The sequence below is a fragment of the Polypterus senegalus genome, chromosome 17 (genome assembly GCF_016835505.1).
Source record: "Polypterus senegalus isolate Bchr_013 chromosome 17, ASM1683550v1, whole genome shotgun sequence".
Lineage (NCBI taxonomy): Eukaryota > Metazoa > Chordata > Cladistia > Polypteriformes > Polypteridae > Polypterus > Polypterus senegalus.
Genome location: NC_053170.1, coordinates 3,344,787 through 3,627,245, shown reverse-complemented (window position 1 = coordinate 3,627,245; position 282,459 = coordinate 3,344,787). Strand labels below are relative to the sequence as shown.

At 46.1% G+C, this 282,459-nt stretch overlaps 4 protein-coding genes across 21 annotated transcripts in view; 3 read left to right on the top strand and 1 right to left on the bottom strand.

Annotated features, from left to right (window-relative positions):
* The window catches only part of plekhm1 (pleckstrin homology domain containing, family M (with RUN domain) member 1), a 90,167-nt gene extending 68,885 nt beyond the window's left edge, over positions 1–21,282 (top strand). For all 4 annotated transcript variants that reach the window (XM_039739232.1, XM_039739235.1, XM_039739233.1 and 1 more), the window contains 3 exons: positions 9,297–9,360; positions 9,514–9,671; positions 19,913–21,282. In XM_039739232.1, coding sequence (XP_039595166.1) covers positions 9,297–9,360; positions 9,514–9,671; positions 19,913–20,021 — 331 coding nt within the window. In that variant the 3' untranslated portion in view covers positions 20,022–21,282. The remainder of the gene's footprint in view (positions 1–9,296; positions 9,361–9,513; positions 9,672–19,912) is intronic.
* Positions 21,283–40,230: 18,948 nt separating this feature from the next.
* arhgap27l (Rho GTPase activating protein 27, like) lies at positions 40,231–226,895 on the top strand. 5 transcript variants are annotated; one of them, XM_039740601.1, is made up of 19 exons: positions 40,231–40,861; positions 77,724–78,640; positions 150,865–151,296; positions 159,759–159,989; positions 162,793–162,873; positions 166,964–167,080; positions 173,376–173,462; positions 178,606–178,692; positions 184,953–185,020; positions 186,848–186,935; positions 187,047–187,151; positions 202,111–202,209; positions 205,998–206,103; positions 210,429–210,557; positions 216,813–216,911; positions 218,157–218,234; positions 220,369–220,503; positions 220,940–221,045; positions 223,852–226,895. In XM_039740601.1, exons 2-19 carry the CDS (start codon positions 77,780–77,782, stop codon positions 224,027–224,029), a joined length of 3,087 nt encoding a protein of 1,028 aa, XP_039596535.1. In that variant the 5' UTR covers positions 40,231–40,861; positions 77,724–77,779; the 3' UTR covers positions 224,030–226,895. The 5 variants fall into 5 exon arrangements, with proteins under 5 accessions (XP_039596535.1, XP_039596534.1, XP_039596533.1 ...); XM_039740600.1 differs by having other exon boundaries at positions 77,724–78,646; positions 210,432–210,557; XM_039740599.1 differs by having other exon boundaries at positions 77,724–78,646.
* Positions 226,896–229,147: 2,252 nt separating this feature from the next.
* tmem98 (transmembrane protein 98) lies at positions 229,148–241,065 on the top strand. Of its 6 annotated transcripts, none has more exons than XM_039740866.1 (7): positions 229,148–229,222; positions 236,629–236,843; positions 237,575–237,706; positions 239,661–239,694; positions 239,793–239,908; positions 239,991–240,050; positions 240,139–240,346. In XM_039740866.1, exons 2-7 carry the CDS (start codon positions 236,686–236,688, stop codon positions 240,344–240,346), a joined length of 708 nt encoding a protein of 235 aa, XP_039596800.1. In that variant the 5' UTR covers positions 229,148–229,222; positions 236,629–236,685. The 6 variants fall into 6 exon arrangements, with proteins under 6 accessions (XP_039596800.1, XP_039596804.1, XP_039596802.1 ...); XM_039740870.1 differs by lacking the exon at positions 229,148–229,222 and adding an exon at positions 229,297–229,381; XM_039740868.1 differs by lacking the exon at positions 229,148–229,222 and adding an exon at positions 233,257–233,380.
* A 976-nt stretch (positions 241,066–242,041) lies between these two features.
* Positions 242,042–282,459, bottom strand: part of LOC120518204 (supervillin-like) — a 77,543-nt gene continuing 37,125 nt past the window's right edge. For 4 of the 6 annotated variants that reach the window (XM_039740859.1, XM_039740858.1, XM_039740862.1 and 1 more), the window contains 28 exons: positions 278,577–278,725; positions 278,123–278,336; positions 271,271–271,833; positions 270,035–270,167; positions 268,461–268,508; positions 267,894–267,962; positions 267,372–267,443; positions 265,217–265,364; positions 264,888–264,977; positions 264,474–264,560; positions 261,992–262,172; positions 261,517–261,689; positions 254,562–254,717; positions 254,284–254,420; positions 253,623–253,770; positions 251,524–251,669; positions 250,884–251,059; positions 249,787–249,922; positions 249,377–249,665; positions 248,555–248,709; positions 245,760–245,865; positions 245,450–245,666; positions 244,976–245,109; positions 244,698–244,853; positions 244,447–244,590; positions 243,835–243,947; positions 243,601–243,756; positions 242,042–242,615 (listed from right to left, as the gene is read on the bottom strand). In XM_039740859.1, the coding sequence (XP_039596793.1) occupies positions 242,529–242,615; positions 243,601–243,756; positions 243,835–243,947; positions 244,447–244,590; positions 244,698–244,853; positions 244,976–245,109; positions 245,450–245,666; positions 245,760–245,865; positions 248,555–248,709; positions 249,377–249,665; positions 249,787–249,922; positions 250,884–251,059; positions 251,524–251,669; positions 253,623–253,770; positions 254,284–254,420; positions 254,562–254,717; positions 261,517–261,689; positions 261,992–262,172; positions 264,474–264,560; positions 264,888–264,977; positions 265,217–265,364; positions 267,372–267,443; positions 267,894–267,962; positions 268,461–268,508; positions 270,035–270,167; positions 271,271–271,833; positions 278,123–278,336; positions 278,577–278,725 (4,383 nt within the window). In that variant the 3' untranslated portion in view covers positions 242,042–242,528. The remainder of the gene's footprint in view (positions 242,616–243,600; positions 243,757–243,834; positions 243,948–244,446; positions 244,591–244,697; positions 244,854–244,975; positions 245,110–245,449; positions 245,667–245,759; positions 245,866–248,554; positions 248,710–249,376; positions 249,666–249,786; positions 249,923–250,883; positions 251,060–251,523; positions 251,670–253,622; positions 253,771–254,283; positions 254,421–254,561; positions 254,718–261,516; positions 261,690–261,991; positions 262,173–264,473; positions 264,561–264,887; positions 264,978–265,216; positions 265,365–267,371; positions 267,444–267,893; positions 267,963–268,460; positions 268,509–270,034; positions 270,168–271,270; positions 271,834–278,122; positions 278,337–278,576; positions 278,726–282,459) is intronic. The other 2 variants (XM_039740860.1, XM_039740863.1) reach the window with 2 other exon arrangements.

The window sequence follows — 282,459 nt, the reverse complement described above, 5'->3', positions numbered from 1 at the left end:
AGTTCACACAACAATAAAGAATTGACATTACAAAGAAAACAAAAGTTCTTGTTTAAAGGTTCTGTTTTTAGGCTTACTTGTTTCATTTCTCTCTAGTTTGGTCATATTACATGTAGAATGGTCAGAAAACAGTATGCCAGTCTCCCATTTACAAACTCATCTGACAGTCCATGCTAGCAGTGAGACAATTTCCTAACAGGCTGGATTAACACTCGGTTTTACAAACCTAGCTTAAGAAAATTGTATTTCATGTTAACATACAGGGGGTTAAAGACGATACCATAATCTAAGCAACTAAGAGAAGCTGATATTCTATTGAAATTAGATGTGAATTTAACATTAACTTTCTAAGATTGGCTCTTACAAAGACGACATAATGAGCACAATCCAATCGGGGAAGGGCCGTGTAATAAACACGAACCAACCAGAGCGCAGTGTCTGTGTCTGTTGTCCGAAATCTTCGTTTTTTTTTCACCTGTCCACACTGAAACCGCACCACGCCACCATCTTCGAAAGTCTCCAGCTCAGCTCTGCTGAGCGTTTTCAGAAACATTGTTTGTCAGTTGGGAACACTGGTATAGAAATGGACAAAAGGCTAAAATGGGAACAAAAGTCTATGTTTTTAAAGGGAGGTGTAGCAATTGGGACCGGGCCTGAGAATAAAGCGTCTGTGCAGGGTATGTTGAAATATGGGTTGCTGTCCCAGTGTGAGGACCTCTGCAGACTGTCCAGAATTTTTCCTTCAACATCTCTCCATATTCGGTGGGCTGGTGCCCTGCCCGGGATTTGTTTCCTGCCTTGCGCCCTGTGTTGGCTGGGATTGACTCCAGCAGACCCCCGTGACCCTGTAGTTGGCATATAGCGGGTTGGATAATGGATGGATGGCTCTCTCCATATTTTGCTCTGTCCATTTTGACAAGCCAACCAGTCTCTGCTAATGAACCCCATTAACAACCCACCCCATGATGCTGCCACCACTATACTTGAAGATGGGGTTTGGGTTTGTGACAGAAATTATTTGTATGTATTATATATGAAATATGTAATACATATGTGTAGCTGGAAATCCACAAAGGGAACAAGTGAATCACATTTCTTAAAATAGTTTTTTATTCCTACTAGGAATCATCATCAGAGGAAAATGATTAGACTTACAGGAACCAAAGACAATATGTAGCATATAAGGAAGGGTGGAGGGTGTGGTGTGGCGTGACGAGGTGGGGTTCAGAGGGTGTTGGTCACAAAGTCTTATTTATTATTTGCATGTTCTTCTTTTCAAGTCTACATATGCTAGGTTCATGTCTAAATGTCCTTTAATGGGGTTTTCATTAGATAACCGCATTTCAGTCCAGCTCTTGAATGTGTGTAAATCAGAGATCCCGGGACCGACCTTTCTTCTGACTGCATTACTATGTTCCTGTTTACGTATTTTGATTTTTGCCCTGTGTATACTGCTGGACACACATTACACGGTAGGATATAAACTGCGTTCCACGTCTCTGCTGCTGAGGACTCTGCGCAGCAGCGTGTTTGTAGACTTGTGCACTACTTTGATATACTATTTAAAACTATTTTAAGATATGTGATTCATTTCCTCCCTTTGTGGATTTCCATCTACAAATATACAAACCATATCACAGACCTTCGCCTCCATTCATAAATCAGTCTCTCTCTCTCTACAGTGGTGGCCAAAAGTTTTGAGAAGGACACAAGTGTTGCTTTTCGCAAAGTTTGCATCTTCGCTGTTTTTAGATCTTTTTGTCAGATGTTTCTGTGGTACGTTGAAGTAGAATGACAAGCAGTTGAGAAGTTTCAAAGGCTTTTATTAACAATGACATGAAGTGTATTCACATATATCCATATTTGCAGTGTTGGTCCTTCTTTCTTTTTCAAGAACTCTGCAATTTGCCCTGGCAGGCTGGCAATCAACTTCTGGGCCAAATCCTGACTGATGGCAGCAGCCCATTTTTGCAGAATCAATGCTTGGAGTTTGTCAGAATTGGTGGGGTTTTTGTTTGTCCACCCAACTCTTGACCACAAGTTCTCAATGGGATTGAGGTGTGGAGAGTTTCCTGGCCATGGACCCAAAAGTTTGATGATTTGTTCCCCGAGCCCCTTAGTTGTCACTTTTGCCTTATGGCCTGGTGCTCCATCATGTTGGTCATCAAACTGTTCTTGGCTGGTTTGAAGAAGTTTCTCTCAGAGGATGTTATGGTTCCATTCTTTATCCATGGCTCTGGATCGGGGCACCACCAGAGAATAGCTTGCTTAGGAATGGCAGCAGGCATGTGTGAGTGAGGTGAAGACTTTTGGAGGATGGCCTGGTGGGTTTCAAGAAGGGCAGCAAAGAAAAACATCAGGGACAGACTGATATTCTGGGATTGGACTGCTGAGGTCAAGTCATTTTGTCTGATGAATCCCCTTTATGATTGCATGGGGCATCCAGAAAAAAGAAAAGTTGAACGGCGCTACCATCAGTCCTTTGTCATGCCAACAGTAAAGCATGCTGAGACCATTCATGTCACGTGGGGTTTCTTCACAGCCAAGGCAGTGGGCTCACTCACAATTTGGCCTAAGAACACAGCCATGAATACAGAATGGCACCAAAATATCCTCCGAGAGCAACTTCTCCCAACCATCCTTTGAAACTTCTGAACTGCTTGTCATTCTACTTCAGTGTACCACAGAAACATCTGAAATAAAGATCTAAAAACACTGAAACAGCAAACTTTGTGAAAACCATCATTTGTGTCATTCTCAAAACTTTTGGCCATGACTGTATCTATACCTATATATTTATATCTATCTATCTCACAAAGGTGAGCACCCCCTCACATTTTTGTAAATATTTTATTATATCTTTTCATGGGACAACACTAAAGATATGACACTTTGATACAATGTCAAGTAGTCCGTGTACAGCTTGTATAACCGTGTCAATCTGCTGTCCCCCACACAGCCATTAATGTCTTAACCGCTGGCAACAAAAGTGAGTCCACCCGTAAGTAAAACGGGCCCCGCATTCGGCCATGTTGTGCATTTTGGAACCTCTGTTCACCAGATTTTCTAGTCCGTGCGTCCCGTTTTCTTCGTCACTTGTTGCATTTGTTCAGCAGCCATTTCCGCCCTCTTGTCGACGCCAGATGACATTACATCAGCCCATCACCAGACCTTTTGTTGTTTTATTAATACAGAGATTATAGAACAGACCAGCCTCACCTGAAACATGATTCATGTGACAAGTTGATTACTTTAGGTTTCCCAGTTACTTTCCACGGCCTGTTGGATAATTAATTACTTTATATATGTATCTATATGGACCCCATGCAGATTAAGGAGAATGGTTCAAGTGGCCAAAGATTCACAAAAGATCAAAACTGTACAATTTCAGGTGTGTGTTGGGTCTTGGAGTGAAAATATTTTGCAAACTACAATCAGATGCCTCCTACATAACCGCACGTTGTTTGGGAGGATTTCCATATAAAACATAAAAGCATAAAAACCAACCCAAGCACTTACAGTTTGCCAAACCTTATTTGAACTTTCAATGGGGACGGTGTTCTGTGATCAGATTAGACAAAATGGAGCTCTTTAGCATCAAACCCTAGAAGTGGAATTGGAGTAGACATGCAAAAAAAGTGTCTCGTCCCTGCTGTGAAATACAGTAGTGGATCTGTGATGCTGGTAGGCAGTGTGGCGCAGTGGTTAAGGCTTTGGATTTTAGACCCTGAGGCTGTGGGTTCAAATCTGACACTGTGTGAACCTGAGCAAGTCACTTCACCCGCCTGGGCTCCAATTGCAGAATGAAATGTAACCAGTTGTATCTCAAATGTTGTGGGTCGAATTTGGATAAAGGCGTTGGCCAAAGAAATTAAATGTAAATGTACTTTTCATCAGAGTTTATATACGCTTCGGATTGTCTTTGTCTACTAAGAGTGCAATGAGAAGTTCACTTTCCGCAATCCGTTGAAGACATAAATATATTACACACCTCCAACCTTTTGCACGGCGAGTTCAGAGCATTTTTTGAAATGAAATCCACGACAGGTTTCATAAAGTGATACACTGGGCTCAGTCCATTTTTGTCCCTTTCATGCCTCCCACATATTTTTATCAGCCTTTTTGTTTGGTTCCCAAACATGGCTTCCTCCTCACCACCCTCTCATGATGCCCAGCTTGATCGATTGTTGTGTTTCTCCCATCTCAGTGGTGAGACGTCACAGATTTGTCCCTACTTCCCTGACAAGTATTCATTATTTGCTCGGCTGTTGAGTTTTGTGGATGAAGTCTCCATTGTAGATTCTGGGTGGTCCCTGAATTCTCAGTGCCTTTTAACACTAGAATTACCAGAGCCTACGAAAAAAATTGTAGATCCGTCCCACCTTAAATCACTTCTCACCTCTCCGTCAGCGTCTTTTGTCCTTTAAATGTGTTGATAAGCAGCAAGCAGCCTGCTATCACGTCCCGCACCCCACACAGTTTTCTCGGCTCAAGTCTGTTTACCTGCATGTCAGTTGCTTAGAGTTGTTTAGAGTGAGAAGTCAAGCAAAATGACATCTTTTATAAATGTTGCATCGTTATTTGGAACACATGCATTTCCTGTGTGTTCCATGTCTACAACGATCTATGGAAACACATTGTTAAAAAGAAACGTTTTTTCATGTTTTAGTAATAATTAACAAAATCTAGACATGAAGTTTATAATATATGTGTGAAGCCTGAAGTCCAAATATCAAAGAAACACTTTCACAAAAGGTACAAATATAACAGAACAAGTGCGCTTCTATTCAAAAATATAACTGCAGAAAAAGTACACGCATTAGGGTGCGACATTGACACGCATTTACTACGACTGCTTCGGTGGCACAACGGTATCAACTGTTGACTGGTAATCAAAATTTCACAGGTTCGATCCCCAACGAGTCTGTTTTGAGAAGTGAGCTGCTCATATTCTTACTGTTGTAGAATAAAAACGTACATTTGATTCCAGTCTGTAACGGCCGGTGTAAATGTTGATATTTGTAAAGGTTAGCTTTGTTGTTTTTTTTTATTCAGTTTCATTCTCTTAGTCGTGTTCACGATCCTATCCTACTCCAACCCCACCCCATCTGACACTGCTGTTTTCAAATAAAGACGCGCTATAGCTCTGCACTCAACTTGTAAATTCCATTAACGACTCTGTGCCCGAGTTCTCAGGGAAGCTGCCTGGTGGTCTTACTGCTTTCTGTGTAAACTGCCAACAGAATGATGCCAAATGAATGGTTGGGTTAGAGCGTAGGGGTTTGTTGGGTCTGCGTTGTCCTGTATTTAGTGAGCCTCCTACTTGCGTGTGCTGATCAACCAACGCGTAACACGTTCCCCTCTGCAGCGCTGCGATTGGACATGTGAAGTGGTCCGAAGCACACTGGTCAGTCCAACAGCAGATTGTTCGGGTGCTGATGGCGGCCGTCTGAGACTGTCCTTGTAATGACAGGTAAAACTAACGGTGCTCAAGTTGTCGTCTTTTTGTGTGTTTCTTTATTCATGCATTATCAAAATGTCACTGGTTTTGTTAACTGTACAAAAAAAATCTATTTAAAGGTATTATAGCTTTTAAATTAAAACAAAAAGTTGTGGTAGCAGTCTGGCAAGTTCTGTGCTTGACATGGCGCCTCTCGTGAAGCGAGACACGAACCAAAGGATCGTCTGATGTGTTCAGACTTCCGCTTGTGGCGACATTCTGAGAATTTACATTACATTACATCATTTACATTAAATATATGTGAAGTCTTTGTCTAAATTGTACACACTTTACACAGAAATTCCATTTGCATTAATTTGCTCAGCAGACGCTTTTAACCAAAGCGATTTTACTGTGCAAAGGAGGTCAACATAATCGAGTGACATCTGCTTTTGACCAAGTGTGGCAAGACGGGATATAAAAGTTGATCACCACATGTACAAAATCTATAAAGCTAGCATAGCGAAAAAGAAAAATCAGTTTAACAATAATGGCAGATGTCAACAGAGGAAAAAACATTTTTTAACAATTTGGTGGGTATTCACTGATTAGGAGGGTCTTCACAAACTTCTTAACTTCATTGAGGGAGTCAGCAGTTCAGATGGTGATGGGCAGCTCGGTCCACCAACTAGGAGCTACACATGAAAAGGAGCAGGATTGAGATTTGATACCGCGCAGAGGTGCCATCACCAGATGCTGATGACTGGCAGGCCTGGGTGGGCCAGAAGGAGCAGAAGACCCTCACCCAGTATCTTCATATACACCTGTGCTGAGCCCTTGACTGCTCCGTAGGCAAACATCAAGAATTTGAACTTAATGGCTGCTGTCACAAAGCTGCCAGTGTAGCAACCTGAAGAGAACAGTGACATATGTGCCCACCTAGGCTGGCTAAACACAAGAAGAATTGATGTGCTTTGGACCAACTGCCAGACAGTGTTCAGACGCCATTAAGAAGGCTAAGAGAATGTCAGGTTATATAGCGCCTTGATGTGTGGCGTACAAGTCACAGGAGGTTCTGCTCAACCTTTATAACACACTGGTGAGGCCTCATCTGGACTTGAGATATAAAGACATAACGGCACCAGGGAAGAGTGACTGGGCTGATTCAGGGCTACAGGGGATGAGTTACTGAGCCTTCACAGAGATGAAGAGGAGACCTGACCGAAGTGTTTAAAATGATGAGTGAGTTCATCAAGGACACGGGGACACAGTTGGGGACACAGTTGGAAACTTGTGAAGGAGAAATTTCATGCAAACATTAGAAAGTTTTTCTTCACACAGAGAACCACAGACACATGGAATAAGTAGTGTGGAGGACAGCAGGACTTTAGGGACCTGATGTTACTTTAGAAGAAGTAAATGGACAGGACTGGCAAGCTTTGTTGGGCCGAATGGCCTGTTCTCGTCCAGATTGTAATGATCAGTAGTGGCTTGATGGCTCATGTGGGTCATCCTGCTAGTGGTGTGGTGTAGTCATTCAGATGTGTCAAGACCAAAGCCTGTTGTGCTGCATACTCTGTCCGATTCTGCAGATGTTATATGGTGTGAATCTGCACAAATGTGAGACGCTTGAAATGTGTAGCAAAGAAAGATGGCCTCTCATTGGTCACCACTCCAAGGTCACGTACTGACATGGCAGGTGTTAGTGACCATGAACCAACGTGTACCGAGATGTGAAGCTGATCAGCCTGGCTGGCAGGAATGAAAAGAAGCTCTGTGTTTGCATGGTTGAGCTGTAGATGGTGGTCCTTCATCCAGGTTGAAGTAACATTAAGACATGCAGAGTTTCAAGCTTGGGGTTGTGGAGTCGATACCCAAATATTTGACTCCGACTCCTTAATTCCTGGTAGCACCGACCCCGACTCCTCAATTTGTAATTAGACTCGTATGTTTACACGAGACACCATCACTGCCAGTGTGAATCAGCAGGCTGCTTTTTAGCACTCTAATCTGTTCAAGTTTGCGTTAAAAGGCCGTAGTGATGCCACTGTGACTTGCAAACACTGAGTAACACTAAACATGAACCTAAACTTACAAAATTCAAAAAAAGAAGCTATATTGTTACCAAAAGTAAATCAATTGTAACCACAAGGGGGCACCACTGAGCCCCAAATCGGAGACACAAACCCAACACAATTCCAGGTTTTTGTTTGTCTTCAGTGTTTTTTCCAGACAAGCACCAGCCAAAATACACCACAGTAAGCACAGATTTTCTCCTTCCATCTCCAGTTGAGTGTCGCCCACTTCCTCCAGACTCTTGACTCATGAAGGTGAGCCGGTGGTCTCCTTTTAAAGTGGCCCTGGGAATGCTTCCAGCACCACAGTGTGTTCCCTTTGGAAGCACCTCCAGTTCATATGGATACCAGGGAGGTTCTCCCACATAAGCACCCTTAAATGACAAACCAGAGACCCCAACAAGGGTGTACTTCTGGATTCCAGTTCCCATGTACCCCTGCAGGTGTCCAAACTGGGATGCCACGGGAGTACCACTGCCACCAGTCGTATGGGGGTGTGAAAGAACTTGTTTCCTCATCCAGCTAGCATGCCCTTCTGTCCTTTCATTTTATGCTCCCATCTGGGCAAGAAATCACCCCTGGTGCCTGTCTTTGTTCTTGGGCACTTGCACAGTTTTGTTGGAAATATGAACACATTATGTTACAATTTACGTTTAGTCAGAGTTGGTACATTTTTACCAACTATAGTAACCTAATATATGGCTTCCAACTCTGACTCCACAACTCCTACTCCTGCAGGTCGCTCTTGCTGATAACCTCAGGAGGAAACGGCAGGTACAGAGGTGTATCATCAGCATAGAACCGATATGAACAACCAGAGGACTGAAGGATGAGGGTCCAGTCAGGTGGTGTAGAGGGCCCAGCACCAGTCCCTGGGGCACCCCTGTGCATATCTGATACACACTTCAGTCCTGACCGGATCACCCAGTGGGATCTCCCCGCGGAGTAGGACCCGCACCATCTGAGAGCAGTCCTGGTGATGCCAGGGTCAGAGAGGGCGGCAGGGAGGATCTCGTGGCTGAGGAGAGATCTTGGAGGATCGAGGATTGATGACATGGCGGTAACTCGAGCTGACCGTAGCAATCAGCAGGCACAGCTGTAGTTTTTATACATTGTACGTGGTGCACTTCCTATTTATGGGCGAGGAGCCGAGCTTAAAGTGAAATTAAATAAACACGAGAGTGCCGTGTGATTTGTCTCTAGAAATGAACATCAAGTACCTGACAGTAGCAATGAAAATAATGATTTTGCTGAAGTTGGAGGACACAGAATTTCTGAATATTACACTTGTGGTCTTCAACGTGCCTCCATCTGGGCCTCCGATAGTTCAAGGTTCTCCCAACCACAATCAGTTGTTTATCCTGAACATTTCAAAAATCCCTGCATCTTGTGATCACAATGCACATTTGATATTAATAACTAATAAAAGACAAAACTAGAAGTGGCGCACGGCAGGCAGCACTGTCACAGCGTGCCACTAAACAAGGTGTGTACTTAGTAGTCAAATTTAAAATCAGAAGTGCAGTGTGACCAAATGTGAGACGTGCTGGCTGAATGGGATCTTGCACCACACACTTCTTTTAACTGGTTGGTCTTTTCTCCACCAGCAGAGGTCGACCGGTAACAGTAAGCAAAGCGGCAGCAGACAGCGTGGCGCAGTGTGTAGGGGGTGCCCGAGTTTATTGTTGGCCACTCTCCCGTTTTGTTGAGTGATGCAACTTCTACATGAGGTGTGGCCCATCATTTGAAGTCATGTTTTCTTCCATGTTTTGTTTGTGCAGGATGGAAAAGAGGACCTACCTGCTGGAATCTGCTCACCTGTACAGCATTGCCGACCTTGAAGAGGTACGATGTGAGCGTGCTGAGTGCAAATGCATTTGCTGCTGAGAGGAAATGTTGCATCTGCGGGCTGCCATGTTGTTGAGAGTTGTGGTTTGAAAGCCGTATGCTGACCCGCATCTTTCCAAGTTTGCTGCCTCTGTGTCCTTTTATTTCCAGGTGGCAGAAGGCCAGTATGAAGCCTTTCTCCAGTCTCTTATTCAGACTGCTTCCAATCACGTGTATGGATGTGATCTCTGTTTCCAAAGAGGATTCATCTGCCAGATGTGCAACCACAGCGACATCATCTTCCCATTTGAGTTCGAAGCTACCACCCGGTAAGCCATTAAACTTACAGTAAGTGACATCTCAGTGCCAGCTAGAGGAACAAAGTGAGCTGCTTTGAGAAGTGTGGCACTGACAGGTCTGCTGTTGTGCCAGCTTCTGCTCTGTTACAGCTACGTGGCGCTTCTATGCCCACAAATACCACAGTGGAGTTTGAACTCGACCATTCAACATCATAGAAAGTGCATGCAGCAGTGACCCCTGTGATTGCTTAAACTGCATCTGAAGCCCACCCTGTGTGCTGCTCACATTGGTCGATGTGGTTTGAGAATGAGGCAGCGCTGTGATCTTTATTATTGCTGGTGTTAACCTTAACAGCGACGTCATTAGGCTCGCTGGAGACCACAGCACACGACACAAGCATAAACGGCAGTAAAGCTCCTTACCATCATACCATCCAAATACGCCTTGTGGGGAAAAAGGGCCTGTTATTAGTCGTGAAAGGGGGCCGCTTCAGTGCAAAGTCAGTGATAAAGTCTGGGGGAAGAGGAATGGTGCTGCATACGAAAGAAAAAAAAATCAGTATGGACAGAAAGAAACCAATAAATGAAAAATAATTTGGCTGTCCTCGGAGAAATCAAATGATAAATGGATTTTCTTAAAGTGCAGCCTTGGCTTTAGGCCCAGAGCTGTTTTCATTCAAAGCGTTTACATACACACACATAATCAGGTTTAAGGTGAGTAACCCAGTGTGTCCAGTAGGGGGCGTTTGCTCCCTGGGGTTGTGTTCTTTATTGAAATTCAGGACATACTTGAACCTTATATGTGTACCCCTTCATTAACCATGGCAGAAATCAAGTTAGGGAGCATGCACTGGTACACAGCGTTGCCACACCAATTTCACGAAGTAACAGCTCAGGATCCCGGTTGGCAAACCCCCACCAACAACATTTATTTCTATAGCACATTTTCATACAAATGATGTAGCCCAAAGTGCTTTACATGATAAAGAAAGAGGAAAAAAAGACAAAATAAATTAGAAAATAGAATTAGCGAACACTAATTAACATAGAATAAGACCCCTTGGCCTGGTCCAGCCACTTAGATCTCCAACAATGAGGATCCTACAAGCTGGATCACCCAATGGGAATGGCGCCACAAGGCCGTAGTGCCGTAACTGACAGGTCATGTGCCTCATTTGGGACTCCGTGAGCAACACAAAGTCAAACCAGCGGGACCCATGGATTTTCTGAAGAGACGCACATAAAGGAGTCTTCGTCTCAGGTCACATGATGGCGTCCATGTCTCGCAACCGTATAGCCAGAAATAGTCAGACAAGAGAAATATGGCACAAACAGAGATATGGAAATATGTTTAATATGCTTTAAAATGCAGCTTTCACTCCCAGTATGCAGTGCAGTGCAGTGTAGTCATTTATACATACACATCCAGGCCAGAGAGAAGCTGTTGGAACAGCAGAGTCGTCATCCAGTGGGAATGCTGATGAATGTGCACCCAGTTTGGCGGAGTGCAAGGCGGCCTTCTTCTTGCAGATGGCTTCTAGAAGGTTCCTCTCCATTATAAATAAATAACTGACACATTTTGCATATTCGCTGAGCTTTTTATGAAACTTTTCAGGTATGGGGTAACTACCATCTGAGCTTTATTTTTGGTCTGTGCTCTTCTAAGAAATAGGATTTGCTCTGATAATCGGAAGATTGCTGATTAGAATCCCGTAAATGCCAAAAGTGACTCTACTTTGTTGGGCCCTTGAGCAAGGCCCTTAACCTGCAATTGCTCCATCCTGGGTATGACGTTAATCGGCATCCAGCCCTGCAGGGGGGAGGCCTTTCAACCTGCAGGGAAAACCTGGGGGTGGGTGGCAGAATTGGCACTCCAGCCACCATAAAAACCTCCCGCTGCTCCATTCCATCTGAACTAGTGTGGTGCTGAGGTGCCACCTGTCGCATGGCTGCACTCCGGTCCTAATCTGGGATCCTGAGTTGGTTTGTCATGTGGTGGGTGCAGCAATGCGCTGTGTCAGCATGTGCTCCTAACCTCATCCTCCTCCTCCTCTTCTAAGACCCACATAGCAACTTTTCTCCTATCTGCTCTAATCGTGATGGGTCAGGCCTGCTTTAATCAACCAAAATCCCTGCCTGACAGAATTGTCCTTACTTCAGCTCCATTAGGCTCACAAATCACAATTATCAAAAAGGTATTTTTCATTTTCTGGTTACACCCAGTTAAAGAGGAAGCCTGCTTTCTTAATAATGCGTAAATCTTCTGGAGTTCTCCTTTGGGAAAAACGCTCCGAAATCATTAAAAGGTGCCAAAAAAACAAAAAACAAAAAGAGAGTTAAACATTATCATCGGCCACCGTGAAATCGAAAATAAGCTTGACACCTGTGATCATTTCCTTGTGTTTTATAAATGTTTAGTCAAGCTGCCTCTCTGTTTATAGGTTTCTGTTACTTGATTGCACCCAGCACACTCTTTTCCGCTTTACTATGCGTGCGACTGAGCCCAGTGAAGGACCGGCCTACCGATACGTGTGCTTCACGCCGTACACTCAGTGCTACTGGGAAGATAACGACAATGACAACGCAGGTATTTTGCTATCAGTAAGTACAGTGGAACCTCGGATCACAAGGTTAATCCGTTCCAGAAAGTAAGTTGTGAACTGAAATGCTCGTATTCCAAATCAGATTTTCCCATTTCCAATTAATCTGTTCCACAACCCAGAACCGTTGACACACGCACGCACACACACACTGTATAGAGGGGCAGGTACCCCTTACTCTTTGCCACTTCTTTTTTAAACTTCTCAAACCATCCTCAGCTCACTTCACATGATTCCGCTTCTCGTTCCGGGGGTTTTCTTAACGAGATCATCATGCAGCTCCCTTGCTTTTTCACATATGATCGCCTCAGATACGATATCACCCGCTAAGCGTTTTGGTTTATCCGCACTTGTAACAACTTTTCAACATCATGGATTGCTTCAGGTCTTTGTTTAGTTGACACTAACACCTTCTTTCACTTCAGCACTCTCGGCTCCATCTTTCTCTTTAAGAATGGTACATATTGTCGATGTTACTTTGCCGTATTGGCGTACCAGATCAGCCACACAAGCACCGTCTTTTTTTCCAGTTCTATGGTTATTTTCATTAATTTCTTCATGGGTGCGTTCTTTAATGCTTTCTTTGACCCCTTGCTGCTCGTACACTTTCGTAATTCAACAGTACAGTACCCAAAAAACTGCTAACGTGTTCAGAATAAAATAACACGCGTATTAATTTGGCGATGGACGGGCTCAGACTGATTCCTTTGTCTAGCTGACGCTGCGCGAACCATACATGTTTGATTGTCTTCGAAAGCGCTTGGCTTCCGAATAACTACTCGTGTACGGCGACAAATTTGACGATGGAAAAATGCTCGTATACTGGATTACTCGGGAAGAGAGGCGCTCGTGAACAGAGGTCTCACTGTATTGTGTTATGTTACTTGTTACTTTAATAAATAATCAGACTATGTAACGCACTTTAATTTTAACGTGTTACCCTACCACCCTCGAGGTTTTGTTGCCAAGTTTAGCTCTACATTCAACTGTTTAACGTAAATTTAGCAGTTTCTGAAATATTGAGACAGATTACAGCCATGAGAAGGAATAAAGCAATCACTCAAATATTTGCCTCTGGAAATTTGTTTTGTAGACGCTTCTACCCGCAGCTGTTCAAAGTGTGTGCAAAGCTGACAGAAGACGACAGACACGCGCAGAATAGAAAATCCGGTAATCCGTTTAAGGGTTTAAATGGCCGCACAGTTTGCTTATTCGAGGAGAAATCAAACTCTCGGGGTCCAGCAACTCGATTCCTCTCATCAGAGTCAGGGTTTACGTGGCGTTTTTAGAAGCCCCGCCTCTCCCCCTCATTCATTGGTCAAGAGTTGAAGAGCTCACTCCCGTCTGAACACGTCTCCCCTGCACACACTGTACTGACTTTCTGGAAGTGTTTTAATATAATTTTAGAAACAGATGCATGCCGTTTTCCTGACTGTGAGCATGCGACTGGATCATGTGACTTGTGGATTATGCGACGCGACCAACATGAATTTTTTTTCATGGACATTTTTAGATTGTTTTCTGCACTCCAGTGCTGGTCTTCATAGACGTCTGTTCTGTCAGCAGTTTTTTGTATCTCTGGTTTTCATGAAGACTTGCAATTATACATTTTTCTTGGGTATCCCTATAAACCTCATGGGTTAAGTAACATTTAAAAATAAATGTCATTTTTGGCTGGAAGATGCCTTGAACCTACATGGTGTTACCTTTAACCCTGGAAAGGTGAATCAAAAATGTAGATTTTTTTTTTTCCAACAACATGGAGGAAATGTATAGATACTAAAACGTCAACATAAATATGACAGGAGAGGACTGTCAAGTGTCCTCCACCGGACTGATGCACAATCAAGACATACGACCTTTATGTGACCAAAGCACAGCCCAACGTCACAAATATAACAGTACAGCGCATTGCCGCACCCACCACATGACAAACCAACTCATGACCCGAGTGTAGCCATGCGACGGGTGGCACCTCTGCACCACACGAGTTCAGATGGGATGGAACCAGTGTGAGGTTTATCATGGTGGCCGGAGTGCCAATTCTGCCACCAACCCCCCCCAGGTTTTTCCCTGCAGGTTGGAGGGCCTACATGCAGATTAACGTCACACCCAGGACAGTAGGTGCCTTTTTATTTGAAAGCTTCATATTTTTCTTGTTGTTTGCACACGAGAGGGTAGAATGTCGTTGGTACCTAAATCTGCACAATCGACGTGCCCCTCGTGTTACTGCAAGGCTCTTAGTGACTTCCGCATTGCCCCCGACGCAAACACTGACAGTTGCTGCATTGTGAACACTGCTTAGGTGACTAATGTCTTCATTGTCCTTCCACTTGATTTTAGTCCTTTTACCTTTATGCCAAGATGTAGCATTACTTAAATAAATTCACTGGGCATATCATGCTGGTTTGCTCATTCAGTGCCGTATGCGTCAAGAGTCACTATCCACGTCAACATCTGATGACCAAGTCACATCGCCATCACTGCTCTATAATATATACTGTAATCACAATATGCTCACATATTAGCACTTGATTCACCTAAATGTTCAGTTTCAGTTTGTTCTAAAACTGGCTCTACATTTCTTCATGTGCACACTATTGTGTGGTTTTAGTTGAAGGTGCTGCCCACTTCATGAATATTGATGAGTTTACCTTAGAGCAGCAAAACACATTTAAGTATTCATGATGTTATTTTATCCACTAGATGGCAGCAGAAAACTGTCCAAGTGCTGTGCAGGATTAACACTGTACATGTGAACAATAGAACTGTCCCTGTGAGGCACTCGGGCTTAACCGGATTTGTATAGAATTGCAAGCCTGAGAGACGCTTATAGGAGTTGAGGGTGCAGTCACCACAGAATGCCGAAGCCACAGCACAAAAGCCTCTTTGGCACACGGCACGCGTTCCACAAAAGAGCACTTTCATAAGAGTGAGTTCATTTTATCATCGTTAACATTAAAAACACGCAGCACAGGTGTCAGGAAATGCACATCCTTTTGTGGTGTAAATAAAAATAGCTTGATTTTCGTTTTCAGTTTCACACATTAATATGTTGCTTCTTCCCTTTTGTACTCTGATGAGACATCGGTCAAGTGAACATAAGAGAGTTAAGTCGAAAAGTCAAGGCGAGTTGACAATTATACAGTCACCGCAACGGATAAAAGCTGACACAGTGCGACACGTTCACGATGGCTGATGGGGACTTTGAACGCATGCTGTCAGACTAATTGAAGCCAAGGTCAAATGAACATGGATGCCATAGTGAGATGTCTTTGGACAGAAGGAGTGAGAGAGAGAGAGGGAGTTTAGGTGCTGGCACTGATATAGTACATTGTCGCACCCACCACATGACAAACCAAGTCAGGACCCCAGATTAGGACCCGAGTGCAGCCATGCAACGGGTGACACCTCAGCACCACACCACATTCAGATGGAATGGAACCAGTGGGAGGTTTTTTTATGGTGGCCGGAGTGCCAATTCTGCCACCAATCCCCCAAGTTTTTCATAGCAGGCTGGAGGGCCTACATGCAGGGCTGGATGCAGATTAACGTCATACCCAGGACGGAGCAATCGCAGGGTAAGGGCCCAACGAAGTAGAGCCATTTTTGGAGTTTATGGGGTTTGAACCGGCAGCTTTCTGATTACCAGTGCATATCCTTAGCCTCAGAGCCACCACTCCGCCCCGAAGGAGTGAAACCTGCTGAAATTCACTCAAGGATGTTGTCTGACTGCAGAAGTAAGAACAGCCAGACTCAACAGAAAGGTTTCAAGCTGGAAGAACAAGCATCACCGACGGAGACTGGATCTGGTCGACCATCAACATGGGGCATACAAACCCACATCGATGTTCTGAATGCCTTCCTCAGAGGAGACTGACAGATTACATTGTCTGCTACTGTTTGGATTTCAGCTGTGGATCTGCACCTGCCGTAGTGCACGAGGACTTGGGGTACCATAAAGTTAGTGCATGATGGGCATCCAGACAGCTTACTGATCTGCACAAGCCAACATCCTTCGGTGCATTTCAGCAGGTTTCACAACCTCTCCCCAAAGACATCTCACTACGGTGGATTGCTCAACAATGGCTCCATCCCATAAGTTCATTTGAGCTTGGCTTCAACTAGACTAACTGCAGAGTGCTGCGATATTTGTGTCTGAACTACCCATAAGCCATCATGAACGTGTTGTGTCGCGTCAGCTTCTGTTTGTTGCGTTTCCCACATCATTTTCAAATTGGCTTTTTTGATTTACTGTCGTATTTAGTGCAACCAACGACCACAGTTCAGATCGAAGGCTCGGGTTTGAAGGACTGAGCACAGCAGGTACGCTCTGAACGTATCTGCAGGTGTCAAGGCGATGAATTACAAGATGGGGGGAAATAAATGAGCGGTGTTAATAACTGTGCAAATTGAAGCCGCTGAGCCTCCTAACAGCTGTAGCTTCAGCAAAGGTCAGTGACATTCAGTTGAGGGCAGAGGCACACGTGGCATAACTCCGTCTTCAGCACAAATCGATATATACGGCCCTTGGGGTGTAAAAGAGGTAGTTTCAACACACAAAATAAAAAGGTTTGGGGCAGCCACCCGTATGCAAAAGGGTATTGAAAACAAGGGAGACATGTGGTTGGTTTGAGTTCCAAGACTGAACTGATCAGGTTTTGGGATGCGAAGTCTTTATAGGCCGGCCACTGCAAGCGATGTCATATTAGACACCAGAACCGGAAGTGACGTCTCTTTGGGCACCAGGAGTGACGTTAAATCAGGCAGGTTTTCCCATATTTGGTCTGCAGAGATAACAGAAATAGGCTTAGAGCAACCAGCCACCCCCTGGCCTGATGGGTAATTACCTCTAATTGGTCTGTTCAGCTCCCTCCTAATCGCACGTGTATGACAAGGAGGTACATGGGTTTGACCTGCACATTGACAAAGCTGAATCATGTTGAAATGTCACACCTGCAGGCAGAGGGAAGATTCATTAATTGTGAAATGTGGTCGTCTCATAGATGGCTGACAACCATAAAAGACCCGAGATGAGGCCAAAGGGGGGCTGAACAGGCAGAAAAAACGTTCTTGAGACGTCGACTCCATTGTTTTGACATTGCTTGTTTTAAATGAAGCGAGCAACTCCTCCCGTTATTTGTAACTTGAATTTGGTGGTTATGTGTGACATTAGTGACATTTACCGCCCGCCAGCTCCGCTGTGTCCTTTCCCTACAGCTGTGGTGATTTCATGATTTGCTTCAGAGTCACGTTGTTTGCTCACAGTTAAGACAAAAAGCAAGAAGAAGAATGCGTAGGAAGTCACCCAGTCCTGCCCACCCAGAAAAGGAAAGGAAAACGCAAGGATACACGTGGATGAGAGAACGTTGGCCTCCTCCACAACATGTTGGTCTTATTTGAAGCAGAAAGTCTGCAGACCTCCTCACCTTCGGCCCATTTTATTGTGTCGTTGATTTCATTTTGAGAAGGATAAGTTTGCCATTTTTTGCCCATCAGTCTGCACTCGATAATCCAATCGGGACATGTGACCAGAAAGGTTTGCAGATTAATTAAAAATCAAAAAGTTAAATCTCTCATTCCTAGACGTGTTCAGACCCTTCTTGTATGTATGCAGTGTGGCAGCAATTCCAGCTTTGAGTCTTTTTTGAGTTAGGTCTCTATACGCTTGGCATCCCTGGATTTGGCCTGTTGATCCCAAGACTGGACCTCTGAGTGTAAGGATTAGTATTTAATTGACTTAATGCTAGTTTGTGGTGTTTGTTCTGTCCGCGTCTTTTGTTGTTTGATAGGCGGTGGCTCGTTGTCACTGCCGCCTCGCAGCTCAGGTCGTGTTGTGGCCTCTGTGGACTTCAGGGTCACATGAATGACCATCTCTCCATAAATATTCCTCTCAGCACCAGTTCAGTTCCTCCTTTCACATGGACTTCAATGCATTTCACGAGTTGCATTTCCATGATTTAGCCAAACTTGTCCGCTGGGTTCACTCAATGCTAGTGTCCGTTAATCGCGAGGCGAGGACAGACGGCGTCAGCACTGTGGAGTTCATAAATGGAGCAGGACTGACTGCTGACTCCTGGTGTGTGCCTGCGTGCGAGTCTGCTGACAGTTTATGAGCAGATGGGAGTGGAGGGGAGGCTGCTGGAGGGTCCGATGAGTAGCGGCATTCATCTCAAGGAGTCACTCAGGTGAGCTGTGTGGCACCGACTGAGGTGGCAGACGGGAATACGGTGGCTGTGCAAGGGGGAATTCAGCATTGGAGTCCTGAATTGGTGGACAGTGGCGAGGATTTGATTGGTTTTAAAACAGATAGATAGATACTTTATTAATCCCAAGGAGATATTCCCATACTCAAGCAGCAGCATACTGATAAAGAACAATATTAAATTAAAGAGTGATAACAATGCAGGTGTAACAGACAATAACTTTATGTAATGTTAACGTTTACCCTCCGAGTCGCATAGTGTGGGGTCTCCTCAGTCTGTCAGTGGAGCAGGATGGTGACAGCAGTCTGTCGCTGAAGCTGCTCCTCTGTCTGGGGATGATCCTGTTCAGTGGATTCTCCATGATTGACAGGAGTCTGCTCAGCGCCCGTCGCTCTGCCATGGATGTCAAACTGTCCAGCTTTGTGCCTACAATAGAGCCTGCCTTCCTCACCAATTTGTCCTTCTTCTTTATGCTGCCTCCCCAGCACACAACCACGTAGATGAGGGCACTCGCCACAATCGTCTGATAGAACATCTGCAGCATCTTATTGCAGATGTTGAAGGATGCCAGCCTTCTAAGGAAGTATAGTCGGCTCTGTCCTCTCTTACACTGAGCATCAGTATTGGCAGACCAGTTCAGTTTATCATCCAGCTGCACTCCCAGGTATTTATAGGTCTGCACAGTCACCTCTGATGATCACGGGGTCCATGAGGGGCCTTGGCCTCCTAAAATCCACCACCGGCTCCTTGGTTTTGCTGGTGTTCAGGTGTAGGTGGTTTGAGTCGCACCATTTAACAAAGTCCTTGATTAGTTTCCTGTACTCCTCCTCCTGCCCACTCCTGATGCAGCCCACCATAGCAGTGTCATCAGTGAACGTTTGCACGTGGCAGGACTCCGAGTTGTATTGTTAGTCTGATGTATGTTGGCTGAACTGGATCAGAGAAAGTCCAGTCCTCTGCGGCGCTCCTGTGCTGCTGACCTGCATTTCCCGAGACGCACATACTGAGGTCCGTCTGTAAGATAGTCCACGATCCATGGCACCAGGTGTGAGTCTACTGCCATCTCTGTCAGCTTGCGTGCCCTAAGGAGCAGAGGTTGGATGGTGTTGAAGGCGCTAGAGAAGTCCAGGAACATAATTCTTACAGCACCACTGCCTCTGTCCAAGTGGGACATTATTTTATTATTTATTATCGGGGCACCCCTCAAGACCCTGGTTTTGAAAGCACAATTTGATGTACTTGTTTATTGAATGTCTGACCGGCGCAGTCTTGAACACTTTAGTTCTCGGTGTCCGCTTTACTGTTGAACAAAATTTCTTGCCCGTCAAATCGCTCGCTCAGGTCCATCTCGGTGGTGACTACAGATGTCCCGCGGCGTCACAAGCACACACATTGCCATCTGTATTTGGGAAGGGTACTAACGGGCCTGTCTCCTTTCTTTCTTTTTTTTTTTTTTGTTGTTCAGGTGTAAGGACTGCAAGGCCGTTTTCCACTCCACTTGCAAAACGCCATCCACTCCGTGTCCCCGCTGCCTGCGCCGGCTGAGGTACCTGGAGCGGGAGCTACAAGACTAGAGGGCAGGGGGAGGGGGACCGGACCACCTTTTTATAAAAGATGAGGACAGCGTCAAGCCTTGTGTCACAGCAGACGGGACTGTCACGGATGTCACACGTGGGGTTGGCACTGAGAGGCCCAGCTGTGCTGTGCGGTTCATCTGGGCTCTGGACTGGAGAGCTGACGTGACTGCGTTGGATTTCTGAGTAGCACTTTGAGTTGACACTGACTGACTGACTGAGTGATGTTGGGGCGGAGGACGGACTGAGACGCCATCTCTGCTCCTCTTAGCCTTTTGTTTTTTACTGTTTGATCATCGTTACGCACCACAGCTCCGCAAATTCTGTCGTCATCCCCCCCACAACCTGTTCCACCACCCCACCGTCAAGTCACATTTGAATCGTCATTCAAGCAGGAAATCCAAAATGCAGGACTTTCATGCAGAATTACAATATCCGGATTTCGTTTCTGTTTTGTTTCTTCCCACATTTCTATTTATTTTTTTCCAGTCGTAGACCATCGGGAGTAAACTGTGGCTGCAGGATCCTGATGAGCGGCTTGTTCTGCACATTTTGGTCTTGCGCGCCTATTCTGCTCCGGGGTCCGCCACCATTTCACTTTGCTGTGTTTGTGTAGCAGTCGCGTGTTTTTTTTTTTGTTTTTTTTTTAATTTTCCTCTTCACCTCACGCATTAAGAACCTTCTTGAAATTTCCTCACACAGTGAAGTTTCTCCATAAGGTGCCAAACACAAACTTGGGAAACCTTTCTTTGCTTCCCGAGCAGAGACTGTTGGACGACTTTTTATTTAATTTTTTTTGTCACACGATTCATTAAATCATTTGGCCGACCTCTCATGCCAAGATCACGTTTGGTGCTAAATGAAGAGAAAACTTTTGCCTTTCGCCACCTTGGTAGGGATGAAGTCTTCCATTCCGGCGTGCGGCTCTTCGTCAGTCCACCTTCTGCATTCCTAGCCGGAAACGGCAAAGTGAAGACGTTTACTCGGACTGATTTTAACGTTCGTTTTTGTTTTTTTTAATTATCTTTATGTACATGAAGATCACAACATGTGGCCTCGCTGTACCATACAAATAGTTTCTCTCGCACACTCAGGAGCACTCGGGCGTGAAGACGTCAGAAGAATATTTATTTAGACTTTTGTGGGAGCCTTTTACGGTGCCTTGACTTGTTTATATGGACATATATTTTTTTTTATTATTATTATTATTAGTGAAATGCATTTCTTGATAATATAAATGGTTAGCATGTAAATCTCTTATCTGATGTGCCAAAAAGAGAACCGGAGTTGTACGTGCGCAGATTTACCTTTAACGATGAAAACATCAAAAGGCTGCTGGCCTACGGGACTTGAAATTCTCCTCTGTGTGTGCGTGTGTGCGCGTGTGTGTGTGTCAGGATCCAGGTGGGCCACCCCAGGCCCTTCGGTGGTCACTGAGCCAAATTTGTAGTCGTCGTCTCGTCGTTTGTAATTGTCCACTTCATTTCCAGCGGGGTCTCGACTCGCTTGTGGAGGGGTCGGCAGGTGGGCTGCACTGTCCCGTTGGATTTCTTTTCTGCTGCACTTGTTTGTCTCCGGCCGTTCAGTACGCATGTTGTGAGAAGATCGGTGTGACGTCTAATCGGTGCACGGCTGTCCTTGTGTCTGTTGTGTTCGAGTGTGTGTGTGTGTGTGTGTGTGTGTGTGTGTGGGGCTTTCATTTTTTTTAAAGAGTTTTACATTTATGGTCTATACAAATAAACTTTCTATTGTCTTCTACAGCCGGGTGTCGAGTCATGTGTCCTTCTCCTTTTTCGCGTCTCGTAGGCCGGCAGTGCGGTCTGATGAACGTCACACGGAGGATCGGAATAGCAAGTGGAGCCTGCGTGGGCCGGAAAACAAACACGTCAGTGCAAAGGGCAAACTGAAAATGACCGCCGCATGCCTGCCATCATCCCGTGTATTGCTTTATGTACGGTGGTCGGTCGTGAAGCTGCACCGTCCGGCTCGGAGGAGGAGGTCTTCTCAAGACGTCGGCTCACTGGAGAAACTCCATTAGTCAGGTCATGCAGTTTCACTGCAGCGCAAATCTTCAGACTGAGATGCTTTGTGGTGGCAATCCAACGGCAGAGTGGGCCCTGGACTCGTTAAATTGAAATGAGGTGCGGTGGAAAAATAATGGGAGGGACATGGAGAGGATCAAAGCGAGGAAAGTGTTGGTGATTGGACGGGTCTGTAGGGTGACATATTCAGTGCGTTTACATCCGCTACACACAAGGCGAGTAATTCCGGTTTCTTAAAAATCTGCAAATGAATCTGGCAGGAGTCATCATCGGCCACCGAGACTCCGAACACAAGCATATGAAGCCTGTCATTGACTTCTTTTATGAATCCTTTTAGCCAAACTGACGCTTTATGAATAAGTTTCTGTCGCCGGATTGAATGCAGCGCACTCTTTTCTGCTTTGCTGTGCTTCTTGCCTTACGCCCAGGGACGCTCGGATTATAACAACGCAGCCAGTGTTACTGTGATAAAATGAGAATTGCTTTTGGGTATTCATTACTTTAAAATGGAATCGGACCACGTGACGCACGTTAACTTTTAACATGTTACCCCAACACTTCTCCCGACATTTGCTATACTGTTTTTAGGTCTGTATGTTCAGCTCGTCAACATAAATTTAACAATTTCTGAAATATTGAGCCGGATTACAACCAGGGGAAGGTGTAACGCAATCTCCCGAACGTTTGTCTTCTACCTCAGCTACCTGTGGCTGCTGAAAAAGTTTGCAAAAAAGAAACACGAATTTCCGAACTGTAACCCGGTTAAGGGTTTACATGGCCAAGAAACCGCGTTACTCGCGGAGGAATCTGCAGTACGTCTTAATAATGGTGTGAACAACCGGGTAGTTGAAGTGCAAGTGAACGTACCGACTGATAAAAATGAGACAGTAAGGCTTGGAAGAGCTGAAGAAACGAGGAAAAGACCAAAAAGGAGATGCTCGGATGATGGGCATTGGAGTCCATTCCTGGATTTCTAAAGTGGTTTGCTTGGCTCGAGAGGAAAACACCCCGGGCAAGATGGAAGGCTCCCACCATTAACCCCAAAGAAGTAGTGTGGTCTGCCCGCCCTAGTCACATGACCAATAGTTGGGTTGGGCCTACCTGTTACGTTCATTGTAGCACCTCTAGTTGTGGTAGGTAAAGTAGGCATCACATTCCATGATTTCTTGGCACAAGGGGAAGTGTAACTTGTTGACTGCTGGTGCTGATCCCGTTACCTGAGGATGGCAGGGGATGGCAAACCAGAGAGCTTTATGATGACTTTTCAGCACAGATTCACATTTCCCCCCATTTTTGTGGCAGGTTTTTCAGGTATTGTGAGTTCAGCTGCCATCTTGGCTCTTTTTCTTTTCTTATTCTGTTGTGGTACAACTTCTGACATACCAAACCAATTTGAGTTTGTTGAGCCAAGTTGCTGACTGGTCAAACTGGGGACTTATACAACCATCGATCACGGGAAGTGCTGTGATGATATAAATGAAGTGTTCGACTGAAAATCACTGTAAATATCGTGTAGGGTGGCAGGGTCCTTTAGGACGACAGAAGTTTCAAGGTAAGTCCATTCTACTTGTTAATCGGGGGTTTAGGGGCAGTGAGTGGTGGGCTGATTAGCACATGTAAGGAAGAAATTCTTTGTACACATAGAATGCTGCTGTCCCATGTCCAGAGAACACTGAAGTTCTGACTTGTCCAACCAACATACACCAACGTGCCACTTTCTGCTACCATGAAAAAGGTCAGGTGAGATTGGGAGTCAGGCACTGGTACAGCGCGTTACCCCACCCACCACACGACGAAACAGCTCGGGATCCCAGTTAGCAGACATGCGCTCCAGGACCACCCTCTATCTGCTACAGCCAGGTGTTAGTTGGGCATCCCCTTGGCCTGGTCCAGCCACTCGTGTCCTTAACAATGAGACGGATCACCCTCGGGTAATCGCACCACATGGCCGTGGTGCCGTAACTGATGCTCCCTCACAATGCAGGTCGTGCACCTCATTCGGGACCCCGTGAACAACACAAAGTCAAACCAGCGGTACCCATGGATTCTCTGAACAGACACAGGAGTCCAGTCTTCATCTCACGTAACTGGATAGTGTCCATGACTCGGGCGAAAAGCACCAGGACTCTAAAGATTTGGACCTTGGTCCTTTTACAGAGATACCAGGAGTCCTGTGTGAAGTGTCTTGTAATCTGGACGTCCTAATTGCAGGTTAAGACTAACATTTAAACATAATTGGGACGGCACATCCATTATTTTAACATTACCTGAGTGACTACCACACGGCTCACACGTTGACGTACCTCTCAGCCTGTCTCTATTCTCGCGCTCTGATTGGTGAGTGAACATTTTTGAAGGTTCACACCTGGATAAGGAGTGAGAGCTGAGCTCGGGTTCGGATGACTGGAGTGCAGCGTTTTGACTGCCGGGGTCTGCTGCCTGAGCTCGGGGTGATGAACGCCTCATCAGCACCTCGAGGACCATTCATTAAACAAACTTGGGATGAATATGTGCCACAACATGGCAAAAGTGAATTGTGTTTCTGTTACTGGGGAAAGTGTTGAGGTACTGAGAGCTGAGGGGATTCTGTCAATCGGACCCCCTTCTAGTGAACAAATTGAAGCTTACTAGAAAATCCCATATTTGAGACTTCAGGGCCTGAGCTGAATCTGTGGTGCCGTATAGTGGCGACCCCCAATGTTTGAGACAGAGACCCCTTTCTCCTTGATCCCCCCCCTTCTGCCCCACAGTTTAAAATGACAAGCCATTTGGACGTTTCAAGTGCACATTGCAGACTTTCATTTTAAGAAGATTTGCGGACATTTTGGTCACGCAGCACTTTTTTTTTTTTTTTTCCTTCCACATTCTCCCCCCACCCCTCCCCCATTTCATGGCACCATCATGTTGCCACATAACAATGGCAGGTGCCAGGACCTGTGCCAGCCATACACGCCCAAGCCATCAGTCCCCAGCACCGCCATGTTTAACAGATGATGTGGACTTCTTTAGATCCTTATGGTCTCCACACGTTGTTCTCACCATCACTCTGATGAGGTTCATCTTTTTCTTTTCCCAGAATTCTGCAGGCTCTTTGAGGTCCTTTTTTCCCCAAACTGTACTCTGGCCCTCGTGTTTTGGTGGTCTGCATCTTGCAGTGCGACCTCTGTGTTTCTGTTCATGACATCTTGTGTTAGTGGTCTCTGACATGTCCACATCGGCCCCCTGAAGACCGTTTCAGATTTGTTGGGGGCTTTTTCTGTCGTCTGCAGTGGGGGTCTTCCTTGCCCTAACAGTCCCTTTGTGATTTCTGAGCTCACCAGTGTGTTCTTTCTTCTCCATGATATTCCAGACGGTTGATTTAGGCCATCCTGAGATTTTTCCGATGTCTCTGATGGTTTTATTCTCGTTTTTGAGCCTCATGATGTCGTCTTTGACTTTCATTGGCACATGTCTTGTCTTCACGTTGAACACTGGTTGCTAAAGACCCCAAAAGGGTAGAAGCAGGCTGAGGTGTCTCATGAAGTCATGAAACCCACCAGACACCTGTGACCCCAGTTGTCCCAGACATTCTGGTGCCCTGAAATGGAGGGGGAGCCATGTAGAAGTGTCATGTGACTGAAATGTCTGCAATGTGCACTTGAATCTCGATGTCTGAATTGTTGGATTTGTCATTTTAATCTGTGGAGCAGTGGGAGAAAACAAGGAAAAGTGGGGTCTCAATCCCAGCAATTATGGAGGGCGGCGTACGGCACCACAGACTCACTTCTGCACGAGACCTCCCAGAATCTCAAGTGCTGGTTTTGTTTTCTGGTGACGCCACTGTCCCCGTCCTCTCGTTGTCGGCTCAAGTCGCGCCCAGCCAGGCGGTTTACTTCTCTCTGTTTTGGGCCGACGGTGACCTCTGTGGCCTGCGTGGCGACTTCCTGCTTGTTGTTATCTCGAGTGCTCCTGCAAAAGAGGAAACCAGCGCGCTTTTTTATTTTTTTGGCCTTTTCTTTTCTTTTGCCCTCCATTGATTTCTGCTGCATGGCAGGCAAGACGAGCTGCGCTCTGTTCAAATCCACCCACAGTCCAGCCAGGCAGCACTCGCTGCTCACGTTACGGGATGTGGAGGTGGGACAAAAAGGCAGACGCTGGTTTGGTTTTGGAGTCGGGCCGTGAATTGCGTGTCGAAGGCTTCACTTCCTGCTTCGCCAGCTTTACCCTGCGTGGCCCACTAAATCTGAGAGCTGCAGTATAAGATGTTAAGGGCGTGCTGAGCGGGCAATATATGTGCTGGTGGCCCTGGGGGAACACATGTTAAGGGTGTGCTGAGTGGCTGATATATGTGTGCGTCGGGGTGGGGGGGTCACATTAAGGGTGTGCTGAGTGGCCGAGGAAAAGGGGGGGGGCACATGTTAAGGGTGTGCTGAGTGGCCAAGGAGGGTGTGGGGGACAAAGTTAAGGGCGTGGTGAGCGTGCGATATATGTGAGGGGGGCACATTAAGGGTGTGCTGAGTGGCCAAGGAGGGGGGCACATTAAGGGTGTGCTGAGTGGCCAAGGAGAGTGGGGGGCACATGTTAAGGGTGTGCTGAGTGGCGATATATATATGTGGGGGCACATTAAGGGTGTGCTGAGTGGCCAAGGAGAGTGGGGGGGGGCACATTAAGGGTGAGCTGAGTGGCCAAGGAGGGTGGGAGGAGGACATATGTTAAGGGTGTGCTGAGCGGCTGATGTGGGGGGTTGGACGTGGCCCCCACATTTTTTTTTATTCCCCCCCATTTATGTGATGTAACATGACGACTTGTCTTCCTGTCTAAGTGATGGGTGGCACGGTGCCCGTCTTGGGCTACACAGCAGGCCTAAACCCTCTGATTGGCTTCACTTGATTTGTGCATGAAGCTCCTTGGCAGACATTTTGCTTTGCACGCCCGTTTTTTTCTGCCTGATTGAGGGCTCAGCTCTTCAAAATAAAAAAAGGAAATCCATCTGCTGACGGGCTGAACGCGGCGTGCTGTGCTTGGTGCAGGCTTCCTGCAGCTGGGCGAGTAGAGGTGTGTGTGTGTGTGTGTGTGTCTCCTTCCTGCTAGAGAGCTACCGACTGACAAGGCACATGTGGTTTATATAAAAAATAAAAAGAGAGTTAGCTATGTACCAGGCTTCCTTCCCTCCGCAACGGCGGGCACCACTCACTCATGTACACCCAAACAGTTTAAAACCAGGATGATGTCTCTAAGCCAACCTCTTACCCGGCCATCAGGATGCCCACCTTGGCTCTAAAGCTTTTATTTCGCACTCGTACGTCGATCTTCAAAAGACAACCTCTGATATGACGCTGAGCACGGGCACCATGGCGAGGCCTGTTCTGAGTGGAGCCTGTCCTGTTAAATCTGTCGCTGTGTGGTCTCGGCCACCGTGCTGCAGCTCAGTTTCAGGGTGTTGGCCATCTTCTTATAGCCTCAGCCATCTTTAGGTGGAGTAACAATTCTTTTTCTCAGATCCTCAGAGAGTTCTTTGCCATGTTGAACTTCCAGTGGCCAGTATGAGAGAGAGAGAGAGAGTGTGAGAGCAAAGACACCAAATTTAACACACCTGAGACCTTGTAACACTAACGAGTCACATGACACCGGGGAGAGAAAATGGCTAATTGGGGACAATTTGGACATTTGTCACTTAGGGGTGGACTCACTTTTCTGGAAGGGACACTGGCACACGCATGTTGCTGCTGCTCATCCCTGTTATCAACACTTTTCGTTGAGCACATCACAACCATCCTGCTTCCCCTTCACTGGCTCCCTGTGTCTTACAGGATTGAATATCAGATTCTCTTAATAAACTACAAAGCTTTAAATGGCCTCGCACCGCACTACATCAGCGACCTTCTCCATCACTCGGCTCCTGTTCACCCACTAAGGTCCTCTGATTCCGGCCATCTTGTTGTGCCTCACACTAACCTGCACTCTATGGGTGACAGTAGGGCCTTCAGCTCCATAGCACCAAGACTTTGGAATGTATTATTATTATCATTACATGTCTGAATGGCAGCATTGATGCCACTATTAACTTTGAGAGCCCGAACCATATAGGGATCCCATGCTGAGGTTGAGAGGTCACAGTCAACTACCAGACAGAAGCCATTAAGAAGACTAACAGAATGTCAGGTTATATAGCGCCTTGACGTGTGGAGTACAAGACACAGGAGGTTCTGCTCAACCTTTATAATGCACTGGTGAGGCCTGCGATTTTTAATAAATATATATATATATATATATATATATATAAATAAATGATTTAGATAGAAGTAGAATGAACAAGCTGGTGAAGTTTGCAGATGATACCAAGATAGGTGGATTGGAAGATAATTTGAAATCCGCTATATCATCACAGAAGGACTCAGACAGCAGACAGACTTGGGCAGATTTGAAATTTAATGTCAGTAAATGTAAAGAATTACAGATAGGAAGTAAAAATGTGAGGTTTGAATACACAGTGGGGGTCTGAAAATCGAGAGTCCACCTTATGAGAAGAATTTAGGAGTCGTAGTGGACTCTAAGCTATCGACTTCCAGACAGTGTTCAGAAGACATTAAGAAGGCTCACAGAATGTCAGGTTATATAGCGCCTTGACGTGTGGAGTACAAGTCACAGGAGGTTCTGCTCAGGCTTTATAACGCACTGGTGAGGCTTCATCTGGAGTACGGTGGGCAGTTTTGGGCCCACCTGACATAGCAGCACTAAAGAAGGTCCAGAGAAGAGTAACCACACTGAATCCAAGACTGAGAAACTGACGGAGATGAACGCTCTCAGTTCAGGCAAATGGAGATTCAGAGGTGACATGACTGAAGTGGGTGCAGTTTTTGGTCTCCATAAAGACACAACAGCACAAGAGATGGTCCAGAGAAGAGCGACTGGGCTGATTCTGGACTACAGGGGATGAGTTAAGAGAAATTAAAAGAGCTGACTACAGATACTTGGAATAAGCGACCAAGTAGCACGGTGGACAGTAAAACTTCAGGGGCCTTCAAAACTCCACTTGATGTGACGAGTGAATCCAGAAGTAAAGGCGATTGGAAGCAATATGTGCAACGGATGGACGCTGACACCTTTGCAGTGGCTTATCGGTAGTCGAGACTTGCACAGCGCAGCGCTCTGCTGGTGGTCAAGTTGAAGCCGAAGTCAGATGAAGATGGATGCCGCACTGCGGTACTGCACTGCCGTTGAACGATGTGCTGTAGTGAGGGGTCTTTTAATGCAGAGGGAGTGAAATCCGCTGAAATGCACCAAAGGCTGTCGTGCCGATCAGTCAGCGCTTTACTTTGGGTACCCCCATGCTGCGCAAACTTTAGGGTACCCCAAGTCATCCTGCACTAAAAAAAACACCAACGAGCCTCGACATTCGGTGACAATTCAAGGAGTGGCTACTGAGGTGGGCCACCTCTACAAGTACTGGGGGGTCCAATTTAATGACAGGTTGGCCTGGTCTCGTAACCCAGAGGGACTTGAGGTGAAAGGGCAGAGCAGACTCTTCTGTGAGTAGTGACATCCTGCACATCATCTACAACTCGGCGACGGCCACTGTGGTATGCTGGGCTGGTGAAGAGAGGACCACCCAATCAACAAGCTGATTCGAAGGGCAGACTCGGTTATGGGACACACCCTAGACCCCCAAAGGAGAGAATGAAAACAAAACTGAGTGCCATTATGAACGACGCCAACACCGAGGACTTGCAGACAACGCGTCATTCTGCTCAAGTGTGCCAAGAAACACGACGGGGGTCCTTCATGCCAAGAGCAATATGTCTGCATGATGGCTCACTGGGACTCTGACGGCCAAGTCAGGACTTTTCTTTCATTTGAATTTTCTTGCTTTATAGACATTCCAGTGTGTGTATTTATTTAGCTATCTGTTAGAAGCCACCTTTCCCACTGGTGTCTACCAGTACGTCGGTCTTCTCCGATGAAGGCCTTCGCCGTGTCGACATGTGCGCCACATTGTTGGAATTTTGTCGGTGGCTTTAACCCTTTCTGACTCTTTCCTAAACGTTTCGTCGAGTTGCTGTTTTCACGTCGGTGCCGAGCCGTTTGGTGAATCTCAGCAGGTTTCCTGTCCCTCCGTCCAAACAAATCTCCGTGGGGCGCGTCGTGGAGCAGATCGTAGCGGACCACCCGTGTTCATTTGTCCTGGGGGGTCTTCAGAGACTGCTGCAGTGCTGTGCGTCTCCATTGTGGGTCCCGCTTTTGCGCTTACTTTTTGTTTTGTCCCCCATTTTTTATTGGACTTTGTTGTTGGACTGAATGGCCTGAAGTCGTTGAGGTCTTTCTTGACTATGCAGTGATTTCTTTTACATTTGCCGCCACTGATTTATTTCATTTTAATTTTTTTTTTTTTGTAATCCTAATCCCACCCCTCCCCTCCCCTCAAAAATAATTTTTCAAATGGAGCAGCGACCCTTCATCCACCATTCACGTTCTTAGCAGACTTTGTGTCTTTTGTGTTTCTTCCTATCCAAGTGAATGGACGGAGTGAGTGAGTGAAGGGGCCTGATGGGGTCATCGCTGAGCCCCGTTAGCGGGTGGGCTTCCATTTCAGGATTCGCCCTAATACTCTTGTTGCTCTTCCACTTTCTGGCCTTCTGTATTTTTCTTGCAAGATGGGACTCCTTGGAAAAGAATTCACCTCCGTGATGCTGTGAGACCCCCACAAACCACACTGCGGTGATGGCGGGAAGAAGGACGTTGAGACGAGGGGGCAATTTAGGATTTTTTACAGGAAGACAAAGGCAGCTGGCCGTATGGGGGGTACTTCCTGTCAAAGGCGCCACTTCCACCTTCCGCATGCTAAGGAGGCCCAGAAGGGTCGTGCGCAGGGTCTGAGGTGCCCCCCCCAACCCGCAGCATGTCGAATATTCACACTGAAGAACAAATGAATGGGCGGGGGGGCCTGCGACTGACAACCAGCTGATCGTCCCCTGCCTGCTTCTTCGGTGACGAGGGGGACGTTCTCAGCTTGTGCTCCTCAGGGCCCCCTGAAGCTGTGGATTGCAAGTTGGGAGAAGGTATGCAGCTTGAAGGGGAGTTTGTGTGTTGTCTGAGGTCTGGGACAACAGCAACAACAAAGGAAAAGAAAAGAAAAGAAAAATAAAAAGGAAGAAGAAAAGAGAAGTGCTGTTGTGTGTGGTCAAGTCTGAGAGAGAACGGCGCCATGTGCCTCTCTAGCCAACGTTTTACTTTCTGCACCCTGCATATGTGGCATCAGCACCCAAACACCCACCCAAACCCACGTGCCCCTGGTGGGTGGCTGATTCTCCGCAGTAGTGACATGAAGTGTTTATTTGAAAACCTTCAGCGCAGTTTGAAGGAGCTCAGGTTTGGTGCGACACGATCGCAGTCGGCGCCGTTAGCTGCTCGTGGCGAAGGCAGCGGTCAGGGTTTGAACTAAATCTGCGTATTTGGGGTACCTCGAGGAATTAAAAGCACGCTACGGAACAATCGCCGGAATTAATCCTGGATTTGGGAAGCCTGAGGCTAATCGGGCAGCTTTGGGTTCAAAGCAGGAGAGACCCCCGCCTGGGACGTCCACTCACACATACGGAGGCAGATTGGCATCAGCAATTAATCAAACATCTTTACGTCGGGGAGCACCCATGGTGGGGATTGAACCCCCCCAAACTCCGGAGCAGCAGTGCTAACTACTACACTTGCTAGCAGTTGTGACCGTCTTAAGTATTAATGGGTTTGGGGTTTAGGGCTCATTGGTGCCCCCTACTTGTTACAATTGGCGCAGTTTGCAGGATTTCTGGCTGCTTTGCAGGGACCTGCTAATTATTTCTTTTAATTGTAACCAGTAGGGGGCACCACTGAGCCCCAAACTCAATAATACCCTACAAAGATTTTTTTAATGCACCAAATAACATAAAGTACGTAGAAATGCAAGCAACAGCCATACAGACAAGGACACTTCCAGCTGAGGGATGCCCGCTGCTTTACCTCGAGTCGTGTGGGGGGGCTCAGCAATGGGCAACACGCAACTGGGTCCGGAACGCCTTCTGGTGACCCAGCATGACTTCTGCATTGTCTGGGAACCAAGGTAGTCCTCCCCTGACAGCACCCCCTTGTGGCACCCCGGGACCCCGACAGGGCGACACTTCCAGACTCCAGTTCCCATGAACCTCTGCGGGGTGTCCGAGCTGGGATGCCTCCAGCAGACCACTTCTACCTAACGTATGGGGGCTGGATGTGCTCCTGGCCCCCAGCTGCTCTCTATTCATCCGCTGGCACCGTCCATTTTGTCCAGTTGGGATGCCCGTGTGTCCTCTGTGGCACTCACACACAGATAGTTCATGATACGCATACCCGGGTTTGATGGAAGAACATTGGCTGGAGTGCTGCTGCTTCCAGGGCACTCCATTCCATTCCAGAGCTCACCTACAACGTCAATATGGAGTCTTAAAGTCAACCAAACCGGTACATCTGCAAGAAAAGCCACAAGCATACATATGTGACAATTACTGGAAAAACCGTCTTTGACGATGGCTTAGTACATAAATACACACCTTCTCAACTGCACTTATTCTAAACGGGAGTGACAGGCAGGCAGACCCTAGACCAGCAGCGTGATAAAAGGTGTCTGTGTGTCTGGCTGGTTACTGTGTATTGCAACTTTCATTCCAACCGATGGCGCATCACACACATTTGTAGTAATAAAATACATTGCATTTGTCATTCCAGCAACACCTTTACAAACATCAACACTATTTTTACTCATCCCATATCATATGGCATGTAACAATGACATGACACACACATTGCATTCCAACAGATGGCATATCAGAAACAATTGTAGTAATAAAATTTATTGCAGCTTTCATTACAAGTCATGCGGGTCCAGCATAAAAGCTGCCTTACCTCAAGGAGTCAGAATCAGGTGGCAGCACTCAACTGGAAGCGGAAGGAGAGAGGGACCTGCCAACTTTTGTTAATTGTAAGCAGTAGGGGGCGCCACCGAGCCCCAAACTCAATAATACCCAACACAGAATTTTGAATCCACCGAGCACTAAACTCCACAAAGTACAATGAAGCACAGCCTATAACCGTACAAACAGTGGCTCTTTACCTCTCCTTCTGCCACCAGTGCAGTGTTGCCCACTGCCTTACCTCAAGGAGTCAGAGTCTTGGGCAGCGGGCAACACTCATCTGGGTCCGGAACGCCTTCTGGTGAGCTGGCGTGACTTCTGGGTTGTTTGGGAACCAAGGTAGTCCTCCCCTGACAGCACCCCCTTGTGGCACCCCGGGACCCCGACAGGGCTACACTTCCAGACTCCAGTTCCCATGAACCTCTGCGGGGTGTCCGAGCTGGGATGCCTCCAGCAGACCACTTCTACCTAACGTATGGGGGCTGGAAGTGCTCCTGGCCCTCAGCTGCTCTCTATTCATCCACTGGCACCGTCCATTTTGTCCAGTTGGGATGCCCGTGTGTCACACACAGATAGTTCCCGATGCACACACCCGGGTTTGATGGAAGAACGTTAGCTGGAGTGCTGCTGCTTCCTTTCTCATTATTAACTGACAGTTGGTTAGGAAAACAGGCGACAATTAAAACCCAAGTGCAGCCATTTAAACTGAAACAGTCGATGAAGGGTCTGGAATTGTAAATCTGGAAGTGAGTTAACTAAAACTAAGTACAAGAACCGCATTGCTTTAGTAGTAAATAAGCGGGTTCTAATGAGGAAGTTGGGTAAAGTGAAGATCTGCAGCCACTGTGGACCCCCAGGATGTAACAGGGCAGCCCCGCCTGGGCTGGGGGGATCCACTTGTGTGCTCGGATTGTGGAGCAGCGGGCTCGTTTTAACGGAGCGGTGACGTTACAGACGGATCGGAGTCTTCTTCATCGCGGCCACAGCAGAGCGACTTCCGAAAACGCGGTCTGTAAATGTGCAGTGACTGCAGAAATTCAAAATTGCTTCCTTCACTTTGAAATGGAAAGAAATGTCGTGCCTGCAGTCTTTAGACACCTCTGGAAAAGAAAAGCCTTTTCCCATTTGGTATCATCCTGTTTCTCCTGAACTTAAAATAACTTCCTCTGAGACAAAATGACTTCATAATTTATAACAATGGCTCCCAGATCTTGTTGACGTTTGTCCAAAGAACAAAAGGGGCCATTGCTGCGGACCGACGAGTGTGTCAAGGACAAGGTGGGGCGTTGAGCGCCGAGAAACGAGATTTGGTCCTTGGCCGTGTGATTTGCTTCGTGAAGCACAAAGACTAACGTTTGGAATTTATTTTACTGTCAGAGTGCAAAACGCTTTGTTTGGTGTTTAATGTGCCAGACGCTACACACAACATCCTTACTGTGCGTTTAATTAGCATGTATAACACTTTAGATGATATTCAACGTGAAAGGCGCTATATACGGCCTACTAGGACAGCCACTGCTGATGATGGCACCCTCCATGAAAAGAACGATGCAATGTTGGTACTTTACCTTCTCAAACCCAATTAATCTGATTCAGAGTGGCAGGGTCCGGAGCCGATCCAGCAGCACTGGGTACGAGGCAGGAGACCACCAGGCAAGGGCACTCCATTCCATTCCAGGGCTCAACCGCAACATCAGTTTGGAGTCTTGAAATCAACTGGTACATCTGCAAGAAAAGCGACAAGCATACGTATGTGACAATGACTGGAGAAACCGTCTTTGACGATGGCTTAGTACATAAATACACACCTTCTCAACTGCACTTATTCTAAACGGGAGTGACAGGCAGGCAGACCCTAGACCAGCAGCGTGAAATCCACCTTAATAAAAGATGTCTGTGTGTCCGGCCGATTGCTGTGTATTGCAACTTTCATTGCAGCAGATGGTGCACCACACTCATTTGTAGTAATAAAATGCATTGCATTTGTCATTCCAACAGATGGCGCTTCACAAAAATTTGTAGTAATAAAATGCAGTGCATTGGTCCTTCCAACAGCAAATCCCAAACATCAACGCTGTTTTTCCTAATCCCATATCATATTGCATGTAACAAGGACATGACACGTGCATTGTACTCCAACAGATGGCACATCAGAAACATTTGTAGTAAGAAAATGCATTGCAGCTTTCATTACAAGTCATGCTGGGTCCAGCATAAAAGCTGCCTTACCTCGAGGAGTCAGAATCAGGTGGCAACACTCAACTGGGAGCAGAAGGAGAGAGGGACCTGCCAATTTTTGTTTAATTGTAAGCCATGTGCCCCAAACTCAATAATCCCCAACACAGATTTTTTAATTCACCAAGCACCAAACGGCATAAAATACAATAAAGCACAACCGATTACCATATAAACAATGGCTGTTTACCTCTCCTTCTACCACCAGTTCACTTAACTGGACCCAGCGCAGCTTCTGGTGACTAACGTCTGAGCAGTATTCTGGGGAGTATGCATAACATTTGTCATTCCAACAGAGGGTGCAGCACACACATTTATTGTAATAAAGTGCATTGCATTGTCATTCCAACAGCACATCACACACATCAATGCTGTATTTAGGAATCCAATACCAAATGGCACATAGCAAGAGACATTTTCATTTGTCATTCTAACAGATGGCGTATCACAAACATTTGTAGTAATAAAATGCATCACATCGTCATTTAAACAGAAGGTGCACCTCAAACATTAACACTGTTTTAACAAATCCCATACCAAATGGCATATCACAGAGCATCAAATGGTGCACTGTAATCGCTGAGGCTGTTTACCGGGTTGTTTTATTGTCCATTTAAACAAATCTGTCTCATTATCGGCGTGTATGATGTCATTAGTCATTTGGAACCTGTGAACTTGTTACCTCACTCAGTAAACTGAATTGAATTCAGTTAAGCGGCAGGTGCTGTGCTTGCGTATTCTGCAGGCGCCTGAGGGGTTCAGTTTCTTTGTGGTTTTTCCACCGTTTGTCCGATGCCAGGCTGTAAATCTCTCAGCTTGTGGCGTCTCGCTAGACTTGTGCCCTTCTATCTCATTGACACGGACAGGAAATGAAGCCAAGACAATGTGAAATGTCGGAAAATGTCGGGGTGGGGGCTTCTTGGTGAGTCAAACCGACCGGTGACTCTGGTAGCTTTTAAGTGTTGTTGTCAATACCATCGTAGAGCGGCGTGGGCACACTTGTGGGGCACAGTGTTCTTTCATGTTGAGGAAATCGCAGAGGCTCATCAGAAACACTTGGACAACCAGGCCACGTTTATGCCATCCTCCTAATTTACTGTATTATTATAATGTCTTTTTTTTTTGATAATATGCAGGAAAGGAAGACTCTGGGCGACTCTCGTGATTCCCACCTTGGCCAGTTTTGAAAATTTCTAGGAGCTTGCGTTGATAGTCCGTCGCCGCACCCACCACACGACAAACCTCCTGGATTGGGACCCGAGTGCAGTGGGCGACACTGGAACAGTGCCAGGTTTCGGTGCCTGGAATGCCAACCCTGCCATCCACCCCCTCAGTTGCCCCAAAAGCCTGCATATTGTAATCTTTGTAGTTAGCCGATAACAGGTTTCATTTTGCTGGACTCCTCACTACATCCATAGCGGCCAACACGGTCCAACACCCCGTACTGTAAGCTCGAGCCTGCTCAGCATTTCCGTAGCATTCCTACATTTCACTCCACGTTGGTCTCAGTTAGTGGTTAATGCACGTAACCCCACCGCAGGCCGCACTGCACTCGTCTCCAGGTCAGTTTTGAAGGAGACAAAGCCCTGAAGTACCCGGCCACATTGTGACATCACAGACAAAGTCTTCTAATGTCGTCCTTGTATTGCCAACCTGGCAAATGCACTTTCTCGGCAAGTCTTGTCCAGTCTGTGTCCGTAATGCTCCTCTGCCGCCATCTTGCAAAGCAAGCCCGATGACCTTTCTCTTTACTTGGTGCCCCCTGAATAGCAGTTTTATAACCAGTGTCACTTTCTCATAGCCACTTAACCCAAGTCAGGCTCATGAGTGGCCAGAGTCCAATCTCAGCAGCAACGTGCCATCCCAGCAGGAGTGCCAGGGCCAAATTTGGAATTGCCAGTTAGTATCGGAGGGAGGTCTAGACACACACACACACACACGGGGAGAACATGCAAACTCCACACAGACGACAGCTGGACGCAGGCCACTGGAAGGACTCCGGGAACCAAGATGACACATTTTTTTTATTTGTTCCCTGACCTTGCCATGCAATAGTGTACAGCTGTGGCCAAAACTTTTGAGAATGCCACCAATATGAAGTTTCACAAAGTTTGCTGCCTCAGTTTTTATGATGGCAATTTACATCGATTCCAGAACATTCTGACGAGGATCAGATGAATTGCAAAGAACCCTCTGTGCCATGAAAATGAAGTTCATCCCAAAAAACCACTGCATGTCAGCCCTGCCACCAAAGCACCTGCTGACGTCATGAGTGTGGTGACGAGGACATGGCTGGAGGTCACTCTGTCACGCTGATGGAGCCACAATAGAGGGGTGAAGAAGGCATCAGGAGCGTCTCCTAAAGTGAATTCAGCTGTGGGCACCACCCGGAATGGCAGCAGAGAGGATGGCCTGGTGGGCATCAAGAAGGGCAGCAAAGAAGCCATCAGGGACAGACTGATATTCTGGGATTGGACTGCTGAGGTCAAGTCATTTTCTCTGATGAATCCCCTTTCCGATTGTTTGGGGCATCCGGAAAAAAGAAAAGGTGGGCAGTGCTACCATCAGTCCTGTGTCACTGTGCCAACAGTAAAGCATCCTGAGATCATTCATGTCAGCCAAGGCAGTGCAGGGCTCACTCACAATGTGGCCTAAGAGCACAGCCCTGAATAAAGAATGGGACCAGAACATCAACCAAGAGCAACTTCTGCCAACCATCCAACAACAGTTTGGTGACCAACATGACGGAGCACCGGGCCATGAGGCCAAAGTGAGAACTGAGTGGCTCGGGGAACAAAAAACATCGAAATTTGGGGTCCATGGTCAGGAAACTCCCCAGACCTTGAGATGGGCAGCCACGGCCACTACCTGGTAGGGACGCCAACACAGTGGAAGGACCAGGGGAGAGGGCACTGATGAGGCAATACCTCCCCTGCAACACTAGAGGGCAGCCCTCCTGGATGGCTGTGGTACCACGGATTCCCGCAGGGCATGTTGGGAACTGGAGTTTGGTGAAGCCCTGTTGGGTTTCCAGGGGAGCTCCAGCGCACCTGGGAGTGATTCCAGGTAATACTGATGAGCCCCCTGAATAACAGGAGCCATTGAAGGGCCAGAGTCGGGAGGCGGATGGACTGTACATTGGCGTGGTGTTGGCGGTTTGTGCCGTTTTGAGTGTAAATAAACATGGGGGGGTGTGTATCAAGCTGTGTCCTGCCTGTCTTTGGGGTCTAGGGTGGCAGTATGCCCCCTAGTGGCTTACAACCTTTAATCCCATTGAGAAGGTGGGTGGACAAACAAAAACCCATCAATTCTGATTCTGCAAGAATGAGTGGCTGCCATGAGACAGGATTGGGCCCAGAAGTAGATCGCCAGCCTGCCAGGGTGAATTGCAGAGAGGGGTCTTGAAAAAGAAAGAAATATGGACTCTGTGCATCAACTTCATGTCATTGTCAATCAAAGCCTTTGAAACGTCTGAACTGCTCGTCCTCCTACTTCAGTGTACCAGAGAAACATCTGACACAAAGATCTAAAGACGCTGAGGCAGCAGGCTTTGTGAAGACCAACACTGGGGTCCTTCTCCAGACTTTCAGCCCTGGCTCTAGAGTGACGGTTAATGGCTAACCTGACCCCACCACTCCGACTTTACAAGTGCATCGTCTTCGGGACGTTTCACATTCAGAAGTCACTTTGATGGGTGGTGCTTTGCTCTCAGTGATGCAGAACAGTAACGGAAGCCGCTCACTCCGTGCAAAACCTGCTGCAGATCAGCTGATGCGATCCCCAGGAAGTCTGCAGAAACCTGCCGAGGGAGGTGGTCTGTCTGTGCAAAGAATGTGGGTCAGGGTGCTACAATAGCCACGCCAAGTGGGCGAGACCCCAGATCTAGTATATGATATGTGTCACATTCTACTTACTTATACCGGTATTAAAGTTCACCTGTCGAATATCTGCCCAAGTCTGAATGGAGTGTAGGACCTCTGATGAAGGACTTACTCGCTGTAGGGTGTGCGCCATTCTGTCTAGTTAAGCTTATTTAACCAGCCTGTTAATGACATTCTTAGACAGACAAAAAGAAAGGAAAGGCACTGAGATAGGTAGACAGAGTGAAAGGCACTATATAATAGAGAGATAGATAGATAGACCTGAAAGGCACTATATAATAGATAGATTGAAAAACGTGTAAGGCACTATATGATAGGTAGATAGATGCAAAAGGCACTATATAATTGATAGATCTGAAAGGCACTATATAATAGATAGTATCTTAATTTCTACACATGTTTTTGATGCGCCATCTATTGCCAATGCAAAAGGCATTCTGGGACAGACATGGGTTTCTGACTCTGTATTGGAAAATGTGATAGATATTTGCAATATATGTGCACTATATGATAGACAGATAGATAGATAGATAGATAGATAGAAAAGGCATTATATGACAGATACATAGACGTGAAAGGCACTATATAATAGAGAGATTGATAAACGTGTACGGCACTATATGATAGATAGATGTGAAAGGCACTATATAACAGATAGATAGACCTGAAAGGCACTATATAATAGATGGATAGTATCTTAATTTCTACAAATGTTTTTGATGCGTCATCTATTGCCAATAGAAAAGGCATTCTGGGACAGACATGGGTTTCTGACTCTGTATTGGAAAATGTGTGTTTACAACATATGAAAGGCACCATATAATAGATAGATGTGAAAGGCACTATATAATAAATAGATACAGTCGATAGGAAAGGCACTATAAGGTAGATTTGTGAAAAGCACTATATAATACATAGATAGATATGAACAGGACTATATAATACATAGATTTTTAAAAGACATTATATGACAAAGATTTTAGCATAACTGGCAGAAATAGATTGATATGAAAGGCACTATATAATAGATAGATTTGTGAAACACACTATATAATAGACAGATAGATATGAAAGGCACTACATAATTAATAGATAGATTTGTGAAAGGCGCTATATAATAGGCAGATACTCTCCTGTTATTGCCCCCCATAGCCAAACGCCACAGCGCCCTCTGCTGTTGCTCCACAGTTCCTTTTCCTGCAGTTCCAGTTAACTGACGACGAAGCGGGCGGTGGGATGCGGGTGCCAGTCGGCACTGGTGTGTCACCCTTCTGAAGCTGAGCTGCGAGCAGATCTGCTGTCTTCTCCGTCACTGCCACCGTTTATCCCGCTGCTGTGCCAACAGTGATGGACGAGGACGAGCTGCCGTCTGAGGGCACAGCGAGGAAGTCGCGCAGAATCTCAGGTCTGTGACTTTGTGCTCCGCGCCTCTGCACAGGAAACAAGCGCGTAGAGTGAAGGAGTGAAGAGAGAGAGAGAGAGAGACGGACGGACAGCGGCGCCCGCAGAGTGAAGCTGCCGCGCGGCGGGCAAGTCAGCACTGGCCGCCTTTTGGACACGCGCGCCGCCCTCCCTCGCGAATGCCTTTCTGCGCGCGTACGGACAGCTGCGTCTCCTCGACGGCTCTTGGGCTGCGGACACGCCGTTGGAAGGCATGGGGCTCGTGAGCGGGACGCGCCTGGAAAGTGGCGCCCGCTGAAGAAGAAGAAACGACGCCGTCGTTTTTGTTTTTTGTTTATTTTTTTTTTCGATTTCCACTCGACGCCAGCGTCTTCAGTGGAGCGCGACAGGTGAGCGGGTTAAGAAGGCGGGGGGCGGAGGGTGGGAGAAGTCGGGGGCGCCGCGGGCTCCGCAGTTTTAAGCGAAAGTCAACTTGTATCGCATTGAGCGGGCAGGCTGTGTGTTTGTGTGTTTGTACAAAGCAACGGGAACAGAAAGTTGGACTCTTTCACAGTAAGGAGTCACCGAAAAGGGGGGGAAAGACACGAAGATTTCGAAAGTGTGACTTGGGAGGGCAGAGGACAGACCGGCAGACACACGGGCAGACGTGCGACAAGAGAAGTAAAAAGTGACAGACAAGGAGATCTGCTGAAAAATGACTGGCAGGGAGAAAGAAAAAGATGAGGACAGAAAGACAGACAGACAGTTGAGTCAGGACCGATGGAGGGTGAAGAGGGGGACAGAGCCGGGCAGGCAGAAAGGTAACGTGAAGTCAGAGGAGGACGGGGATGGCGAGATGTGGACGGACGGACGGACGGATGGATACCGTAAGATCAAGGCGGGCACAAGCGTGAGGAGATCAGGGCAGAAAAGGAACTCGAAACAGAAAGACACCGCACCTGGCAGACACATGCAGGGTGTTTAGGACAAGAAATCAGAAGTCGCCATAGCTCAGTGGGCACCACGAATACCCCGCCGTCCAGGACTCGTGTTGTGTGTCACCTTGAGCGCATTGTGACACGGAGCACCTCGGCCGGGCTCGATTTCCTTTCTTGATGTGTTGAGACGTAGATGTGTGTGTGTGTGTTTGTTGGATCGTATAGGCTTATTTTTACATCATGCAATCAAGTAGAATAAGTCCGGATAGTTTCAGTACTTAGATTTCTGAACTAAAAAAATAAGACAAAGGTCCCTGAATACATTTAAACAATGCGGAATTTGCTCAAACTCAGTGGTTCCCAACCTTTTTTTTTGCCTCTCCAAATCATGATGTCCCCCACTTATTCTTATTATTACCCATTCAAAAAGTGAACCGCTACTCACGTGGAGGAAGCCTATAATGTCATTAATTTGGTTTAAACAAAGAACATGGAAACAAAAGAGAGAAAGGATAGTTGAAATACTGACAAATAAATCACTAAGAAATTGTAAAAAAAATAAATAAAAATGAAGTAATATGAAAATACAGCAAATACAGTTTTAAAAACATAATAAGAGTTGTGATATTCATAAATATAAAACAACTTTAACGACAGCTTTTTCTGTAATATTTTGATCATTTTAGTCAGTCAGTCATTATCCAACCCGCTATATCCTAACTACAGAGTCACGGGGGTCTGCTGGAGCCAATCCCAGCCAGCACAGGATGCAAGGCAGGAAACAAACCCCAGGCAGGGTGCCAGCCCACCACAGGGCACACACACCCACTAGAGTTAATTTAGGATTGCCAATGCACCTAACCTGCATGTCTTTGGACTGTGGGAGGAAACCCACGCAGACACGGGGAGAACAAGCAAACTCCACGCAGGGTGGAGCGAACCCGGGTCTCCTAACTGTGAGGCGGCAGCGCTACACACTGCGCCACCATGCTGCCTGGATCATTTGATATTTTTGTTATATTGCAAAATTTTATTATCATTGTTACAATTCATATTATTTTAATGGTAAAAACGATTTCTAAGTAGAAAAACACCCAGTAGAAAAAAAATAATATAATATAAAGTAATATGAAAATACAGCAAATTCAGTTTTGAAAACATATAATAAGAGACGTGATATTCATAAATGGCCGGCACGGTGGCGCAGTGGGTAGCGCTGCTGTCTCACAGTAAGGAGACCAGGGTTTGCTTCCCGGGTCCTCCCTGCGTGGAGTTTGCATGTTCTCCCCGTGTCTGCGTGGGTTTCCTCCCACAGTCCAAAGACATGCAGATTAGGTGGACTGGTGATTCTAAATTGTCTCGTGTGTGTGTGTGTGTGTGTGTGCCCTGTGGTGGGCTGGCACCCCGCCCGAGGTTTGTTTCCTGCCTTGCACCCTGGGATTGGTGCCAGCAGACCCCCGTGACCCTGTAGTTAGGATATAGCGGGTTGGATAATGGATGGACATTCATAAATATAAAATAACTTTGACAGCTTTTTCTGTAATATTTTGATCATTTTATATTTTTTGTTATACTGCAAAATTTTATTATCATTGTTACAATTCATATTATTTTAATGGTAAACACGATTTGTAATTAGACAAACCCAAGCCAGTTGTAAAATCCTAAATTGAAGGGTTCTTCAGCATCCCTTCTATGTTTATATAAATATATAAATGTCTCTGTAAAAAATAAAATTATTCATTATCATTTTTAATAATTTCTTATTTTTCATTTTAGAAATTGTATAATGTACCTAAATTCTCAAATTCCCCCCCTAAAAAATCAAATTGCGCCCCACGTTGGGAAATCCCTGCTCTTAACGTTTATTTCTATAGCGCATTTTAATACAAATAATGCAACCCAAAGAAAAAGTTGCAAAAAACAGAAATAGACAAGAAAACGACTGAATACATGAATGCACATGATTATAGATAAATCAGAGTCTAATTTATAGATTTGTTTTAAAGTCTCTGATGATGAATCTGATCGCTTGGTCAGAGAGGACAAAAAAATGAAACAAGTAAAAATAAATAAAAACTCCAGGGGTTTTTGTGACTTATTGCTTTTTAATATTAAAGTCCCGGAGGATGTTGTTTCCAGACTTGATTCTGGTGCCCATATGTTTAATTTATTTTTAAAAATATTTTTTAGATTAACGCTGTTATTAATTTCAGTCTCACGTATTTAGTTGACCACCTTGTTATGTCCTTGTTTCTCAATTTAATATTTCAATTCAGGAATATATTGTTTCACCGTACATTTTGGAGGAATTCAGTGGAGGAGTTTGGTTTATGCGCAGCCAGTATAATTTTAGAAGTGAACATTTTTCCCCCTGGGGTGTACAATGGCTGACCCTGCACTCTGACTCCTCTGAAATTAATAGGATTAATAGAGTCTTCCAAAAAGTGTATATAAAATGTGTGCTGGGTATGACTCTAGAGGGTTTCCATATGTATATTTCTATTTATGTATATAAGTGTTGATGTAACGCGTATTTGTTTTCCTTAACGTGCTTGTTAGCGCTTGGCTGCCTGGTCACTCGGGTTTGACTGGAATATGACCCACTCGTGTTTAGGCCCTGCTGTCATTTGTGCCAATGCCTGCCGTTTGTTTGTCACTCGGTATTTTTAAAAGGTTTATGTTTAGACGCTCTTAACTGCTTACACGCTAGAAAGGGAAAATCTCTCAGGTTTCTTTCTTTAGCCGATGCGTTCTTCTCAAGTGATGTTTAAATCATAAGAGCGTCGTTAGTGAGTTATTTCCATATTGTGCCGCTGAGGCCTGCGCAGATCAAGTGACATGTGTGCGGTCAGACTGTGAGTCAGTGGTGAGGATCACGGTTGACGGTTTTGCGCCTTACAGTTCGCTCCCGGAGCCACTTGAACCTTCATCTCTGGCACGTCATTGTCAGTGTGATTCTGCACAGCGCCTTCCTAAATATGAAACGATCCTCTCTGTGTTTCTGAAACTGAGTGCTGGCAGTTAAAGTGATGCACTTGTGAGTTTGTGAGGCAGATTTAATAGATGTGCTTTGGCGCAGTGGGTAGCGCTGCCACCTCACAGTTAGGAGACCCGGGTTCACTTCCCGGGTCCTCCCTGCGTGGAGTTTGCATCTTCTCCCCGTGTCTGCGTGGGTTTCCTCCAGGGCTGTAGAGTCGGTAGATAAATGCTCCGACTCCGACTCCACAGCCCTGGTTTCCTCCCACAGTCCAAAGACATGCAGATTTGGGGCATTGACAATCCTAAATTATCCCTGGTGTGTGGGTGTGTGTGCCCTGCCTGGGGTTTGTTTCCTGCCTTGCGCCCTGTATTGGCTGGGATTGGCTCCAGCAGACCTCCGTGTCCCTGTAGTTAGGATATATGTCTGACTGACTGACTGGCTTGTTCTTTGGGGGGCTGGGGGGGGCCACTTCACACACACACAATGCATGCAAGCATCCACTCAGCCTGCTTACGCTAATTTAGGCTCACAGACTGGCAAAGCCTAACCGGGCAGCACTGCTGGGCACTCCGTTGGATTGTGGCCTCACACACAGCAAGTTAATGTCATCTGTACTTTCATAACTGAGTCCTAACAACACCAACTATAATGAGCTGGGAGTCGGTCACTTTGTGAATTTCTTTATTTTTTCTGTCAGAATCTTAGCATTTCAATAATCTCATTGCACTATTTCGGGATTCCAGGTGATGTTCCTTTAATTATTCCGCTCCACACTTCCTTTCTCTGGTGGCCCTGAGGCTATAGGGATCTGTTGCCAGTTTGAATCCCATAAAATGCCAGCAGTGATTCCACTCCATCGGGCCCCTGAGTGAGGCCTTTAACCTGAAGTTGCTCGGTCCTGGGCATGGCGTTAATCTTCAAGCAGGTCCTCCAACTTACAGGGGAAAAACATGGGGGCTGGTGGCAGGATTGGCACTCCAGCCACCATAAAAAGGCACACGCTGCTCCAGTGTTGTGCTGAAGTGTCATCCGCTGCACTCGGGTCCCGATTTGTGTGGTGGGTGCGCCGCACCGTGTTATCAGCGCCTGCTGCCATCTGCTGTTTATTCGTTATTTCTGCATCTGGTGATTCTCATGTTTGTCTGAGAGTCTTTAACTGGTCTTAATGGTAATCAGTGGAAGCCAGCGACTTGGGCCGTGTTTAGTTATTTATGAGACCAGACACACCATAGCTGGTTATGATTTTGCACTTTGGTAGGGAAACCTCATGAGCCCAAAGAGAACGTGCAAATCCCACCAAGAATTGACTTCATTGTAAAAAAAAAATACTGATGAATGAATTGTATGGGGTGGCACGGTGGCGCAGTGGGTAGTGCTGCTGCCTGGCTGTAAGGAGGAGACCTGGGTTTGTTTCCCAGGTCCTCCCTGCGTGGAGTTTGCATGTTCTCCCTGTGTCTGCGTGGGTTTCCTCCTACAGTCCAAAGACATGCAGGTTAGGTGCACTGGCGATCCTAACTTGTGCTTGGTGTGTGCCCTGCGGTGGGCTGGCACCCTGCCCTGGATTTGTTCCTGCCTTCCAGCATGTGCTGGCTGGGATTGGCTCCAGCAGACCCCCGAGACCCTGTAGTTAGGATATAGCGGGTTGGATGATGGATGGATGGATGGATTGTATGCAGATGCTAAAAATGGTAACCAATGAGACCTTCTTAATAACACCACTACAGGTATGGCCAAAAGTTTACAGAATGACACACATCTTAATTTTCACAACGTTTGCTGCCTCAGTTTTTATGATGGAAATTTGCGTCAACTCCACAATGTTCTGACGAGTCATCAGATGAATTGAAGTGCAAAGTTGGTCTTTGCCATGAAAATGAACTTCACCCCAAAAATCCACTGCATGTCAGCCCTGCCACCAAAGGACCTGCTGATGTGACTTCAGTGATCCTCACGTTCACACGGGTGAGAGTGTCGACAAGGACAAGGCTGGAGGTCACTCTGTCACGCTGATGGAGTCACAATAGAGAGGTGAAGAAGGCGTCAGGGCACCCAAGAAAGTCCAGCAAGCGTCAGGAGCGTCTCCTAAAGTGGATTCAGCTGTGGGCATCACGAGGAGTGGCAGCAGGCAGGAGTGAGTGAAGTGAAGACTTTTGGAGGATGGCCTGGTGGGTGTCAAGTAGGGCAGCATAGAAGACAAGAAAAACATCAGGGACAGACTGACATTCTGGGCTTGGACTGCTGGGGTCAAGTCATCACAGTTTGACATCCGTGGCAGAGCGACGGGCGCTGAGCAGACTCTTGTCAATCATGGAGAATCCACTGAATAGGATCATCTCCAGACAGAGGAGCAGCTTCAGAGACAAACTGAGGAGACCCCACACTATGCGACTCGGGGGGTAAACGTTAACATTATACAAAGTTATTGTCTGTTATACCTGCATTGTTATCACTCTTTAATTTAATATTGTTATTATCAGTATGCTGCTGCTGGATTATGGGAATTTATTAAGTATCTATCTATTTATCTATCTATCTATCTATCATATAGTGCCTTTCACTCTATCTATCTATCATATAGTGCCTTTCACTCTATCTATCTATCTATCTATCTATCTATCTATCTATCTATCTATCTATCTATCTATCTATCTATCTATCTAAGTCATTGTCTCTGATGAATCCCATTTCTGATTGATTGGGGAATCCGGAAAAAAGAAAAGGTGAGTGGCGCTACCATCAGTCCTGTGTCAGGCCAACAGTAAAGCATCCTGAGACCATTCGTGTCTCGTGGGGTTGCTTCTCACTCACAATTTGCTCCAAGAACACAGCCATGAGGAAAAAATGGGACCGAAACCGAGAGCATCTTCTACCAACCATCCAAGAACAGTTTGGAGACCAACATGACGGAGCACCGGGCCACAAGGCAACAAGTGAGAGGTGAGTGGCATCAAAATTTGGGATTCATGGCCAGGAAGCTCCCCAGATCTTTAATCCCATTGAGAGGCGGGTGGACAAACAAAAACCCACCAATTCTGATTCTGCAAGAATGGGCAGCTGCCATCAGTCAGGATTTGGCCCAGAAGTTGATTGCCAGCCTGCCAGGGTGAATTGCAGAGGTCTTGACAAGGAAAGAAGGGCCAACACTGCAAATATGGACTCTGTGCATAAACTTCATGTCACTGTCAATTAAAGCCTTTGAAACTTGTGAACTGCTTGTCATTCTACTTCAGTGGACCAGAGAAACATCGGACACAAAGATCTAAAAACACTGAAGGAGTAAACTTTGTGAAAACCAAACTTTTGGGCATGACTGTACAGTAGGACACAAAAAAAAAAGTCCCACGGTTCCAGGTGAGGGGTCACCCGCTGCACTCGGGTCCCAGTCCGGGTGGTTTGTTGTGTGTGTGGCGTGCGCGTCAATGCCCTGAACAACTGGCGCCTGCGCCCACCCTCTCTCTCTTTCTCTCCCTGCACGTTTTTCTGAACTCGGCTATTTCGTTTTTCTTGGCCGCATTTGGTGTAAGATGGGAACAAACCTACCACAGGACAATAAATAGTCTTGTCAGAGAAGACCCTCAGGCACACACACTCGCTCCCACTTTTTCATACTGGGCTCATTACGAGTTGATGGTAACATTGCTGGGATTTAAAAACCAGAGTACAGAGAAAAAAGTGAACGTGACACAAGTGACATGTGCAGACTTCATGGTGGCAGTGGGAGGTGCTGACGGGCAGCAACGCTAACCAATTGCACCAAATACATTACGCAACTCGTTTGTGCTCGGGACCCTTCCGTCTTTCCAGTGATGGTCTTCTCCGGTTCGCGGTGTTCCCAGTATTAACAGAGACATCCATTAAAGGCAGAGACGCGCCTCCACTTCAGAAATTGGTTGCAGTTTGAAATAGAAGCCACTGTAGTTTTTTGAGGCCGAGTTTGGAAAAGATTTCAGAAAACCGGACCAGTTCAAGCCCACCGAGGCAGCCCTTGTGCGATTTGCTTTAGGCTTTACAAGAAACAAATTGGTGTCGTTGACGGATTGGTTTTCTAAAATTGTCCCCTCGTTTTACTCTAAAGTGAGAGTGAGGCTTTGACCTTCCCTTTTCTTGTTTGTGTCCACTGTAGCCCTCTTTGGACCAGGGGTCTCCAACACGTCACTCGTGAGCTACCGGTATCTCCAAGTAGCTCGCCAAAGGGTTAATGAATCCTACATAAATCTGAAAACTTGATTTGTCAAAATAGGGCTGGGCGATCTTTTCACGATCCTTTTAACACAAAATCACGAGCCACAATCTGAATTGCCGTCTCTCTTTTCAAGGTGACAGACACTTCAGAGGATATCTGGTGTGGAGCCGACCCGGACACAGACAGGCGGACATGTTGTTTCTCAACCACCACACGTTTATTTACAATGGTCACACAGACCCAATTCAGTGCACAATCCCCAAATACTCAGTCCTGGCCACAAATGCCTCTCTTCGGGCCGCCTACACACCTCCTCTGTGCTTTGTCCTGCCTCCTCCCGAGTCCAGCCCTGAATGAATGGAGACGGCCCCTTTTATACAGTCCCCGGATGAGCACCAGGTGTTCCCGGCATTCCTCGCTTGGCCACGCCCCAGCGTGGCGGAAGTGCCGACTGTCCTCCCGGCAGCTCCCCGGGTGTCTCCCAAAGTCTTCCTGGTGTGGCGGAAGTGCTGGGGCAACAGGTCCCCAAGGCACTGGGGCGCCTCCTGGCGGTGAGCACGAGCCCCTACAGGGTGGGGCTTCCATGCCCTGTACTCGTGGCCCCCCAAAGCAACCAGGAAGGCAGCCCCCACGTGGTCCCAGATGGGCGCACGCCCACTTCCGTTCCCGGCTGGGTCATCGCACCTGGCATCCACGACACTGGACTACAACTCAACAAGACCTAAGTGACACTTTATTTTAAATATCAAACAAAGTTGAACTCAATTGTTCTCTCGTTCGCTAGTCCTCCTGTCCACCACACTATTTGGTCGCTTATTCCAAGTGTCTTTGTGTAAAGAAAAACTTCCTAAAGTTTGTGTGAAATTTCCTCTTCACAAGTTTCCAGATGTGTCCCGGTGTTCTTCATGACCTCATTTTAAAGTCACCATCTGATCCACTGCACTCATTCACTTCATAAACACTTCAGTCAGGTCTCCTCTTCATCACTGTGAAGGCTCAGCTCTTTTAATCTTTCCTCCTAACTCATCCCCTGTAGCCCTCTAATCAGCCTGGTCGCTCTTCTCTGGACCTTCTCTTGTGCTGCTGTGTCTTTATGGAGACCAAAACTGCGCTCAGGACTCCAGATGAGGCCTCACCAGTGTGTTATAAAGACTTGAGCAGAACCTCCAGTGACTTGTACTGCACACGTCAAGGTGCTATATAACCTGACAGTCTGTTAGCCTTCTTAATGGTTTCTGAACACTGTCGGGAGTCGATAGCTTAGAGTCCACTACGACTCCTCAGTCCTTCTCATAAGATGATCTTTCAATTTTCAGACCCCCATTGTGTATTCAAACCTCACATTTTTACTTCCTTTCTGTAATTCTTTACATTTACTGACATTAAATTTCATCGTCCACAAATCTGCCCAAGCCTGTCTGCTGTCCAAGTCCTTCTGTGATGATATAATGGACTCCAAATTATCTGCCAATCCACCTATCTTGGTATCATCTGCAAACGTCACCAGCTTGTTCCTTATATTCCTCTTTAAATCCATCCATCCAGTATCCAACCCGCTATATCCTAACTACAGGGTCACGGGGGTCTGCTGGAGCCAATCCCAGCCAACACAGGGCACAAGGCAGGAATCAAACCCCGGGCAGGGCGCCATCCCACCGCAGGGCCAGGCCCGCCGCCATAAATATTTGGGCCCCTCTGCCTCCCCACATGTCAGAAAAAATCAAGCGTGAAGAGGCCCCCTTCCATTAGAGCCCCGGACCAGAGTCCCGTTTGTCCCCCCCTGGCAGCGGGCCTGGCAGGGCGCACACACACCCACCAATCACACACTAGGGACAATTTAGACAATGCACTTAACCTGCATGTCTTTGGACTGTGGGAGGAAACCCACGCAGACACGGGGAGAACATGCAAACTCCACGCAGGGAGGACCCGGGCAGAAAACCCAGGTCTCCTAACTGTGAGGCAGCAGCGTTACCCACTGCGCCACCGTGCCGCCCCCTCGCTAAATCATTTCTTTATATTAAAAATAGCAGCAGCCCCTGTACTGCCCCCTGCTGGTCACCACTCTTAACATCACCCAATCCTGATGAGGTTCCTCACACCATCACCCTCTGTGTCTGAGCCAATTCTGCACCACCTACACCCCACACCCTGTTCTGCCACTTCTTTTAGTTTGATGCCCACCTCTCAGGTGGCACCTTATGAAATGCTTTCTGAAAGTCCACATCAATCATCTCCTCTGCTCCACTCCGGTCGTATCTTTTTGTTGCCTCCTCCTAAAATTCCAGCCTGTTAGTAAAACACGACCTCCCTCTTCTGACCCCACGCTTACTGTCCATTCAAATTCCTGTCCTTGCCAGTTGTTGCTCAATCTTCTCCTTAAGAATTCCTTCCATTAATGTTGCTGTGCTGCACGTTAAGCTTACTGGCCTGCAGTTGCTCTGATCTGCCCGGTCACCCTTTTTATATAATGAGATGATATTTGCCGTTTTCCAGTCCTTCAGAATCTCTCCAGTGCGCCTTTTGACACCATTCATGTTTTAACTCAGTAGTGTGAGATTCACTAGAAAATGTGCACAGACACTCGGACCCTCACCACCAGAACGTGTCACAGTTTCCCCCCCAACACTCGTGGACCGGTCTGATATCTGATGTTCGTGTTCTGCTCTGCGGTGTTGCGCACGTTTGCACATTTGACTCACACGCTCCTTGTTATATCGTACGTGTCTTTATGTTACGTGGCGGGGATTCTTCGTTGTCCTGTGTTCTGTGTGGCACCAATGGTCCTGGAGGAACGTTTGTTTCGTTTCACTGTATCCCGCACTACTGTATATGGATGAAATGACAATAAATACTCTTGAATCTTGAACATACAAAATGCACTTGCAGGTGAGCTAAATATTGTGATGTTTTAATGCAAAATGTGAGCTGTGGACCCCAGCATTTGGTAAACGTTCAGGCAAAGCGAGCGTATTCAGTCTGTTTGGGTTGAAATTAGCTACGAGAATAAACGTTAGAAAAACGTGAGGAGCTCTCGGCCGTTTTCATTTTGTAAAAGTAGCTCTCAGGGGAAGAAAGGTCGGAGAGACCCCTGGTATAGACGGCCCCCATTTAGATGGCGGCTTCAGCAATGCCAGAAGGACTGGTGTGGCGTACGGTTTAGTGCTCTTGATAGAAGTACCAACTGCACCGTGCCCAGTTCTCCTGAGCCGCGGTGGAAGACGTTTCCCTCCTGTTCTTGAGCACCGAGTCATACGCTGTCTGCCTCATCCACCCATTTCTTCCTGTCTCGCTGTCTCGTTCATTGTTGTGGCACGGCCTCCCGAGAGAGGAATTTGCTGTGTTGTGTTATTTTGCCGTCGTGGTGTTCGGACTCTTTTCCCCGCTGTGATGGCATCAGCAATGTAAGGGTTAACCTGAGGTGTCCGGGTGTGCCAAACGAATTGCAGCTGTTAAAGCACAACGTTTGTATTTGAAGGTATCGGGCCCACGCGGGGAGGCTTCACCAAAGAGTCTGATGGAAACCGATTTCCTTATTTACAGAGTAGGTGAGTGAGATTAGAGCCGCTCAATTGTTCCTCCATGTGTGTGCTGCCGCTGCGTTTCCTGCCTTACGTTTCAAGGCTCTGCCAATGGCTTTCATCTGAGGGTCTTCGCTTCCAGTCAGCGTGTGATACACTTGAGCTCACTTACGTCTAAATGGATACGCGAAAGAACGCCGTGGTGTCAACTAATGAGTCTTCATGCATACGGTAGCTAAAAAAAAAAAAACGCCCTCCGTCCTAAAGTGGTTTGAAAATCCGCGAGAATGCGGTGCCAAGTTGAAAGGCTTTAACTCTCTCAGGGCTGATGTTGACTTTTGTCGAAATTCAGGGGTAGAGGACGGTAATCGGCTGTAAACTGCAAAAAAATTCGCCCTTACTTTTTAGTTCGACTCTATTTGCTTAAAGGAAAGTTACGAAGCTTTGTTGATTTGACCTCATGAGTAGTGAAGAGCAAACATCCTCTGAAATGGCATCAACATCTGGCGAGACCAACGCGAATATGCGAAGCAAAATACTCCATGGACGTTTTACGTATTATTACCGAATCGCACTCTGACTTTTCAGACTCCGAGTTTGATGCAAGTGATCAGGAGATGAATATTGAAAACAAAAGTGAGGTACCAGCATCAGCCTATTGGTTCCCAGCTGGTCGTGGTGATGGACATGTTCGTTTAGCTGATATGCTTACAGCAGCATTCGCCTAGGAGGACCACAAATTATAATGACAAGAAATACAAACCATATTGTGTCACACTGTGACTGCCACCGTAGCCCACCTGCTGTGCAAAAACAGAGAGGTAGTCGACCCGCCATGCATTCCTGCTGGCCATCGAGTTGCCCCTGTGCAGTCACTGCTGCCAGAGATGCCGAACAGGCGCCAACAGCAGCCACAGCACGTAGCGACAGACGTTTCATGTTGATTTATGTGTGAAACCAATGCATTGTGTGCTTTTCAGAAAACGGAGTTTTTTGGAAAAAATATTCAGCCCTCAACGAGTTAACGTCAGCTTTTACCATACAGCGTGCTAATATGGAGGATTTTCTTTGCTCTTCTGCCTTTCCAACTCACCTTTATTTACTACTAGCTGTCCCCCGCGTAGTGAAACAGGACAAACTTTAAAATTCAATGGGAAAAAAAAAATGAGAAGAATTTCTATTGATAGCGTTCCTACCCGAGGGCCTCTTGATATTCAATAGTTTTGGTTTTGCTGTCAGGGCCGAGAATGTAGCTGTGATCTCTTTGCCAAAAATGTAAAAAGTTGGCAAGGTGGGTACACTCTGACATCAAACATTGGCACTGTATCTGATCGTGTTCAGCTCTGACGTGGGGTTTAGAGCCCATGACTGTGATATCTGCGCCAGTGAGCGGGTACCCTCTAAATAAAACACACGTAGCTCAGATCTCTCAAAAACGTCAAACGTTACTCCTTAACAATCTCTAGATGATAATGTGTGCAGGTTTGGTCTCCAGGCTACATAACGTACATAGCAGCACTAGAGAAGGTCCAGAGAAGAGCGACTGCGCTGATTGAGGGACAACATGGGATGAGTGATGAGGAAAGATTAAAAGAGAGATGAAGAGGAGACCTGACTGAAGTGTTTAAAACGATGAAGGGAATGAGTGCAGTGGATCAGATGGTGACTTTAAAATGGGAAGAAATTGAAAGTACGCCTCACGAGAAGGACTTAGGAGTTGTGGTGGACTCTACACTATCAACTGCCAGAAGCCATTAAGAAGGCTAACAGAGTGTCAGGTAATATAGCGCCTTGACGTGTGGAGTACAAGTCACAGGAGGTTCTGCTCAGGCTTTATAACACACTGGTGAGGCCTCATCTGGAGTACGGGGTGCAGTTTGGGTCTCCATAAAGACACAGCAGCACAAGAGAAGGTCCAGAGAAGAGCAACTGGGCTGATTCAGGGATACAGGGGATGAGTTAGGAGGAAAGATGAAAAGAGCTGAGCCTTTAGAGTGATGAAGAGGAGACCTGACTGAAGTGTTTAAAATGATGAAGGGCATTAGTCCAGTGGATCAGACGGTGACTTTAAAATGAGTTCATCAAGAACATGGGGACACAGTTGAAAACTTGTGAAGGGGAAATTTTCCGTTTTTCTTTACGCAAAGAACGATAGACACTTGGAATAAGCAACCAAGTAGTGTGGTGGACAGGAGGACTTTAGGGACTTTCAGAACTCGACTTGATGTTTTTTTGGAAAAAATAAGTGGCGCAGTCTGGTGAACTTTGTTGGGCTGAATGGCCTGTTCTCGTCTCAAGTGTTCCAATGCGCTAATGTCTGCTAGACAAATAGGTATTGCTAGCTAAGTGGCGGCGAGGTACGCTCCAACATGTGGCGAGAGGTAGAGCGACTGGAATGGAGGCTGGGCGCATGAGTGAGGAGGGAAACCCAACCCGGCCCACAGCCTTTCTGTCGGAATTTGCACAAATACTGTAAACTGGTGCCGTAACCAAACTGTGATGCTTAGCACGGTGAGCCTGGGACTCGTGAATCAGACCTGCCAGCAGGCTCACTCACTCCTCTGCACGGCCACACAGCCCGGTGAGTTCCACCTTCCATTCACTTGTACAACATCAGTTATAAATACAAGGGAGATTCACTCGAACGAGACCCCGAATATTCTGATGTATCTCCCGTTAGGATGAAGCCATCTGAACCAAAGCAAATCCGCTCCATACCTTGACGTTTGTGTAATCGATTGCATGACATGCGATGCTGGAAGTGGTTTCCGTTTTCTCCAGGACACATTTCGACGGGGTGCTCCACATTCCTGAACTTATCAGCAAATTTCACACAAACATTAGGAAGTTTTTCTTTACACAAAGAGCGATAGGCACTTGGAATAAGCGACCAAGTAGTGTGGTGGACAGGAGGACTTTTGGGGTCTTTCAGCACTCGACTTGACATCTCGGAGTTAGCAGCAATTTCACGTTGGACGTTTTCCTTCTAATCTTCCACAGTGTTGTTCCGAAAGACTTTTTCTGTGAGCAGACCCCAAAGGAAGACGTCCGGTGGTGTCAGATCCGGTGACCATGGAGGCCAAAGCCCCTTTGAAATGACCCTGTTGTCCTCACCGATGTGTGACAAGTTGCTCCATCTTGCAGGAAGTCACCTTCTGTTAACTCGCAATCATCCAGTTGATTCTGGCATCGCTTAAATGAATTGGTGACCCAGTAGGTTCGCCCCATGAAGACAATGCGCTGCTCAGTACTGTAGACCACCATCCTGACTGAGTGAAGGGGTACGGACGGGAGGTACCCAGAAGTTGCAAATGGAGGTTAACTGGCTGTCTGGCGCCTACCTCATCTCTGCAGCACAGGGGCATCCCGACTTGAGCGAAGCTCCATATACTGAGGAGCACATCGCACGTTGTTTCGTTCAGATTACTTCGTCCTAGCGAGAGTTATCGCAGAATATTCGGGGCCTCTTTTGAGTGAATCTCCCTGTACAATACAATACAATTTATTTTTGTGAAGCCCAAAATCACACAAGAAGTGCCACAATGGACTTTAACAGGCCCTGCCTTCCCTCTTGCCAGCCCCCCAAAGCCTTGACTCTCTAAGAAGACAAAGGAAAAACTCCTTTAAAAAAAAAAAACACTTGTAGGGAAAAAAATGGAAGAAACCTCTGCAAAGGCAAGACCCCTTAAAAAGAGAGTCCCCTTTCCAGGTAGGTTGGGCATGCACTGCGTGTCAAAAAGAAAAAGGGGGACAATATAAGACACTACACAGAACAGAACAAATCCTCGATACAGTACAAGAAATACAAAATGTACAAGTACGGAGCAGAATTTAACAGTAGATGATATCCCATAATATGATCTGGATTAGTTTAGGGTCCTGGAGACGTCAGCCATAAAGCCGCCTCTCCCTATTGGCCATTCCACAGCTGAAACAGTGCAGGGCCAGCCAATCGGATGAAAGGATCCTGCAGTCCTCCATCAGGGATGACTTTACCTTAGGCAGGCAGAACAACTGGGCAGGTGGGCCGTGGCACCGAGTGCCACATTTGAGTACCAAGAAGAGAAACAGAACAGGTGAGGGTCAGTAACAAATTCTAACAATCATGTTACTTATGTTTTAGTAGAAGGGATCTGTGCTGGCAATCGGATCCTGTAAACGGCAGGAGTGACTCTACTCCGTTGGGCCCTTGAGCAAAGACCCTTAAATATCAGAAGAAACTCCCTCATTAACTCAGAGAGGACATGGAAATCCCACAAAGAAAGGATGCCATTCTGACAAATGCAGAATAATGAACTGTCAGCAAATAAAAGTGTTCACATTAATAGCATTAACTGCCCGACAGTCATCAAGGTCCTCCTTTAATAATAATTCTGTTTTAAAGAGATTTCAGTTCTCTAATAATGGATTTGGTCATCTTTCACAGTAACAGTCTGTTTTGTGTGTCACTTTTTCAAGTGACCTTAAACACACAAAAACTGAAGCAGACTTCTTCATGTTCTTCCGTTTTTGTTTTTCTGGCATTGACCTAACTGATCGTTATCTGGAGTTGAGAATGTCTAATTGCGCGCTGATCATTTTCTTTTTCATGACAGTCACGTTCCCCTGGCCAAGGCACTGGATGGTAAACTTCAAGCCTGATGGTTCAGTGAGCACCGCTGACCTTTCTGTGACGCCTGCCGGCTCTTGGGTGTGGAAGGCAGTGTGCTGTCCCCTGTGTGATGACTTTATAGTGTGCACTGCAAGGCTTCACTTGCCTTCAGATCATCCGGTATGTTGTCCTGGGTCTGCCCCTCCATTTTTTTTTGTTTTTGTTAATTAAAACACGTCAGGTACAACCCTAGAGAGACAGAGAGGCAGGTTGACAGATGTGTCCTGGGTGTCTCTCTCTAAGTCACCTCAGTCGGCTCCTCTTGATCTCAAGAAGTATCACGTCTGTCATGAAGAGTCAGCACGGCACCCCAGAGCAGAAACCTCATTTTGGCTCCTTGTACTTACAATTCCATTCTTTCAGTCAATGAACATACGCCATATTGCCAAAAGTAATGAGACCCCCCTGCCAGCTCATTGAATTCTGGTGTTCCAGTCACTTCCACAGCCACAGGTGTATAACATCGAACACCTCGGCATGCAGACTGCTGGCTCCTACAAACATTTGTGACAGAATGGGTGGCTCTCAGGAGATCAGTGACTTCAAGCCTGGTACAGTGACAGGATGCCACCTGTGCCATTCGTGTCATTTCCTGGTTACTAAATATTCCACAGTCAGGTGTTAGTGGTGTTATAACAAAGTGGAAGCGATTGGGAACAGCAGCAACTCAGCTACTAAGTGGTAGGCCACATCAAAACACAGAGAGGGGACAACGCATTCTGAGGTGGGCAGACGTCGCCAACTTTCTGCAGAGTCGATAGCTACAGACCTCCAAAAGCTCAAGAACAGTGCAGCCTAGAGAGGGCTTCAGGGAATGAATGGGTCTCCATGGCCGAGCAGCCGCAGCCAAGCCTGACATCACCAAGTGCAATGCAAAGCGTCTGATGCAGTGGTGTAAAGCCCACCACACCGCCACTGGACTCGAGAGCAGTGCAGATGTGTTCTCTGAGTCTGGCCAGGAGAATGGGACTCGTCTGACTGCACTGTGCCAAGTGTAAATTTTGGTGGAGGGGAAATTATGGTGTGGGGTTAGGACTTGGCCCATTAGATCCAGTGAAAGGAACTCTTAATGCTTCAGCATACTAAGCCATTTTGGACTTTGTGGGAACAGTCTATGGGATGGCAACATGACTGCACACACACACCAGGGCACACAGCAAGGTCTATAAAGAAATGGAGGAGCGAGTTTGGTGTGGCTGCACAGAGCCCTGACCTCACCTTTAGGATAAATCTGAGCGGAGACTGCGAGCGAGCAAAGCCTTCTCATCCAACATCAGCGCCTGACCTCACCAATGCTCTCCTGGTCACACATCCCCATAAAGACACTCACTCCTACATCTTGTCGAAAGCCTTCCCAGAAGAGCTGAAGCTGTTAAGAGCTGCAAAGGGTGGGCCGACTCCATATTACACCCTGTGGGTTAAGAAGGGGATGTCATTACATTTCATGTGTGGGTAAAGGCAGGTGTCCCGATACTTTTGGCAATAGAGTGTAGGTGACGGTGGGGATGTTGCCTGACTGCTAAATCAAAAGCTTTGTCCGCAGAATGAGCTCCCACCTCACCACCTCGGTCCAATACAACATTCACAAAACTTTCGCTATTCCACCAATTCATTAGTCAACCTCATGGCCACCTCGACCCTCACTTGTGAACAAGACTCCAGTGCTGACTCCAAATTCTGGAGGGCCTGATTCTGATCTTGTGAACGTGCCAGAGTTCACCATATAACAAGTCCAAGAGGACAACATTGTTCATAAACAGCAGAGATGCCGTTTTAAGGCTACAAAAATGTATGTTCTCCAAAACATGGCTGTCAGGTTCAGCTCTCAGCTTTTTTTTGCGGCCCTTGGCCAAAGTGAGAATGTCGCACCCAGACCAGGCAGTTGCAATGCATATATGACTACAGATTGCAGAACGATGCGGTGCAGTAATCTACTTTGAGGTTTTACTCGTAATCAGGATGGAGGTGTACCCCTTGGTGATACTTGACCACTTCATTGAGTGTGGTGTGTGGTGATTGGTCAAAAGGCTCCTTCTCATTACAGGCCCATTGGCACAGACCCCAGAACACCCTTGATGGTAGATCCACTGCCGATTATAGTTAACTAAATGCTGCCCAAAAAAAACTTGCCACCCTACATGACTGGCTAGTTTTCCTGTATGTAAGAGCTGGCCCTGGTGGCTGTACATGAGAAGGAGATGCCACACACACTTGGCACTCACATTAAATGGTCTCAACTTAGTATTAAATAGGCAGGCAAATGTGGGAACCAAATGTCCTACCATAGTAGGGTTAAAGGGTACCACGGGGTCAGGAGGGTTAGTAACTGTCTATAAATATTGTATGACTTATATTTGTGTACAATTGACTAACAGAAATGCAGTATGCACAGCTGATCAGCAGCTCTAGTCAGGGTATGCTGGACTGAAGTAGTGAGAGTTCAGCCTGAGACTGAAGGGGTATCTCTTATATTAGCAGGCAGATTAGTCCATAGCTTTGGGGTCCTGTAGTAGGGTTAAAGCAACACGCTGTTGTAGAATTTTCCCCAAGGTACCAACAGGGTACACGTGGTCATCGGGTTTTTCAAAGCCCACAAAGCTCGGGCTTAGCAAACTGACGTATTCCCTCCCTGCTCCTCAACCAGGAAGGAATCCACTTTGCTCTTCCTGGATCTGATCTTCACCTATCAGGTCAGGTCAGGTTGGGGGGCATGCACTGGTGCAGCCTGCCCCACCACACGACAAAACAGCTTGGGATCCCAGTTGGCAACCCCTCAAGCAAACACGCAGTCCAGTCCCACCTTCTGGAAATGACTGTCTACCTGCTGCAGCCAGGTGTTATGTGGATGTCCCCTTGGCCTGGTCCAGCTGCTCAGGCCCTCAAAAATGTAGGTCATGTGAGCCGGATCACCCTGTAGTGCCGTAACTGACGCCCCCTCACAATGCAGGTCATGTGCCTCATCCGGGACTCCATGAGCAACACAAAGTCAAACCAGCGGGACCCAAGGATTCTCCGAAGAGACACACATGAAGGAGTCAGCTATCAAACAATAGTTTTTATTCTGATCCCCAGCCTAAGCTTCCTCAGGAAGGCTGAGGAGGAGTGGGACTCCTCAGTATCAGGAACACACCCTTTAATGTCCCTTTAAAAAATAGGAAGCACCGACTCACCATCCCAGGCACGGTCTTCCATGCAAAATTGAAGAATCACACTAAACAAAACACTGCCATGATATTCGGTGCTCTGAGGATTTCCAGCCTGAGCTCACCCACGCAGCGCTGATTGCCAGTGCAGATCCCTAGCCTCAGCAACGCTTTGAGCCATTCGAATAGGAAGTGTTCTCCATGTGATTTAATTGAATGTATAATAATAACGTTCTCACAGTATTAACATTCTGCCTCAGGTTTGCTGGAGTACCAGACTAGAACTGCACAGCTCCTATAAAAGAAAATCATTGAGACATAAATACGCGCAGATAAATACTATACATGTGTTCTCTAATCTGTCCGAAGATTCTAGGGGTCCAGGGCCCATCCCAGAAGTGCTGGGCACAAAGATAGAAAGAACTCTGGAGATGGCGGAGTTACAGTGCAGGACACACACACACACACACCCGACACTCGCACGGAGGCCATCTTAGAGTTGCTAACTAACCCAACCGGCACCGTGTTTGGGCATAGAGTAGGGCAAGAAGACTGGAGCACCTGGAGAACAAGTCACACCGACAAACGGAGAACATACAGACTTCACATGGACCGTAAACCAGGTGTGGGATTCCAGCCCAGGACACTTGATCCTTCAGGTCCTGTGCCAACATGTCACCCGGTAATGAACACCTGCTCATCATACCAAAACCAACCTAAAAGCCGCCATGTTTAATAAAGCACCATGTTAAAACAAGGGTGAGCAGGTATGGATATCGCTTGCTGCCATGCTGTCACTGTGACCTCCCTGTTGGAGGATGTGTCTGGTGTTGTCATTAAATCAGTCCGCTATTAGTTAATGGTAGTCAAAGTGTTTAAAAAGGTTGATCTGGGCCTTCAGTGTCGGCTCACCCACCGGCCTACCTAAGGTCAAGTCATCTCAGATCGCAGGAATCGTCAGGTAGAGGAGTCCTTTCACCGGATTGGCTGGCCTGGCCTGGCCCTGACTCAGCTGTGGGACAGCCAATAGGAGGAGGCGGCTTGATGGCCGAGGTCTCCAGGACTCTGAACAAATCCAAATCATATTACGTGATCTCATCTCCTGTTGAATTCTGCTCTGTATTTGTAATATTTCTATTGTTCTATTATATTGTATTGAGGATGACTTGTGTTCTGTTCTGCGTATCGTGTTGTATTGACCCCTTTGTTTTTGATACCCGCTGCATGCCTAACCTACCTGGAAAAGGGTCGCTCTTTGAACTGACTTTCCCGAGGTTTCTTTCCCTATAAGAGTTTTTCCTTGTCTTCTTAGAGAGTCGAGGCCGGGGGGCTGTCAAGAGGCAGGGCCTGTTAAAGACCATTGTGGCACTCCTCGTGTGATTTTGGGCTAATCAAAAATGAAATTGTATTGTGTTGTTTTCAGTGATCTACCACTGTATCTTCAGGCAACTTCTGCCATTAGCCGAAAGTCTGATTTCCTCCTTTCTTGTCTGCAGTCTGTGGATTTCAAAGCAACTAATCATGTGGTGTTATCCTACGAGACGTGTGTCCCATTCAACTTCCTCAAAAGGTTCTGTGATATTTGCTTACTCTTTGATTTGCCCTCGCGGTGATTTCTTTTAATATGCCAACCATTTTTTTTTTGTTTGTTTTTTTTATTTATTTTTTTTAATGGACGAAGAGGGGTGATTTTCCATAAATGAGGCCATCAGGGTTCTGCCCAGTGTGGTTAGGACTTTGAATTAAAAGACGTGTCTTACAGAAATGCCATGCAGTGAGTCAAAGCACTCAAGATGGTTCATTAGCCTCGTTTACAAAGCAACAGGAGCAGTTACAGCGAATATCAGACGGGCTCACTGTACTGTACGTCATTTTAATCCAGTGGTGTGAATTCTGAAATAAATCAACAGGAAGTCTAATGGCGTAGAATGTTAAATCACAACTCAGACAGGACTCTGGCACTGATCCCCCGTGGCTCAGGTTAGCACCCTCCCATCTTGAAGCTCAGTTTTTATTAGGGCCGCTTCCCTTAGGTAAGATGATCAGATTCTAAATCCAGCCCTGCACCAACACGTTGTAACAAATTGCTTTTCTTGTCGTGCTTTTTTTAGCGTCACTGCTAGCCGCAGCCACCGGGGTATTTTGGTTATACGAGTTGAATGGATTGACTGAACTTCGCTCTTCACCTGATGGCGCTAATACAGCCGTGGCCAGAGGTTTGGAGAATGACCCCAGTGTCGGTTTTCACAAAGTTTACTTCTTCATTCTTTTTAGATCTTTCGGTCCGATGTTTCTCTGGTCCACTGAAGTAGAATGACAAGCAGTTCACAAGTTTCAAAGGCTTTAATTGACAGTGACATGAAGTTTATGCACAGAGTCCATATTTGCAGTGTTGGCCCTTCTTTCTTTTTCAAGACCGCTGCAATTCACCCTGGCAGGCTGGCAATCAACTTCTGGGCCCAATCCTGACTGATGGCAGCCCATTCTTGCATCATCAATGCTTGGAGTTTGTCAGAGTTGGTGGGTTTTTCTTTGTCCACCCGCCTCTTGACCACATGTTCTCAAATGGGATTAAAGGTCTGGGGAGTTTCCTGGCCATGGACCCCAACTTTTCATGTTTTGCTCCCTGAGTCACTTAGTTCTCACTTTTGCCTTACGGCCCGGTGCTCCATCATGTTGGTCACCAGACTGTTCTTAGATGGTTGGGAGAAGTTACTCTTGGAGGATGTTTTGCTCCCATTTAACGGATTTAGATTGGGGTTTTTCTAGAATTTGCTTGAACATTCCGGTTTATTTTGTGACTTCTCTCATCGTGCTAAGAATCAGAGTTTGCTTGCAGGAGCGATATATTCGCGCTAATTCGAAACAGAGGCTGCAGACCGAGGGGTGGGGGAAGCGTGACGTTAGGAGTAGGGAGCCGGGTGGGGCCTCAGGAGTAGGGAGCCGGGCGGGGCCTCAGGAGTAGGGAGCCGGGCGGGGCCTCAGGAGTAGGGAGCCAGGCGGGGCCTCAGGAGTAGGGAGCCAGGCGGGGCCCTCCTCATTGCCCTGTTTCACTACTGCGTGGGCGGAGCCACGGGGGATGGCTAGTCTCTCTCTCTCTCTCTCTCTCTATATATATATATAAAATCCAGTGTCTGTCTGTCTGTCCACCCACTTTCCGCAAGAGAACGGATTTAGATCTTTTTTTTCTAAAATTTTGCTTGAACATTCCAGTTGATTTTGTGACTTCTCTCATCGTGCTAAGAATCATAGTTCGCTTGCAGGAATGATATATTCACACTAATCTGAGACAGAGGCTGCAGGTTGAGGGGAGGTGGAAGCGTGACGTCAGGAGTAGGGAGCCGGGCAGGGACCTCCTCACTCACGTGCCATCCTCCGTTTGAGTCGCTCTACCTCTCGCCACATTTTGGAGCATACCTTGCCTCCTTAGCGGGCGATACCTGTTTGTTTGTTGATTTTTAAAGTTTGACCTGTTTCACAACTACATGGGTGGAGCTGCTGGGGACAGCTAGTATATATATAAAATCCAGCGTCTGTTTGGTTTTCAAAAGGGAACTTTTTAATGTATTTAGATCGGGTTTTTTTTCTAGAATTTGCTTGAACATTCTCGTTGATTTTGCGACTTCTCTTGTCACACTGAGTATCAGAGTTCAGTTGCAGGTTTGATATTTTCCTGTTAATCCGCGACAGAGGCTGCAAGCCTAGGGGAGGAGGAAGTGTGATGTCAGGAGTAGGGAGCTGGGCGGGGCCCTCCTCATTACCCTGTTTCACTACTGTCTCTCTCTCTCTCTGTCTCTCTCCTCTCTCTCTCTGTCTCTCTGCTCTCTCTCTGTCTCTCTGCTCCCTCTCTCTGTCTCTCTCTCTCTCTCTCTCTGCTCTCTCTCTCTCTGTCTCTCTCTCTCTCTCTCTCTCTCTCTCTCTCTCTCTCTCTCTGTCTCTCCTCTCTCTCTCTCTCTCTCTCTCTCTCTCTCTCTCTCCTCTCTCTCTCTCTCTCTCTCTTCTCTCTCTCCTCTCTCTCTCTGCTCTCTCTCTGTCTCTCTCTCTCTCTCTCTCTCTCTCTCTCTCTCTCTGCTCTCTCTCTCTCTCTCTCTCTCTCTCTCTCTCTCTCTCTCTCTCTCTCTCTCTCTCTCTCTCTCTCTCTCTCTCTCTCTCTCTCTCTCTCTCTCTCTCTCTCTCTTTCTCTCTCTCTCTCTATATATATATATATAAAATCCAGTGTCTGTCTGTCTGTCCGTCTGTCCACTTTCCACGAGAGAACGGATTTAGATCTTTATTTTTTTTTTTTTGTATAATTTTTTTCTATTATTTTCTTGAACTTTCCAGTATATTTTGCGACTTCTTTCATCGCACTAAGTATCAGAGATTTGTGCCAAATTTGAGTGAGCAGCTGCATGCCAAGGGGAAGGGGAAATGGCCGGGGTCCTCCTCAGTCGCACGCCAGCCTCCGTTCGAGTTTCTGTACCTCTGGCCATGTTTTGCAGCGCACCTCGCCTCTGCTCAGCTAGCGATACCTGTTTGTTTGTTCATTTTTAAGGTCTGACCTGTTTCATTACTACACGGAAGAAGCCACGGCGGATGGCTAGTATATATATAAAATCCAACTGATTTTCATGAGAGAACTACTTAACGGATTTAGATGTTTTTTTTTTTTTTTTCTAGAATTTGCTTGAACATTCCGGTTGATTTTGCGACTTCTCTCGTCACGCTAAGTATCAGAGTTCGCTCACGGTGACAAATTATTTGCAATTATCCAAGAGAGCGATGCAGGAGGCCGAGGGGAGAGAGGACGTCTCAATAGCTACAATGCCACTATGTCTCGTCATTTTTGCTTTGCACCCTCTCTAGCTTTAGATCTCCGATTTTCGTCCGATCTCGATGTTTTAGGGTCCCCTGATACTGAAAACATCGATATCTCGATGACGTGTGTGTGTGTGTGTTACAGTTTCTTGAGGACCGTCTCGATCTAAAACGGCTGGACGGGAAAAAAGACCAAACTCAAAAACTGAAGCCTGTCATAAGACGACGATGTGCTGATTAGTTTTTGAGCCAAAATGTTCAAGAAAAAGAGGCGCTCGAGAGGACCCCTCAAATACTGGAATTGTACAATGAATTATGAATTCTTCTCATCACTTGCTATCGTAATGACCAATGTTATGATCAGAAAGATCGCCATCAGAGCAGTAAATAATGACTGAAATGTTAGAGAAGAGTTCAGGTCCCTCGGTCCCCGGGGCACAAGGCCTACTGACGCTCACATCCAATTTGTTTTTTTGTTTGTTTTTTAAAAGAAAACTGTAAAGACAAATAATGAAGTAATCAGAAGCTGAATCATCGTACTATAATAAGGCAGTCCACTCAAAACACACCAAAGGAACGTCGGCCTGCTGTTCAACGTGCCGCTGACTACCATTTCGTGACTCATGGTGAGTGTGTCCCGTTCCACTGACTCATAACTCCGTGTCAAAGAATTCTTGAGACGCACTGCCGTGATGATTGCTTGCTTGTTGTTTTGAGTCATTTTGCTTTGTGGCTCGACTGTACACGAGGTCTTTTCACTGTGCTGGCAGGTAAAAACGTTGTGGCCACTAAGGTGTGCCCCAGAGCCCTGAACACCACCTAACCACCTGAGCCACAAATGCAGGATTAGGTGACGTTGTTTTATTAATTAGCAATAACTCGGTGGGTTTACTTCCAAGTATTCACCGAATTTATGTTCTTGGTCACCACCATCCACTACTCCGCAGCGAGCGTTGTCCTCGTCCTCCCGATTCTGACTCTCTAAGTGAAGGGAGACCCTTCCTTTCACATTGGGCTCATGGGTACTGCCAGTGCCATGGCATCACACGACGGAGGCAATTCCGGGGGCATACAGATGTTGCCCTACACAGGGAGGTCCTGTCCCAGCTGTCTTTCCTGGTGGCACCCAAGGACGGAGACGGCAGGACCAGATCTGCAACCCTGTGGGTGTCTAACCTGGGGGCCAAGCCAGAGGAGCACTGCCATCCTTGGTGCCTGGGGATGAAGCTCTTGATAAAAGTGTCTCCCCCAGTCCATCCCTCATCTGTTCACCTTGTGGACGCTAGGGGTCGCTGTTGCCCCTTTAAACCCAACAGACAGACTCCCGGGACAAGGGTTGAAAGCAACAAGAAGCATTTTAATATTTTGTCTTCTTGAAACACCACAGACACAAATGAACAGGCAAGTAACAAGCACAATGCTCTTCTATTTCTCTTCCACACCTCCCAGCAAGTGTTGCCCTATGACTCCAGCTCGCTTGCTGGGTCTTCAGAAGTCCTTTTTATAGTCCTCGACCCCAAAGTGCTTCTGTCCTTCCGTTCACGTGACTTGCTAGCACTTCCAGGTCAGAAGGACAACTCAAGTTTTCTTCAGCCTGTGCAGTACTGGGCTATGGGTGAGACGTGACTCCCCAGGTTCTTTTCCAGCGTACCCAGCAGGGCTGTGGTATTAAACTACATGTCCCATAGTGCCCTGCGGGAAGTCATGCAGTCCAGGGAAGCTGCCATCTGGCGTCTTGGGGGAAATAGTGTCACAAAGAGTTTGTCGTCTCCCATCCTGGAAAGAGTACTGTGAGAGGCTGATGGATGAAGAGAACGAGAGAGAGAAGAGGTTGGATGATGTGGAGATAGCGAATCAGGAAGTGCAACGGATTAGCAAGGAGGAAGTAAGGACAGCGATGAAGAGGATAAAGAATGGAAAGGCCGTTGGTCCAGATGACATACAGTACAGGCCAAAAGTTTCGACCCACCTCGTCATTCAATGTGTTTTCTTTATTTTCATGGTAGATTCTCACTGAAGGCATCAAAACTCTGAATGAACACACGTGGAGTTACGTACTTAACAAAAAAAGGTGAAATAACTGAAAACATGTTTTTATATTCTAGTTTCTTCAAAATAGCCGCCCTTTGCTCTGATTACTGCTTTGCACACTCTTGGCATTCTCTCGATGAGCTTCAACAGGTAGTCACCTGAAATGGTTTTCACTTCACAGGTGTGCCTTATCAGGGTTATTTAGTGGAATTTCTTGCTTTATCAATGGGGTTGTGTTGTGCAGAAGTCAGGTTAGTTGGACGATCATTTATTTTTCAACAGGACAATGACCCCAAACACACCTCCAGGCTGTCTAAGGGCTATTTGACCAAGAAGGAGAGTGATGGAGTGCTGGAAATGGTCATGAAAATCAAGAAACACATTGAATGAGGAGGTGGGTCCAAACTTTTGGCCTGGACTGTACCTGAGGAAGCATGGAGGTGTTTAGGAGAGATGGCAGTGGAGTTTTTATTGGAATCTGGGAAAGTGAGAGGATGCCTGAGGAGTGGAGAAGAAGTGGACTGGTGGGCCGATATTTAAGAAAAAGGGGGATGTGTAGGACTGCAGTAACTACAGGGGGATAAAACTGATGAGCCACAGCATGAAGTTATGGGACAGAGCAGTGGAAGCTCAGTTAAGAAGTGAGGTGATGATTAGTGAGCAGCAGGATGGTTTCATGCCAAGAAAGAGCACCGCAGATGTGATGTTTGCTCTGAGGATGTTGATGGAGAAGTTTAGAGAAGAACAGAAGGAGTTGCATTGCGTCTTTGTGGACCTGAAGAAAGAAAATGACAGGGTGACTGAGAGGAGTTGTGGTATTGTATGAGTGTAAGAGTGGCACAGGATATGTAGAAGGGAAGTGTGACTGTGGTGAGGTCTGCGGTGGGAGTGACGGAGGTGGGATTACATCAGGGATCGGCCCTGAGCCCTTTCTTATCTCCAATGGTGATGGACAGGTTGACAGACGAGATTAGACAGGAGTCCCCGTGGACTGTGATGTCTGCTGATGACATTATGATCTGTAGTGATAGTAGGGAGCAGGCTGAGGAGACCCTGGAGAGGTGGAGATATGAGAGGAGATGAATGAAGGTCAGTAGGACCACTGAGACAGAATACATGTGTGTGAATGAGAGGGAGGTCAGCGGAATGGTGAGGATGAGGGGAATAGAGTTGGTGAAGGTGGAGGAGATTAAATACTTGGGATCAACAGCACAGAGTAATGGGGAGTGTGGAAGAGAAGTGAAGAAGAGAGTGCAGGCAGGGTGGAGAAGAGTGTCAGGAGTGATTGGTGACAGACGGGTATCAGCAAGAGTGACAGGGAAGGTCTACAGGACGGTAGTGAGCCCAGTTATGTTATATGAGCTGGAGACGGTGGCACAGGAGACAGAGCTGGAGGTGGCAGAGTTAAAGATGGCAAGATTTGCATTGGGTGTGACGAGGATGGACAGGATTAGAAATGAGGACATTAGAGGGTCAGCTCAGGTGGGGCAGTTGGGAGACAAAGTCAGAGAGGTAAGATTGTGTTGGTTTGGACATGTGCAGAGGAAAGATGCTGGGTATACTGGGAGAAAGATGCTAAGGATGGATCTGCCAGGCAAGAGGAGAAGAGGAAGGCCTTAGAGAAGGTTTACGGATGTGGTGAGAGAGGACATGCAGGTGATGAGGGTGACAGAACAAGATGCAGAGGACATAAAGATATGGAAGAAGATGATCCGCTGTGGCGACACCTAATGGGAGCAGCTGAAAGGAGAAGAACAGAATCATCCTCCATCCCAGTCTTTCCATGAAAAGGGTCACACTGTGTCCATAGCAGTGTTGAGGTTTCAATTATCATGTCAGTGTGGTGGGCAGCACGGTGGCACAGTGATAGCGCTGCTGCCTCGCAGTTAAGAGACCCTTAAGGGTTCGCTTCCCAGTTCCTCCCTGCGTGGAGTTTGCATGTTCTCCCCGTGTCTGATATGGATTTCCTCCGGGCGCTCCGGTTTCCTTCCACTGTCTAAAGACATGCAGGTTAGGTGGATTGGTGATTCTAAATTGTCCCGAGTGTGCTTGGTGTGTGGGTGTGTTTGTGTGTGTCCTGCGGTGGGTTGGCACCCTACCCAGGATTGGTTCCTGCCTTGTGCGCTGTGTTGGCTGGGATTGGCTCCAGCAGACCCCTGTGACCCTGTGTTCGGATTCAACGGGTTACAAAATGGATGGATGGATGTCAATGTGGTCGGCTCATTGTGTTCAGCCACAGTCTTGGTGTTATGGCCTCTTAGCAGGGATGTCATAGTCAGACGTCCGCCACTTTCTCAGTTAGTAACCCACTGTTGCTGCTGGTGATGGGTCAGCCATCTTTTGCCTGAATTTTAAGTGACGTGCCGTTTGACGTTCAGAATTCTTCATTTGTTTCTTCTTCCTTAATCGGTTACCGGGGCGCCACAGTCCACTCCTGGAAGGCCACCATTTTCACGCTGTCCAGTTTCCTGAACAGGCAGCGTGGCGCAGTGGTTAAGAGTTTGGTCTTCAGTGGATTGAAATCCCATTACTGACACCACTCTGTAACGCTAAGCAAGTCACTTGTCCAGTTGGGGGAAAAAGAAATGGACTGGATTGTATCTGAGATGATGATGATGATGATGCAATTCGCCTTAGATTAAAGGGTCAAGTTAATAATCTGTCTAATTCTAATACACAGTGTTTCTTCTGCCAGTCGAGTATTAATTAAATGCCAGTTCTTGCTGTTAATGAAACGGGTGATTTAACTCTTAAGTGCCCCTCATTCTGCTACCCCAGACTGTTGATTTTCGTTACGTCCTGACGGCACCATCACAATATCGTACTGACCGGAACACATCGATGTTTCTCAACACTTCACGACCGTCTTTTGTTATCGAGATGCACGAGTGACCCGAGGGTTCAAATGGTTTAAAGGTCGGCTGATCATGTGTTGGCTCCCATTGCATCTCATTTCTGTTTGGCTGTTGGTTGAAGGAAAACGGAAACAATTTAAAGTTCTGTATCCTAAAAGTCAGGCCAATTACAATTAAAATACGTCTGTTCAGTTAGCAGCAGCAGCAGCAGCACAATGTCCACTCTGTGATGTCACCATGATATTACACAACTTCAGCAAATTCAATTAGATAAACTTTATTAATCCCAGGGGGAAATTCAAATGCATAGGGTAGCAGAAACGTAAAAAAAGCAAGAATACAGACTACCAGGAACAGACAATACAGAAACTCAATCAATCGATCAATAAATCAATCAATAAAAATAAATTTAACAAGTACGTCTGGAGGAAACATTGAATTGCCTGATAGCAGTGTGCAGAAAAGACCCCCAGAGGTACTCCGCAGCACACCGTGGTGGAATAAACCTGGTACAGTACTGCAAGAGAGCGCCACCTGGAGGGGATTTTTCATTATGGCACCCAAGTTTTGCCATCATCCACATTTCCACAGCAACTTCCAGTATGTCCAGGGTTCACCTTGTAATGACACCGGGTTCCCTGATAAGATTTTTCAGATATTGTGCTTCTTTTATGCTCAGGTTGCTTTGCCAGGAGACCACAGCGTAGAACGCCACCCTGGCCACTGTGGTCTGCTAAAACATTTCCAGCAAGTTGCTACAAACATCAAAAGATTTGAGTCTCCTTAGCAAGTCCAGTCTGCTCAGGACCTCCTTGTACAGCACCACTGTGTTATCGGACCAGTCCTGTTTGTTGTTTATGTGATCCCCCAGGTGCCTGTTGCTCTGCCCCACTTCCACGTCCTCCCCCTGAATGGTGACTGGTCTCAGAGGCTTCTTGGCATGATAATGATCGAGCACCCATTACGTAATCCACCTTAATAAAAGGAACAGTGTCTCTGTATCTGTGTGTCTTTCTGGCCACTAAGTTTCTGTCATTCCAACACATGGCACATCGCAAACATTTGTAGTATTAAAATGCATTGTATGTGGCATTCCAACACATGGCACATCGCAAACATTTGTAGTATTAAAATGCATTGTACATTCTGCATTCCAACACATGGCACATCACAAACATTTGTAGAATTAAAATGCATTGTACATTCTGCATTCCAACACATGGCACATCACAAACATTTGTAGAATTAAAATGCATTGTACATTCTGCATTCCAACACATGGCACATCACAAACATTTGTAGTAGTAAAATGCATTGTATTTGGCATTCCACCCAGTGGTACATCACAAACATTAACACTGGTTTTACAAATCGCATACCAAATAGAATATAATGCAGACATATGCATTCCATTTGTCATTCAGTCAACAGTTAGTGCGTCACAAATATTTGTTAATAATGCATTTTATTAGTAGAAATGTTTGTGATGTGCCATGTGTTGGAATGACAAATGCAATGCATTTTCTTACTACAGTAGCTGTGCTACCTGTCTAAGATTAATTGAAATCTAAGTTATCAGTGAAGACCTCAGCGTTAACGTTTGCAGCACACTGTTCATGTTTGTGATACGCCGTCAGTTTGAATGACAAATGTAATGCGTTTTATTACTAAAATGTATGTGATGCCCCATCTTTTGGAGTGATGGACCTAGTGACCAGAGAGACACTTATCCTTTTATTAAGGTGGATGCATTACAAAATACATTCCAGTAGATGCTGCCCTGCAAATGCTGCATGGAGATCTGCATTGATTTCTCAGATGTCAACCCATCTTAGACAGTAGCACAGCTAGTTAGTAATAATAATGCACTCAAAGTCACATTCATTACAATCGTACATGTAGTACTTAAATCTTTTAACCTGTGTTTGACTATATTTGGATGTTTGCCTGTTTTTAATATTAGTATCTGAACCCTAATCCACATTAATAAAAGGAGAATTGTCTGTGTGTCTGTGTGTCCATCCAGTTGCTACATCTCTGTTATGTGACATTTCGCATGGGATTTGTAAAAGAAGTGCTAATGGTTGTGATGCACCATTTGTTGGAATGAAAAATGTTATTATTTCACCGACTACAATACTTTGGTATGGAATTCATAAAAGCAGTGCTAATGTTTGGGATGTGACCATCAGTTGAAATGAAAAAAAAAAAAAGATTAATTTTTTTTTGTCACTACACGCGTTACAGAACACATTCCAATTGTTGGTGCACTGCAAACGTTAACCCTGAGGGCTTTGTCAATGATTGATATTTCAAACTGGTGGCAATGCTAGTAAATTCTTAAAGCAGTGTGCCAGCCTGTGGAGTTGCACTCCCACCGCACACCCTATAAGACTTTAAAAGTTGACATCCTTTAGATTGGACAGAGGCGCTTAAAGCTCAAGAAAACATGCGGAGACGAATGAGATTTTGTGAGCGCGATAGTAGTACTAGGGTGTTGTACCGTGTTAGCCATTATGGATGTAATGAGAAGTCAAGTGAAATGACCACCTTTATTGGCCAACTAAAAATATTACAGCATGCCAGCTTTCGAGACAACTCACCCCTTCTCCAGGCAAGACGTTGTAGTCAGGGTTGCATCTTGCCTGAAGAAGGGGCCTGAGTCGCCTGGAAAGCTGGCATATTGTAATCTTTTTTTAGTTAGCCAATAAAAGGTGTCATTTTGCTTGACTTGTCATATTTGTCAATCCCTTAAATGGTACGCCGTGTTACAAGCAGGTGACGCTTTGGGGAAAGAAGGTTTCCTGTTCGGTTTTACTTGCGAGTAAATGCACTTTAGTGTGCCGAGATTGCCTCGTATGTGACGATCCTGCGAGTGTCTGCTGCGCCGCTCGGCCGTCACAAGAGCACGCGCGCCAGGGGACGTGTTCTGCATTTCGCGACTCTCATCTCCCGACCTTCGTTAACACTTTTGCTAAAACTGGGACAGAGGGAATATTTGACTTTTTTTCCCCAGATGTGCGTGAACTGGGTTAAGATATTTCTGAGCCTCCTATGACAGCCTGTAGAGCTGAATGCGGTAAGTGACTCGAGTGTCCTGTCATGTGACGTGTGCTGTCGGGTTTAAAATATTGTGCTTTAACGTGCGTTTATATTTTTGACAATGATCCTTGACTTAGCCTTACCTTAGCCTTGTTAAGTAGACGTTTTGGAAGTGAAATTTCAAAAGTATTTCAGACTTGTCTCTTTGACTCCCGACACAGGACGTAGCAGTGGACGGTCATTGTTCTTAAACGGAGCTGTGACCACAATAAAGGCGTCCTGCTGACCGGTTTCCGAGAGAAATTAAGTCACACGAACCGCGGCGATACTCATAGAGCTTACAGCTGTCTGCTTAGTGTACAGTACAGTAAAAACTGAAGGTGGCCATTGTCATCCAGTAGGGGTCGCTGCTGCCACCTTTTAATCACCGGTTGGCTCTGCTTTGACTCTGGGTAAAGGTAAATACCTTTAAAATGCCCTTTTTTATGAATAAGAACTGCGGTGAGTTGTCATAAAAAGAATATACAAACCACACACGAAGCACTATTTACTGAACACACGATCATTCACGCCTAACTTACTAATATGAATGCATTATTAATACAATCCAACTGTCACATCTCTAATCGTGAATAAAAAAAATATCAACTGTAAATTCCACATTCACGAAACAGCCAGGACACCCCAGACTTACTTAAAGCCACCCCACCGTCTAATTAACCCCTCCGCAAGATAAAGCTCTTCCCTGTCTTTCTCTCTCACACACACATCAGTTAAAAGCAAACTTCCCTTCTTTGATAAAAGGTTGGGATCCCCTCTTGGAATCTTGCAATCTATCCTTTAAATTTTATCCTCACTTTAAGACACACCAGCGTCCCGGAGGGTCTTACCTGTGACCTGCGTAAATAAAATAAAAAGAAATTTAAACGATCAGTTAAAAATAATAATAATTGACCAATCCTCGACACAGCCAGTTTTCTGTCGAACTTACACAACCTATCGAAATGTGTTTCTGCGCATGCCCAGTATACATTTATTCTAAAACTAGTCATGTTTTTACATAAATAAGTAAAAACAGATCCTACTAAAATTATTATTTGTCGTTTAAGACATTAGTAGCAAACGTTTCCAATACCTTAATCCGATGCCTTTCCCATTTTAATCTGTTTTTTAATGTCCACGATTGTTGTGATTGTAAGCTTCCTTTCCTCGTTACTCTCGGGCCTGTAGCGCCATCTCCTGGTCACAAAGTGATTGACGCAAAGTTTAATGTTGCAAAACGTCCCAGCGTGGCGTCTTGAAGTTGTCAGGATTAGCGAGTGTGAAACGTTTTGTTGAAGCGCTGGCTGAAAGTTGTCAAGCCGCTCCAGCTATGGTGGTTCAGTTTGGTATATTTAATTTGTTTTCATTCTGTTTAGCTTTATTTGATGCTTTGTCATGAAAAATCTTTTCACGTTGTTCCTCATAAATTATTGGGCCATTGTGTTGTACTGAATTGAGGATGGGTTATACCGTTCTTCCATTTTGCAGATCCACTTTATCTGTTCTGAGTTTAGGGTTAGCATGAGTCCGTCTCAAAAATAAAGGGAGAAGACACAAGTAAATTAAATGGCACAGAGATTTCATTTTTTTAATTGCAGAAACCCTCATTCTTATGATTGTGTTAAGACTGCCGGGGCATTTAGTAATAATAATAAATCTTTGCATCTAATAGCGCTTTTCTCACAACTCAATAGGAAAGCAGCAGTGTTGATGTTTTATTTATAAAGCACATTTAAACACAACACGTTGACAAAAGTGCTGCACAATAACACGGAATAAAAACCTTAGCATCCTAGGAGCTCTTAACCACACAGGGCATCATCTATCAAGTGCGCCCATTGCCTGAGGGTGTGCGGCTTCAAGACAGAACTGATTAGATACCAATGGACCCTTAGGAAACGACACATTGGGCATCATCAGCTACAGTGGTCTACCGAGGAATGGGGGCAGGAGGAGCAGGTGAAGTGACTTAGTACAGGGGCTGAGCCTCAATCAAACGCAACTGTATGAAACAGTAATGAATTAAAAGGACGCCGTTTACAGTGCAACCAGATCCACGTTCACCTGAGACACACACACACACACACTGCCCTGTTAAAGATAAATAGATGGATATGAAAGACACTTTATAATAGATAGATAGATGTGTAGGGCACTTTATAGTAGAGTGAAATGCACTATATAGTAGATAGAATGAAAGGCACTTCATGATAGATAGATAAATAGATATGTGAGTCGCTATATAATTGATAAATGGATATAAATGGCAATATAGATACCGTAGATGGATGTGAAACGCACTATATCACGGGTGACAAACTCCAGGCCTGGAGGGACGCAGTGGGTGCAGGTTTTCTTTCTACCCCTTTTCCCAATCGGTGTCCAGTTTTTACTTCTAATTAACTTCCTTTCCCTCTATTTTAATAGCCCCGTTTTTAAGGATTAAGTCTTCTGAATTGATTCTTTTCTTTATTAAATGACAGCCAAACAGAAATGAGACTTGAAACGAGCCAAAAGATAACCAGCTAAATTGGGGCTTCAAACTCCAACCAGTTCCTTAATGAGACGCTGATTCTTGCTGTTAATTAAACCCGTTATTCAATTCCATGGCTTGTTGCCACAGTAGACATTTCCAGAACTGTTGATATTCTGTTTTTTTCTAAGAACTCCTAAAATGTTTTGGTAACCTGAGGGATCGACCTTACTGAGACCTTCGTGTCTATTTTCAGATTTTGTTTGATGGGTACAGGTGAGCTGGTCATGTCCTGCTTGTTTTATGTCTCATTGCTGTCCGGCTGCTAAATAAGGAAAAAACAACTAAGGGGCCTGAGTCAAGCTAATTAAAGTGAAGGCTAAAGAAGGTAATTAGCATCAAAAACTGGTCACTAATTAAGAAGATGGTTAGAATGAAAACCTGCAGCCACTGTGGCCCTCCAGGACTGGAGTTCGACACCCCTGCACTATGTGATAGACGTGTAAGGCACTTTATAGTAGATGGATAGAGAGATATAGTGAAAGGCACTATATGATAGATAGATGAAATGAAAGGCTTTAAAGATAGATAGATACGGTCGTCTTCTTCTTCTTCTTTCCTCTTTGATCTCTGGCTGGCACTTGGTGTAGGTGATTTCCTAAGCCCATTTTGTTTTTGAGGCGTTTCCATACCTGGCGGTCAATATCCGCTGTTGTGGCATCATCAAGAGTGATTTGTTCATTCTTTATGTCTGCTTTGGCCTGTCTGATGCATATTTGGTGCATCTTTGGTGCCATTCTCCACTGCATGGGTCGCTTGCGCCAGAGGAGTTTGTGTGGTAAGCGGCTGTTATCCATTCTAGAGATGTGGCCAAACCACCGTAATTGTCGTTTCTGAACCTGCTGCTCCTTGAGTGTCAGATGGTGATCACATATCTACGTTAAATATCCTAATTTTGAAGGTGGTCGTGAAGCGAGACGTGTAGAATCTGGTGTAGGCAGTGTATTTGGAAGACCTGCAGTTTGGTCAGGTCCGATTTGAGTAGCGTCCAAGTTTCTGGCCCGTAGAGGAGGATCAGCAGGATCAGGGTCATCATCTTCATCGACTTTAGATCAGCGTTCAACTGCATTCACTGGCCTGCCGTAAGGGAAGACTAGAGACCGATCTCATCCCTCAGAAAGTGATGAAGCTTCGCCAGGCGAACTACTGAACATCCCGCCATCCAGTCAAGTACAGATCTGGAATGAGCTTTCCAAGGCATTTACATCCAAACTGGAGTCTGGCAGGGAGACGTGGTCTCTCCCCTGTTCTTTAACATCGGGATGGATTCCATAATAATAACAATAATAATAATACATTTTATTTATATAGAGCCTTTCCCATGTTCAGAGAAAAATGAAAAAAGCCTTTTCAAATCAGATTCAGTGTTCACTGCTCCATACTGGCTGACGATGATGCCGAGGCCACAGATGACCTTTATGGTTTTGCATGTGTTGCCCAGCCATACAGACTTGGTATCAATGCAGTCGTACGACTATCGTTCAACTCCGCAGCACCCAACTTGTGCCAGTTCAAGAATTCAAATACCTGGGTTCATTTTTAATAAATTTGAACTTGATAAACGAGCGAGGTCTTGCAATACGAATAGTACGTATACACTTTGTCCGCAGAGCGTCACATAGGGATTGTGGGTAATCGTCTCCCATGTTCGTTCTCAGTCGGCATGCCTCACTCATATAGTCCACTTCTGTATGAGCGTCTGCTGTTTACTATAGCATGGTGACCACGTGTGTGTGTGTGTGTGTGTGTGTTGTAATGTCTGAGTCCCTGTCATGCACCCCAAAACACGAGGCTGAGTCTCAGTACTTTAGCAAAACCAACTTTAGTCAGCGTGAAACAGGAACAGCGCAGTTATTTATTGTAGCGGGATCTGCCGCTCTCCTACACACAGCCACACTAATCAGGTGACCAGGTTAGTGGCCAAGTAATTCTGCGCCCTTGCATTTATAGATAGATAGATCGATATTTTATTAATCCCAAGGGGAAATTCACAACATTTGTAATGTTTATAATGTTCCTTGCATCACCCATCGATGGCAGGCGTTTATTGCCTGACCGCAATCTTTTCTGATTCTCTTTTACGGCGAACTGCTACAGTGCTGGGAGCCTGTAGTTGCTTCGGGACGCTCGCGTGTTGTCCCGTTGGTGGGAATCCTAAAAGAATGTAGAAACCTTTCAGTGCGTAAAGCATTTTTTAAATTTTGTGTCCAAGTGTAGTGACTCTTCAGGCAAAAGCAACTGTCATTGGACAGAGTTTCCATAGTCGGTGAGACGTGACCCGTCCAGTCTCTGAGCACACAAGAGTTCAAAATGGCCTCTCGAAACAGTCCAGAATCTCTCACACGCTCGCTCCTAATGCTTATGGTGTAAACGTTTGAATTCATCGTTCAGCTTCGCCTTTCATCTCTCGTCACCTTTTGTGTTTCATTCTTTGCTCTCCTCTTTTTTTGTTCACTGTAATGTGTTCTCTTCCTTTTTCCGGTTCCTTTCCTTCTCTCTGAATTATTTACTGCGTTCTGCTCACTGACACTTCATTCTTCTTTTGATCCACAGCCGTCGAACCAGAGAATCGTCTCCTAAGAACTCGTCTCCGAAAGGCCGCAGCAGAGATGACGGCGCTTTACCACAAAGACTACGTGCTGGTGGAGTACGAGTTTCAGTACACCGGAAGAGATGGGGATCTGATTTCCATCAAGCCCAACGAGAGGTACATCCTCCTGTCCAGGACTAATGACCACTGGTGGCACGTGCAACGGGAGGACAACACCAAGCCCTTTTATGTTCCTGCCAAGTACGTCAAAGTGCTGCCCGCCCAGAAACAGCAAACTGTGGACCTCCAGCCTGCTCACGAGGACTTGACCTCCTTTGGTAGAAGGGAGCAAAAAACAGCCACCGATATTGGAAGTGAGCACGCCAGCGATGGGCAGGTCACCTTACGCGCTCACTTGAATGTCAAAGCCCACGAGAACCGCATGTCCACATTTGGTATCCCTCAGAACATTAACATGGGCCGGCACCGTTTGCCAAACAACGAATCTGTCATTGCACTGAAGCCCGTCACTTCTGACGCCAACCTGTCACCCCTTTGCTTGAAGGAGAAGGTGCCCCAGGAGAGCAAGCCTTACTCTGTTAAACGCCACAGCCTCGAGCCCACCATCCTCTCCGAGTCCAAAGAGCCCGTGGCCGAGCTGTACACACAGAGTGCCCGCGCCCGGGCAAGCTACAACCTGGAATTTCCCCCCACGATACAAGTGGCAGGCAGCGTTCGACCCTCCAGGTCCACTGGCAGTCTGCTTTTTGAACAAGCGGACCGAAATGCCAGCGTGCAGAAGGAGAATCAGCCTCCCTTGGGGACCTCCAAAGCGGGAAAGACGCGCATCAGCTCAGAAAGGATATGTGAGGCAGAGAACATTTACGAAACCATCCCAGACGTGCTGGACCTGCCGGCCAAGAGGAAGTCGACTGCTAAGGCAAGGGTAGGATCGGGGTTTTCATGAATGATCATTTATTAATGTAGGGGAGTCACTCGGTGTGCGTTAGTCACACATTCTGTGTTAGAAAGGAGCTGATTAATGTGCAGGGGTGTAGGAGGTTTAGCAGGCCACATGAATCTTTAACGTACAGTGTGTGAGTAACGGTTCATGACAGGAACATCCATCTATCCAACCCGCTATATCCTAACACAGGGCCACATGGTTCTGCTGGAGCCAATCCCAGCCAACACAGGGCGCAAGGCAGGAAACAAACCCCAGGCTGTGCGCCAGCCCACCACAGGGCAAAATGACAAGAACAGTTTGACTGATAACTGAGGTGTGCACAAAACCATCAAGCTGACCCTGGAGGTCAGTACAGTCAAAGCAACAGGAGGAACGTTTACAAAAAAAAATGCGTTTCCATCGATCCATTCACAATTAATAACTTCAATTTACAGTGCATCCGGAAGTATTCCCAGCGCATCACTTTTTCCACATTTTCTTATGTTACAGCCTTATTCCAAAATGGATTCAATTCATTTTTTTCCTCAGAATTCTACACACAACACCCCATAATGACAACGTGAAAAAAGTTTACTTGAGATTTTTGCAAATTTATTAAAAATAAAAAAACTGAGAAATCCCATGTCCATAAGTACTCACAGCCTTTGCTCAATACTTTGTCGATGCCCGTTTGGCAGCAATTCCAGCCTCAAGTCTTTTTGAATATGATGCCACAAGCTTGGCACACCTATCCTTGGGCAGTTTCGCCCATTCCTCTTGGCAGCACCTCTCAAGCTCCATCAGGTTGGATGGGAAGTGTCGGTGCACAGCCATTTTAAGATCTCCAGAGATGTTCAATCGGATTCAAGTCTGGCCACTCAAGGACATTCACGGAGTTGTCCTGAAGCCACTCCTTTGATATCTTGGCTGCTTAGGGTCGTTGTCCTGCTGAAAGATGAACCGTCGCCCCAGTCTGGTCCAAATAAAAATGGGAAACGCTAAGGAAGAAGGAGAAGGTCAGGTGCAATATGAAGCTATGTAATGTGTGTTGCAAGCCTGTGTAATTGTAAAATGTGACCACAAGATGGCAGTAAACCAGCATTCTTCTTTGAAAAGAGATGAATTGGAAGGTAACGAGAGACTGTATAGGGGGGCATAGGGACAGGGCATCTTAACAGCATCATAGGCCTCCGGGCAAAGTAGAGCACTAGGGCCAAAGACAGAAACATACACAGGCATCAGAAAAAAATGTGGGCCTCTATGCTCTTGGGGTCACCGGGCAACTGCCCAGCGTGCCCATGCATTAAGACGGCCCTGCATAGGCACACGGCTGGCAGCACCCTAAGTACTCACCGCTGCATTCATTTGTGCCTCCCGTCCAGATTCGTATAGTCGGATCAAGTGGCAGAACTGAACAGGCCCAGTATGGCTGTGGATGTCTGTGGGTATGTGCTCTGTGCCAGTCTGGCATTGAAACCATTTGTGGATTCTGTCTTGTATTATACATTTGATGACAAGTTATGCTCGGACCCCATTCTGCGCTCTAATGGACAGAGCGAGGTTCAGAAAACCGATGCTTGCATGGGAAACGGGAACTTTGCAGAAGACCAGCCACAGCTCAGTTTGTGGCAGCAGAAAAGTAGGACAATACTGGAACTGAGATAAAGACAGAGCAGAAGAGAACAATGACCTCCGTTTGGGGACTTTCATTACAAAATGCTGATAGTGACAGGGGTATGATCTACCCAAAGCCTGGAGAGGGGCTGTCAGTGGGCCCCCCAGGAAATTATGGCAGTTTACTTTGAACACAAATTCCATTCTCGACTTTTCTCAGGAAGTTTGTTGTAAGCAGCAGTCTCTTCAGAGTTAGTAAAAGCTCCGAGCCAGTGGCCAGAGTGTGAAGAGGAAGACGAAGCTCATTATTAATGTTGTTTGTGTGCCGGTGAGGAAGTTTGTCACGCTAGCCAACCCAGCTAATTTCCGGGATGCTCTTTTCTGTTGTTAGGCCTTACGGTGGCCGCTGGTGGGTTTATTGTTTGCCGTGGAGTATTTGCACTGTGGTACAGTAATTCTCAATGTGTTGCCTTATCAGAAGTGAAAAACAGAAAAAGGAGGAAAATTGTAAAGCAACAAATAAGTTTAACCAGAGATCACAAAACAAGAGAGAATTAAGAAATTGTCAATCTTTATAAAATATTAGTTACTAGCTGTCCCCCGCAGCTCCGCCCGCGTAGTAGTGAAACTTTAAAAATCAATACACAAACAGGTATCGCTAGCTAAGTGGAGGCAAGATACGCTGCAAAACATGGCCAGAGGTGGAGCAACTCGAACGGAGGCTGGTGCGTGAGTGAGGGCCCCGCCCACTTCCCCCTCTCCTCAGCCTGCAGCCGCTATCATGGATTCACGCAAATAATTCAAGCAAAGTTTGATATTTAGCGCGATGAGAGAAGTCGCAGATTCAGAAAAAAACAATTTAAATCCATTAAGGAGTTCTCTCGTGAAAAGCAAACAGACAGACAGACAGATGTTGGATTTTATATATATATATATATATATATATATATATACAGAGAGAGAGGCTATCCATCCCCTGTGGCTCCGCCCACACAGTAGTGAAACAGGTCAGTGAGGAGGGCCCTGCCTGACTCCCTACTCCTGAGGTCCCGCCTCCCTACTCCTGAGGCCCCGCCTGGCTACCTACTCCTGAGGTCCCGCCTCCCTACTCCTGAGGCCCCACCCAGTTACCTACTCCTGAGGTCCTGCCTGGCTACCTACTCCTGAGGCCCCGCCTGGCTACCTACTCCTGAGGTCCCGCTTCCCCACTCCTGAGGCCCCGCCTGGCTACCTACTTCTGACATCATGCTTCTCCCTCCCCTTGGCCCACAGCCTCTCTCTCAGATTAGTGCGAATATATCGCTCCTGCAAGCGAACTCTGATTCTTAGTGCGATGAGAGAAGTCGCAGAATCAACCGGAATGTTCAAGCAAATTCTAGAAAAAAAAAATCAGATCTAAATCCGTTAAGTAGACAGACATACAGACCCGACTTGAACGGACGCTGGCCCCTGCCTCCCCCTCGCCTCTCTCTTGGATTTGTGAGAATAAATCGGTGCCGCAAGCAAACTCTGATACTTCACACGATTAGAGAAGTCGCAAAATCAATCGGAATGTTCAAGCAAATTCTTGAAAAAAAAAAAAGATTTAATTCCGTTAAGTCGTTCTCTTGTAAAAAGCAGACAGACAGACAGAGGTTAGATTTTATATATAGAGAGATGTGTAAAAAGATTAAAGACATAACCTGCGGTAGGCTGGCTTCCTGCCTTGCGCCCTGTGTTTGCTGGGATTGGCTCCAGCAGACCCCCGTGACCCGGTGTTAGGAAATAGGGGGTTGGAAGATGACTGACTGACTGACAAGACATAACACATGAGTGGTTTGTAGGCGCAGCGGTTAGTTACTGTGCTAGGAAAGTAGGCTTGATATCCGGCCCAGTCCTTTTCGGTGTGCTGATTGCATTGTCTCCCGGTGCTCTCTGTTCCCATAATATTCCCAAGATGTGCATGTTAGGATAAGTGAGGACTCTAAACTGGCGTAGTGTGCATCGGTGTGGATATGTAGAAATATGTCCTGCGATTTTAAATATAAAGAGATTATATAATTAATATGTAAATATACAGTATATACACACAATACTCTGTGCTACACCATTTGTATGTAAATGTATTCTATAAATGAATGTTGTTGTTGTGTCTGTCTCTGTGCTCTCTATCATACACACAACACAGACTACTTTAGAACCCAAAAGTTTGACCCTGGGGGTCCCAGTGGGGTTTTTTTTGTTCCTGTATTCTCCAGTTTACCCACCAGTGCCACCTACTGGCTAAGAATAAGTGAAACATCCAAACAGACTGAAGTCAGGCTAGCAGGCGAAGTGCCCAGCGCTTAACATGACTTACCCTGTTAACACCGCATGCCACTTCTGTCTACCGTGATATAAAATGGAGTGTCAGGCGCTTTTACATGGGGGTGTCAGGAGAGGCTCGATCGAGAGTGGAAGTGCGGCGCAACACAAAGGAGAATCACAGGTTTGCTTTGTTGGCTTTTCTTCATACTTTGAGCACTACAAACTGTTCACTCACCTTGAACTAAGAAGAGGAGTCAGACATGATTGTCTTCTCAGTTAAAACCAAGCAGGGAGTTTCCACAACTCTGGAGTCCAATCAACCTAAAAAGAGCAAATTCTCGAACAGTTGATAGAGAGAGTAGTGTGGATGACGGGTGGGACAGCAAGCAATAACAACAGGGGTCCCCATTTAAAAACACAGAAACCTTTGCTTTCTTTCCTTAACCCCCTTTCTACAAATATGATCTGGCAACACCGGGTACTTCAGCTGGTGTAAAACCTATGAAATGCGCATTAGCGGCACAGCACACTTTGGTGAGTTTGAATGATGGGTATTAATCCGTAATTCAGCTACTCTGAATTTATAAAGGACAAAGACTGAATTGGATTAAGCAGGTTTGAGAATGGCAGGTTGTGCAAGAGCTGGGAGTCAAACCGATTACATTTAGAGATTTTACTGGGGTTTCTCACAAAGCATTTGAATGCCATGGCAGAGAAGGAGGCCGCTACTGGAGAGCGGAGATGATATCAATGGGCTCTTAATTCACGTCGGCCGCTTCATTTTCTGTGTTGCTGCAAACCCAAAAAGGTTTGTCTTGGTAATCTGTAACACGGCAGACAGTTTGGTTTGTTCATTAGAGCCACTTGATAGTCAGTTCTCAACTCTATTTTTGACTCTTGGTATCAACAAAACATAAAAACAGGAAGCAATCAACGGCTTGTTTCCTGTTGTACGCTTTGAGATAAAATGTTCTACTAAAAATAACTCCGGCCAAGCTCTGGATGTGTCAACAGGTATCTACCCGGCCCTGAGCGATTCATCTGTCAGGTTTCAGCAATAAGTGACTTCATTCCCTGCTAAAAGCCCCATTTAGGGTGGAGGTGTCAGTGAGAAGGCCATGTACAGTCAAACAGGCCGCTGTTCACATGAGCAAAGTAATAATGGTGGACTTCTTTTGAAAAGGAGAGGGAAATCACTGAAAATCAGACTTTATTATTACATACAGTCAAAATAAAAAGTATGTGAACCCCTAAGAATTCCCACTATTTACAGTTGTGCTTGAAAGTTTGTGAACCCTTTAGAATTTTCTCTATTTCTGCATAAATATGACCTAAAACATCATCAGGTTTTCACTCAAGTCCTAAAAGTGGATAAAGAGAAACCAGTTAAACAAATGAGACTCAAATGTTATACTTGGTCATTTATTTATTGAGGAAAAGGATCGAATATTAAATATCTGTGAGTGGCAAAAGTATGAGACCCTTTGCTTTCAGTATCTGCTGTGAATCACCCCCACTAAACGTTTCCGGTAACTTCTGCTCATTCCTGCACAACGGCTTGGAGGAGTTTTATCCCATTCCTCCGTACAGAACAGCTTCAACTCTGGGATGTTGGTGGGTTTCCTCACATGAACTGCTCTCTTCAGGTCTTTCCACCACATTTCGATTGGATTAAGGTCAGGACTTTGACTTGGCCATTCCAGAACATTCATTTTATTCTTCTGTAACCATTCTTTGGTAGAACGACTTGTGTGCTTAGGGTCGTTGTCTTGCTGCATGACCCACCGTCTCTTCAGATTCAGTTCATGGACAGATGTCCTGACATTTTCCTTTAGAATTCTCTCATATAATTCACAATTCATTGTTCCATCAGTGAAGGCAAGCCGTCCTGGCCAAGATGCAGGACAACAGGCCCAAACCATGGTACTACCACCACCATGTTTCACAGATGGGATGTGGTTCTTGTGCTGGACTGCAGTGTTTTCCTTTCTCCATACATAACGCTTTTCATTTAAACCAGAAAGTTCTATTTTGGTCTCATCCGTCCACAAAACATTCTTCCAACAGCCTTCTGGTTTGTCCACATGATCTTTAGCAAACTACAGACAAGCAGCAATGTGTTTTCTCCTTGTAACCCTGCCGCGCACACCATTGTTGTTGAGTGTTCTCTTGATGGTGGACTCATAAACATGAACATTAGCCAATGTGAGAGAGGCCTTCAGTTGTTTAGTAGGCCGACTATTACACGTGTGCCTTACTCTTGGAGTGATCTTTGTTGGTCGCCCACTCCTGGGGAGGGTAACAATGGTCTTGAATTTCCTCCATTTGTACACAATCTGTCTGACTGTGGATTGGTGGAGTCCAAACTCTTTAGAGATGGTTTTGTAACCTTTTCCAGCCTGATGAGCATCAACAACTCTTTTTGTGAGGTCCTCAGAAATCTCCTTTGTTTGTGCCATGATACACTTCCACAGACATGTGTTGTGAAGAGCAGACTTTGATAGATCCTGTTCTTTAAATAACACAGGGTGCCCACTCACACCTGATTGGCATCCCATTGAGTGAAAACACCGGACTCGAATTTCACCTTCAAACTAACTGATCATCTGTGAGGTTCACATACTTTTGCCACTCACAGATATGTAATATTCAATCATTTTCCTCAATAAATAAATGACCAAGTATAATATTTTTGTCTCATTTGTTTAACTGGTTTCTCTTTATCTACTTTTAGGACTTGAGTGAAGATCTGATGATGTCTTAGGTCATATTTATGCAGAAATAGAGAAAATTCTAAAGGGTTCACAAACTTTCAAGCCCAACTGCATGTGATAGTCAACAGCTGGTCAAAGTAGATGTAGAGTGATGTAGAGTAATGACCATCTGGCCCCAGGGTGCCACATCAGCCACTAGAACATGAACATCTGGACAGTAGCAGTCCTACCGCACCATATTTGATTTACAGCTGGTCTAAAGAGTAGGAAAACATCTGGCCAGCAGAGCAGACTTGTGGTTGCCATCTGAAAGCTGGAACATCTGGCCAGTACTATTCACTAATCTATTTTTCATCCCATTGAGTGCCCTAGATTGGCTGATTGCACATTTGGTGAAGATCTGTGTGTCTAATTCCCATATAACACCTGGTCGTATCTTCATGTCAGCCCCAATAACGAACACACACCGTCTCCTATAACTAAAGACACACAGATTTTCAGAGAATTGTTAACCGTATTGAATAAATCATTCAAACTGTGAAACAGAAGGTTGGAACAAGTAAGTGAATCCTAAGCTAATGACTTTTTAAAAAGCTCATTGCAGTCCGAATTTCGCACACCATTTAATGAAACGAGTTCAGAGGTGCGGCCCAGAATGACTTTGATTGATCAAAAACACGATAAAGTTTGAGCTTTTGACAAGAAGCATATCCAGATGGGTATCACGCCTCGCACTAAAGAGCTGTCTGAAGAACTACGATGGAGAATTGTTCATCTACATACGGCTGGAAAGGGTTACAAAGTCACCTCAAAGATCTGAGATCTTCATCAGTCTACTGCTAGGCAAGTTGTCTATAAATGGAGACAGTAAGCTATTGTGGCTACTCTGCCTAGAAGTGGGCGCCCTGCCAAGATGACCCCAAGAGCACAACGCAAAGTCAGCACTGAGGTCAAGAAGAAGCCAAGAATGACAGCAAATGACTTGAAGAAGTCATCAGAACTGGCTAACATCTCTGTTCTTGAGTCAACTACACGTAAAACATCGAACAAGAAAGGAGTCCATGGCAGGACGCCAAGAAGGAAGCCACTGCTATCAAAAAGGAACATCGCTGAACGCGCACTTGGACACTCCACAACGGTCTTGTGAACTGATGAAACCAAAATTGAACTATTTGGGAGGAACAAGCAGAACTTCATTTGGCATAAAAAGGGCATCGCATGCCAACATCAAAACATCATCCCTACAGTAAAGTATGGTGGAGGGTGTGGTATAGCGGGTCTGCAGCTTCAAAAAAAAAAGGGCCAGGTTTTAAATCCGTATAGCCGTGTCGTTCTCCGTGGGCGCGATTGCACGACCACAGGGAGTTAATGAGGTAGTTGGCGCGAGTAGCACCTGCACGTGTGGGTGCGATCATTCCCAATGGCTTCATTGGCTTCCTGCAGCATGTAATTAAGGCGCTGTGCCCACGGAGACAGGGGTGTATGTATGTATATATATGGGTCGACAGCAGAAAAGTGGGATAAATAGATAAATAGATAGATAGATGCATTGAGGCAGAGAAGAGGATGATAATGGAGGTTAAAGGACAGGAAAGGCAGTCTAAGCAGGAGGATCTGGCCACCTAGAAATAGGAGACAGAACGAGCTGGAGCCCTGCGATGGAGTGTTTGTTGGTGGCGCTCTATGGGCTTGTCAACCCCACTGAATGTTCAAGTGAGTGGGGTGAGCAAGGCAGGTGTCCTCCTGAGGGATCCGAGGTGCGACTACGGGAGTGCGAAGGATGAAAGGAGGAGGGCCGACCTCGACGGTCTGGCAGTGATATCCAAATGAAAGCCGAGACGGAGGGCGGTAGAAGGAGCTCGTTGCTGTTGGGTCTCCGCCGGCTGAGGAAGCAATGGGTGAGCCGGGGAGAATGAGAGAGACTGCATTTTAATTTGTGCATTTTTAACCTGGGAATTTTATCGGATTTATTTATCGTTGTTTTTATCCCCACTGTACACTTGTTTTTATGGATTTATTGAACCTGATGCACTGCACTTTGGACACTGTTTTGCTGGTTTTAATAAAAGCACTTTGGCACTTTTTGGAAATATCCCCTGGCTTCTTGTGAGAACTGTCCTCATTTGTCAGCTCATCTCAGTTATAACTATCGACGGTGTTGGGACGATGGGAGTGTGGAGCGTACCTGCATCGTCATAGAGGGAACATCATGATTTAGGCCTGCTTTGCTGCATCAGGGCCTGGACAGCTTGCCATCATGGAGGGGAAAACGAATTCACAAGTTTATCAACAAATTTTCCAGGATAATGTGAGGGTGTCTGTCCGTCAACTTAAGCTCAGAAGAGGCCGGGTGATGCAACAGGACAACGAGCCCAAACATCACAGCAAATCCACAGCACAATGGCTTCAGAAGAACAAACTCGGCCTTGTGGAGCGGCCCAGTCAGAGCCCAGATCTCAATCCTATTGAATGACTTGAAGAGAGAGAGCCACACACAGAAGACAACCAAAGAATATGGAAAAGTTAAGGCAGTTCTGCAGGGAAGAATGGGCGAAAATTCGATGTGCAGGTTTGATCTGCAGTTACAGGAAGCGCCAGCCGGAGGTCATTGCTGCCAAAGGAGGGTCAACTAGTTATTCAATCCCAAGGTTCACTTACCACCGTGAACGTTGAATGCATTTGTAAAATAAAGACATGAAAAAGCAGAATTTTTTGTGTGTCATTGGCTTAAGCTCATTGTGTATATCAGGACGTGTGACTCAGAGGAAGAGCAGATGACTTTTTATGACCAATTCATGCAGTAAACCAGATCATTCCAAAGGGTTCACATACTTTTTACTTTGACTGTATTTGGCCGCTGCCTTTTATCTAAGATTTACTTTCATCTGCTTAGCAGAAGCATTTAACCAAAGCGACTTACAAAAGACGTTAAATATAATCGAGTGCCACAGGACAAGGTGACAAAGTGGTGAAGAGCGGAGAACAAAATACAAGGAACGTACAGTCCCTAGGTTACAAAAATGCAACCCGCTATCAGTCAGACTAACGTCTTGAAACACACTGATGGACTCAAAAGTTCAAGTGGAGGTGGGCAGCTCGTTCCACCAGATGAAAAGATTTTGATGGAACAGCAGAGCTGGCATCACCAGACACCATTCATCAGAAGACCCGAGTGGTCGGGAAGGCGTCTAGGACCTCACAAGTGTCTCCATATGCAGGGTGAGCCAAAAAGAAAGACCACATTTCAAACGTTTAGTCTACAGAAACGCTACAAGATCAAATAACTTTCATTACGACACAAGAAAGGGGATACAAAATCGATTATTTTCCACTGCGTTTTAAAAATGATGTCTTCAAGGTGGTGGCCATCATTAGCAATACACTCTTCGAGACAATTTCTGAACGCTCGCATGACTCGTTCAGCTATTTCAAGGGCAATAACAGCGATTTCGTGGCAAAACGGCGTCCTTGAGGGCTTCAAGGTTTTGAGGTCGGTGTGTGTAGACCCGTGACTTGAGATAGAAGAAGAAATCACACAGAGCGGGATCAGGCGAACATGAAGGCCACCCGGCATCACCAGAGAGGGAGATCAGCTTCCCCAGAAAGATCCATCCATTATCCAACCCGCTATATCCTAACACAGGGTCACGGGGGTCTGCAGGAGCCAATCCCAGCCAACACAGGGTGCAAGACAGGAACAAACCCTGGACAGGGCACCAGCCCACCGCAGGACGCGCACACACAGACACCAAGCACAATTTAGGATCGCCAATGCACCCAACCTGCATGTCTTTGGACTGTGGGAAGAAACCCGCACAGACACGGGGAGAACATGCAAACTCCACACAGGGAGGACCCGGGAAGCAAACCCAGGTCTCCTCCTTACTGCGAGGCAGCAGCGCCACCCACTGCGCCACCGTGCCGCCCTCTGTGGAAACATCTCGTGCAGAATTGCGTGGATCTCCGCACAGGCCGTATGAGCTGTCACTCCAAGCATCCACCACTTCCATTTCTTTAGCATTTCAGTGTCACATTCTGAAGTGACAGTGACCGTTGCTCCACCCTCCTCAAAATATTAAGGGTCTACAATGCCAAATTCTGCAATAGCACACCAAACTGTATCGTTGTTTTCACCCCAATAGCGAACGTTTTGCTTATTTACGCAACCATTCAAATGGAAATGTGCCTTGTTGGCCGCATATGACGATGGCATCTTGATGAACGGTTTGCAGAATATTGGCGCGCAACTCTCTACAGCTCTCCCAGTCCCTCTCAGTGAGTTCCTGCACTGCCATCATTTTGTATGGATGGAAATGAAGGTCCTTGTGCAAAATCAAAGACGTGTTGGAAATGCCTGAGGCAGACGCGCGCTGAACATCTAGCAGACTGCAAAATGGATGCCCTTACGCTATGGATGTTTCCAGGCATACGTGCAGTCCGAGGACGGCCCGGAGATTTTCTGTTCAACGTTGTACCCGTCTGTCTGAATTTAGAATTGTTTTCCGACAAGGGACGCCACCGTCGGGAGGAATGCTGACGTGCGTTTGGCAAGGCGTGTTGCGTAGTGATGATGGATTTCTTGTTTTTGAAGAGTGGTGTGCACCAGACCAAGGCTTGTGGCCGACTGAAAACTACAAGGGGGTCGCCTATCAAAGGACCCCCAACCCACCTCGCGCAATGACCTTGAGAAATGTGGTGCTTCATTTTGGCTCACCCTGTACATGCAGGTGCTGACCCATTGAGGGCAGGCAAGCATCAAGGACACAAACTCAACACGTGCTGCCGCAGGGAGCCCATCTTGGCTGGCTGGTGTTCACGTTCAGGACACGTTACAGTTGGCCGCAGGTTACTTTTATTTATTTATTCCAGTTAGAGCACAGGAAGGCTAAATGACTTGATAACTGAAGGAGCAATCTTGGAGTTTAAAGTCCAGCGCCATGACGTCTATGCGGCACTTTGTTCACTGCACTGAGACCTGCTGCCGTTACTTTGCATTCTTTGAGTTGTGGGGCATTTTGGTAGCCAGTTTTCTCCTTTTTTGTAGTCCGTGGAAGAGAAATTAGGGGCAGCCTACCGGCCGCCTTTGTCACACTTTAACCTGCCTGATGGTATTTGGTGGTTGTTGCTGTGGGGCTGAAGCAGCCATGGGTGCCCCACGTTAATCGGTGAGCCTAACATCATTACAACATGCAGGAATTGCAGAAGCAAAGGCAGGTCACAGTGGAATCAGGTGGTGCGGGTGGGGAGTGCCTGAGAAGCCATAAAAGAGCCACTGAACCCTGAAGGGAAAGCCTGAGGAGAATTTTTTTGAATGTTGACTTGGCTGTAAATAAGAGTGGAGGAATGCGTTTGACAGGACCGGGCCACTCAGACCAATAGAGTTCTGTCAGCTCACATTCATTTAAGAATGCCGAGTTTAGATTGGAGTGTCGCCAATGCGCGTCTTTCATTACTCGTCTGTGAACGTTTAGTTTTCTGAATAAAGAAATCATTCCAAACATTTGTGTAACCCTGTATTCATGGTGGAGAAGGGACGATAATGTAAAAGCTCGTCCAGGTTGATTTCTTCATCCTTTAGTCACTCATTCTGACTTAGGAAACATCCGGAAGGATCAATGTACGAGGATGGCCCATGGCTTGAATTTTAGTGAGACGTGCCCTGTGGGATTCACGCTAAATTATTTTGACTTAATAAAACATGAAAATTCTACTGCTCTTTCAAGGTACCATTGGACGCTTTTATACCGTTAATATTGTTCAGAAATGAAAAAGCATGATTAAGTGTAATGATGCCAGGGAAGAGGAGAAGAGGAAGGCCTAAGAGAAGGTGTATGGATGTGGTGAGAGAGGACATGCAGGTGATATGGGGGTGACAGAGCAAGATGGCGAGGACAAGACGATATGGAAGGACTCCAGATGAGGCCTCACCAGTGTGTTATAAAGCTTGAGCAGAACCTCCTGTGACTCGTACTCCACACGTCAGAGTCACCGTCTCAAACCACTGGACTAATTCCCTTCATCATTTTAAACACTTCAGTCAGGTCTCCTCTTCATCTTCTTTTGTTTAAACTGTAAAGACTCAGCTCTTTTAATTTCTCATATCTAATCCCCCTGGAATCAGCCCAGTTGCTGTTCTCTGGACCTTCTCTAGTGCTGCTATGTCTTTATGGAGACCCAAACTGCACCCAAGATTCCAGATGAGGCCTCACCAGTGTGTTATAAAGCTTGAGCAGAACCTCCTGTGACTCGTACTCCACACGTCAGAGTCACCGTCTCAATCCACTGGACTAATTCCCTTCTTCATTTTAAACACTTCATTTAGGTTGTTTTTGCTAGTGGAGGGCAGAGCAGGCCCAATACAATTTATTTGTGTATAGCCCAAAATCACAGCAGTGGTGCTGCAATGGGTGTTAACAGGCCTTGCCTTTTGACAGCCCCCCAGCCTTGACTCTCTAAGAAGACAACGCTTGTAGAGAAAAGAAATCTTGGGAAAAGCAATTCAGAGACAGAGAGAGAGAGAGAGAGAGAGAGAGAGGGGGAGAGAGAGAGACAGAGAGAGGGAGGGGGGGGGAGAGATAGAGAGAGAGAGAGAGACCCCTTTCCAGGTAGGTTGGGTGTGCAGTGGGTGTCAAAACAACACAATACACAGACGAGAACACAAGTCACCCTCAATACAATATAATAGTACAGTAGAAATATTACAAGTGCAGAGGAGATGATATCCCATAATACAATTTGGATTCGTTCAGAGTCCTGGAGACCTCGGCCATCAAGCCGCCTCTGCCCCCTATTGGCCAATCCACAGCTGAGTCAGCCAATCCGATGAAATGTCCTCTCCTGTGTGTTCCACCCACTGCACTTCTCCAACCATAAAGGAGAGGAGGCTTTGTGTTCATTTGTTGATTGTGATATGCGTGTTTACAGTCGTCCATTGTTTTTCTAACAGGCTGATCCGGGTCAGGGTTGCGGGGAGCAGGTGCCTATCCCGGTTGCACTGGGTGCAAACTGACAGCCGAATCTCCGGAGGCGTTACATCCGCTGTTGTTCAGCTAATTTAGAGCAACTTGCATATATTGGGGATGTTTGAGGAAAACCAAAATATCTGAAGGAGACTCGACACAGGCAGGGCCAACTTCACACATGGGCACGCTGGGCAGTTGCCCCATGCCAATCTATGTCTGTTGTGACTTGCTCAGTGGTTGTGTAGTGGGGGGGGGCTCAGCTCACTGCTTTACCCGGAGGACCTATGATGCTGTTAAGACGGCCCTGGACACAGGCAGTGCCAGCTACAGCTGAAGCAAATAAAAATTAAAGTACGTTTGTCATCAATGCTTTGACACACACAGTAAACTCCCAGGCGGCGCCTATTCGAGTGGTACAGCAGTCAGTGTAACAAAGTCTGCGGTCGCGAGTAATCGCGACATTCAGGTCAGCTCAGGCGCGAACTCCATGTTACTACACAGACATAAGCAGCAACAAAGTGCTCATCACCAAGGCATCTTGGGCTCTTCAGAACAAATCCTGTTTTACAGGAATTAAGAAATAACGCATTGTTCTTCAACTGGCAGTTTTGATTTCACAAAGATACACTTTAACTTGGTGCAAACCTAAAAAACAAAAGAGGTAGAGATTTGGAAAATTAAAGCATCAGGAGTTTGTGACATTTGCAATTTGAATGAATCTGACTTGTCCACTGCTCATTACTCGCCAGTGGGGTTTTATTAGCCAGCTGACGTCTCCTCCACAGACTGACGTCAACACCAGTCTCACAGCAGCAGATGTCACATGACTGACAAGGAGGCTTTTGGACAAACCCGATTTGAAAAGTATGTTGTTGCAGAAGCAGCTTTAAAGAGTTGGTGTGAAAGAAAATATTCGAAATCACGTTGGTACTCACTAATTCATGCAGAACTGATGCAATATGAGAGATTTTCTTTTATTTGTAGTATTGATTTTCAGCAGTTAAATTTAGTGTGCGCACTTGGTGAGACAAATCAGGTACTCCATAGTGATCATGTGATTACTTACACCGAAATCATCTCCAAGCCAAGAATCCCATCGTCACACCACCACCATTGCTGTTACACTGGAGATTATACCCCACAACCAAAAAGCCAATGGCCAAGAAAACCCCATAACAAGCCAATCACAAATGAACTTCAGACCCTGGTGCCAGTGATGCCAAGTGGCACTGCAAGACACAAGGAAGAAAGAAAGAATGCGAAAGACTTACTAATAACCCGTTAGAATTCTAATTGATACATTATCTCTATATAGCAGGGGTGGTCAGCTGTGATCCGGGGTGGGGGGCACAGTGTCTTCAGGTTCTCATTCTAACCATTTTCATAATTGGTGACTAGTTGCTACTAATTAAATTCACTTAATTGATTTGCTATTTAAGACTCCGACCCTGGGCTGAGCAACGTCGGTGGTCCTGGGGGGCTGCAGTGGGCTTCAATTTTTTGTTCCAACCCAATTGCTTCTTGAGAATTCATTCATTGCTGATGAAGCACTTACTGCTCAGGTGACATTTTTCTGCGTTTTAGTGGTCTCGCTCGTTAAGATTTTGAACCCTTAACTGCTTATGTTTGTCTTAAATGGCTGTATTCTTTGTTTTAACTGCTCCTTATTAATAATAAGATTTGATAAGAACATAACGAGTTCTCCATCTTGCTGGTCTCCATTTCCCCTCGTGTGTGTGTTCATAATTTACTGTTTGCTTTAATTGAGCCCTCAGAAGGAAACTGAAGAGAAAGTGAAGAACTGAAAGTCACTCATCTGCTTTTAGGCTTCAGATTGCTCAGCTGATACGTGTACCATTAGAAAGGAAAATAAATATGATTTAAAAATGGACTGACATGGTAGAGTTAAAACATTAATACGCCATGACATTGAAGAAGATCTCTTATTGGGGAGGATTGACTTCTAATTAAGCAACTGGACTGGAATAAAAACCTGCAGCCACTGCAGCCCTCCAGGATCGGAGTTGGCCACCTGGCTATATGGTGAATATAAAATGCGAAGGGCTGCGTCCGTATGCCACACGACTCCTTGATCTCACGGTTATGACGTGATATGCGCCGATGAGGCACAACAAGTGTCGAGATTATTGGGGTTTGCGTCTTTCTTATGGCAAACTGATCAACAAGGGGACATGAGGTTAGGGTTATGTGCTGATACACTGCATTGGCGCACCCACCACAAGACAAACCACCTCAGGATCCAAGATTAGGACCCGAGTGCAGCCATGCAATACATCTGCTGAGCACGAGGCAACGTGCAGATTACATCACAGGAAGGAGGAGGAGGAGGAGGAGGAGGAGGAGGAGGATGACAGATCTGGAGTCTGCTGAATGACCCTGTAGGCGCACAGCACTGCTGATGGGAAACAAACTCCGTCAGCCTCTGGTCACAATGAAACACGTCACGCGGGCCGACTCCTCATCGTCACTGCCAATGCAAATCACACCGGGTGAGCGCAACAGAAAGTCACACACGGCCAAAACGATTGGTGGCGCAGGCTCCCTCCACCACGTTATTCGGCTTTGGGTCCTTCATATGGCGAGCGGCAACTCCATGTAGGCACAGACGGCCGCATTAATCGCGTGTATCAATAAAAGAGCCGTGGCGACATCATCTGGCAATGAAGGGCTTTGCAACAGCCGTTAACGGAGTGACCTGGGGTGCTGCGTTCCACATGAGGCGTTACTAGTCAGTCGCAGCGGCTCTCAATGGCTGTGACTCACGGGACTAAAGGGTCTCTCTGTCTTAACCCTTTAACTCTTCGAGGGCTAATTATTTTTCTTTCAGTTTTGCCTGAAGGCTGAATATTTTTTTCCAAAAAAGGTAATGGTTTCACATGCAAAAAAATGACAAAATATGTATTTTTGACAAATGTCCCTGTGTTTAACGTTCCATGAGACTCTACACTGTGTGAGTTCACATTCGTCCCTATTACACAGCACAGCCCTGCAAGGTATGGTGACGTTAGAAGCAGCCAACGGCGTGCCTTGGCACATTACACTGCTTGCAGTAAGTGGCATACTGGTGCCGCTCTTTCAGGTGTCTGTTCCTGTATACTGTAACCGCTGTAGCAGCTGGCAGCGTCCAGGTAAAGGCACTCGGCGGAGGACATCTTCGATCAGCCATCATCACGTAGCCAGCGGTGGCTGTCTTTGATTATCTCTTTGGGTCACACACGATATGCAGCAATGGACATCTGAAACAGTGGCACCAGCGTGGCACATACAGCTAGCACACAGAGCCAAACCATAACAGGCGGTTACAGCTGATTACCACCCGCTACCCCTGGATGGTCAACATAAGTTGACGCCTGCCCTGAACGAGTCAGCTCGCTCCTGGATGACCTGACCTACACTTGGCTCAACATTAGAACACTCTGGACAAGATCAGGCCATTCAGCCCAACAGAGCTCGCCAGTCCTCTCCACTTATTTCTTCCAAAATAACATCAAGTCGAGTTCTGAAAGTCCCTAAAGTCCTCCTGTCCACCACACTACTTGGTCGCCTATTCCAAGTATCTATCGTTCTTTGTGTAAAGAAAAACTTCCTAACGTTTGTGTGAAATTTCACCTTTGCAAGTTTCCAACGGTGTCCCCGTGTTCTTGATGAACTCATTTTAAAGTCACCGTCTAATCCACTGGACTAATGCCCTTCATCATTTTAAACACTTCAGTCAGGTCTCCTCTTCATCATCTGTGAAGGCTCAGCTCTTTTAATCTTCCATCATAACTCAACTCCTGTAGTCCTCTAATCAGCCTGGTCGCTCATCTCTGGACCTTCTCTTGTGCTGCTCTGTCCTTTTTGTAGCCTGGAGACCCAAACTGCACCCAGGACTCCAGATGAGGCCTCACCAGTGTGTTATAAAGCCTGAGCAGAACCTCCTGTGACTTGTACTGCAAACATCAAGGCGCTATATAACCTGACAGTCTGTTAGTCTTCTTATTGGCTTCCGAACTCTGTTTGGAAGTCGATAGCTTAGACTCCACTATGACTCCTAAATCCTTCTCATAAGATGGACTCTCGATTTTCAGACCCCCATTGTGTATTCAAAACTCACATTTTTACTTCTTATGTGTAATTCTTTACATTTGCTGACATTAAATTTCATCGCCCACAAATCTGACCAAGCCTGTCTGCTGTCCAAGTGATTTAACAGATTCCAAATTATCTGCTAATCCACTTATCTTGGTATCATCTGCAAACTTCACCAGCTTGTTCCTTATATTCCTCTCTAAATCACTTTTATATTAAAAATAGCAGCAGCCCAGCACTGCCCCCTGCTGGTCACCACTCTTATCATCTGCCAGTTCTGATGAGGTTCCTCACACCATCACCCTCTGTGTCTGAGCCAATTCTGCACCCACCTACACCCCCCAACCCTGAACTGCCACTTCTTTTAGTTTGATGCCCACCTTCTCATGGCACCTTATCAAATGCTTTCTGAAAGTCCACATCAATCATCTCATCTGCTCCACTCCGTATCCTTTTGTTGCCTCCTCCTAGAATTCCAGCCTGTTAGTAAAACATGACCTCCCTCTTCTGACTCCACGCTGACTGTTCCCAATAACTCCTATCCTTGCCAGGTGTTGCTCAATCTTATCCTTAATAATTCATTCCATTAATTTTCCTCATGGAATTTCACCAGTACCTTTCCGAACTCGGACCCTGGCCCCCCTCCGGCCTCCCTGCCACCATGAATTGGATCGAGCGACTGAGGCAGATGTCACATTAAGTTTTTAGTGTGTAGTGTACATCCATCCATCCATCCATTATCCAACCCACTATATTCTAACTACAGGGTCACGGGGGTCTGCCGGAGCCAATCCCAGCCAACACAGGGCGCAAGGCAGGAAACAAACCCCAGGCAGGGCGCCAGCCCACCGCAGTGTGTCGTGTACATTTTTATTTGAATTTATATGTTAACTGACTGCTTGAAAATTTCTTATGAAACAACAGGCCCAGCCTAACAGGAATGGCTATTCATGTGAAGTTAGACAATGAAATCCTAGAATTGAATGTGCCATCAAACCAGCGCAGCCTACATCTCTGTTTTTCTTGACTGTCTTCTGCTCAAAAAATGCCACTGAATGAAAACTGACAAAAGTTATTGAATTTTACAAGCTGTCCAAATATCCTCATCAACTCGCCCATCAGGGCCCAGACAGCAACTCCAGGGCCGATTCGGAGGTACCTCCTTGTTTGAACTGACAAGAACGTAGCCAGCAGGGGGCAGCAGAGGCTTCTTAGCTTTGCAATGCAAGTTTAAGTGAAAGGCTGAAAACCAAGCACGTGTGTGTCTAGCGCACATCTTCATACAAACAACGGAACTGAAAGTGCTTTACAAGATCAAATAAAAAGGAAGATAATATAAAACATAAATAAACAAGATTAGGCAATAAAATGCTCCAGTATATAACAAAGAAAAAGGAAAGGTTGGATAGTTGGGAGGGCAGAAAACTAAACAAAAAAAAAAAAACACCAGTTAGGCAGGAGGAGAAAAAAATTATTTGCAGTTGGGGGCAAAAGACCACCCACCACCTGCTGGACATTCTACATAACATGGATGGTCTAATTCACTCCTCACGGCTTTCAAGCTTCACATGGAAGAATTGGATGATGGACATCTGGGACACCCGCCATTCAATCCATAAACACGGGGGGGGCAACGCGATACCTTGATCAGGTGATCATCACCACAGAAGAACCGGAAAAGACAGCAGAGAAAAGTGCAGATTAGTAGGGAATTGCAGAACCCAGTGGGAAATGATAACTCAGTGCCCATATAGACTAACAGGGATACAACTAAAATTAGCTCAGGCAAAGCCGTTTGAAAATGCTGGGCATTTTATCAATTGCAGGGTCTTGTGGTTCACACAGACATGAACTACGTGGTCCCTTTAGAGTGGTAGAGACCTTTACAACGTGCCTCTGTTGTGCCACACACCACCACCATTGACCTCCAAGCCTGTGTGGGCTTCTGGAACTTAGCTTACTAAGTTTATAAGAGATATCACTGCGATGGTTCTCTTCTGTCCTTTGTCACAGACGACATGGATTGGTCTGCATCTTGACTGGGATGAATGGTTCCTTGCCTGACCGGGAAGCCTTTGTATTGGATGGATGGAGGGAATGCAGTCCCCTGGAGCCATTTGCTCTCCCAGAGTGATAGTTGGCAGCATCCATCTGGTGGATCGCCTGTGTGGGCACCGACAGGGCTGCATGGGAGTTGTAGTCCAAACCCAGCGGGGTTCCTTGGGAGCCACCAGAGGGTGCTTCAGGATGGAGCATTTCTTGTTTTAGGGAGGTTCTGTTTGACCTGGAAGTGCCTGTCAGTGATGGCACCGGACGTACCCCCAGGTCTAGTGTGACAGAAGCAGCTCCACCTCAGTCGGGCAGTTAAGAGTCAAGTGTGGAGGAAGGATGAAGCTCGCCTGAGTGGAAAGAAAGAAAGATAATACTGCACTGTATTTCAGAGCATGAGATCCGTTTAAAGGTGTTTCCTAAAAATAAGACACCCATTTGAACTGAACTGTAATTGTCTCCATGGGCAGCTCAGTGGCGCGGTGGTAGCACTGCTGCCTCACAGGAGACCCGGGTTCACTTCCCGAGTCCTCCCTGTATGGCGTTTGCATGGCTTTCCTCCCACAGTCCAAAGACATGCAAGTTAGGTGCATTGGCGATCCTAAATTGTCACTAGTGTGTGTGTGTGTGCCCTGTGGTGGGCTGGCATCATGCCCAGGGTTTGTTTCCTGCCTTGCGCCTTGGATTGGCTCCAGCAGACCCTTGTGACCCTGTATTAGGATATAGAAGGTTGGATAATGACTGCCATTGTCTGCTGGGTTTGAGGCTCAGTGGCTCCCCCTGCAGGCCACACCTTACAGCAGAAGTGAAGTGAGCGGAGTGTCCTGGACTGGCAGTAACCTCAGGATATATACAGTTTTGGTTTTTCTAGTAACCTTATCACGATTTGGGATGTTTTGATTTTTTTTTCTGTAATCAGTCCTGATTAATAAAACAAATCTGCACTGACAGCAATGAGCCTCCTTTACCTTACTGCAGAGCAGAGTGTGGTGTTATGTGCCATCACTCCTAGACACTGAAATAGAGTCCAGGCCTGCCTGTATAAAGGTGTCACACCTGTGAAAAGCTATGACACCAGTGACAATATTGAAAGAACTTTGTTTAAATTCCTGTATAATAGCAAAGTATTCCAAAGGCCTCCCAGTTCCTAATTTATGGAGCCATTTGCAGTACTTGCAGGTACAGTAGGTGTAGATTTGTCTCTGTAGAATTACACGCCTAACTCGGCTCTCCCCAGCAGAGAGGAGTAGCTTTTGCTGGCGTAAGCAGTTCTGACCCCCTGAATGAATGGTGAAGGTGGCAGTGCCAGATGTCCTGGTAGTTTCTGTCTTATTTGCTCGTGACATCTCTGAATTTGAACACTGAAGAAGCTCATTGTTTCTGTTTTGTCATGAAAGTTTGAGGATGACACCATCTAACACATTTCCAATACTTATCAGTGTGGTTAGTTAGTTAGTCCTAAAAGGACAGCTGGGGGGAGACACGTTGTGGGCATCAGGGTCTGTTCCTGCCTTGCACCCTATACTGGCTGGGATAGGCTCCAGCACCTCACACCCTGTTCATGACTAAGTGGGGTAGGAAATGATTGACTGACTGACATTTGGTTATTTATTGTCACATTTCATAGTACTTGTGCTTATTTAATTTTGTCTGAAACATTCCCCTATACAGTACATGCAAATTTTCATCATCCCCACTCTGAGCCATATGTTCCTGCTTTGCACCCAGTGATACCTGAAACTGCTCCTGTATAACTTGTACACATTTTATTTCATATAGCTAGTCAATTTTTAACTTGTATTTTTTAGCTTTATTGGATCTAGGCTGAGTGACTTGTTTTTCTCGTCATACACATTTCATTGTATGTTGACCCTGTGTTAACTTATATATGACAAATAAACCTAAACCAAACCAAGACTATAACACAGCAAACAAGAAACGTAAGCTACTGATGCCGGTGACTCGATCATTCAAATGACAGTGAAATGAACTTTCTGTCGCATGCCTTCGGACAGACGGGAAATCCGAGTTTCCATAATCGGAAATGCCGCGCGAGCTCCCCACGAACAAAAATGACCCGGATTCTACGCGTTGTGACGTAACGCTGACCTTTCACCTTAGCCAACTGTATATAATTAAGAATATAGCCCGAATGACCAGAAAATTGCATTGTTATGGTCGAATTGCGTTTGGATGATACGACAACTAATATAATACTTTACGTTTAGTTTGCTCTTTATTTTCACTAGAAAGATTACTTTTTCATTTGTTAACTAGGTAACAAATCAACAGTGACCTCACGTTTCTCCGAAAAATCCAACTGGAAACTCCCCGAAATAGAAAAAGATAAAACTTCGATAGCACATGAAAGCTACGATGCTGTGAGACTTTTTTTTTAAATTTTATTAGCAAGTCGGAGTTTAACAAAGGAATCCATTCGAAAACAGGCTCGGTATAATGAGCGTGCCTTACCCGGTAAGTGGCGTCATTTATAAACGCTTTCAGCACCGGAGTAGCAGGCAGAAAATGCAAAGCGAGCTTTGAAATGAACCACCGCATGAAGAAGAGCTGTGTAGACCTTTCCTTTCATTTTCTTTAAAGTGAAGAAGACACCTCGTCAGGTGAACATAAACCTGCCTGTAAGCGCCACCGCCTCTCCACGCGCACGCGTACACCAGAGAGCCACACCTTTGACGCCCCGCCCCCGATGTTTTTCGGTTACCTGAGAGTCTAGGGAGGGAGGGACGGACGGAGGGGGTTAGTGTTCTGGTTGGGGGCGGTGTTCTAAGACGCTGTTTCTTTGAGATTACTGGAGAGAACACCTGGCGTCATGACACCTGCTGCCTGAGTTTCAGGTAAGGGAGCGGATACAATTAGATTTTGGTCGTTTGAAATCTTTTTTCTTTGACTTTTCTTCATTTATTGATCGAAGTGACTGTAAGGCTGCCAAGACGTGTGTCCGGCGAGCCGTCACCTGTAACCCCTTACGGTCCTGGCCGCTTTCGGTGTGTAGCCGTGTCCAAGGTCCGCCTGTTGGCTTGGTAACCGCGCACTTTATTTTGGAAAAAAAATGAGAAATCCGTCACCTGGTGTGGCGATCCTACTTGTATTTCCTGATTTTAGAGGTGTGTTCGTGAGACGTGGCCTCTGCCGCTTGAGAATCCCTCCCCGTTTCTCTTTCCTTTTAAAGCCCAATGCCATTTTGACCCCCAAATTAAGTGTGTGCTTACTGGTTTTGCTGAGTCGGCGTCTTCTTCTTCTTCTTCTTCTTTGGCCGCTCACATTCCGACGTCTGATACAAAGTCAGTCTGAATGGATTCTCCGGAGTGCGGAGTGTCAGTTCCTGTTTCTGCGTTTACACGTAACAGGACTGATTGGGACGCGCTGATCCAAATGAGGGGTACGTTTAAGTAACGTCGAGGCGCTCCGTTTAGGCCAAGCTGTTGATATAAAGTTCTTCCCACCCACCCAATCCAGATGCCCTGCCCTGCTCACCACGTACTAAGTCACCTGAAGTGTACCTGATTGTGAAAGGCGACATGTCAGAGTTGCGCAAAAACGGATTCCTAGCTGGCCATTTGCTGAGTGACTGGAAATTCAGCGAAGCGAGTGAACGTCCTACGTTACTGAAGCGCAGCCTGGCTGTTAATTGTCAAATTCTCCTCATGTCTGTGTGGGTTTCTTTCATCACAAGTTGTCATTCATGTGGGCCGCCCGGGGTGGGAGTTGTGTGGAAATGTGACTGGTGATCAACTGACATTTGGTCTTCTTCGGTGACGCTGCACTTGAACTCAGATGAACTGCATTGTTTTTTTAATCGAATACAAATTGCTCAATAAGAGTTGTTAGAAGTTTTGCACCCAAATAATAATAATTGAATTCCCCAGTTAGCTGTGTTTAGATTGATTGATCATCTAATTCTAAGCGCTCCTCTCGACTTTGTCTTTCATGTGCTGCAGCTAACTGTCCAGCTGGGACACTTTTTAATGTTCTTTGGTGGTGAGGTAGGTGAGTCAGTTTGAAATGAACGTGTCGTTTACTCGTCAACTATGTATAGATTACAAATTTCATGACAGAAGTGATGACACAATACAATTTATTTTTATGTAGCCCAAAAATCACACAAGAAGGGCCACAATGGGCTTTAACAGGCCCTGCCTTTTGACAGAAGCCTTGACTCTCTAAGAAGACAAAGAAAGACTCCCAGAAAAATAAACCCTTGTAGGGAAAAAAATGGAAGAAACCTCTAGAAAGTCAGTTCAAAGAGAGACCCCTTTCTAGGTGGGTTGGGCGTGTGCAGTGGGTGTCAAACAAAAAGGGGGGCAATACAATCCACAGAACGGGGCATTAAGTCATCCTCTTCTTCTTCTTTTGGCTGCTCCCATCAGGCGTTGCCACAGCGGATCATCTTCTTCCATCTCTTCCTGTCCTCGCCATCTTGCTCTGTCACTCCCGTCACCTGCATGTCCTCTCTCTCCACATCCATACATCTTCTCTTAGGCCTTCCTCTTACCTAGCAGCTCCATCCTTAGCATCCTTCTCCCAATATACCCCTCATGTCTCCTCTGCAGATGTCCAAACCAACGCCATCTCACCTCTCTGACTTTGTCTCCCAACCGTCCCACCTGAGCTGACCCTCTGATGTCCTCCTTTCTAATCCTGTCCATCCTCGTCACACCTAATGCAAATGTAAACGTCTTTAACTTTGCCACCTCCAGCTCCGTCTCCGCATGTGTCAGGCTTTCTGTTTTCGGAGGATTTCGCAGTCGGCCAGTGGATCCTCCAGTTATGAGAATGTCGAGGAGTTCTGTTCCGTATGTCAATCTGGAATAAATTGCTATGGTGAGGCATCCGGCTCTGGGTGGTCAAATCTTTCATGGATGGTCGCTCTTTCCAGTCGAAACAGATACAAAAAAATGTAATAGCTTGACTTGCCTCCTGGCATTGTTTACACTCTTATTGTTTATTGGGCATAGTGCGGGCTCTTCATCTAGCAGGCTGAACAGAGAAATGTCCTTAACGGTCAAAGTGTGGTGCTGGTGGTCTGACAAGTCAGAAAACAGGAGTGGCTGACCTTCATTGCCAGCAACGCTTCTCTTGGATTCACCAGGAATAACTGGGAGTGGGAATGGCAGGCAGAGCAGAGGATGAAGTCGTGTTTGCTGTGGCTGTGCTGGCATTCCTCATTCACTTTAGGTCTCCATGAAAAACGTTCAGAGTGTTTCACTGTCAACATATGGAATTAAGGAATACGGGACACGAATCAGTTCTTCAGGTGGACCGCCTGCATGAGTGACACTGTTTTCCATTAAAAAGACCATTTCAGATGCACCACAGTGGGTATGTTTGCAATGCCAGTGCTCACAAAACCAAGCATTCCATCTCTGGGCATTGCACTGCAGGTGCTGTGCCGCAATATGGTCATTGGCCTTTGATTTATTTATTGATTGATTGATTGCAGGTATTATCTGTCTTGTCTGTCTATTTTTAATGTTTCTGCTGCAGCGTGCATCTACAATTTGCCCCTGCAATTAATAAAGTTTCATCTTAGTTTTTGTAAAGTTGACCAAGTTTTCCGCAATCATTTGCTGTGCTACCTGTCTAAGAAGGATTGACACCCAAGCAGTCAATGTAGACCTCCGCGTTAACGTTTGCAGTGCACCATCAATTAAAATGTATTTTAGTAATACAATACATCGCACTTGTCATTCCAACATCAGCAGACATTCGTAGTAATGAAATAAATGCGTTACTACAAATGTTTAAGATGCACCATCTGTTGGAATGACTGAGACGCACGCAGACACTTGCCCTTTTATCAAGATGGGTTCAACACAATGATCTGATCACTTTAAACATTGTATGTTGCTGCGGATCTTTTCAGTTCTTTAAGTGAGCTCTCCCTTTGGCTGCACACACACTGTAGATGGATTCTCAGTCTGGGATTGCATCCCTCCTGCTGTGATGCCCAAACTGTATTAAATGGCATCTGTGATACGTGGTTGGGTGCAAGATTTTTTTTTTTTGGTAAACACTATATTACAGCAGAAATACTGTTGTTTTTTTTTTTCAGCAAATCATTTTTACAAATATTTTTTATAGAGCCGCCAGCTCTGTGAACTGCCAGGCCTGGGTCAGTGCATGTGTGGCGTTGGCATGTTGTTCCCATGCCCGTGTGGCTTTTCCTCCCATATCTCGTGTTAGTTTAATTTGTGACTCTGAATTGGCTCCTTGAGTGTGTGTGTGTCCTGTGCTGGACTGCTGCCCCCTGCGGGGTGGGTTATCTCTTTTGCCCCTGGTGTTGACGAGATGAGCCCTGGCTTCCCACAAACCTGATCTTGATAAGCAGGTTAGAGCGTGGATGAATGGATGGTTTGACCCGGTGGACTGAATCTCTCCTCGTTGTTACAAGGCAGGGACAGGATACTGCAAGAAACTCGTAGACTGCGAGACGACCGGAGTTGTGTAGTGTTGAATATGTGGATGTCTGCTCCGAATCGTTCAACATCTTAAGAATCTCAATGGTGCCCGCAAATGAGTCAATGAAAAAGGGAAACTGAAATAAGTGCACGTGTGGAAAGTGACAACCACGTTGAAGGTAGAAGGGTGTTCAGGAGTGGAGCCCAGGAGCAGTTCTTGATTCAGATCACACAAGACGCCGGCCCTGGTCAGCAGCTACGATGAGCAGCACAGGGCAGGGACGCCCGCTGAGAGGATGCTCTCTAGTTTTGTTTTGTAGAATTTTCTGGTGTGTCGATGTAAATAAATTAAGCAGCTACCACACTCAATTCTACCCAGAATAAGCTCGCTTTGAAAATGCCATTTATAGTGCCCTTTACAGAGCAACCGGTTACCAAGCAGCTGACAAAGTCAACAAGAATACAATACACAGCGGCATTTAGTCTTCATGACAATGTAGATCCTAGAAACAGAGAAAGTGCAATTTAAATCTCAATCTTATCTTTTGTTTGTTTTTATTGTTCAGTTTCATATTTCAAATTTTTGAGTGTGTCACGCAGTCTGGTGTTGCTAAGGGTTTACCTTGTAGCAGTGAGAGACTCACTGGCAGTTACTAACTCTCTTATATAGCGCCTTTCCTCTCCCCATCTTATCGGGTATATGAACTTTGTTTATTTGCTTTTCAGGCTCCTGACTAGGAACGCTCATTCCCTGTGGAGCCCATGAAGCTTGATCACTAGGCGATAACAAAAAAAGAGTTTGCGCCTGTGAGAGTCTGCCTAACAAACATCGTCTGAGAAAACTTTGGAAGCTCGTTACTCATGCCAAGAGCTGCAAGGCTGTGCAAATGCGTTCACTGAAGCAGGGAGGTTCCTTTTGTAGTCTGGGAGGTTGAGGCTTCTTCTTCCTCTTGTGATTGTGAAGTCTGGTTAGTCCTGTATGGCCTGGGACTTTCAGGTGGTTAGAATAACAAATCGGAAATGGAGAACGGAAAGAAAGAAAGGCAAACTGCTGCAGTCTGCAAGTGATCTGCTCTTTGTCTTTTTATTTTTTACATTCTTCTCAAATCAATATTTGTCCTTTATTTCCTGCCCCAGGCATGTTTAAATCTCTTTCTCGCGGGACTTAAAATGCAGCTCTCGTTGTGAAGTGGGGTCTGAACGCATGCTAAGGAGATGTGAACGGATCAGCTGCTGCTGCCGAGCTGCGCGTTCTGCTTGTCGCGCTGCGCGTCGATCATTTAAAGGCCTGCACGGCAGCTGTCCTTCTGTCACACGAGACGTCCAATTGTCTTCCGAGAAGATCACGTCTTGTCTCCCTGGTCTCCCTGCCAGGATTTTTTTTAGAATAGATGTGTGTGTGTGTGTATGTATATGAAAATATATATATATATGTATATGTATATTTGTATATATATATGTGTGTATATATATATATATATATATATATATATATATATATATATATATATATATATATGTATATATATATATATATATATGTGTGTGTGTATGTATGTATGTATGTGTATATATATATATATATATATATGTATATATATATATATGTATATATATATATATATATATATATATATACAGTGGGATGCAAAAGTTTGGGCAACCTTGTTAATAGTCATTATTTTCCTGTATAAATCGTTGGTTGTTATGCTAAAAAATGTCAGTTCAATATATCATATAGGAGACACACACACACACGGTGATATTTGAGAAGTGAAATGAAGTTTATTGGATTTACAGAAAGTGTGCAATAATTGTTCAAACAAAATCAGGCAGGTGCATAAATTTGGGCACCACAAAAAAGAAATGAAATCAATATTTAGTAGATCCACCTTTTGCAGAAATTCCAGCCTCTAAACGCTTCCTGTAGGTTCCAATGAGAGTCTGGATTGTGGTTGAAGGTATTTTGGACCATTCCTCTTTACAAAACATCTCGAGTTCATTCAGGTTTGATGGCTTCCAAGCATGGACAGCTCTCTTTAACTCACACCACAGATTTTCAATTCTATTCAGGTCTGGGGACTGAGATGGCCATTCCAGAACGTTGTACTTGTTCCTCTGCATGAATGCCTTAGTGGATTTTGAGCAGTGTTTCGGTCGTTGTCTTGTTGAAAGATCCAGCCCGGCGCAGCTTCAGCTTTGTCACTGATTCCTGGACATTGGTCTCCAGAATCTGCTGATACTGAGTGGAATCCATGCGTCCCTCAACTTTGACAAGATTCCCAGTCCCTGCACTGGCCACACAGCCCCACAGCAAGATGGACCACCACCATATTTGACTGTAGGTAGCAGGTGTTTTTCTTTTTCCTCCATGCATAACGCCCCTTGTTATGCCCAAATAACTCCATTTTAGTTTCATCAGTCCACAGCACCTTATTCCAAAATGAAGCTGGCTTGTCCAAATGTGCTTGAGCAGACCTCAAGCAGCTCTGTTTGTGCTTCCTCTTCATCACTCTCGCATACAGCATCTCCTTGTGTAAAGTGCGCCGAATGGTTGAACGCTGCAAGATGATGTTGTAGGTCTTTGGTGCTTGTCTGTGGGTTGACTCTGACTGTTCTCACCATTCGTCTCTTCTGTCTCTCCGAAATCTTTCTTGGTCTGCCACTTCGAGCCTTAACTTGAACTGAGCCTGTGGTCTTCCATTTCCTCAATATGTTCCTAACTGTGGAAACAGACAGCTTCAATCTCTGGGACAGCTTTCTGTATCCTTCCCCTAAACCATGATGGTGAACAATCTTTGTCTTCAGGTCATTTGAGAGTTGTTTTGTGACCCCCATGTTGCTACTCTTCAGAGAAACTTACAATGGACCCCTTAAATACTCGGATTCACCTGTGTATGTAGGTCAGGGGTCACTGAGCTTACCAAGCCAATTGAGTTCCAATAATTAGTTTGGGAATCAATAAAATGACAACGGCGCCCAAATGTATGCACCTGCCTGATTTTGTTTGAACAATTATTGCACACTTTCTGTAAATCCAATAAACTTCATTTCACTTCTCAAATATCACTGTGTGTGTCTCCTATATGATATATTTAACTGACATTTTTATCGTAACAACCAACGATTTATACAGGAAAATAATGACTATTAACAAGGGTGCCCAAACTTTTGCATCCCACTGTATATAATAGAATATATTATATATATATATATATATATATATATATATATATATATATATATATATATTTCTATGTTCTGTTTCTTTTATTTGGGAAATTCACCAGTTATAGATTCCCGGGCAATGCCTGGTACACCTGCTAGTGTATATAATATAATATATATATATATATTGTGTATGTGTGTGTCAATGTGTGTCTGTATGTATGTTCCAGCATCACGTCTCGGCGGCAGGAGCAATTTTCATGAAACTTGGCACACATGTTTCTCAATGGTCGACTAAAAATACCGTAGGGTGAAATCAACCCTAACCCACCCGCTTCTAGGTAGGGTGGGGGGTGAACTTACGGTCTTGTATGAATGTTATCATCCAGTTGACACTCCAGAGGGCGAACTGGAGGTGACTGCCAGCATTCTTTATGTTTGAGCTCCACCGCGCCCACCTGTTGCTTTTGAAATTAAATGGAGTTCTACGCGTGCAAATTTGTGTGTGTCTGTCCGGCCCGGCAGTGAGACGTACAGTCGGGATGAGGGCCCAAACTCCGAGGATACGCAAGCGAGGCCAGCACACCGGCAAAAGGAAACCTCCGAAGAAAGACAGTCGCTTAGCTGCTGATGTATAAACGATGCGAGCACGTCGGCAACACGAAGCCTCATAGCAGAGAGATGCCCAGAGTAGTTCTGATGATTTCAATAATTTCTAGTATGCCATGCGGGCTTACACAGTTAGTATATAGCAGGCGACTGGCAGCATTCTTTATGTTTGAGCAGCACTGTGCCCCTGTTGCTTTTCAAATTAAACAGAGTTGGCCGGGTCCGAGCGTCAACTGGATGGTAACATTCATACAAGAACACAAGACAAGAACATTAGTGAGTCTTTATTGTTTGTTAAATTATTTTTATTTTTAAAGTTGTTTTTTTTAAATTATGTTTTTCTCAAACAATTAAAGAGAACACTAATTAGCACAGAATAAAAGTAAGGTCCAATGGCCAGGGAGGACAGAAAAAATAAAAAAAACTCCAGACGGCTAGAGAGAAAATATAAAATCTGCAGGGGGTCCGAGGCCACGAGACCACCCAGCTCCCTCAACACTGGGTATTTCAGCTAGTTGTCAATCAAAGCCTTTGAAACTTCTGAACTGCGTGCCATTCTACTTCGGTACACCAGAGATACATCTGACAGAAAGATGTAGAAACACTAAAGCAGTAAACTTTGTGAACACCAACACTTGGGTCCTTCTCAAACCTCTGGCCACGACTGTGGTGTTGTGTTTATCCAACCGTCCGTGACTTAAAGAAGAAGCTCCTATTTTTTTGGTTGCCTGAATTGACCTTTTCAAAGAAAGTGGTTTATTGGATCTGAATTGTTGTTTCCCCGCACCTTTCACTGTTGATGGTCTGTCTCTTTACATTCTTCGGCCTTCGTTAATATATTATTTGTTTGTTTGGCGGCTCACAGTGTGCTCTTCTAACTTGGTCCCCCTCCATAAGCATCCATCCAACACACTATATCCTAACAACAGGGTCATGGGGGTCTGCTGGAGCCAATCCCAGCCAACACAGGGCGCAAGGCAGGAAACAAACCCCGGGCAGGGCGCCAGCCCACCACATACACACACCAGGGGCAATTTAGAATCGGCAATGCACCTAACCTGCATGTCTTTGGACTGTGGGAGGAAACCCACGCAGACACGGGGAGAACATGCAAACTCCACGCAGGGAGGACCCGGGAAGCGAACCCTTAAGGGTCTCCTATCTGCGAGGCAGCAGCGCTACCCACTGTGCCACCGTGCCACCCTCCATAAGCACCGTTTCAGAGTATTTTTAGAGCTCCGTGATCTGAGTGCAGAAGTCATGGCAGGCTTATTTTTTTCTGCTCTTTGTACTGCAGGAAGGTTATAGGAGGATCTGCCAGGTGACAAGTGTAGCCGAAAGGTCACAATTCCTTAAGGCGGTGGAAACAAGTAACTGTGAACTATGAATGGAATCGGCCTAAGCATTGCATTGTGCGGAGGGAAGAGATTGTGGTAACTACAATGCTGGCAATGTCAGTTACGCCTTAGAGAGCTGGGCGTTGTCTGCGGTGGCGTTCAGTTTCACGTGGCTTCTAACCCTAATATTATTTATTACTAAAGTACCCCAGCATTAGAATGCCTTCAGATATATGATGTTATTGTGGACAAGTCCTTAAAGTGGGCCGAAGGTGGCGTGGTCAGCCTTTCATCTATCACAGCCCAGTTGTTTTGTGTATATTGCCTACTATCTTTGAGCATCCTAGTTTTAGTAATTTATCGTTATGCGCAGTTCAGCCTGTTAGACAAGTAGGAACAATGGATGTTCTATGATAATGTTCTGCAGATTGTTTAGAATTCCTATTGTGCCTTACGATGTGTAAGGCACAAACCCCGACTGAAGTAATCTTAGTCCAGGGCAGCAGATACACATGCCCACTCATCACATTGCCACCCGCCTGGTCTGTCATGTCACACCGGATTAGAATGTGCGCAGCGTGCCATGCTGGAATCGGATTAATAATGTGCGCAGCGTGCCATGCTGGAATCGGATTAGACACAAGATATTGGGAGCCCCAGTGGCACACCATTTACACGAGGTTACCGAGGGCATTGTGCACATTCTGGGCTTAAACAGTGGGCTGCCTTCATCGGGTGTTATATACCCTGTGACCAGCAGGAGGCGGTGCAGCACCCTAAACGTGATCACGACACCAGTTGTGTTGAAGCAGACTGGCGCAGGCAGCACGGGCACCCTCGGCTCCAAAGAAGGCGCTCGGAGTCTCTGGACAAGCAGCAGAATTGAGCTTTGATTGTGAGACCCAGTTCAGATGATCTGAGCCATTGACGTCTCAGTTTATTAAAGTTCTTATCACAGAAGCCGTTATTCATCCTCATCAGCCTCTTATCATTTCACTGCCGTAGTCCTGCCTCTCATTAATTCCACCATTATTTCTCAGCTGAGGGGGTGTCAGGCCCCTCTCTGTCCATCACGTCTGTCTGACAAGGCCTACCTGTACTCCCCATTAGCTCGGCACTCGCTCTTATTATTTACAGCCAAAGGGCTCCCATTCCCTCTCTAAGCGAGGGGTCCATCTTTCTCCAGCTCTCCTGCACGTCTAACCTTCGGCTTAATGAACTATTGGTGGTCTCTACCTCATACAGAATAATACAAATATATGTAGGCCTAAGCCTTTTCAATGCTGACTCTTACAATACTTAATACTTAGTAAAACTAGGGGGCTTCACCCCCTGCTCGCTTTGCTCGCCAACCCCCCCGCCTGCACTTCACACCAGTCACGTCGCGTCTCTGCGGCTCACATGTGTGGAATTCACTTTCACCAAGTAACAAATCTCTTAATTCTCGTGGATACACCTCTTCATTGTGAGGCAACACGACTTTTCCCTGATGGCAACACGAATTAGACGATCTGCAAGTCTCCGACCTAAAGTTGAAAGCCACACAATATCGACATGCGTCTGTCATATCGCCTATGTCCATATATTCGGTCTCCTTTTTTTGCTTTTACCTTTTCATCAAAATCGCATTGAAGTTTGATTCCGTGTTTGGACTTTCATCGTGACAACGCCACGTATAACTGCCCGTGAGTGAATCTCGTTTCTTTCTCTCTACACAAACTGTGTCTGACAATAGCATTCACACAAATGAGAGATGATTGAGCCGTGTGTGTGGTTGTAAATGTTTTAGATATGCGTGGGACTTTTTCAAATCTCTTTGTATAAAGTCTCATCTCACGAGGCTTGAAATTCTCTGTCGTGAGATTTCACTTTCACCAAACAACAAATCTTTTAATTCTCTTGGATACACCTCTTCATTGGGGTGGGAACACGACTTTTAACACGAATTAGACGCTCCAATAGTCTCCAACTTAAAGTTTAAATCCGAACAATATATTCGATCTCTTTTCGCTGTTCCGTTATTTCACCGAGTAATATTTTCTGTTTATTTGCGCCAATGCGATCTTTCCTATCATTTTTTCGAGACTTTTGAATTTTCGTACTTCCATTATCTCTAACCTGCTCTGCATGTGTACCGTGCCAACGTTTTTGAATTCTTTATGATGTTCTACTTTGCCATCTACTCTGTCTTTTATTTCCGGCCCTGGGCCCCGTGGTTACATCTCTTGGCACAAAGTCTTGTCTCGCGGGACGTGAAAGAGTCTCTCAGAGAAAGTCACATCTCGTCTCCTTCCAAGATTTTTTTTTTATAATAGAGAGATATAGTATTTACTTTTCTCATGTGCTTATAATGCTTTTCTGATATGTAGAGATTACCAGTTTTAAGAATACATATTTTTTTCTATAGGTGCAGGTTCAATAGAAACAGTTTATGTTAACAGAACATCTTACAAAGGGCTTCTCGTACTTTGTATAACCACAAATGTTCTCTTCTCTCTTTCTCTTTAATTCCTCCACTCCTCTCAGGTAAGTGTTGTCCACCTCTGACTCTCCTCGATGATGTCGAGTGGCTTTTCTTGTTTATTTACTTTAGACCTTGGTGTATTATTCTGTAGCTTGGGCATATCCCATTGGAAGCACTTTCAGGTCAAGTGGAAAGACCCTGAAACTACACTTCCCAGCATGCCTTGTGGCTGTTCATACAGGTAGCACCGCCCAGCGATGCTGCTGCTGCCTAATGTGTCAGGTGGAGCACATAGTCCTGACAGGTTGTCTCCCCCTGTCCTTCCATCACACTGGCCTGATGGTCGGGTATTGTTCCTCAGGCCAACCCTGCCGGGATGCCGGCGTAGCCACTTCTAGACTGGCATCTTCTGCCAACTTCGTGGCTAAGGGAGAAAACACCCTGCCTCTCTTGTTGTGCCTCCAAAGGGCTGGCCTCCCATCCAGGTAAGGAACCTTGCCCCATCCTGGGGTGCGACGCACGCCCATTGCATGCCCACCGTTCTTCATAGTCTACAAGTTGTTAGAGCACCTAGCTTTAGATTATACGTCAGGTTTCATTGGATTGGCTGGCCCAGCACTGTCTCAGCTGTGGAATGGCCAATAGGGAGAGGCAGCTTGATGGCCGATGTCTCCAGAACTCTAAACAAATCCAAATCATATTATGGGAGGTCATCTCCTGTTGAATTCTGCTCTGTACTTGTAATATTTCTATTGCACTATTATATTGTAATGAGGATGACTTGTGTTCTGTTCTGTGTATTGTATTGTATTATATTCCTCCCTGCTTTAGTGCAAGACAATGGGTACATCATGGATTTTGACTCTCAATTTATTTTGCATTGTCCTTCTTACTTTTTACATTTGACCGTCACTGAGTGTCTTGTATTGCCCTTTTCTTGTGTGTTAATGATGCCAAGTGGTACAACTTGGTGGTTGTGCGGTGGATGCAGTGTTATACAATACAATACAATACAGTTTATTTTTGTATAGCCCAAAATCACACAGGAAGTGCCGCAATGGGCTTTAACAGGCCCTGCCTTTTGACAGCCCCCCAGCCTTGACTCTCTGAGAAGACAAGGAAAAACTCCCAAAAAAACCTTGTAGGGAAAAATGGAAGAAACCTTGGGAAAGGCAGTTCAAAGAGAGACCCCTTTCCAGGTAGGTTGGGCGTGCAGTGGGTGTCAAAAGTAGGGGGTCAATACAATACAATACACAGAACAGAACAATTCCTTAATACAGCATAATAATAAAAATTATAGAAGTACGGTTTAACAGTAGATGGTATGCCATAATTAGGTTTGGATATTTTTAGAGTCCTGGAGACCTCATCCATCAGCTGCCTCCCCATTTGGCCATGCCACGGCTGAAACATTGCTCCGATGAAAGGACCCCTCTTTCCCATGATTCCTGTGATCCTCCATCAGGGATGACTTTACCATAGGCAGGCAAACAACTTGGCAGGTGGGCCGTGGCACCAATTGCCACATTTGGGTACCGAGAAAAGAAACAGAATAGGTGAGGGTTAGTATTCAAATATAATTATCATGTTACTTATGTTTTAGTGCTAATGACTAACAACAGAGATGCAGTCTGCACAGTTAATCAGCAGATGTTATGGGATTGTGTTGGTCCCAGGAGGTAATTGGCAGCCAAATACACACTACAAATTAAAAGAGAGTAAGAAAAGCTGGAAATAAGCCCACTACGTATGTGCACTGTGCCCATCAGAGTACTCCATAATGGTGGAGGGCAGCGTCAGGAGGTGATAACAGACACACAAAGGCCACACAGACGTCGGCCGGTGACACCTGCTTGGCTCGTTGGGGTTGGAATTGTAAAGCAGTTAAAAACCATTGGCTGCTGATACAAATGGCTGCCACCAGTTGGTACTCACACAGATACCAGCGTTTGGAAACAGATGATGGCAGACGTCCCTGTGCCACTGCTGACATTGCAGATGTGCATCCTCAAGTCAAGACAAATCACGTCTGGCATCTTCTCACTGTATATATATATATATATATATATATATATATATATATACTAGCAAAATACCCGCGCTTCGCAGCGGAGAAGTACTGTGGTGTGTTAAAGAAGTTATGAAAAAGAAAAGGAAACATTTTAAAAATAACGTAACCTGATTGTCATTGTTTTGTCACTGGCATGAGTGTTGCTGTCATCAAGGATTTGATTCTCATTATTTCTTTCAATCAGGTTCGTATTTGGAGGACGTGTTGTTTTGAAGTTACATTCCGTGTTTGTCAACCGTTGTAAAGATAGCAGGTTTCATTCATCGAAGTGTTCACTATGCAAATCGGTACTCGTGAATGTAAGATGTAAGATGTAAGTAACTTAAGCTTCACACCTTGCTTTCCTATTGCTATGTCTACAAAGGCTTGTTCAGATCCAGAGGGTTGTTCGTTTCCTACTTCATCAATAAGCAACTCGTCTTCCTCTTTATCTGAGACATCACACACTGCATTCACAGGTTTACCTTTCCCAGTCCTGCAAACTTTAGCGAAGTGCTTCAATTGACCACATTTTTTACACTGTCTTCCTTTAGCTGGACATTGACTTTTTCCACCGTGTGGTTTATTTCCTCAGTAGCTGCACTTATGAATATGCTTGTATGCGTCACTGACTTCATATTCTGTTGCTGCCTTCTCAATTGTGTAATGCGTTTTTTGTTCATCGCTCTTTGGAGCTCTTGCTTGTTGTCTGCGTACTGCGTTCACAGTCAGTTCACGTGAGCCGCTCGGAGTACAGGCATCGAAGGTTCTCAGCTGTGCTTGTGCTATCTCGTGCGACGTCCACGGCTTTATTTAATGTTAGCTCAGACCCGGCACTTCAAAGTTTCTCTCGCACTTTTGCTAAGTTTGTGCCAAACACTAGTCCATCTCAGACCATCTCATCTTCGTTTGCATAAGCACAGTCCTTCACCAGCAATTTTAACTCCATTACAAAGTGATCAAAAGTCTCGTTTATACCCCGCGTCTTCTCATTAAACTTGTATGTCACGAATATCGTATTCGTCTTAGGCATGACAAACGCCTCAAAGCGGTCATAATAAGTTTTCAGTACCTTGTCTTCCTCCTGGGTGAGAGTCCATGTGTTAAAAGTGTCTCTTCTTTTTTCCCAGTCCACAGGAGCAGGTAGCTGCATTTCTCACTCTCGTCTTTGCCTTTTAGTGGGCCAGAAAACATCACCTCCACGTGCTGTCGGAACTTTTTCCATTCTCCCGGCAGGTTAAGAGAATCCCAGTCAATTTGTGGCGAGGGAACTCCAACAAAATCCATGACTGTCCTCTATTCTGACACCATGTCTTGTTTTCACAAATTGTGAAAAATGAAATGATGGTGAGACTTTCTTTTAAAGTATGCAGGGGAACTTTATATATTTCAGCTCTGACATTCACGGCATCTGTGCTCTAAATTAACTTCCATAATAGTAACCTTGAGGTCCCTTTTTCTGGTGCCTTCCTGATGACATAGGTGCCTAAACCATGCCTGATGATAATACATTTCAATGACATATTACAGTGATCACCTCGATAGACATCTCACCACCCAAATCGCTACTCGTGATTCTAAGATGTTTAACAGGCATTCCCGATATTAACTTTTTGATTTGCCTGCGAATATTTAGCGGCAGCGTGTCTATTGGATTGTCCTTATATGGGCAGGCACTCAATTACGTGGGAGGCGTGGTGATGAGGGACGCAACTCCGCCTCACACGGCGACCGAGCTGCAGCCTATGGCCGTATATATGTACGTAAGCAGGATTCAGTTATGATTGTTACGCGTAGAATTTCGAAATGAAACCTGCTTAACTTTTGTAAGTAAGCTGTAAGGAATGAGCCTGCGAAATGTCAGCCTTCAGACTGGACGGTCTCTTGGTCTGGAATCCCTGAAGATTTTTTTTTTTCTCCAGCCTCTGGAGCTTTTTTTTTTTGTTTTTTCTGTCCACCCTGGCCATCGGACCTTATTTATTCTATGTTAATTAATGTTGACTTATTTTTATTTTTTATTGTGTCTTCTATTTTTCTGTTCTTCATTTTGTAAAGCACTTTGAGCTACATTTTTTTTGTATGAATATGTGCTATAGAAATAAATGTTGTTGTTGTTGTTGTTCTACCTACACGGGAAGTTGGAGAATTAGTGATGAGTGAGTCAGGCAGTCAGTCAGTGAGGGCTTTGCCTTTTATTAGTATAGATAGATATATATATAAAATCCAGCATGCGTCTGTCTGTCTGTCTCTCTTTCTGCTTTTCAGGAGAGAACTACTTCACGCATTTAGATCGGGTTTTTTTTTTTCTGTAATTTGCTTGAACATTTTGGTTGATTTTGCAACTTCTGTTGCTTGCGGCACTGATGGAATATATGAATTATCAATATATATTTCATATATAGAGCTTCTATAATTGTAAATTTCCCCCTGGGGACAAATAAGGATCTATCTATTATATAGTGCCTTTCACTCCTATCTAGCTATCATGTATCTATTATATAATGCCTATCATATCTATCATATAGTGATTTTCACTCCTATCCATTATATAATGCCTTTCATATCTATCATATAGTGATTTTCACTCCTATCTATTATATAGTGCCTTTCATATCTGTATCTATTATATAGTGCCTTTTACTCCTATCTATGTATCTATTATATAGTGCCTTTCATATCTATCATCTCTCTATTATATAGTGCATTTCATATCTATCTGTATCTCTCTATCTATCTATCTGAGGGCACAATAGTGATAGGGTGCCAGTCCATCACAGGGCATCCACACTCACCCACCAAACACAAGAAACCCCACACTTTCGGGCCAAGTCTGCGTATCATGTGGTCCTCATAAACCCTTTGAGGGTGTCGCGAATTCATTAAAAACGGTAAGCCCAGTGTTGTGGCCGAAATACGTTCACTCTTTTAAGTTCAAAGAATTCTCTAATTTGCGCATTCGACATGTTCCGAGTGTCTTTTCAGTTTTATTTGCTCTTGATGTACTTTATGTGCAGCTTGCCGAAGGTGTACCCAATAGTAATATTTTGTGTAGAATTGAAAGCTTTTGTCAATTATTTTCTTTCTATCCTTCAAGTAACGCTAAAGTTACAATTGGCAATAATAACTGGCTGCTAAAAGGGCTGATCTCCATGCCAACACTTCCTTTCTAAAATTGCCAGGAAGTGGTTGCATTATTATGACCTCTTCTCTCTTTGCGCACTTCTCTTTTTTTTTTTCTTTTTTTTTTAATTTAGCTGTTCTTTTAATGTGCATCTATCTTAGTGTCGCATTGCATGCTCGAGTCACGTCTTGTAGACATGTCTCTCCAAATGCCTCCTTGTTTATGTACATAAGTGAGGACGGAACACCATGGTCGATGTTTCAATGGCTCTGAAGAATTTTCGGGGTGCAGGTGCCATCCTGCCTAAGCTCTTTTCGGTAAGTCGTACGCTTTTTTTTTTAATGTGATTTTTAAGTCGTCCTCTCTTAAACATGGCTCAGTGTTGTTGGTTATGACAAGTTTCATTGCTCAGTTTAAACTTTACAAAGAGGGTGGCGACCCGCAGCGCAGCCGAGGGACGGTTAGTTCTCATGTCCTGTACAGAGGTCGGGTAGGAGACTGACCCGCACGTGTGAACGACCCTCGCTTGCTTTCCGTTACTGAGGGGACGTCACATATCCAGTCGTGCATCTGCCGTATTCAGGGAGCGCCTTTCATCCACACATCGTCAGACTTGTTATGGGACATTCCGCTTGAATAAGGGAATCCGTGAAGTTTAGCATGCGAAGGGGGCGTCCCTGACTTGAAGTCTGTTGTTGTTGTTTTTCCTGTAATGCATGTGGAGTTCAGATCACCTTTTGAGTGGGCTGCTTTCTCTGCCAGGGAGTCCCACTCTTTGCCACTGTGTTGTTGACGTATTTATTTATTGGTTGATTGATCGATTGATTGATTGGAGTCAGTAATGTGTAGTGATGGCCCCAGTGACCTGGATCAGGGCGGCTTGAGAATGGACGGATGTTTTTCGGTTGGGCTGCCCTCCGTCTTTTATCTCTTTGAAATCTAATCTATCTTTTTAAAGAAATGCTTAACAAAAGATGGTGGGGGGATTTCCGTGTTTCCGTCCATTCTCCAGCCTGCTGGATCAGAGTTCCAAGGATCTTGGTGTGTGTTTTATTTTTGGTAATTTCTCCAGGTGTGTTTTTATTTCTCTGAAGTTCATCTGTGGTGATGGGATCGATCGGTGCGCTTCAAGCTTTAACACCACTTAGGAGAAGAACGCGGTACAGTAACACACTGCAGGATTTTTGTTTCCGTAACTTTCATAAATAAAGCATCACATTCAACGAAACGTCAGAAAATTAGCCATCTGATTTAACTGTAGGTGAACTTGAAAATGTTTGTGTGGCCGCGGTGGTCCACTGAATGAAGACTAAGACATGAGAAAGCATTGGCCAGAACAATGCCGTGTGGTGGCACTCGAGCCCACTGCCTCGGTGGTCTGGGTTATTTATACTCGCCTTCGCGCTCCGTGCTCTACCCACAATGCACCGCTGCCAGCTTACCAGTCTGCGTTTTTCCTCTTCTTTTAGCCGAAGTCAAGTTACCTTTCTTGATGGAAGTACAGTTTTTATTTCTCTTTGCTCAGAGTATTTGACCGTTCTACCAATAATTAAAAAAAAAAAAAAAAAAGATGTCCCGTACTGCTTCCTCAATACCGCATCCATGAAGGAGAACAGCAATCCATACATTCGCGGCGAGCCAATAAGTAACACGCCTCATTGATGATCTGTGGACACGTCTACACCTTCGTGATGCGCATCACATCAAATCGGGTTTAGGAAACGGGTGCTTTAATGGCCGCACCACACAGGTATGACTATGGGGAGCCCATGGTGTAAATAAGCCAGACTCCCACAGACATGTCGTTTTGCCATCGAGTCCTTCGTTTATGAGAGGACACAGGTGACAAACTGTCTGCCGCAGTCGGTGTCATGGGAGCGTGCCCCAATTACAGCCCATTGCTGCAACCCACCACACGACAGACCCTCACTGATTGGCACCCGAGGGTAGCGGATGACACCTCAGCACCACACCGGAACAGAATGAAGAATTTTACAGTGGCAGGAGTGCCACCAAACCCCTAATACCCCCCGCCCTCCTTAAGTTGGAGGACCTGCTGGATGCAGAATGACGCCATACCCTGCAAGTTAAGAGGACCTGTGAGGTTATTCTATTAATATTATTACTACATATTTTACTGAAGACGCGATCAAGACACAATTGTGACAACTGCCCATGGTTATTTTTTTTTTTTTCACTTTTCAATTGGAGCACAAGTGACGAGTTTGCTTGTCATATGGCGTACTGGGCAGACAGCCGTGTGGGCAACACTGACTGCTGTGTGCGATGGCAGTGCCAGGCCAGCTATGCAGTCAGTGCCCCCTCTAAACCGAGGGCTCGGGTGATCGCTTGTGCATTTGAGGAACATCGCTCGTAGATTTTAAATGGTCGCTCGCTAGAAGACCTGACTTTAATTTTGTTTTTTTTTTTTTTAAAGTAGAAAAATGGAATAGAATTGAACTAAAATTGTTTAAGTGAGTTTTAGACAAAATTGCCTGTGCTGTTGCTCCTTTGCCACTTCCACTGCTGTTTCCTTGTCACTTTACGCAAATCAAATCACAAAGCTGAAGAGCAGTCAAGTAGCGCATCAGAGGAACCGTCTTTAAGATGGAAAGGTGAAAGGACTTACACTCTGTTGCCAAAAGTATTGGGATGCCTGCCTTTACACACGTGAACTTTAATGATACACCGGCTGTAATATGGAGTCGGCCCACCCTTTACAGCTCTAACACCTTCAGCTCTTCTGGGAAGGCTTTCCACAAGGCGTAGGAGTGAGTGTGTTTATGGAGAGCATCGGTGAGGTCAGGCGCTGATGTTGGACGTGAAGGCCTGGCCCGCTCGCAGTCTCCGCTCAAGTTCATCCCAAACGGTGAGGTCAGGGCTCTGTGCAGCCACACCAAACTCGCTCGTCCATTTCTTTACAGACCTTGCTGTGTGTACTGGTGTGTGTGTGCGTGCAGTCATGTAGCCATCCCACAAAGTCCAAAATGGCTTTGCATGATGAAGCATTAAGAGTTCCTTTCACTGGAACTAAGCGGCCGAGTCCAACACCACACCATAATCCCCCTCCACCAAACTTGACAGTTGGCACAATGCAGTCAGGCGAGTCCCATTCTCCTGGCCAGACTCGTCCATCGGATTGTGTGATTCGTCACTCCAGAGGATACGTCTGCAGTACTCGGGGGTCCAGTGGCAGTGTGGTGGGCTTTACATCAAGCATCAAGAAAGATAACTTAACATTGGTCTAAAAGAAGAGGAAAAACGGACAGACTGTGGAGCTGGCAGCGGTGCATTGTGGGTAGAGCGTGGAATGCGAAGCTGACCTCCCGCTCGCAGGCGAGTATAAATAGCCCAGACCACCGAGGCAGTGGGCTCGAGTGCCACCACATGGCATTGTTCTGGCCAACGTTTTGTCATGTCTTAGTCCTCATTCTGTGGACCACCGAGGGCACACTGCATTACACTTGGTGATCCCAGACTCGGCCATGGAGACCCATTCATTCCCTGACGGTCTCTCTCTACGCTGCACTGTTCTTGAGTTATTGGAGGTCTGTAGCTGTTGACTCAGCAGAAAGTTGGCGACTTCTGCCCACCTCAGCATGCGGTGTCCCCGCTCTGTGATTTGACGTGGCCTACCACTTGGTGACTGAGGTGCTGTTGTTCCCAATCGCTTCCACTTTGTTATAACACCACTGACAGCGGAATAGTTAGTAAGCAGGAAATGTCACGAATGGCACAGGTGGCATCCTATCACAGTACCAGGCTTGAATTCACTGAGCTCCTGTGAACGACCCTCTTTGCCACAAATGTTTGTAGAAGCCGTCGGCATGACTGAAGTTATAAACCTGTGGCCATGGAAGTGACTGAAACACCTGAATTCATTGATTTGGAAGGGGGGGTCCCAATACTTTGGGCAATACAGCATATCACATGGCTCCCAGAAGCACAGGCTACCCGGCACTATTTTTAACAACTCTGACATTCATGGAGTCATTTCGGTAATTCGCTTCCAAGGAGGATCTTTTAACGAATGGACCTCAATGGAAGCTTGAACCAGAAATCTCCTATCCATTCAGTGACAAAACTGAAAACTCAATCAAAAGTAAAAATAAAAAGAACGGAATCTAAACAGGAACGTGAAGACAGTAAAGAACCTGAGACGGCAGACTGAAGGACTGGCTTGTCTTGTTTCTCTTTATTTCTCTACACTTATAAATGTGTAGATTTTTCATTTGAATTTCATTCAGTGAGCGGACTTGTCCTCACATACTGCGCGCCGTTGATGAAAAAACTACAATTCCATTTAAAATGAACTTTATAACCAGCATCCAGAGTTCGAGGTGCTGAGTGAGGGGAGAGCAGAGACTGGAAATGATGAGAAGGCAAACAGAATGTCACCTCCTGGCCAAGTGAGCAGATGACAATATGGGAGCTTTTGAGGCAACTCAGGACCCTTCTTCTGGCACGTTGTAATTTTTCATTTTTTTAAATTGTTGATTTCAAACTTCCTGAAGAAGAGTTGCCTCGAAAGCTCGCTTATTTGAAATCCGTTCAGTTAGCCAATTAAAGGAGTCATTGGTCGGTTTGCTTGCCTTCTCTCATTGCCTCCATAATGGCTAACACGGTACAACACCCTACACCACTACAATCTGGAACTGTGAAGACATTTTCAGATACGGGTGTGTTTACTAAGCACTTCAAGGAGTGTGTGTGTGTGTTTGTTTCACTTTTGGACATTGGTGGCACTTTCCAGAGCGAAATGGTGGCTTTGTGGCTAAAGCTCTGCGCTGGTATCTGGAAGGTTTCTGGTTCAATTTTCCCTCAGGGATTAATAAAGCATAGGGTGAGCCAAAATGAAGTACCCCATCTCTCAAGGTCATCGCACGAGGTGTATTCCTTTGATAGATGATCCCTTGCAGTCCTCAGCACAAATAGTTGACTTCTCATTAAGAAATTGGGTTTGCAACAAAAACCTGCAGCCACTGCAGCCCCCCAGGACCCCCCAGCATTGCTCACCCCTGGCTTAGGTGGTGAGCATTTGGAAAGCTTGATGACAGTTAAACTCGTTTTAAAATCTGAACAGATTGATTGTTAATGTTGATAAGAGTTTATGGAAGTGTACAGGTACTTGGGGGTCCACTTTATTAACAAACTGGACTGGCTTTGGAACTCAGAGGAACCTTATAGGAAAGGACAGAGCAGAGCAGAGCAGGCCCCCTCTTCTTTAGGAGACGCGTTCCTTTAATGTCGGAAATAACATCTTCTACAGCTCCTCTGATGGCCAATGTGGTATACAGGGCTGGTCACCGCATTTTAAGAGAGCACCACTGAATCAACAGGCTACTTAAAAAGGGCAGGCTGAGTTATGTGACACACTCTGGACCCCCACAGAGAATTAAAACAAAATTGAGTGCCGTTATGACTAATGCTACACATCCCCTCTGCCTGTGGCACATCAGCACTGAGGACTTTCAGCCAATGAATCCTTCAGAAGAAATCTGACGGGGGTCCTTTATGCCAACAGCAATGCGCCTGTACAGGGTCTCACGGGGACTGGGACTGCCGAAAATGATCTTTTTAGTGTGTTCAGCCCATAGTGTGTGTGTATATATATATATATATATATATATATATATATATATATATATATATATACAGTGTGCAGCTGGAGATCCACAAAGGGACAAAATGAATCACGTATCATAAAGTAGTTTTTATCCCTGAGCTTTCAGCCCCTGCCAGGAGCCTTCATCAGAGGATGATGCTTAGACTTGCAAGAATCAAAGGCAATATATAGCAAAATTGGGGAGGGGGGGTAGTGGTTGTAAAGTTTTATTTATTATGAACATGTTCTTCTTAAGTTTGCATATGCTGGGTTTATGTCCAAATGTCTGTTGATGGCGTTCTTGTTTGATAGCCAGGATTCGGCCAACTCTCTGGCACTTTTAGTACTGGCCTTAAATCTTACTTGTACATTTGGACAAACCATATCACAGACCTTCTCTTATATATATATATATATATATATATATATATATATATATATATATATATGGTTCGAGTCCTGAATTGAACTGATCTTCTGGAAGAATGATGGTGGCTTTAAAGTCCGGAACCGGAAGTGACGCCAATGGCGTCTGGTAGGTTTTCCCGTATTTGGCCTGCATAGATAACAGAAGTGGGATTGGTGCAGCCTGACACCCCCTGACCTGGTGGGACCTTGACTTGGTCCACTCAGCTTCCTCCTACTCGCACTTCTGTGACTATATATATATATAAAATCCAACGTCTGTCTGGATAACGGATTTAGATCAGGTTTTTCTTTTCTTTCTAGAATGTGCTTGTGCATTCCGGTTGGTTTTGTGACTTCTCTCATTGTGCTGTGTATCAGAGTTCGCTTGCGGTAACAATTTATTTGCGCACATCTGAGAGAGACGCAGCTGGCCAAGGGGGGCGGGGATTTGGGGGTCCCGATTTTGTGACTTCATTAATCGTGCTGAGAATCAGAGTTTGATTGCAGGATCAATTTTTTCATGCAAATTTGAGAGGGAGGCTGCAAGTCGACTCTCCTCACTCACACCCAGCCTCCATTCGAGTCGCTCTACCTCTCGCCACCTTGTCTCCACTTAGCTAGCGATAGCTGTTTGTTCAGCAGACATTATCAATTACAGACTGTTAAGGAGTAACGTTTGACGTTTTTGTGTGAGAGAGATCAGAGCTACGTGTGTATTAGAGGGTAGCTGCTCTTTGTCTGAGATATCCCGGTCATGTGCTCTTCTTCCCACATAGGAGACGCTCCAGTCAGAGCTGAACACGATCAGATACAGTGCCAAAATGACATTTTTTTTTATTGAATTTTAAAGTTTGCCCTGTTTCACTACTATGTGAGCAGAGTTGTGGGGGATAGCTAGTGTATATATAATCAGTCAGTCAATTAATTTTTTTGATACTTAGCATTAAAATCCAGTGCTATATTCAGAAGTGCGTTGCCTGTACTGGTGTTTTATGTCTTGTTGCTCACATAAAAACAATTTTGCCCGCAGCAGGCCTGCCTGCTTATAGGGATCGTTGTCTGCAATGTGATGTGGCCCAAAGTTCAAGTAACGCAGAGCAAAGAGAGAAGAAAACAGCAGTGAATGTAACAATAATGATAAGAAAAGAATCACAGGATGTTAAAATAGCATGTCCTCCTCCTCCTCCTCGTTTTAAGTCAAGCGTGCGGCTCTGTGCAGCAGAATTAGGTGGAGAGCAGCTGCGCTTCTCGCTCCTTGTGGCTCAGGACCCCCTCGGCCAGCTTGTCATTTTCATGGACGTCATCTCCACTCTTATTTGCATTGGTGCTTGAAATGGAGCTGTCCTTTAAATTCATCTGCTGTCTGTTGTGCCCCCCAGATCTGTCATTTGTCTATTTATTTATTTATTTGCATGTTTATTGTTTGACCTGTTTGACACGTTCTCTTCCTTAGTCTGGTGTGTTATCACTTGTGAGCCGAGTTTTTTTGCTTTGCATTTGTCCTTTTCTGTGGTTTGTTCCATTGCCGGTGTTCACTAATTATACTAAATGGTGCACACAACGGGCAGGTTTTCCCAAGTAGATACAGTGGTGTGAAAAACTCTTTGCCCCCTTCCTGATTTCTTATTCTTTTGCATGTTTGTCACACAAAATGTTTCTGATCATCAAACACATTTAACCATTAGTCAAATATAACACAAGTAAACACAAAATGCAGTTTTTAAATGATGGTTTTTATTATTTAGGGAGAAAAAAAAACCTACATGGCCCTGTGTGAAAAAGTAATTGCCCCCTGAACCTAATAACTGGTTGGGCCACCCTTAGCAGCAATAACTGCAATCAAGCGTTTGCGATAACTTGCAATGAGTCTTTTACGGCGCTCTGGAGGAATTTTGGCCCACTCATCTTTGCAGAATTGTTGTAATTCAGCTTTATTTGAGGGTTTTCTAGCATGAAGCGCCTTTTTAAGGTCATGCCATAGCATCTCAATTGGATTCAGGTCAGGACTTTGACTAGGCCACTCCAAAGTCTTCATTTTGTTTTTCTTCAGCCATTCAGAGGTGGATTTGCTGGTGTGTTTTGGGTCATTGTCCTGTTGCAGCACCCAAGATCGCTTCAGCTTGAGTTGACGAACAGATGGCCGGACATTCTCCTTCAGGATTTTTGGTAGACAGTAGAATTCATGGTTCCATCTATCACAGCAAGCCTTCCAGGTCCTGAAGCAGCAAAACAACCCCAGACCATCACACTACCACCACCATATTTTACTGTTGGTATGATGTTCTTTTTCTGAAATGCTGTGTTCCTTTTACGCCAGATGTAACGGACATTTGCCTTCCAAAAGTTCAACTTTTGTCTCATCAGTCCACAAGGTATTTTCCCAAAAGTCTTGGCAATCATTGAGATGTTTCTTAGCAAAATTGAGACGAGCCCTAATGTTCTTTTTGCTTAACAGTGGTTTGCGTCTTGGAAATCTGCCATGCAGGCCGTTTTTGCAGGCCAGTCTCTTTCTTATGGTGGAGTCGTGAACACTGACCTTAATTGAGGCAAGTGAGGCCTGCAGTTCTTTAGACGTTGTCCTGGGGTCTTTTGTGACCTCTCGGATGAGTCGTCTCTGCGCTCTTGGGGTAATTTTGGCCGGCCGGCCACTCCTGGGAAGGTTCACCACTGTTCCATGTTTTTGCCATTTGTAGATAATGGCTCTCACTGTGGTTCGCTGGAGTCCCAAAGCTTTAGAAATGGCTTTATAACCTTTACCAGACTGATAGATCTCAATGACTTCTGTTCTCATTTGTTCCTGAATTTCTTTGGATCTTGGCATGATGTCTAGCTTTTGAGGTGCTTTTGGTCTACTTCTCTGTGTCAGGCAGCTCCTATTGAAGTGATTTCTTGATTGAAAAGGTGTGGCAGTAATCAGGCCTGGAAATTGAACTGAGGTGTGATACACCACAGGTAGGTGATTTTTAACAAGGGAGCAATTACTTTTTCACACAGGGCCATGTAGGTTTGGATTTTTTTTCTCCCTAAATAATAAAAACCATCATTTAAAAACTGCATTTTGTGTTTACTTGTGTTATATTTGACTAATGGTTAAATGTGTTTGATGATCAGAAACATTTTGTGTGACAAACATGCAAAAGAATAAGAAATCAGGAAGGGGGCAAATAGTTTTTCACACCACTGTACGTCACGTTGTGTTTGTAACGAGTGGGATGTTTGCTCCTCTGTGTGCCCCCTGCCTGCGTTCATTGTGTGTGTGTTTTAGTTGCTTATTCTGCCCTTGCTCTGCTCACAGAGAATCACGTTGTGATGTTAGCCCTGACTTGAATATGAGATTCTGTTTATTTCTGAGGTGCACTTTGGTTCACGGATGAGGAAGTGGTCCGAGTTCTGAAACCCCCATGGTTTCTAAACCACATGCAGTGCTGCTTATTGTTCTCCCTCAAGGGGGGCATTGGGAAGCTCTAATGCCACTGCTGGCGTGTCTGCCGGGACGTTTTCCAGACTAGCTCAGTTCATTTATTTTTAACTCTCTATAATAAATACTGACACAGTTAAATAAAGCAGCGCCTTCAAGCCAGTGATTTAGTGTAGGTGACCTTCTTGAACCTGCTTAATCTAAGGCCTGTCCCGGCAACACTGAACCCAATGTAGGGACCGACTCTGGGGAGGATATAAAATGACACCCTTAAACCTGCTTAATCCAGTTTGGGGTCCCAGTGGTCAGAGCCTGCCCAGTAAGATTAGTTGTAAGTAATGCGCCCATCTTTATTCTGCAAAATGAGGAATAAAAAAAGAAAAAGCCAAAATGCAGACAGACGTGCACAGCTCCGGACAAATGAAAGAAGTGAAAACTGTCGGTTTTTTGAATGTCATGAAATCGGTAAGATCTGTGCTGAGCTCTGATCCTGCCTTGTATATGAAGTAGCGTCTTATGTTATGGTGTGTAACAATAAAATGTCTTCCTCCCATGTGAAATGCATTGTGGACTCCAGGGGGCGCCAGTGAGCAGAGTTCCAAGCTCAAACAAAGTTATTCCTCTCTATTATATAAAGAAATCCTGGGACGAGACTTTTTTGAAGAGATTTGTTCAAGTCCCGGTTTACGGCCCACGCCCTCCCGCGGTCCTCTCACCTCTCATTCGTGCGAAGGCTTTTGTCAGACACACTTCCTACGCTCTCAGCTCTTATTAATTTTTCTTTTTTCCTCTCTTTAAATTCCCAATAAAAGAAGACTTACTGTGTCCAAATCTTATTGAAGAATTTCATCACAAAGGGTTATCAACAGAAGAAATGAGTAACGGCGAGAAACGATGAAGTCAAACGAATTAACGTGAAAATTGTCGATCGGTTACACGGCACATTGGTTAAATGCGTATCAATAGACTATGATGGAACAGCTGGTGGTGATGGTGCGGAAGATGAAAACGTCAACTTACAAAATCACAAAGAATATCGACAAGCGTCAACACCGTCTGGTCTTCCACCGGGCGAATTACTGTAAACAGAAGGACGTATCCAAGACAGGTAATGTAGCACATCTTCAGGGGACAACATGAGACACCAAAGGAGATCTCGTTACGCCATTCATATTAAAACGTTTACAGGTTCCTGTTAGAATAGCTTCTGCTAAGACAATTAACAAATCACAGGGACAAACGTTCGATAAAGTCGGTTTATTTAATAAAGAGAAAGAAACTATATTCACTCACGGGCAGTTATACAGTACGTTGTCACGATGAAAGTCTAAACACAGAATCAAAATTCAATGCGATATTAACGAAAAATTGACTTTCTAAAATTGTTTTTAGTGAAGTTTTACAGTAAAACAACAACCACATTTATTTCTATAGCACATTTTCATACAAACAGTAGCTCAAAGTGCTTTACATATTAAAGAATAGAAAAATGAAAGACATAATTATAAAAAATAAATCAACATTAACATCGAATTAGAGTAAGGTTCAATGGCCAGGGGGGACAGAAAAAACAAAAAAACTCCAGACGGCTGGAGAAAAAATAAAAATAAAATCTGTAGGGATTTGTAAAAGCGTAAGTTCAAAAAGTATTTGCGTGTTCATGTCAAAGCCAAACAGAATGAAATCACATTACGCAACAAATAATTCTTAACGCAACATGAAACATAATTTAATTTCAAATTTTTACGTTTTACTCTTTTATAATATGGTTAAGTACTCGCTGTAGGTCTATTATGCATATGGAACAATCTGTTTAAATTGTACATCCGCTTACCCACATGCGAGCGGCATAACCACAAAGAGGCTAGCGGGTAGCGCCCACCCGGGGGTTGGTGAGTGAAGCTAGCAGGGGGCAGAGCCCGCTAGTATTTACATAAGAACTGCCTGACAGGTCAGTCAGGTCAGGTCAGTCCAGAAACTCAAACTCCGTTCTGACGTGGATTGTCGTCCTCTTCCTCTCGACTCCTGACTCTACCAGATGAGGCAAGGTGGCTCTTTATATTTTGGACATGGGAGTCCCTCCGATGTCACAAGATAGCATGTCAGAAGCACTTCCTGGTCCTAAAGTAGGGAGACCTCTTCCCTGCAGCGCCCTCTGGAAGCACCTGGGGACAATAACAGCGTTGCCCTTCATTAACTACACGCCCCATAGAACCCTGTGAGAATGCAGACTGGGACCATACCAGAGTAGCAGTGCCACCTTTTGTCTTTCTTCCCCAAGGACCAGATCATCCCACCCTAAGTGGGACAGGAGCCTAGCACCATCCTGGCTGGGTTGCACTTCCACTTCAGCAGTCCCTCCATTATGGCCTCCCTTCCAGGTAAGGCGCTGTTCCTCATCCCAGATGAGATGGCTGTCCATCCATTATGGGACCCACACCACCTAAGAATGTATAAAAGGCTGATATAGGAAAAGGGAGCAACCATCTCACCATTCCTTCTCTTTCTTGTAGCTGACTTGGCCCCACTTTTCTTTAACTTGTACCCTAAATGATGTCAGAACTTCTCAACCGCTCAGGACAGGTTTGTTTTTCTTCTTTCCATTCTCTTCATATGGTCGTGTTATGTTGTGTTGTGTTCTAGAAAGTTGATTCTGTTCATCTGGATGTAGTTTTTTTTTTTTTTTCCCGATCCGTTTCATCACTCATCCAAGTGACTTCCTCAGTCTCAGTTGACTGCAGGTTTCTCCAACCTTATTAACAGTACCTTGGCCTAACGACCGAACCTAACGCCATTGACTAACAATGGGCCGTGTGATCAATGATATACAAATTGTCCATTGATCAATGGCCATGAGTACCATTCACAGAGAGTTGGGGAATGGCTGCAATCACCGCATTGTAAGATGGTGAGAGACGTACCCTTAGGCCCTCTGCTCAGTTCAGAGATGGTCGTTCCTTTTTCACGTAAATGGCCTCTTTGACTCCTCGCTCAAACCAGCGTTCCTCCCTGTCCAAGATGTGCACATCTTCATCACTGAAAGAGTGACCGCTGTCCTGTAGGTATAAATAGACTGCAGAGTCCTGACCTGACGAGGTGCTCTTCTGTGTTGTGCCATCCGCTTCGCCAGTGGTTGTTTTGGTTTCTCCGATGTATGATTCACGTCAATCAATCCTTTTGGCACTTAACTGCGTAAACTATGTTACTCTGTCTGTGCCCGGGCACCTGATCCTTGGGGTGAAGTATTGAGCAGCGCATTATCTTCATGGGGAGAACCTATCGGGTCACTAATTTGTTTAAGTGATGTCAGAATCAACTGGATGATTGTGAGTTAGCGGAAGGTGACTTCCGGCAAGATGGAGCAACATGTCGCACATCGGCAAGGAGCGCATGTGACGATGCGGGTTCGGCTCCATACTCCCATCTGCTATTAGGAAGCCCTTGAATCCAACACCGTTGATAATGTCACCGAGATGAGATAGACAGTGGGACAACAATTGAGCAAGGGGATGGTATAAATGTGCAAAGTGCTTTTATTAAAAAGACAGTGTTCAAATAAAGTGCAGTGCTTTCAAAAAAGAGTCATTAAATAAATAATCCATTAAAGGAAAAACGTGGAGTTTTAGAACAATCCTTTTAAAACGAGGTTAAAACGTTCATACAGGAAGCAGTTTTTAAAACCAACAACAATGACAAGCCTGGTGCTTCTTTCCCGTTAGTATCAGCGTCTCACCTGCTTCTCCCGACTAGGCTTTGCAGCAGGCGAGACGCTCTCTCTGCAGCTGCCCTTTTCCATACACTAACACAGGTCTGGAGACCTCCTGATCCTGGCTTCGGTCTGGCACTCATCCCAGACCTGAGACTTGGACTCCTTGGTCTCCAGGACGCCCACACCAAGTCTCGCGACTCCCGCTGCCTTTCCGGTCTTCTACGGCCAGTCGCCTTTCCCTGGTCACTCCCGCTACCTGCTCGCTCAGCGGGAGTAACTTCCAACTCCAACGCCTGGGTGTCGGCCTAACACCCAGGTTCCCTGCAGCTGCCCACAGGCGCTCGTTCGCTCGCCAACACGCTCTGCGTGTCTCTGTCTCTCTCTTGCATCGCCTTGCTTCCTCGCTCCGTCCTCTCTTCCTTTTCTCTCTCGTTCTTTCCTGATCTTTCTCCCAACCGACTCGCGCTTCTTTTATACAGCGAGGGGCCATAGCAGCTGCAGCACGTTAGCCACGGGAACAATCACGGATGTGGGCAGTCCCTCACCTGTGCACTCGGTGAGAAACGCCCACACCGCAGATTGCCCCGTGGCTTGCTATGGCCACTACGCCCCCTCATGAAGCCACCGTGAGTGCGGTGATTATTTAAAAAGTAACGGCCTTTGCTGAGTAAGCTGTGGACCCATAACACCACAGCGCATGGCAGAAATCGAGTCCTCCTTCAACAACAGGGTCATTTCAAAGGGGCTTTGGCCAGCACGGTCACCGGATCTGTAACCACAAGACTTCTTTCTTTGGGGTCTGCTCAAAAGACAAGTCTATCGGAACAAGCCTCGCACTGTGAAAGATCTGAAGGAAAACGTCCAACGTGAAATTGCCTCGTTCAGGTACATGAAGCGCCGCATCGAAATGTGTCCTGCAGAAAACGGAAACCACTTCCAGCATCACATGTCATGCAATCGAATACACAAACGTACGTCATGATATCAAGCGGATTTTTTTGGTTCAGATTGCTTCATCCTAACGGGAGATACAACAGAATATTCAGGGCCTTTTTCGAGTGAATCCCCCTGTAGTAGGGTGTTGCACCACGTTGACCATTTTGGATGCAATGAGAAATCGAGCCAACCAAGTGCCCCCTTTTATTGGCTGCCTGAGCAGATTACAATATGTGACCTTTTGTGGCAACTTGGCACCCCTTTCTGATGCCTGAAGAAGACCCCCCTTAGCTGCCTTGAAAGGTCGCATATAGTAATCTGCTCAGGCAGCCAATAAAAGGGCTCATTCTGCTTGACTTCTCGTTTCTTCAGGTGAAACCGTTTCTGTTCCTCTCCTCCCTTCACAGAAGGCTATTGTTTGTGCACTGCATTTAAACTAAAGATTATCCTCTTTAAGTGGAAACAGCTAAAGCTTATTTACAGTTTCCAGAGCCGTCCAACCTTTAAATATGAAGCACACGTCTACCGTGAGCGAGCCTTTTATCAGCAGGACTCTGCGACTCCATCACAATGCAGATTTGAACAATGGACCGGTGATTTGACCCTCCGTCTGTAAAGTAACGTCACACATTCATGTACAGGGAGAGCGGGCCGTTTAGTGGGCTGGTGACGGCCTCCAGGCTGCTGGTTTAATTGGAATTTTCTCATGCGGTATGTGAGATTGAATGAGTTGCTTAACTTATGTAATAAAAGGCGAGAAACAATTTGAAAGTTTTGGGATTCCACCCCGTATAGCGTCGGGTTTGATAGCTCAAGCAACGAGTAGTCATAAGGCATCGAGTCATAACATAGACTGAGACTTTAGAAAAGTGCTCCGGCTTTATAGTTGAAGGAAAAGGAAGAGGTGTGTCTTCGGGCGGAAGTGAGGTCAGCAGGCTTGTGAGAAGCTGCTGGAAGTGGGAGGAGATTTAGGCGGGTCTGTCTTCTGGAGGTCTGCAGGAGGGGGAGAAGACGCATTAGTGCAATGAATTCACCCCACACTCTGGGTTTTACTCCCACTTAAGCCCCTAGACGCCTGCTTGTACGCCAATCAATAAATAAATAATTACGTAAACCAAAACTGGCGACGCAGCGGTAGCCCTGCTGCCTGGCAGTAAGGAGACCTGGGTTCGCTTCCTGGGTCCTCCCTGCGTGGAGTTTGAATGTTCTCCACGTGTCTGCGTGGGTTTCCTCCCACAGTCCAAAGACATGCAGGTTAGGTGCATTAGCGATCCTAAATTGTCCCTATAGTGTGTGCTTGGGGTGTGTGTGTGTGTGTGACCTGCGGTGGGCTGGCGCCCTGTCCGGGGTTTGTTTCCTGCCTCGTGTCCCATGTTGGCTGGGATTGGCTCCAGCAGACCCCTGTGACCCTGTAGTTAGGATATAGCAGATTGGATAATGGATGGATAAACCAAAACTTATAAAAAATATAGGTTGATGAGGAGGTGCCAGCAACAGGTGAAAATTAGGAACCAACCCTGGATGGGACGCCAGTCTATCAGAGGACCTGCTGACACACACCAGAAATTCAGACGTTAACCAAACACACACACACTCACCTTGAGGGCTGTAAAAATAATAATAACGATAATGCCAGCAATTGTCCTGGAGTGCGGTGTGATTTGTCAGAAGACGTTCTTGTTATTTTTGGAGTAAACACACAACACACCTGAAACAGCTGAGCAAATCCAAATCCTATTATGGGATATCATCTCCTGTTGAATTCTGCTCCGTCCTTGTAATATTTCTGTTTGACTATTGTATTGTATCGAGGGTGACTTGTGTCCTGTTCTGTGATTGTCCTGACCCCCCCTTTTTTTGACACTCAACCCACCTGGTAAGGGGGTCTCTCTTTGAACTGCCTTTCCCAAGGTTTCTTCCATTTTTTTTTTTTTTTGGGAGTTTTTCCTTTGTCTTCTTAGAGAGTCAAGGTTATTGTCAAAAGGCAGGGCCTGTTAAAGCCCATTGCGACCCTCCTTGTGTGATTTTGGGTTCCACAAAAAATAAATTGTATTGTAAAAGACAAAATGTCACTTTCCCCCATCTAAGCACCCTGCTTTGACGTTTGATGCAATTTCTTTGAAACAAATGGCTGTTGACACTTGTGGGCAACAGAACGTGGTCAGAAGAAGCCCACTCTGGGCTGAGAGTGGAAACTGGAAGATGGGCCACTGAGGGCCTGGCACTTCAGCTCCAGTGAGGTGACTTTTTTTGGAGATGAAGTGCTGGACGTGGCGGCTCTTCTTTGATCAGGCCATGTCGTCCAGTTAACCACACGCTTAGTCTTTTGTTTGAGTTATATGAGTTGTATGAGTTTTCCTCATAACTCATCCTCTGTAGCCCTGGCACCCGGTCACTCTTCTCTGGACCTTCTCTTGAGATGTTGTGTCCTTTTTGTAACCTGGAGACCAAAACTGCACCCCGTACTCCAGATGAGGCCTCACCAGTGTGTTATAAAGCCTGAGCAGACCCTCCTGTGACTTGTACTCCACACATCAAGGCGCTATATAACCTGACAGTCTGTTAGCCTTCTTAATGGCTTCTGAACAAAGTCTGGCAGTTGATAGTGTGGAGTCCACTACGACTCCTAAATCCTTCTCATAAGGTGGACTCTCAATTTTCCAACCACCCATTGTGAATTCAAAAAGTTAACATACTGAATGGCTCCAAGGTCAACACTCTTTGTAGTTTCAGCCCAATAGATCTCTTGTGTGTGTGTGTGTGTCTGTGTGTGTGTGTCTGTGTCTGTGTGTCTGTGAGTGTGTGTCTGTCTGTGTCTGTGTGTGTGTGTCTGTCTGTGAGTGTGTGTCTGTCTGTGTCTGTGAGTGTGTGTCTGTCTGTGTCTGTGTGTGTGTCTGTGTGAGTGTGCCCATCCATATATGAATGCAGTAAAAGTACCACACAGGTCCCAGGGAGGTTTTGATTTGCGCTTCCTGCTTATTTTTTAAAGTCCGCTGCATTTGTTGCTTGTGCTTTGTAGGCCCCTCTTTACAAATTCTGCTCCTTCATTGCTGTCATTGTAGAGATCCAGAGGGCCACTCAGGCAGGATAAGAGGAAGCCCCAAGTGACTTTCTGCCAGTGTTGTGTGACAAACAGGAAGTGCCTTGGTATTAAATTTATGTCAACTGCGGGCAGAGGTTATGAAAATGATTGTTTGGCATACAGTGACTGTGAAACGTGCAGGCTTATAAAGCAGGAGAGGGATGTCCTGAAAAGCCACCCACGGAAGTGACTTTGAAAAGACTTCCCTCAAACTTGCGTTAACGTTAAGCGGCTGTCATTTGAGCATTTCGGGGTCTTTCTCTTGTTCGTCGTCTTTTCCTGGGTTTCATTTCCAGCACCATCAGCTTATTGAAGTAGACTGCTAATCCAATGTGACTCAGCTTGATCAGGAGCGACGGCCGTGCTTCTCTGCGCTTGATGTCATCCTTCAGTAGAGAGGAGCAGCGAGGAGCCGGGCCGACCGTGGTGCTGGCTAAAGGCCATTGGCAGGGTCCCGTCCTGAATATTTTATATCTGCCCAGTTGTCTTCGACTATAAGTTGAAAGGACGAGGGTGTTGTACCGTGTGAGCCATTATGGATGTGGAGAGTTAAGGAAAATGATCCCTTTGATTGGCTTAACTAGAATGATGACAATATGCCAGCTTTTAAGGCCACTCAGGCCTTACTTAACTGGTACTTGTGTACTAAACGGACGGTGTTGGGGTCTGTGGGGGAGACGCCCTGGTTGCTTAATTTTTGGAGTTTAAATTATTAGACTGACCTTCCCCAACCACAAATACTAACCTTAAAGTTAGTGGGGGCGACGCATAGTTGCCTGTAGGTCCCTAATATTTATGTCCCCTTTGGGTGCATAATGTTAAAAACGAAAATCCAATTTGCTTCATGATATTAAAGAAGGGTACTAGCTGTCCGTGCCGTCCGTTTAGTACACAATTACCACTTAACTTCTCACCACATCTGCAAGTTGAGGAATGGAAGTAGGAGGGAAAACCTCCCGGACGCAACGAGATGTGAGTCAGATGATACGCTCAATTACCAAAAGTATCGGGACGCCTGTCTTTACACACACACGTGAACTTTAATGACATCCCACTCCTAATACACAGGCTGTAATATGGAGTCAGCCCACTCTTTGCAGCTCTAACAGCTTCAGCTCTTCTGGGAAGGCTTTCTGCAAGGTGTTCGATGGTAATTTGTGACCAGGAGAGCATTGGTGAGGTCAGGCGCTGATGTTGGACAAGAAGGCCTGGCTCACTCGCGGTCTCCACTTGAATTCATCCCAAAGGCCACTCAAGTTCCTCCACACCAAATTCGCTCCTCCATTTCTTTACAGACCTTGCTGTGTGCCCTGGTGTGTGTGTGTGTGTGTGTGTGTGTGTGTGTGTGTGTGTGTGTGTGTGCAGTCATGCTGCCATCCCACAAACTTTGTATGCTGAAGCATTAAGAGTTCCTTTCACTGGAACTAAGGGGTCGAGAACTTGGCACAATGCAGTCGGGCAAGTCCCACCAAACCCAGACTTGTCCATCGTCACTCCAGAGGACACGTGTGCACTGCTCTTGAGTCCAGTGGTGATCGGTGGGCTTTATACCACCATTGCATTGCACTTGGTGATGTCAGACTTGGCTGTGGCTGCTCGGCCATGGAGACCCATTCACTCCCTGAAGCTCTCTCTCTACGCTGCACTGTTCTTGAGCTTTTGGGGGTCTGCAGCTGTAGACTCTGCAGAAAGTTGGCGACTTCTGCCCACCTCAGCATGCGCTGTCCCCGCTCTGTGATTTGATGTGGCCTACCACTTGGTGGCCGAGTTGCTGTTGTTCCTAGTCGCTTCCACTTTGTTATAACACCACTGACAGCTGACTGTGGAATATTTAGTAGCCAGGAAATGTCACGAATGGCACAGATGGCATCCTGTCACGGTACCAGGCTCCTGAGAGCGACCCATTCTGTCACAGATGTTTGTAGAGGCCAGCAATCTGCATGTCGAGATGCCTGATGTTGCACACCTGTGGCCGTGGAAGTGACTGAAACATCTGATGGGTCACCGGGTGGGGGCGGTGCGGTGCCCCCAAATTTTTTTGCAATGCAGTGTATTTCAATGAAGGATGTGGTGTGAGCAGCTGAAATTTAAAACCAGACCAGTTTATTAAGAGTCACATGGCACTCGTTGCTCTTGTGACGATAGACAAGATAACGAAGCCGACCAAGGAGTGCAGACGCACCGCTGCCTCTTTCTGCACATCACGCGTGTTTTTGCTATTTTTGAATCCCAAGGTGCTCACTCTGTCTGCTCAAATATTTTGTTTCGATGCAGCAAATAGGCTTCGAAATTTAAACGTGTGGGTTTTGGTTTTTTCGTGTTTCCTGTTATGCTCTGAACAGGAAGGCTTTTCTGTTGTTTGCTGTGACAGCTAAGAAGGCAAATTATTTAGCATCTGCCGTATGCGGCACAGAAGGTCGTAGCACAGGATTTATTCAAGGAGGGACGCAATCTGAGGTCCCCAGGCTTTACGCATTTTAAATCTTGCTTATCCAAACCTTAAGCTCGTTGTGTGCTGCCAGTGAACGTTTTCATAGGACTGCACTGCACTGAAGGGTCTGACACAAAGACCACAAGTGACTGACCTGTTCCTGCTGGCTATTTCTACTGTGCCTTTGGCTTATTCTATGGTGTCATAGATGTGCATCAAGTCACACTCTGAGACCTCAAACCCAATTCAGGGTGGCAGAAGGCAGTGAGCTGACCCTGGCAGAATGGGCCCTTATATACAAAAATGACATTCTAAATCTAAAAAGAATCCTTCTACAGAAACACGGAGAGGGTGCAAATTCTACGAGTTGGAGTCAAACTAAAGTTAGAAAATGGGGTGAACCTTCACAAAACCGATCAGATCATTTCTCAATGGAGTCCCCACCCTTCTCAATGCATTGGCGCCACCTGCCAGGCAGTGCCCAGATTCCACCAGAATAAAAGGTTTTGTCTCATCCTCACCACCACTCGTGCGCCCGAGTTATTGCTGAGCACTTACATGGCGAGTGCAGGGTCATCTTAACAGCATTATAGGCCCCCCTGGGCAAAGCAGTGCACTGGGGGCCCCCTACCTACACAACCACTCGGCAAGTCAATAACATACATAGATTAACATGGGCCCCCCCCAGGCAACTGCCCAGCATGCCCATGCGTTTAGGCGGCCCTGGCCGTGGGGTACTACAGTCGCTAGTGCGAGTTACTGTGACTTGATGGAGACCAACATGAACCCTGCTATTCGGTCCAAGCGGTGGGCACTGCTGGTCTCGAGGACTGCCAGACCGTAACACACACTGCGAAGAACACCAGGGCTTGTCTGGAGAAACTGAAGTTGGATGTATTGCCACGTCCTCCTTATTCACCAGATTTGGCACCGTGGGACTTTTTGGACAGCTAAAAAAAAAAAATAAAAAAATCTGGGTGGTTGTCGATTCAAAAACAGATGACGACATCAAAAGAAAGCGGTGCACAAGTGGTTGGCGAGGACAAGACCAAAGTCTTTTATTCTGCTGGCACTGCCAGGCCAGGCGCCACGCCAGTACATTGAGAATGGTGGAAACTCCATTAAGAAATGACCTGATCGTTTTTTTCCATTTCCTGACGGATCCCATTTGCTAACTTTGCCTTGACATGGCCTTGGACTCGGGAGATGTGAGGCAGCAGCACTGCACTGTGTCCCCAGAAGGCCACCGTCAGCCCACTTGTCATCTCCTGTTGAGTTCTGCTCTGTACTTGTAATATTTCTATTGCACTATTCGGCGGTATTGAGGATGACTTGTGTTCTGTTGTGTGCATCGTGTTGTATCGACCCCTTTTGGTTTTGAGACCCAATGCACGCCTAACCTACCTGCCAAGGGGTCTCTCTTTGAACTGCCTTTCCCGAGGTTCCTTCCGTTTTTTTGGGAGAACCTTCTGTTCTTAGAGAGTCAAGGCTGGGGGGCTGTCAAGAGGCAGGGCCTGTTAAAGCCCATTGCGGCACTCCTTGTGTGATTTTGGGCTCTACAAGAATAAACTGTATTATATTGTATTGTCTTGTATTGTACCGCTGGTTTGACTTTGTGTTGCTCACGGGGTCCCGAATGAGGCACATGACCTGCATTGTGAGGGTGCGTCAGTTACGGCACTACGGCCATTTGGGGCGATTCCCTGAGGGTGATCCGCTGATATTTCTGTTGCACTATTATATTGTATTGAGGGCGACTGTGTGTTGTGTTGTGTTTACTCCCTTTTTAAACACCCACTGCACGTCCAACCTACCCTTTGAACTGCCTTTTCCAAGGTTTCTTCTATTTTTTTTCCCTAAAAGGTTTTCTTTTAGGATATTTTTCTGTGTCTTCTTAGAGAGTCAAAAGGCAGGGCCTGTTTAAAGCCCATTGTGGCCCTTCTTGGGTCATTTTGGGCTTTACAAAAATACATTGTATTGTATTGTATATCACTCTTAACATGCACTCATATGTCTGAGATTGAGCCACTGGCCTTTGTGTGAAGGCATTGGGGGGGTCGTGGGTGGGTACACAGAGTTTTTCGCATTACCCAGGGGCTCGCACACAATTTTTGCCTACTGTACAAAATGTTCTTTTTCACGGTAACAATGGAGAAATGAAGTAGCATCTGATTGATGATCAGTCAGCAGACTCCTGCTAAAGACCTCTGAAAGGCAATTATCAGGGTGACTCGGGTGGGCTGCCGCCGCTTTGGTCATCCTACACTGTGTGAAACTGCAGTCCCCCTTTAGCTTAGTCTTTATTTGATGGCTGACGTTTCATACAAAGACTCGACTTTTTTGGGAGTGTGATTTATAGCATTTGACGAGGTCTGACCTACAGTCGCTCACCGAGTTTGCGTGTGTCTGCTGGATTTATTTTTGGGCCTGGTTATTTTAGCTTGTATTGAACGCGGAGCATGTTTCTCATACTAACAACCCCCAGCCAAGTGACATTTTCATGTATTTCTTTTTAACTGACACACTTTTCCAACGTGACTCGCACATCACAAGCCTCTTGTACAGTTACACATGGGGAGCGTTGGCGGTTGAAGGGACTGACTCAGGGTCACAGAGGGAGTAGGCTGGGATTGCACTTGTGCTTTAGAGTTCATCCATCCATCCAACCCGCTATATCCTAACTACGGGGTCACGGGGGTCTGCTGGAGCCAATCCCATCCAACACTGGGTGCAAGGCAGGAAACAAACCACGGGCAGGGTGCCAACCCAATGTAGGGTGCACACATTAGGGCCAATTTAGGATCGCCAATGCACCTAACCAGGAAGCGAACTCGGGTCACCTTACTGCAAGGCAGCAGCGCTACCCACTGCACCACCGTGCTGCCCATGGGATATCACCTACGGTTATATTCTACTCCATACTTGTAAGATTGTTATTTTTTTACTGTATTGAGGATTTGTTCTGTTCTGTGCCTTGTATTGTATTGTATTGTATTGACCCCCTTTTTCTTTTTGATACCCACTGCACGCCCAACCTACCTGAAAAGGGGTCTCTCTTTGATCTGCCCTTCCTAAGGTTTCTTCCATTTTTTCCCTACAAGGATTTTTTTGGGAGTCTTTCCTTGTTTTCTTAGAGACTCAAGGCTGGGGGGCTGTCAAGAGGCAGCAGGGTCTGTTAAAGCCCATTGTGGCACTTCTTGTGTGATTTTGGGTGATGCAGAAATAAATTGTATTGTATTCACAAGCTAATGGTATCTGTGGTTACAAAGAAACACATTTCAGGTCAGGTTAGGGATGCCTGCACTGGTACAGCACATAGCTGCTCCTACCACACAACGAAACAGCTCGGGATCCTGGTGGGCAACCTCTTCCCCAGGCAGACACGCAGTCCAATCCCACCCTCTGGAAATGAGCCTCTATCTGCCACAGCCAGTTTTTAGCGTGTGCGTCCCCTTGGCCTGGTCCTCAGAAATTAGGATCCTGTGAGCCGGATCCCCCTCGGGTAATGGTGCCACATGGCCGTAGTGTCATAACTGACGCTCCCTCATTGTGCAGGTCACGTGACTCATTCGGGACTCCGTGAGCAACACAAAGTCAAACCAGCAGGACCCAAGGACCCTCCAATGAGACACACATGAAGGAGTCGAGTCTTCATCTCAGGTCACCGGACAGCGGCCATGGACTCTAAAGACTTGGACCTTCGTCCTTTTCAGAGATATCAGGGGCAGCACACCCCCCTGACAACATCCATGTCTCACAACCATATAAACAAATTTCACATAACATCAACTCATTTTCACACGTAGCAGTTTAATAAATTTAAAACGAAACTAATAGATTGTGATTTTTTGTTTTTTCTTTATTGTAATGAATGTATTAATCCCAGGACAGTCTTAATTGCTTGCGTTTTTGCAGCGTGTGCTCAGTTACTATTTCTGTCACTCTGTAAGCCACATGGCCTTCGCTGCTCAGCGCTGCTTCCTCACAAATCCGGCATTTTGAGTGTCCGTCGCCAGTTTGGAGTTTTACACGTTCATTCTCGGGGTGCTTCCGTGTTTTGTTTGTTCTGCCACATCCCTGAAGACGTGTGTTTGGTTAGATAGATAGATAGATAGATAGATAGATAGATAGATAGATACTTTATTAATCCCAAGGGGAAATTCCCATACTCCAGCAGCAGCATACTGATAAAGAACAATATTAAGTTAAAGAGTGATAACAATGCGGGTATAACAGACAATAACTTTATATAATGTTAATGTTTACCCCCCGAGTCGCATAGTGTGGGGTCTCCTCAGTCTGTCAGTGAAACAGGATGGTGACAGCAGTCTGTCTCTGAAGCTGCTCCTCTGTCTGGAGATGATCCTGTTCAGTGGATGCAGTGGATTCTCCATGATTGACAGGAGTCTGCTTGGTGCCCGTCGCTCTGCCACAGATGTCAGACTGCCCAGCTCTGTGCCTACAATAGAGCCTGCCTTCCTCACCAGTTTGTCCCTCTTCTTTATGCTGCCTCCCCAGCACACCACCATGTAGAAGAGGGCGCTCGCCACAATCGTCTGATAGAACATCTGCAGCATCTTATTGCAGATGTTGAAGGACGCCAGCCTTCTAAGTCAGTATAGTCGGCTCTGTCCTCTCTTACACAGATCATCGGTATTGGCAGTCCAGTCCAGTTTGTCATCCAGCTGCACTCCCAGGTATTTATAGGTCTGCACCCTCTGCACAGTCACCTCTGATGATCACAGGGTCCATGAGGGGCCTGGGCCTCCTAAAATCCACCACCAGCTCCTTGGTTTTGCTGGTGTTCAGGTGTTGGTGGTTTGAGTTGCACCATTTAACAAAGTCCTTGATTAGGTTCCTATACTCGTCCTGATGCAGCCCACCACAGCAGTGTTGTCCGCAAACGTTTGCACGTGGCAGGACTCCGAGTCGTATTGGACTGTTAGTTAGGGTGTCGCTGACTGGTCTTCAATGTGAAGATGAGTATGGTTCTGTACTGGTGCCCAATCCAAGACTGTATTCCACTTTTAATAATAATACATTTTATTTATATAGCCGGTGGGTTGGCACCCTGCCCAGGATTGGTTCCTGCCTTGTGCCCTGTGTTGGCTGGGATTGGCTCCGGTAGACCCCCGTGACCCTGTATTCGGATTCAGCGGGTTAGAAAATGGATGGATTTATATAGCGCCTTTACTATGCTCAAGGCAGTTCACAGAGTTTAAGAAAGAACGGCAGGGTGTATACAGCATTGTACTAAACCAGATAGATAAAGAAAGAAGAGTAAGATAGTAAATTCAGAGAAAAAAAACTGGCTGCGCACCCCACATGAGTTTTAAAATGATATTCTACCGAATAGAAGTACAATTCAGCAATTTCTTGGTCCACTAAAATAAAAAGACGGTTACGTTTCCCTGATTATATATGTAAAGTGATTAAATAAATAAAGAAAAGTGTAATTACTTTGTCAGTTTCAGTTTCTACTCCAATTCCGTTCTCTAAAGGCTGTAGCCAAACAAAGACTGTACTTCTGCATACAGTAAGTCACGGCCAAGAACGGTGATGGTGGGCTTGAACGGAAAAGCCTGGTGGCCCTGCCTGGCCGCGTACGAAAATGAGGCGCCTGCTTTATCTGTTCTGTTCAAGTGACTTCATCAGATTGTAGCCAAACGAAGCGCCGCAACAGATCATAAAACTTATCACAATCTCTTTTCCTAAAAGCACATTTGTTTTTGCAAAGCAATTTCTTTTTGATTTGATCTCTTTGTCTTTATATTCTCTTTGCACCCGCCTCATTTTATTGTCCATGTAGTATAGGAATTCAACATGCCACCGATGACCAAACTTGAGAGGTTCGTTGATTATTAAGCCCACTCTGCAGTGGCTGTGAAGGCTACGGATAAAACTGACGAGCCACAGAATGAAGTTATGGGAAAAAGAAGTGGAAGCTCAGTTAAGAAGTGAGGTGGTGATTAGTGAGCAGCAGGATGGGGTCATGCCAGGAGAGACCACCACAGATGTGATGTTTGCTCTGAGGGTGTTGATGGAGAAGTAGAGAGAAGGCCAGAAGGAGTCGCATTGCGTCTTTGTGGACCTGGGGAAAGCAGATGACGGGGGGCCTGGTGCCAAGTGTAAAGTTTGGTGTGGGGTTGGGCTCGGCCCCTTAATTCCAGTGACTGGAGCTCTTAATGCTTCAGCATACGAAGCCATTTTGAACTTTGTGGAAACAGTTTGGGGATGGCAACATGACTGCACATAGTGCTGGGCGGTATGACCAAAATTCTATATCACGGTATTTTTCCAAATTATCACGGTTTCACGGTATTCAACGGTATTTTTTTCCTATGCATGAGTGGATGTTAGCCACATTTTCCACTGCAATTACTGCAGCAGACTGGCTAAGAAGAACCTGTTCCACCATCATGAGAATTGTACAAAAAAACATTTTAATGTGCACACACGTATTAATCCAGGTTTGCATATCACCATAAAGTGATCGTTTTCAAGGGGTGGCAGTAATGAAGAGAAGGAATTACACTCCATGACAGTTGCAGGCAAAATACAGAACCTTTTTATTGAACAAATTTTGCAAACAACTTAAACTATAATTCTGACAACATATTTTCAACCATCCAAAGAGGCATTTAGACTTAATAAAATATCCAGAGGTGCTTGTCATTGAACATGTCTTAGAAAAGGAATAAATAGTCAATATGTTTTGTAAACCAAGTAGATAGATAGATAGATACTTTATTAATCCCAAGGGGAAGTTCTGTTAACTTTCTGTTAATGTTAACAATCTCTGTCCACTGGCACGTTAGCTACATGGGTTGTAATGGCGTTGGTTATCTCGATCCACCGCTTGCTTATTTTGTCGTAGGCAGTACCTTCTAGCAAACGCGTCTACAAGTGACGTCTGACTCGAGTGTCCTCTCGCTTTTTCAGTTTTACCTGAGGACGTGGATGGTGACAATCTTAGTTCCATACATTCACTAAAGTGGTGCAGCAGATTCCTTGTGTTGCCAACTCTGGCAATAACTTTAGCTCGATGGCATTTGCAGTAAATAGTTGCTTGGTCCACATCTGACCTTTTCAAACCAAAGTATCTCCAGACAACAGATATGACTCCTTTTTTCAGTAAAAGTTCTTCTGTGTCTTCATGTTCAACTTTATCGTCTGCTAGAGCTTCAGTTTCGGAATGTTGTCTGTCCATTTTCACCGCTCAATACCTCCACTAACGCATGTACGTGTTTAGCGGTGCAGCAGTGAAAAAGATCCCCCCCTTAAAGAGTTTCCTGCTGCGCCACGTTCAGAGCCTTGTTTAGGCTATTTAAACCGGTGTTGCAATATAAGAAATATCCATATCACCACAAAAATAAAAAACGGTTTTCGGTATGAACCAGTGTACCTCCCAGCACTAACTGCACACACACCAGTGCACACAGCAAGGTCTCTAAAGAAATGGAGGAGCGAGTTTGGTGTGGACCTCACCTTTAGGATGAATCTGAGCGGAGACTGCGAGCGAGCAAAGCCTTCTCATCCAACATCAGCGCCTGACCTCGCCGATGCTCTCCTGGTCACAAATCCCCATAAACACACTCACTCCTACACCTTGTGGAAAGCCTTCCCAGAAGAGTTGAAGCTGTTAAGAGATGCAAAGGGTGGGATGTCATTAACGTTCACGTGTGTGTAAAGGCAGGTGTCCTGATACTTTTGGTAATTGAGTGTATTTGTTGTTTGTGTTTCCGTCTCGCCTGAAGAAGGGGCCTGAGTTGCCTGCATCTTGTAATCTTTCTAGTCCGCCAATCATTTTGCTTGACTTCTCACATAATTCTAGAATGTCATTTGAATTGCGCTAAATTTCGACAGACATTCACACCTCCTTCCACTCTCATGACGGCATCTGTCTTCTGCGTGTTACTAGAGAGCTGCTCATCTGTGTTCTTCTTTAGAGATGTTATCAAATATAAAAATGTTATATACATTTAACTGGATCCTTTTTTTTTTTTTGTCATGCCTGTTTATGTTTCCACTGGTGTGGTGACGCAGTAGTCGGAGCTGCCGCCTCACAAATCCAATTCCTCGAGTTCAAATCCCACGTCTAGTTGCAGGTTACAGATCCTTTATTAAGGGCCCTCCATTTTCTGACAGGTTCTTCCCCATCCCTCACGTGGAGAGATCTGAGTCGGTGATTTGGCTCCATGTGCATCAGTGGGTGTTGTGGCAGACTGGAGCACATCGGGCACAAGGCAGGAAGCGGCCTTTGAATTGGTGCCACTTCATCATGGCACTTCTACATCTTTTATTATCAAATGAAACAAAGCACCCCCTTTGTTACTTCTGCCTGTTTTGCAAAAGTGCTTAAAAATGAGAGCTCGTCGAGTTCCCATCTTCCAATTTGTAGCATGCGGGATTTAGAAGGCCATTCGCATCTTTTTTTTTTTTGGAAGACAACAACAACAATATTAATTTCTATCGCACCGTTTCATGCAAGTAATGTAGCTCAAAGTGCTTTACAGAGTGAAATATAAGGAAGGTAATATGAAACAAACAAAATTAGACAATAATATTATACAGTATCTTACAAAGACAGAGGTAAGCTTGAATGGCTGGGAGGACACGTGGAAGTAAAAAACTCCCCCGAGGAAGACAGGACTAGTTCAATCAGTTCGATTTTTATTCAGTCACAGATGAGTATGTGGATTCTACGTTGCAAGGCAGAAGAGCAAAGTTACCGTATCTCATGAAAGTAAGTACACCCCTCACATTTTTGTAAATATTTTATGATATCTTTTCATGGGACAACACTGAAGATGTGACACTTTGATCCAATGTCAAGTAGTCCGCGTACAGCTTGTATCATCACCGTGTCAATCTGCTCTCCCCTCAAAATAACTCGACACACAGCCATTAATGTCTAAACCGCTGGCAACAAAAGTGAGTCCACCCCTAAGTGACAAATGTCCAAATTGTGCCCAAAGTGTCAATATTTTGTGTCGCTGCCCACCATTATTTTCCTGCACTGCCTTAACTCTCTTGGGCACAGAGTTCACTGGAGCTTCACAGGTTGCTACTGGAATCCTCTTCCACTCCTCCACGACGACATCACGGAGCTGGTGGATGTTAGAGACCTGGCGCTCTGCCACCTTCAGTTTGAGGATGTCCCCCCAAACACACACACACACACACACACACACAGATGCTCAATAGGGTTTAGGTCTGGAGACATGCTTGGCCAGTCCAGCACCTTTACCCTCAGTGGTCATCTTGGAGGTGTGTTTGAGGTCATTATCTTGTTCAGTTCCTGAAGGGAAGGCATCCTGCCCTGCTTCAGTTTGTCACAGTACATGTTGGCATTCATGGTTCCCCCAATGAATTGTAGCACCCCAGTGCCGGCAGCACTCCTGCAGCCCCAAACTGTGACACTCCCACCACCACGCTTGACTGTAGGCAGACACACTTGTCTTTGTGCTCTTCACCTGGTACTGCCACACACACTGGGCACCATCTGAACCAAATAAGTTGATTTTGGTCTCATCAGTTCCAGTAATCCATGTCCTTAGTCTGCTTGTCTTTCTTTAGAAGAGGCTTCCTTCTGGGATGACAGCCATGCTGACCAATGTGATGCCATGTGCAGCGGGCATATGGTCTGAGCACTGCCTGGCTGACCCCCCACCCTCCTTCAACCTCTGCAGCAATGCTGGCAGCACTCGTACGTCTATCTTCAAAAGACCACCTCTGGATATGACGCTAAGCACGGGCACCATGGCGAGGCCTGTTCTGAGTGGCACCTGTCCTGTTAAACCTGTCGATGTGTGGTCTCTGCCACCATGCTGCAGCTCAGTTTCAGGGTGTTGGCCATCTTCTTATAGCCTCGGCCATCTTTATGTGGAGTAACAATTCTTTTTTTCAGATCCTCAGAGAGTTATTTGCTATGAGGTGCCATGTTGAACTTCCAGTGACCAGTATGAGAGAGAGAGAGTGTGTGACAGTGGGGACACCAACTTTAACACACCTGAGACCTTGTAACACTAACGAGTCACATGACATCGGGGAGGGAAAATGGCGAATTCGGCACAATTTGGACATTTGTCACTTAGGGGTGGACTCACTTTTACTGCCAGTGGTTTAGACATTAATGGCTGTGTGTAAGCAATATGAACATCGATGCAATGTATGGTATTTGCAGTCTAGATACATAAATATAGTCAATAGATATTAATATAATACATAATAGATATAGGTAATTCAGAAATGATCGGTGTATGATAATACTGTAGTTGTTTAAGACGTGTGTAAACAATGACCGGTCAGAATGTTTCACAGCAGAAGGATATCAAGAGTGTCCAAATCCTTAAAGGTCAGTATGAGATCTTCAGTTCTCTTCTACCTGCACACTCGTCTTTGCAGGAAAGTGGCCTGCATGTATAAAAGTTCTGTTTTTAGAGGTGGTTGAGGCCGTGTGGATGGGCCCAAGGGGCAGCATGGCGTCAAGGAGTCTGACAGCTTGGGGGTAAAAGATATGAAGAGGAAGTGGAAGTGACGGTAAAGGTGGTAGGGGGTGAGAATGGCGCCGCCCTGCTGGCCACTGCCAAGAGCTGATTTTACAATAAAGTAAAATTAAAATAAAAAGAGGAATAACCTTGGAGGTCAATCATCACCCTGAAAGCAGACAGCAGAGGCCACGTAGTACATGTGTACCAAATTTCAGGTCAATTAGTCAAACGGTTTGTGAGCGACAGGTGGTTTAAAATCCTGGACTGACAAATGGACAGCCACAGTAGCGTAATATATATATATATATATATATATATATATATATATATATATATATATATAAAGGATTTTGATTTGAAGGTTATGACTTGGAGTGTAAGGGGACAGACATTCCAAAATATAGGACGGGGATTGAGATTATTTAAGGCGTTGTAAACCTTTAGTAGTATTTTAATGTCAATTCCAACTGACACAGGTAGCCAGTGCAGAGATGCCAAGATTGGTGAGATGTGCTCGGGTTTTTTTTCTGGCTGCTGCATTCTGCACTAATTGCAACCCGCTGATGTCTTTCTTAGGTGGTCCTGCAAGGAGTGCATTACAGTAATCGACTTGACTGAAAGAAAAATGTGAACTCACTTTTCATCACCTTGTAACGTTATAAGAGGTCTGACTTTATTCCTTAGGTGAAACAATGCAGTCCTAGTGATCTGATTAATATGTGATTTCAAATTTAGGTCAGCGTTTACCCCTGAATTCTTTATCTCCAACTTTTAAACCTAAGGGGTCAAGTTTATTTCTAACACCCTCACTATATCCAATTTTGCTAATCACTGAGACTTCTTTTTTCAACTTATTTAACTTGAGAAAGTTGCTGCGCGTCCTTTCGGAAATACAAGACAGACACGCGATCTGAGAGTCGAGAGCATCAGGCTCATCAGACGCCAGCACACACCCGTGGTAATCTGCCTGCCAGGCACTGCCACTTAAGGGGTTCCATCTCGCCTGAAGAAGTCGCCTGCAAAGCTTGCATATTGTCATCTTATAAGTTAGCCAATAAAAGGGCTCACTTTGCTTGACTTGTGTAAAGACAACTTACACAAAATAAAAAGTTCAAAGCACTTACTGAAAACAAAGGGGGCACAGCGTCGTCGTGCTGTTTTGCTTGTTTTTTTCTCAAGGTGGGCCGACGCCTGCACTGCCATCCTGTGGGTTGCCAAAGCCACTTCACTCTTTTCTGTTAATCAAACACGATCTCCTCTTCCAGAGTAAACGTGTAAAGCCTCAAATTGATTGCTAAAAGCTTCACCTTTCAGAAGGCTTCTCACCTTTGCGGCCTCATCTGTTTTTTGCTGGATTCCTAGAAACGGTTTGAGGAAGAAAAAACATTAACTGTAATGATTATAAGTATTTAACTCAAGGACTGTATTTTGTATTAGTCATGCTGCAGAGAGCTATATGATCTTTTACTTCGGTGTGATTTGATCTTCATTTAGATAGAAAAGGAATTAAGTTTATGCACAGAATATGAGACTGGCTTTTATGAGAAAATGCCGACATCTTGATACTAACAGAACACCCTGCGATATTATAAATCAATCCGATTGTTTTCTTTACTCTTGCTCTAAAATATATGAATTCATAAATAAGGATTATTAATCTAATCAAACAAGAATGTCATCTCTTTATAACTAATGTAATGAACTATAAGAAACTGCTTAAATTGGTCTTGTGTGTGTATACTGAGAAGGACGTACTCCTTAGGAGTGCGAGGGCCTGATAACTCTTTATTTTTGTATCTTCCTGCATGTCATAAATCAGGATGTAACCGTAATTTACAGCATTCTATGTATGACCTCAGAATGAACTGTCATGTTTTTTCTCTTTGGCTAATGAATAAGCCGGTAATATAAAGAGGAAGTTTTTCTTTTAAGCAGGATTGTCTGTTTTGACCAGCCAGCGGTCGGAGGCATTGGGCGTTTTTTATGGTCCGGGCTGCAGTCTCTCTGACTCACCAAGAATAAAGAATTTTCTCTTTATTTTATATTGGTGTCTGTTTCTTTGTCGTTCCCGACTTTCAGCGAGCACAGGTTTAATTGCTCTAAGGCAGCATTTGTTAGGAACTGTTTTAGTTATTTGATCTTCAAATGGCACTGTGGTGTTGCGTGTCCACAGCCTTCATCAGGAAGGCCAGTTTTAAATAAATAATCCCCACACTCGTGGCTTAGCGAGGAGGCATGGTGGTTGTGTGGCTGAAGCGGTTCTCGGGATGATTCGTGATGTGGGCGTCTGTCACCGAAGTGCACAGGTGAGAAATTGGCCGCATCCGCGATTGTTCTCAGGGCTGCTGATTTGCCACAGCTGCCACGTCCTCTTCATAAATAGAAGCGTGAGGCGGTTAAAGAAGAAAAGGAAAAGGAAGAATGGAGGATGCGGGAAGCAGCGAGGAGAGAGAGAGCGCTGGTGGGCGCGAGAGCAAGCGCTCGTAGGCAGCTGGACAATGAGCCCTAGCAGGGGTGTTTGGCCAACACTTAGGGCAGTTGGAAGCGGTCGCTCCCACTGAGCATTTTATGAAGGAACGGGAGTGACCGGCAGAAGGACGGCTGGCCGCATAAGGCCGAGAAGGCAGCGGGAGTCAGGAGGCTTGGGCAGTGAATTCCCTGACGTGAGCGTCCTGGTCGCCAGGGAAGCCAAGTTTTGGAGCTAGGGATCGGAAGGCCACCAGATCAGATATGTGGAAAGAAGGTCAGCTGCAGGTATGGTGACTCTCCTGTTGCAAAGCCTGATGGGAGAAGCAGGGGAGGCGCCAGGTAAAGAGAAACTGGGCTTTGTGGTTTTAAAGGATTGCTTCCAGCGTTGTTTTAACCTCGTTGTTTTAAAAGGATTGTTTTTTTCTATGGTGTTTTTAACCTCCACTTCACTTCTGTTTTTATGGATTATTTATTTAATGAAGACTTTTTGAAGCATTGCACTATTTATTGGAACACTGTTTCTTTTTGTTGTCGGTTTTAAATAAAAGCACTTTGCACTTTTGCACCATCCATCCCCTTGCTCCATTGTAGTGCCTCACTGCCGGGCTCATCGGTAACCTTCCAGAGTTCAAGGGCTCCCGGAAGCATGGAGCAGAACCCGCATCGTCACAGGCACACACAACCTGAATCTTGATATTTTGATTCAAATGCTGTTAATATATTCTACTGTTGATTGACGTGTAAATTCTTAGTCTCTGTTTCTCTGTTTTCTTTCCCTTTAGACAGCAAAAGAAAATCCAAGCACTTCTGTATATGCAAATGTGGAAGATCTAAAACAGAAGTTTCCTCTTCCCTCCAAGATCCCGTTATCTCCTGTGGCCCGCAGGCACTTCTCAGAAACCTCTGAATGGGAGGTGCACACTGACAAGCAGAGTGGCCAGGAATTTTACTACAACCCAGGGACTGGTGTGACCACTTGGGACAATCCTTTTAGTGATCAAGAAGACCCCCCAGAGGAGCCACGATCCCCTTCGCCTTCAGGCAGCTTAGTTTTTCCAACATGGGAAAAAGTCCTTGACGAGGCGAGTGGACAGTATTATTTTTACAATCCAGTGTCTGGTGAAACATCTTGGGATCTACCTGAGGAGGAAGGACCAGGACCTGTGCACGGAGGAATGGAGGAGGAGCAGAAGCCCTTTCAGAGGGACCAGCCGGTTGGTTTTTTTACATTTGTTATTCTTTGTCTCTGTTTATGTGGAAGATTTTATTTTTTATTAGCCGTCCCCCACGGCTCCGCCCACATAGTAGTGTAACAGGACCGCGAGGAGGCCCCGCCCACTCCTGATGTCACATTTCCTCCTCCACAGATTAACACAAATATTTCACACCTGCAAGAGAACTATGACACCTAGTGAAATGAGAGTCAGTATCCAACCCGCTATATCCTAACACAGGGGGTCTGCTGGAGCCCACCGCAGGGTCCACGCACAAGCACACACACGGGACAATTTAGAATCGCCAATGCACCTAACCTGCATGTCTTTGGACTGTGGGAGGAAACCCACACAGACATGGGGAGAAAAAGCAAACTCCACGCAGGGAGGACCCGGGAAGCGAACCCAGGTCTCCTCCTTACTGCCAGGCAGCAGCTCTACCACTGCGCCACCGTGCCGCCCTTAGCGAGATGAGAGAGGTCGCAAAATCAAACGGAACGTTCAAGAAAATTCTAGAAGAAAAAAAAAAGATCTAAATCTGTTAAGTAGTTCTCTCTTGAAAAGCGAACAGACATACAGACAGACATTGGATTATATATATATATATATTTTTTTTTTATATGCAAGAATCTCATGTTCTACGTCCCCGCGAGACGGTCCTGGGTCAGTCTCTTGGCACAAAGTCTCATGTTTAAGGTCCCCGCGAGACGCTCTGTGGCCAATCTCTTAAGTCTCGTGGGTCTTTTAAGTGTCTTCTGTGATCTTAACGTGAAGATGACGACTCATCGCCAAACTAGAGAAGGGAAAACAAAAATGAATGATACTAGGAATGTAAGAAGGTGCCATCTTAAGCGGCCTGCAGTATTTCAGGCTCTGTGCACCTGCCTGCCTTACTTCTTACTGCCAAGATCGGCACCGATTTCTTGCAGTGCTTTCCAGGGCACAAGATGGGAGTAATGCCTGATTTTATTGTGAATATTAAACTTGTGAGAGTCGCTGAACTTGTTATGTTGAGTTGCTTGAGTATCACTCACCGAAGTCCTTCATACCATTAGATACGTTAAACACGATTGCTTCTCTTCTTTGTCCATTTTCGTTTTTCTCTATTCCAGTACTCTTGTGCCTTTATTATTACCAAGTACGTAAGACTTGTGATTAAGGAATGGGCTTTCACATTCTAAACCCCCCGCCCATTGTCTTGGTGGTCCTGTGAACTGAATTTTTAGTAATCTTGTACTTTGTTTCTCACTGGATATCCACAATTGAGTTTTCCAGTTTGATTTTAATGTGTCTTTGTGGGACGCAATCCATATAAGACGGCTGTGACTATTCTGTACAACTTCACTATTTGGTTTATTTGTAAGTGGTACAGACACACAATAAAAATATTAAAGAAACCCTACATATACACTGAAACTGAAAACCACAGTTTTTTTATATCTCTGGAGAATAACAAGAGCAGCGAGGATGGTGAGAAATTCAGTATCATTCACAATACGGCACACCTTTATAACAGCGTTCTAGGATGAGGAGCGCAGCGGTGCGGTGGGCTGTTTCTGTTGTTAGCTAAACGTTTTGGTTTTTTTTGTGTTAATTTGCCTGAAACAGATTAAGAATTTTCTAGAAAACCGTTGTCTGTGTATGTAATGGAAGTCCAGCAGTCTGTCTGGCCACTCTAAACTTGCACTTTTGATTAAAGTTTGCACGACCCTGGTGAGATGTTCGTCTAAATCTGACTCTGCTTTATTCTTCACACGCTGGCCTCATATTTGTAGCGTTATACATACAGGGCAAGTCAAAATGATGTTAACACTGATGGCACTGCCATGTATGTACTTTGTGATGGATGGCCAGGGGATCGTGTCCTGCCGGGAGGCCTTGGAAGAACAGGGGACTGAGAGAAGGGCAAGCCAATCTTCAGGACGTGAGAGGGCAGCACCCCCTGGGTTGCATCGAGGCCACAGGCTTGGGGCATTGAAGCTCAAACTTGTTGGGGTCTGTGGCCACCGTCTGGGAGGCTGCCTGGACAGCTCCGGAAGTAAGATCTGCAGCACTTCCACCACACCTGGAAATGCTTCTGGAAGCTAATCAAGAGGCGCCTGGAGCAGATCCTGGGTGCAGTATAAACGGGGTCGCCTCACTCCATTCGGGGAGCCGGAGTCGGATGGCAGTGGACAGAGCATGCGAGAGAAGAGTGGAGGTGGCAGTAGAAAAGAGAAAGAAAGTAAGAAAGAACGAAAGATTTGTGTTAAGCCATACATAAAGTAAATAAGCATGGCAAGAAAGAAAGAAAGGTTTATATTTCTAGCCACTATAAAGGCACTATATAAGGTTTCAAATACTACAAATGCAAATGTTTAATTATGAACAGAATTATGGAAGACTTAAGAAAGAAAGAAAGAAAGAACTCAAACAGCTTTGTGCATTTCGTGTTAAGCCATACATAAAGTAAATAAGCATAGAAAGAAAGAGTTTATTGGGGTTTGTGCTGTGTGTGTGCTGTGAAGACGTGGAAAAGGAGAATAAACAAACGTGTGTGCTTTTGGACTTGTGGGTCTGTGAGTCTGTCGGTCAGGCTGATCTTCCACAACTTTTATACAATTTTTGTGGACAATTTATCTGCCCCCTTTGTGTTGATTGTGATGGCACACAGGTTGAGACATATCCTGTAAATCATGTTGCACATATGAAGCTATGTTTTGTGAATCAATTGTTTCCGCCATTCAGATGTTACCATCATTTAGCACCCTGGCGTACTGAACAGCCAGTCATCTCTATCTCCATATATAATCTTCATTTGGGTCTTGATCTTTGTTTGTCCGCGAATGAATTAGAAGAAGAAGCACTAGATGGCAGTAGAGAGACTGCTAAAACATAGGCATTGCATTAAGAATCTCCTCCAGGCTTATACTACTGAAGACTGCAGTACGCCAGTCACACCTCAAAACACAGACATTCAAACTAAACAAACTGTTGTGCTTTAAATTAACTAAAGAGATCTTCATTTAGATCTTGATCTTTGTTTGTCTGTGAATTCCACACATGCGTAGATCACCGTCCAGTTTAGTACGTTGTTGTTACTCACGGATGTCAACAATGTGCCGGAATAACGAAAGGGGTGGTGGACAGTGTTACGCTGGTTAGCTCCTGAGGCCCGGCTAGAAGATAAAAAAAATAAATATGAATGAAAGAAAGACAGTGGGTACAATGAATGACAACGTAACAGCACGTTCCGGAAATTCTTATTGTTACGCTGTAGCCGGCGAGTGCTGCGCGTCTCACAGTTGTACCGTGGCTTGCTCACATGTCAGTGAAGTGATCCCTGTTTATGCTTTAAAGAGCCTGGATACCTGTGTGTCCCCCTTTTATAGCCATTGCTCCGTGTATATTGCCTTACTCTTTGGATTGCCACAAAGCAACCTGCGAGATTGGAGAAAGGTTGAGAAGACATCGTGAGAGGAAACGATAGCATTGTGAAAACGAGACGGACTGTGAACGGACAGAAGCAGAAATGCTGCTACACCACCACATAATTACGATTCGGACAAGATTCCGAGTAGGCCGTTCCCATCGAATCAATGTCCAAGGGTTTTCTTTTGTAATTTTGTTTCCCTTATAAAAAATCATAATGCTGTGCGACGAAGGGCTCAGTTCACGACTGGCAGCCGCGTTTAAACAGGGAGCCCTTCACAGACAACTTTAACATGCGCAACGTAGTTGGGCGCACATGGCTAGTAATAAATACTAAATGAGTCCCTGCATGAAAAGTAAGTTGTAATAAAAAAAATATTGAACGTGTTTTTGTGTGTATATGGAGTACATAATTGTGTATACTGTATGTTGCCCTCTGTGTACATCGTATCTAGTTATTATTTATGTGCGGCCCTGTCCCGTTGTTTCTATGGTGTCGTCACTGGGAGACATGCAAGTAAGAATTTCATTGTATTTTGTGTAACTGACTATAAACGAGATGTTAAATTTGCAGGCTGTGGGTGAGAAGCGGTCTAAATCTGACGTCCCTTATTGTGCAAACGCAGACCTGATATTTTTAGCGTTCCATCTGACACTTCACTTCACCACAATTCAATTACAGACAAATAGTATTGAAAAGGAACCTTAATGTGACAAAGTGCCTCTCACAGAGCTGCCCAAAATGGACGAATTGCATTTCTCAGTTTGAGCTTTATGTGCTTAATCTCGAAAGTTCAGCTGATACTTCACTTCACACCCCCAAACCGGCTTAGTGACGCACATGCAGAAAGCCAACCAGAAGTTGTAGTTCTAACCTACAAGACAGAAATAAGAGACAAAAAAAAAAAGAGCGGGTCACCAAAGTAACTGATGTGTTTTATTTTTAGTGCCGTTGAATATTTTTGTAATCAAAATAAAAAATAACGAGTTGATCAAGACTCGTCTACTCTGTTTCTGTAAGTTCCCAACTTGTGTCTTTCCACACAGCGGGACAGAAGCTGCTTTAAGTTAAACTGTTTTGAGTTCAACTTTATTTTTTTCTTCTTCCTTGAGTCATTTTCTGACATCTCTTGTTGAATTCCAACTGATGGCGTCGGCTGCGTAGCTTTGGGACCCACCCTGGGCCTCACTCGGACAGTGGCGCGTCACATTGCATTACAGTTATTAATTTACTTTGATGCACTTTTCAGTTTAATCTTCATTAGTGGGCTGCAGACTCCCTCAGTAGTCCTGTAATTAATAGAAGGGCATATCAAAGCGTGCAATAAGTGTCCATAGTTACAGGTTACACTATTTATGAAAACCTTGCACCCTTCTTAGTCCTGCAGGAGTTGGATGTTCTCTCAAAATAAAAATTCACCAACTTCCACTGCCAGTCGTGTTTTCAGCTGAGCGTCAAGCGAGAGATCGGCTCGCCATGTTGTGTGTTCTGCGTACAGAGGGCTGAAGAATCAATGAGACTCTTAATAACAGTTGTGAACTAAAATCATAAAAAACAAAGATTATGGGCTTCATTTTTTATCCTCCAAAAGTAGAGAAAGTACATTATTCTTATTTTATTTTATATTTAATACTTGCCGTTGTGGAAGAAACCCCCCGGAGGAAGACAGGGATAGTTCAATCAGTTAGATTTTTATTCAGTCACAGATGAGTACCTGGATTCTACATTGCAAGGCAGGGTGATGAGAGAGAAGCCCTTTCTGCTCTCGCGCCACAAACACAGTCGCTTGTTGTATTTAAATGCTCATTTAGACAAGTCGAGTCATTTGGGAACAAAGTGCTTTGGACTGATGAGACACAAATGGAGTTATTTGGTCAGAACAAAAAGCGCTTTGCATGGCGGAAGAAGAACACCGCATTCGAAGACAAACACCTGCTACCTCCTGTCAGATTTGGTGGAGGTCCCATCATGCCCTGGGGCTGTGTGGCTACTTAAGGGACTGGGGCCCTTGTTAAAGTCGAGGGTCGGAGGAATTCAACCCAATATCAACAAATTCTTCAGGATAATGTTCAAGACTCAGTCACAAAGTTGAAGTTATGCAGGGGTTGGATATTCCAACAAGACAATGAGCCAAAACACAGTTGGAAATCTACAAAGGCATTCATGCAGAGGGAGAAGTACAATGATCTGGAATGGCCGTCACTAGTGCTGGGCTATATGGAAAAATCATATATCACGATATGGATTATTTTATATCACAATAACGATATATATCACGATATACCACCCACAATAAAGTACGTTCCCAGTTATTCTCTGAAAAGTTTGACAAAAATATCATTGCATACTTTTTTTTGCAACTTTATTTTGAAGTGACATTTAACTGAACTGTCACAAAACCACAAGATGGAGCTTCTTTGCGAAAAAGTTCATTTTTATTCTTGATTATCACTTATATAAAGGGTAGAGTATGCATTGCATAGCGACAAGACATTATCATTCATTTGTCATAGCCTATTTAATGCAATATTTTCAACAACATTTATTTCTATAGCACATTTTCATACAAAAAAATGTAGCTCAAAGTGCTTTACATAATGAAGAATAGAAAAATAAAAGACACAGTAAGAAAATAAAATAAGTCAACATTAATTAACATAGAATAAGAGTAAGGTCTGATGGCCAGGGTGGACAGAAAAAATTTAAAAAAAAACTACAGACGGCTGGAGAAAAAAAATAAAATCTGTAGGGATTCCAGACCAAGAGACTGCCCAGTCCCCTGACTTGAATATCATCGGAAATCTATGGGATGATTTGAAGCAGGCTGTCCATCAAATTGAACTGAACTGAAGAGATTTTGTATGAAGAATTGGTCAGAAATACCAACGTCCAGAGTCCAGACACTCATTACAGGCTACAGGAGGACAGCATCTGGAGGCTCAAAGGAGCAAAAGGAGGCTCAACTGAGTATTGATGTCACATCTCTGATGGCTGCCCATATTTATGCACTTGTCTAATTTAGTTATGATGCATATTGTATATTTTCTGTTAATCCAATAAACTTAACGTCACTGCTGAAAGACTACTGTCTCCATAAGGCATGTCAGATATTAAAAGGAAGTTGCTACTTATAAAGCTGAGCCAATGATAAGCAAAACTTTTTACATTTATTTTTAATGTGAATAAATCTAAATATCATCAGTTTGTTTCCTAGCCCAGTTATTAACTCCCGGGGTACTTATGAAGCCCAGAGAGGTGTGAGGTACATCTACTATATAATTAAACACTGAGGTATGTGTGTCCAGTCTCTCAGAGGAATCTGATTTGTCACTTTGGCTTTGGCGACACAAAGAAAAGACAAAATAGGAGTGTGAAACGCACAAAGAGAAGTGAAGGTGCACACTGCAAGGGTCGCCTTCAGAAATGGAACGTAAAAGTGGACAGGAGCGGAGGACGGTGCCTTTGGAACTTTAGGACACTCAAGACGAGGACAGGCGATTCAGCCCAACAAAGCTCGCCAGTCCTGTCCACTTATTTCTTCCAAGAAAACATCAAGTCGAGTTTTGAAAGTCCCTCAAGTCCTCCTGTCAACCACACTACTTGGTCGCTTATTCCAAGGGACTATCATTCTTTTTGTAAAGAAAAACCTCCTAACGTTTGTGTGAAATTTACCCTTAACAAGTTTCCAACTGTGTCCCCGTGTTCTTATTTTAAAATAACAGTCTCGATCCACAGGACTCATCCCCTTCATCATTTTAAACACTTCAATCAGGTCACCTCTTCATCTCCTTTAAAGGCTCAGCTCTTTTAATCTTTCATCCCCTGTAGCCCTGAATCAGCCCTGTCGCTCTTCTCTGGACCACCTCTTGTGCTGCTGTGTCTTTATGGAGAACCAAACTGCACCCTGTACTCCAGATGAGGTCTCACCATTGTGTTTTAAAGCTTGAGCAGAACCTCCTGTGACTTGTACTGCACACGTCAAGGTGCTATATAACATGACATCCTGTTAGCCTTCTATGCACACTGTCGGGAAGTCGATAGCTTTGAGTCCACTATGACTCCTAAATCCTGAATCCTGAATGTTATTAGAATAATAACAGAGTCTGGGAAGTAGGAGAACACAGTGGAGAGACTAAGTATCATAGTTCATTTGCGGTACCAATTTATTTGTGCGAATCTGAGAGATGAGCAGTGGGCCGAGGGGGGGGCGAGGCACTCCTCACTCACGCACCAGCCTTGAGGCGCTCCTTATCTCCGCTTAGCTAGCAAACGAGAGAACGACTTAACGGATTTAGATCGCGTTTTTTTTTTCTATAATTTGCTTAAACATTCCGGTTGATTTTGCGGCTTGTCTCATCCACACTAAGAGTCATAGTTCGCTTGCTGTACGGATTTATTTCAGAGATTCTGAGAGACATGCAGCAGGCCGAGGGGAGGGGGTGCAGGGCCCTCCTTACTCATGTGCCAACCTTGGGGCATATCTTGCATCCACTTAGCTAGCGAACAAGAGAACTAGTTAACGGATTTAAATTGGGTTTTTGATCTAGAATTTACTTCACCATTCCAGTTGATTTTGTGCCTTCTCTTATCACATTAGGAATCATAGTTTGCTTGAAGGATGATATTTTCACGCTAATCTGAGACTGAGGCTGCTGGCCAAGGGGCGGGAATAGCCGTGCCATCAGGAGTAGGGATTCGGGTGGGGACCTCCTCACTTGTCTGTTTCAACAGAGTGAAACTGCAGACCACAATACCTCTGACAGCACACACTGAACACCCTCCGTATCACGGAATGTCCATATGGAGCCACGGGGGGGACGGCTAGTTCGTTGTAAAATCCATGGGGGTCTCTTTACAGTAGATACATAAAGAAAGCAAACTCGCCACTCTCTTCTACAAATGCTGCCTCTGTACCTGCCCGCAAGTTTCTATTTTTACAAGTTCTCTGACAACTAAACATTCAGTTGTGCATTGCAAAAATGTAAAAATAAATAATCTGTAGCTGAAAGTAAATAATTGTGACATTTTCTTTCTCTCCATTACATTACAGCCCCCACTTCCTGAGGAGGACTACCCCTTAACTAATGAAGAACCACCTGAAGCCATTCCAGAGCAGGAGCGGCAGTCTCCGTCTTCTGTACGTGAGGATCTGGGCTATTCGTCATTTACGAGGGATCGCATACCTCATGCGACATTCACCCTGGAAGCTCCTGACGGCTGGTCCTGCAGCAAAGGCGAGGATGGAAATCTCCATTATACCAATAACTACACCCAGGAACAGGTACAGACACCGCCGTGTGTTTCTGTTGCACTTGAATGGCTGAGTTCGCTTTCACTGTTAGAATTGAAGTCTTGGGCTGTGTGCTGACCTGTAAGCAGATATGAACTGGGAATCATCTGAGGAGCTTCTAGAAATCCACACTTGGGGGCTTCTCTCCCTTAATCTTTTACACATTCGCCTCGTCTGACTTGCCCCCTTTCTGTTCTTCACCCCATTTCAAGAAATGTCAAAAATGTGTAGAAAAATACCTGCCGTGAAGACATTTTTGATAGAATTTCCCCATGGATTGCAAATCATCCGTTGTTGTAAAGTTAGTGTAAGAGCCATTTTCCTAGTTCTATAAAATGTATGAATATTTACTAGATGATAATGCATAAAATATGGGAGGTTCCTAAAACCCCCGTGAATAGAATTTAGTTGGTATTTTCCTGTCATTTCTTAACAGTTTTTGAGTAAACAATGTTCTTTAGTAAGTGTTTTGCCTTACCTTGTGTAAGGTATAGAGGCATACGGTTTTTTAACCGTGTCCTTGAAAGAATTCTTTTTATGCTCGCGTTTGTGCTTATGCACGGTACTGAGCCTGGCGCATATCTAAGTGCCAACGGCCTAAGGGTCTTTTGAGTGTAAAGTAACTCGTAAATTAAAAGATCTAAGTTTTGAACCGTATGTTTAAAGCATACAGAAGAAGAAATAAATAACCTTTAAGTACAGAAGTAACCAAAGCTTCATAAGAAAAACTAAGATACATTTTCCCCTTTTTTTTGCCTTTATTCTTTGTGTGTAACTATTTTTCTTTTTATTCTTATATGGATTATTTGCCTTTAACTTTCACAAAATATTTTTAAAACGAACTTTTGGACTGAGAGATTTCTTTGACACGCGTCTTACCTGTGCCTGACTTCACCTTACGCAAAGCGGCTACAGTTAGTACTTTCTCGATGGCTTCCTATCATTGTCAAGTTGTTCACTGATCAGCCTCACTGGTTTCATTTGCATTTTCCATTCAAGCGATCGTCAGCTGTGCTATGGGACACAACGATGCAGTGGCGTAGATAGGAGCGGGCGGAGGGGGGGCGGTCCTCCCTGGGCAGCACATTTTTGGGGGCGACATTATTGGCCAAAAGGCTCAGTACAATTCATGTGTAATTAGCAGAGCTCAGAAAATTATCACTCGTGAATGAAAAAAGTAAAATTCTCTGATTTTTATCCACAAATTCTTCAAAAATAATTTGCCAACTGTCCTTCTGTGACGGCATCAGACACAGAAGTTGAAATTTATGAGGCAATAACAAAAATAAACATAAGTTAATCTAGGAAGATTAACAACTAATTTACAATTTATAATTTCGTTTTGTTCTCGATGCGGATGCGTTGTTGCTCTGCTCAGAAAATATCCCCACCTATCACTTGTACACTACAAGTGTTTTGGCTTTCGCAGCGTAATTATAATAAACTTATGATTAAAACACGGCTTATCAGTTCATCTATACGATATTCTTGTCTAGTTGATGCTCATAAATATCTAGCCGTCCCCCACGGCTTCGCCCACATATTACTGAAACAGGACAGTGAGGAGGCCCCGCCCAGCTCTCTACTCCTGACGTCACTCTTCCCCATCCCCTCGGCCCACAGCCTCTGTTTCGGATTAGCGTGAATATATCACTCCTTACAAGCGAGCTCTGATTCTCAGTGCAATGAGAGAAGTCACAAAATCAACTGGAATGTTCAAGAAAATTATAGAAAAAAAACAGATCCAGATCCGTTAAGTAGTTCTGTCATTCGCTAACTAAGCGGAATTAAGGTTACACCCAGAGGCAGACACGTGAGCGAGGAGGGCCCCGCCCCGCAGCCCGATGAGTCGTTCTCGAATTCGTGCTAATAAATCGGTACTGCAAGCGAATTCTGATACTTAGCGCAATGAGAGAAGTCACAAAATCAACCAGAATGTTCAAACAAATTATAGAGAAAAACCCAATCTCAATCCGTTAGGTAGTTCTCTCGTGAAAAGTTTGTAATATCAACTCTCTTCTTACCTTAAATTTAAAACACATCTTTTTAAGCTGGTTTATTGTGTCTGATAATTTTAGCTGATAAATTGAACTTTATTATTCTGTAATATAATATTAATTTTATGTTATGACTGTCGTTATTAATGTGCTCTCTAAGGTGTCCTTGTGTGCCTTGAGAGGTGCCTATAAATAAAATAAATTATTATTATTAAGAAATACCTGGAGCACTTCCACGCTTCACCATTAGTCCGTGAGTTGGGAGGTGGAAGACAAAGCTGGCGAGGAAAAGGGGAAGCAAAGGACTGCGAGAAGAAGAGAGGAGTGTGCGTCATGTGGTGCTTTGTACTGTGCTGTGTAGTGGGGGAGCACTTAAATAAAGGTGTGGGGTCTCTGTCGGGGTTTGGGGAGCCGTACGCCCCCTGGTGGTAAAACTCCGTCCATGACACACGGTCCATCCATTATACGGCTACAGACAGAGAGTCTAAGGGAGCTTAGTGTCCAGTTGTGGTTCACAAATACTAATATGGCCGCACAAGTGACTGAGACTCATACACTCATCAGCTTATTGCTCGATGCATGTTCTGCAGTCTTTCCTGAGTGTCATTTTAACAAGGTTAAAGGTTTTTATGTTGCTGTGGAAGATTCTTTTTTTAGTCAGTTTATTTAGTTAAATAACTCAAAAGGCTTAGAGCAGAATTAATCTCTTGTGGTCTTCTCTGTTCTGGGGGTTGTTTCTGACACTTTGATTTGGGTGACTGCGACATTAATCAGAATAACTTTGTTTTTGCTTTCAGTGGGTGAGATCAACTGATGAGCGCGGAAAGCCCTACTTCTACAGTGCAGACGGAACAAAATCTGAGTGGGAGTTACCTGAGGTATCTTGGGTCCAACTTGTAGAGAAAACTTGGGTGGTGGTGGCAGGATTGGCACTCCAGCCGTTGTAAATAAAATTTGTGCTGTTCCTGGGTCATGCTGAGGTGTCGCCCATTGCACAGCTGCACTTGGGTCCCAATCCAGGTGGCTCATTGTGTAGTGGGTGCGGCAGTGCCTGCTCTCAACCTCCTCCTCCTCTTCCTCCTGTCATGTGATTCAAAGACCTTGCTGTCAGTGAGATATTTTTTTATTATTTTTACCCACCTATAATTTAGCTAACAATCCGGATTCTTGGACAAACCTTCTGCTCACTTACCTTAAGCTAGGTACTTAGGAGTGTGGAGAATCCGCAGCCACTAGCTTTTGTGACCAGTAGGGGGCATAGCAATGCCCCAAACCCACAAACACAACTACACTACACAACACAATACAATACAAAATCTTCTTGTCTCCTCCTATAACTCCCATGTAGTCTTATCCACTTTCTTTCCAATTCAGGACACTCGGTTTCTTTTATGCCAAGTCCAGGATTACTTCCAGGGCTGCCATATTACCTCCAAGAAGTGCTTCCCAGTCAGGCTGAAGTTCTTTAAAGTGGGGGACGGTCTGTTCCTACAGCTCCCCCTGGTGGCACCCCATGGACTACAGCAGGGCTCTCTCACAGGACTGCAATTCCCAGCCTGCCTTGTGGGTGTCCATGTACTGTGGGCACCAAGAATACTGCTACCTATTGCATTGGTGGGGCAAATGTGGTTAGTCCTTCTGTTAAACTGGCATCCCAGCCAGGTAAGGCACTAGAACGCCAGCCCATGCCTGCTGCCCATGACAACGTATAATTATAGTTTGCTGCTGTTCATTAACTTGCACCTTAGTAGGTCTGCGTATGACATTGGGCATTTTTTCTACCCACTGCTTGCCTCAAACATCTTAACTGAACATTTTGAATTCTCAGCTAAGCCATTGTCTTTCTTTATTAAACCCAAATTTATTTTTAGCCATCTGTGCCAGCATGTTTACACACATTACAGACTTACTGTTGGGACATTTCTTGCAGATAAGAATCCTTACATTCCCCCACAAATGTCTCAGTTAAAGAACAAAAAAAAAAACAATGTGCGACATTATTATAGTTGTATTTTATATGTGTCATTAATTTAGACCAGTGCTTCATGATGACATTCAGGAGTCTCTTCCTGTTTATTAATGTCCATCCATCCATCCATCCATTATCCAACCTGCTATATCCCAACTACAGGGTCACGTTGCTCTGCTGGAGCCGATCCGAGCCAACACAGGGTGCAAGGCAGGAAACAAACCCCGGGCAGGGCGCCAGCCCACCGCAAAGTGTTTATTAATAAAATGTGACAACTGTCGGGGGGTGGGGGGGTACTGTTTATAGACGCTGTATTCATGATTATCATTCTTAAACTGATTTTACCACTAGTGTGTGTGTTAGGTGGTGTAAGCAGTAATTCTGATTTCACAACAAGACAGCTGGCAGGATATTGCCCAATAAATGCCAATGCCTCTCAGTGCTTATTTTTCACACCATCGACTTATCATAGTAGAAATGTGTGCCAGCAAGTCTCCTTTCACTTGAGAGGCAAGAGTTCTGTCAAAGGTGACACTTTAGCTGTTGTGAAAGGCGCTATATAGCGCCCGACCCGGTACAGACCACGCAGAGGCAACGTGTACAACAACACACAGGTTTTATTTTCTTCAGCCGTGGGCACACGCCTTCCCCGTGTCCCACAGGCCCAACACAGTCCCAAACACAGTCCCAAAGCACAAACTCACAATTCTCCACCACTCCTCCCAGGCAAGCTTCGTCTCCTTCTTCCTCCCAACTCTGGCTCGCCGAGTGGTGGTGGCTGGGCCCTTTTATAGCCCACCCGGAAGCATTCCAGGTGAGTAACCACCTGGTCCCGATTGCACCTCCGGGTGGGGCTGAAAGCTCGTCCAGCCGGGCTGTGGGAAGCAGGCAGCTCCCCCTAGCGACCACGCCGGGCCCCAACCAAGCTGTGGAGGACTCCATCTCCCATGGAGCCCTGCGGGTGGTTGGGGAGTCACCGACGGCCAGGGAGGCTGCCACCAAGCGTCCCGGGGGAGGTATTGGACTTCCCATGGCGGCTCCCCCGGAACATAAGCAGCAGAGGCGTCCCTACCGGGCATGGGACCCGGCTGTCCTTCACACTGTCCATATAAACTGCTCAAAATAATGAAAGGCACCCTTTTGAATGAGAGTAGAGCATCAAGTCAGTGACACTTGTGGGCTGTTGATCTGCTCAGTGAAGTAGCAGAGGGGCTCGTTCATCAGTTTCTGCTGCTTTGGTGCTCTCTCTTGGGGGCAGCAATGAGATGACCCACCAAAACAGGAATGAATGGTTTAACAGGTGTAGGGAAGCCATTTTTCCCTACAAGGTTTTTTTTTGGGAGTTTTTCCTTGTCTTCTCAGAGAGTCGAGGCTGGGGGGCTGTCAAGAGGCAGGGCCTGTTAAAGCCCATTGCGGCACTTCCTGTGTGATTTTGGGCTATACAAAAATAAACTGTATTGTATTGTAATGTACTGACATTTTTCCCTCCTCATCTGTTTTGTCACTCGTTTTGCATTTGGCTGCGGTCAGTGTCACTACTGGTAACATGAGGCCATACCTGGACCCTACAGAGCTGGCACAGGTAGTCCAACTTCTCTATGATAGAACATCACATGCCTGTCATTGCCAGAAGGTTTGCTGTGTCTCCCAGCACAGTCTCAAGGGCATGGAGGAAATTCCAGGAGACAGACATGCAGGTGAGCTGGACAAGACCCCTCTTAGAAGGTCCTTAACCCATCAGCAGGACCCACCGCTATCTGCTCCTTTGAGCAACAGGATGGACACTGGCAGAGCCTACAAAATGACCTCCAGCAGGCAGGCAGGCCAGTGGTGTGAATGTCTCTGACCAAACAATCAGAAACAGACTTCATGAGGGTGGTCTGAGGGTCAAACGTTCTCTAGTGGGCTCCGTGGAACTCAATTGGCATTTGCCACAAAAGACTAGAATTGGCAGGTCCACCACTGGCGGGTGCCCTGTGCTTTTCACAGATGAGAGCAGGTTCGCCCTGAGCACATGTGACAGAAGTGAAAGGGTCTGGAGAAGCAGTGGAGAACGTTATGCTGCCTGTAACATCGTTCAGCATGACCAGTATGGTGGTGGGTCAGTGATGGTACATCTGGAGAGGGTGGCATATCCATGGAGGGACTCACAGACCTCTACAGGCTAGACAAGGGTATCTTGACTGCCATTAGGTATCGGGATGAAATCCTTGGACCCATTGTCAGACCCTGTGGTTCCTCCTGCTGCATGACAATGCCCGGCCTCATGTGGCGAGAGGATGAAGGACTTGATACCATTGACTGACCAAACCCCCAACCCATGTTCACTGTCACCTCTGGGTGGGACATTATGTTTCGGTCCATCAGACACCTCCGCCTGTCCAGGAGCTCAGTGATGCCCTGGTCCAGATCTGGGAGGAGATCCCCCAGGACACCATCTATAGTCTCATTCGTTCATGGGGCATACAGACTACTGACTACCATTTAGAGTTGCTGCAATGACATTTCGGCAAAATGGACTTGCCTGCCGCATCATTTTTTCCCTCTAATTTTTGGGGTGTCTTTGAGTTCAGCCCTCTCTCTGTCGGTTGATCATTTAATTTCCATCCTTTTGGTCCCTCACACGTCACCATATCAGCAGAGAGAGCCAGCAGGGTTTTGTTTTCCCATTCACACCTGATGTGTTTTCAAAGTGTGCCTTTCATTTTTGTGAGCAGTTTATTAAAGCCACTCGAGTTCCCTTTGTCTGTCATGTCTGCTCCCCAAACTACCCCAGCAGGGAGTCCTGCGGCTCCAGTTTAGAAGTTCAGGTAGCGCCCCTCTGCCTCTCCGATGCACTGCAAGGCCTATGTGGCCTCATATAATAAGCTAGCTGACCGCCATATAATATTCACATTTTAGGAATTCTTTGTTGAACAAACTGAATAACCAAATGCTGTGATGTCATTTATGCTCTAATTTGTTTTTTTCTTTTTCTTTTTAATTTTCCTGCATAAAAGATTATACCACCGCAGTCAACAATCAGAAATGGATTTGACTTTGATGGCGGCTCCGTGTTTAAGAATTGGCGCCACACCATGTTTGTCCCCATCTCACAGACGGCACAAGAGGACAACGTAAGTAGAAGTGTTGATCAGCGTGGAGCAGGGGTGTCCAGCTCAGATTCTGGGTTTCTATTCCAGCCACTTTCTTAAGTTAGTAACAAGTTAGAATTTAACACACCACTTCTGCCTTAATTATTATAATTGATTTTCTTTTTTTTCTTTAACTGACAACAATACAATAAAGATATGCAAAGCAAGCCAGTTCAGTGACCAGCTAACTCAGGTGTCTGAAGCCGGCTTGAAGGCCGGGGCAGTGCCCCCATTATAGGGAATTAGGGCTCAGATCACAAGGGGTGGGGGGCATCTGCACGGGTTAGCTACCAAACAGTCGGTTGGCACAAGGTGCAAAATAACCTAACAGCAACACTGCTTGGAGGACCACCAAAAAAACCTCAGACTGGTCCATTCCATCTGAACTCGTGTAGTGCTGAGGTGTCACCCTTCACATGGCTGCACTCGGGTCCTAATCTGGGATCCTAAGGTGGTTTGTCATGTGGTGGCTGTGGTAATGTGCCATGTCAACGCCGGCTCCTAACCTCCTCGTCCTCCTCCTCCTTAGCTGTTAATGAAACCCCAAATTTAATTCTATGGTTTGTTCTTATTCTGCCACACCCGCCATTTCTGATAAAACAGAAATGTTATTAGTTGGTACCAAATCTGTCCTCTCTAACCTTCGTGGGCTAAAAATTGACGTCGATAGGATCCTGGCTGAACCCTCAACGTCAGTCTGTAATTTGGGTGTCATCTTGGATCAGCTCCTTATCTTCCAACCACTCATTAGTTCAATAGTACAGACGGCTTTTCTTCATCTCCATAACTTTGCTCATCTGCGTTCTTTCCTCAGTGTACAGGACACTGAAACACCGATTCACGCTTTCTTCACCACCCATCTGGACGATTGCAATGTTTTGTTTTATGGCCTCCCGACTAAATACTTTATCAATAGATTATATTGTGTTCAGAATTCTGCTGCTCGTCTACTTACAACACACTAAAAAATCTGCTCACATCAATCCTGTCTTCTGTGATTTCCATGGGTTACCAGTCTTTTCAAGAATCAAATATCAGCTTATTCTTCATGGTTTAGCCCCTCGTTATCTGTCTGAGCTCCTGATTCCTTCCACTCGTGTTTGTGCATTAAGATCATCGGGTGCTCACTTACTCACTAAATGTGCCTGAATACAGCTTAGTAACTGGGGGGCAGAGCTCTCAGTGTGATGGCCCCTAAAATTTAAAATGCTCTTCCTCTCAGTCTTTACGAGGAAAATCTCTTATTCATTTCAAACTCCTGTTAAAAACACACCTCTTCAATGAGTAGTATTCATTTTCTTGTGTGTAATTTCTACTGTCTTGTTAATGAGTTTATTGAATTGTAAAGTGTCCTTGAGTGTATGAAAGGCGCTACATAAATAAAACTGATTATTATTTTTTCCAAAACTGTTTTATTCTTTTAACTAAGATCAGCCACCCAAACACAATAGTTCAGTACTTCTCAGAAATTCATTTTTGTTCTCCCCACATACAGTGGAACCTCGGGTCACGACCGTAATTCGTTCCAAAACTCTGGACGTAACCCTAATTTGGTTGTGACCCGAAGTAAATTCCCCCCATAGGATTGTATGTAAATACAATTAATCCATTCTGGAGCGTACAAACTGTATGTAAATATATATATATTTTTTTAAGATTTTTAAGCACAAAATAGTTAATTATACTATAGAATGCACAGCATAAGAGCAAACTAAATGTAAAAACATTGAATAACACTGAGAAAGCCTTGAACAGAGAAAACTAACATTGCAGGAGTTCATGCTACAGCCTTACGAACCGCTCGCTGTAAACACTTTCTTTTTTAATGAGTTTTAAGCACAGGGAAAAAAATTAACATTTGAAAAATCCGTAATTTAATAAACAACCAAGAAAAGTAACATTGCAACAATACATGTTATGAACCGATTGCTGTAAACAGAACTGAAGTGGAGGTTAAAATCCAATAGAAAAAAAGTCTTCATTAAATACAACGCTCGAATCCGTCTCTTTAAAAACAAGCCTAGTGCCGCCTTTAACTGCCTTCTCAGCCTTACCTGCCCTCTCTCTCTCTCTCTCTCTCTCTCTCTCTCTCTCTCTCTCTCTCTCCCTCTCTGCTGTCTCTCTCTCCCTCTCTCTCTATCTCTCTCTCTCCCTCTCTCTCCACTCTCTCTCTCTATCTCTCTCCCTCTCTCCACTCTCTCTCTATCTCTCTCTCTCCCTCTCTCTCTCGCTTGCTCTCTCTCTCTCTCTCTCTCTCCCTCTCTCTCTCTCTCCACTCCCTCTCTCTCCCGCTCTCTCTCTGTCTCGCTCTCTATCTCCCTCTCTCTCCCTCTCTCTCCCTCTCTCTCCCTCTCTCTCTCTCTCTCTCTCTCTCTCTTCCTCACTCGCCCTCGCTCTCTCGCTCACTGCACAGGGAATGCATAGGGAGAGACCGAATGTGTGCGGAAATCATCGACGTGTACGAACCGGAAGGGAAACTGGCTTGTTCGTCCCCCGAGTGTGTGGTCGTGAACAGATGCAAAAGTTTGGCAAACCTTTTGGTTGCAACCCGACTTGTACGTGTTCAGAGATGTTTGTGACCCGAGGTTCCACTGTATTTTATTGAGAATGATGGTGTTTGAAAGACACGGCTACGGCTGGGACCAAAGTCATCGGCTGGCTCACTTTGCATTGCAGTTTGGCTGCTGTTGAATGAAAAACATGAAACAGTCAAAATGAAAGTCAATAAATACCAAGGCGACAAAGTGTGTTCTAATAGTATTAGTAACTGGATACTAATGGAGAAAATGGCTGGAATGAAAACCTGCAGCCACTGAGCTTGACGACTCTGCTTTAGAGCTTCAAATTTAGAGTCTGAAGAAATAAGTGCACTGAGATGCTGCCTTTCAGGTTAATGCTACGGAATTATCCTTCAGATACATGTTCTTTAAAATTTGTTATTAATGATTCATAATTTGTTCTGCATAGATACCTTTTTGTTATCCATGTGGTATGCAGTTAACGTCCTTATCTTTGGCATGTGTCCATCCAACTCACTATGTCCTAACTACAGGTGGCGGGGGCCAGAGGTCTACTGGAGCCAATCCCAACCAACACAGGGCGCAGGGCGCCAGTCCACCACAGAGCACACGCACACCAAGCACAATTTAGGATAGCCAATCCGCCTAACCTGCATGTCTTTGGACTGTGGGAGGAAACCCACGCAGACAAGGGGAGAACATGCAAACTCCACACAGGGAGGGCCCAGGAAGCGAACCCGGGTCTCCTAACTGCGAGGCAGCAGCGCTACCCACTGCACCACCGTGCCGCCTGTGGCATGTGTTGTGATGTGAAATTTTGCATACAAGTTGATAAATATTTTGTATGTCTTTATTTGTAACTTAGACAAAGCAATGGAATTTTATAGATAATAACAGCAATGGCTTGATGGTTTAAGAACCCCTTCCCCCTTTTTAGGACTGAGTCTCTTTGTAATTTTACGACAGGGTTGGGATGAGGAACGTCAAACAAGTTTGGCTAATTTTTCTCTGCTGAAGTCTCTCAATCAACCCCCACAGGAAAGCCAAGCTGCCTAACTGCCAAGCTTTACCTTAACACCTGGTTTGGAGGGCGGCAGGTGTGAGGGTGTTCTGTGCCCCCATTGGTCTGAAGTATGGCTGTTTGCGATTGGCTGGTATCAGAAGGATCTAAGTACCACAACGCCTTATTGGCTGTAGGGGTTGGACAGAAAACCCATAAATCTGCCTGCTTTACCTCACCCACTGTCTCTCTTACCAAACTGATGAAAGAGCATCTCACACACCATGAACTGAAATGGACAACATAATGAAGAGCACAGCACTGCAGCCATATTGAGACAGGCATGCATTCGGCCTGTTCTGAAGAAAGCTGACCACAAATGAGGCCTTAACTCGAGACATTTTAAGTAACAAACATGTCTGTCTGCCGCCTGAAACTACACATCAACATTTATCGGGCTGTATGGTTGCCATTATTCAAATGTACTTTGCATATTGTTATTATTTGTGAATATTATCAATAATACATTATTTAAAGTGTAACTTAACTCCTGCTTGTCTTTTACTACACCTAATTGCCTGAAGTTATACATATAGAAGGGATGGTGGGGAGAAGTTATAGAGTACAATACCTTATAAAGAGGGGCAAGTCTGTGAGATTTGAGACATTCTGAAAAAGGCTACATATTAATAATACAAAAGGGGAAAGGAGAGGAATATAATACTCTACCAAGACAAAACCGCATGCTTTGTTTTTCAGCAATGCTGTTGCTGTCTATCTGCATAAACGTGGTATGCAACAACACTGGGTGTAGAAACTGAAGGAAGGAGCCAATGAACAAATGAGAGAACAGAACTGATGGGCATTTTAAATGAACACATGAGCTCTGTGACACAATGTCATTGGGTCCTTTTAGTCGATGAATTCTTGAGCAGAGTTTGGTCAAGAAGCGCCGCCGCTGCCCCCTTCAAACTTCTGTTTTCTTATTAGCCAAGTCACAAGCCTTTGTCTTATTAGTTCATTTAATTGAATCTAACTAATTAATTCATTTGTGTAATTCTTCAGTGTCTTTGAGGGAGGTCGTCGTTCTTGATTACATTTCTATATTTCTTGAGCTTCTGTGAAACCTGATTTTTCCTCCTTGGGACAAATAAAGTTGACACTGTCTGTCTGTCAAACTAGCCTGGCCATGTCAGAGAGGAGAATCTAACAGATGTACCGCTAAAAGGGTAAATCCCTGATACTTAATTGTTACTGTGGCAGCTTTAAATCAAAAATCTATGTTTAATTTGTTTTATACACCGTCCATTTCAAATTTAGATTTTTTATGGTATTTTTACAGGGGGCACAAGCTCCTTGAACATTAGGATCATTTGACTTGCGGCTAACCCCAAAAAAACTCACCCTCTCCTCAAGACAGGTAGGTGGCAGAGGGCAAGACGCTTAGGAAAATAAAACGGCAATTAACTTTTAATGCCTTTTTAATACAAGCAGTTGTATAGACAAAGAGCCCTTCATTATCATGGTCATCGTCAGGACAAGCATCTCTGGCCTGACAGAAATGTCAATGAGCTTCTGCCCCGTTGTTGAGCTTTATGGCTCTTCAGCTGTGCACAGATGACTTGGTTCAGGCCTAAAGACCCCTAAATTCTGAACGGCTCAGTGAGTTCCAACATAACCGCACTGACATGTTAGACGGTGTGACCGTGTGGTGGCTGCCCTCTTATTTGTTTTTATTCAAACGTTATTTGCAGTATTTGGTCCATAAGTGATGCAATTCCATGCCTACTGTATACCCCTCTTGCCCTCTGAAGACAGATATTATGCTCATTTCTGGCCTTTTAGCTCTAATCCTGTTGTCTAGTTCCTCGCCGGATGTCGGCTGTCCAGCTCATACAGGGCCTCCTGTTCTCCTTATAAGCTAAAAGCCTTTTATATCGCCGTATAAGTGCATGTTAAATCTGTGGGTAAGTATGGAGAACATTAGATATCGTTGATAGGTTTTGTATGTCCTTAAAAATATAAATCACAGGGATGTTCAATGAATGGTTACTGACGGTGGCCGGAAAGAAGCGCACAGGAAAAAACTACACACGGGGAAAAAACGCATGTGGATAAATGAAATGAAAAAATGAGCAAACGACAAAGACGTATATGCAAAGAAGAAAAAAATGTTATATTATATATCGCAATAAACGAAATTGTATAATTGTTCACTAAACGTATTTATAAGCTTGTATGTTTTAATTTGTGCTAATTGGGGTGGAGGGCTGTTGGATGGTCCATAAAATAAAATAGTCATTAATCCTTTTATTACTGTCATTGTTGTGCCTAAATTACCATTTCTAGGAAATTATTATTCTTTACAATAGTTTTCAGAATTTGATATTATACCTTCGTATTCCACAGATAGGCAAATTAGAGTTTTATACTTTTGATTACGGCAAGTAAGTAAAGGAGTTTTCTTTAATCTTCCCTAACTTTATATTTTATTATAATAAAAAACATCTAGCAGTAGGCCTATAGGTGGTTTATATTTTATATTTGTAATAGTTATATGCCACCGCCGTGTGCTTTTTTCCGCGTGTGCACTTTACCGTATGCGTATTCTTCCACGTGCGGTTATTTCCCGTGCACTTATTTTCCTTCCGAGATTCGTTATTGGCATATGGCTGTAGTGGCAATGCATCAGCTGTATTTTAAAACCTAAAAGGAATATGAAAATGTTTCTCTCTCTTTCTCTTTCCCCCACGTTTAGAAGTTCTTCCCCGTACACAGGAGAAACACATCTGATCACCTCTACGAAGAGTACGGCTCTGGAAACTCGGCTGAATTTACGCATCAAGTATGTAACTACCTGTTCTAATCTGCCTTTTGCAATGCCTGTCATGTTTTTTTAAAGGAGTCGGTGCTTCTGATACTCAATAACATCCCTTTAAGCACATTTTGATATGCAGCGTAATGTGAAAGTAATATTTGTTTAGCTGTCCTGAAACCAGAAGTCGCCCTCCGCTGATAAGAGCCAAGCGACGTTTCTGGAGATGAGTATTTACTGTGTAAGGCCGCAGGTGCAGTCGCGCCCACCCTCTGCTTATTTAATTCACCTTCCCGGTCTGACTAATTCACTGATGCCCCCATATTTCATATTTCTCCGTAGCTTTGCACTTCACGTGTCTGCCATCTGCATTGTGTGCTGTGACTCAAACAGCTGCACTTGTTTATGTGACGCATGTCTTTGTGCTGCCATCCACAGTGAAGAAACCTGAATAAAAAGCTGCATTGCAAACTGACGTTTTACTGAGCTCCTTTGCTAGTGTTCTTGTGCTCTTGCTGAAAAATGCTAAGAGACTTTCATTTATTTCAGACAAAACGGCTGCCGTTAATGTAACTAAATGACAAATGGTGGGGCGTTCACCTGGTTTGTTATGAGGGTCATCCCAATAGTAATACACCTCTGTTCTGTAAAATATACGTAGAACTGCTGGTGAATTGCTTATTGCATTTTAAATTTGCCAAAAAGGCCATTAAAGAATTTTATTTTTTAACCTAGCAGATTACCCAGTGGCTTCGGTCACTGAGTAGAAGGGAAAAATTTGTGGCTCTCATGAGGCAACGGCATTAATGCCGTCTGAACAACACATCCCACGTGATTCAAATGTAGCCCTCTGTGCTTGGCAGTACTCACACATGATGTCCATTTCTCCTATTGTAACTTTTGGATGTAGGCAATAATCTTTTTCAATGTTATAATTGAATCCCTCCATATACAGACCCTGACGCCTGTGTGACGTGGTAGCCTGTGATTATTGCATCCGTCGAATTCGATTCTGTTCAGCACGTTGTTCGGGTGTTTGTGAGGCCCTTAATTGTGATTTTCATATACACTGATCAGCGAGCCTGTGAGCCTTCTCCCTCGATCTGCTTCTGTCTCACTTTCTCTGTGTAACCTGACTCCTGTGGTCATACGTAATTTCTGTTTCAAATGCGAAAAGATTTATATATATATATATATATATATATATATATATATATATATATAGATGATTATTGAGATTCCTTCCGGGATGATCTTTCACAGCCTCCAGGGTTAGTCATGGATTTCCTCTTAGAAATGAAATCCCAGTATGCAATAGTCAATGGTGCTTACTCCTAATAAATGAACTCATGGCTTTGGTAGAGGTTGTCAAACTTGGTCCTGGGGGCCCACTGTGGCTTCAGGTTTTTGTTCCAACCAGATTCATAATCATCTTCTTCTTTTGGTTGATCCCATTAGTGGTCGCCACAGCAGATCATCTTCTTCCATATCTTTCTGTCCTCTCCATCTTGTTCTGTCACACTCATCACCTGCATGTCCTCTCTCACCACATCCATAAACCTTCGCTTAGGCCTTCCTCTTACCTGACAGCTCTATCCTTAGCATCCTTCTCCCAATATACCCCTCATCTCTCCTCTGCACATGTCCAAACCAGTGCAATCTCGCTTCTCTGACTTTGTCTCCCAACCGTCCAACCTGAGCTGACCTTCTAATGTCCTCATTTCTAATCCTGTCCATCCTCGTTACACCCAATGCAAATCTTAGTATCTTTAACTCTGCCACCTCCAGCTCGCTCTCCTGTGCCACCGTCTCCAGCCCATGTAACACAGCTGGTCTCACTACCGTCCTGTAGACCTTCCCTTTCACTCTTGCTGATACTCTTCTGTCACAGATCACTCCTGACACTCTTCTCCACCCATTCCACCCTGCCTGCATTTCTGCTTTTGCTATCGATTTAAATGCTTAACTCTCTTTTGTTGATCTCATTATATTTATTTTGCCCTTTGTCTGTGAGGTTTTCTTCCTTCATTCTATCTTAATAATGTAAATTAAATACGAGCAGAGCAGACACCCGGGCAAACAACACGGAATTGTGAAAGGCTGCAACTACTTTAGCGTCAGACCCACTAATTAGGAAATAATGGATTAATTAAATGAAAAGTAGAATGAAAATGAAGATGAAAATATTGTTATAATGAAAAAAAAATACATTTTTCCCATATAACTGCTTACTACATTTTAATATATTTTTTTACCAAATGTAGTTTTCTCATTTCTATATTGTTCCCAAAACACAGAATCTCAAAAATAACAAATCACTTAATTAGCCCAGGAGTTCAATTAAAAACAGAAACTGGTTGGAACAAAAACCCTGCAGCCACAGCGGGTCCCCAGGTCCGAGTTTGAGAAACCCCTGGTGTAGCAGGGACGCAGTTCAGAATGAATCGCAGTTTTTAAATAATCCATTTGGCCGTGTCCGTCTCTGTGGGCACAATCGTGCGGCCACAGGGAACTGATGAGGTAATTGGGACGTGTCGCACCTCTGCGTGAGGATGCGATGCTTCTGAATTGCTTCATTGGCTTCCTGCGGTGAGTGGTTGAAGCGCTGCACCCACAGAGCCGTATAAAGGCAGGCAGGGTGAAAGTGCGGCATTGGGGGCAATAAAAGGGAGCGGTTGAGCCAGCTAGCTGATGAGAGAGGTCAGCGTGGTCAGGGGTCCCATGTGGAGTGAAGGGTCGGCGCTTGAGGGACAGATTGCGCCCACTGATGATGTGGAAGAGTGGGTTCAATTGTGAAGGAGTCCACCCTAGCGATCCAAAGGATGACTGTGAGTGTGAGAAAGAAGACAGGAAGACCACCAACTCCGAGTGGTCTGGCAGACACAGCCAAAACGGGGGTCAGTAGTGTGCAGACTGCGGTGGCTGAAGTCTCTCCAGCTGAACAAAGCTTGGGTGAGCTGGAGAGACTGGGAAGGAGCTGTGCTTGCCTGGTGCGACCGCAGTGTCTGCTGCACGTTTTTTAGTCTTGTTTTAAATGTTTGGGATTTTTGATCTTTTTATGGATTATTTATTTATGGACGTTTGGAGCACTGCACTTTATTTGGACTCTGATGTTGTTTTTTCACTGTTTTTTATAATAAAAGCACCTTTTGCACCATCCCATTGCTCAGGCTGATGTGTCCCCATAAACCGGCTCATTTGGTTACATTACTGACGGTGTTGGGGTCGAGGACTCCCAAAAGGGAAGAGGGAGCATGGAGCAGGACCCACATCGTCACGGGCTTATCACCAATTGGTGTATCGTACTTTATTTTATTTGCACTGAGAAATATACAGCAATTGTATAAAGAAGGCTGATATCAGCTGATCACAGAACAACACTTACTGGAGTAACACCGCATTGTGAGTGAATTAGTTAGTAATCGATTATTGCCTACCACCAAATTCTGTAATGGTTACATACAGTGCATCCAGAAAGTATTCCCAGCGCTTCATCACCTTTTCCACATTTTCTTATGTTACAGCCTTCTTCCAAAATGGATTAAATTTCATTTTTTTTCCTCAGAATTCTACACACAACACCCCATAATGACAACATGAAGAAAGTTTACTTGAGGTTTTTGCAAATTTATTAAAAATAAAAAAACTGAGAAGTCACATGTCCATAAGTATTCACAGCCTTTGCTCAATACTTTGTCGATGCACCTTTGGCAGCAATTCCAGCCTCAAGTCTTTTTGAATATGATTGGCACAAGCTTGGCACACCTATCCTTGGCCAGTTTCGCCCATTCCTCTTTGCAGCACCTCTCAAGCTCCATCAGGGTCGGTGCACAGCCATTTTAAGATCTCTCCAGAGATGTTCAATCGGATTCAAGTCTGGGCCACTCAAGGACATTCACAGAGTTGTCCTGAAGCCACTCCTTTGATATCTTGGCTGTGTGCTGAGGGTCATTGTCCTGCTGAAAGATGAACCGTCACCCAAGTCTGAGGTCAAGAGCGCTCTGGAGCAGGTTTTCATCCAGGATGTCTCTGTACGTTGCTGCAGTCATCTTTCCCTTTATCCTGACTAGTCTCCCAGTTCCTGATGCTGCCACCACCATGCTTCACTGTAGGGATGGTATTGGCCTGGTGATGAGCGGTGCCTGGTTTCCTCCAAACGTGATACCTGGCATTCACACCAAAGAGTTCAATCTTTGTCTCATCAGACCAGAGAATTTTGTTTTTCATGGTCTGAGAGTCCTTCAGGTGCCTTTTGGCAAACTCCAGGCGGGCTGCCATGTGCCTTTTACTAAGGAGTGGCTTGCGTCTGGCCACTCAACCATACAGGCCTGCTTGGTGGAACGCTGCAAAGATGGTTGTCCTTCTGGAAGGTTCTCCTCTATCCACAGAGGACCTCTGGAGCTCTGACAGAGTGACCATCGGGTTCTTGGTCACCTCCCTGACTAAGGCCCTTCTCCCCTGATCGCTCAGTTTAGATGGCCGGCCAGTTCTAGGAAGAGTCCTGGTGGTTTCAAACTTCTTCCACTTACGGATGATGGAGGCCATTCTGCTCATTAGGACCTTCAAAGCAGCAGAAATGTTTCTGTAACCTTCCCCAGATTTGTGCCTTGGGACAATCCTGTGTCGGAGGTCTACAGACAATTCCTTTGACTTCATGCTTGGTTTGTGCTCTGACTTGAACTGTCAACTGTGAGACCTTCTATAGACAGGTGTGTGCCTTTCAAATCAGGTCCAGTCAACTGAATTGACCACAGGTGGACTCCAATGAAACATCTCAAGGATGATCAGGAGACACAGGATGCACCTGAGCTCAATTTGGAGCTTCATGGCAAAGGCTGTGAATACTTATGTACTTGTGATTTCTCAGTTTTTTTGTTTTTAATAAATTTGCAAAAATCTCAAGTAAACTTTTTTCACGTTGTCATTATGGGGTGTTGTGTGTAGAATTCTGAGGGAAAAAAAATGAATTTAATTCATTTTGGAATAAGGCTGTAACATAAGAAAATGTGGAAAAAGTGATGCGCTGGGAATACTTTCCGAATGCATTTTACTTATTAATTGTTTCTTAAAATGAGTTGTTGCATTTCTAACAAAGTTTTGTTTTAATCTTTTGATCATTAATATCATGTGCTATTAAAAAACAAACGCCTTTTTTCTGTCTCATTATTCAAAGGAGCATAAAAGTAGGCATAGGAGAAACGCATCTGATTTCTCTGCACAGCTTGCTCTGGGACATTCCAGGGAGATCCTCCAACCTCATGTCAGTAACTCCTACTAAATGGTCAAGTTGTTTCATTTTTTTACATCCTCGCCTTTGCCTAATTAACTTCAGTGCTAGTGGTCTTGGCTAAAGGGGGCGTTGAGCATGAACGCTGAACTTTTTTCCTCCATCACTCGATTCACTAACCCAACGGCCTTTGGAGCTTCGGTCTTAATCTCTAAATCTCTCCGTATTTCTTGAGTAGTCATAAATCTGTTCTTGCATGTGTTTTAACTCAATGATGAAATTCAATTCAATAAAATGTGTCGTTTTTAATAAAAATACAGGGAAAGCCCACCTGCATGCTGTGATTGATGAACGTGCAGTTTCCATGTTGAGAATTCACCCTCACTTTGTGTGCAGTCGCCCTCATGGTCGTCACAACAGCTCTGCCTTGGTAGAGGAAATAAGACGGGTCACAGTCACAGTCGCTCTTTGCCTTTTCCATAGAAAGTAGTAAGGTTTATCCTGAAGGACTGCAAAATGCAACATTTTGAAAGTGAGAAATATTGGACTACTTTGTTGCATGGTGATTAGTGGATTTTTAGCCCAGTTGCAAGCCAGGGCATATAGAGGGTGAGTCCAAATTATGGACAAAGTTAAAAGTTTTAAAAGAAAAAAAAATAGCATGCGTTTCTACTAAATTTGTTATCATGTTAATTATGTTGATCGAGTTGCCCAGTGGGACATCCTGAGGGTTCGCGGGATCCCCTTGAGGTTGCCGGATATCATGGCCGGCCTGTACACTGGGACTGTGAGTGCTGTGCAGAGTGGAGGCAGCACAGTTGATTCTGGGGACCACCAGGGGTGTGTTCTGCTCCTACTCTGTTCAATGCTGGCATGGACTGGGTGTTGGGCAAGGCCGTAGGTTCCAGCGGCTGTGGGGCATCTGTTGGTGAAGAAAGATTCACGGATCTTTACTTTGCTGACAATGCTGTGATCTTCAATGGAGTCAATGGAGGCTCTGATCGGGGAGCTCGAGAGACTGAGCGAGGAGTCTGGTGTTTGGGCTTGTGAGTGTCCTGATAAAAACCAAGAGCCGGGCCTTTAATGACCTCTTGGGCACGGCCATCAGCAGTGTGTCAACCTCATCGAGAGGTTTACTTACCTTGGCAGTGACATTTATGTCGCTGGTGACTCTACCCATGAAACCAGTAGACGGATTGGGAGAGGATGGGGGGGTCATGAGTTCGCTGGAAAGGGGTTGTGTGGCGCTCCCGATATCTCAGGTCCAAGTCTTTAGAGTCCCAGTGCTTCCTGTTTGTGAGACATGGACGCTATCCAGTGACCTGAAACGAAGACTGGACTCCTTCATGTGTGTCTCTCTAGAAAATCCTTGGGTTCCATTGGTTTGACTTTGTGTTGCTCATGGAGTCCCGAATGAGGCACATTACCTGCATTGAGAGGGAGTGTCAGTTACGGCACTACGGCCATGTGGCACGTTTACCCGATGGTGATCCGGCTCGTAAGGTCCTCATTGTTGGGGACCATAGTGGCTGGACCAGACCAAGGGGGGGTCGCCCATGTAACACCTGGCTGCGGCAGATTGAGGGTCATTTCTGAAGGGTGGGACTGGACCGCGTGTCTGCCTGGGGCGTTGTCCACCGAGATCCCAAGTTGTTTCATCGTGTGGTGGGTGCGGCAACGTGCTGTACCAGTGCGTGCTCCCCAATTTGACTGTTAATGAAAATACACGGTGAGTCAAAATTATGTTAACACCTTTGGATTTATTTCTATCTCGCCCACACCTTTCCAGGTGGATGGATAGGCCATGGTGGACGAGTGCCATGGCCATGGCCTCCACTCTCCCCTGATTTGACACCGTTCGGTTTCTGGTTATGAGGTGTGGTGAAGTACCGAGTGATATCAATGACCTGAAGAACAGAATACGGACTGTGGGATCATCTATTCCCCGTGAAATGTGTGTCCGGCCTTAAAATGGTGCTGTTGCTCGTTGGTTTTTGTGTGTTGAACATGATGGCCAGCAGGTTGAGACATTCCTGTAAATCAGGGGTGCCCACACTTTTTCGGCTTGCGAGCTACTTTTAAAATGATCTACCTACATTAAAAATTATATATATATATATATACACACACTGAGTATACTTTATACATAAAATATATGTTGTCATACCTTGCATAACCTTTATGGCACAAAAACAATTCAATATATTTATGGTCACTACAGTATTTGGATTTAATAATCGTCATGTGGGAAAAGGCTGACTCGCATAAATAAGTAGAGCTGAATAATGCAGTCAAGGAGCTTTTGAATTCAGCCGAGTGAAAAATGACGGCTGTCCGATTAACTGCGATTTTAGTTCCTTCTCCTTTCTCTTTCTCAGATCGCTTTTAGGAAGGACGTCAGTTTCGTAGTTTTTGTGAACAGTTCGAAAGTGCCTTTCCACATTTTCCTTCTTAGGAATAGCAATGATTCATTGACAGATCAGACAAACGCACTTCGATTGTGACATCTTCCAATTCCAGCCCATACCCTCCCCAAACAATTTTTTTTTAAATCCCTTCTTTAGTCGATATAAATTGGAAGGCTAATTAGATCACAGCCGGAGTTTTGCAGTAACTCGCGTGTTTGATTGTGAGTGCAGGATGACCACAGTGTGTTAGAAGAAAAGAGATCTCAGACTGGCTACCCTGTATGCCAATCAAGTGGCAAATGCCATAGGGAGGATATATGATAGACTAGCATTTAAAAAAATTTTTTTTGACTGCAACGCGATCGACCTGCACTGCCTTTGCGATATACCGGTTGATCGCGATCGACACATTGGGCACCCCTGCTGTAAATCATCTTGCACATATGAAATATGTTTTGTGAATAATTTGTTTCCGCCATTCAAACGTTAACATCATTTTGACTCGCCCGTATAATACTGTGTATCAACAGAGTACTTTTATAATTATATAAAGTTTAGTTGAACGCTCCATTACAATGTGTAGGTGTCAGATAAGTAAGCCACACAGCACCACCTCATATGCAGGTCAGAATTGTAGTTCGTGGTGTGCGACTGTGGCTTACAGTTTGTATTTTAATCATCTTGAGAATCGAAAAGATGCCATTTTTGATAGAACCATTCAGTAAATTCTTAAAAAGAGTAATAAAGAATGCAGAAGTGGCATTTTACGCTTTCACTAAACTATTACTAATTTAAGACTTGATGAAATACAACCGAGCTTATTTTTATTTTTTTCTCACTTTTTCAGAGACAGTATATTGTTATGTGTTACTATTGTAACGTACAGGCATTATAAACTGAAAGCTGGCTCAAATATTCGTCACTTTTATCAAATAAGGCGATGTGTGACATTTTCAGTCAAGACAATGAAGGTATGGCGTAGCTGACTCTCTTAAAATAATCGTGCCCAACTGTTGTGTTGTGCTGCCTAAAGTGAAATGGCTTGGCCCAGCTGGCGTTGAATTTCTTTTTTAGCCGCTGTAACGATATGAGGGTACACAGAGATAAGTGTGTGTGGTCTTCTCATCAGAACTAGTGAGCTTACCATGCAACTGTGGAAGACTCTGTCAAAATGCCAGAGTCAGAGAGGCTTAATGCCAGCTCAGGTTACACCTTCTGTACCTGCCACCCCCATGACAGCTCTGTTTCCCGAAGAGGCATTAGCTCTCTTGGAAATGTGTTCTTTTGAAATTGTGGCATATTAAATAACTAAATAATGTCGTAATATACCAGCAAAGGCGATATCCCTCCAATCGTGAATATGGCGGTACAAGAATCACATGAGAAAAAATATCTTTTAGCTTACATTTACTGACGGTTAACGCGGTTACAGACGGGAGGCAAATGTACAGACTTTTTATCCAGGTGGGAATCTGGATCAACACAGCCTGCCATTTCTCGTCCCCACGCTGGGAGATTTTTCGAACTTTGTCGACACGGCCTCGAAGGGTCTGGCTGCTGTCCAAGCCTTTATACCGTTCTTCTTCAACTTGCTGGTCCTTTCTGTCTCCAAACAAGGGCTGAACTCCTCCTCCACAAAATACAGAAATATCATAGTGCTTACATGCTGGTTCTCATTCCCCCAATAAGGAAAGAAGATTGTGTGCTGACAGAGGACAGGAATACCCTATTCTGTGTTTAAGCTGATTATACAATCCTCCAGTTGTCTTTGGCTATCTAATCCAATGCTTGGCTAGCAATTCTAACTGCTGAGCCCCTGTGTGCCAAATTTAACATGCAGATGTGAATAAATCCATTAACAGTATTGTCCAAATATAGTGACATAAAGGAAAATGTAGTATAACAAGCTCCAGATGCCCAGTGCCCACCATTACGTAACGCCTGCAGAGCTCTGTAATTGTCTGGGATTGTGTTTCTGCACTCCTTTAGGGAATGCGGCAGGTCTGTAATGTTAAAGATGAGCTGACAGACAGACAGACAGACAGATGAGCCAGACGTTTTGTGATGTCGTCTGAGGCTCTTTGTGCTGATGCAGATCAGGGTAAAGTTCAATTCTGCTCTGCACATGTAATATCTGTCCATCCATTATATCCTAACTACAGGGTCACAGGGGTCTGCTGGAGCCAATCCCAGCCAACACAGGGCGCAAGGCAGGGAACAAACCCCAGGCAGAGTGCCAGCACACCACAGGGCACACACACAACAAGCACACACTAGGGACAATTGAGGATCTCCAATACACCTAACCTGCATGTCTTTGGACTGTGGGAGGAAACCCACGCAGACACGGGGAGAACAAGCAAACTCCACGCAGGGAGGACCCAGGAAGCAAACCACAGGTTTCCTTATTGCGAGGCAGCAGCGCTACCCACCGTGCCACCCCACTTGTAATATTTCTATTGCATTTCTATTCTATTGTGTTGAGGATCACTTGTGTCCTGTTCTGTGTCTTGTAATGTATTGACCCCATTTTATCACCCACTGCACACCCAACCTAAGGGGTCTCTCTTCAAACTGCCTTTCCTGAGGTTTTTTTCCATCTCTTTTCCCTACAAAATTTTTTTTTTGAGAGTTTTTCCTTGTCTTTTTAGAGAGTCAGGGCTGGGGGGCCTTCAAAAGACAGGGCCTGTTAAAGCCCATTGCGGCTCTCATTGTTTGATTTTGGGCGATATGCAAACATATATAGTTCCTCAATTCAAGATCAGGCCAGCCAGAATGAATCCCACATTAAAGGCGTTTAAGGAGGCGTCCGGTGATCTGACAGGAAGTGTCCCTTAGAGGCTGCTGTGCCGGCGTCCTGAGTAACGGGGCCTTTGCAGGCCTTCAGTTTCACGCCTGATTCTGCAGTGTTGCTTTAAAGATGAGTGTGTTGGTCGTGGTCTTGATTAGGGCTCTGTGTGTGTGGCTCAGTTTTTGTTTTAATACATACCTAAGCTTGCACTTGTATTATTGACTTCTTACACATTTCAGGAAGAACGAACGTGAAGGCGGTGAGGGAAAACATCGACTAGCCATCAACAACTGCTCCGTGCACATTCTGTGCTGTTCGTCATTCTGACCCATCGCTGATTTCTCCCTTTAAATCATCCCAAAACGCCGGCATGTGTCTGCTGGTGGCGGTGTTTACTAATGGAGCTCCTTGCTTGTATGTTCACAGCTTCTGTTTAACCTCAAAGTGACATCATCTTGCCTTCTTAATGCAGCTCTCCTCCTCATATCAAGAATGTCAAATTAATGCCAGTGAGGCCTTTTCAGTGCCCTTGTTCTTTAAAACATTTTTAGAAATCGTGGAAAAGCCAATTTGATGTTCTTTGAATCCATCCATCTATTGGAAGTGTAAGAGCGGACGCCTTTTCACAGCTCTGTTTAGACTCAGAAAACACCTTCTGAAACAGGAAGGCTTAACAAGATTTCAGTTTTATACTTTACTGCTTATTTTTAATCGAGTGTCTCATGTTGGGTTTATTTATAAAGACTGTGAAATGTATTCTTAGAAGAAATAGTATGCAGGTGAAGTAATTCAACAGTAAACAGGATTGGGCTCTTCTTCACATTTCCAACTGAAATTCCATTAATCACTGCCTCAGCACCTCAGGTTTCCATCATTTGACATTTAAATTGCTATAAATAGATAATAGATAATTAATTATTAATTATTATACAGCAACAGCATAAAGTGTTTACAGAGCTGAATTACAGTCACCGTACCTTCAAAGAATTTACAGTTTTGGTCTGCATTTTGAAGGAATGTGATTTTTAAAACTGTGGAGGTTTACAGGTTCTGTTTTTTAATAAATAAGTAACGTCTCATGTGTTTGCATTTAGTCCAAGACTCTGGAAAAAGCTGGCGTTCTGAACAAGACAAAAGTGTCAGACAGTGGGAAAAGGCACAGGTGAGAAGGCAACGCCGCTGTTTGTATTTCTACTATGGTGGTCCTAAAAATAATCGCCTGATTCTGTGTTGCACCTGACTGGAGTGATTCATTGTCAGTAAATTGTTCTTCCTAATAGGTGATGACGGGTGGCGCAGTGGGTAGTGCTGCTGCCTCGCAGTTAGGAGACCCTTAAGGGTTCGCTTCCCAGGTCCTCCCGCCGTGGAGTTTGAATGTTCTCCCCGTGTCTGCATGGGTTTCCTCCCACAGTTCAAAGATATGCAGGTTTGGTGCATTGGCGATCCTAAATTGTCCTTAGTGTGTGCTTGTTGTGTGTGTGTGTGTGGTGGGTTGGCGTCCTGCATGGGATTTGTTCCTGCCTTGCACCCTGTGCTGGCTGGGATTGGCTCCAGTAGACCCCTGTGACCCTGTAGTTAGGATATAGCGGGTTGGATTGACTGACTGACTGAATATTAGATGATGAAATTCTAAAGGCTGTTTGAAGCTTGAGTCTGTCTGGACAGGATAGATAAAGACCCCAGAATGCAGTTTGTTTTTCTTTATTTTTATTATTATTGTTACACAGTGTGCTAGTGTGGGCACTTACAGTATCAGTTCTTCCGCTCTTATACCGAGTGCCCTTACCCATCAGTGCTGTGCCAGCAGCTTCGCCATCACCGCTCGCTGTCACTCCCTGACTGAATTGGTGACAGTTGCCAGGCTGTTAGTCGTTGAACTGTGGCAGGAAACAAAGTCCCCTGGTAAAAGCTGAGCAAACCCACTTTGAATAAAACGCCATCTGGGAGCTGAACAGGACATCGTGCCCTCTGAGACTGCAGCTCTGGTCTGCTCAAACGTATTTCTAGAAATGTGGGTTGCGGGGACAAAACAGTAAATGATGCCTGAGCATTTGTTTGGGGTGCTAAATGGAAAAACATAATTGGAATATTGGAGTTTGTTTTATTTGAATTGATGGCTGATGCCACTTGGAGTTTAGTTTGATTCCTAGCCATGTCACCCCCATGTGAACTCTGTGTTACTTCCCTTTGTTCACATGAACTTCCTCCAGGAACTCAAGTTGCTTCCCTTGGTTACTTCCCTTCGGCTGTCGGGTGTCCGTAACGTGGCCCACAGTATGTGAGTGAGCCTGGCCTCCTCTTGACGTATGGTCCTGTTCTCTTGTTGCTACCTCTCTGCAAACTTTTAACAATCCTAACAGGTTCACAAAACAGATGAATGTTTTTTTTTTTTTTTTTTTTTGCTTTGCCCAATCCCCCCTTAACCTGTTGTTGATGAGGGAGAGCGAAAGCTTTAGATTCGTCAAAAATTTCGATCTCCAGTTTTCGACGGATCTCGACATTTTATGGTCCCCGATACAAAAACACATCGATATTCCAATGATGGGTGTCTGTCTGTGCGTCACAGTTTCTTGAGGATGATTCAGAGTGATAACAGCTGGATGGAGAAATACCAAACTCAAAACTGAAGCCATGAGATGAGAGCCAAATCAATGTGAGCCAATGGCATTCTCTCGAAAGTTAAGTCTGGTATGAGGTGATGATGTGCCGATGATTAGTTTTTGAGCCAAACTGAAGAGAGAAAGAGGCACTCGAGAGGAACCCTCACATACTGTAATTCTGAAATGAGTTATGAATTCTTCTCGTCCATTGCTATCAAAATGACCGGTTCTATGATCAGAAAGATCACCATTAGAGCAGTAAATAATGGCTGAAATAGTTTGGGTAACTTGGTTCCAAGGGTGCAAAGCCTACTGATGCTCACGTCCAAATTGTTGGCTTAACATATCAGCTTCTCAACATTTCCAATGTTTTACCTTTCTCCTTTCAGGAAGAACTGGGCTTCCTCATGGACAGTCCTACAGGGTGGAATACTCACATTTTATAAAGATCCAAAGACTCAGCCTACTGGCACCGCGGTAATACATCCTGCATGTTAACGTCCTCTCTTGGTGTTTGAGGTGGGAATTTCATAGACCGGTGCGGTTCTGCTGCTATCCCTAACTTTGGTCTTGTATTTCCTTTTTCAGAAGCAGGTGTCAAGTCAAATCGTGCCGGAGTTCACTGTGGAACTTCGAGGTGCTTCGATTTCCTGGGCATCCAAAGAAAAGTCGAGCAAGAAGAACGTGATTGAGGTCAGGCTTGACTTTCCTTTCAGATTTCTTTCTTTCTTTTTTGCAACACATTGAAATCTTTGTTAGAGAATCTGATGCTTTTGCTCCCTTTTGTGCTAAAGTTAAATGAGCACTTGGCAACGCTTCACGTTGGATAGGCGTTAGCAAACCAAATGATTTTATTGTTATTTCCAACTGCAGACAATTTCAGCTTATAATGTTTACATAGAAGATTTTTACACTAAACTTGGAAACAAACACGTGATGGACTCAATCAAAGCCATCAACTTGCCATATCTCGCTTAACTGGAAGAATCCTAACTCGCCACTTTTAAGTCAGCGGATAACTAATGTTATACAGAGTGCCCACAAAAACACTCCTTGATTTTAAATGGTTACAATATTCTTTCACCTTTGAGGCTACAGTTTCCTCAACTCATAAAGTTTCATATGTTTACTACATACACTCGATGTGCGCCCCACCCGTTACTCGGCAAACATCGATGCGATAATTGAGCTCGGACCAGACTCTCCGAAGCATATCCGGCGTGATCGTGTTTATAGCTTCAGTGATGCGTTCCTGCAGATCATCCATAGTTGCGGGTAGCGTCCGTCGTTCATGTACCCTCAAAGGAAAAGAGTCACAAACAGTAATGTCTGGTGATCTCTGGGGCCACTTGAGGAACGCCTGGTCATTTTGTCCAGCGTGATCAATCCATCTGTTTGGCAGGCGCCCATTGAAAAAATTACGAGACAATGAGATGCCAGTGCGGTGCTGCCCCATCGTGTTGAAAAAGGTAGTCCTCTTCCTCAGTAAGTTATGGAAAAGAAGAAATGTTTTGAGTGAATGTATTTGCTGTCATCTTATTTATAAACATATTCCAATAGGTTTTAATTTTGTAACCATTTCAAATCAAGGAGTGTTTTTGTGGGCACCTTATATATTATCTGAAATTGGAAAAAAATCAAATTCTCACTTATAGAGGATCTGTGCAAAACGCTTTCAAAACCTGGCAGGATCTGATCAATGACATTTTAGAATAAGAATTTAAAGCACCGAGGAAGCAGATTCTCTCCTCTCTCTCCTTTTTTTTTATTGTATTTATTATAATTCATTTATTTTATTGAAGTTTTACTTTGCTGACTTAGCTCTCTTTCTCATGGGTGGAGGTCGATTTGTTTCGAACCTAGTTTTGTTAAACTTGACTCGCATGTGTGGAATGTTATCTGATTTTAATAAAATTAATAAAATGTTATAAAAGAAAAGAAAAAGCCATAAACTGACGTTTTCACCAAATTGCAACATAAAGATCACGTTAGCCTTGAATTAAGAAAAGGCTGAAGATAATGCTGGCTGCACGTACAGTAAGTGCGTCTGCACGCCTGACTTGCTGTTAACCGGGGTTCTCGTCTCAAAGCAGAACTAACAACAGCAGGGACGTACAGTCATCATAAAAAGTAAAAAAACGAGCCTCACCTCACCTCGGACTGCGCTCTCCTCACGCACTAATGGAGTTGATGTGTGCGATTGGCGCATGCCTGTCGCTGTCTCCCTGTATGTCGCCAATATTAGCTTTGCAGACACATTTATTATACACCCTGACTTTCCACAGTCTGGCTAATATCTTTAATGAATGTGTCTGACATATTTAGTCTCGCTGATCGGGCATAAAACCGCAGTGAAAAGGCACAAGGTGAGGCAGACAGTACCATGCTGTCCTGAAGGAGGCGCATGTGAGCCCAACAGGTGCTCGTGGCTGCTGTTCTTCTACGCAGAGGCGCCAATAAGTTAGCACAGGGAAGTGCGGTCAGGGGAGGCAGAGCCTCACCTGTCATAATGAAAAGTAAAAACACTACTATTGATAACATAAAATAAATTGGTCCTCTAGTATGTGCTATAAATTTGTTTTCTGTATAATTCCAATAACTTTGATCAATTTTATAGTCAAAATCTCTGAATATGCGTATTTCCTGTTCAAATACACAGGAGAAACGCAAGGTGCGGCAGCGACAAGCCTCGCCTCACCTCCCCTTGGACTGCGCTCTCCTCACACACTGACAGGGTTGATGCGTGAAGTTGGCGCGTGCCTGGCGCTGTCTCTCTGCATGTCGCCAATATAAGGTGTGCAGACACGTTTATTACACACTCTGACTTTCCACAGTCTGGCTAATATCTTTAATGAATGTGTCTTGACATATTTAGTCTTGCTGATTGGACAAAAAACCGCAGTGAAAAGACACAAGGTGAGGCAGACAGTACCGTGGCGCCCTGAAGGAGGTGTATGTGAGCCCAACAGGTGCTCGTTGCTGTTGTTCTTCTTCGCAGAGGCGCCAATAAGTTCGCGAGATCAGAAAGTCGAGTTCACTGCAGCAGGCCGTTTATTTTTATTTTTTGTTCCGACTAACTGCCAAAATAGAAGATTAAAGATTTTAAAACTAAAGGAAAATAAGGAGAACTTTTACAAGAAAGTGACAAGAGATTTTTGTGCAGAAGGGGTAGGCGCATGGACTTCATTTACACATAAAGGTTAAGACTATAAAAGTTTTCAATTTTATAAAAAATGGGATCATACTAAGAAAAAAAATTCAATATTTAAAAACAAAATTTTGACCTTAAAAAAAATATTTTTTTTGTTTTTCTTGTTATCCTTTTGTTGAACAGCCTGTAACGGCCGACCCCTTATTCCTAGCCGGCAGCTACACCTCCAAGACCTGTGGCCTGGATAATTGACTGAGAAACCTTTTCCTGTCAAGCCGTACTCCTACACAGATTAACTTTCCCCACAATCGACGGTTTGAAAAGCAAAGACAATAAGCAGAATGTAAAATTAAACAAGAATAAATGTATTAAATGGGACAAGACACGCCACAAGACAAATGTACACTCAAATATTACTACACCCCAACAATCCCACAGCAAAACCGACAATATATATATATACAAATCCCCTCCCTTGTCCACGTTACATATAACACACACCACACAAACGACAAATGGCTGGCAAACGGAATGATCATGAACTTGAGTCCGGTACGTGAAATAAATGTCCTGAATACGGGTACTGATTAATGGCGATAGTAATGTTCGTATTTCCCGGCGTTTGGAATAACCTCACCGTGTTTCCTCGGCGTGCGGCGAATGATGATTCGACCCCGGGGTCTTCAGCGGTAAGCAGGTTGAAAGGCAGTCCGGATGAATGAAATACAAACTGGATGATAGCGCAATGGAATGAAACGGCAGGCAGGTTGAAATCGTGAATGCGTTGTTGGTTGTTCTCCTTCTCTCTCCTCGTGCTGGTCTCTCCCTTTCGTCTCCTCCTCTTCTCCTTAAATAATCCGTGACGGCAGTAATTGATTAATTGATATACAGGTGTTTTCCAGGTAAGTGATTGTGAACTCCTCCCATCATCCGTCCTCCTTTACGGGACAACATTAACTGATACACACAACGCAGTCAATGGGACAATGAAACGAGACACACACAGCACTGACATTTAAACACTATGTGGCACCGCTACATTCCCCCAACCTTGGACAAGGGACGGCCGAAGTACGGCTTGAGGTTGGCCACATGGATGGTGTCTAACTTGGAGGCAGTGCCGATACCCCTTTGGATCTGGAAATTGACTGGACCTGTTTGTTGAATGATTTTAGCTGGACCTAACCATTTAGGCGCTAGCTTGGCGGAGAATTTTCTGCTGGCATCTGAGAGATGGTGAGCTCTAATCCAGACCAAATCACCCGCTGGAAGTGCGCTTCCCTCCGCCGGGCATTATACAGTTTGGCGTGTCTGGATGTCGAACTCACCAACCTCCCTTGGATTCTCCGCCGTAAACCCTCTACCTTAACCAAATTATTGTAACTGGTGGATTCTGGACTAGGGGTGCTGGGAAGGAGTCGGTCGAGTGGGCCCTTAAGCTGTCTGCCCAGCGCAACCAAAGCAGGCGTCTCACCTGTGGCTTCATGCCCCGCGTGTTTCAGGGCAAACCGGAGCTCGGGGAGCCATTTATCCCAGTCCTGATGGCGTTCACCCACATAGGAGGCGATCATGTTCTTCAGGGTCCGTTCACTCGCTCCGTCATGTTGGCCTGGGGATGGTAAGCGGTGGTGAGGTTTTTCTTCACTCCCCAGGCTGCATAAAGTTCATCCAATATGGAGCTTGTGAACTGCGGACCCCGATCCGAGATGATGTTTCTTGGCACCCCAGCGGGTGAAGATTTCGTTCTTCAGGATGGAGCATATTTTGTTAGCCCTTGCATCGGCTAACGCAAACAGCTCCACCCACTTCGAAAAATAGTCTACTACTACCATCAGGACGGTCTTCCTCGAGCTGGTGATAGGAAATGGCCCCATTAGGTCGACTCCCAAAGTCTCTCCTGGTCCATCTGCGATCGTCGATTGAAGTAATCCCGCCGGTTTACCAGGTGGGTTTTTTAGTTGTTGGCAGGTGGCACACGTCTTCACGTGGTGGCACACGTCTTTCCGGACAGACGGCCACCACGCAACCCCAGAATCTTTAATAAAGTTTTTGTCCTTCCAAGGTGACCACCTAAAGGACTGTCATGGTAGTGCTTCAGAAAGTCGGGGACGAGCTCTTCCGGGACCACCAGTTGATGTTGCAGACCCCAAGGGTGGATGGAATAGTCCTGTACAAGACCCCTTGGAGGTCCACAAAGTGTACCCGGTCAGTTCGCTGTTGCTCCAGCCCTTCCCTGATGTTCTGGCAGAATGGACTGGTAGCTTGTGCTTGGGCTAGGTCTTCAAGGCTCCTTGGCAGAGGGAGGGATCATCTTTTCGCCTCTGCCAAACACACCATCCCCGACGGCTCCGATACCCTAGATAGTGCATCCGGCACGATGTTACCACAGCCCTTCCGGTAAGTCACCCTGAACGTAAAATTCTGGAGGCGGAGGACCCACCTGGTCAGACGGGAGGAGGTCTTCGGGTGATTGAACACCCAGGTCAGAGCGTGATGGTCGGTGTACACTTCGAATTCAACCCCCTCCAAATAATGTCTCCATTTCTCCACAGCCCACACGACAGCCAAGCACTCCTTCTCAGCTGTCGAGTAGTTCAGCTCAGCGCCGCGCAAAACTCGTGAGGCGTACGCGATGACATGTTCAGCCTGGTTAATTCTTTGAGTGAGCACGGCGCCGAGCCCCAGGTTGCTGGCATCTGTCTGTACCTGGAAGGTGAGCTGTGGATCGGTTGGGCCAGAACGGGTGGCTCTTGTAGGTGGCTCTTTAGTCGCCGACCGCCCTGGCATTCTGTGGTCCACTCCCACGGGACATCTTTTTCCTAAGCTGGTTCAGGGGAGCCGCTATATCTGCCATCCGGGGAATAAACTTATGGTACCACCCCACTAACCCAAGAAAACGTTGCAACGACTTCAAATCTGTGGGCTGGGGTACTCCCGGATGGCCAAGGTCTTCGGGGTCTACAGCGACCCCTCCGATGAAAGAATGTGCCCGAGGAAGCGCATGTGGGGTTGAATGAAGGTACACTTCTTCGTGTTCAGCGTAAGGTGCGCTTGATGAAATCGCTGGAAGATGGTGTCTAAATCCCGGAGATGTTGATTTATAGAAGGGGAGTAAACAATGACGTCATCGATGTACACGAAGCAGATCTTGCCTATCAACCCCCTCAGAACCTGCTCCATGAGCCGCTGGAAAGTGGCCCCAGCATTTTTAAGCCCAAAAGGCATGACATTGAACTGGAACAGGCCTTCAGGGGTGATGACTGCCGTCTTCTTTTACTCCCTCGTCCATCGGCACCTGCCAATAGCCACTGCGGAGATCTAATGTACTAAACACTGCAGCTCCATGCAGTGACTCCAGGATTTCATGAACCAGGGGCATGGGATATGCGTCCAGGCTCGTCTTCTCGTTAACCCCCCTGTAGTCCACACAGAAACGATAGGAATTATCCGGCTTCTTCACGAGGACCACAGGGGACGCCCAGGAGGAGGAAGATGGTTCTATTATTCCCTCGGCGAGCATCCGATCGAGGTGTTCTTTAATGACGCCTCTTCAGTGGAGAAACCCGTAAGCTCGGTGCCTTATAGGGACTTCGTCCAAGGTGTGGACCATGTGGGTCACCCCACGGGCAACTCCTAACTTCTCCGTCCACACCTCGGCCCACTTCTTCAGCACCGGCCTCACCTCTTCAGGTTGTCCCTCCACTGGGGCTGCCGCCGAGGTGCTTGCGCCGCTCCTCTCTGCTGCGTAAAACCCGATAAATTCCGAGCCCAGATCTTCTTTGGATTTGTAAATGAATTCGCATATCCCTTCCCCCGGTACCGTATACCCCCTGGGACTGAGATGGATGGTCATCCTCATGGTGGCTAGAGAATCCAGCCCAAGGAGTAACGGAACTGACAGGTGCTGGTCCTCCAGGACATACGTATCCATATCCCAGGTGGTGGCGAGTACACTGTACCTCAAGGGGACTCTGCCCAGGGCCTTGTGTTCACTCCCATCCGCCAATACAAATCGGACGGATGGGGCAGATGTTAATTTGTCTGTCGGTCGGCTGATCTTCTCCCACATGCTTGAGCGGATTAGAGTGTGATGGCTCCCGGTATCCACCACCGCATCCATCTGCCACCCCCGCAGCCTCACTGGGACAATCAGAAGGGACGTGCTCGCTTGCATAATGGCGAGATCGGCTTCCGACCGGCAAGGTTTGGCTCGTTGTGGTTTTAGGGGCTGGGTTTCTCGTGTACTGGCCTGAACTTTGTGCCAGTACGCCTTTGAGTTTCCCAGTCCGTTCCACTTGGGAGCCTACCTCACCAAGTCCTCCACCGATCCCACCACCCCTGAGACTCCCAGCTAACCGCGGGTTACAGGCATTAAGGACGCGCGGACCACCTCTTCTTCAGCCATAGCCGGCCGCCACTTCAAACACAAAGCCCGGTATTCATAGGCGAAGTCCCGGATGGTTTGTGAAGGTAGTTGCACCATGGACCGCAGCTTGTCCTCCAGTTCGGTCTCGTAGTCTTCCGGAAGAAAAGCCGAGGAAAGATCGACGAAAGGATCCCCAGTCGAAAATAGTCTTCTTAGCCGTCAGCCACCAGCTCCGCACCGGTCCCGAGAGGGATGTCCCTATCACCCCAATTAGCTCTTCCGGGGTTAGAGGGTTAACGGCCAGGTACGCCTCCCCGTCCTCCACAAAGTTCAGGACATCATCGACATTATAGGGAGCCCCTAACTTGGGAAAAGACAGGCGCACCCCAGGAACAAATGGCCGATTGAGGCATGCGCCCTCCCGAGATACGTCGGCGTTGAATGACGGGGCGACGGTCTTATCTTCTGGAGACACCTTTGGACTTCCCCCTGAAGAGAATCTTGCCAGCGTCGATCCCGCCTCTGGAGGCACAACACGATTTCCCGCCCCAGGAGTTGAACTTGCTCGTTGATGTATTCTTTCATTTCCTCCTGGGAGCTGCTGATGCGAGCCCGCAAGGCTGCTTCGCGTCCAGCGTACTTCGCAACCTCGCGGATCTTCTCCTCCAGCCGGGTCATTTGTTGCGCCAGATCCTCCCACAGAGGCGAGACGTCCTCCAGGCCTTCCTCTTCAGGTCCACGGTGATCTTCGAGGTACAGCGACTGCAAAGAATCCACCACCTCTCGCACCGCTGAACACGCTCTGACCGTGGCGTGCGCGCCGGCTACTCCATCATCACACCGAGGCGAAGCAATGGTGTCGTCCTGCACGGCACGCCCTAAAGACATGATATTTTGGGGAAAATTTAAAAGCAGATAGTGGCCTGGATAATTGACTGAGAAACCTTTTCCTGTCAAGCCGTACTCCTACACAGATTAACTTTCCCCACAATCGACGGTTTGAAAAGCAAAGACAATAAGCAGAATGTAAAATTAAACAAGAATAAATGTATTAAATGGGACAAGACACGCCACAAGACAAATGTACACTCAAATATTACTACACCCCAACAATCCCACAGCAAAACCGACAATATATATATATATACAAATCCCCTCCCTTGTCCACGTTACATATAACACACACCACACAAACGACAAATGGCTGGCAAACGGAATGATCATGAACTTGAGTCCGGTACGTGAAATAAATGTCCTGAATACGGGTACTGATTAATGGCGATAGTAATGTTCGTATTTCCCGGCGTTTGGAATAACCTCACCGTGTTTCCTCGGCGTGCGGCGAATGATGATTCGACCCCGGGGTCTTCAGCGGTAAGCAGGTTGAAAGGCAGTCCGGATGAATTAAATACAAACTGGATGATAGCGCAATGGAATGAAACGGCAGGCAGGTTGAAATCGTGAATGCGTTGTTGGTTGTTCTCCTTCTCTCTCCTCGTGCTGGTCTCTCCTTTTCGTCTCCTCCTCTTCTCCTTAAATAATCCGTGACGGCAGTAATTGATTAATTGATATACAGGTGTTTTCCAGGTAAGTGATTGTGAACTCCTCCCATCATCCGTCCTCCTTTACGGGGACAACATTAACTGATACACACAACGCAGTCAATGGGACAATGAAAATGAGACACACACAGCACTGACATTTAAACACTATGTGGCACCGCTACAAGCCTGTATTAAAATTCATTAAAGCATCAGAATTAAAAGCTTTTTAAAAACAAATAAATATTTCAATTAAGGTCAAAGTTGAAATCCGTTATAAGTTGCATTGTCACGATGGAATTCCAAACACTGAATCAAAATTCAATGCGATATTGATGAAATGGTAAAAGCGAAAATAGATTGAATATGCGAAATGCAGATCACGTGGCACAGCAGCAGCAGCAGCTGATCGAGCAAAGAGGAGGTAAAAAAAAACAAACTGTATTTGTTTCCCATTGTATCACTGTTTTGGAGGAGCGACCGTGTCTCCTTAGGGTTTGTTCAGCCCCCCTCTTCACAACGCGAGCGGCAGAGAAGCGAAGTGGTTGGCACGTAGCACAGGCGGGTTGGGCGAGCGAAGCCCCCCTAGTTTTCCAAATAGATGAAAACACTCTATGGTTATGTGCTTGTTCTAGACAATGTACAGATGTTTTCTAAAATGAAATTAGGACTTCTGATGCCAATACTCTGAAAAATGTTTTTGCATGCCCTGTAGAATGTGGCAGGCGTTACGTGCTGAAAAAAAAGTAAGAAAAATGGAGAAAGCCTTATATCTCTTGATCTCTTATCGATTCTGCCTAATCCAGTTCTGGATCATGGAGTTGGAGTCATGCTGGCAGTATGGGCCACCGGTAGTGGAATTGCAGTACAACTCCAGCCTCATGACCATCACAGTCTTACATCCATCCAGACTCTCACATGGCCTGTTTAGAGCCCCCATTTAACATTTTATGTACCTCTTTGGATGGAACTGACCATGCAGACACAGCGGGGGCGCACATCTGCATTCAGAAATGCCTGCCGGTCTTTAACAGCTGCACATGTTTCTCTATAAAGGCCCGAACTTTTAGTCTTAATAGCTTCTTCCTGTGACTAGCAGTTCACTTTCTGATTGTGACCCTGCAGACAGTCAACCTGTCGCATGCTGGACTGATGTGCTGGTAGGAATATCACTGTGCTCTCTGGACATGATGATTAACTTGAACGTGATGACCACACAGGCAGTCACCTGAGCTGGCATTTCAACCCGGGACACTAAGAGCGCTAAATATTTAAATTAAATGCCCTGTGGGACATCCTGAGACTTCATGGGATCCCCTCGAGGTTGCTGGATATCATGGCTGGCCTGTACACTGGTACTGTGAGTGCTGTGCAGAGTGGAGGCAGAACCTCTGTGTTTTTCGCAGTTGATTCTGGGGGTCCGTCAGCTGTGTGTTCTGCTCCTACTCTGTTCAATGCTTGCGTGGACTGGGTGTTCAGCAGGGTCGTGGGGTCCAGTTGCTGTGGGGCATCTGTTGGTGAAGAAAGATTCACTGATCTTGACTTGCTGTGACATTCACGGAGTCAACGGAGGCTCTGTTCGGGGCTTTTGAGAGACTGAGTGAGGGGTCTGAGTGTCTGGGCTTGTGAGGGTCCTGATAAAAAATCAAAGACCCAGGCCTTTAATGACCTCTTGGGCACGGCCATCAGCATTGTGTCTGTCTGCGGAGAGAGTGTTGACCTCGTTGAGAGGTTTACTTACCTCGGTGGTGACATGCATGTGACTCTTCCTATGAAGTCAGTAGACGGATTGGGAGAGCAAGGGGGGGTCATGAGGTCGCAGCAGAGGGGTGTGTGGCGTTCCCAATATCTGCAAAAGGATGAAGGACCAAGTGTTTAGAGTCCTGGTGCTTCCTGTTTGTGAGACATGGACGCTTGTCCAGTGCCCTGAGTTGAATTATGCACTCCTGTGTCTCTTTGGGGGGTCCTTGGGTCCCGCTGGTTTGACTTTGTGTTGCTTACGGGGTCCCAAATGAGGCACATGACCTGCACTGTGAGGGAGCGTCAGTTATGGCACTATGGCCATGTGGAGCCATTACCCGAGGGTGATCCGGCTCATTGTTGAGGACCCGAGTGGCTGGACCAGGCCAAGGGGACGCCCTCTGAGCACCTGGCTGTGGCAGATTGATTGAGGGTGGGACTGGACTGCATGTCTGCCTGGGGGGTTGCCAACCGGGATCCTGAGCTGTTTCGTCATGTGGTGGGTGTGGCAACATACTATAGCAGTGCATGCCCCCCGAACTTACCTGACCTGAAAGTATTTCATAAATGTTATGAGTAGGAATACACTCATTTAAACTCATTTATTTTCACTCTTCATTTTATTTTCTTGCGTGTAACTTTATATTTTTGTTTGTACTGCCAAACGGTGATTATCCTGACTTAGAAATGCAAAGAGTGTAACCAAAGACCTCCGCCACAGTCACAATTCCTTACCATTAACATTCACACCAGTCAACACAGGACCAGGTTTGATTCACAGGCCCTAAGGTTACCCAGCAGCCACTCATACTGACGAGTGTGTGATTGAGTCTCATATGTGTACTTTACGTGTGCGTGTGTGTGTGTTGCATTCAGTTCATAGTGTTGTACTAATTGCCTGTTTTTTATGTGTGTGTGTTTCTATTGTTAGTATTGTATTGTAGTTTGTGAGAAACATGGAAATCAGAATTTCATTATAGGCTTATAGGGTCCTTCCTGTCACATACAGAGAGAACAGTGACGTTCTTACTTGTGTGTGCTAAGGACCATGCAGTATGGCGCCCCTCTCCAGTGAGTGTAAAAACCTTACCTTAAAACTTCTGTCTTCCTTTCCTGACAAATCTCATAAACAACAGACATGTGGGCCGGCACGGTGGTGCAGTGGGTGGCAGTGCCATCTCAAAGATCTGCCATTATATTTTTAAATTCAATACCTAGTTATCGTCAGGTGGAGTTTGCACTTTCTCCCCTTGAGTTCTGCCTCCTTGTTCTCCTCCCACATCCCTCAAAGTCCCACAGGTCAGGATGAGTGTTGACTCCAAACTGGCCATAGTGGGAGTGTGTGTTTTAGTGGGCTCTTCAATGGACTGGCCTCTGCTGCCAAGATGAGCTACTTAGCCACCACAACCAAACAGCCCAGTCCTGGATTGGATTAAGTGGGATTAAGAATTCTTTGTTTGATAGAAAATGAGCTTTCTGCATGGGGGAAAAGTATTATGACTGTGTTCAAATGTTTGACCTCCCTTTCTTCTTGCACATTTTAAAGCTACCCTACCCGTTTTGAAATGATGTTTGTGAATATCTGTGTGTCACAATACAACTCTGTGAACACGAATACTGGAACTCAAAAACAAGTGACTCAGTCGGGTCAAGACGCCTCACAGCTCTTAGCGCTGCACAATGTTAGACTCCTGCTGATTCTGACAAAACCACCCCAGCAGTGTTTGCTCTTCAGAGATAATTACACGCTGCTTACCACAAGTATATAAATAGGGAAGGCATTGTGACAGAGTAAGAATTTCAAAATCACATATTTATATGGGGCAAATCCTGTGCGGGACCTTTCAGATTTTTAACGCGTATGAATAAGTGTAGGGTGTCCCCTCCCTTTGAATTCAAAAGATGTTGACAGCAAAATAGTTTCACTTTTAAAAATATATCTTTAGAACGGTGGTCCTGGAGGACCACCATGGCTGCAAGTTTTCATTCTATCCATTTTCTTAATTTGTGGCCTCTTTTTGCTACTTCTTTCAAATTAATTTTAGTTGAGTTGTTTTTTTAAGATTTTTTCCAGAATTTCTTCATCATTTCCCTGAATTGCTTTATTTCTTTCCTTAAACAGAAATGAAATGTGAAGTGAGTGAGCCAAGAGAAGAGCAACTAAGTCAGGGCCTCAAACTCCAACCAGTTGCTTAATGAAATGCTGAGTCTTGTCGTTCATTAAACTCGTTCTTTAATTCCATGGCTTGTTGCTGCTCTCATTTTGCAATAGCAGACATGTCCGATGTTGTGGATTTTCTCTTTCCTAAGAGTTCTGTTCAAATGTTTTTGGGAATCTGAACAGATCAGCATTCCTGAGACCTTCACCTTTCTTTATTTTCAGATATCGTATGATGGACAGACACAGTTTGCTGGTCCCGTTTTGGCTTCTTTTTGTATCTCATTGTTGTTTGGCTGATAATTTAGAAAAAAGAAACAATTAAGGCGTCTGAGTCTTCAAGAGCAGGTCAGATAAAATGAATTCAAAAGAAGTTAATTAGCAGCAAAAACAGGTCAATGATTAAGAAAAGGGTGAGAATGAAAATCTGCAGCCACTGTGGCCCTCCAGGTCTGGAGGTTGAGATTCCTGCCTCAGAATGAATGTCCTTGCAGCAGGGCCTGTTCACCTAAGAAAGAGTCGCCCAGAGTTCTGATAATCGTCCTGCGGCCGTTTCAAGTGTAATAAGAGATGGAGAGAGAGAGAGATTTAGATAGGTAAAAGGCACTCTATAATAGATAGATAGATAGTGTGGTCTATGGCCGGCTTGTCATCTTGGCCAATACCCCCAGGCCGCCAGGTGGAGCTCTCCCTGCAGTATGGAGGGGCCCCGAATACCAGCGGGGAATCCTGGACTATGGAGTTTTCCCTTACAGCCCTGCTGGATACCACAGGGGCCAACAGAGGACGCTGCAGGGAGGACTAGAGAATCATATGTGCCCTATAACCCGAAAGTACGTCATAGGCAAAGCGACAGGGGAAATGACATGCTTCCGGGATGGAGAAGAGGACTTTTTATCTGACCCGGAAGTGATAGGAGGTCACATGGACTGAAGGTTTGGGAACACTTCCGGGTCAGCAACTATAAAAGGACACTGGGAAATCCCAGACGTCGAGCTGAGCTGGGTGGAAGGGTGGCATCGTGTCTGGGAGTGGTGGATTGTGATTATTGGTTATTGTATTGTTATTGAATGAGTATTGTGGAGAGGAGGGTGCTTTGTGCACAGTATATTCTGAATAAAATTAATTATTGGACTTTTACCGGGTGTCAGACGTATTGTCCGAGGGTTCAAGAGGACGATAGCTCCCTCAATCTGTCACAATAGATAAGTGAAAGGCACTATATGATAGATAGGTGAAAGGCAATATATGATAAATAGAGTCTTGTCATTCATTAAACCCGCTCTTTAATTCCGTGGCTTGTTGCTGCTCTCATTGTGCCATAGCAGACATGTCCATCATTGTGGATTTTTTCTTTTCTAAGAGCACTGGGGACCTGAGCAGATCAACATTCCTGAGACCCTCATCTTTCTTTATTTTCAAATATCGTATGATGGACAGACACAGTTTGCTGGTCCTGTTTTGGCTTCTTTTTATTTCAAAATCACATATTTATATGGGGCAAATCCTGTGCTGGACGTTTCAGATTTTTAACGAGTATGAATAAGTGTAGGGTGTCCCCTCCCTTTGAATTCAAAAGATGTTGACAGCAAAAATAGTTTCACTTTTAAAAGTATATCTTTAGAACGGTGGTCCTAGAGGACCACCATGGCTGCAAGTTTTCATTCTATCCATTTTCTTAATTTGTGGCCTCTTTTTGCTACTAATTCACTTCTTTCAAATTAATTTTAGTTGAGTTGTTTTTTTAAGATTTTTTCCAGAATTTCTTCATCATTTCCCTGAATTGCTTTATTTCTTTCCTTAAACAGAAATGAAATGTGAAGTGAGTGAGCCAAGAGAAGAGCAACTAAGTCAGGGCCTCAAACTCCAACCAGTTGCTTAATGAAATGCTGAGTCTTGTCGTTCATTAAACCCGTTCTTTAATTCCATGGCTTATTGCTGCTCTCATTGTGCAATAGCAGACATGTCCGATGTTGTGGATTTTCTCTTTCCTAAGAGTTCTGTTCAAATGTTTTTGGGAATCTGAACAGATCAGCATTCCTGAGACCTTCACCTTTCTTTATTTTCAGATATCGTATGATGGACAGACACAGTTTGCTGGTCCTGTTTTGGCTTCTTTTTATTTCTCATTGCTGTTTGGCTGCTAATTTAGAAAAAAGAAACAATTAAGGCGTCTGAGTCTTCAAGAGCAGGTCAAATAAAATGAATTCAAAAGAAGTTCATTAGCAGCAAAAACAGGTCACTGATTAAGAAAAGGGTGAGAATGAAAACCTGCAGTCACTGTGGCCCTCCGGGTCTGGAGTTTGAGATCCCTGCCTTAAAGTGGATGTCCTTGCAGCAGGGCCTGTTCACCTAAGAAAGAGTCGACCTGAGTTATGATGATCATTTCAACTGTAATAAGAGATTGTATTATTGGGGGGGCTGAGATCAGTCGCTGCACTGATATGGCAGGACACTGAAGAAGTTGTACAAACCCCGTGCTGATTGTAATGCAGACAGGATGAAGCAGCACTTAGTTACACTGGACTTGATTTTTCTAGAAAGTCAGGCAAATGCTGTTTTTAATAATGCAGTTTAGAATGGTGTGTTATGACACCTTGTTACACAGAACTTGTTCTTAAACCCTTGGCATTCACTGTTTGATTATTAAAACAATTTTGCTATTTTTTTGTTTCTCCTTTATTCTTCTATTATAGTTGAGATCTCGGAATGGTTCTGAATACTTGATACAACATGACAAAGAGTCCATCATTGGAGACTGGTATAAAATGTTAGCAGAGACAATCCGGCACCTTGTAAGTCATTTATTTTTATATTTTTCCAGAGTTTACTCTGTTCCAACATTAAAATCTCAAATATTGAAATGAATCATGCTTGCTGTTGTGCTAAAATAAATAAGCATTGAATAATTTAGATCAGTGTTTTCTTAAACATGCAGTGCTATGTAAAAGTCTGGGCACCCTGGTACAAGTCGCTGTATCAGTTTATAACTTGCTAAGCTTTTGAGGCCACAACTTCATTTGAAGATATTTTATATTTTATGAAAACGGCAACATCTCAGTAGTGAAATATTTTTTTATTGGACCAACAGGACCAATTTAATGTGCATTTAAACAAAAATACCTAAAAAAGTTACCTAAATTTAATAATAATACATTTTATTTATTTGTAGGCGTCTTTCTAAACACTCAAGGACACCGAACAATAGACAAAGCACAGATTATAAACAAAAGTAAAATGCAGAAGTTAAAATCAAACCGAGCAATTGTAATCAACGAGAAAAAGCCATCTTAAACAAATGAGTTTTAAGTTTAGATTTGAAAAGTGAAAATGATTCAATATTTCTAAGCTCAGGTGGTAGTGAGTTCCACAACAACTGAATTCTGTGCCCCCCCATAGTGGTAAGATGGACGAAGGGGACAGTTAGGTGGATGGAGGAAGAGGATCTGAGGATACGGCAGGGAATGGCAACATGGAGGAGGTCAGACAGAAATGGAGGGGTGAGGTTGTGGAGAGCCTTAAAAGTTAGTAGGAGAATTTTGAATTGAATTCGGAACTGAACTGGGAGCCAAAGAAGCTGCTGCAGGACGGGAGTCATATGGCGAATAGAGGGGGGTCCAAGTAATGATGTGGGTGGGCAGCTGAATTCTGGACCAGCTGAGGCTTATAAATAGATTTGCAAGAAAGACCAAAAAAAAGGGAACTGCAATAATCAAGACGAGAAGTGACAAGACTATGAACAAGGATAGCAGTGGTGTGGCCGCCCCAAAAGAATAATGGCTTCAATATTTAGTTTTGCTGAAATCACAGCCTGTGAACGCCTCCCTCCTGTAGCCACTGACAAGTCCCTGAATTCTGCCTGGTGGTATTTCGGACCCTTCTTTCATACAAAACACCTCCAATTCAGTCAGGTTTGATGGCATCCAAGGGTGGACAGCCTGCTTCAGTTCAATCCATCCATTTTCAGTGATGTTCAGGTCTGGGGACTGGGATGGCCATTTGAGAACATGAACTCCTTGGTCGATTTTGAACGGTTCTTTGGATCATCCAACCCCGGCGTAACTTCAACTTTGTGACGGACTCTTGAACATTCTTGTCAAGAATCTGCTGATACTGGGAGGAATTCATGTGGCCCTCAACTTCAACAGGGTTTCCAGTCCCTGTGCTGGCCACACAGCCACCCATAACATGATGGACCCTCCACCAGATATTACAGGAGGCAGCAAGTTCTTCTCCTGGCATGCTGTGTATTTTTTTTTTTTTGCCATGCTTAGCACCTCTGGTTGTGACCCAATAACTCAACCTTAGTCTCATCTATCCACAAAATGTTTCTGGCTTTGTAGAAAAGAATCCCGTATGTACTCGCATATAAGTTGGGTCTTGAAACCCAAAAAATCGATCATAAAACCAGACCCTGACTTACAGTATATGCCCGTTCAAAACTACGACACTTAATTTTTTTTTTTGATTATTCTTCTTGCCTCCTCCGATCTCTCATCAGTTTCTCAGACACATTGAATTTTGTTGCAATTTCTTTCGCCACTTCAATGACTTTTAATTTAAGACCAGCTTCATATTTTCTTCTGATTGTAGTTAAGGGATGCTCTTATAATAAAGGTGTATGAGAATGTGAGATACAAAAAACACAAATCCGTGTAAACGTCGGTTCGGAATAGTGCGGCTATTACCGTGTGGTCACGTGGGCACGATACATAGAAGTAAAAAGGCCGTGTGCCCCGTGTTTCCCCTCTCAGGTGGGCGTTAGCAGATCATAATCTCTTGGACCAATAGCAGGAGTTTTCCGCATTCGACTTATACAAGCGACATTATAAAATACCATAAATTATACAATAAAATCAAGTCCCCACTTATCCGCGGGAGAACTTAAAATGCGAGTATATACGCTATTCCTAAAGTTGATGATTTGCATATTTTCAAAGAGAGTCATAAGCATATATGCAAATAAGTATATCCTAATGAACGCTAGTATAGCAAGGGTTAAACCATAAAAATCCCTTGCCTGCCTATTTTATTAATTTTCTCTTGAGCTTAAAAACTTCAGTCAAGGACATTGTGTACTTTTAGAGGGCTAAATGGGCCATCAGTTTTAGGAAATGCAGCCACTGAGAGAAAAGCGGATTGGCTTCCATTTGCAGCGGCTGGGCCTCTGGCTCCCCGTCTGCCTGCCTGGCTTGACAGGTGATGATAAGTCAAGAAAAAAAAGCGACTTAGAAGAAATAGCCTTATTGTTTTAGGGGTGCAGCTGCCCCAACCTCTAGCCCAACATCGTATGTGTGGGTCCATCTGATTCCGACTTACTGGTGGGAATTGATTCATAAATACATTTCAGACACCGGCACAGGGAATGAAGTAATGATGGCAATTTCGGTCAAGTGATGGACATTAGGTAATGATGGGATAGAGCCAGAAGGAGGATTAGGTAATGATGGGATAGAGCCAGAAGGAGGAGAGTATTTTGCCTAAGTGATTAGAATTGTACTAAATGTAGACTCGCTGAATTTGCTGATTGCTCACCTCACTCAATTTGAGTCCGTGTATGCATCACACAATTAAACTTCCTGAAACTCCGATGCCTTCTTTGTGCAGCCACAACAGCTTGTCCAGATCTGCTTTTGCACACCTCCTGCGACTCTTCTTGTGGTGCGGACTCAGAAAAGGCTTTTTGTGCATCACCCGGTGCAAAGTGCGCTGGACTGTGGAACGACATACAAGGACACCATCAGCAGCCAGATGTCCTTGTCGCTCTCTGGAGGGGCTCTGTGCTTTGTCTGTGCCTTTCAGATAATTGTCTTGGCCCTTCACAAGAACCATTTCTGACGGTGGAGACAGAAGTCCAAACCTTTGTGATCATTTCTTGCACCCTTTTCATAATTCATAACGACGAATTCTCGTAGTTTTCAGGTCAGTAGAGAGTTCTTTAGAGGTTGCCTCGTTGCTAAGAGAGAACCACAGACAAGCACAACTAGCAGTCACCTCTGTTAAATGACCGTTTTCATGACTGGTTTTTGTAGTTTAATGTCTAATGAGCCAATCAAAGCAATTTTGTGCGGCAGGCTGTCAGCATTAAATGGCTACAGATCTTCAAGTTAATGCAATTACAAGGGTGCCCAAACTTTTGCACATCCCACTTTTTTTTTTTTTTTTTTTTTGCAATTTATTTTATTTCCTACAACTCGATAATGCTACACTGAGAATTTTGGTCTGATAAACATCCCCTTGTCAAAATGGCCTATTGCTGTGATCTTCTCTTATGAAGATGGAGCAAATTATGTAACACAACCTCAAAGGGGGGCCCAAACGTTTACATAGCACTGCATAATAGTGTCCTCCTGCATCCAAAAGAAAGGCCTTTGAGAATAATTAGCATCCATGGTGGGAGGCCGTGTGTATTTATTGGTGTGGTGGAATGGGGTCCGTCCTGGGTTAGCCACTGTCTGACATCCAAAACCACATTGGAGACCTAAGTCTTCTCAGGGAACACTGGCTTAAGGAAATTCATGGATTAATGGAGACTTTTGTCACGTTTAGGGGTTAATAATCTGCCTCTGTGCTCTTACCTCAGGGCCAGGATAACAATTCTGAAGAAGAAGAAAATGCAAATGATCCCTTTGGAAATGAAAAGTCACCAAGTGCCGTGGACAATGACGAGAAAGACAGGAGAGGCCGCAGTATGTTTGAATTTGTTTCATTTAGTGTCTTCTGTTGTGTTAAGATCACTCATAGACTGATGAAACAAAATGGAATGCTCCGTCTCCAAAGAAAGAGACAGTCCTGAGTCCAAGCATGGCTGCTGTCACAGAGGAGGAGGTAGAGGGCTCTTGTAAGAAGCACAGTTGTGGTAACTCTCTGGACTGTGTGTTCTGTGACTGTAGGTCAAGGGTATCATGGACAGTTTAACGGAGGATGTCTTGAGAGTTTTGTTTCCTTATTTTAGAATTGCACCAAGTCATTCATCTTACAGCAGTTTGCACAGTCTTGGCAATGCAGGTCAGTGTAAGGAAGAGCAGACCACCCTGGCTGATGATCCTGTCAGAGGCGGTTCAGACAGGCTGAGGCTGCAGGGTCTTGATTGAATTGAACAACAAGGACATTTGCTTTAACCTCTTGGATGCACTTAAGCTTTTCTTGGTCACTTAGAGGCCCATTGCTTTTCAGGTCTTCTTAGATAAATGACACTTTACATGTTTAAGATAAGAAATATGGCCCACCTGCGCAGTCATGTTTTATATTGGGTGCTGAACCCGTTTGCCATTTGAAGAAATGAAAACAGGCTTTCTCCTTTCCTCCTCTTCCTCACATACTATCTGTGTCTTCCTCACACTGACAGCACATTGATACAGCAGTGAGTTCTGCTGCCTCATTGAGTTAGTTCCCTGCATTTGAATTTTGTGCCTGTGTGGAGTTTGCACATTCTCCTTGTGTCAGAGCAAATTGTCCTCTGGCAGTGACATACACGTTAGGTTAGTTAGTAATTCCAAGGAGTTCCTGTGAGAATTTTAGTGTGTGCAAGAATTGGCCTTAGAATGGATTGGCAGCAATTCAAGGGCTGCTTCTTGTCTTGTGCCAGGTGTCCAGACTCTCCAGCTCCCTGCAGTTCACAATTTGGGGAGGTGCAAAATGGATAGATGGATGGATAGATAGATAGATAGATAGATAGATAGATAGATAGATGAAAGGGTCTATATAATGGATAGATATATAGATCTGTGAAAAGCACTATTAGATAGATATGTGACAGGCACTATATAATAGATAGATGGATAGATATATGAAAACGCACTATTAGATAGATATGTGACAGGCAGTATATAATGGATGGATAGATAGATATATGAAAGGCACTATATGATAGATATGTGACAGGCAGTATATAATAGATAGATAGATTGATTAAAGGCCATATGTGATGGATAGATATATAGATCTGTGAAAGGCGCTATATAATAGATAGATAGATATATGACAGGCACTATATAACACATATGTGAAAGGCACTATTAGATAGATATGTGACAAGCAGTATATAATACTATAATAATATATAATAGATGAAAGGCCATATATAATGGATATATAGAGAGATCTATGAAAGGCTATATAATAGATAGATATATGAAGGCACTATTAGATAGATAGATATATGAAGGCACTATTAGATAGATATATGAAAGGCAGTATATAATAGATGGATAGATATGTGACAGGCAGTATATAATAGACAGATTGATGTGTGAAATTCCATATAATAGATAGATCTGTGAAAGGCACTACATAACAGATAGATATGTGACAGGCAGTATGTAATGGATGGATAGATAGATCTGTGAAAGGCGCTATATAATAGATATATGAAAGGCACTATATAATAGATAGATATGTGAAGTCACTATTAGATAGACAGACAGACAGATGTACATTAATGCCTCATGTAATCTTATATTATGTCATTGGGATATCCTTCAAGTTTATTCAAATTTATTTTCTCAGTGAACCTAAAACTGTCAAAATAACCTGAATCTCGATACCCTTATTAAAGTGTTTTGAGATAAGCTTTGGCTCCACTACAGTCCTGTCTTAGATGAAGTGAGTTAAAATGTAGATGACCAAGAGCAGAATGCATTACATGGGGGCCTCTTCTGTTAGGATCCAAAAATGGAGACCACAAAGTAAGAATTAAGTCATAAATCAAACCCTCACTTCCTTCTCGGTCTAACCGTACAAGTTTGAACTCCTTCATATCTACAATACTCTCCATTGTCCCTTTCTCTAGTCCTATCGTGACCCTCGCCACCTCCTCCTGACAGTAAGCCTGTCACTGAGCCTCTCCTCTTAGCCATTTTCTGTGGTGGCTTTAGCCCTTTTACTACCAGCAGTTTCCTTTTTTTTTTTTGACAGAAAACATCTCTTTCACGGTCAGGGCTGACCCGCCTTTGGCTACAAACACAAACCAGTAGAACTCCCTGAGGTGTCAGTAGCACTAATATGGCCAGGTATGCAAGCCTGTGTCCATGTGGCCCTCTCCCTGTCCTTGATAGCAGAGCTCCTTGCAGGTATTCAGGAGTCTTGTCAGTCCTTTGTAGTCTCCCTCTCTTTCTTTGGTATGACATCATGCAGCTTGTTATCTGCACAGTTTCCTGTGCTCGGGACTCCTAAAATAATCTCCTCAAGCATTTCCCCGATGACCAAATCCAATGTCTCTAACCCACACATATTCTAGTGGCCACAGACCCTTCTCGTAGACTTGCCATGTTCTTCCCCTCCTGCCAGCATGGGTGGGTGTCTTTCACTTACTTGTTGGAGGTGTTATAAGAGACTTGATTCACCCCAAAACAGCCTGGTGTTGTCCTGGCCTCTGACACGCAGACTGTAAATTCATTCAGGCTTACTCTCTTACATTTTTAATAGTCATAAATTCTCTGATGAAGTCATGAAGTCTTGTTTTCTGGTGATGCCCTTCTTAGTCCAAAACAGAGCAGATGTTAAGAGTCCTAACTCATTGTAGATCTTCAGTAACTTCTGATGCCTGGCAGTTTATTAAATGAGCATTCGGTACCATTGACAGAAATTCCTCCAATCAGGAGAGCAGACAGATGCGGTTATTTTGACTGGGGAGGCCTCTTCAGTTTCTTTCTCAATCAAGCGTTGTAGGATTTTAACATCACCAGCGAAATCATCAGGTGGAAATTTATCTGAGCTAAGCTCAATAATTGGTTATGGTGTGTGTGCTTTGCTGGCTTTTTCTTTGGCACTTTACTACATATCGGACAGTTCCAAAATTGAACAAAAGTGGTCAACTATGCAGATAACTTGCAGAATAATAAGTAAAATAAGCAAGTTAGCTGGCGTACTGGTTTATTGTCACTGTTAAAAGCCCATTGCAGCACTCCTTGTGTCATTTTGGGCCACACAAAAATAAATTGTATAAACCTTCACGTACAAAATTACCGATGTAATGAGAAGTCAAGCAAGACGACCCCTTTAATTGGCTAACTGAGCAGATTACAGTATGCCAGCCTTCGACATCTTGCCTGAAGAAGGGCCCTGAGTGGCCTCAAAAGCTGGCATATTGGTATCTGCTCAGTTAGCCAATTTTACTTGACTGGTCATTGCATCCATTGTGGCCAACACGGTACAACACTCAAGTACTAAAGATTACTGATTGAAATCATCATTTGCTCTTCTCGTTTTAAATGCATGCAGGTTTCATTGGTTTATGACCCCAAATGGCTATTAATTTTAATTTCATCAGTCAGTCAGTCAGTCGTCGCCCAACCCGCTATATCCTAACACAGGGTCACGGGGGTCCGCTGGAGCCAATCCCAGCTAACACAGGGCACAAGGCAGGAACAAATCCACAGGCAGAGTGCCAACCCACCGCAGGGCACACACACCCACACCCCAAGCACACACTAAGGACAAGTTAGGATCGCCAATGTCTTTGGACTGTGGGAGGAAACTCACGCATGCAAACTCCACGCAGGGAGGACCCGGGAAGCGAACCCGGGTCTCTTAACTGCGAGGCAGCAGCGCTACCACTGCGCCATCGTGCTGCCCTAATTTTAATTTCATTTATTTATTTTTGTTAAAGAGACATGAACAGACTTTGACTTTTAGAATGTAATATTTATATGGACCTCTCCTGATTTTAGGTGTGGCTAAATTTGCACTCTTGAGTTACAAGCAAGCAGAAATCACCAAACTAAACTGCCCCTAACTGGATTTGGTAGCTGTCCCTGTTACTATCGTAATGTGATAAGGAAAAGAAAAGTAAAGCAAATAAAACATTTTGTATTCATCAGAGTAAAAGTGTAATGCATACCATAGACATGAGTAAACTAAAAGAACAAGGCACCCATTATAAAGAGGGCAAACCCAAATTAAAGGGGAGTGCAAAGTCTTCCTCAGTCATTATATACCAAGTGTATTGTCACGGTATTGCCATGTCTGTTATAACAAATGTACGTGTTGTGGTGTAATTTACTGTTTCATTTAGCAGCAAGAAACCAAAGCGTCTCGAGTATTAATGTGGATCAAGATCAAAAGAAGGTGCGCACAAAACTGAGAAAATTCCTTCAGAGACGACCGACGTACCAGTCTGTAAAAGAAAAGGGCTACATCAAAGGTGAGCATCTTCTCTTTAGTGCTGAAGGTTCTGCTCTGTGCTCTTTACACTCTATGGCGGCTTGTCATTTACCCACCAGTTGCTTGGAATGAATACGACATACACCCCCGCCACACTTTTTGCCAATTCTTATTAGCGCTTTATGTAAAAACAACATTATAAGGAAGTACTAAAGATGAATCCGTAATCTAAGAGTGCACAAGAAGATCAGCAGAACTCCCGGAGCTGTGTCTGCAAACCTCTAGTTGTGTCAATGTTTTCAACTCCCATTACAAAGAAAAGATGCAGCGTGTGACTGGACATTAGACGTTAGCATGTGATCACACAGTGCATTCCTATTGGCTATTGAGCTGTCTTTTGTAATGCTTCATTTTTTATAATGGTACAGAATTATTCAGAATTCAACTGAGTGTGTTTATGGGAATTTGTGATCAGGAGAGCATTGGTGAGGTCAGGCGCTGATGTAGGATGGGAAGGCCTGGCTCGCTCGCAGTCTCCACTCGAATTCATCACAAAGGTGAGGTCAGGGCTCTGTGCATGCACACCTCTTCCATTCCTTTATAGACCTTGCTTTGTACACTGGTGTGTGTGCAGTCTTGTTGCCAATGCCAAACTGTTCCCACAAAGTCCAAAATGGCTTTGTATGTTCCTGTCACTGGAACTAAGGGGCCGAGCCCAACCCCTGAGAAACAACCCCACACCATAATCCCCCCATTCCACCAAACTTGGCACAATGCAGTCAGGCGAGTCCCGTTCTCCTGGCCAGATTCGTCCATCGGACTGCGTGATTCGTCACTCCAGGGCTCTCGAGTCCAGTGGCGGAGTGGTGGGCTTTACACCACTGCATCAGACGCTTTGCATTGCACTTGGTGATGTCAGGCTTGGCTGTGGCTGCTCGGCCATGGAGACCCATTCACTCCCTGAAGCTCTCTCTCTACGCTGCACTGTTCTTGAGTTATTGGAGGTCTGTAGCTATCGACTCTGCAGAAAGTTGTCGACTTCTGCCCACCTCAGCATGCGCTGTCCCCACTCTGTGATTTGACGTGGCCTCCCATTTGGTGCCTGAGTTGCTGTTGTTCCCAATCGCTTCCACTTTGTTATAACACCACTGACACCTGACCGTGGAATATTTAGTAGCGAGGAAATGTCACAAATGGCACAGGTGGCATCCTGTCACGGTACCAGACTTGAATTCACTGAGCTCTTGAGAGCGACCCATTCTGTCACAAATGTTTGTAGAAGCCGTCTGCAAGCTGAGGGGCTCGATGTTATACACCTGTGGCCATGGAAGTGACTGGGACACCTGAATTCAGGTGCATCTGTTCTGGAATTCAGGAATATCTGTTCCCTAAAACTTTTAACACTTTGTCTAAAATACTATTGATGAGTGCCAGTTTAAAAAGCACCATTAAATTCAAATGTGTGTTAAGCTATTTAGCAGCAACATTCATTCAAAGTGACCGAACAGACGCTCTGCAGCAGTTCATTCACACATTTCACTGTGTATTTAATAATCATCCTGTCTGTTCCATGTCTTTGTTACTGGCATATTATTGTATGCTGGGCGCCAATGTCAACAATAGGCACACAAGTCCCCCCCCCCCGTGTGAATGTACGGACCTTTTTAAACAAACACTGGTGCTATGGAAGTGCGTGATGTTGTCATGTACAGCCCCCAGAAGTTTCTTTCTTACAACAAAAAGAGGGCTTCATATGGGTGTTCTTGCATGATTAACTGTTTGAATGGCTATAAAGTGTACTACAATATCCATCCATCCATCCATTCTCTTCCGCTTATCCGAGGTCGGGTCGCGGGGGCAGCAGCTTAAGCAGAGAGGCCCAGACTTCCCTCTCCCGGCCACTTCTTCCAGCTCTTCCGGGAGAATCCCAAAGCTCCCAGGCCAGCCGGGAGACATAGTCCCTCCAGCGTGTCCTGGGTCTTCCCCGGGGCCTCCTCCCGGTTGGACGTGCCCGGAACACCTCACCAGGGAGGCGTCCAGGAGGCATCCTGATCAGATGCCCGAGCCACCTCATCTGACTCCTCTCGATGCAGAGGAGCAGCGGCTCTACTCTGAGCCCCTCCCGGATGACTGAGCTTCTCACCCTATCTTTAAGGGAAAGCCCAGACACCCTGCGGAGGAAACTCATTTCAGCCGCTTGTATTCGATCTCTCTCTTTCGGTCACTACCCATAGCTCATGACCATAGGTGAGGGTAGGAAGGTAGATCGACTGGTAAATTGAGAGCTTTGCCTTACGGCTCAGCTCCTTTTTCACCACGACAGACCGATGCAGAGCCCGCATCACTGCGGATGCCGCACCGATCCGCCTGTCGATCTCACGCTCCATTCTTCCCTCACTCGTGAACAAGACCCCGAGATACTTGAACTCCTCCACTTGGGGCAGGATCTCTCCCCCAACCCTGAGAGGGCACTCCACCCTTTTCCGGCTGAGGACCATGCTCTCGGATTTGGAGGTGCTGATTCTCATCCCAGCCGCTTCACACTCAGCTGCGAACCGATCCAGAGAGAGCTGAAGATCACGGCCTGATGAAGCAAACAGGACAACATCATCTGCAAAAGCAGTGACCCAATCCTGAGTCCACCAAACCGACCCCTTCAACACCCTGGCTGCGCTTAGAAATTCTGTCCATAAAAGTTATGAACAGAATCGGTGACAAAGGGCAGCCCTGGCGGAGTCCAACTCTCACTGGAAACGGGCTCGACTTACTGCGGCAATGCGGACCAAGCTCTGACACCGGTTGTACAGAGACCGAACAGCTCTTATCAGGGGTACCGTACCCCATACTCCCGAGCACCCCCCACAGGATTCCCCGAGGGACACGGTCGAATGCCTTTCCAAGTCCACAAAACACATGTAGACCGGTCGGGCAAACTCCCATGCACCCTCCAGGACTCTGCTAAGGGTGAAGAGCTGGTCCACTGTTCCGCGACCAGGACTAAAACCACACTGTTCCTCCTGAATCCGAGGTTCACTATCCGACGGACCCTCCTCTCCAGAACCCCCGAATAGACTTTTCCAGGGAGGCTGAGGAGTGTGATCCCTCTATAGTTGGAACACACCCTCCGGTCCCCCTTTTTAAAGAGGGGGACCACCACCCCGGTCTGCCAATCCAGAGGCACTGTCCCGATGTCCATGCGATGTTGCAGAGACGTGTCAACCAAGACAGTCCTACAACATCCAGAGCCTTAAGGAACTCGGGCGATCTCATCCACCCCGGGGCCCTGCCACCAAGGAGTTTTTGACCACCTCGGTGACTTCAGTCCCAGAGATGGGAGAGCCCACCTCAGAGTCCCCAGGCTCTGCTTCCTCATTGGAAGGCATGTTAGTGGGATTGAGGAGGTCTTGAAGTACTCCTCCCACCGACCCATAACGCCCGAGTCGAGGTCAGCAGCGCACCATCCCCACTATATACGGTGTTGACACTGCACTGCTTCCCCCTCCTGAGACGCCGGACGGTGGACCAGAATCTCCTCGAAGCCGTCCAAAGTCGCTCTCCATGGCCTCTCAAACTCCTCCCATGCCCGAGTTTTGCCTCAGCAACAACGAAGCCGCGTTCCGCTTGGCCTGCGGTACCTATCAGCTGCCTCCAGAGACCCACAGGACAAAAAGGTCCTATAGGACTCCTTCTTCAGCTTGACACATCCCTCACCGCCGTGTCCACCAACGGGTTCGGGATTGCCGCCACGACAGGCACCGACCACCTTGCTGCCACAGCTCCGGTCAGCCGCCTCAACAATAGAGGCACGGAACATGGCCCATTCGACTCAATGTCCCCACCTCCCTCGGGGCGGGTTGAAGTTCTGCCGGGGGTGGGAGTTGAAGCTGCTTCTGACAGGGGACTCTGCCAGCCGTTCCCAGCAGACCCTCACAACACGTTTGGGCCTACCAGGTCTGACCGCATCTTCCCCACCATCGAAGCCAACTCACCACCAGGTGGTGATCAGTTGACAGCTCGCCCCTCTCTTCACCCGAGTGTCCAAGACATATGGCCGCAAGTCCGGCGACACGACCACAAAGTCATCATCGACCTGAGGCCTAGGGTGTCCTGGTGCCAAGTGCACATATGAACACCCTTATGCTTGAACATGGTGTTCGTTATGGACAATCCGTGACGAGCACAGAAGTCCAATAACAAAACACCGCTCGGGTTCAGATCGGGGCCATTCCTCCCAATCACGCCCTTCCAGGTCTCACTGTCATTGCCCACGTGAGCATTGAAGTCTCCCAGCAAAACAGGGAATCCCCAGAAGGTATGCCCTCTAGCACCCTCCAGAGACTCCAAAAAGGGTGGATACTCCAAACTGCTGTTCGGCGCATACGCACAAACAACAGTCAGGACCCTTCCCCACCCGGCGGAGGGAGGCCACCCTCTCGCCCACCGGGTAAACCCCAATGCACAGGCTCCAGTGGGGCAATAAGTATGCCCACACCTGCTCGGCGCTCTCACCGGGGGCAACTCCAGAGTGGTAGAGAGTCCAGCCCCTCTCAAGGAGATTGGTTCCAGAGTCCAAGCTGTGCGTCGAGGTGAGTCCGACTATATCTAGCCGGAACCTCTCGACCTCGCACACTAGCTCAGGCTCCTTCCCCTTCAGAGAGGTGACATTCCACGTCCCAAGAGCCAGTTTCTGTAGCCGAGGATCAGACCGCCAAGGTCCCGCCTTCGGCCACCACCCAACTCACATTGCACCCAACCTCCTTGGCCCCTCCCATAGGTGGTGAGCCCATGGGGAGGAGGACCCACGTTACCTCTTCGGGCTGTGCCCGCCGAGCCCCATGGGTGCAGGCCCGCCACCAGGCGCCGCCATCGAGCCCCACCTCCAGGCCTGGCTCCAGAGGGGGCCCGTGACCAGCGTCCGGCAAGGGAAAACGTTGTCCAAGTTTTTATTTTCATTGGAGGTTTATTGAACCGCTCTTTGTCTCATCCCTCACCCAGGACCAGTTTGCCTTGGGTGGCCCTACCAGGGGCATAAAGCCCCGGACAACATAGCTCCTAGGATCATTGGGACACGCAAACCCCTCCACCACGATAAGGTGACGGTTCAAGGAGGAGTGTACTACAATATATAATAGATTTTTTATTTTAAGTATACATGTAAGTTAACATTTTATATATCTGTAAAGAGGTCTTTAGCCATAATAATAAGGCGACACACAGTTAATGGCTGACCGATGGCACTCTTCTAATTATGCTACCCACACTTCCATAGTGTTGTCTTTTATAGTTTAGATACTCTCTTAATAAATAACTTGGCCTGCAACAAATCATTGAAGCCTTTTATCGTCCCCACACCGAGGTGTCCTGCATTACATGTGTGCACCGCTTTCTTTACAAGATGCTAACATATAGAACATGTCGAAAGTGTTGCATGCTTGATTTTCATTCTCTATTAGTAAACATAAATCTGGTAACTCTTCCCTAGAAGTCAGTAGACGGATTGGGAGGGCTTGAGGCCTTTAGTGACCTCTTCGGCACGGCCATCAGCAGTGTGTCTGTCTGCGGAGAGAGTGTCGACCTCGTCGAGCGGTTTACTGACCTGGGCGGTGACATTCAATTCATGTCTCAGGTGATTGGGAGAGCATGAGGGGGCCATGAGGTCACTGGAAAAGGGTGTGTGTGGCGCTCCCAATATCTCAGCAAAAGGATGAAGGGTCAAGTGTTTAGAGTCCTGGTGCTTCCTGTTTGTGAGACATGGAAACTGGCCAGTGACCTGAGATGAAGACTGGACTCCTCCATGTGTGTCTCTTTGGGTCCAACTGGTTTGACTTTGTGTTCCTCATGGAGTCACGAATGAGGCTTATGACCTGCACTGTGATGGAGCTTCAGTTACGGCACTACGACCATGTGGCGCCATTACCCGAGGGTGTTCCAGCTCATTGTTGAGGACCCGAGTGGCTGGACCAGGCCAAGGGGACACCCACATAGCACCTGGCTGCGGCAGATAGATGGGTGGGACAGGACCGTGCCTTTGCCCAGGGGGGTTGCCAGCCAGAATCCCGAGCTGTATTGCCATGTGATGGTTGTGGCAATGCGCTGTACCAGTTGCCTACTCCCCAACCTGACCTCATTAGTAAACATTCTTTTAAACATCAGTCATGTCATATCTCAAAACACTGCAGTATTTGTACCCTCCCTAAGATGGCAGAAGACAAACATTAGTTAACTTGCGCCATCTTACTGTGCTTTAAGTTTACTAATCACTAGTGTTTGTTTGGATTCTTTTTTGTTTTTTTAGATCAAGTTTTTGGTTGCCATCTAAATACGCTCTGTGAGAGGGAGAATTCTACAGTGCCCAGCTTTGTGAAAAAGTGCATAGAGGCAGTGGAGAAACGAGGTAATTCATTTCTTTCTTCATTTTCAAAGTTTAGTTTGATTATTTTGCACGTCTTTTGTGACAGGCCAACAGTAGGACTGCACTGTCAGTGTGTAATAGTGAGTGGTGATCAGCATGGTGCCCTGGAAACATGTGAGGATGTTCAAAAATGATATTTACACCTGAAAGCATAAAAACGTCTCTGCGTGGAAGTGGGTGTGTCTGTCTGTCCAGCCCGGAAGTGAGAGGTGGAGTCAGGCTAAGGGCTCCACCTCCGAGGATACACAAGCGAGGCGAGCATGTCGGCAAAACGAAACCTCAGAAGAAAGAGTCACTCGCTTAGCGGCTAATACAGAAGCGATGTGAGCACGTCGGCAACACGAATCCTCCAAAGAAAGACAGTCACTTAGCCGCTAATGCACAAACGATCGCCAGCACGTCGGCAAAATGAATCCTCCTAGGAGAGAGATGTCCAGAGTAATTCCTTTCAATTACCAGACATCTCTACATTTCAATTTTTTTTCTGACTGATGATTTTAATAGTTAGCAGGGCTTACACAGCTAGTCTTATATATGAACGTCTATGTGTGTGTTTCGGTCTGTCCAGCCTGGAAGTGAGAGGCTACAGCATGAAGCTCAAAGAAAGCAACTCTGTCGCCAAAGTGAAACCGCTGAGAAAAGAGAAACTCGCTTAGTCGCTAATGCACAAGTGAGGCGAGCACATGGGCAAAACAAAATCTCCGATGAGAGAGAAACTCGCTTAGCCGCTGACAGACAACGAAGGTGAGCACGTCGGCAAAACAAAACTGCAGAGGAAAGAGAACCTCACTTAGCTGCTGATGCACAACTGGTGCGATTGATTGACTGAAGTGCCAGAATCCATAGTTTCTAGGGGCCTGGGCTTTTTACAGCACAGGCTTACACAGCTAGTATTATGTAAAAATAATGGTGAATAATAACTTTCATTCAACACTTTTTTTTTTTGTCTCGTTCAATCAGTATTGAAGAGGCTGATGCGAGGTCTTAGACCTTAAGTTCCATAAATAAGTGGAGACCATCCAGTCCATGTGCCACTTGTTTGGTTAGCCGATAGCTGAGGCGCCCCACTCTTAAACTGTGTCAGGGCTTTCCACATCAACTCCATGACTTGTTCCAAATCCTCAGGAGTTTTTCTGTGAAGAAGTTCTTCCTAGTTTTCCGTGTTACTTGCTTTTTTTTTTCATTTTAAAGTTTTCCTGCTGGTATTTTATGTTTTTTTTTTTTCAGGTTTGGACATTGATGGAATTTACCGGGTTAGTGGGAACCTGGCTGTCATTCAGAAGTTACGCTATAAAGTAGACCACGGTGAGTCCGGCTTTCTGAATGTTCGTGAATGTTAGTTAGAGCCACTGAGCACTTGAAACACTTCTGTAATTGAACACTCGCACTCACACACGTTGATTCTGTTATATAGGGCGAGTCAAAATGATGTTAACATTTGAATGGTGGAAACCATTTAATCACAAAACATCATTCATATGTGCAAGATGATTTACAGGAATGTCTCAACCTGTTCACCATCATGTTCAACGCACAAAAACCAACGAGCAACAGCACCATTTCGTGGAGAACAGATGACACCACAGTCCGTATTCTGTCCTTCAGGTCATTGATATCCCGTACCCCATAACTAGAAATCACAGGCTGTCAAATCAGGTGAGTGTGGAGGCCTTGGCAGTGGTCCACCACGGCCTGTCCATCGACCTGGAAAAGTCTGGTCGAGATAAAAATAATCCATTAGTTTTAACATAATTTTGACTCACCCTGTATTTTGATCAACCTGTTAACACATTTAGTAGAAACAAATGCAATTTTTTTTCTTTTAAAACTTTAATTTTCCCCAGATCATTTATTTAAAAGGATACATTACACGGCTTTGGTCCAGAGTTTTAAAGAATGAGTGCCTCACGTGAAGCCTATAGATGGTAACCTTGAATTCTACAGTTTGATTTTCCAGCGTATGGCCTCTTCACTTCTGTTTGTATTAATGTTTAAAACGCCCACATTGGCAGCAAAACTCTTTTTTTTTTTTTTTTTTTTTCCCACTCTATTTGCTTATTTGACCAGTCAGACCAGTGGACGAAGCCTTTGCAGAAGGTGGCCTTGCTTGTATCGAAGTCATAGTTTCCCATTTTAGCTTATTTTTTTAATATTGTCTGAATGAGGACATTTATTTCAAAGTTAGCAAGTACTCTCAAAACAATAAGCTGCAAAGTCATTAAAGTCTGTCTGATGAAGGGTTAAATGTTACAGAAAAATGAGCCGAGGCGATTGGCGCTTCAAAGTAAACAAAACCTAAAGGATGACAAATAGAAAAACATCAGCCTTTAGTTGTCCTTTTTTTTTTTTTTTTAAAGATATAAACAGAGTAAAGCCAGGGCCATCTTAACAGCATTATAGCCCCACAGGCAAAGAAGTGCACTGGGACCCCTACCTACATAACATCAGCAAGTCACAACAGACAGAGATTAGCATGGGGCCCCCGGGCAACTGCCGAGTGTGCCCATGTGTTAAGGTGGCCCTTAATCAATCATCCATCCATCCATCCATTTTCTAACCCGCTGAATCCGAATACAGGGTCACGGGGGTCTGCTGCAGCCAATCCCAGCCAACACAGGGCACAAGGCAGGAACCAATCCTGGGCAGGGTGCCAACCCACCGCAGGACACACACAAACACACCCACACACCAAGGCCAATTTAGAATCACCAATCCACCTAACCTGCAATTAACATTTATTTATATAGCACATATTCATACAAACAGTAGCTCAAAGTGCTTTACAAAATGAATAGAAAAATAGAAGACACAATAAAAAATAAACATAAGTCAACATTAATTAACATAGAATAAGTAAGGTCCGATGGCCAGGGTGGACAGAAAAACAAAAAAACTCCAAAAGCTGGAGAAAAAAAAATAAAATCTGTAGGGGTTCCAGACCACGAGACCACCCAGTCCCCTCTGGGCAATCTACCTAACATAAGTCAAACAGTCCTCTTTGGATTTAGGGTTTTCATGGAAGGACCTGATGATGATGGTCACGTAGACTTCTGGCTTTCAGTCCATCAATGAAAATTTTAAATTGCTTTCTCCGTTATGAGTAACAAGCTGCTGTATTACACGTCTGAGTCAAACTGTTTTGATGAGTGGCTGCTGAAGGCACTGCAAGCACTCTACTGTACTCTACTCTACTCTACTCTACTCTACTGTACTCTACTCTACTCTACTCAGCTCCGCTCCCCTCTACTGTCTACTCTACTCGGCCCCATTCTACTCTATTCTCCTCTCTTCTCCTCTCCTCTCCTCTACTCCACTCCACTCCACTGCATCCTTATCTTTCTTGGGAAATGTAGATCTAATGAGGAGTGACACCAGTCCCAAATCTGACAGGCGTTACTTATGAGATCTCATAACACGACATTGTGTATCTTCTTTTTAGAGGAGAACCTTGACTTGAATGATGGGAAGTGGGAGGACATCCATGTTATAACTGGAGCCCTTAAGCTTTTCTTCCGAGAGCTGCCAGAGCCCCTGTTTCCGTTTAGCCACTTTGAGAACTTTATTGCTGCGGCTCGTAAGTAAAGTCTTGAGTTTTTAAATACTTGTGTGACTGCCTGCACTCTTTGTAAAGTGAGAGCCTGTTGAGTCCATCACTAGAAGCAGACATGCATTGTTTGCAATAGAAAGGGTTGTATTCCATTATGTGGCCTGTTGTCTGTAGTAGTAGGGTGTTGTACCGTGGTTGGCCATTATGGATGCATTGAGAAGTCAAGCAAAGTGACTCCTTTTATTGGCTAACTGAGCAGATTACAATATGCGAGCTTTCGGGGCAACTTGGGCCCCCTTCTTCAGGACCCTTCTTACATCTTGTCTGAAGAACGGACCTAAATTGCCTTGAAAGCTCATATATTGTAATCTGTTCGGTTAGCCAATGAAACCAGAAAAATAGCTTGACCTCTCATGGCCTATTGTAAAATGTTAGCTTTTAACAGAAACGTTTCTTTCAACAGAAATCAGAGATGCAACCCAGAAAAGCCAATATATGAGAGAACTGGTAAACTCTTTACCTCAGCCTAACCTTGACACAATGAAGACCTTGTTTGAACATTTAATAAGGTGAGAGACGTATTGACAACACATTCTCAATAAGGACAGTCGTGGCCAAAAGTTTTGAGAATGACTCAAATGTTGCTTTTCATAAAGTCTGCTGCTTCAGTGTCTTTAGATCTTTGTGTCAGATGTTTCTCTGGTAGACTGAAGTAGAATTACAAGCAGTTCAGATGTTTCAAAGGCTTTTATTGACCATGACATGAAGTGTATGCACAGAGTCCATATTTGCAGTGTTAGCCCTTCTTTCTTTGTCAAGACCTCTGCAATTCGCTGTGGCAGGCTGTCTGTCAATCAACTTCTCGGCCAAAGCCTGACTGATGGCAGCCCATTCTCGCAGAATCAGAATTGGTGTTTTTTTGTTTGTCCACCCGCCTCTTGAGGATAGTTATCAACGGGGAGTTTCCTGGCCATGGACCCCAAATTTCGATGTTTTGTTCACCAAGCCACTTAGTTCTCACTTTTGCCTTATGGCCCGGTGCTCCATCATGTTGGTCATCAAACTGTTCTTGGGTAGTTGGGAGAAGTTGCTCTCGTTTAAAGTTTTGGTCCCATTCTTTATCCAGGGATGTGTTCTTCAGCGAAAGTGTGAGTGAGAAGCAACTCCACGTGACATGAATGGTCTCGGGTTGCTTTACTGTTGGCATAACTGCTGCCGTTCCTAAACAAGCTCTGCACTGGTGGTGCCCTCATCCCAAGCCATGAATAAAGAATGGCACCAAAACATCCTCCGAGAGCAACTTCTCCCAACCATCCATCAACATGTTGGAGCACCGGGCTAGAAGGCAAAACGGAGAACTACCGTATATAATCACGTTTAAGTTGTCCCGCAGATAAGTCGGGACATGATTTTATCATATAATTTCTGATATTTTATAATGTCGGTCGCATAAGTTGAATGTGGAAAACTCACACTATTGGTCCAAGAGATTACGATATGCTAACGCCCACCCACCTGAGACAAGGAACACGTAGCACACTGCCTTTTCTTTTCTAGGTATTCTGCCTACGTGACCACAAAGTAATACCCAAACTATTCTGAGCGACGTTTCACTGATTTGTGTATCTCACACCTTTATCGTAAGAGCATCCCTTATCTTCGATCAGAAGAAAATAGGAAGCTGATTTGAACTTAAAAGTCGTTGAAGTGGTGAAAGAAATTGGTAACTGCGCTCCTGCAACAAAATTCGATGTGTCTGAGAAACTGGTGCGAGATTGGAGGAGGCAAGAAGATGTAAAAGAAAAAAAAAATTGAAGTGTTGTATTTTTGAACGGGCGTATAAGTCAGGGTCTGATTTTATGATCGATTTTTCTTGTTTCGAGACCCGACTTATCCGCGGGTATTAAGGTAGTGGCTTGGGGAACACAACATTGAAATTTTGGGTCCATGGCCAGGAAACTCCCTAGTGGTCAATTGTGGTCAATCCTCAAGGGGCGGGTGGACAAACAAAACTCCTTCAATTCTAATGATGCAAGAATGGGTGGCTGGCATCAGTCAGGATTGGGCCCAGAAGTTGATTGACAGCATGCCAGGGCGAATTGCAGAGGTCTTGAAAAAGAAAGAAGGGCCAACACTGCAAATATCGACTCTTTGAGAGAAAAAAGCCATTTTCTCTCATGAATCCCTTTTCCGGTTGTCCAGAGAAGAAAAGATGAGCGGCGCTACCATCAGTCCTGTGTCACGCCAACACTAAAGCATCCTGAGACCATTCATGCCACGTGGGGTTGCTTCTCACTCACAATTTGGCCTAAGAACACAGCCATGAATAAAGAACATCCTCCGAGAGCAACTTCTCCCAACCATCCAACAGCAATTTGGTGACCAACATGATGGAGCACCGGGCCATAAGGCAAAAGTGACAACTGAGTGGCTCGGCGAACAAAGCATCGAAATTTGGGGTCCATGGCCAGGAAACTCCCCAGACCTTAATGCCATTGAGAAGTCGGGTGGACACACAACCCACCAATTCTGACAAACTCCAAGCATCGATTCTGCAAGAATGGGCGGCTGGCATCAGTCAGGATTGGGCCCAGAAGTTGATTGCCAGCCTGCCGGGGCGAATTGCAGAGGTCTTGAAAAAGAAAGAAGGGCCAACACTGCAAATATGGACTCTGTGCATAAATGCCATGTCACTGTCAATAAAAGCCTTTGAAACTTGTAAACTGCTTGTCAATCTACTTCAGTGTACCAGAGAAACATCCATCCATTATCCAACCCTCTATATCCTGACTACAGGGTTATATCAGATGTGTAAAATCCCCTGATGTTTGCTGTGACTATATATTAATTACATTTTACGAGTTTGGAGCCTTGTCAAGTGTGGACACATACTTGTATCCATCCATCCATCCATTATCCAACCCGCTATATCCTAACTGTAGGGTCACAGGGGTCTGCTGGAGCCAATCCCAGCCAACACAGGTAGGAAACAGACCCCGGGCAGGGCGCCAGCCCACTGCAGGACACACACATGGACGCACACACAGACACACCAAGCACAGGCTATAGGGACAATTTAAAATTGCCAGTGCACCTCACCTGCATGTCTTTGGACTGTGAGAGGAACTCCACGAGAAACATCTGACACAAAGATCTAAAAACACTGAAGCAGCAGACTTTGTGAAAACCAACACCTGGGTCATTCTCAAAACTTTTGGCCACGACTGTACAGCATTATTGCACTTTATTGTTTTATTTTAATGTCAAATCAAAGAGAAGGTACGTTATCTTTGTTCTTTTTAGATCTTCGCCTCTAAAAATGTGTCTCTTGTTGTATAAACAGGATTTGTTTTTTTGTGTTTCTGCTCTGTTTAGAGTTACTCAGTTTCGAGAAAAGAACCGCATGTCGACGCAGAGTGTGGCCATTGTCTTTGGACCCACACTTCTGAAATCTGAAGAGGATTCGATCAACATCACCCTTCACATGGCTTGTCAGAACCAGATTGTGGAGTACGTCCTCAAAGAATATGACGAGATATTCCAGGACACATGAACGATGGGGAACTGTCATGGTGTGAGAACTGCAGGTTTGAGAGACGTTCTGGAAGACGAATTGAGGCGCAGGTACGCCACAAACTGCTGAGCCCATGACTGCGTTATGGCAGTGCGTGTGTGTGTATATATATATATATTTGAGATCAATTTATATAGAAATGTGAGTGCGGATGTACGTGTAGTTCATGGGAGTGCATACGAGTACCATATGGATGACAGACAGGACAAAGGAAATTCAACGGATGTGATACAGTTGTTGCTTTTTTTTTTTATCCATGTTTTAAAGATAATTTGTGTGTTTGTTTCCTTAAAACGTTTGCCACGTGCACATGTAACTTTTAATAGTCTTGGAAGCAATGGGCTCATGAGAAGTGAGTGCACTTGCAGGCTTGTATGTCTGTGAACAGTTTGGATGTAATAACATTTAAAGACACACAAACACACCCAAGGCACAGTTTGCACCGTACGCTTGTTATAAAAGCATTCAAAAATATTTATGTAGATATACGAAGAGCGTTACATTTTTCGCCTTCTTGCCCATCGTGTTGGCCGTTTGTGCCCATTTACGATTATGTGCGCGTTTTGCAGGTCTTTGCACTTTCCTTTAACCTTCAGGCGGCTGTCATTACAAATAATAATAAAGTAATAATCTGGCGCTGAGAATCCCGGGTAGTCTTCTGGAGACGCGTGGAATACCAGAGCCAGTAGAAGTCAGGAATCATGTTGCTGTGTCCCCTCCTGCTCTGCTCCCTCCAGTTCAGCTTCGCTTCCTGTTTCCACTTCCGTTTTGGAGACTCGCATTGCTGCCGATAAATGAAGGACGTTCTGGACGTTGTCGAGTCTTTATAATCGGGTGTTAATCTTGAGGAAAGCCTCACATCCCACTCTGTCTTTAAGCAACGACGTGTGAAACTGACTTTTCAACAAGTGATATTCACTCCGATGCTTTGTTTTATCAAAGCACTACTTTCAGTAATATGAGGCATTTTAAGTGACCTTTTTTTTTTTTTCTTGGGCAGGCCCCTTTTTTTGTTATGCTTTTCCTTTGTTTTTTTTTATTGTTATTGTTTTTTTTTTTACTTCTGCTTTATGGCATTCCACAAAATAAAATCATTTCCTTATTATTTTAAACAAACGTGCCTTGATGCAGGTGTGTAGTACGCGTCACGTGGACTGCATTTGTCCTTCTCAGACTGTTGTTCCCCTTTATTTGTAGAAACTGAACTTTCTTTTGGATTCAAAGTGGCGGCTCTTTCAGTTATAAACTGATAGGAATTTAGAAAGCTGCCGTGGTGTTTGGGGGGAAACTTTTGTGCCTGACCAGCAAGTCGTCTCCTTTCTTAGACCCTCTAGTCGTGTCAAAGGGCCACGGAAATCTTTATGAACGAAGACGGACGAGACGTCCTCCCTGAATCGCTTGATTGTGGACTTTTATGTCTGATTTCCGTCGTCGGGCGCCACTCCTCGGGCCCAGGACTGCTGTGCGCCTTCAGACGTGCGGAGGGGGCCGCACTTTGACGTGGCTCTCGTGTCATAGCCAGTAGCGTTCCTCACAAACAACGCCTTGAGATGTCCTATCACGGGCTTTGAAGTGAAGAATAATGAATATGGCGGGCATTCCTCAAATATTAGTGAAAACCAAAGAGAACACACAATGGCCATAGTGTATGTGACTAAGGGAAGCTTCCAGAAGCTGCTGACGAGCAGGTGGTCTCTGTCTGGTCAGGGCTGCTGCACACGGACACTCCAGTTATAAGGTGTAAGGAGCTCCTGTGATTGTGTCACAAGTGTGGTGACATATGACTGGTGCTCGATACGATGGCACCCTCTCCTCATTTTTGTGAACTCAATCATTCAAATCTTTGTAAATCAATGCATTCATTGATTACTCCAATTGACCCACCCAGGGAGTTGTGCCACACAGAATACCACGCTCATCTTATTCTATCGATGTTAATTAAAGAGGAGGACTAAAGGAATTCCTCTGAGCCTACGTTTCTTTTCTTTTGTTCTTTTCTGTGTAATGTCAGCATCCACGCAAATCAACGTAACTGGTGAGCCTCCAAAGCGGACCAACAAGGCCAGGTGAGTGAGCTGCCTGTTGTCCATTTGAGCTCATTCTTCTCTACAATTAAACCGTCTCCTTATTTATAGATATATATATATATATATATATATATATATATATATATATATATATATATATATATCGTTTGCACTGCCATTCATCACCAAAGAAAGAAGGCCTTGTGGAATACGTGTGCTGCACTCCAGCCGCTTGCCTGTGTTACGTTAATTCTGGGATCTCGAGACCAAAGATGTTTCTTTTCTCTCCTCCGCATCAAATCCTTTCTATACATTCATTTTAAGAATGTTTGTCAACCTTTCAAAGATGCGTTTTTATTAAGACCCCCCATTGAGTAACCACTTCATGTAACATCTGTATGAGCCGAGAGAAGAGAGAGCGTGTGGGTCCACACCTGGTCCCTGGCTCTCGGACACGGGGGACGCCATCTGGGACAATTGGAGTTGTCAGGTGAAGTGCGTTTAACTGTGCGCTTATTGTCATCCTTTGAGCTTCCACAGTTCATTACTCTGCGCGCATATTAAAGACATTTAGATGACGTGATGGTGCAGCGTGCGTCTCACTGGAGGGACTTCAACCGGGGCTGCTCCGGAGGTCTGGCTGGCTGCAGATGGCCCTGCCCGACCTTCAGACCTGATAGCTCCTCTCATCAGAGGGGGTCTGCCAGCCTCGACTCCGACACACACACACACACACACGTGTTTTATTACTGTGTCCTGTTCATTCCTCCGCGACGCTGTTGACACACAATAAGTCTGCAGACATTACGTGTAAAAAAGAAAAAAAAGAAATCAGAAGCTGCTTGAGCTGCCATTTTTAAAATGTTGGAGAAACGTCAAAGTGTTTAAAATGTACAGTTTCAAAAGGTGAAGATATATTTTTATTTTAAACAAAATATTGCATAATATATTAATTATATTGTTTATATTAATTGTAATATTTTATTTTATACAGCCATTTAAGAAAGATTGGGGATGCTTGTCCAGTTGTATATTTTATGTTTTGGAACTGGTGTTAACGTATAATAAGAGAATGTTTGTATATTTAGGCAATTTAAAAATTTATTGTGCATAAATATGAATAAACTTTTTTACTGTTATTATGCTACATCTTGTGTTTTTTTTTTTTTATTATCTGTCTGTCTGTCTGACTGATTTTAGACTCATTTTTTAGGTTCTTCAATGTGAACTGATTGGTTTGTTTTGAGTTGTGCTGGTGAGGCTCATCACGTGACAGTGCAGTGGCCTTTTTCAGCCATGAGGAGGCGCCTTTTGTATTTCTGGTGTGTCCCTGACTTGTCACTCTTCTGTTCCTGGTGGCCTTTTTCAGCCGTGAGGAGGCGCCCTTTATATTTCTGGTGTGTCCCTGACTTGTCACTCTTCTGTTCCTGGTGGCCTTTTTCAGCCATGAGGAGGCGCCTTTTGTATTTCTGGTGTGTCCCTGACTTGTCACTCTTCTGTTCCTGGTGGCCTTTTTCAGCCATAAGGAGGCGCCCTTTGTACGTTCAATGTGTCCCTGACTTGTCACTCTTCTGTTCCTGATGTTCTTCCCACTCCTCATCCAATTCCCTGTTCTGTGCCCGAGGTCTGAAGATTAGAAAACTTGTGACAAGCGCAGGCCATTCGGCCCAATGAGCTCCTCCATCCAACGTTGTCACGCAGCAGTCGAGATCTGGAGGTCCGTAAACACCTGCCGTCCTCCACGCTACTTGGCCGTTTATTTTTGCACAAACGAAGACTTTCTAACATTTGTGCGAAATCCGCCCTCAACAAGTTTCCAGCTGTGTCCCCGTGTTCTTGTTGTATTGTAAAGTAACAACTGGGATTCTTTTAAACACTTCAGTCAGGTCTCCTCGTAATCTCCATTTGGTTAAACTGAAAAGCTCCAACTCCTCCGGTCTCGTCCTCGCGGCCCTGGAATCAGGATGGTCGCTCTTCTCGGGACTCTCTCTGGTGCTTTTCTGATATGGAGACCAAATCTTCACATGGTACTCCAGGTGAGGCCTCACCAGTAGGTCATATGGGGAAATCTTTAAAGCTGAGTATTACACTTTATTTAAAATGTTGTGATTATGTTAAGAATGTTATTTTACAATATTTCAGTGCCTTGAATGAAATGTAAATGTTTACAGAGCTACCGTGGTTACGATTATAACTGGAGTGCCACCATCCTTGTCAGCTGTTGGGCCGGTGATTTGAATTGACAGTGTAAAGTATAAAGTGTTACAAGTAAAGCAGTAACTTGAGTATGGATTGCTAATTATTTCATTTTTTTTTACCTTTAGAGAAACATTCAATGAATAATAAAGCCTGGTGATACGGTGGGCTGGCACCCTGCTCGGGGTTTGTTTCCTGCCTTGTGCCCTGTGTTGGCTGGGATTGGCTCCAGCAGACCCCCATGACCCTGTGTTAGGATATAGCATGTTGGATAATGGATGGATGGATGGATACAGCCCAGTTTGTATGTTTTCTAACATGGCGCCCCTCAAGCGCCTGGTTTTTCCGAGACAGTCCTGTAAGCTGATGTTGCTATAAGTAACCTAAAGTTCCTCTTGCAGTTCTGAAATTGTAAATTCACTGATCCGTATCCAAACTCCCCATTTGTGGCTTCTTTCTCGTATGTACAGGTCTCACTGTAATAATTCTACTAGAAGCAAAGGAAGGGGGCGCCATTTACAGCTTCGCCCAGGGCAGCAAAAATACTCGAGCCGCCTCTGGACCAAGGTGCCCCATGAAGGGTGGTACTTCCCTGTTTTGGAGGCCCCCCTCATCACCATTGACAGTGCCTGTTTGTGTTCCGATTTCTAATCTTTATCCTTGTGATCACATTCACACTTTAAATAAGCCCCCAGCTGCCTTCCTCTTCTCCACACTTCAGTTTGCCTTGGTGCACCTGGTAGTGCCAGTGAGGGGCGGCACAGATGAGAGTCCCGCTGATGTTTCACGACGGCAGGCCCGTTTCAAGCCGATTACCCCGCGGGGGGAGGGGGCGAGTTGAGTTGAAGGGCCTGGGAGTGCGCGCCGCCGGGCGTTCCGTGCCTGCGCTTTTGGGTGCGCGCCTGCGCGGTGGTGGAGCCGCTTGTAGACACCGAGAGCTGCAGCAGCGGTAAGCGCGAACACCGAACCGGGTCTGAGCGAACAAACTCTATGGTGGGTGTGTGTGGGTGGTGCGGCTTACAGAAAAAAGACAAAAGTAACGAATCGTCCCGAAATGCCGTGCGAGCGTCTCCTGAACTGTCCGTCAGTCCTGCCGGGTCTTCAAACCGTAAGTTCGGCGCGCTTTCCTCGCACAGGACCTGCGCGTCCGGCGCATTTCGTGCGCTGCTCGGGTTTTTATGTTTTATTTTATTTTCTATAGCAGCCGGCTTTCGCGTTTTCATCATTAAAGTGGATTTGGAGTAAGTAACGTGAGAAGGAGAAGTCGAATCTCCGTCACCGGGGGGTTAAATTTCGAGAGAAAAAAAAAAAAAAACTCTGGAAAAAGCGAATTGGTTGATTGGCAGTCAGTGCCCGGCGGACTCGACTCTGCCCACTCGATTGTTTGCTCGATATGCCTCGCAAGGCGACTAACGGTTGAGGGGTCCATCTGCTTGATCAGAAAATGTCGAGCATTAAAGTACCCGACAGAAAATGACGCCAGAAAAGGCGCTGCATGAGCAGCTGGATCCACACAAGAGATGAAAGTTAAAGAAAATCAAAAATCAGAGATGCGTTTAGAAATGTCAACGCCGTTTATTAATTAGGGGCAGCAGAACTGGCACCGCCGATACCGCAGCCTCCTCGCCGCTATGGGACCGCGACATCTGTGCGACGTGCCGCGTGTTCTACCGGTGGCCGCGTGGCTCTTCCTGTCATCCTCACATTCTGTGGTACAAAGACTTTTGGGTATGTGCAAGGGGTCCTGTCCAGGGTTGACTGCTGAAGTGGATGGTGTGGACTGGGCTACAATCTCTGAAAATAGACAGATGCGCCCACCAGTTTGTAGTGGAGTCCAGACTGCGGACCACCAGCTGGTCTTGCTATGAGGGCTCATCTTACAGCTCAGTGCTATAAAGTGACTTTCGGCCCCGTCTATCGCTTGGCTGAAATGACCTAAGAGGTGACCAGTGCCCTTTACCTGCTCCTCATAAACAATAAGCGGAGGGTGCCAACCAGGGGCGTCACTAGCTTTATCATTTATTTGGGATCTTAAACCCCCATTAATGCTGCCAGTCCTTTTCCTGTGGAATTTTCCACTAATGACAACTAATTGGAGTTTTGGTGTCTGAAGGTTGTGCATTGGCGTCCCCCTGTGAACTTTTGCGCAAGTCGTCCATTCTTATCAGATAACGGAACGGCAAGGATAGAGGTGGCTGGGCTCTGGAGATGGTAAGACCTCCGGGGCTAAACACCCCCAGAGAAAAAAGACAACGCTACTGGTGCCAAATACAAGCTGTGCTCACTTCCAAATGTTTTAATTCCTCTTCAGTGAAGTTCAGCAGGTTTCCCTTCCTCGCTCTGCCCAAAGACATCTCACTATGGCACCTTGTTCAACAAGCGGTGCCACCCCGCGTGTTCGTTTGCCCTCTGGCCTGACGACAGAGCACTGCGCTGTGCGTGTTCACACTACCCATAAGCCATTGCAAACGTCTCGTATTGTGTCCCCTTCTGTTAACCATTTTCAAATAGCCTTTCCTCTCAGATCTGTCTTGTGGGCTGCACGGTGGCACAGTGGTAGCGTTGCTGCCTCGCAGTTAGGTGACCCGGGTTTGGTTCACCTGCGTGGTCCTCCCTCTGTGGAGTTTGCATGTTCTCCCCGTGTCTGTGCGGGTCTCCTCCCACAGTCCCAAGACCTACAGGTTAGGTGCATTGTTATGGTGTGTGTGTGTGCGTGTGCCCTGCCTTGTGCCCTGTGTTGGCTGGGATTCGCTCCAGCAGACCCCCGTGACCCTGTAGTTAGGATATAGTGGGTTGGATAATGGAAGGATGGATGGATTTGTCTTGTATGTGTGCTGTGTAGAATGCATCATTTGTGATATCCATTAATAAAATTTGAAATTAGGATTTTGTTTTCTTCTGTTGCTCTGTACAGCACTGTGCTGTTTATTAATTGTTATGGCAAGAAATCGTCAGACTATCGCGGTATCGGCGACCTGTTGTTTCCTGCCGTGTGCCCCCGTGCTGCTAGGATTTGCCACCCCACCCATACATTGATTGGATTCCATGGCTTTGAGAATTCTGGGCCATTTTGTGAAGCGTTTTTACCCTGAAAGGCGCTATATAAAATTCACGCTTTTCTAAAGTTTGATCTCGTGCGTTGAGATTGCGCCCATGTTAGAGTAATTGCCCCCCAAGTGAGTGTGCCCATCCACGTCTGCTTCCTGCCCTGCGACCAGTGCTGTCTGGATATGCATTACCAGTGTGCACTTGGTAAACTGGTGACATCGTCTGAGTTGGATTCCTGTAAGGCGCAGTATACACTAAGATCGACTGTGTTATAAAGCTCTTCAAAATTCTGCTTACTACAAAGTTGTTCTCTATAGTAGCTTGATCTGTACAGGACTTTATGAAAGGCGCTGTATAACGAAGGTCCCGTCAGCCTTTTCTCTGTCACCCTGTCTCGTGATTCTTACAGACCTGTTGAGGCGCTTTATCATTGTCATTTGATGTAATTCTATTTCTATGCGCTGTGATTCATCGAATTTCAGTGAAACCTTCTACGTTAGTCCCTGTTAACCCTTTAAACTCAGTTCCATTGTTTTGGACCCAATAATGTAAAATTAAAAGAATTAGAAACCTGCATATAATCCTTCGTTTCGTCGCTGCTAGAATTAAAGCGCAGTGTCTTGGCGTTCGAGTGCCGTTCTGCACTCCCGACGCCTGCCCCGCCCTGCCGTCACCAAAATCTGACACTCGATGACACAATGAAGCATCCGCATGCTAGAATTAGCTCTCTGCTAAATCACCCACCCAGGGGTCTGTGGGGGTCTTAACCCGTCTTTGGCTATATCATATGTGTAGAGAGAGGTGTAAAAAACTCTACAAGGAGAAATGTCTGACCTTAACTTTGAGGGCTGGCACATGAATGTTGAAGTTATGGCCGATTAAATCAAAGCAGCAGAAAGCGGACCTAAATGAGGCGGAGTTTAAAAAGGGGGATATGCAAATGAGGGAATGACGTCAGCTAGCGGCTTTAGGCAACTTTTTTTTTGCACACCGCTGGTGACTTTACTTTGAAAAACTGTTGGCGACACTGAACGGCACTGGCAGGTGCCACTTTGACGGCTCCCGGGACCCGCCGTCCTGGTTATTAGGGGACTGATTTTTTTTTCTTCCAATAATAATTTGCCTCCTGTCATATCGGTGTATTAACCCATTGCTGGGGGCGTTTAATCAAATTCGGAATCAGGGGCGCGAGGAGACCGAGACCCACCTGACAACGTCAAGAACTCGAGAAAGAGGAGCTTGAATTCCGTAATAACGGTGACGCCATCATCTAAAACCGAGAGGGAGACGCGCTGACCACCGCGCCACCCTAAACTGCTGAACTCCATAGGGACTTTTTGCGGTTTTTCTGTGTTTGCGCAGCGGCGTGTGTGTGTGTGTGTGTGTGTACAGGGGGTCTCAAAAGCGTCACCGCCTGACTTGCCCGTGACGGTCCTCGCATGAGCTCCTTGTTCACACACACACACGCACACACACTGCGCTTGCTTTTCCTGGACTTCCTCGTCTGCCTCACCTCACTCGCCTTCACCCCACAGCCCCCCGCACGCCGCCCCCCCCCCTTACATTCTTCAGCTGATAAACTCCGCAGTCTCGGGATTTGCAGGCCCGCGCTTGACGCCACTTTGTGAAGCCTCCGTGTGCCCGCGCTGCGCGTCCCCGTTCGGTGGGAGTCCGTGCCTGGTGCCGGGGGGCTCCTGGGACTTCATAGGATTCCGAGTCGCCGCTTAATCCTGAAGATTTGATGGTTGGGTGGGGGTGGTGTGGGGGCTGGGGGTCTGGAAATGGCGTGTAAAGCTCACATGGAATGTGGAAATTAAATCCTATTGGTGAGGTGGGGGTCCAGGGGGGGTTATTATTATTATTAATGATTACTTCAGACCCCGCATTCCTATTTAGCGCCGAAACTCCTGCCTCCCTCTCTGCGTCTTCTCGGAGTTTTAAAAAGGCTTCAGTCACAGTCGGTAGAAGAAGCCCCGGCAGCGCCATGTCGTGTGGGAGGTCCTGTGAGTCCCCTCAGAGAGAGTCAGCAAGTGACAACACTTTGGGGACACCCGGCCAGGTAGGGATTGAGGATTTGGGGGGGCTGCGAGCCTGAGCGCTGCCAGCTGGAGCCAATGGGCACAACGATGGCATCGGGTCGCCTCCTCTGAAAAGCAGAAGTTCCCCCTTTAAGGGGTCTCGAACAGTAATGGGGGGAGGCCGGTTGCTGTAGCCATTGGAGAACCAGAGATCTCGGCAGCGACCTGCACTAACCAGCCTTTTCATGGCCCAGTTTAGGTGGGCAGGTGACTTCTGAGACAGGTGGGTGCGTACCTGTAACACGTTGTTCCTCAGCTGCCACCCGAGTGTCATTGAATGTCACATCCTCCCAAACATTCTGTGAAGAGGAGCTGATGACGTTCATTGTGAAAGGCGCTATACAGAAAGGGCTTACTTATGCAATGGCCCGGGGTGTCTGTGTGTTCCCCTCTTGTCTTTGGGGTCTCACAGGCCTAAAGATTTGGGTCATTGGTGATAAATCAGAGTGTCAGGCGTTGTCCCCGCCGTGCGCCCCCGTTCTGCTAGGATTTGCTACCCCACCACCACCACCACCACGTCCAGTGGATTAGGCGGCTCTGTGAGTGTTGGGCCATTTTGTGGAGCGTTTCTTACGCTGAAAGGCGCTATATGCAATTCACTCTTTTCTAAAGTTTGATCTGGTGTGTTGTGATTGCACCCATGTTAGAGTAATTGCCCCCCAAGTGAGTGTGCCCGCCCATGTCTGCCTACTGCCTTGTGACCAGTGCTGTCTAGATACGCATTGCCAGTGCGCACTGGGTAAACTGGTGATGTTCTGTACAGTCTGAGTTGGTTTCCTGTAAGGCGCTATATACACTGAGATCGACTGTTTTATAAAGAACTTCACGTGCGGCTTGTTCTCTTTAGTAGTTTGATCTGACAGGACTTTATGAAAGGCGCTATATAACGGAGACCCTTCAGCCTTTTCTCTGTCACCCGCTCTCTGCGCTTCATCATTTTTACACCTCAGTAGACATGGCTTCACTTGTGGCGGCCCCCTCTGTATGTCATGTAGTGGACCCCCGATGCTCTGCTCTGGACCCCAGTGGTGTTTTGAACCCGAGTCTCCTGCCTCACTAACTTCATGTTCAAGTTGGGCTTCTTGACGTGGCCCCCTCTGAATGTCACTCTCTGGTCACTCCAGACCCCCCCAGTGACCCACTGCACCGTCTCCTCGTCCTTTACAAAGATTTCTCGGTCCCCAACTTCCTCTGTTTTCAGGGCCAAGTGTTGGCTTTTTTTGTGGCTAAATTCAGAAATGGGCATCAGTGCCCTCTGCAGGAATGTCCACCATTTTGTTTTGTTTGTTTTTTGTATATAGTGCCTTTCTTTGACAGACCCCAATTGTAGGCTCAGTATAGCTCAGCTGTCCCCATATTTTTGACAATTTGAGCTGCGGCCGATGATGCGATGTTTGTTATTATCACAATGTGATGCCACCACCTCCTGGGGGGCACAGCTGCTTTACAGAAGTGTTGTTTGAGGATCCAAAGTGTTCAACTGGACACCTCCGCAGCTCCGCCCACTTCACGGGCCAATCATATTACAGAGCTCCATGAAGTAAGCCAATCAGTGAGAACTCTACACAGACAGAGCTCAAGCTCTCCCTCTAGTGGCCAAGCGAGACATTGATGGCTCCACTCACTCCGTCACCAGTGTGTCCCTAACATGTCACATATGTGGCCAGTTTTCTGTATGTTTAGCCAGCAGCTGGAATGTACGTCAGACATATGAAATGACGATATCCGTGGTGGGCATATGCGTCTGGCATCATGGCAGCCACATTACAGGAGTGTCCAGCAGGTGGCGCACTGCCTACGTGTTACCAGTAGGCCCTTATCTGTCTGGCTGGTGGTGCCCAACATGTGCCCTGTATGTGCCACTTCTGTCCAGCAGGGTGTATGTGTCAAGTAAACCTATGAAGTGGTGGCCAGTCTCTCCAGCAGGTGGCATGTGTGCCCAGTACGTGACCTGTGTGTCCAGTAGGCACATCACGTGCACCCCCTTGGGTGGCATGTGTCCAGTATGTGTCACTAATATCCCACCACTGACACCACGTGACCCTCACCAGGTCATGTCACCTGCCTGTGCTTCACTGGAGATGTAACCAGTGGTACCTCAAATGTTGTGAGTCCGTCAAGCATTAAGTAATAAAAAATAAGGGCTTAATGTCCAGCTGGTGACCGGACGGTGGGCACATCGTGAGGGTCCAGCTGGTTGACTGGGCAGCTCCAGTGTCTGCTGCTGAGCCCTCCTGGTGCGTCGCCCATTTAAGGTCTTTGAGAGTTGTGTGGGCGTTGCCTTATGCAGTGGGCGTGACTACCAGACCCCGCCCCTGTCGTGATTGATCTGTTGTTTGCCCGCCACCTCCTGTGCCGCTCGGCTCTGTTAATGTTTAGCCGTCTGGTCAGAGGTCAAGCGGCTGCCTCCTGTTTGCTTTGGCGCTGCCACCTTCACTCCTTCACCGTCAAGCAGCTGCGTCACCTGCCGCCAGCCATTGCCTGGGCTGGGAGGTAAGAGGGCCGACAGCGACTTTGTACTTTTGTGTTTTTCTTTGGGTTTTACTGGCACAAGCTGGCAGAGCGGGGTGGCTATGATCTCCCACCATGCTCAGGATTGGGGTGTCTGAGGTGTCATCGCTTCAGCCCATGTGTCGCTTTTGGGAAGCAGAGAGAGTGGCACAGAATCGAGACGTGTGACGGACTCTCGGGCCACACAAGGTAAGAATGAAAAACGAGGCCAGCGGAGCGACGTGAGCAAAGAAAGAAGGGCAGGTGAGCCACACGGGGGTCCTGCCACCCAATTAGCGTCTCCCCTTCTTACCCACCTACTGTTTTTGGGAAATCCCTGCATGGGACTCGGTCCAGTCAAAACTGGGGGTGTGATGGGTGGGGTTGGCAGTTTTGAGGATACCCACCAGTCTGCCTATCCAGGGCCACTGGCTGCTGACTATTGGGCAGGTGGTGCCACCTTCTGTATGATGGCAGGAACTGAAGCCACCCTCTGAAGCCCCACTTTTCTTGGTGTACCTGTGGTGGTAGTCGTGGTGGGCATCAGTCCGTCATTCCTGGGTACCAACAGTCACTGGGTGCCAGTGCCACCTGCTCCCGTCCCCAAAATGACCGGCCATTTAGTGTCATTTGTGAGTGTGTGAAGGAAGCCCCGCCCCCTTTCATATCATCCCATAATTCCATCTCCATGGACACCTGACTCCACGTTTAACCCCTCGCCCTTTTTTGATTTTTGCAGGTAAACATGAAGCCATAGCCGAGGCAGCACCCCCCCCACCGGTGTCTCATCATTTTGATGCTTCTCCAGCCCCCCGGTGTTGCCATGGAGACGGTTGTCATCGTAGCGATTGGCGTGCTGGCCACCATCTTCCTGGCATCGTTTGTGGCCCTGGTGGTCGTCTGCAGACAGCGCTACTGCCGCGCCGCCGACCTGCTGCACCACTTCAACTCCAAGTGAGTCCTGGCGCCCCCTCGTGGTGGGCTGTGGTATGGCGGCCTTCCCGTCGTGTCCTCTTCCTTTTCTTCTTCTTTGTGATTTTGCTTTTTTAATCCTCACAATATGTCCATTTTTTTCAAATTTTATTTGAATCTGTGAATTTTTGTTTTTCCCTCACATACTTGTGCAAATGAGTTTTTGCCATTGGTCGGTCACACTTGTGGGCCTCATGAAAGGCGCTATAAATTAAAATCAGTGGTAGTCCATAGTTGTGAAGTAAAAACAAAGAAAGTGGGATTCCTGCGTCAGGCCATTCCCTCACTCTCTTTATATAGCGCCTTTCCTTCTCCGTCTGTCTCTCGATGTCACGTCTGCGTGTCACACTTTGTTTGTTGTTCCTTTCCTTCTTCTCTTGGCTGCTCCACGTTTATTCATTTTACACTTTTATTTATAATTGTTCATTCTGCTTGAACCCGTGTCTTGCTTCAGTGGCCTTTTTTTTCCCTCTCCTCGTACTTTTTATTGTTTCGTTTCTTTTTGATCTGCAAAATGAAGAATCAGTGGAAAGGCGCTATATATGACCCAAATCCTGCCCTCCCCTCCCTTGAGTTTGCACTCTTTGCCACAGATGGCGCCCTCTGCTGGTGCAGCTTGTCAGGCCACATAACTGAAATCCCACCGCTGCCACCTGCTCTGCTGATTTGTGCCCCTCTGAGACCCCTTTACCAGTCGTGCCATTTCATTTCAGGCCCACGGTGGATCTCATCAGCGCCATGGAGACCCAGAGTGAGCCCTCGGAGCTTGAACTGGACGATGTGGTCATCACCAACCCTCACATCGAGGCCATCCTGGAGAACGAGGACTGGATCGAGGACGCCTCGTACGGTGCACTTTATTGGTGTCATTCTTTAGTTTGTCTGGGCCCACTGGGCACATAGGTGGCCACTTACTTGAAGCTGCTTTGTCACACCTGATGGCCGTCGTGTGGGTCGGCCCTTGATGACTGGGCCATTGAGGGGCAGCTCAGATGTATCATGCAAGAAAGGATTTGGAGGAGCCTGTTTAGGGGTCACTTACCCTCAGGCTGGTGGTGCGGACTGGCACTGCTGTGCTCAGTGCCAGCTTACTGTGGGCATTAATGGAGGAGCTGTCACTTGCATGGCCTACCTGTGTGGACTCTTACGACTCACAGAAGCCCTCTGGTGGCAGGCCAGTGATCTGCGATGTTAGCGGCGAGACAGAAGTAATCGAGGAACTTCAGGGACACGACCCACAGAGCCATTGACACCTCGGGGGCACACAACGTGGCTTTATGGGTTGTGGCATCCATTGTAGCAATTCTAAGATATAATCATTTGTAGAGTCCACTTAATCCAATGGAGGGTCCTGAGCCAATCCGAGCAGGATGGGGCACAAGGGAGGAACCAACCTCACTGAAACGGCAGTTCACTGCAGGGCACACAAGCTAATGCCCACTCAAAGTCAATTCTCTGCTCAAGCTTGTTTTAGAGTGTCGTTTACTGTGTAACCACTAGGGGGCACTTCTATGCATGGCCCTCTTATTCTGGTTAAAGGGGTGGCTCCTGGCAGCCCTCCTGCTGTAACTGTGTGGGACACATGTAGCCAATTCAGAAGTGCCACTTGCACTACTCATTCTAGATGTGATATGCAGTTCACCATTTTAAGACTAGAGGGCAGCAGTGTCCACTTAGCCAGTGATTTTCTACCCACTTATCCAGTGGGAGGAGGCATGTGGCATAGCATGGCATGTCCCAGCAGAAACTAGCCAGGCTGAGGTGCCAGTCCAGCACAGGACGCTCATAAACACACACTGCGAGCCAATTCTCATCTCAAGCTTCTGCCTCTTGTTGTAGAGTTCATTCCACTGTTTAGCACTAGAGGGCAGCGCCATCCATCCCTTCACTCATTGTAGGCCCAGGTATGGCAGCTGGGGGTGGAAGTGCACCGTTTTACCTTTAGCTGGCAGCAGCATCCCTCCATCCATCCGCTCACTGTGTAGCCCCCTTTTTTCGGTGTTGTGGCAGTCGGACCATCTCAAGGCACACCCCCACACATGCCCACTCAGCTTGGTACTGTATAGGGTGCAGTTTACTGTTTAACCACTAGGGGGTCCACATCCATCCATTGCATAGCCCTGTTGTTCTGTTCAGGGTGGTGGACGCCTGGAGCCTATCCTGGCAGCACCGGCTATAAGGGTGGACTAAACATGAGAAGGCATGTCACCCATTCAGAGATGGCACTTGAGCTCCTGCCTCTTGCTGTGGAGTGCAGTTCTCTGTTTCAGCACTAGGTGGCTGGAGTGCTCATCCAGACACTGATTTTCTAGTCCCCTTCTAGCCAGCTGGGCATCATGGGAAGCTGAGCATCATGGGAAGCTGAGGCATAACGCAGTAGCACTGGGGACAAGGCAGGAACCGACCCAGGGCAGGATGCCAGTCAATGAGGAGGGCACACTCCTTCACTCGGACTTGGCCAATTTAAGAGTATCGACTCCTGCCATTAAACCAGTAGGACTGGGCACAATGGAGGTCACGGCCAGTCAAGTTCCCAACTCTTGGATGACCTTCTCTGATCTTCTTGGAGTTTGTACTTCATTTGAGACCAACAAGAATAGTTGGCACGCAGGCTGCAGGTTCCCCACTAGAGGGTGCCAATGCTGCGCCTGCCATGATCTCCTTGAAGAGCTGAGAGGGCAAAGCGCAGGGCAACCGAGCAGCGAAACGAGAGGAGCAACGGGTGGTAAAACGAAACCTTCAAGGTGGAGGAGGACAGAATGCCATCTGACTCTTTGCTCTGCCTTTCTTTCTGTTTAGGGGTCTCGTCTCCCACTGCATCGCCATCCTCAAGGTAAGACGCCGGCCGCTCTTCCTCATCCTCCTCCTCCTCCTCTTTGTTTTCGTCTTCTTTCACGTATTCTCACTCGACGGCCCTCCTGTCCTTCACAGATCTGCCACACCCTGACCGAGAAGCTGGTTGCTATGACGATGGGGTCCGGCGCCAAAGTCAAAGCCCCGGCGAGTCTCAGTGACATCATCATGGTGGCCAAGAGGATCAGCCCCCGGTCAGTGAAGTTGCGGTCCTCACCGATCTCCTCGACCCTTGGCTGGCCGTGGCCGCCCTCTCATTCTCTCCTTCTTTTGCAGGGTGGATGATGTGGTGCGATCGATGTACCCGCCGCTGGACCCTAAGCTGCTCGATGCCAGGTAGTCCACCCTGCTGGCGGTGTCTGGTACTACACCAGTGTGCCAACTCGCCCTTGCGTTTCCCGACCTTTCTGTGTTTCTGTTGCAGGGCCACAGCTCTCCTGTTATCGGTCAGCCATTTGGTTCTGGTGACCAGGAATGCCTGCCACATGTCCGGGGCGATGGACTGGATCGACCAGTCCCTCAACGCAGCCGAGGACCACATCACCATCCTGCGGGAAGCTGCCCTGGCGGCGGAGCCCGAGCGAAACCTGCTGGCGTGCGATTCCTTTCGGCAGCAGCAGTCGGCCATTTAGTGGGAGCCTGAAGTCGAGACCCCAGAGAGTGGACCCGGTGGGCCTCTCGCCTCCACGTTGCACCCATCCATAGCTAGCAGTGTCCAGGCTGCCAACTTTGATGACTTCCAGTTTCTCCTGCCGAGCCTGATGCCCGCTGGACACTTGTGAAGGGTCCTTCAAAACTGAGCATGAGCGCCATCTTGTGGCCAAACTGCCAAGGTCTGCCATCTACTCCAATTCATCCTGCAGAATCTGAGGGGGGAGGTGGGGCTCAGAGGACCTGGTGGCAAAGCGGCGGGCATTTGAAGGTGAAACCTCATTTGACACTCCAGAGTGGGCCGAGCTTCCCAGTGCCACCGTCATCCAGTTCTGATGTCAACTTGCTGTCACCCCCTGCAGGAGAAACTCCAGTGAAAGCCAAGGCTCTGGCACAAGATGGCACATCGTGACCTTGTCACCTCTTCATGGACTCCATGGATGCCCCCGGTGGGGGGCTAGGAGGCGGAGCCCTAGTCTCGACAGGACACTCCCAGGATGCCGCTGTGCTGCTCGTTTCCCTTTTCTTTTCGTTTTTTCTTTTCTTGTTGCAAAGACTGAGAGAATGTCGCCCTCCTGTGCCTCCTTTGTGGAACTGCAGCTAATCCTCTCCGCTTTTCCGCGTTTGCCGTTCTTCTCCATTCCTGCTCTCCCACTTGTACTTTTTTCGTTTTTTTAACACATAAAGGACTGAGTGCAGAGACGCGATGGCGTTGTGTGCTTCTTGGGCCTGCGTTGCCCGCCATCTTAGGGTCTTCCATTCTTTTCTTTTTTTTTCTCCAGCTTCAGTTTCACCGGTGAGGATACCAGCGGTGAACTGGCAGGCTGAGGAGTTCATTCAGGGCTGTGCCCCGCTCAGCTGGTACCCCCCAGTAGAAGGCAAACACGACTTCTTATTAGGCAGTGGGCCTCAGAGGGCCAGACGGGTGCCCACCCATCACAGAATCACACACAATGGAAATGAGGGGGCCATCCAGTGCCAATACTGCACTCAGGGTCTCTCGGGTCCAGCGGCAGTCGGGTGGACCGGCCATCGGGGGGTTCTGGGTGTGCAGCCAGTGGTCCGTAATGACAAGGAGACTTTTCAAAAATCCAACCCCCCCCCCAAAGCAGAATACAATGATTGGATCTTCGTGAGCTGAGGGACCCCCAACTCGCTGTAACGATCGAGTCTCCGCCCACGAAACACGACAGTGCGAAACACGGCGCTGCATTAAACCAGCAGGGAGTCCGCACGTTGCATTGAGGCCTATGGGGGTCTTAATCTGGCCTGGCGCTGGGCACACAGGTGACCCTTCGATTTGGACTGCGGCCCACCTATGTCTTCTGGAGCTTCACAGCTGGCCCAGGGAATTATGGGATTTCAAACCAGTCAGGTGGAGTCCCAGTGGACTAAGCTTTTTAAACCAGTAAACTCCCAGTCTGCACCCCAAGCCATCAGGGGGACTTGAAGCTCAAACCAGTAACTGCTGTGTTTAAATCCAGTCTGATGAGGGGGGCTCCACGTTGAAACCCCCAGTATGCTCCCAGTGGATGGTGGGCTTTTTACACCAGCAGACCTCAAGTTGAATCCCCCCGAGCTGTTGACCACCAGTCTGGCTCACTGGTTAAGGGGCTTGGACCGCGGGGGGCTGTCAGTTCAAATTCAACGTGATAAGCAGACGCCCGGGGCGCTCAGTGGGATAAACATTTTATAACTCGAATAAGAAATAAAACAGAAAATATCTGAGAAAAGAAAAACACAAAGAAATAAAATCAAAAAAACAGAAATATGAACATCAAAACGAGCCCACCGCGGACGGCGCCAGCGATGAATGAAATGTCCGAGGGGCAGCACAGCAGATGGCAACTATCAGGGAGCTACAGCACAGCCAGGCACCCCCCATAGGAAGACCACCAGGCCCACCGTTTGGCGTCTGCTCCACCAGTGCTGGCACCTCACTGTTCATCGACTGTCACTTAAATGTCCCCATCAGTCTTGGGGGTCCCAGTGGGCAGGAATGGCAGGCGTCCAATGGCAGTGATGAGCGCATTGAAAGAGTCAAAGAGAAAAGACCCCCTGCTGGTACAAACCAAAGTCGAGGAATGAAAATGGCACGGTGCCCACCTGGCTCCCCCCATCTGGAGAGCGGACCCCCGCATCAGAGTGGCTGTCCAGGGCGCCTTAAAAGAGGCCTTTGCTCTTCTTCAGGTTCAGCTGCTTCCAGGCCGGGAGGGCATTGAACTCGTCCCTCTTCATCTCCAAGACCCTCTGAGGAGAAAAACGGGCAAAAATTAAAAAAACAGGGCGGTGGGCACAGGCGGGCACAGAACACGACACGAGCCAAAGCTCACCGGCCGTTTTGAACTCAGAGCCCACTGGTTTAAAAGGCTCACCCCCTTGAGCCACATTGGGAGCCCACCCATCAGACTGGGTTTCAAAATGGAGGATACTGGTTTGGACTTCCAGTCCCCATGAAGCCCCTCTGATGGCGGGGGGGTATAGCAGCTGGGATTCTTTTCTGGTGTTGGCTCCCATTTCCACCACAACTCGCCCTCGGACCACCAGTGCGGCTCAGTGCCACAAGATTTTCAAACCAGTCGACTCCCAGTTCAGTGTGGCCCATTAGACTTTGGGCTTGAGACCAGTTGACCACCAGCTAAGCCACCGACCTGCACCCCCAATTCTCAGTGCGGCTCAATGGGTTAAACAACTTAAAGCTGTCGGCCCCCCAGTTCAAGTCACTGCTGATCAGAGGACCCCCCCTCAAACCAGTTGACTACCAGCTGAAGAGCCAGCCTGCCTCCCAGTACGGCTCAATGGGTTAAACGTCACCAACCAGTCAGTTCCCTTTTCAGATCGCCACTGATCAGCGGACCCCCGACTGTGGCTCACTGATTACTGTGCTTAAATTCAGTCTGCTCCCAATTTAAACACCAGCTGGTGAACTTTATCCCAGTATGGCCCAGTGGATTCCAGTTTTTCAAACCAGTAAGCCTCAAGATGAATCCTATGCCTTGGGCTTCACTTCTGGCTCACTGAGTTAAGGCTACGGACCCCCACTTTGACTGGCAGCTGGATAGCTGGTTGCCAGTGTGGTCTGGTGGGTTACGGCCAGCTGAACGCCAACAAGACCCCCACCTGTCCGTGTGGCTTAGTGGGACGCGCCGTTTAAACCAGTGAACTCTGAGCTGGTCAGCCGACTGCCAGTGTGGCCCAGTGGGCTCAGCCCGTGAACCCCCCCCAAGTCACAAACCTGAAAGTCTTCATCCGACAGGTAGACCTCCAGCTTAAGGGGGTCGACACCCTCGGGCAGCGGCCTTGCCAGCAGCTCCTCCATGGAGTACTGGGTCTTGCACAGCCTGGCGAGGGCATCTTGCACCAGGATCACTTTGCTGCTCTGCGCTTCTGCCTGTTGAGACAAGCAGAGCCAATCATTGAGTGGCACCACAGTTGGCACCAGAGACGAAGCAGAGGGGCGGGTCCTTACCTGACTGAGACATGTGGCTTGGACCTCCCAGCGAGGAAAGATGTTGGTGAAGGTGAGCGGCTCGGCGCCAGCGTGGATCAGGTAGGCTTTGGGCGGGCGTTTGGGATTCTTTTCTAATGGTAGAGAGAGAGAGAGAGAGATGGGCATGTGCTGAGCCGCATGGCCTGTGCCACAAAAACACAGTTGATCACCTCCATGGTCTTCAGTCATTGCCAGTCTAAACCACTAGGTGGCAGCAGTGCCCAAACAATATGTGCCACTCCAGGTAGGCATCTGAGAAGGTCCAGATGTGAAGGGGTAAGTCAGCACCCTTTGGGGGGGCACACCAGTCCACAGGACACAAAGACCGCAGAGTCTCGGCTAGACGTGGTACCCACAGGTTTCTTGGCATGATCCTGCCGCAGGTGCCCACTCTAAGGTCTCCTGCCTAGGCATTTCTTTTTGGCTGCCATGCAATAAACTTAACTGGGGCCGATTGTCTGCCATGTGCTTTACTGCTACAGGCCAACTCACTGTCACTGTGGCCATTTTGCCATCCTAATGTTTATAGCACCTTTCGCGCTAATGCCAAGTCAGGGGGCAGCAGGTCACTTTCTCACTCCACACACACACCTTGGCAGTAGTGTAGGACAGTCTCCATGGCGCACTTCCTCTCCAGGTCCCAGCGGATCTGTGCCGAGCCGGTGCTGTCGGTGTCACCCGCTGCCTGGCCCTGCCACAGGTACACCTCCATTCGGTTATCCAGCAGAAAGAGTGCTGCAAAAAAATGAAGACATAACTGCCTGCCCACCCAAAACCATACTGACATACCAACCCCTCAGTGAACCCTGACATCTAGCCCACCCATTAGAAATGAAGCCCACCTGGCTGAGGCACAGAGTACAGGTTCTCTTGCAGAAATGGCATGGCGACCACTACATCGGGCACCATGGCGGCAGAGAGCTGCTCCTCGGCGGTGAACTCTCCAGAAGCGGCGCTCAGGTGGAACAGACGAGGCGTGAAGTTGTACTTCCCGGGGTCTGCAGAAGAGAAAAAGGGGGAATTGCACCCTGAGTGTTGGCACCACCATTGCCCGAGCACTTTGGCTATACTTGTCCACCAGCAGGAGGCGCTCTGCTAAGCTGCCACCTGCCCACCTCACCCTGTAACATGCAGTCATAGGTTTTTCGGCTCCGACCCCCCAGCGCCTCCCAGAATTCCTTTGGCTCTGCCCCCTCCTCAATCTCCTGGGTGGTCACCTCACTGCCGCTCTGGAGTCCCAACTCGGGTGGGCACCTGACAATGGTGGAGAGAAACAGAAAATCCATTTATGAGAGAAAGTTGGTGCCCTGCACCCCCTCAAATGTCCACTGAGACCACACTGCTGCCTGTATATAGCGACTTTCCTACTCAATCATCATCATCCTCTTCCTTATGTGCTCACTGCTGCCCCCCATTGACATGTCTTGACAATGCCATTCCAGATGATGCCACCCTGGAGGAGTCAGGCTCTCAAATTGTTATATGGCTCCTTTCCCAACCACCAGAGCTCACATTGTAAAATAAACCTGAGTGGGGACTGACGGCTACTCGTCATTAAGATGGCACCACTAGCTGGCACTCTATCTACACTCACAACTGTCTGATGCACTCAGCCGCCGCCTTGCCCACGTCTCTAACGGCTTTCTGGGACTTGCATCCATGCCAGAGGTAGAGGGTGCCGTGGTGAGCGTTGAGGAGAACGAGGGAGACTCTGGAACGCAGACTGCAGCTGGCACAAGCCACCTCCAACAAGCTGCCCTCCACGGGGATTTCGCCTCTGACACAAAACAGACACCAGCTTTCCAGGTGACCTAATGGGCACAGCAACAGGAAAAGACAGTCAGGAAGGGTTGGTGTGGCGCTGCAGGTGACCATGCCCACCACTGCCACATAATGGTCCATACCTTGTTTATTTGTGCTCTCGCGCTCCCGGCACCCACTGTGGATGACCAGTCCTCCTTGGAAGAGCTGAAGGAAGCATGGTGGCTCTTTGCCCTGTGACACCAGCACCTGTAAGACATGTTGGCGGTTTAGCTTTGTAATCCTTTTACAAAGGATCTCTCTGGTCTTCCCAAAGATACCCCAAGAATACACCGATATAGAAATGTGCCACACAGCTAGATACCCATGCCTTTACCATCTGACCCAGCATAACCCATAACCCTGGCAGCACTGAGGACTGGAACCAACCCTGGATGGTCTCACAGACCGAGTGAATCATTCATCAGGCACCGTCTTGGGTGTAAGTCCTTCTGGACTCAAATGTCACCACACAGATGTCCACACTCTGTAGCGTAGTCGGCAGGACTTCCATTCTGATCATTGGCATGGGAGAAGTGTGACATGGAAAGTCTGTGATAAGATGCATGGTGACAAAGATGGCCAGAGGTGAGTGATGATAAAGACTGAGCCCGGGTACAAGACAGAAGCCTACCTTGGGTGGGTGAGACCCCCCTAATCCGATGTAGATTCTCTGTTCATCGTGTACCAAATTGAACCCGGATTTGTTATTTTCTTTAGCTTTGGGGCTTTGTGGGGTATGACTCACTTGGTGACTTTCTGCCATCTACCTTGAGACTCTCAGTCGGTGGTGTGTCAGATTCTCTCACCAACCCCGTCGTGTCAGTCGGGCTTCACATACAGCAAATTCCTGGGATGTTCAGTCCTTGGCTTTGTAGGACCCGAGGGTGGTCCACAGTCCATGAATTCATATAATCCAAGCAAAGATCAAAGCACCTGGTGAGTACTGAATTTGGTTTTGGCTTGATAGGATTTGAGCAGACGTGTTGGAATTGCTAATCCACAGTGTTGTGATGCCAGCTGGCATCTGTGCCACCATATCATCTGATGTGACTTTTGAGGGTTAACTGGGATTACACTAATGAGACGGAGAGGCTTAGTCTGTGAAATATCCCCGGTGGTGTCACAGAACCTCCGTGAGACCCTCCGTGTCAAGACCCCGCCTACGTTCTCATTGGTGTTCCATTCATGGCTTCATATAATTCATTTGGATTACTAGAATCTGATTGGTTCAGCCAACATTGTGGCATCAAGTGACCACAGGGCTGAGGGTCTCTGCCACGTTGTCACGTAATCCGATTGCGGCGCTCACTCCGTGGTTTCACAGGATTTCCAACAACTCTCAGTCCACAGCTTTCTATAGGTTGACGTTGGCGCCCCACACATAGCATCGTGGGGTTCTCGATGTGTGGCATCTCATAATCCGACTTTGGCTCTCATGGCTTCATCTGATTGGAGTCTTTAATCCACAGTTTTACTTCATCTCCTTGGAATTTCAAGTCCAGCATGTGTATGTGAATTTCCCCTTGGGATTAATAAAGTATCTATCTATCTATTATATAGTGCCTATCTATCTTTCTATTATATAGTGCCTTTCTATCTATCATTCTGTGCCATCCCATCATTTGACGTGGGTTCCTTCTCTAAGGGTCCACACAATGCGCTCCTATTGCTTGAAATGGCGATTGGATTTGTAACATTGTGTAGTTGGACTGAGATGTTAATTCCATAGTTTTTCCATTATCGAGGTTGGGTTCTTCTCCCCACCGCCGTCTAGTCTGACTATGGATCTCAAGCCACTTGCGTGCCCAATTAATGGATTCACATAACCTGCTCTGTCTGTGGTTTCACATCTTCTTCCTCCATGCAATTCGACTCCATGACGTCACAGAATTCCTTAAAACTCTCAGAGGATTGGCTTTGTAGATACTGAGGTGGGTCCCCCATCTCCGACATCACACACATTGGCGGAATTCTCATTCAATGGATTTTTACAATCCGGCTGATGTTCTCCACATGTGGTCATTGGTCTCCAAGGATTTGGATTTCGACCCAACTGGCCACTCTGAGGAGATCAGCACTGCCACACCTGAGCGCCTCTCCATGTCTGCTGAACACCACAATCCGAGTCTGTGAGTGCCACCTGAAGTTCTCAGTCCCTGAATCCATAAATGGTGACTTGAGTTCTCGGTGTGTGCTTGTCTCATAATCCAATTTTGGGTCTCACTTGGGCCTTCAGTCCACAGCTTCACTTCATGCCATTTCATCTTTGCTGTCCTGTCGTCCAACATGGGATCCTCCTCTCTGGAACCACACAATTCATTTTGCTTTTGTTCTTCTAACTGAGGTTCTCCTCTGGTCTGAAAAAGCCTCACATAACCTGAACGTGATGCCCCTTCCAGAGTTTTCCACAATCCGTGTTGGGTTCTTCTCGGCACCACCTTCTAATCCAACTATGGCTGTCAGTTTACATCTTCACTCCAAACTCCTGGATTCACGGAATCCGACTGTGGTGTCACATGATCGGACTTGGCTTTCCCCCAATGTGCTCTCACACGCTGACTTGGGTGCTCGTGTCACTCACTTGGGCTCTCGGGTTGTGGCATTTTCTTATGTAAACCAGATGCCCATTCTGTGACACTGTGTAACCAGGTTGGCACTTGACCCCTTGATTCCCATGTGGACTATGGACACTATGGTAATTCATTAGTCTTAAATCTTAAAGCGTGGTAATGATGAGATGGCAGATCCAGTGTGGTCAGCCCTGGTGGTGCCTGGCAGCAAATCTGCCAGCAATTGACATAAAGTGACAACATGGCGAAACATCTGCCCGCTTTTGAGTTTTGACCCGACCATCTGTGGCCCAAGAGACCTGACCGGCTACCACAAAGTATCATACCTGAGCTCCTCGATGTTTGCCAAGCTCTACCGTGGTCAGTGCCGAGGTGCCCTTCCCGCTAACAGAGGAGTGCCGTCCTTGCCAGAAGAAATGGGCACACTTCTCCTTACCAGGCCCGCTGGTACTCAGCTGCTCTGGTTTCTGCCGCTTCCCAACTAAAGGGGATTAAAAAAAAAAGAAAGAGAAAGAATTACAATTATGGCTTTAAAAAGAGATCAGGAAGCCAAGGAAAATGCCAGGCAAGCTCAACGTGTGTCCCACTAGTCACCCTAAATTGGGGTCCGTGACATGAAGTCCTTAATAAACCAACTGGGGAACACAAAGGAAAATGAGGACCACAAAAATAAGAAGAAAACCACTAGGGGGCTGCATTAATACAAAATAATCTGAGTCCCGCAGCTTTTACAAAGTGACACAAAAATACTCAAAGGAGGGGTTGGGGACCATGTGACAAATGACAAACATCTGTGCTCAAACCAAACTGTGGCACTCTGAGATCAGAAGTGTGGCCCACCATCCCTCACAAAATGGCTGGACGGGCCGTTCCTGCAGTGAACACCTGACTGTTGTGATGAAAGTCAGCACCATAACATTGGCAGATGGCATTGCCTTGGCGTCTGCTGTGCAAGTCACTGGATGGCACAACGCAGACGGCCGTGGCTCCCTGGGCAGTTTGGCACTTTCATTTTCCACACAGAGGTGTTGAAAAGCATGAGAAACAAAACAGAAAGTGATTCACAAAGGTGGAGACCATCATCACCCGTCCACTAAAGAATTGTTGACCCCTGACCTGGAGCCGCATGGTGGTCCGTCCACACTCACCCAGACACGTGACGGTGTAGGTCCACTTGATCACGTAGGTGTCACCCTCGTGGAACTGGCCTACACTCGCTGGGGGGATCTCAGCCGAGTCAAACTCCCGGATGTGCCAGACGTCGATGCCCACCGTGCGCAGCTCCGCCTGCCTCCTGTCCTCCACCTCGATGAGGCCATAGCCTCTCTGCACATTCAGGCCTTCCAGGACCATCTTGGTGGGGGCGTCACAAGGTGCGATCATCTCCTTGGCATCGAACGCCTTCAGCTCCGCCTCGGAGGTGGACACTGCAAGACTCTGCATGGGAGAGAAGACCCTTACCTGTCAGAGTCACACGTGGGTAGCGGGCCCTCCAGGGCAGCAAAAGGGCCGCCAATGCCCAAGACTTAACCAGCAAGCTGCCCATATTCCAGCCTACCTTGCTTTCCACCGCCGGCTCCTCCTTGACTGCTTTGGCTTCACTCCAGTCGAGGAACTTCTCCTTAAATAAGGCCGTCTCGTTGTGCTCTGACAGGCGCCCAAAAATAGTCCACTCCGGCCGGGCTTCACCCTCCCTGAAATTGATGAGGTCCAAAGGTGAACGAGTGACAGACACCCGTGTGACACTTCAAACGTGTGAAATGACAAGATAAAAGGGAACAGAGTGACAACGGGAAGTCTTCATCGTCACTTGGGCACTCAGGCTGGCATCTGCTGTTTCTCCACTAGTGGGGTCAAGCGTAAAAAAAAGGGGGGATTCAACAAAGTATTCAACATTCAGGACCATGGAGAGCCACCACACCCTCGGGGATAGATGTGCTACCACCAAGAGCCTTCAGATGGCAGTGCTGCCAAAACTGAACTTTTGTGTGCTCTGATTAGATGAAGACCCTCCAGCCCCCACCCAGCTGGAATGTAAGATGGCACAAGTCCACAAGCAACACCTCATGGCTGGGCAATCTCTAAACAGTCCCACAGGGCAAAAGGGCAAAGCTGTGTAGTTGTGCAGTACCACGGAGAACCAGCTGATGGCAGTGCTGCCCCTTGTCATAATATCAAGTGCTTATTATCAATGGCAGAAGTCATTAGCCCTCAGAACATAAACTGGGCATACATCTACTGGCAAAGCCCCGAGACCACTGAGGAGCTGGAAAATCGTCACTAAATCAGTGACTCTCAACCACGGGGTTACAGGCTTCCACTGGTGGGCCATGAGGTCCTGTAATTTATAATGGGGGTGGGTCACCTGACCAAGTCTAATGTGAGAAATATTTCTTTAAGAGTCCATTAGATCAAAGTGCAGAGCAAAGCCATACTGTTGTGCACTACCAATGACAACCAGCAGATGGCAATGTTGCTTAGGTCAAGATTTCATAACTGGAGTTTAACTGGCATCTTAGTCCATAGAGTTTGATCTGGCACTGAAATTGGGCACAAGTACATTGGCAAGGCCCTGCGGCTGATAGATCTAAAATCTGGGCCTACCCCTACCTCTGCTCCGCACATGCCACCCTGGTGCCCCCTAAATGTACTCACTGTGGCGTCACATCTGAACGCCCACCGGACCCCAGTGGATTGGCAGAACATCCGCTGTAGTCGTAAGGCCCGCCCCAGAGCTGCTGTCCGAGCTGAACTGCCAGCTTTCTGTCACTCAGAGAAACTTCCTTTCCGTGCCATACGTAGACCTCGCTGCCAAAGTCGAACACCAGCACCTTAAAAAATAAAAAAAATGTGAAAGCTTTAACGGGGCAAATGAAACAAAGATGGATAATTGTGACTTGATCCTATAACCAAGATGAGTCATGCCCAGGTGCCACTGCTAAATGTGTTTGGTTAGTGCCAACATGAAAAACCTCTCAGTTAATCCAGCAGGGGCACAAGCATTGCCAAGGACATAACCATCTGACCTCACTGCTGCTTGCATTTTCTAGTCAATCCAGTAGGAGGCACAATAACAGAAATTTGTGAGTCAGACAGTGAGACCCCCATACCTCAAGCACCCTCACATATTCAGTTCATTCTGTCTTCAGTTGAATAAAAGCCAGCAGCTGGCCAGGTTCACACCGTCAAGCAGCCCACTTCACTTGGCTTTGAATACACACAGGGCTGACCACAAGCTCCTGGGTAGTGGGACACTGACTCACTTACTTGGCAGAATTTAAGGGTGGGCACTGACCTCTTTGGAGCTAAGCATAGACACACTGGGAATGGATGCCCAGGCTTTCTCGTGCGGCACCAGCTTTCCATCCATCAGGCTGTAAACACAGTTGGTCTCCACCACAGCGCTCTCGTACAGCTCGTCTTCATCAGGCTCACCCGCAGCTGAAACACAGCAGTTTTGTAAGAGACAGGAGCCAACAATGGGCAGGGATTGGATGATAGGCACTCCCACAAGAGGGAGGAGCCAGACAGTAGCCCCTCCCATGTTAGGCAAGGAACTAGGTGGTAGTCCATCCCACAGCAGACAGGAGCCAGACTAACTCCTCCCACAACAGGCAGAAGTCACATGGTAGCCCCTCCCAAAGCAGACAGGAGTTCGCAGTAGTCCCTCCCAAATAAGTAGGAAATTCCTTAGAACTGCACTCCGAGTTTATGCACCTGATTATAGCCCTCTAAACCTTTGTGAATTGCTGTGGACGCCCACCACAGAGCATCTCAGTCTGAAGAGCTGAATCGTAGTGAACTGCTGGTATCAAATCTTGAACCCACAACGTTTGGCTCTGAAGTGAACCCCTTGCAGTGAGAGTTAAATGGAGGGCTCCAACAGTCTGTTGTGCAGAGGCCATCTCTGAACAGTGTGAGCGGGACGCTTCCTAGTGACATCAGCTGATCTCCTCATGTCAGCCCCCACTTCTATTTACGCAGTGTCACCATTATAGTAACCAAGTAGTTGACTGTGGCCCTGTCCCCAAATGAGCAGATGCCTTACAATAACAGGCAAGCACTTGAATACAATCACAACATGTGGTGCCCACATACGGGTATCTTTGAAAGAGCTGGCATCTGACTGTAGTCACTCCCAGAGAATGTAGGAGCCTGAATGTAGCCACTCCCCCAAATGACAGGCATTTGATTTTAGCCACTCCTCTAAAGGTAGGAGCCTGAATGTAGCCACACCCCAGTATGTAATTGGGAACTTGTAGCAGCTCCTTCATGTAGAAAGCTTCTGATTAGCCACTCCCCAAAAGGAGGGACCTTACTATAGCTTCACCTCCAACTTCCAGGCACCTGATTGTAGCCACTCCCCCAAATGACAGGGAGCTGATTTTAGCCACTCCCTCATGTAAAAAGCATCTGATGATAGTCACTCCCCCAAAAGGAGGATTCTTATTATAGCTTCACCTCCAACTTCCAGGCACCTCATGGTAGCCACGCCCCTTAATGATAGGCATCAGATTTTAGCCACTCCCCAAATGGTAGGAACATGAATGTAGCCACTCCCCCAAATGACAGGCATCTGATTTTAGCCACTCCTCTAAAGGTAGTAGTCTGAATGTAGCCAAACCCCAGTATGTGATGGGGACCAATTGTAACCACTCCTTCATGTAAAAATAATCTGATTATAGTCACTCCCCAAAAGGAGGGGTCTGATTATGGCTTCACCTCCAACTTCCAGGCACCTGATTGTAGCCACACCCCGAAACGACTGGCATCTCATGTTAGCCACTCCTTTAAAGGTTGGAGCCTGAGTATAGCCACTCCCCCAAATGACAGGCAGCTGATTTTAGCCACTCCCCAGTATGTGATGAGAACCAATTGTAGCCACTCTATGTAAAAAGCATCTGATTATAGCCACTCCCCAAAAGGAGGGGTCTGATTATGGCTTCACCTCCAACTTCAAGGCACCTGATTGTAGCCACACCCCCAAATGACTGACATCTCATTTTAGCCACTCCTTTAAAGGTTGGAAGCCGAGTATAGCCACTCCCCCAAATGACAGGCAGCTGATTTTAGCCATTCCCCAGTATGTGATGAGAACCAATTGTTGCCAGTCCATGTAAAAAGCATCTGATTATAGTCACTCCCCCAAAAGGAGGGATCTTATTATAGCCTCACCTCCAACTTCCAGGCACCTGTACTGTACTGCAGTTGAGCTCTTTTTAAAAAAACAACTTGGGGTCTCATTTGTGGAAGGTTGACCCCCACTCCACCCTACTAGTGGGTATTACATTTCTTACACGACACAATGAAAGGATAACATTGATTGTGATACCTTCTGCCACCATTACTTCATCCCCCCCCCACCCACCCATTGGGTGGCATTGCCCGTCTTACCACGGTACATTTTCTTTCCACCAAGCAGATTCCAGAAGTCGCGGGCACGGTTGTTGTCAGTGTTCACTCCCTCTTCAAGAATGGTGACTTGGGCAGCTTTGCAGCCGAGATCCCTCTTGTTTTGGATGAACGATGCCAACTCTGAAGCCTGTAAGCAGAAGGAGACTCAAGTAGCTACAGAAGCTGTTACGGACACACAGCGCCATCACCCACAGGGGGGCGCCCATTACCTCTGGCACACATACAGAACAGGACTGTTTGAGTCACTCTTGGCCATCTTTGGCTGAATGGAGGACAGGACTGCCATCTAGTGGAGGTGTGTATGGACAACACTGCCCTTTAGTCCACACCATTCCCCAAGTCAACAGGTGGATGCCAATGTGCTGGCCAGAATTGAAACTGAACCAGACCAAGACTAAAAGCTCAAGATGAAAGTTCTTTTTGGCACTGCCCTCTCAGCTGACTGGCATTTCCTCCTTCATTTGCAAACACAGGAGGGCAAAGTTAATGAGAAATGACAGTGAAACCAGGACTTGGCACTATAAAGCACAGTCACCCACTGGCATGTTGGCTCAATGTGGCTACTCCTACACAACTGGATAGTCCTGCATTCATATTTCATGCCACCCTAGTGACCACTGGTGGGTCTTAGTTGCCTGACCTTGGCCTTTTCGATGACGTTGGCAAACTCTCCCACCCAGAGGAAGCAGTGCTGGGGTGTGAGCAGGAGGAAGCAGTCGCCGCTATTGAGGGACTCGGCCGTGGGCTCCACCAGCCTGCTCTGCACGTGCCGCCGACCTGTAAGGGGACAAGAGGTCCAGCGATGTTAATGCTTTGCTGTCCACCCCCCTGGTGCCAGGGCGGTACTGCATGGTGACTGCCACTGAGTTGGGCAGCTTAGTCAAATGGGAGTCACAACCCCCATGTCCCCCCACTTACCTTTAACTTGAATCAGCATCAGCTTGCTATATGGCAACCGGCTATTGTTGGAGACCTGCTCGGTGGACTTGACGTTGCGCAGATTGACGTTTCGGAAGTTCTCTTTACTTGCCAGGCCTGCCAAGGCCACGTCTGCGTAGCGAGAGTGTTTGGCCACTGCAAACAAGCAAAGAGGCTTAGGCTTCTCCATGAAGAATGACCGATCTGTCCAGCACTTTACCAATCAGATGGTTCTGAACATGATGAGACAATTGAGACAACGTGGCTGACGTAAAGGGGCCCACCCCCCCAAGACGAGGAGACACCAAAGTGTGGCATTTCTGCCTACTCTTTAAATGCTTGGCACATTTAACCAAAAAAAGAAAAGAGGGGTCTTTACCTGCACAGAAAGTTTAAAAAAAAGTAGGACCCCGGTGGTGGGCATATGAACCAAACCAGGACACTCGAGGCCTTACCGTTTCATGGCCACCTTCATATGGGTGAAGATTCTAAGTGGCATCCAAGCCAATAAAGGCAAACCAGGTGTCCCCTAAAAGTCACAGCTGCTTCACCACACATTGTGCCACCCCCTGCATGTCACCATGCCAAAGGAACACCAGGACCCCAGTGGGCGGCGTTTTGAATGAACTACTGGATCTTACAAAGCGGTGGGGTGTCCGAATGTGAAATGAGGAGGCCAAGGCGATTACATCGACGGGATGGAAAACCGAGGATTCGTACACAGCACATCGAGACATTTTCATATAGCGCCTTTAAGCACCCTGCACAATTGCAAGACACAGCAAAAATCTCAACAGTATGAGCCCTGGCACCTGAAGTGATGCCCTCGGAGCCAAACAGAGAGTGTGAAGTGGGAGCTGAACATGGGGATTTATATAGCGACTTACAGTAGTGAGGGGACACTCCGGAGCCCTTTATAGGAGGGCATAAAATGGGCTGAAGAACTGATTTGAAAGGATCATACATAGAGTCCCCAGTGAAAACTGATTTTATATAGCGCCTTCCTCTAGTAAACACCTGACAGGTGAACAGTGATGGTGGGCATTGGCACAGCTTTAAAGGTAACACAGAGAAAAACATCCACAATATGCACACCAGCAGCCAAAGGGTCCGGGGGGCGCTGGGGTTTGAAGGGGATAAGCAGTGGGGACTGAAGCTGTGATTTTAAATTAACAGTTAAAACGCCCACAAATCACGGATTCTGCACGTGAAGGGATGTGCACAGAGAATCAGCAAGGATGACTGAACCTGCGATTTTTATAGCGCCTTTCTACAGTGAACACCACCTCAAGGCACACACACGTGAAAATGTTGTCCTGTTATGAATAATGTGAACAACAGCAGATGAAATGATTCACTCCCACAAGGTGTGAGTGATGGAGGCTGAATGTGTGATTTTTATATAGTGCCTTTCTATAGTGAAAAGGACCTCAAGGCTCTTAAGAAAGCAGTTGATATAAATTATTTTAAGGATCTGCATAACTGCAGGTAACTTGTACAGGTCACACACTAAAACACCTTAAGGCACTTTATATACACACAATAGGTAGAATACATTGAAGTGGTCATTCCAACAGATGGTGCACCACAAACATTTGTAGTAATAAATGCATTAATACAATTGTTTGTCATGTGCCAGGTTGGAACAACAAATGCAAAGCATATATCCTTGTAATATATTATTTGGTATGGGATTTGGAAAAAGCAGTGTCAATGTTTGTGATGTGCCATCTGTTGGAATGACAAATGAAATGCATATTATTACTACAAATGTTTGTGATGTACTATTGGTTGAAAGGATAGAGACATAGCAACCTGAAGGACACACAAGACATATAATTCTTTTATTTAGGTTGTAGATGCCACATGGGCTGGACGGACATCCCGGCCAGGAGAGGCGGTGGTTCCTTACCCAAACGGGAGGACCAAAAGGGATGGATGGATGGAAAACTCACTAGGTAAGAGAGATGTCACTGGAAGCTTTTTATTCCCCCAGCATGCTAGATGGCAGCAGCTCCAGATGTCGGTGCCCCCTAGGAAACCAGCAAGGCATGCTGGGAGATGTAGTTCGGCAGAACAGAACTGCTGGAGTCACTTGGGGTCACGAGAGGGCGTTGCAGGGAGACAAGTTCCCTGTTATAATGGACTTCCATCGGACAATCGCCCTGGCACCGGATGTACTCCCGGGTCTGTAATAAAAGGGACCGCACTTGCTTATCCAGGCGAGTCAGAGCTGGGAGGTAGTGGAGTGACGCTTGAGTGGAGGGGGTAATGCAGTAGGAAGTACGTACTGTGCAGAGAAAACTCGTGTGACGTATTTGAGGTGATTTGATTAATAAATCTACCTTTATTTGAACCCAGGACTGTGTGTTCGTGTTGGGGTTTGGGCTTGCTGGCACCCTGGTGTCCATCACAAGGTGGACTTGCCATGCTACCCATCCAAGACGGGTTGCATTCTAAGTAATTAACATACAGTCCCTGACAAAAGTCTTGTCGCTTGTGTACAAATTGACCTGAAGTGCCGCTAAAATAGATTTCTAATCAAGATTTTGTTACAAGAAATGGCTCATTTCAATCCCATCAGCTTTTGTAATAATGTTTCAGTGCAAAACGAAACTGACAAAAAGTATTCTAATATTCACAGCTTGGTAAAGCCCATTGAGTCCAGACGTAAGTGTTGTCGCTTTGTCATAGGAGCTTCACCTGTGACTAATAATGGATCACTGAGGTCTCAGGTGTGTATAACAAGAACCCCAGCACACTAGACCTTCACATCAACTGCAACTAGAGCTCCGCAAACAGGCCTAAGACTCACCCGGAGACTAAAGTGCTGATCATCAAGAGGCTGATGTGGCAAACACCTTCAATGTGTCTCAGCGTCAAGTTCAGAGGTTAAAAAAAAGATCTGAAGAGACTGGAGACGTTTTTGACAAGCCCACGTCAGGAAGACCCCCGCAAGACAACTGCTCGAGAGGACCGTTTGTTGGCTCGAAAATCCAAGGCCAGCAGAGCTCCACGAGACCTGGTCACCTGAAGTCCCTGTGTCAACCAGAACAGTTTGTCGGATTCTGTCTCGAAATGGCCTCCATGGTCGAATCCGTGCCCATAAGCCAGCACTAAACAAAAGACAATTGAAAAACCGTGTGGCATTTGCCAAGGCCCACAGCCTGCTAAAAGGATGGACGCTGGAAAAGTGGCATTAGGTCTTCTGTTGAATTACACCACAGTCACCGCAAATATTGCAGGAGACCTACTGGAACCCGCATGGATTTACCCAGAAAACAGTGAAGTTTGGTGGAGGTAAAATCATGGTCTGGGGTTACATCCAGTATGGGGTATGTGAGGGATCTGCAGGGTGGAAGGCAACGCCAGTAGTCTAAGATATCAAGAAATCTTAGCTACCTCTTATAGGCAGCAGGATGGTCCTCCATCGCATACTTCCATCTCCACATCAAAGTTCCTTAAAGCGAAGAAGATCAAGATGCTCCAGGATTGGCCAGCCCAGTCACCAGACATGAACATCATTGAGCATATGTGGGGTAGGATGAAAGAGGAAACCAAAGGACATTGATGAACTCTGGGAGGCATGCAAGACTGTTGAAGTCATCAGGAATAGCCAAGACATCAATAAATTGGATGAATGGATGGATGCTGTCCTTCAAGCTCATGGAAGTCATACAAGATATTAAATTTGGATCTCACAGCACCACTACTTAATTTGCTGACATATTTTTGGATTTGCAGTAAAGTTGTTCATTTTCTGTACGGGCGACAAAACTTTTGTCTTGCCCCAATTGGACCTTTCTGTCTTGATGAAATGAGAAATCTTTTTTCAGTGAAACTCATTTATTTCAGTGCATTAAACTCATTTGGGAGGGCTTTAGCTTTTCATGTGAGCGATTTTCTAATGCCAGTTGATTCATTAAAAGTCAGGTTAATAGCAGGAGTTTCTACAAAATAGAGAAGCGACAGGACTTGTGTCAGGGACTGTAGATCTCAGTGTTAACGTTTGCAGTGAACCATCGTGGAATGTATTTTGTAATGCACGTAGTTGTAAAATGCATTGCAATCGTCATTCCAACTGGTGGCATATCATAAACATTTGTGGTTGGGAGGTGCCATCTGTTGCAATGACAAATGCAATGCGTATGTGTCTGCTATATGGCATTTGGTATGGAATTTGTAAAAGGAGTGTTAATGTTTGTGATGCGCCATCTGTTGGAGTGACAAATACAATGTATGTCTGTTATATTGCATTTAGTGTATACACACATATATTGTACATATAAATATATATACACACACACACACACACACACATAAAACTTTAATAAAAAATGGACAACGGTCACACCAACAGCTGAAGTGGTCCACTCAGGGTCACACAGAGAGTCAGTGATGGAGACTGAATTTGTGGTTTTATATAGCGCCTTGCATGTCTGCCTCATTAGGCAAACTGAAGGTTCAGACGCTCTTATTTGCTTCTCTACTCAAACCAGTGAGTCCAGTTTCAGGATCACAGGAGGAAGGAGCCTATTCCAGCAGCATCGGGCACAATTCAGTGCAGGGCATTAGTCCGTCACAGAACACAAACCCCAGGCCAGTGTATTTTTTTTTCCATTGAGCAGCCACACACATTCTGGGATGTAGGAGGGAAACTGCAAAAATACAGGGATGGGGGGGCAACTCCACACAGATGGGGAGAAGTGGGCCTTGAACCCAACAGCACTACCCGCTGTGCCAGCATGCAGCTTGGGTATTTTTTTCTTTCCTCTGGTCCACGTGCTGTAGAAACGGGCAGGAGGCACAAGTCGTTCCCACACTTTATTGCACAAATTTCTACCCCCCCCCCCCCAAAAAAAAAGAAAAGCAAAATCACCCCATTCTCAATCAATATAGCGCCTTTCGGGACTCAAATCAACATAAAGTGCCCTGCATGGTCAATACACAGAGACATGCAGTCCTTTGAAATCAGTTCAGATGGACAGACAGAGCGCCGGGACAAAAATCAGGCAGCATCAGAAATAAGTTCGGGAAAAGCCGAGAATATTCCAGAGATGTCTGCCAGAGATGAAGGACAGGGATGGCGACTTCAACGGCGTGAGGTGACACCTCACAGGGTCAATGACTACCTCCCGACCCGACAGACGGACGTCCAGCAGTTCCAGTCTTTACTTTACATGACTGACTGATAAACGGACGGACGATTCGGGGCCCATCACGGCACAAGAAGTCGTCCTCTTCATCAAGCGCCTTTCACAGGAGAAAAGCTTCACACGCAGCCAGAAGAAGCAAGAAAGCAGTGGAGCCATTGAAGAAATAAAGGCTGATGAGAAAGAGATGAGGAGTGGGGGGTCCGAGAAAAGGAAGGAGCGAGGGACACAAAGCAGGAGGACCAGTCTGAGAGCGTGGAGGGAGACAGAGCTGGAGGTCATGGAGGACTTCATAAGGAGTAACAGAAGATCAGGGCGATTATGGGGGGTGTAGAGGAGTCAATTCAGAGACGCATGATGAAGGTGGAGGAGGAGGAGGAGGCGGCGTCTCAAAGGTGTTGGAGCTCATTGAACCAGGGGGAGAAAGAGGAGTCCCAGGTACACAGACAGGATCAGCAAGAGCAGGAGGTGTCACTTCAGAGGAGCAGGAAGCCGTGGAACTTCTGGAGAAGATGGAGACCCATCAGAGCAGAGGACGAAAAAATTAGGAGAACCAGCTACAAAGATGAGGAAAGAGCAAAACAAGACAGGAAGATCCAGGAGGAGGAAGTAGTCGTCATTTTGGAGGAGCTGGAAGTCACAGAGCACTGGAGCAGGAGAAGCTGCCCCACCTTAACATGAGGTAGACGAGGAGCTGGAGCACTGGAGGAAGTGAAGCAGAAAACACAAAGCAACCTCACCTTGAGATGGGCTCAATGAGAACGTGAGAAGTCATTGTGGGGTTGAATATGAAGACCTTAAGAATGAGGAAGAGGAGGAGTGCCAAGTACCAAGAAGTGGAAGGAGTGAGAGAAACAAGAAGCTCATCCAGCAGATGTCAGCTCAGGAGACGAAGCTATCTCAGAGGAGCAGAAGGCCAGTGAGCTCCAGGAGGAGGAGGAGGAGGAATAAGAAGAAGAAGAGTCCCAAATACACAGGAGAAGAAGAAGGAAGGAGAGAAGAGATGAGAAGATCCACTCAGGCCTACGTTTAGGAAGAGCGAGAGGAGTCACTTTAGAGAAGCAGGAGGTCGTGGAGCCTCTGAAGGAGGAGAGGAAGTTGAAAGACACAGAAAACTGGAGGAAAAATGAGGACTCCCAGATACACAGATGAGGAAGGAGCAAAACAAAACCAGTGGGAGATCCACCCAGATGGAAGTTCAGAACCCAAAAGGGGGGCGATGAGTCATTTAGGAGCATCTGGAGGATGAGGAGGAGGAGAAGGAGTCACCTCAGATGGTCCATGGAGCTCCAGACTTGTTTAAGGGCACGGGAAGTTCCTTTGAGGGAAGATAAGGTAGGTCCATTATAGAGGAGCCGATGGCGAAGAAGTAAAGTGAAGAAGGTCATCAAGCTTCACGAGGAGAAGAATGGAGGAGAAGAGACGAGGAGACCCACCCAGACATTCGTTTAGAAAGAGCAAGAGGAACAGACGGCTGTGGAGCTTCTGAAGAAGGACAAGCCCATTTGGAGGAGCCGAAGGTCACGGAGCATCGGAGGAGCTGCAGCTACACGGCAGGAGGAGAGAGAAGCGGCTCAATCTTGACACGAGTGGTTTCAGGAGAGCAGCAGGCCATGGAGCATTGGGAGGAAGAGGAAAGGGAAAGCTGACAAGGAAGCTAATTGAGAACAGCAGGAGCTTCAAAAGCAGCAGAAAGCAACCAAATGAAGACAAAGTGTGCAATGGCAGCTCCTGCCCTTCGCATTTTTTTTTTAGTAGTTTGATTGTTTTAGGGAGGAAGAGCTAACAAGTAGCCGACCTACTTCTCTCCACCTGAATCCTCTTGGCTTCCACGACGGCCACGTTGAGCCGCTGCTCGATGTAATCCTGCCGGATGTCATCCCTGGCAGCCAGGGCCTTCAGAGGGTTACGGGACGCCTGGGTTTTCCGGGTTGGCCTCACGGACCGTTTGTGTTCAGCCACAGAAGATGTGAGCCTACAAACAAAGGAGAAAGAGGGAAGATCATCAGAAACCACCAACGTGAGGACGGAAAGTACAACTCCTCAAGAGAGCAAAGCGAGGACCCAACTGGAGGAGGCCCTGCCATCTCAAAGCAGAGCCAAAGGGCGCAGGAGAGCCCAGTCAACTGTCAAACGCTGCCCTCGTGTGGCTCATTCCTGCATTGCAGTCACCATCTCTCTGCACCTACAACCACACCAGCATACTGCACACTCAGGCCGACCCCCCCTAACCCTAAACCCCCTTTCACCCCAAGCCGACAGTGCCCACTCACTCACTTTGGAGTGCCCGAGTCCAAGATGGTGTTGAAGTCTCCCTGCACCGCTGGGACAGCGTCAGACGTCACAGTGGAGGAGGAGACCCCTCTGTAAAACTTGCTGAACGTCTCGTCGTCCACCTTCATCACTTCTCTTACACTCTCCGTGGTCACGGTGATGGAGGTCTCGTGGAATGCTGCACCTGCAGGGGGGTGAACAAGGAGGAGGAGGCACTGAGGACATGGTGCTGCCCAGCGCACTCGTGTGTCACATTGGATTGGTGGTCATTAATCAGTTTGTATGACCTTCATCTCTGGTACCTCACCCCCTTTCATTACAGAGTGGAAGGTAAAGGTGGGCACCTGTGCCATCCTGCTGCTGCATCCCGAGATGTCAGAGTGATTGGTGATGAGGTTCGAGGTACTCAAACTGAGAGCCAGCGTTGAGCTGTGATGATTCTCAAAGCACCCCCAGGCACAATCCTGAGACGTGTCAAAGCAGGTGCCCTAAAATGAGGACAGAGTGCCAGACATACCCTAAGGTAGAGGAGGGTGCCTCCATAGGACAGCAAAATAAAGCACAGGCAGTTCAGAGGGCACCATGAAAAACGGAACAGACACCAACTGAGCCATCCTGTCAAAATAGGTGCCCTAAAATGAGGACAGAGTGCCAGACACATAGCAGACACCCTAAAGTAGAGGAGGGTGCCCCCCCCCCCAGGACAACAAGACACAGCACAGGCAGTTCAGAGAGCACACATCACAACAGCTGGGGACATGAAAATGGGGACAGACACCAACTGAGCCATCCTGTCAAAATAGGTGCCCTAAAATGAGGACGGAATGCCAGACACAGGCACCCTAAGGTAGAGGTAGAGGAGGAGGGCGCCCCCACAAAGGGCAACAAGAAACAGCGCACTCATCACAACAGCTGCTGAATGGAAGGGATATGAAAATGGGGACAGATTCCAACTGAGCCATCCTGTTAAATGGCAACAACCTCAGAAAGGAGAGAGCGCCCCCTAGGGCAGGCGAATAGATACTGCAGATCCTGCAAGTTGGGGACAAAGTGAGCCACCTTTGAACGGAGAGAAACAGCGAAGGCAGTCCATTACAGAGTGACACATCCTGAAAGGAGCTGAACAGGAGGGATTTGGTGGTTGGAATCGGCTAAAAACACAAAATGAGACCCCCTGGCAAGTGTTAAAATCCAAAAGAAGAAAACAGCACCCTCTAGGGTAGAAGAATAGCTACTGCAGACTCAGGCCATTAGGGGGCAGCACATCCCATTAGCAGTGAGGGACAAACATAAAAAAGAGACATTTCAAAAAGACAACAGCGCCCCCTAGGTCAAACAAATGGATACTGCACAGGCACACCCTTAGAGGGCAACAAATCCCATAAGCTGCTGGTTGAGGACAAGGTGGGTGACAAAACACAACAGGAAAGGGGCAAAGAAAAAAAAAACCAAAAAAACAGCAACATCTTCAGAAGGAAGAAAGAGCGCCCCCTAGGAGAGTCAAATGCATACAACAGATGCACACAGTTTAGAGGGCCACATATCTCAACAGCCCCTCTAAAATTAGGAGACTTAGATATTTGGAAGAGACCCTCAGAAAGATGAGCTCCCGTTAGGATTTAGAAATACAGCAGAGGTAATCCATCAGAGGGCGACACATCTTGGCAGCCTCTGAATGATGCGGGGCTGGGGGCACAAAGTGAGACCTCCTGTCAAGCAGCAACATCCTCAGACAGCAGATGAACAGACACTGCAGATGCTGTCCAGTAGGGGGCGACACGTCCCATTAGCTGCTAACTGTAGACAAGGAACTCTCATCAGAAAGAGGAGAGCGCCCCCTAGGGCAAACAACTAGATATTGCACATGCCCACCACTACTGGAGGGGGTTGGACACGAGAGACTCAGACTGAGAGCCATGTCAGGCCACAGAGAGCGCCCCCTTAAGGGCAGATGAATACAAACATTTCATCAGATGGACTCCCAGGGTCCAAGAGCTGAAAGTTGGGGATGGAGACACAAAAAGCTCCCTCATGGATACCCCTGGGAGAGATCCTAGAGGAGTTAGGGAGGAGGGGTTCCACATATCACTAGGCCAATGACTGAAAAATGGAGGCCACAGGTGATGGAGACACAGCAAATGCACCGGATAGGAAACACGGGGATGAGGGCGCCCCCTAGGAATCATTAAAGATACTGCAAGACAAACCAATAAGGAGACGGCACTGGAGAAGGAGGGGCAGGAAAGAGGAAGACACGGCAAACTGGGACGGCTGTCAAGCATTAGGGACAGCCTCGGTGCGAGGAGGGCGCCCCCTAGGGCGAAGGAGTGGGTACTGCAAGGGCTGTCCATTAGAGGAGCATACTTCATAAAAGCAGGAGAGTGTGGTGGGAGTGCCCCGCCTACCCCCACAACCCCCAGGGCCAAAGCAGTAGGCAATGCAAATTCTGTCCAGGAGGGAGCTACAGTGACTATGGTGGGCCTACCTTTATTCTGCAGCTTGTCCAGGAACGACTCCAGCTTGTCCAGTCTCTTGTCACCTTCCACCTGTGAGTCAGGCTTACTGGAAATCTCTGAGGCGAGAGAATCAAACACTTGGGTTATCTGCAGAGAAATCATTCAGGTTTAAACAGCAGAGCTTTGGACACTTTGGGGGGGGTCGGGGGTCACCGTCCAAACCGGACCACTCTGATTTGACCACCTGAGCCAGCCGCAGTGAGCAAATGGAGTGCAGATGTCGCCCCCTAGTGGCGCTTCAAGACTGTTAAAGGGGGTCAATATGTCATGTCTTGCCGTCCCACCCTCTATGGAGTTCACAAACCTTGAGGCGGCGCCTTTCTATTCTTGTCCCTTTGGCTGGACTCTGTGGTGATGGGGTAACAAGGGTGCAATGAGCTCACCTTCTAAAGGCTTAACTGGTGTCCCAGCTGGAGTTTTTCGACAGTGGAAAGCCGGTGGGATGTCTTGGGCAGAGACAGGAGACACCAAACCTGTGGAGGAGACACAGAAGGCCCAGTTATGGCACTGGCTCATCGTCACAGATAATCCCACCACAGCTACATGATGTCCTGAGAAGCAAGGGGGCATGCTAGTCCAAATCCAAAATCTGATGAGATGAAGCACGCAGCACATCTGGCTCAGGACCTGGCAGTGCCACCTAACACCACAGCCCATTCAGCAGCTGCCAGGTAGCCCGATGTCCAGCCACACTGGACTGCACAAGACTGACCTTTCCTAGCCATGCGCCCGGCCACAGTAAACTGCGTCGAATCATTGGCGGCCCCCTTTCCTTTGGTCTTCCACTGCTCCTCCCTCTCCTGGAGGCTCTGCATCCTCTGGGCCAGCGTCGTCTTCGTCTCGACTTCAGCCGCTGTTTTCTTAAATTATAGAAAAAGATGAAAAAAAAAAACCTAAGGAGGGAATTGGTAAACAAATCCTTAAGCATTCACAGCCCACCCTGACTTGTCCTTGCAGGCACAGCCCCTGCGTGGCCCACCCTGACTTGTCCTTGCAGGCACAGGCCCTGCATGGCCCACCTTATATCCGTGCACCACAACCCCTTACTCATTTGAGGCAAGACAAGAAGCCAACAGTCTGGAACGCCACATCAGCAGCTGACCGTCTACATGAGGGGTGTAGGACGTTCCACTGCAATATGGTTAACATTGTAAGACTCGTGAGGACAGGCGCTATATAAAAAGATGGACTCAGTTAACCAAACAAGTGCATGAAGTCCACTAGGGAAAGGCGCTATATATGAGAACACTGCACTGACCCCTGGGACCACAGTCTGTGCCACCCCTTTTAATCAAACCAAGTATTTGGAACTCATGCCCACCATGAAAGTTGCTATAAACATATCTTGGCATACTTTCCAAAAGATTGTGTTGATCACTCAGAGACTGTGCTCACCACGAAAGGCACTATATTAAACAAACAATCCACACAACTGGAATCCATTTATATGAATATTCATGACTTCACCTTAATGGAACCTACCATGCATTTGATATACAGTACAGTGCTGCTCATTAGGAAAGGCGCTATATACAGCCCCTGCATACCGATTATGTGAAGTGCTTCAGTATTCTGCACTTATCAGGACAGAGTCTATATATAAAATAAAAGCTGCCTGCTGGGCCTGACCCATCTCAGTGGATCATACAAAGGGTCCGCTCCCAATGAAAGGCGCTATATAAGGCATTGCTGCACATACCAATAATTATGCTAAGCAAGCTCAGATTATAGTCACCACTGAATTGGTTTCAGCTGCTGATACTCATAGAAAATGCTTCTTAGGAAAGGCGCTATATTCAACAAAGGCTTGACCTCCCTGCACTACCTGGGGGATTTCACCTCAGCCATTTCTACTTTTGAGAGAATTCTTCTGTGTATGATGATATACAAGAATGAACACGATAATCACACTGGGATCACGTTTACCAGTAAAGACGCTATAAAAGGGCTTCACCTCAAAAATAACATTCAGATCAAACTCAGCGAGAAAGGCGCTATACAAATAGAAGGGCTGACTTCTGGATGTGACCCACTTATGGATATGCAGCTCTGACAATCTTTATGATCAAATTCAGTACCTTCAGGTAATAATCAGGCACGATATATCAATCTCTGCCTATAAGACTGATTATATTAATCAGAAGGAAATTTCACATACAGAAGCAAAGGCGCTATATAAGCATAGCTCTAAATTCTACCGATCTCTGAAATTACGTTCAGACCAAACTGATCAGGAAAGGCGGTCGACATGATCCACCTCAAAATAATCTTTCTGATCAAGCATGTTGAGGTACTAGTCAATATAAAAGGCGCTATATACTGTGAGCATCCCGTACCTTCATCTGATTCTGTTAATCCCACTGAGGGAGGGAAATCTAAAACAATAAAGGCTGACTGGTGGTCTTAACCCACTGGTACTCCGTCTCCATGAATTGATTAGTTTTTCGGTCAATGCTTATTAAGAAAGGCGCTATATAAGCATCCCCATAAATGAGTTGGAGGAAGTGAACTCTGCACATTAAAGGCTATGGCAGGGTATAAGTCACCTGTACTCCGTTTCCATGGATATTCACTTCTTCATTCCATTGGTTCACACAAAATGTAATGCTCATTAAGAAAGGCGCTATATAAGCATCTCTGCACACGGTACTAATTATATTAGGCACTTAGAGATTATTTATATTAGGAAAGGCGCTTTATAAAATGAAAGGCAAAAAATGTATTTTTTTTTATAATGCATAACCTCTGCAAGGCTAATGTATCCTAGAAGGATGCCCACCATGCCAGGCACTACATACCACTATGGCCGAATGCCCGTTCTATGCCAATGTATGTACAACGCACGTTGTTCACATCACAAGTCTCACCTTTTGCCTCCAGGTTGGCCAGGTGCTGTTCTGACCAAAGGAAACTTCTTGAACTTCATAGGATAAGGTGGACTTGATGGAGGGGAAAGAGAAAGAGAGAAAGAGATAAAAAGCAGAGCGGGCTACGAGCACAGCCATCAGGTACCCGCCACTTGGGGGGCGCCCCAAGCCCTTTGCACACTGGGTTATCTTTGGCTGCAGCCCTTGATGTTATGCATGTAGATGGGCAACCAGACTCCATGATTAATGAGTGTGGGTGGGCACATGAGCCATGGGGGGGAACTGGAGGAGGGGGCATTGAAGGAAAGAATTTAGGAAATAAAATCAGCAGAACAGTAGGAATTGGGGGTCCCCCCCCCCGACCATAAATTGACCTCAACACCTCCAGCAAGTCTGAAGCCTGGTGGCGAGGGTCCAATGAATGTAGAGGAGCAGCTTGTGTCTATGGGGGTTTTCAGGGGCAAGTGTTTACATGAGCTGATGGGGGTCCCAAGGAGTACACACACCTAGTGCATCGCTCACCTGATTGTAACAGACTACAAACTGGGATTTAGAACCACCAGGGTTAAAGATGCAGGAAAAGACCGGACCCTGCAAAAGAGAGAAGAGGAGCAGAAGAGGAAGATGACAGGTAAGGTACAGAGAGACAGAGAGGGGGACAACCTAGCGACCGACACACAGCGCCAAGGGCTCATGCGGCACACAGCCACACCAAGGACTTGTTGGCAAACCACAATGCAATGCAGGGGGTCAAACGAGGATGGCTTGGCATTACATAAATGGCATCACATCAGGACCAATCACCGTGTGACCCAATGTGAGTCAACTCCCACCCTTGGCATCCCCCTCATGAAAGGTGCTATATAAAAGGAAAACCTGTGTGCCATGACTTTGGGAGATGGCACCACCAAAAACTGCAAATGACCCCTATGAAGCGCCTTTGACACATCAGGGGTCCAGGAACACCACACTGCATTTCAAACTCAGCAATCCACTGCATGACAAATTCAAACGGTGAGATGGCACTGCCAGGCAGACATGCACACACAGTACAAGAAAAAAAAGAAAGACTCATGCGGAGGTCCTTACCCAACAAAGCAATCCCCCCGGAGAGCTGTTAGGAGTGCCCTGGTCGCCCTACAGGACCCACAGAAAGGGGGGGACAAAAGAGAAGAGGGGCACAGTGAGGAGAGAAGACAAAGGAAATGAACAGCGCCCCCTATGTTCATCATGCAATAGCCATTGCGTGGGCACAGTGCCCCCTCAGACGTATGGTCAAGGACATGTGAATGTGGCACGGTGGTCCGAGTTTAGTTTCATGCACAAACATAACCAGTGTGTCACTTGCATTTTCTCCCTGTGCCTACTTGTATTTGGATTCGGGTTTCGTCCCACTTCTCAAAGATGTGCCCAGCCCCCCACCAACCACCTACTCACCGTGTGTATGCTTGTGCCAACTTCACCCTCCACTAAGAACAGACATGTGCTCCTTTAATTCACCAAGTACAGATGTGTGCCAATCCCACATGCAAACCTCTATCCATTAACATGAGACACATATCCACCGCAGGCCTATGCCAACACTTCCATCCATTGAGATTGGGCATGTGCCCACCTCCCAACCTCCATCGAGTAACATTTCTTGTATGGAAACCCACCGACCTGTGGAGCGTTGGCATATGACTGCTCCTCTATGCATAGAGATGAGGCACATGCCCAGCCCACAATCTCCGCCCACCTATTTGAGTGTATGCCTGTGACAAGCCCACCATTCATGCTCAGCCCTCATCCACCAAGTATTGATGTGTGCCAACCCCACATCCAGGATTGGACCTGTACCCACCCCATCCACTTAATGAAGACGTATGCCATTCACTCCATCCATTAAGATGTATGTGTTGGTTTAATTCGCCACCTATTTGTAATGTGTGCGTAAATATGCCAAGTGACGGACTGGCATCCTGTTTTGAGTTGGCTCCTGCCTAATATCTGATGCCGCTAGAAGAAGCTCCACCAGTGAGGTAAAAGGATAAGTCTGACATGACACGCCCACTCTCTGGCCACGCCCCCTACTTGATGTTTCCCGACAGCTACAATTACAGTCCAGTCTTAATGACGACATTTGCCCATTTTTATTTTTGTGCCACGTCTGGGATTTGCAACTTTGCCCTATATTCTGCCCACTGCCTTGAACCCGCATCTCCTCTAGCATACCCTGTCCATGTCTGCTTGTCCCATTTTGAATTCCCCGATTGTTTTTTGCCCCATTCACCTACATCCAGTGAAACTGCGTGTAAGGTGGGGGGGGTCATACAACTGATGGAAGGAGGCACTGCAGGATAAAATTGACTCCAGCTCACAAAATGGAAGGAGAGGAGAAATGCATCTCCATTTATAGGTTTCCGATGAGACCACCAAGACGTTTCTCAGACACAAAGCTTAAAAAAAAAAAAAAAATGTTGGGTCCATCTGGACGCCATGCCAACCCAGGCGGTTTGAATTAGTGGCACTTCTCAGGGGAGGGAAGATGAATCAGCACGGGCGAGGGAAAAAAAAAAAGTCATGGGAAAGAGTTAAAATAAATATAGAAAACGGGCAGAGGAAACGGCTTCAAACACGTGCCCCCATCCCCCACACACGCACCCCACTGCCGGCCCCCTCACCTTCTTCTTCCAGGCGCTCTCGGCGTCCTGCAGCTGGCTGTACCGCTCGGCCAGGGAGACCTGCACCACATCGCTGCGCCGGCTGCCCACCTTGCCCTGCTGCTCCCCCACGGATGATTTCAGCTGTGCCAGCCTGTGGATGATAAAGAGTAGGGGGGTATCCTTCACTTTTAATGGAAGGGAAGGCACCCAAACTGTTAGGCCTGGCATGAACTTGAAAGAGGATACCATCTGTTAGAGCTCCCTCAGTCTCAGGACCAGGAGGAGTGGGTGTCTTATTTAAGGGAGGCTGATGATTAGAAGGCGCTATATACATTTGGGGGGTTCAACTACTAGCTTAACAGAGGAGGTCTCGGACTGACAGCCCACACATCAAGTCATTAACAAGACATTTATAAAACAATGAGGTTTTAGAGGTGTCTGGTGACGGAATTGAGACAGGCATGTGCCAGCTAACCCACCAGGAAGGACGAGAAAAATGAACAGCCAACTCTATCAGAAAATGACAGTGAAAGGCACTATATAAACTAAAGGCTGAGTTACAACATCAGGGGATAAAACAAACATAAGCAAATCTCTAGTACCATATACAAGGTGCCACCTCATTTGTGCCCTGCCCGTCTGTCCCTAATTTCAGGGAGGCCAAGAGGAGGGGATGCCTTATTTAGGGGAGGCTGAAGACTACAAGGCGCTATATACACCTTATACTAGCTGAACAGATGAAGTTTTTGGACTGGAAGACCCTCACGTAAAGTCATTAACAGGACATTTACATAAAGTCTGTGCCCAAAGTAGAGGCGTCTAGTGATGGCACCGAGACTGACTAACTCAGGATGAGAAGAGGGGACAGCCAACTCTGTGAGTAAATGACAGTGAAAGGCGCTATAAAGTAAAGGCTGAACGACAATGTCAGGGGATAACACATAACAAGAACAATGCAATTAAGCTTGATCTAGTATAGTGCCATTCACAAGGTGGCACCTGGCATAATCTTCACTTGTGCTGCTGCCAGTCTGTCTTTAATTTCTGGGAAGCTGGCAACTGCCCATCATGCCCAGCATATTTCTTTTGTAAGCTCATAAATAAAATGTGCTGCTCCTACAATTAATGGCCGATTTATAGCACCTTGCACTCTGCTTTCTAAATTACTGCCAATCAGGCAATGTGTCTTGTTGACAGCCAAACCCAGACAGTTTAGCACACAGGTGGCGCGGTGATGCCACTTTGCTTTGTTACCTGGACTGAAGCGATGCCCCCTGGCTCAAACAGAGTTCATCTCCCTCAGTTGGACTGCATGTAGATGGCGAGTGGCACATGTGGCTGGCAGGCAGGTCCTCAGGCTGGTGGTGACAGGTGGGTTCAGGTGAACTGGCCAACTCTGGCGGAGTGACTTTGGCCCTGTTCTGTCTCCAGGGGGCAGACGTCTTGGGCTCTTCCCTTGCTAGGTGGTCACTGTGGGTGTCCCCCGGACTCAAAGCACAGCCGTCAGGTTCATCGCTTGGCTTCTGCTCTCTGTAGCGTTTGCAGGGCACTAAGCTGCCCACCTCACCATCGGTTTCTCGACTCTCCCAGGCCGAGCCGGGCACTGTGGCGTCACTGGTGGGCATGTCTTCAGAAGAGGCCTCCTGACTCAAACTCACTGTTCTTTTTTTCAGGATTCCTTTCAGTTCGTGAGATTCAGAGTCCCAGCTGGGCATCACTGGGTTGGGGTGAGGCTCACACATTGGCTCCACTGCTAGTCCGTGGCTCACAGTGGCAGGATACACCTGCACTTTCCTCATCAGGCAAGTGTCCTGCAGCTATGGACGATAAAAAACACAAAGTCAGGATATGGTCAAGTGGGCTGTGTGCCACTTCAAAATAAATCTGCTATGTTCAGAAGCTGCCATGCTGGAAATGGCCACTGTCAAATGACATCTCTGGTCATGCGCGGAGGAGCCCGAATTCATCCTCGGCACTTCACTATCATAGCTGGCACACCTGTGCCACAATGTGCCCTTAGGGCACTCAAAGAACTTGAGTGGACGATGAGGACCTTAGACACACTTCACCTTTAATGCCACCAGGGGGCAGGGCAGAGTCAGACACCAATTCATTTGAAGGCCCCCCACCGACCCCCGGCCGGCGTTCACCATGGTAGGTGTGGTAGAACATAAAAGTCAGTACATCGGATCAGTCGAATAAAGCCCTCGTGTCCAGGCGGACAATGAAAGGCACTATATAAAGATCGATAACGCAGCCAACAGCGTGAGACGATTTACCAAAGGCGCTGGTCCTCTTCCTCGGGGTCCCTCTCTTTGTTATCCTCTCGACGTCAGCGCCTACTCGATACCGCGACACAGCGACACCGAGGTCGCTCTCAGCCTCCCGCACGGCCAGCCTGCCTGCCTGCCGAGAAATGACAGCCTTCATAAACAGGAAGTGCGCGCGCGGGCACGCCAGCTGCTAATCCGCACGCGGCCCCGCTGTGAACTGCGCGTCAATGAGCCACTGCGGCCGAATGGAAAGGAGCGAGCGAGCGGACGGACGGACGGGTCGTTAAATGAAAGACAGACGGACAGAACTCAAACAGTATAGAAAGAAAGAAAGTTTCGTGTTAAGCTATACATAAAGTAAATAAGCATAGAAAGAAAGAAAGAGATTTGTGTTAAGTCATACATAAAGTAAATAAGCGTAGAAAGAAAAAGGTTATATAGTGCTTTTCATGTTTAGCCATACTTAAAAAATAAATAACAAGAACTTAAAGTAACAGAATGTTATATAGTGTCTTTCATATAAAGTCATACCTATAGGGTGGTTCAGATCTAATTATGCAATTTTCATTACGATATAACTAATTCATTTTATTACATGGAGAATTCAAAAAAATATATTTTTGTTGCCGATAGATGGCAGCACCTGCCCTGCATTCCAAAATGGCGGGAAGACGGTTGTCAGTCGAACCGCGGGTGCGATGTGTTCGCCTTTTCTCGATAACGGGCAATGTTTCCGAGGTGCATTGCATTAAAAGTTGAATAATTAGATCTGGACCACCCTGTATATCTAAAGTACATAAGAAGCATTTAAAGAAATAAAGGTTATATAGTGCCTTTCAAGTTGAGCCAAACCAAATAAACAAATAAATAAATAAATAAAAGCTACCTTGTGCTTTTCAGTTGAGTCTTACCTAAAGTAATTAACAGGCACAGGTATCACAGTGTGCCCACCCCCAAAATCCACCCTCAAGTCCCTCCACGCCTCTCCTATCTGGCTTTTTTTTTTAAAATAAGGGTGACTGTCTGGGCCACAACAGCATCCACAGGGTACCTCTCATGGTTTCATGCCATTTTTACTGTTAAATGTTTATTAAGAAATGAAAAAAAAAACCTATGGGCAGGAAGGGGCACAAGGTTGACAAATGTCAAATCTCGATGGATGGGGTGGATGTAAGGTTGGCACACATCTACACTCAGCCAATGGTGGCGGTGGGGGGCTGGGCACATGTGTTATCTCAAAGGAAAACCTGTGGGTAAATGTGTATTCTTGGGGGGCTGCACAAGCCTAATCTTAAAATACTGGACCGCTGGCATATGCCTACACTCAGTGGGTGGGGGTGGGCACATGCCTAACTGGGGGCATGTCTAACCTCAATGATCTATACTCAGAAAATGCAGTGGGCTAAGAGACGGGCACAAGCCTAATCTCAGTTAATGGAGGGAGGTGGCATTTGTCTACTCTCTATAGATTCAGGACTGGGGGAGGGGGCTGTAGATGGAGTACTGGGCACTTGTCTGTCCTTATGAGATTGGAGGCTGGGCACACATTTACACTCAGTGAAGGGGCAGGCGCTGTGGGAGGGCTGTGAACTTTATCTTAATACTTGGAGGGAGTGGCATGTCTACATTAGGTGGAGGGTACATGTCTAATCTTAATGGATGGAGGGCTGAGTTGGCACACCGCTGTACTTGATGGATGGTGGTGAGCATACTGTATGTCTATTCTCAATGGACGATGGGATTGGCAGAAGTTTACACTCTTGTTAACATGGAAGGAAGGAGGGAGGAATGTGGGATGGGCACATGTCTCACCTTAAAGGATGGAAGTGTTGGCATATGAGTAAACACAGTGTATGGACACATGTCTAACCTCAGTGTAAGGGGGCTGGATGTGGAGTTGGCACACATCTCTACTCAGAGGATGGGTCGGGGTTTGTGTCCAATGTCAGTGGATGACAGGCTGGCACACATATATGCTTAATAAGTGCTGATGGTGTGGGATGGGCACAATAGATAGTAGGTGATGGTATTTGCCTACACACAGTGGTGGGCACATGTCTGTCTCACTGGATGAAGGACTGACAGACATCTCCATTTACTGGATGGGGTGGCATGTCTATGGATGAGGGGCCACCTGTGCATTGAGGAAATTGGGAGAGGGTTTTGGGATGGGAACATGGATAATCTCAGTGGATGGAGGTAATGGCATCTGTCTACACACACAGCACAAATTTACACTCAGTGAGTGGGTAGCCGTTATGGGATGGCTGCTTTCCTAATGTTGGTGGATAGAGGGACTGGCATACGTCTGTATTAAGTGGATTGAGTAAGTGCCAGTCTGATCTTAATGGAAGGAGAGCTGGATGTGTTGTTGGCACACATCAATATTTGGTGGATTAGGGCTGTACTCAATAGATGCTGGAGTTGGCACAAGCATGCACTCAGTGAAGAAGGTGGCAGTGGTGGGCCGGGCACAGGTCTCATCTTAATGCTTTCAGAGACTGTCCTGTGCCATCACTCAGCAGCTCGGTGGGCACATGCCTAATCTCAATGGACGGGGATGGATGATGTGGCCCAATGTATGATGTCTGCCTGTATCTTGTCACTTGGCATCCCTGCTCTTACTGTATTTGTGTACCCAAGAGTGACAGTATTATCGTGAAGAAATAAAAAATGAGAGCGCGCCTAACAAGAAAAGTAAATATTTTTGCTCGCCTTACTCCGATTTCAGACCCGTGGTTGTAAATTTCACGTTGGTGGTCTTGCGGCCAAAGCGGCCCTGGCGCATAGCGCTCTCAGGGGAGGTCCAAGACACAGACGCTGGACCACTGAGTTGACATCGCCAGATCATGTGACATCCTTGGGGACGACAAGGCGTGGCCTCCAGTAATAACGAGGAAAGCAGAGTGGAGTGTGGCGACTCCAGAGATGATCCAGGGAGGAATCAATTTAAATTTTATAGCGCCTTTTACAGCAAACGAGCTGCTAAGCATCCAGCAAAACCCCCCTGTGGTGTAAAGTGGATTTTGTGATGGGAGGCAAGGTGGCACAGCGGTTAACACTGCAGCCTGGCTTCACCCGAGATCTGGGGTCAAGTCCCTCTGTGGAGTTTGCATGTCCTCCCCATGTCCGTGTGGGCATTATGAAGGCCTGAAGGGTGGGGGTCATGGTGCCCTACAATGGACAGGCACCCTCTACAAACTCGGGCACTGCCTTGAGCTCCATGTCCTGCCAGACAACACTTTGAAATAATCACATTAAGAATCTCTTACCTGTACCAAACCCTTATACAGCGCCTTTCAAGGAGAATACCACCCTAAAAATGAAAAACACTACAACCTTGGATATCACAACCTCTACCAAAAGCCTGCTTTGTATATGGTAGCTCCTTCTGTAGTAGCCCCTCTTAAAGCCCCCTTATTTCATAAAGTGTTTTATGCAAATATTTGAACACAGTTCTAATTAAGCCCCATCTAAAGGGAGCAAACTTGAATCAACAATACATCACAATGTTTATTTTAATATAGTGCCTTTCACAGTCAACACTATGAATAAAACGCTCAAAATAGTCCATTGGTTGTGCACAGTGGGCATCACAGTAGGGTGGCATGGAGTCATAGTGGTCAGTAGTGCTGCCCACCCTCCCAGGCTCCACATATCTGGGTTCAATTCCTAGCCTGGTCAGTCCTGGTATGAAGTCTGCACAATGTCATTAAAAATTGTAATCTTTACTTAATATAGCGCCTTTCATAGTCAGCACTGCCACCGAACACTTGACAAACCCATCAAGCTGGCACAGCTGCATATCAAGTGGTGCGTTGGCGCAGTGGTTTGAGATGTTTCAGAGGTGGGGGCAAGTAGAGGGTGAATAACAGTTCATAATTTAGTGCTGCAGTCGGAATGTTTTGCAGATCCGGGTTCAATTCTTATTCCGGACCCTCCTCCAGTCTCAGGTCAGACTCGCTATATATTGCAGTCTTTCTTTTTTTTAATATATATAGCGCATTTCATAGTCAGCGCTGTCACTAAACTCTAGATTTAAATTTTAAACTATTTTTTCCATAGTGAGAGGTGTGGTGGCACAGTGATTAGACATGCCGACTGACCATTCCGGGTTCAATTCTCATCCAGGCCCCTTCTCTATATGGAATCTGCAGAATTTCCTTCGTCTCGGATGAGAACTCGCTATGCAGTGCAGTCCTTATTTAATTTTGTGTCCCTGTGCCTTGTCACTAATGTGTATAACCGATTTCCCAGCGCGAGGCATGGTGGCACAGTGGTTAGTGCTCTAGGGTTCATTTCCTATCATGATCATTTCTCTTTTTTTACATTAAAGTTTCCACATTCTCCTGTGCCCCTTTACTTATTATAGCACCTCACTAAGTCAGCAGGGTCCGTTGCACATGACGTCAGCTTTCAGACCCCCAAAGATAGTGATGACCTTTGCCCTGCCCTGGATGACAGTGAGTGACAGCATGAAGTAACGAAGACCACAGAAACTCCCTGGCACATGAGACGTGTGAAGGCGCACCGCTCGCGCGGTGCCAACACACCACAAATTGATATTATTTACGGCTCTTCATTATTTGCTTAATAAAAACCACCCGTCAATTTCCTCCGATTTTAGGCCATTATTCTTTACTGCATTGTTAAATCCCGAAGTGCATGAGCAGCCAGGAGGCACACAGTGAGCCGCCAGCTGGAGTAAGATGGCAGCCGCATTAACTTACATATGCCATATCCCTGGTTCTGGGCACTGGGGCATTTTTTGCAACATTGACTTTTTTTTGCCCCCTGGGAGTAAAATTTGTAAAATACTACACGGCCCACCATGAAATGATGCCAACCTCACTGGCTGACCAAACCTGAAAGGGCATTTGTCTATCGTGGAATGCCAAAGTGCCACACGCTTTGTGCTATAAAAACTCAAAACTGCTCAGAGCACCACTGGGCACCAAGCTGGCACATAGGTACAGAAAAAAATCACGAACAGTACCATAACTGATGAGGCCATTCAAAAGCCCAGTGTGATGAAGTAGGCACTGCCAGAAAGTGAAGCCGAGTGTTGAGAAATGAGGGGTGCCATGTTAGACTGTCAAGGTTCCAATCCAGCGTGAGCCAGCGAAGGTTCAGCAGTTCTGGGAGATGGCGCCTCTAAATACCACACAAGAGTGCAGTCAAGTGGGAAGCCACTAGGGGGCAATCTGCTGAGAAGGCCCATGTGCTACGAAGTCAGGAGGCAAGGTGGGCACAAAGGCTCACTGGCTGACAGGCACTACAGGTGGGTGCACTGCTGCCTTCTGTATTAAATGCCAGGGCCAATGGGATGGATTGTGCACGTCCCTTTACTCATCCCTCCTTTGCATTTTATTTTATTTTTTTTTAAAAAAACAGATATTTTTGGCCACTTATTTCTGTCCACCAGGTGGCGCACTGTTTAATCATATACTGTAGACTCACACTCACGTATGTAAAAACAGGACACTAAGTGAGAGATTCCTGGTCTTTAACAAAAGGCACACAGTGGTGGCCATCCACCAAACTGGACTGGACAGACCAGTTTAAGAAATCATGCCCACCTTGCTACTTGGCCCAGACATCTTTAAGTGTGTAGGAGATGTGCACCCACCGTCCCATGAGCTGTCATTAAATATTGCAGTTGTCTGAAAAAAGTGTGATTTACACAAGGAGGACTCCTGTAATTTAAGTTTTTTTTAGAGGGTGGGTCATTTTAGGCACAGGCTGGCATCATGCCCACTGGGATGGGGGTGGGTTCAGATCTACGCATTGGTTTTAAAGTCAAAGCCACTGCTGTACTGTGTCAAAGGTTTACCTGCTGGACTTCGTGGACGGTGATGGGCTGCGTGTGATAGCGTGTCCCCTTTGTCCGGCGTCGGAAATCTATCGGGGGGCCGCCCTCTGGCTTCGCCATGCTGTTGAAGAGATCCAACTTCTCGCCGAGGCTCAGCCTTGAGCTTTCATCTTCTTCTGTGTCCGGCTGCCCGCTGCCTGCCTGTGATGTGCCACACGGTTTGAGATTTGGAAAGCTGAGACATTGTGGGAAGGTGAATGAGAAGTGTTTGGGGGGAAAGAGAGAGAGAGAAAGTGTGGGAGGGAACCAAGAAGAAACCCACCATTAACTAAATGGTCACACAGCCCACTGACTCCACCTGGCATGTAACCAACCACGCACACAGACAACCAATCCCTCATTTAGTGCCCAAGCAGGGACACTTCTCAGACACCCCTCATCTAAAGTCCCCATCCACCACTGGCGTCGCTCCTACCTGCCAGCCTCCACCTTCTCCTCCACCGTGATTGGCTGAGTGCGTGAGCGATCATTGGCACGGCGACTCCTGCGTTCTGAGGCAGCAGATCCTGGGCGGGGCTTTAGGAAGGCGGCGGTGGCTTCTGGGGACGCAGTCTTCTCAAACTCCTGCAGAAGTCAACACACACTGGGGTGATGTCAGGTTACTGGTGCCCAATCTGTGGGCCACTCCTGGAGCCCCCCCATGCCCCTGTGCCAAGGGCTTTATGATCTGGAGGTGACGTTCATACATTCTGAACTCCATGGGACTTCAACTTTATACAAATCTCAGGAATGTGACTTTGTGTGCCGGAGAAGCATTGTGACACGAGGACCACGTGGGATGTCCGAAGGGTACTTGCCTTATTTGAGCCGTTTCAATAACCTGAACTCCTGCACGTAAAAAACACACAGGACAACTGCCATTACGTGTCGGCTGACATGATCCTAACTTTGTGGACACCTTTGTTGTTCTTACTTGGGCAGGAGGGGCAACATCTCTACCCTCCCCACCCCTTTAGTGGAGCATCTGACCACCGAGGCTCACTCTCAGTCTTCTAGGGGGCAGACATGAGCACACCCAACCTCCTGTGTGCACACAGCACGCACACTCACTTGTATACACCACTCGCAAGTGTGCACAGGCTCACCCACATAAGCACACATATGGTGCCTAACACTGGCGCTGGCACTGGCACAGGGTTGTAATCTCAGAGAAGGCCAAGGAGACTTCAGGCTCGGTGAGCAACGACTGCAGACTAGAACTGGGTGATAAAGGGGCGGAGACTTCTGGGCTTTAGTTGGTGAAAAGGGGGTGTAGCCTTCCTGCCATAATAACTGATAAAGGGGAGGGGCCTTCTGGGCACAATGGCTTCATCGGTCACTCCATGATCACTCTATCATGGAGTGCTTTATCTGACACCCACCCACCTGTCCAATTTAGGGTCCAAGAGGCTGGGGGCTGAGCAGCTTTTGGGCAAACCTTGAACATGCATTCTGAATCATTTATATAGTGCCTTTCACAAAAATCCCACCATGATTAATAGTTTAATTCCAAGGACTTTACCCAACTACAGAATTGCCCAGCTGTTCCTTCTGTTGGGGGCACAGGATGTGGTGGGGCCAGATGTTAGACTCTTTACCATATAAGGAGGTGTCACGTTGAATGTGTGTGCTCTGCATCTTTTCACCTAATTGGCTAATTAATTATTGCATATTTATGAAGTTATTACCACACCCACATCTGCCACCTGGCCTGCCCCATGTAACGCCTCAGGGACTTTCTGGGAGCCCCCCCTCCCCACAAAGTTAAGTATATCAGACCCTCAAGGAAAGCAGAGTGCTCCCCTGTCCAGGAGCAGCCCACCTCCCCGCTGGTCACCTCCTGCAGGTGGTCAGTCACAGGTCCTTCCTTTCCCCTCCCTTGTTTTGCATTTATAACTGAACTCGGCTCATGGCATGCTGCACGCTGACAGGTCAGCTGTTTGTGGGGGGGGGTTGGGGGTTAGTGTGTGACGGAGGTTTGTTTGTTTTTGTTTCTTTTATTATTTTGATATTTGCAAATGTTTTTTTTTTTTTTCCCATAATTTTCATAAAGCATACTTCAAAGTGTTGTTTTATTTAAAACAATGTCATTTACATAATGGAGCACCTATTCTGTTCTTCTGGTCTTGGAGCAGCAGAAAATACAAAACCCCCTTTAAAAGGCAAAAATGAGAAGAATCCACGGGAGAGGATGAAGGTTTTCTGTAAAATGTTACAACAACAATTTTACTGTTGTTGTTTTAATGTTACTCCCACATCTCCAGGGATGCCCTCCAGTTAAATGCCAGCTGGGGAGTGTGTGTGACCCCCATGCATCTGGCCTGGGTTGGCTCTTCTGTCGTGCCCAGCGGTGCCTGGCATAGGAATCGTTTAAGGGGGGCAGCCCCCCACCGCAACAGGTACACTGTGGTAATAAATCTTCAATAAATGTTTTTCCTGTTTTTTAAAGCCCACAGCGAATATAAAAATACTCGGGGCTGCAATTTAACGTCACCGACCATTAAAACAAGCAGAAACATTTAGTACTGCACACAATCACGGATTACTTTACACTTTCAAATGAAAGTCGATGCACGTCACTTTTTATTTATTTTTTTTTTTTTAATATTTTGCTCTTTTATATTTAAATGACCGCACAGTCGCGCGCGTGCGTGTTCGCGTCGTGAACGTGCCTTTTACTCAAACAGCGGCGCGGCCACCTGGGCAAATATTTATTAAACTACATAAACATCACCGGGGCAAAATGTGTCATAAACGAAAATGTCTCTTTTATCAAGTGCTTAAATTTTCCATCAATCCATCCATTTTCTAAACCCACATATTCAAAAGAAGGAATGTTGGGAAGATGGAGCCTAACCGAGCAAGCATCGGGTGCACGTGTTCTGTCCTTTCAATGTCGTCAATGGAACTTGTGGACTTTTTCGTTATTATTCAGTTGTAAACGAGGTATTGTTTGTGCGATTTCGGGTATATTGCAATTTTATAATAAGATCAATTTACGATATGTGGCTTGGAATGTGACGTAAATATACAGAACTACGTTACAGTTTACTAAAATGCTTTCACTCCGCCCCTACTGCCGGGATCGGCTCAAATACCGGACCACGAATCGCAGTATGCAGGTCTGAGAATGTTACTTTAATAACTGCAAATATCGCCATTAAAACTTCGACAGTATGCCCGTCCCAACTTGTTGCTGGAGTCTGGCACATTCAGAAGATTGCATGTCCGTACAAAAAGAAGTTGTCTTTCTTAATCCTCCTCATCGCTGGTGAAGATAAACGATCAGGGAAGGGGGGGTTGGTGTGTGATATGCGAAAGGGGCACAAAATCGAGCGTCCCATGAAATTGCAAGTGGACGCCACCAGTGGGAGAGTTCACGGCTACCTAAAAGGGCGTGGCTCTTTTGTCGCGTCGCCGATCATAAGGAAATTCGAGGGAATAGCGAGCGAGCTGAAAAGAGCCGCGCCTGCGCAAAGACAGAGTGTACGGGGCAGTCGGCTGGGATGTTACCAGGTGTGCGAGGCGCCATACCAGAAAAACTGAAAAGCTTCCCACCCACGCCTGCCGCCGCGTCCTTCTCTAATGACTTCCATCTCTCACGCGGAACAACGCTAACACCGAGAAGGGGTTGGGTGAGGGGAGGGTGGCGGGCGGCTGGCGTCTCTCCTGTCAAGTCTGCAAAGTTTTCATGTCAACGGTCACCTGGAAAACCCAGCGGAAAAAGTTACTGGTGTGCAGCGCACTCCGTGTTTCTGCTTGCCGAGTGCCAGGAAACGCAAGTCCTAAAAACAGCCTAAATGAGTTTTCCTTTTGCTGGTCCCCTTTGCTCCGAGGCGCTCAGGAGAGTTCAGGGAAAAAGGGGGGTGGGGGTGTTTCGGGGGAATGGCTCAGCGGGAGCGTGTCCGCGCGCGCCCGCTTGCAAAACAGAAGGGACAAAGTGTGCGCGCGACTGTGCGTGTTGCTGTACATTACGGGTGTGCCAATGTGCTTATACCATGTGAAGAGTTTGTGTGCGTCTGAATTCACATGCAGCTATGAGTGTACATCATTGCTTACAGGCAATGGCCTAGGGGTGCCATGCCTGGGGGGCAGAAACCCTTTTTGATCGCCTGCCTGTGGTTCCAGAGATGCTCTCGGTCTCCACTGCTCACGAATTTGTGATCGCGAGGGTGCTGATCGTGAAGGGGGACACCACCTCCGTCTTCAGTTTGGATGTAAAAAAAGGGGTGGGGGGAGGGATTGCTCTTTTTTGGATGCTTCCCTTTGGGCGTTTGCAAGCAGCAATGTTTGGGGGGGTGCAATGTACCCCTCAGCCC

Excerpts from the sequence above, each read along its gene's own strand:
- arhgap27l (XM_039740599.1), top strand. The coding sequence starts at position 77,780 with ATGACGGCGCTTTACCACAAAGACTACGTGCTGGTGGAGTACGAGTTT. Across the intron at positions 151,297-159,758 it reads CCTTTCAGAGGGACCAGCCG|CCCCCACTTCCTGAGGAGGA; the intron begins GTTGGTTTTTTT and ends ATTACATTACAG. Across the intron at positions 162,874-166,963 it reads CTGAGTGGGAGTTACCTGAG|ATTATACCACCGCAGTCAAC; the intron begins GTATCTTGGGTC and ends CCTGCATAAAAG.
- tmem98 (XM_039740869.1), top strand. The coding sequence starts at position 236,686 with ATGCTTCTCCAGCCCCCCGGTGTTGCCATGGAGACGGTTGTCATCGTA. Across the intron at positions 237,707-239,660 it reads GACTGGATCGAGGACGCCTC|GGGTCTCGTCTCCCACTGCA; the intron begins GTACGGTGCACT and ends CTTTCTGTTTAG. Across the intron at positions 239,909-239,990 it reads GCCAAGAGGATCAGCCCCCG|GGTGGATGATGTGGTGCGAT; the intron begins GTCAGTGAAGTT and ends CTTCTTTTGCAG.